The following is a 288,358-nucleotide window of genomic DNA, read 5'->3' as shown; positions in this document are numbered from 1 at the left end:
CCCAGCCTCACCACACAGAGCTAGAGCAAAGTGAATCTTACCGGTGATCGCTTTTAAGACAATGCTTCACTCTGCCCAGTGGTCAGAATCCCAGACTGAGGCAACGGGAGTGGTTTATTTCAACTGTGAGCCCTGTGTTTCTGGACTGGAGGTGAGGCATGAGGCAGTCATGTGGGGCAGAGGGTGGTAGGCAAGTGCCCAGAAAATATCAGTGTCTCTCCTGACTTTTAGCTGGTCTTTTTTTGCCCCTCCTTTTCAACAGAACTATCATTATGGAAAGATACAGAACCGAGAAGTTGCTATTAATGTGACATAACTAATTAGTGATCTAAGGAACTTTGAAAGCACAGTGAGTTCTGTAACAAGATGACGTTTACATTAAAAATGATACTGGGCTGGGGAAATGTACTAGACATGCAGTTTATATAAGGAAAGAACATCCTTCTCTGACATAGGTTCCAGAAAGTAAATGGGCTTTCTTTGATGGACAGGCGACTGGTTCACATCCCAGGCATAATGCTGTAATCAAGAATTGGCATCTCTCCCTACTTGCTTGTTATCTAATATTTTTCATAATATGCATTCATCAGGGAGTTCATTCCCCACAAACTAAAGCTTTTGTCACTCTGTCATTCTGGATGAAAATGGTTAGTTGTATTATGCAGTAATCTGGTCATCTTTTTTATAGACATTGATCATTATCAATTCATTTCAGACCAAGATTTATTGATTTTGTCTCTGAGTTAAAAATGTCCCCTGTTGGAAAATGTATTTATAAGCCCTGATTACTAAATCTTTATGAATTTAAATAATTTTTTAAAAATCTCTTCTGGGTTTATATGGTCCTTCTGGGAAACCCTCACATCACTTTATTAAAGGGGGGGCAAACAGAGATAGATTCCCTTATATTGCCCTTTATGTTTTAGGGTCAAGGACATCTGCCTTTTGTTTTTGTTTGTTTTTAATACATGTTTTTAGTAGATATTACATGCATATGGTGTGAAATATACAAGTTACAAAATCACATATAATGAAAATTAAGCCTTTAAGAAAATTAAACCACCTAGTTTTTCTATACTTATTTAGAGATATCTACCTATTATCAATATAAACTTCCAGAAATATTCAATGTATACCAAGAATATAAAATATATGTATTTTTTTAATAATTATTTATTTAACAGAGATCACAAGTAGGCAGAGAGAGGAGGGGAAGCATGCTCCCTGCTGAGCAGAGAGCCCGACGTGGGGCTCGATCCCAGGACCCTGAGATCGTGACCTGAGCCGAAGGCAGAGGCTTTAACCCTCTGAGCCACCCAGGTGCCCCTGTAATATGTTTTTAATATGGAAGAATAAAGCTTTGGGTCTTTCACTTAATAATAGCTGTTGGGGTTGGTCGTAAACATTACTGCTAATCACTATTTCCACTGCTCATTTTGGCTAAAACAGTAGAAGGCACTTCTCCAGAACTTTCTATTTAGATGATCATGTGATTTGCTTTATCCAATAAATCATAATCAGAAGTGACATATTACTTCTGGGTAGAAGCACTTAAGCAGGTACATAATTCTCTTTTACCTTCTCCCCCCTGCTATTATGATTTTGATGTTCTAGATGAAGAGCCCATTTTGTATGATTAAAAGAATACAGGGGCACCTGGGTGGCTCAGTGGGTTAAAGCCTCTGCCTTTGGCTCAGGTCACGATCCCAGAGTCCTGGGATTGAGCCCTGCATCGGGCTCTCTGCTCGTTGGGGAGCCTGCTTCCTCTTCTCTCTCTCTGTCTGCCTCTCTGCCTACTTGTGATCTCTGTCTGTCAAATAAATAAATAAGATCTTTAAAAAAATAAAAAAATATAAAGTTTGATTGCGTTAAGCTACTAAAGTGTTAGGTATATGTTTGTTACTGCAGTATGACCTGGGCTATCCCGGATGATATAGAGTACAAGCTCGAGTATTTTATTAATATGTATAGAGCTACCTCAGTCTTTTAAACAGATACACAAAAATTGACTGTTTGGAGGTATTATAATTTACCTAAACTAGTTGCCTCTTGATAGACATTTAGTGTGTTTCTAATCTTTTGCCATTACTCTGAAAATGTTGTTGTTTTAGAGCTGGATCCATTTTGATGCTTCTTCTTAGAATGAGGTGAGATCTTGAACCAGTTATTTGCAGAAGGGATATGTGTGTCCTGGGCACACTGAGAGGACATTGTCATATTCAGGTCGTATTCAGGCTAGCAAGAATTCTTCCAGTTTCACAGTAACATTCTTTTCGTGAGGTGGAGTAGTTCTGTATAGGCTAACGTAGAACTTTTCTTCCTTTCAGCCAACAAGAATGAGCAGCTGTATCTACCCTGACTCACAGATTGCTTCCTGCAAACATGGCATGGTTATCGATCTCTCATTTAGCTTTGAACCTCACTGTTTCTTCTCAGTGTCATTCCTGATCCACAGAGCTTGTTCTAAACCAGGAATTATTTGTTCTGTCCATCTATACATGTCATTTACTATACAGCACCTGGGCTTTGCTCCTTTTGCTGAAATTCGTAGTCATAGGCCTTCTCTTGCAGCTTCTTCCTACACCCATGTTTGATGCTCTCTGCTTTTGGCAGTTCCTCCTCCCGTTTGGTATCTGGGGCTATGTATATCTTCTAGTTTCATCAGAGATGTGATTTGCTTTGTATTTCCTATTGTTTTGGCTTTGGAGTGAGCTGGACCCATGCTGAGCCCATGCGGAGGCCAGGAAAGCTCATTCTAGTGTAAGGACCTGTCAGCCAGCTTTTTTGATTGTGATGTAAGTGCCTGACATTAAGCTTTTGATTGCTGATTGCATCTGCTTCAAAGATATCCCTCTTGAATAAACACATGGCCGGCTACTCAACGAGGTAAAGAGCCAGGCTGCCCCACCCATGAAGTTCCTTTTTTGTTAGAAAACTCTGGTCTGGGCACCTGGGTGGCTCAGTGGGTTAAAGCCTCTGCCTTCTGCTTGGGTCGTGATCCCAGGGTCCTGGGATTGAGCCCCGAGTCGGGCTCTCTGCTCCGCGGGGAACCTGCTTCCTGCTCTCTCTCTCTGCCTGCCTCTCTGCCTATTTGTGATCTCTGTCTGTCAAATAAATAAATAAAATCTTTAAAACAAACAAACAAACCAACCAACTCTGGTTGCCTGACCACTTCCTTTTCCCTTCTACTGTTCTTAATTCCTGCTCTTAGGTTTTACACTTACCGATAAAGAGCGAAGTCACAAAACCCTAGGCACACTGCCCACAACTGTAGTAAAAACAGAACCCCAAGTTTCTCCCTGCGCCACCCTCCCTCATTCCAACCTTGCTGTTTGGCTCTGAGTGAACCCTCCAGGACTTGGGAGTAGCAAACCCTGTTTTTGTAAGTTCCCTGATGATGGTTGTTGCTGAAGGTATCTTGCAACCATAGTTAACAACCACAAGGGGTGGTCCAGCCCCAGCCATGGCTCCAGAAGGGGAAAGGTCTATGGGGATCTGCTTTGGGTCCAGGTGAGCACCTCCAGGCACCTTCAGTGGGAAAGCACATCTAACTCTAGGCAGACAGTGGGACAAAACACTCTTGTAACTCAGGGTTATTCGTTTAAACAGTATGACATTTGCAATTTTGGTAATAAAAAATCATGGAAGACCAACAATTTTGTTATGGCTCAACCTATTAATATAATAGGAAGAGTTTATATTCATGGCAGAAAACTTAGTGCTCCTTCTGCTGAACACAAGGGGCAGAGTCGTTCCTTCTGGCAAGGAGGACTGGCATGACAGTCTCTTATTTGAAATCCCAGGCTTTGTTCTACTTGGCATGAAGCAGGGGGGAAGGACAAAAATTGTATTTTTTTTCAGTCCTAAGCAACTATGTTGACACCGTGGTTTATGTTTTCTCTAATTTCTTTCAAGACCAACTGTAATATCTTTATAGAGAGCATGTCAATATTTGTTTCCAAATGACAGCATTCTCTAAGTTACACCGTGCTCCTCACTAGAAATTGTTAAATAACAAATGCTGGAATCCTGCACGGGGGTGACAAGTAAAGTTTTTTCATGGTGTGACCCAAGAAATAGCAATATAGCAATTGACTTCTACCCGGCGGTGTTTGTTTGTTTGTTTTGGCTAACATCCCGTCTAGTGGTTTTCCTCCACCAGCTCACACCCAGGGAAATGCTTTCAGCGCCGTGGAAACAGTACCCAACGAAGACGTTTCTGAGGCACACAGAAACTAATGTTCCAGTAGAGGTTGTATATTCTGCTCAGCAGCTAGAAAAGACTGCAGGAACTATAACTGAGTAAATACAGGTTATTACTCTGTCCTTGAACAGATGGCCTCTTAGTTTTCTGGACCCCACTCCTTAAGTAAAAAGGTCTGTTCCTTGGGGGCAGTGACTAAGGAAAAGTGACATCCATTTTCATCCTACACTACCATTTCAAAGTTGACCGCATCTCTGCCCCAACTCAAGTCCACTGTCCCTGAGTTTGTTAGATTGCGGTGTAGCAGCATGGGGTGTGCTCCTTCTGTAGCCCCTCAGCATCACTGTCCGTAAACAGGCAGTTGCTTCTTATTGCAAGACTTGTATCAGGCTTTCTCTGGCTCCCAGGAGTGTGCTTGGCCCTTACATGGGGCAGACCAGAAATGCTGGAAAATTAACACTCCTGGGAGCAGCCTGCAATCAGTAACAGATGGGAGCTGGGGGGTAAATACCCCAGAGTTCTTGCCTCTGCGGTGGGCAGCCCCTGAGGTGGGCACACCCCTGAGGTGAGTTCTGTGAATTTCCCAGAGTTCCCCAGTAGGAAGGGTTAACTTCCTGCTCATTAATATTTCTATCTGAGCTTCCTTTCCTCCTCTTTCTCATCTCTCCAATCCCTTATGGTGCTTTCTAGCACCTCTCCCAGGTTATCTCACAGTTCTAGAGGCCAGAGTCTGAAATCAGGGGTTGGTTGTTTCTTGAGGGATCTAAGGGTGAAGTTGCTCCCTGCTTCTTTCCAAGCTGCTGGTCATTGCCAACATTCCCTGGCATCCCTTAGTTTGCAGGTAATTCATTCCATTCCTAGTTTCCATCTTCACATGGCATTCTCCTCTCTGGGTCTGTGTGCCTTCTTCTCTTATAAAGATACCAGTCACATCAGAATATGGCCAGTCCTAGTCCAGAATGAATGAACTCATCTTAATTTGATGACATCTACACATTCACAGGCACTGGGAGGTGGAGCTTCAGCATAGTTTTGGGGGGAAGCAATTTGGTCTGCAACACCTGGAGCCCATGTAAGAGATTAACCTGAGATGGATGTTCTCCAGGATGATGCTTGGCCTTCTCAAGATCAGCTATCCTCTCTGCTTCCAGAACAGTCTCTAGGAAGGATTACCTTTCAGCATGGCCCATGTAGGGGCAGACTTTCTCTGATACGAAAAGCAAAAGATTATTAATCAAAAGAACTTCAGGACAGGGTTCATATATAGTAACAAGAACAAAAAATTAAGTTTGGGAATTGATCTTGAGGGTTTGGACCATAAGGCTGATATGGGACAACATTTGACATAGTGCAGAATTTAATAAATTGGCAAGGGTCTCTTTGTAGCCAGTCTTCATATGCTGATAGGATGGACCCTTGAAATATGGAAACTACATCAGGATCCAGTAAATGAGGTGGACATGCTGGAACTGCCTTGATAGGTCTTGAAGAAAGAGGTCAAGTGCTCAGAAAGCTGCATCTGTTAAAATAAGAACCCTAATGTGGAAATAGAACCAGATAATTAAGGAATAACACAATTTGGGCAAAGCTCGTCAGGCACCTTTCTCTTTATTCCATTAAAGTTCCCCTCAATTCATTATTGTGGAGGATAAGAATTAGTACCAAAGACATATCGTAATTAGAGCTGTGTATTCCTTAAAACTCTATTTATAGAATCAGAAAAATTGCCCTGTATGTCCCTGCTGGTGGGGAGCTATGTCATGTTACTGAGGTCCTCCAACTCTTTTTATTGTTTTTATTTTTATTTATTAAAAAATTTTTTTTCTCCAATTCTTTTTAGAGGGATTAGAGTCAGAGCTGAGTTTTGCAAAAATTCTATCAGCCCCCTTACCACCTGAAATGTGACATGATCTCTCTTAGCTACCATCTTGGGATCAGGAAAGATGTATCTATGATCTCCTTGTGCACCACGGATTCCTGGTAGAGACCTGTGGGCAGGAGGTACCAGGTCAATCAAATGTCCAGCTTCTTGGGCTTACAGCCACAAAAGCCACTTTCCATGCACACATTTCCCTGCATTTTCAAATGCCTTTTAGCTTCCTCCTAATCCCCGAGTTGAAGGCAGCTGCTTTGCTTTCATCGCATGTGCTGATGCATTTATTAAAAACTTTATTCTGACCTCTATTAAGTGCTACATTTATGATTTACTATAGAGAATCCTATTCTGCCGAAATAAATGAATGGAAGATCATAATCTGCTTTTCGACTGAGACATGGGATCTTCAGTTACAGCCTGTGTGGCCGTTGTTGTGGAGGGAAAATTAGTCCCTACTGTGAGAGGAAGGAGGCTCCTGCCTGTTACAGCTGAACCACCGGGCCTGGGAAATGCAGAGACAACTTAATTGAACAATTGGTTCAGCGATGATAGAGTTTTACATTTTCTCAACAAGACCATCAATTACCATAAAAACAGAACATACTGTGTTTCTCGAATCCGAAGCAATACATAGCAATTAGGGGATGGGATCTATTGTGCACCGAGCTCAAAGGAAGAGGAAATGCGAATTCCACAGGAGTTTATGGCAACTCAATTCACTTTCATGCAAGGATCCTCCTTGCAGAAATTGATCACTGCTTAGTTACTGCTTTTCTGTGCCATCTAGAGAATTTGAGGCGATGCTTGGACCCTGATGCCCTCTTGCCCAGTTCTCCTTGCACAGCTTGCCACACTTACTCTTGACTCGGTGACTCCCACATGGAAGCTGCCAGCCAAAGCCTCAGGCGAGATGCTGCCTGCAGAGCTCCCAGGATGAGCGGGCTGATGGCACTGATTACGCAGCAGGCAGCCTTCTGAGACCTGTGGCAGTGAGTGCTCAGTGGTTTCTAAGTTGTCTGGAAGGGCCAGCGCTGCCACACCTGTCGCTGGCAGCTCAGTGAACATTCAGCACATAACTCACCCATCAACTAAAACATATACTAAACGAACTTAATTATTTAGATTAAGATGAAGGAGGCTGAACACATAACCTTAAAAAGGGCTCTGTTGAACTCCTTATGGATGGAGCTACAGAAGGCTGTTAGGAGATAAGCAGATGTTTAGCTTTTTGTTATCATCATTGATGACAAAATAGAATCTTCCCCAGTGCTTATGTTTGTAGGTATCCTCACGGCCAAGTCAAATAATAATAGCCAACATTTATCAAATGTTTGTTATATGCTCGGCATGGCCTATTTTAGTAGTATTAATTTATTTAACCCTATGCCAAACCTGTAAGATAGAGATGATTATTATCCACACTTCCCAAATGAGAAGCTAAGTCAGAGTGGTCAAACGGCGTACCTGAGGCCAGGCCGTAGGGAGAAGCTGGGATCTGAACCCAACGCCAGCTCCAGGGAACCTTCCCTACTACAACAATGCAGCTACCTCCTAGGTAATGGCAGTCCCTTTTACTGCTTTTTCTGAAGTGATTTGCTCACGGTATTGTAGCACTGAGCTCAAAATACCAAGGTCGTGGGGGGTAATCCATCCGAGTTAGTCATTCTCTTCCACAGCCTTCGATTGCTTTGTGAAGGCTGGTTATGTGCTCCCTGCCGGAGCGGCCGTGAGAAGGTGACGGTGGTTCGGAATGGCTCCATTTCCATTACCAGAAAAATGACTCCAACTGTACGCTCAGTGAGAGTAGGTAGGGTCCCCTTTAATTTTGTATTGCTCTCCTAATTCTCAAATTCAACAGCTAAATGGAAACTTTCAGCTCTGTGCTTTCCCTTTAATGGGAAAAGGCTGAAATCATAAAGGATTCAGTGTGAGATGAGAAAGGCACGTCAGACGAATGGCAATTTCTTTTTAAGATTTTATTTTGTTTATTTATTTGACAGAGAGAGATCACAAGTGGGCAGAGAGGCAGGCAGAGAGGAAGGGAAGCAGGCTCCCTCCTAAGCAGAGAGCCTGATGTGAGGCTCGATCCCAGGATCCTGAGATCGTGACCCAAGCCGAAGGCAGAGGCTTTAACCCACTGAGCCACCCAGGCGCCCCCAAAACGACGGCTTCTGATTGAGAGAAGGCCTATCCATTATTAGCTCAAGTGGAGAAAACAGCGAGACTGGATGAGGAGGCTAAGAAAATTCCAAGTATTAGGGCCTTAAGGGATTACAATGCAATACTCTCTTTTCCCCTCCTCCAGTTCCAAATTGGGTGAAGGACCAAAGCAAGAGAAAGGCAGAAGCCAGGAGACAGCCTTGCATTAGACAAGCATTTCTACCGAGTCATTGGAACAGCAGCACAGATGCAAGTCAGCTGCACATACGGGCTCCTTACTGTGCTCCTAGGAGAGCAACCCTAAAGACTGCTAGCTGTCTGGAGCCCAGCTGGCTCTGAATGAGAACCCAGAGAGGGTTGAGTGGTTCATGCCCTGTTCATTTTTCTAGACCCACCAGTCACATAATGCACTTCTCCCGGGTATTGGCAGGGGAGGGAGGAGCAGGATGAGTGACCAGCAGGGTTCATGTAGCTGCTGTTCTTCTCAGTGGGCACAAAAGGAAATGAGGAGGGGACAACCAGTGCTGGTTTTTGCTAACCCTGGTCAAGTTCTGCATATATGGTAACATATACAATCAAGTAGTAGGGGCATGTTTACAGATACAGTAAGACTAAAACACGAGAATATATAACAGAGCCACAAACATTGGAGGGCTAATAGGCCTCTGGACATCCTCCCCAGCACGGCCTAGCAGCAATGCTCTGAGCATTAGATAAAAAGTTATGTTAGGGGTACCTGGATGGCTCAGTGGGTTAAAGCCTCTGCCTTCAGCTCGGGTCATGATTCCAGGGTCCTGGGATCGAACCCCACATCAAGCTCTCTGCTTGGTGTGGAGCCTGCTTCCCCTACACCGCCCCCCACCCCACCTCTCTGCCTACTTGAGATCTCTGTTTGTCAAATAAATAAATAAATAAAATCTTTAAAAAAAAAAAAGTTATGTTAGTAGAAGGGATGACGCAATAGTCTAAAAAACTTTAGCTTTGGAAGAGGAAAATAATGTTTCACCTTTTCCCTCCTTTCCAGTTGTTGGAGACTGTGGAGGTACAAATGGAGGATTTTGAAATAAGATCATGTACGAAATACCCAGTGGAGGACAAGTCATTTAAAAAAAAAAAAGTTCCCAGTGGTCTTAGATGGACTAGAGTTGATTGGCCAATCTAGATCTAGAGGAAGATGCCCCAAGAAGGTATTTGGATTCTTCAGCCTTGTGCAGGAGGTGGAGGGTGGACCCAGATTCGTTACCTGGGGAATTTGGGGCTCCTTCCGAAATTACTGGCTCAGTGTTGTAATTGTTATCTCTAATTCTTTTTTTTTTAAAAGATTTTATTTATTTATTTGACAGAAAGAGATCACAAGTAGATAGAGAGGCAGGCAGAGAGAGAGAGGGAAGCAGGCTCCCTGCTGAGCAGAGAGCCTGATGCGGGATTCGATCCCAGGACCCCGAGATCATGACTTGAGCCGAAGGCAGCGGCTCAATCCACTGAGCCACCCAGGTGACCCTGTTATCTCTAATTCTTATATACTTATTTCCCCCAAACTCTGTATAGTAAGCTTGTCTGTAGATATTTTAGCCAATTCCTAGCAGTGGTATAGAGGAGCTAATGGTAAGAATTGACATGTTCCACAAAACCAATTGTCTAGAGAATATAGGTACGCTGAAATTAACACGGTTCTTCACAAACGATAGTAGATCCAAATGCTGTTTTGTTGATTATGCAGAGCTGGGCTTAGAACTACCAAGGTGCGCTTGGCTCAGAGACGAGAGTACGGTCACAGTCTCACCCCTCTGTGCTTCAGGTTCCTGTTTACAGAATAAATGCCTATGTCTACAGGTGTCTGATGTTGCTTGGAAGAAGGGAAATATAACAAGGGTTCCCTATGGTAGTGTAGAAAAAGTCTTTATAAATTTTATTTTATTTTTAGAGATTTATTTATTTTGGAGAGAGAAAGAGAGTGAGCACTAGCACATTAGCCAGGGGAGGGGCAGAGAGACAGAGAATCTCAAGCAGACTCTGTGCTCAGTGTGGAGCCCGACCCTGAGCTCATGACCTGAGCTGAAATCAAGAGTCAGACTGAGCCATCCAGGCACCCCATATATAAAAAAATTATAAATTTTAAAAATTATTTTTATTAACATATAATGTATTATTTGCTCCAGGGGTACAGGTCTGTGAATCATCAGTCTTACACAATTCACAGAGCTCACCATGGCATATACCCCTCCCTAATATCCATCCCCCAGATGTCTTATCCCTACCTCCCCACCCCCCAGCAACTCTCCGTTTGCTTGACTTTATAAACTTTAAATGCCGATTTAAAAACATTTGGCTTTGGACACCTCTTTGGGGGTGATTATTTCTTTTTGAATGCCCTATCTTCCTGCTCTAGATGTGTCTTCTTAGGCCCTCCTATTAGGCCTTACGTAAGGATCCCAGCAGCTGCTCTCCTCTTCTTTCTGTCCTCACCTTAAGAAACCATACAGGGCCAAGTTGTGGTTAGCAAATCCCCAGTGGGTTAGGCAGGTTCCTATTCCTTATTGCATCACCGAGAGTGTTTTCTTAGATCATCTACATTGTCATATGTTGCGTCTTGTTAGGATTAGTGGGCAGAGATGTACACAGTACGCCAGCCCTCCCTTCTACTTTTCCTTTGGGGGGAGTTGGCGGAATACTGCAAATTGCAGAAAGAGAACTCCCATGTTGCAGTCTCCCCCTCACAGCGTGAAAGCTGCCAGAATAGGAAGTGGAACTGAACTGCCAGGCTGTTGAGGTCCAAGATATAGGAGGAGGTTCACTGCAGCCATCCAGCTTGGTCCTGAGACCCTGAGACACAGGGCTCTCCAGCTAGGACACTGGGCCTTTTCATGACATCAGCCCTTGGGTTTATGCAGATATGTTCTTAATCTCATTTGACTAATAATAATTTTTAAAAGTTGGATTTACAAAAAAAAATTTTTCCTTATTTTATTGGATCCTCTCAATGACTCTAGGACATATTTATCATCCTTTTATGGGGCTGGAGGTGGGGAGGAATACTGTTTCAAAGAAATGAATCCAAAAACCATGTAAGCCAGTGAATGAGGAAACCAGGACTAAAATTCAAGTTTTCTGATTCCAAATTCTGCCGCCTTTTTATGAAAGCCACCTCCTCCCTTACCATGATGATTTTAAGTAAACTGAAATATTAGGCCATATTCAACTTCTAAGAATGGATAATGGATTTTTTTTTTTTTAATTAAGTAGGCTCAAGGTGGGGCTTGAACTCAAGACCCTGAGATCAAGAGTCAGACACATAACTGACTGAGCCCCCCAGGCACCCTGATAATGGATACTTTTTGAGCACATACTATGTTCCAGGCTTTATGCTCAATTATTTCACTGAGTCCCCACACAAACCCTGTGAGCCACGTACCATCATCATCCCCATTTTACAGACGGAGAGATAAAAATCCTAACCAAAGTCACATGGATTGTAAAGGGCAGAGTTGGGATTTAGACCCTAGTCTTGGGACCCGGAAGCTCAAGCTCTTAATTACAGCATTATGTTGCCTTCTGGAGATCTGGTTTAGTCTTGATGACATTGAGAGTCGCCTTTGTAGCCAGTAAGTGAGAAATTGGAGGGCGGAGTCCCCTAGGTGCCTGGAAAACACAGTAATGGATCCTTGAAGAACTGGAGGGCAGGCAAGGCTCACTCAGGCACATGTAATCTGATCTGCTGATGCAGGAAAGTATGTGCTGTACTGTCCTGGGGCGAAGCCCAGGAGCGTGCAAAGACTTCTAGCTTTTATCTTTTAAAGGCAATTAGAAGACAGAAAGGCTGCTTAGGAAACTATAAACTCATGAGCTGATTTTAAAACCACCAAGGACAAGTTGCCATGTCTGAGAGTGGATAGAAAGTAACTCAACACCTCTGGTTAGTTACTTGTTTGTTTCATTGTAGTGCTAGAGAAATGGCATTTAGTATTTTCTTTTCTTTTCTTTCCCATTTTTTTGTTTTGTTTTGTTTTGTTTTAGGATTTAAAAGTCTAAAGTATTATCTTGGATTGTATTTTGTATCTGTGTGATTTTTTTTTAAGTGAAGTTGCTTCTTTTACTCCCAATATAGACTCATTATTATAGCAACAAAGAGCTTCAGCAATAAGATATTTTCTTGCTGTCTCTTAGCAATGATGCTTGCTGTGGGAAAATTTCTAGGGAGCCTCAATTACAGTGAACCTGGGGAAAACATATGACTTAATTTTTTTTTTAAACCAACTTGAAAACGTTGAGAAAGTGCAACTCCTACACATACTGGTTCACTCTGGCCTCTGCTCTGAACTCTGCCTCAGGTTCCTGACATTAGTGTGTCATGCTGTACCTGTTTGATTAAACTGGTGTTGCAGTTAGGTTTTGGAGTGTCCAAGAAAGTAGGAGAAGCATTTTGTTTTAGAAAATTAGGAAATACAAGTTTTCACTGTAGGTTGACTGTATGATTTATTGCGTAAGCCACGATGCCTTTGCAAGCCACCATGCCTTTGTGAGCCAGAGGGCACTGTGCTTAGTTCCCCCGGCACAGCAGCCTAGGTCATGACTATTGCAGAGAAATGGGACGTATGGTCACCCAGCTTTCCTGAGTCATGCTTTGTAAGGAACAGGTTCTATAAGCCAAATACCATTTGTTGTCACGGATTACCTGTCCCGCCTGTCCCGTGGTTTTTTTTTTTTTTTTTTTTTTTTTTTCAGATGAGCCACACAAGTTATCTACGGATCATCTGAATACAGACATAACCTTCACTGTTCTGCTGCCCTGACATCCTTGCCAGGTCACCCTGCCTGGGTGGTTTGCTTCTTTGACGCACACTGTGGAGGAGTAGCCATCCCCTGAGTGTGCTGCCCAGGGAGCCAGAGCAGGTGGGCGGCTCACTGCCCCAGCTCGGGGAAGTCAGAAGTCACAGCCTCAAGCCTTGTTGCTGTTCTTTTAGAGCTGCGCAGATGTAAAGAAATCCTTTCCTTCTGTGAACCCCAGGTTTCCGTTCTGTGGAATGGCAATAATGATGACATGTACTCAAGCTATCTTTTGGGTTTACTGTGAGGACCAGTACGTAGAAGTTCGTGGTAACCAATAGTACTATACAAATACTGGTTATTAATTCAGTGTTGCTTTTACCATTAACTAGCTGAGCAACACAGGGCAAGCGATTTCACCTTTCCATACCTCCTTCCTCTTTATCTGTGGAGAGAGGAAAATTATATCTCCTTCTCCAAAGGACTGATTAAATATATAGAGTACTTATTCCAAATAAACATGATTTAGCTTCTCATTAAATTGCACTGTTTCTGGAATTTTGTACCTGAGTGATAAACGAACTCTTCTTCTCAGCCTAGTTGTCAAGGAGAGGAGCTCTTACTGTCTTAAATGCCTTGCTTCAGGCGAAAGAACTCCAGTAAACCACGCGGACCCCTGTAGAGGCTCCAAGGCAGGAGTGTGGATGCTGCCTGGTGCAGGAGGATTCAGGGGACGGGCGCAGGAGTGGCAGACTGCGAGCCTGCCAAGAAACAGCACAGGGAGCGCCTTCCCTCACACGGCTAAAAATACTGCCGGGAAAGTAATTTCTCTGGTCCTATTTTAGAAACCAGAGACAGATCCACCATATTCATATTTGGATCCTGGTCAGCCTTCTGGTTTGAGTTTTAAATTTCAAGAGAGGAGGAGGGTTAAAACAATCTGTGTCATTTCAGAATCAAAATTTGAAAATACCATTAAAAAAGATATGTGTTGGACATTATTTATGTAATTACTAGCAGTTTTTCTTAAAGATTTTATTTATTTGATAGAGTACAAGCTGGGGAGGGGAGGGACAGAGGGAGAAGCACACTCCCCACTGAACAGGGAGCCCAAAGCAGGACTGGAGCCCAAAGCAGGGCTCAGTCCCAGGACCCTGAGATCATGACCTGAGCCAAAGGCAGATGCATAAGTAACGGAGCCACCCAGGTGCTCCTTTATTAGCAGGTCTTTTTTAAGGCTTTATTAGAGATATTCAAGATGTATTAGTGACAGAGTCCTTCCAGTTATGTACTTATTTATATAAGTCATTGATTATATAGATATCTAAATTTATTTTTTACTTTAGATTTATAGGAGTGCCTGGTTAGCCCAGCTAGTGAAGCATGTGACTCTTTTTTTAAAAATATTTTATTTATTTATTTGACAGAGAGAGATCACAAGTAGACGGAGAGGCAGGCAGAGAGAGAGAGAGAGGAGGAAGCAGGCTCCCCGCTGAGCAGAGAGCCCGATGCGGGACTCGATCCCAGGACCCTGAGATCATGACCTGAGCCGAAGGCAGAGGCTTAACCCACTGAGCCACCCAGGTGCCCCAAGCATGTGACTCTTGATCTCAGGGCTGTGAGTTCAAGCCCATGCTGGGTATAGAGATTACTTAAAAATAATCTTTAAAAAGTCTATTTATAAAAGGATATTTCCCTCTTTGTTATCCTTTTCTCCTGAATTATCCCTTCCCTTCCTTCTTTCCATCCTTCCTCTTCTGAAACCTTCCTTCCAGCCCTTTCTTCTCCCACCTCCTTCCTTTCTCTCAGTGACTGTTGACCCTGAGATAGGAAGCCTCTCGCTCCAGGTATGAGTTTGTACATCTCTGATGAATTCGGGCTGTTCTTGCTTCAGTCTTTCCCCCTGACTTCTCCTCACCTGCTCTCTCTCACAAACATTTACTGCCTAGCTACGTAGGCATACCGCCATGTCAGGCCCTGTGAGAGGGCTGGGGAAAACACGAAGGTGACTAGCATATGATTCTCCCTCTCAAAGGATCCTACCTTGTAGTGGGAAAGACATTATGTTTGAAACCAAAACAGCAAGGAAATGCCTGGGCGGAACGGTGTATGTGTGTGTGTGGGGGTGGGGGGTGGGGGGAGGTGGACATCAAGTATGGAAGTAGGTCACTTTACCAAAAATCAACTTGCCAAAATCATTTTGCCGAACGACCAATGTGCTGAAAGGCCAATACACTGAAAATCAGGTTGTCGTTGGCCCAGAGCTGCTGAGCATTTGTCAGCAGAAATAATTCACCGTGAGGTTCCTCGAGAACAACGTTGGTATTAGGAGAGGGGCCCCGTTTAAGGCGTGGAGTAGGGACATAGCTATGGTGGAGAGTCCTCTTGAATCTGTCCACGGGAAAGCATTTTGTGTATAAAGTTGCAATAATCAGAAGCATGGTTTGCTTCAATAACAAGGATTACTTTTCATCTTACTTTTGATGTATCAGTCATACTTTGATCAGGAAAGAGATGGTACCCACAAACTTGGGAATCTGAAGATAGCCTAACAAAGAGAAAATTTTTAAGGCATGGACAGAATTAGAGAAACCAGCAAGGAATAGCACAATGCTCTGGGAGTAGCAAGGGGAGGAAGCCACGGCCACTGGAAGCTAGGAAGGGTGACTCTGTGCCTGGGCCACCCAACTGGAGAAGGGGTTTGCTCTGGTCACAGCTCACTTCTCATCTCTTACAGATGCCTCTCATGGGCCAAACCCAACTGTAAAGCAAGGAAAAGAATTCCTAGAGGCAAAGATGGAGGCAGCAGGGGTTGGGAGAAGTGGATGGAGAGGGCATATCCATTACAAGCTAATAATCTGGCACCAAATTACTATTTCGTTAAGCCAAGGAAGAATATGTTTGTTATTTCAGAGTTAAACCTCAGTGTCACTCCCAAAGTACCCCTAGAAGTACCACATTTATTAATTAAGCATCGAAATGCAGAATAGGGTACCCATAAAATTGTTTTTAGCAAGAGAAATTTCAGTAATTCTCTGGGTAGGTGAATATGGCAAACAGTTTTTGAGTAGATCTCTATACAGAAAAAAGTCATTTGAGTGAAAATCTCTAGTATGCTTAATGCAAGGCCTTTTTGAAGGGTATAACAGAGTCTTTCGTTTTGCTTTAACAAGGCAGCTTTGTAGAGCTCTCAGAGTCTGGAGGATCAGTTTGCATTAGGTAACCTGGACTTATCACAAAGGCCCAAAGGAGTTTTGAAGCAGGCCGGGGCACATGGTAATGGAGGCTGAAAGCCTACTGGCTTCATTCTGTTTTGGAGGATACTGCTTTAGCATGTGAGTCTGAAGCAAGAGAGCTGGTTATAAAGCAAGGTTATAGGGCGCTAACCCAGAATATCCTTTCGACAAGAAACTGTTGTGGGCACCATGACTGTGCAGGACTAGTGTTCAACAGTGACATCATGTGGCAGGCAGAAGCATGGGAGTTCTAGAAACTCACTTTCTGTTTAACTCCCTTGCTGTGCATTAAGTAAATCCCTGAAATTCTTAGGAATCTCAAAGAAGAGGGAGGTTTTAGAGTTCCTTGGGGGGGGGGGGGAAGATAGGGCTTTGAGAGGTTAATTAGAATAATAAATGACATGATTTGATTTGTATCTGAAGCTGGTCAAGTAGACCGTGCTTGCTGTAAGAGACTATCCAACAAACAAAGGTTTGTTCACTGCTGGCTCAATATTCCAAGTGTCTTCTTTGGGCAGAGGTAGGAGAAGTGGTTAAAGTGGGAGAAAGAAGGAATAAGATTAATTTGTACTACTTATATTTTCTCTGTGTTCATGGCCTTTACCCCAACACTGCCACAGCTTTGATTTAGAAACTACAGAGTTTAGGGCAAAGGCAAATATCATCCTGGGGTAATCTGTGAATATAAAAGGCGCTCAAATGAATTTGGGACTTTCTAGGAAAGTCCTTGAAATTCTACTGTATTTCCTTTTAATCTCTATCATACGACTTTGAGTCTGGAAAGGAGATTTGGAGAAAGGTGCTAGATTTTCAGTGTGCTTCAGAGAGAATATTGCAAATGTAACTTGTTTCTTGATCAATATGAACTTGGTGGGGTATGGTTTTTTTCCACCAGTAAATGCCCCCAGCTGTTCAATGTTGGATCTCTGCTTCTCACTAGTACAGAGCCCATAAAAACATTTAAAGCAGACTTGATAATTCACCAATCATTTTCAATCATTTAAACTCAGGACAACCTAATTTAAAGATGCATCTTCTAGGGCATCTGGGTGGCTCAGTGGATTAAGCATCTGCTTTAGGCTCAGGTCATGATCCCAGGGTCCTGGGATTGAGCTCCGTGTTGTGCTCTCTCCTCAGCGGGGTATCTCCTTCTCCCTCTTCTTCTGCTGCTTTTCCTCATTAGTGCTTTCTCTCTCTCTCTTTAAGTAAATAAAATCTTAAAAAAAAAAAAAAAGATGAATTTTCTAGTCAGTTTGAATCTCTGCTTACCCAGTCTGGCTTTGGATCAGGGGACTTGGAAAAGGGGAGGGGTGGGTCTACTTTCTCATTTCTCCTCTGAATCCCACATTGGAGGTATGTGCACGTGTGCGCGCGCGCACACGCACATGCAAGGACATGAGCCACTGGTCTGGTTTCAGGACCCCTTCCCACTACTCTTTTCTAGGCTTTAGCTTCTCTCCTGTATGGGGGAAGAGAAATGGAGTGATGGCTGGGTTTGTCTTCCACAGCAGAAGACTGAGGAGGGAGGTTGCCCTGGTTTTACTCTGGCTAAGTGGGTTTTCTGTGCTGCTGGTGGCTTTCGTCCCTAGGGTAGTCTCTCTATCCGTATCCCATCCGTATCCCATGCTGAGAGAGGCCAGCTGTATCTCTCTTTGGTCCATGACAGTGGTCCACACCCTTAAGCATCTTTCTAGGTGAGAAATCCCGACATCCAGGTCCTTCAGGGCACATCAGTAGCTCATGCTCCCTCTCTGTCCTTTGCACTCCTTCCTGTGGGACCCCAGGAGCTGAGGTTCTTTTCCTCACCCTTCAAAGGCTACAAGGATCTGGAGTAGGGTGCAGGGCTGCCCCATCTTCTTTCCAGGCTCATTACCATCACCATGATTCTATCTCATCATGTTGTTGCAGGTGACACCCCAAACCGTTCATCTTTAGAAAGCCCTGGAAGAAAAGCAGGCTTTCCTTTCTAAGTTTAGGTGTATTTCCAAATGCTGAGACTCATGTGAAGCTCTTTCTCAAATTTATCATGGTCTCCTTTGCTCTGAGGGAAACATGAGGTTTTGTTAGCTCTGCTGAGTTTTCAGCTCAGCTAATGCCCACCCACTCCCCCTTCTTACAGGCACCCACAACTTTATAGAGAATTTCACTGGGTCCTCTTCCCTTGCCTTAGGGATGGAGGGACTCAGGAGGTAGGGGAACAGTTTGAGATGAAGGGGATCTTTCCTGAGCATTCAAAAATATCAGGGTAAATTGGAAGGAACTAAATATCACAGAAAATAAATTATTGAAGGGAGGAGAGATTTAAGCAGGCGCTGGGCTGGTCCTGTAGCTATGCCTCAGGCACAGAGGAAAAGGGACTATTTCAAGTTTAGCCAGTTTCTTCCAGTCCCCTCACCCAGCCCCCATAGGATTTGTGTCTTAATCCCTGGGTGGGGGTGGGAAGAGTTTTTGGAATAGCAAAGAAAGGAGGAGCTGTTTCTACACAAACTCTCTTTGAATCATTGAGAGTACAAAGTTGCATTGTTTTGAGAGCTGGTCACAGAATAACAAAGGGATGGAGAGGAGCATCTGCACCTGGGCACTAGGTGTGGAGGGAGTTGAGCTTGAGCGGTGGAAACTTTGGCACTTTGGCAACTCCTGTTCACCAGAGGTGCCTCTGGTTCTGACGGTGGTCCCCCGTGCAACTGATTTCTTGAATCACACGCAACAGGAGGAGAGGGCCTTTCTAGTGATAAGGAGGGCGTCCAAAGCTTTGGAGGCGGAGGGAAATGGTGCCCTTACCTTCAAGTGGGGGCTGAAGTAGCATCTAGTGTAAGCTATATTGGTTGACACAATACGTCTGCTTTGCTCTATAGGGGAGGAAAGCTAATTTTCCCTCTGCCCTTTGGAGTTCTTAGCTGAGACTCCTTTAATAAAAGATTAACAAGAGAAAAACAAACTGAAATTTACTAACATGTAGTATGTCATGTATATACGGGAGGAATGAAATGCCAATTGAATATTACCCCCACCTTAAAAGACCACCAGAGACGTGAGTCAAAGCCAATCAGCAAGGGTCGTTTATTGCAGGTTCGAACCTGGACCTCTGCGCCGCTCGTTGCCAATAACGCCGAGAGGTCCAGAGCTGGGTTGGTGCAGGGTTTTTATAGACAGGTACAAACAAGTTTCGGGTGGGGCTGAGCTGATTGATTGACAGTTTGAACAGGCATACTTTGCGTCAGTGAATTGGGTCAGGGGACCCCGTGCGAAAGCAGACAAAGCAATCTTACAGAAGCAGAACTGGCCGGTTAGCCCACGCATGCGGAAAAAAAGCACTATCAGGATATTGAAGGCCTGGTTACTATCAGGTAAAGACAATTGGGAGTCTCCTGGTGGAATGTTACATTCCTGCTATCAAGCATCCTTGTTAATGAGATTTAGGTTTAAAAGAAATTTAACTTTATTTACTTTTCCTTCTACCTCTGCCTCCTTCGCCTCCTTCCGTTTTTCATGGAGGGGAGGGTGACATTAGGGCTTGAGGAACTGAGATCTTTGTCCCTGGAAATTGGGCTATTGATAAGGTAACTTCTTTGTTTGTAAATCTCAAGGACATTTGCAAACCAAGGGAGATTCCTGTCTTGCAGGATTGTGGTCTCAGCAAGTTAACCATTTATCATTTTATGGCAGTCAGGGGTGCCTGAGGAATGCCACACATATGGAGGGGAGCGGGTGAAGGGGGAGTGCAAGGCGCCAGCCTTTGCTTTGTCCTCAGCCAGCCTCCTGCTCCTTCAGGAAAACCAGGGAAAAATGAGTAACTTGTGAGATGGCTTGAATTCAGGATTAAAAACCATCTATTTTTAAAGTTCATTTTTGCTATTTTTACTTTTTTCTTCCAGTTTCATTTAGGTGTAATTGACAAGCTGTATGAATTTAAGTTGTATGACATAATGACTGTTGGGTCCATGGTCAAAGGAGCGAGACTGATACAAAGCGAAGGGCAAGCAAAGCTTTATTTCACGCCAAGCATCGAGAATCAAACTGACTGGCCAGGGCCGTCTCTTGCAAAGAGGCGACCTCTCTCTGCCTTACACACTAGCTTTTAAGGGCAAAAGCCATGTGGTTGGGCCTGGCTACGCACAGGTGGCCAATGAGATTATAACACAGAGAAAGCTGCACAGTCCTGCTAGGTCACACATAAGTGACCAATTGAATTACAATTTACCCTATAGTAGACATTTGAACTAGCCTATCACCTTGGTCAGAATTGGGGCCCAAAAGGCACCCAAAGGGTGGGGCCCATACTCCTTGGTAGCTAGGGAGACAGTATGCGCCCCTACTGATTGGATACCTCCACCTGGCCTGACCCACCCTTGTATTTGGGCTTTGTTACCTGGGACTGGTTTCCTGGACTTGTTTTTAAATAAGTCCTCCCCCAGTGGGGGGGGGGGGGGCAGGGTCGGGATGGAGCTGCTCTGGCTAAATAGGCCCTTACAATGACTTGATGTATATACCACATGATTACCACAATGTAAATATCATCTTAACAGGGAGCGGGAAGGGGGATATAGGCCTCTGAGAGGAGAGTAAATGATTTTCAGGAAAGATGAGTGGGCCTTTAGACGAATAGATGGGAGGTATGATGGTTTGTGACAAAGTTTGTTTATGTGTGGTGTCCACACCCAGTATCCTCTCCTGTGACAGAGGTCAGTCTTTCCTAGTTGGTGAAACTCTGAGGGAGAGCATTCATGATAATTTAGTTTCTTTGGGGGATGAGGGAGCTGGTCTTTAGGACAAAGAAGGAGGAAGTTCAGAGAAAGCCCTTCCTTGCATTTGCTGGTTTTCAAGTTTCAGGAGCTCAAAAAAACCACTTTATCAAAGCCACATATTTTGGGGTGGATGTCCTGAACTTCTGTTGTCATACTTGAAGGAGCATAGTCTTTATTCCTTCAGGAACATTGAACCAACATTGATGCCAGGCCAGCAGGCCCCCACAGAAGGTCCATCTCATGCCTGAGTGGGACACTCACATCACCACTGCTGCATGAGCTGGGGAAAGGGAAATATTTGTAAGGAGTTGTTCTTGATAACTCCAAATCCAGAAATAACAGTGGTGCAGAGGAAGTTTTCAGGGAACTGGAGTTTCCAAAATGTAGAGTACTGTGAAGTGGGTCACAGGTACAGGTAAAAGTGATGGATAGTTGACTTAGCACCACATATGAGGAGAATAGGTATTTACACACACACAGACACACACACACACACACACACACACACAGCTATGCTTATAATTTATCAAGGGAAGAGGAGACAGGATGGGGTCGAAAAAAAGAATTTCTGAAAGAAGTACAGGAGAAATTCTGAGATTTATCACCGATAACTAACTCAATGGGCAGTGGTGTAATGGGTGACAACTATTGGTAGAAATTCAACACCTAAAACGTTTTCTGAGGTTATAGGACTGCTCCCATTGACGACTTTTCAGTGAGGCATACTTTTTTAAAGCCGGAATTCAACAATCCCTTTTTTACCTGGCTTTGTGCATTTGGCTCGGTAAACTTGAACAACCAAAACAAAGCAACAAGTCCAGAATTCATAGCTTTGGAATGACGTTCTCTTCAGTTATATAGAGGTACCTGCTGCCCAAGTCATAGCCTGGAGTTTATGCAGGCCCACAGAGATCCAATGCAACTGAAAAAACAGGGCTGGTTGCATGCGGAAGGAGTACTAAAGAGTCTTTTAAACACTGTCACATAGTATAATACTTATAAATACTGTCACATAGTATCTGAGGAATTTGGGAGAAATTACATGATGCCAGGAAGAGGGGCTAAACGTACAAATTCAAAATAGCTTGGAAACCTAAGAGGAGGAATGATGACACTTACAGACAGATATCATAAAACTTCCTCCACGACTACATTTTCTTTAGAACTGGTAAGAAAAACTTGCAGATATTTTAAAAATAAAATTTAAACAGGAATAAATGAAATAAGAAAATACTAGTTTCAAGCAGTCCTGAAAAAACTTGTCCATGGGTATGGGCTAACAGGATGGTAGAAAAAAAGCGGATGTGAAGATAAATTTCACATCTGAAATTCCTTTAATTTGACAAGAATATCAAAAAGCCATGGTAAAAAGCAAATTAGATACTGACTTGGGAGACCAGATTTGGATGAAGAAAAGGTATTTTCTGAAAAACAAAACAAACCAAACCAGGGATGCCTGGGTGGCTCAGTGGGTGAAAGCCTCTGCCTTCGGCTCAGGTCATGATCTCAGGGTCCTGGGATCGAGCCTGGCATCAGGGTCTCTGCTTAGCAGGGAGCCTGCTTCCTCTTCTCTCCCCACCCACCTACTTGCGGTCTCTGTCAAATAAATAAATAAGATCTTTAAAAAAACCAAAACCAAAATCAAACAAAACATTTTCTATATTTTTTCCTGGTGATGAGGGTCTTAGAAACACTTTAGAAAAAGCCCACATGGGTAAGTACCCTTCACTACTTTGAAGTAACTTTTCTGCATGTCTCAACGCAGAATCTGTTTCTCTTTCCTGGTTTTTGTTTGTTTGTTTGATTTTGCTTTGTTCTGTTTTGTTTCCGCTTGTGTTTGCTTATGAAGTAAACACTACCCCATAGCATCTCAGTGTTGAGCATCAGGTCATCTGGTTCCTCATCCCCAGATTCCACCACAGCCCGACGTGGGGCTCTAGTCCTCACTCTCTCCTCTTCCCCCCATAGGAGCATCTACTCCATGTTTTCCTCACCTTGGTCCTTTCTGTTCCTTGCAGGTAGATTTCATCTCTGCATGAGGAACAGTTCATGGCCCTCCTCTGCTCAGAAACCTAGAGTGGTTTATTCTACCCAAACTCTTTGATCAAGAATGTAAGGTTCTAGGGTGCCTAAGTGGAAGTGTCTGCCTTGGGTTCAGGTCATGATATAGGGGTCCTGGGATTGAGCTCTGTGTTGGGTTCCCTGCTCTGCTGGGAGCCTGCTTCTCCCTCTCCTGCTCTCCCTGCTTGTGTGATCTTCTCTCTCTCTGTCAAATAAATAAATACAATCTCAAAAAAAAAAAAAAAAGTTTAAATTTCCCCCTTTTCACACTATAGGGTGGTGTTTTGTATTCCTGTCATAACTTTAAGAAAACTTTCATAATGTCCAGAGCCTTTGGTGTCCTGCTAATGAAGGGGGAGGATGTCCTCAAATTCCTTGCAGCAGGGACTCACTTAGGTGGCACCAACCTTGACTTTGAAACAGAACAATGCATCTACAAAAGGAAATGTGATGGCATCAATATCGTAAACCTAAAGAGAACCTGGGAGAAGCTTCTGCTGGCAGGTTGTGCCACCGCTGCTGTTGAAAACCTGGCTCCTGTCAGTGTCACATTATCCAGGGATACTGGCCAGTGAGCTGAGCTGAAGTACGCTGCTGCTTCTAGAGCCACTGCTATTGCTGGCCACTTTGTTCCTGTAGACGCCACTACCCAGGTCCAGGCAGCTTCTGGGAGCTGAGAATTCTGGTGGTTACTGATCCCAAGGCTGCCCACCAGCCTCTCACAAAGGCATTTTACATTGACCTGTCTACTGCCGCTCTGTGTAACGCAGACTCTCTGCACTGTGTGGACATGGCTGTCCCTTGCAACAACAAAGGGGCTCACTCAGCCTGATGTGGGAGATGCTGGTCCAAGAAATTCTGCACATGCATGGCACCATCTCTCATGAACACCCATGGGATGTCATGCCTGATCTCTACTTCTACAGAGATTCTGAAGAAACTGAAAGAAAAAGAACAGGCTGCTGCTAAAAAACACTGTAACCCAGGAGGAATTTCAGGGTGAATGGACTCCTTCGGCTCCTGAGTTCACCATCACTCAACCTGAAGTAGCTGACTGTCTAAAGGCATGCAGATGCCCTTGGTGCCAATTTAGCAGTTCCCTACTGAAGACTGAAACGCCCAGCCAGCCACAGAAGACTGGTCTGCAGCTCCCAAAGCTCAGGCCACTGAATGGGTAGGAACAACCACTGAGTGGTCTTAAGCTGCTCTTTTGCGAAGGCAAACACAATGGGAATGATGTTGATAAAAAGTAAGCAGTTTCTAAAAGTTAAAAAAAAAAACCAACAACAAACAAGTGAGGTCCTCTATAGCTCCTTTAGGAATTTAAAGGCCCATAAGATTCCTTTTCAGCCTCATATCCTACTGTCTTTCTTCATACAGGTTTAGCTCTGGCCCAAACCCACCCATTTCTATGATATGGTCGCTTGAAACTTTCCCTGATTGTCACCAGTTAGAACAAAATTCTACTTCTTAATTCTCACAGAACTTTCTTCATGCCCCTCTTCTGTGGGCTTTGCCACATTTTATGTTGTCTTATAACTATACACAAGGAGTGTGTTTGATCTCCACTGGACAACATCTGAATGTGTCTATATACCTGTGTCTGTTATCTTTGTACCCAGTTCATTCATGTTTTGGACAGGGAGGTTCTTGAACAAATGTTTTAGATCAATTAATTCTGCTGGGTACAGCCGGGAATATGAGACCAAAACTAAGTTCACTGGTCTAACTCTGTGATTGAATTAAATCTTGGGCTAGGTTTTGTTTTGTTTTTAAGATTTTATTTATTTATTTGACAGAGAGAAAGATAGGGAACACAAGCAGGAGGAGTGAGAGAGGGAGAAGCAGGTTTCCTGTGGAGCAGGGAGCCCAGCATGGGGCTCAATCCCAGGACTCTGGGAGCATGACCCGAGCTGAAGGTAGACACTTAATGACTGACCCAGGTGCCCCAAATCTTGGGCTAGTTTTGAACCTAATTTCTTGTTAAGGCTGAATATGGGATAGAGCATCAGTGTCTTTTCTTTTCTTTTCTTTTTTTTTTTTAAAGATTTTATTTATTTGACAGACAGAGATCACAAGTAGGCAGAGAGGCAGGTAGAGAGAGAGGAAGGGTAGCAGGCTCCCTGCTGAGCAAAGAGCCAGACGCGGGGCTTGATCCCAGGACCCTGGGATCATGACCTGGGCCGAAGGCAGAGGCTTAACGCACTGAGCCACCCAGGTGCCCCGAGCATCAGTGTCTTGACTGTCTTGACCACACTAAAGCTGAGACCTGATCAGTCTGGGCTTTAGTGTGGGTGACCCTTTGGGTTCCACATGCCTTTTCTGAAAGTAATGCCTACTGCATATGTGATGACAATGTTTGTATACTTCCTTTTCGTTACTGTGCAACTCTGTTGGCCCAGGAATGGAAGTGAAGAGGCAGGAGGAAGGGATGGGTAGGACACGATCACAGTACGCGACCAGGTCTCTCAAATGAAATCAGAAGGGATGGGTCCTTCCTTGGTGTGACTGATGATTTGTAGCCAGTATGCTGGCAACTTCCAAGTGCTAGGCTCATGGCTCTGATTTACTTGTTCACCTCCACATTTCCAGTTTCTGTTGGTTTAGTTAGTGATCATAGCACCTACTTGATGCAAAGTACTAGAGCAGATACCATAGGACAATAAAGAGAAGTTTGTTATGGGCTCTGCCCTTTAGAAGTCTGTAATGTAACTGGGAAAGGAGGCATGTTCCAGATTGAAATAGGCATGAGGAAAGTCAATAATATAAAATGACACTGAACACATGACATAATCATAAGGGGAATCCAGCTACAAAATATTGGTGGTTCTGAGGAATAAATTGGCACACACAAAGAAATGCTATAAACATTGATTTAAACTCTTCTTTAAGACATGACCCAGTTCTCAGAAGTTCTTAAGCTTCTGTGAAGAACGCAATAAATTGCAAACCTTTGATTGTAATTCAAACTCTGGTTATCTCTAGCCATCCAGCTTTAGAGCCTCTTTTCTAGGACTCAGTAAAATTGTTTATAAGGCATCCTGAAGGATAAGAAATAGTAGGTCACTGAAGATATTAAAAATTGTCTTATTTGGATAAAAGTCTCAAATTTTCAAAATACTAAAAATATTTTAGGGTCCAAATGAACAGATACCCATTCTTGCATATTGCAAATTAAATTAAACCTGGAACATTTACTTGTTTCTGGCCAGAAAAAGATCCATGCGTGTCTATTAATAGATGTAACCGTCTGGCATGAAGGCCATCCACCAAGAGGTACTAATTCTCCAGCAAGAATGTCCAAAGTGTTCAGTTGACTACCGAAATTAGAAATGATTTTTTGAATTTAAAATGACTGGTACTTATGAAGGAGTCATAAAATCTATAAAAAGCTATCATTCATGCATCTTAATTAACAAACCAGGAAGCAGCAGCCGCAGCCTGAGTTCTAAACTTGGAAGCCCTAAGGGTTTGTGGTATGACGGTGGCTAGGATGGCTTGTCAGTATCCCAAATCACTCTCTCTGAAATAATGCTACTAATATTACCTATCTCAGGAACATGGAGAACTGAGGAGAGTTGAGACAAAGGGAGTGTTGTGTAATTATAGCCTAATTTTGACGTATTAGAAGGAACCACAGATGTGTAACTGTTTGAAGGGAATATGCAGACATCTGTCCTTTGGAAGTTAGGCATCCCAGTTTTGGATTGTCTAGCCCTACAGTTTCACCATGCTGAGCATTTTTTTTTTTTTTTTTTTTTTTTTGGTCTGTTTCCCTTAGTGCAATTTAGAACATGGCCTTCAGCTGAGTACACACTTCTTTCTCCTGGAGATGTCTGTCCTGACATCTGTCTCTCCAGTTTGCCTCCAAATATCATTCCCCCTGCTACTGATTTTACTTTTTTTTTTTTTTTTTTTTTTCTTCCCTCCCTGGCTCTTCTTCCTCCTCCCACACCTGGGTGAGTGATCCCAAGGGAAAAAGAATTCTCTAGTTTCTTGTTTTGGGCTTCTCCATCAAGTCTCATTGACCTCTTGGTCATCTTAGCTCTGCTGGCTCTCCATGGGACAACTCAGCTTTGTCTTTTCTCTCCGGATAGTTACACTAGCTGAGACCCTTTTCCTGTATTTGAGAATATTCAATAATTCAGAGGGCACTTTTATTTAAAAAATAAAAAGAGGATAAGATTTTTTAAAAAAGATAATTTATAGAATCTTTAGACTCTTTATTTGAAAGAGAGCGAGAGCAAGAGAGAGTACATGTGAGTGGGGGAAGGTGTATAAATGGAGAAGGAGAGAATCTCCAGCAGATTCCACACAGTATAGAGACGAACATAGAGCTCAGTCTCACCACCCTGATATCATGACCTGAGTCAAAATCAAGATTCAGATGCTTAACTGACTGAGCCATGCAGGCATCCCTGAATTTATAGATTCTACAATTCAATCCTAAGTTAACCACAGATTTGCTTAGTTGCTACAATTTCTGTATTTTCTTCCTGGATCCTTTTCCTGTGTGCAGGCCAGTGTGGGGTAGATGCTAGTCTTAATCTGCCTGACTTTTTTGGTCTCTTATGGATTCTGGTGACCCTGTTGTTGAGTCGAGGAAGATTGAACTATCCTTGATCTTTTCTTTGTAAAGTCCCTCAGCTTTATTCTTTGATTTGTGGTTCTTGAGAGCTCAAGAAGCTCTCTTATTTTAAACAAAATAAACAAAACAGCAATAACAACCCAACACTTTTCTTGATTACTTACTTTAATCCAGGGCTGTGGTACCTGGTTTGAGGCATAAAAAGAAAAGCAAGGCATTAGCTGAAGTAGCTCACAGTTTAGTGAGAAAGAGGGGTCGTACCCATAGATTTACAGTAGGATTGGGCAAAAACTTTTGGCTGATAATTTTTTTTTTTTTGATTACCCAATACCTGGACCTCCTTCTGTTCTTGAGGATCTGTAATAGATAGCATCTTCATGCCAGTCAAGGCCTTCCTCAGCCTCTAGAGAAACTGTAGAAATTCTTTCATTTCATCCACTTCTAGAAACTGTAGAAATTCTTTCATGTCCCCAGCAGGACAGGGGCTCAGGCAATCTTATGCTCCTGCTTAGGATTTTGAATAGTGGAAAGAGATAAAGATACAGGAACTAGGGAGAAATGTTTTTTAAGGTGGTTGCCTCAGAGTGGGCATTTGGTTCTAGCCTATTGATTAGCGTTCTCTGGACTTCCGGGTGTTGACACAAAATGAAAAAACCTTTTAGAATCTCTAAAAGTTGGAGAGTTTTATTTGAGCCCAAGTTGGGACAGTTGCCAGGAAAAAAGTGCTCTGGAGAATAAAGTTTTTAAACGGTTATATACTCTTTTACGTCTTGTAAAAGCTCAAAAGATAATAAATTAGCATATAGGTAGGAATCACAAATTTTAACATCAAAGAATGCAGGAAGTAGGAGCATTGATCAGTATCTTAAGGACAAGATGGTTTTCCTTTAGGCTACTCATTTATAAGGCAGGTGCATAATGTATGTTTGGTGGGGCATAAATCAGGCTTGTTGTTTAAACAAAGTTTATGGGCAGTCATGCTGACTTAGAAAGGAATCTAAATTGCTTCTCCTGTATCTCAGGCCTTAAAAGAGTTGTTTTTTTTTGTTTTGTTTTGTTTTTGAGGGGGGTATCATGATAGGTCCTCAATATCTTCTAATGTATGTTTATTTTCTCCTTAAGTTATTCAGTCTTTTTTTAATGTTTAAAATAGCTTTGATATAGACATTAATAATGAGGAATGTGATGCAGACAACAGATCCTCGGAAAGAGAGAGAAGAAAAATTAAAATTGGGAGGAGGACAGTAAAAACTCCACTAGTATTAGGTTAATCATGGGATTCTGGCAACTCTTAATATGATAGAGGTCTGAAGGCAGATGGCTCCCAAATGGACCACTTTGGCATGCTGGGCTGAAAACAACCAAAGCCCAAAAAGAGCAGTAAGGAGTTTAACCTCTCCTCACCCCACCTACCTGAAAGAATTTAGAAGAGGATCTATCTGCTCCAGGAGGAGAGCTGTCACCACAGATAACTACATTATGATATGAACTCAGTATGGGAGACAGGGAGGGACCCAGTAAGATCTGTTTGATTAAAGTTGTCTTTATATCCCATTGTTTCTGAATGGTCGAGCAAACATTTGTTTACCAAAATTGCATTCCTTCCCTTTGAAGTTCCAGGCCCCTATCCCTTTGGCCCAGACCATTACCCCAACCTTAGTTCAGGATGACATATACCTCATTTTGTCTGTCTTTAGAATTTTGTGTCTGAATGGATTCCCTATATGTTTGAAGTTAAATTTTTCTCCTGTTAACCTGTCTCATATCAATTTAATTCTTAGTCTAGCTAGAAGAATCTTAAAAGAGGAAATTTTTTCCTCCCCAACAATATGAAGTGGCAAATACAAATTAAATTATCGTCCATCATTATCTGTAATGAAGCATTCATTGAAGGCAAGATTTGGGGGACCACATTACTGTGGACACAGAATATGAAGGTATGAGGACCCAAGTGTAGTGGGTGGAATGGGTTCTTCTAGAAAACCCAAAGAAGGAGAATGATAAGCACAAATATTTATAAATCCTCAGCTGAAGGCAGACTGCACTCCTTGACTTTTTATGACCCCACTTAAAAAAACAAAAAACAAAAAACTCTTACCACCTAAAGCTGCATGGTTGATATAGCCGAAAACCAAATTCAAAGTTTATGTAAGTGCTGAATTACATTAGTCAGAGCTACACTTTTGTCAACCTTTGACCAAAAAAACACAAGTAGCTTTAAATGTTCTTGACCACAGCCCTTGTAAGACATTTATCATACATCATGACCCAGCTTGCTTGCACACACGCTCTGCTTGATACAACTGAAACAAAGTTGTCATGAAATAATATTTACCTTTATTATAAGCAAAGTGCTCTTCTACTTTTGTGCTATTTTAAAAATTCTGCTTATAACCAACCAAATTGAAAACATTGTGTTATAGGGATAATTAGAATGAGGAAGTATGGGTGAATGTGAAGGACTCAGAGAGGTAGCTGGACCCCCAGACTCCAGTGAGCCTTATCAGTCAAAGCGGCCCAGTTTCCCACGTTGTGGGGCAGGGAACATACCCTCACCTGAAGACTGCAACTCCCTCCCAGTGTGAAACCAGTTCTTCTCAGAACTTATCCACTCACCTCCATCTACTGGAAGGAGGTCTAGGTGCTGGGTAATGAAAAAAAAAAAAATGTCAGCCAAAAGCTTTTTTTTTTTAAGAATCAGATGACCTCTTTTTTTTTTTTTTTTTTTTTAAAGATTTTATTTATTTGACAGAGAGAAATCACAAGTAGATGGAGAGGCAGGCAGAGAGAGAGGGAAGCAGGCTCCCCATGGAGCAGAGAGTCCGATGCGGGACTCAATCCCAGGACCCTGAGATCATGACCTGAGCCGAAGGCAGCGGCTTAACCCACTGAGCCACCCAGGCGCCCCTATCAGCCAAAAGCTTTTGCCCCATCCTACTATATATTTCTAAACCCATAACTGGTATCAGACCTCAGCTTCTCCCAGGAGCCTGATGAAATGGTGAAGTTGGGAAGGGGAGGTCTCCCTAATGAAGAAGTATAGGACTATTAATTTCTGTCACCAGAATACTAGAGAATGTATGTGGAAATAAATTCTGATGGGATGCTTCCCAATCAAGGAAGAAGAAATCTAATTTTAAATCAGACTGAGTTTACTGATAAGGCTGGACTTACCAGAGATTCTGGGATCAGTTTAGTAGCTGAAAATCATTCCAATATTTAGCTTGATTAGTTGACAAAAAAAAAAAAAAAAAAGTGGCCTCAGTTGGCAGCTCCCATCAAATGAAACTGATGTGTATAAGCAGGGGGAGGAAGGAATTCAAAGAGCTAGGAGTCCTGGAGTGACGTTGTCACGTGCAGTCTTCCAACCATCAACTAGTTATACACCCTCAGGAAGACACAGAGGACGCTCCCTTTGCAGTTCCTTGAGAAATACATTGATGAGGGGACTCCTGGATCTATGAAAAGTTCACAGTTACTGTTACCTGAAGGCCAGAATTGCTTGAAGAAATGTTGTCACTGAAATGCGACCTTTGATTTCATTGGCAAGATGAGGAAGCTGAAGAGGCCCCATCCAAGTGCAAATAGCAGAGATTACCATGGCAGTATATTCTTTTAAAATTAAAAGACAAATTGCTGGGGCACCTGGGTGGCTCACTGGGTTAAAGCCTCTTCCTTTGGCTTGGGTCATGATCCCAGCCTTCTGGGATTGAGCCCCGCATCTGGCTCTCCGCTCGGTGGGGAGTCCGCTTCCCTTCCTCTCTCTGCCTGCCTCTGCCTACTTGTGATCTCTTTCTGTCAAATAAATAAATAAATTCTTTAAAAAAAAAAAAAGACAAATTGCTGCCCATTGCACCTCTACTATTAAGAAAAAGAGACAACAACTGGTATTTATTGAGTATTTACACAATATGTCAACCACTGAACCCTCACAACACCATGAGGTAGGTACTCCTATGATCTCCATTTTATAGGTGAGCAAAGCAAATCACAGAGGTTAAAAACCTTGCCCGACATCTTGTGGCTACTAAATTGTGGAGCTAGGATTCTATTCATAGACTTTTTATTATATTCTATCCATATTATCCATATCCATATTATAGTCTATCCAATGTTTGATTTTAAAGGCAACCTATGCCCAAAGATGGATTTGTCATGAAGCTTTCAGACTTAAGTCTCTGGGATGCTATTCTGCACGGGCTTCTTTCTTTCACTTTGACTCCTTGATCTCACTTTCCCTTATGTCAGTTGGTTTTGGAAGCCCTGTGAGCATTTTTGGACCTGGCTAAGAGGAAATTGGGGATTCCTTTTGTTTAGTGGGGTGTATTTCTGTGGTTTATAGCCACTCTGTTGGATCCTGCCGAGGGCACCACAATACATTTAGTTGTCATGTCTCTTTAGGCTTCTTCTGGCTGTAGTAATTTCTTAGACTTTTCTTGTTTTTGATGAACTGATAGTTTTGAGAAGTATTGGTCAGGTATTTTGTAGAATGCCCCTCTGTTGGAATTTTCTTTTTTTCTTTATATATATATAAATTTATATATATACAAAGCTAGATATATTATATTACTATATATTTATTTCTATATTATATTTATATATTATTATATATTTATATATTCTTTTATTTATTTATTTATTTAAGAGACAGAGACAGACAGAGATAGTGAGGAGGAGCATGAGTGGGGAGGAGAGGGTGAAGCAGGCTCCCTGCTGAGCAAGGAGCCTGATGCGGGGCTTAATCCCAGGACGCTAGGCTCATGACCTGGGCTGAAGGCAGATGCTTAACTGACTGAGCCACAACTCCTCTTTTGAACTTTTCTTATGGTTAGATGGTTTTATGTATTTTTGGGAGAAAGACTACAGAGGTAAGATGCCATTGTCATTATATCAACATACTATCAACATGATTTATCATTGTTGATGTTGACCTTGATCACTTAGCTGAGGTAGTGTGTGCCATGTGTCTCCACGTAAAGTTAGTCTTTTTTCCTTTCTTCAATATTATAGTCTTTGGAAAAAGTCACTATGCATAGCCTACACTTAAGGAGTAGAAAGTTGTGGTTCTCCTCCTTGAGGGTAGATAGTCGATAAAAATTATTTTGAATTCTTCTGCACAAGAGGCTTGTCTCTTCTCTTCCATTCATTTATTCAATTATTTATTTATATAAGTATAGACTCATATATTTATTTTACACTTGGGATTATAATCCAGAACTTTTAAATTTATTTTGTGACTCAAATTGTTCCAGCTTTGGCCATTTGGACTGTTTCAGTTGGCTCCTGTGTCCCTCTGGCATAAGTAAGCACTTCCTTACTTTTTGGCAGAACAAGATCCTCCAAGCTCATTTTCTGCCCAGTCCTAGAATCAGCCATTTCTCCAAGGAGCTGTAGTTCCTTTTACATGAGAAACCCCGATTTGGAGGTTTAGGTGCTCCTTGCTGCTGAGGGGTATTGCTTCTACGTGGCACGTTTTTTAAGGGTATGGAAGTGGCTTCAAAGTATGGTCCACAGACTAGAAGTACCATTTTCACTTGAGGGCTTATTAAAAATATAGTCAAAGATCCCAGACCCACTGAATTAATATCTGTGGGTTTATGAGATTGGAATGTGATTTGTACCAAACATTCAAGTTCGAGAAGCACTGGCCAGAACTCAGTCCCACAGCCCCACCTGCAACGGAAGCCGGAATTGTGTGCCCCAAAGTAGGGGGGAAAAGTGGCAAACACATTGTGCTATCGCTACAATTACCTACTCAAATATTTGCTCGGTATTGGTGTTCTATTTAGCAAATTTATGCTTAAAACCCCCATTTTATTTTTGTACTTGCTCTTCCATTATATTAGTTCTTTTAACATAAAACATTCCTTCATGTATTCAAATACTTAGTCATCAAGTACTTGCTCTGTTTCTGGCAGTATTCTGAGTACCTGGGTTGCACAGTGAACAAAAGGATCAACATTCCTGCCTTTAAACAGCTTGCAGTTCATGTGGTAGAGGGTGCAGGAAAACTGTTAATAAAGAAAAGTAAGGCAAGTCAAGGGGTAGAGAGCAGTGGAGAGAGTGGGGGAAGGCTGCTGATTGAATAGAATGACCGCGTCATCTGAGCAGAGATCTGAACAAAGGGAACAAGTGGATCCTGTGGCTCTTTGGGGACATTCCAGGTAAAAGGAGCACTAGGTGGGGTCTTCTTAAGAGCCAAAACCCATTTAGGTTAAAATTTTTCATCTCAGTTCTAAAGTCAGGTGTCAAAATACTCAGGGGTAGATAACTTTTGGATCTCGGACTGATTTTTGTTTTCTTGTTTGTTTCCATTGAGATTTTTGACAATATCTAGATCCCGGTATGTTATCATGGCCTGTTGTCATCAGTGCCTGTGATATGTTAACGCTCCTTTTACAGGCCATGAAAAACCCTACTATGGTCATTCTCAACCTTTTTCATTTTAGGACCCATTTATATTCTTGAAATATTAGTGAGGGTTCCACAGAGGTGTTTTTTTTTTTTTTTTAATTTTATTTATTTATCTGACAGAGAAAGAGAGAGAGAGAGCAGGAGTGGGGAGGAGGGGCAGAGGGAGAGGGATAAGCATGTCCCTGACATGACACAGGACTCTCCCAGAAGACTGAGATCGTGACCTGAGCCAAAGGCAGATGCTTAACTGAATGAGCCACCCAGGCGCCCTGAGCATCCTAAAGAGTTTTTGCTTATATGGGTTTCCTGTGTAAATATTTGTTACATTAAGAATTAAATCTAAGAACTATTTATTAAATCATTTAAAAATAAGAACCCATTATATAGTAACATAAATGTATTTTTTATGAAAATGTTTTTCAAAACAAAAACAAAATTGAGTGTCTTTTTGCAAAATGCGTTGCATTTTTGCTTATCTCTTGGATGCCAGCTGAATTCCTCTGTCTGCCTCTTCTGCTTCTGAAGTGTTACAGTGTCATAAGTCATGTAACATCTGGAAAAACCTCATTTTATATCTGTGATAGAATACGAGTAAAAGGCAAATAACAGGTTAGCATTATTACAAAACAGTTTTGACGTCAAGGATACCCCCAAGGACCCCCACAAGAGTCTTAGGTCCCCAAGGGTTCCTAAAGAGAGTTTGACAACCTCTTCCTTAACCTATTCCAGCTTCATTATTCTACCTTGGGTGAATCATTGAACTTTTCTGTGCCTGAATTCCCTCATTTTGAAAATCCTTACCTTGATCGCTTCTTGAACTTTTGGCTAAGATCAAGTGTAAAATGCTTGCCTTGAGGAGTTGATGTGATACACTTAAAACCATGCACTCCAAAGTTATCAGCATTATTTTAAAATTAGGACTATTTTTTATCTGTGATGCTGCTTACATATAGGATTTAATTTTGTGCCACTTCCTGGTCAGAAATTCACCCCCTCCTTAAAATCTTGTTATGGAAAAATTAGTCCTGGGGCAAAAAGTATTAAAAACTCACACATTGTTCTTTTCCTTTTTTGGACAACATTTTTTTTTTTTTCCTTTCACTATATTTAAACCTCCATTGAAATTTTTTTCATATTGATAATCTCCTTGTGATCAGGGCTGGGAAAAACATGTCCTTCCTCTCCCCAAGAGAAACATGTCTGTACGTGACGATTCTCCAAACATAGATCTCATTTGCTATTTTTTCTCGCTAGTGATCTGAATTCCTGAGAAGTCCAGGAACAAAACTGCCTTCAGCCACTGTAATAATTCCTTAGGGATCATGGACTTTCAGTGTTTCTTTCTTGTATAACCATTTTGCATATTCGATATAATTGTCATGAAAGCATTGTGAATTACAAGTGCCAATCAAGAGCACTAAATAGAATGTTGACCCCCCCCACATGCAGATTGGAATGATTTCTCTCCTAATTCAGGCTGTTTGGCATTTGCATTCTGTTGTTTGATTTCACCATGTGGGTTAAAATGAAAACGCTTCACGTCACTTAAGCAACAGATGTTCCACGCATGCAAAGTTGTGCAGTCTTGTAATAACCATCTTAAATGTGAAAGAACTTCAAACAGTAATAATACTAGGTTAATCCAAGAAGCATTAGCAGTCTTCTCTTCACCGACCCTGAGAAAGGGAAGCATTTATGTAAGTAATTAGTTTACCATAGTAAATAATCCACTGACATTTATAAGAAGCATTCCTATTGGAGCTTGGAGTAAATATTATGTTACATGTTAAACTATAAATAGGATGAATCGAGGTGCCAGGCCCAGTTTTAAAGCACTACGGAAAATAAGTGAGCTCCATCTGGGGAAAATGGGTGTTACACGTCCCCTGTACACAAGTGTCCGATTGCTTAGCTCAGGTTCCCTATAGCTGGTGTGGAAACCTGACGATGCATCTCACTTTGCAGCACAGCTCTACAAGGTAGCTAGAAAAGGGAGTGAGCGTTTCTCTTGGGGGGGAAAAATGTGGAAGATGAAAGTAAACAAAATTTGTAACCAATTTTTAAAGATGGAGATTCTGTCGAGATTTAAGTGAATGGAGAAAACAGCATTTCCTACGTAAGGGAATTTTTAGTTTCTACTTGCAGCTTCGATGATTTGAAATGTTTATACAAGGAAATCATATGATGCTCTAGATCATTTTATTGCAGTTTATGTTAGTCTCAGAAATCAGTGCATTTAGTGATTTTCTTCCAAACTGCACAAGTGTAGCAGGAATAAAGTCCAGACTAGAAAAGTGAATGATGGAACAGAATTTCTATGTAGAGAGAGATTCTCAAGGCCATGGATTTGTGTGAAGCCTAAATGAGGTGCTCACTTGAAGACCTAATTAAGAGGGAGTGAGGAGAGGAATAGAAACAAGAACCAGTATTTTTAGGGCTCATCCAGGGATTGCCAAGGAAGCAGCTGCCTTTCCAGGATAGAAGAAGGGACCAGAGCTTCTCCCTTACCCCATTCCTGAAATTCCTACCAGGAGATCCACACATTCAAATTAAATTTTTCTTTGTTGAATGATCCCATTCCTGTGTGTGAAAACATATCGATTCATTCAACTCATTGATTCAACATTTCCTGTGACTCATGAGTTATTCTGGAAATGTAAAGATGTCAGAAAAAGAAAAAGTTGTTTCCTATCTTAAGAAGTTCATAGTCTAGTGAAGTAGAGAAAGATAAGAAAACAAATGATGCCTATCTTAGTCAGTTTGGGCTGCCATATTGAAATACCACAGACTGGGTGGCTTAAACAACAGACTTTTGTTTCTCACAGCCCTGGAGCCAGATCAAGGTGCTGGCAGATTCTGTTCCTGGTGAGGCCTTTCTTCCTGGCCGAGTCTTCGTGTGGCAGAAAAAGAGAGGGCGAGAAGAGGAGAGAGAGAAAGTGACCTCTCATGGTGTCTCTGCCTCTTTCTATAAGGACACTAATCCCATCCTGAGGGTCACCCTCATGACCTCATCTGAACCTAATCACTCCCAAAGGCCCCATCTCCAGATACCACCGCCCTGGGAGTTAGAGCTTAAGCATATGAATTTTGGGAGGCACAAACATTCAGTTCATAACTCTGCATTTTAGTGTGACCAGTGCTTTGCTGTAGATAAGTAGGAGTAAGTACAAAGAATGGGAAACTAACCCAGGTAGCAGTGTGGTTGCAGTAGATCTGGATAATCTTTCTTGGGGGTGTAGAGTAGGGAAGGGAGAGGCAGGTAGAGGTGCAAAGAGAAGAAGAAGGTCCAGGGTGTGGGCCCCTAGGCTTCTCACAAACAGAGTTAGATGGGGTAATCATGCCAGTCCTCTAAGTCCGTGAAAGGCAGACCTTACCCATCATTTCCACTGCTGAATCTACCCAGGACAGAGTGTGGGATATTGTTGGTGTTCATCGTGGGTGTTACTCACATAACAATTATCCACAGGTCACCTGTGTGCCAGGTGCAGCTCTTGGAGCTCGAGATTCAGCAAGGAACAAGACGTGTAAAGATTCCTGCCCTCATGGAGCTAGCACTCTTGTTTAGTGAATGAATGGAAATGGACATAAAAGAATGAGTTTTATTTTTTTTTAAAGTTCTTTTACTAAAGCCTCCTATCAAATATTAATTGGACATACCTAAAAGAAAACCATGGTTGCTACTGGAAACCTCGAGACTTGTATTTTAATTATGTTTGTGTATTTTAATTCTGCACACACTGTGCTACCTTTGTAATTAGACAAAGATACACAAAGAAAAAAGTAAGCATGTGTGTGTTTGTATGGTAAATGACTCTACAGTGATTTCTACAAAGATAGGATAAGGAATATTGTTTATGTCCCCTGAGAAAGTATCTATCTGCTCCCTGACTTTTCTGATGTTTGGATCAGAATCCATTCCCCCATGTTTTAAGTCCAAGAGTGTTATAGGATATTTTTTTTCCTTTTTATTTTGTTCCTGGAATGAATGGTAGACAACTGTTTTTGAAATATCTGCATTGTCTTTTAAAATTTCCCCCACCAAACACAGGACTTTTCTAGGTCCTAAGAGGATGAGGAAAACCACATTTGCTAATATTTTGTCGTCTTCAGTGTGAAGTGTCCATCTGTCCCTTCGTCCATACATTCATCATCCACAAAGCACTTGTACACTAAAATGCATAGTTACGAGCTGAATGTTTGTGTCTCCCAAAATTCATATACTCCCCGTGTGATGGTATCTGGGGATGGGGACTTTGAGAGTGATTAGGTCCAGATGAGGTCACAAGGGTGAGACCCTCATGATGGGATTAGTGTCCTTATAGAAAGAGGAAGAGACACTAAAGCTCACTCTCTCCCTTTTCCAGCCCTCTCCCTCTTTCCCTTTCTCTGCCACAGAAGACGCAGCCAGGAAGAGAGGCCTCACCAGGAGCGGAATCTGCCAGCACCTTGATCTGGCTCCAGAGCTGTGAGAAATAAAAGTCTGTTGTTTAAGCCACTCAGTCTGTGGTATTTCAATATGGCAGCCCAAAGTGACTAAGACAGACATCATTTTCTTATCTTTTTCCCTACTTAATTAGACTGCGAACTTCCTTAAAATAAGAAACATGCTTTACTATGTCTGAACAGATTAATAAGAGATACAAGTAAGCAGGCCAGTGTCATGTAGTAAGTGCTGTGTTAGAGGAATATATCATGTTATGGGAACATAGCATAAAAGCCATTTGGCCAAGATGGAATTAAGTCAAACTGAGGAGAATGAAGAAAATGGAATCTTAAGATACTTTCACATACAACTAACTGTTTTATTTTTAAATTTCTACTTTTGACTAAAATCATTTGAATATTTTTTCTTGACAGGAAAAAGTAATTAGCTGATTACCTAAATTATTAAATAGGTGTACTACAGGTAATCTCCACCTATGTGGTCTTGTGGTTTGGAGACATTATACAGAATTGCACACTAGAGAAGGTGAAAGCGTAGCCAAGGCACAGAAGATTGAGTAGAGAAACAATGTCTCTAAAATAGTTCCCTCTGATCTGGGTGAAGCCCTTGGATTTGGGTGGAAAAGGAAACCCATTCAGATGTTCAACTGAAGACATAATTAAGAAGGGAGAGGTACATGTCAATGTATGCCAGTACCTGGGGTACTGTGGTCTGAATGTGTCCCCTCCAAGTTCACGTGTGGATATCCAAATTCCTAAAGACAATGGTATTAGGAGGTGGGGCCTTTGGAAGGTTTTAGGTCATGAAGGTCAAACCTTCATGAGTGGAGTTCATGCCCTTATTAAAGATCCCTTGCCCCTTCTCATGTGAGGAAACAGCATAGGAAGTCACTGGTTATGAAAGGGAAGAAAATTCTCGCCAGAAGTAACCATACTGGCACTTTGATCTCAGACTTCCCAGCCTCCAGAATTATGAGAAATTTCTGTGTCTAAACGCTACCCAGGGTGGCATTTTGTCATTGGAGCCAAGAAAGCCTAGGACAGAGGGTCACACCACTTATCAGGATCCTTACTGCCCCTCATGCCTGGTGGCTCTTCAGTGTGTGGCAAAGCCCCGTGAGCTGGTCCACCCAAATCCCCCAGAGTGAGAGACCTCCTTTGCAATCTGGCCTCTGTTACTCCTAAAGACATGGAAGGGAGGCTACACATGATATCATTGACCTCAGCTGATGTTTCCTGCAACCAATAGGCTTAGAAGAAAAAACTCAAAGAGTGCCAATAAAGTCACAGAAAATGGTCGGCTGCTGGAAGACTAGCTCCACAACTCTTCTCTAGAGCTGATGTACCCCTGGGCCAAGGCTGCCCCAAGCTGATGGCTTCCCTCACCTGAAATCGTACTGGGATGTGAAGAAGGCTGAGTGAGGACAGCCCAGGGCCTGCTGCAGGATGCCTGTGGTGAGCTGTGTTGGGATGTGTGTGCTTTCTGCACGGCTGTTAACTCCCTGCATTGAGTGCGGCAGGGCCGGGCAGAGCTGGTACTCACAGACCGAAGGAACCTTGGTGTCTGATTAGGGGATGGATCAGCTTTTAGTTCTCTGAAGCCACACTGGGCCATAGTGTCTCTCTCTCAGGTTGTTCTGGGTGCTAGCTATTGAAGAATTTCATTCCTGTTTTGGTTCCTTTTGTCTAGTATATCTATTTGGGGAGCGGCTTCTAGGTAGCAGAGGTGGGCTGAGATGCAGACTTCCAGTAGAAATACTCAGGATGCCAAGGGTTGCTCTACACGTGGCAGCTTTGATGAAGGCCCTACCTAGGTACCTTGATGACTGAAGCAGTGGCTAGGGAGGTGACTTAGGGTCCTGCTCTGGGCTTGCCCCTATTCTACCAGCTTTCCTGCTCATTAGTGCTATGCTACCATTCCAGGCCCCCTCTAGGCTGCTTCAGCCAGAAAGGAGGTGAGGACAGGAGCACCATTTTCCAGGGAAGCCTTGTCCAATAACCTCTGCCTTGAGAGGGATGATGATTGACAGCACCTCTGGCCTCCGGAGGCTTCTCATTTCACTCTAACACCCCGATTTCTTGCCATGGCTTCCCAGGCCTTGGGCGCTTTGGCCCCTGCAGATCTCCTTTTGCCACTGCCTTCATTACGGGATCATGTCAGCTTTGCTGGCTTCTTTGTTGATCCTGGAAAGGGATTGGTGCAGTCCTGTCTCTGAGCATTTGTGCTTGCTGTTCCTTCTGCTTGGGTTTTTTTTTGTTTGTTTGTTTTTGCAAAACTCTCTCTTTCATGTGCTTCATTCAAGTGGCTGTTCAAATGTCTCCCCAGAGACCACCCTACCTAAAGTACTATTATTCCTTCTCTCCCCATCACCTCACACTCTTTACCTGCATGTACCTCCTTTCCTCGCGCTTCCTCGCATCTGACATGCGCCGTGTTTGCTATAACGTGGCAATAGCCTCCCTCTCCTCACCAAAGTACAAGCTTCTCAAGAGCAACTACTAGGCATCGCCAGGGCCTAGAACGGTGTGTGGTGCATAATAGGAACAGTCAAGAATATTTTGTAATACTTGTTGAATGGGTAAGGGTGGTTTTCTAAAAAAAAAAAAAAACCAAAACTAACGAACAACGTTACCTTCACAGTCTCCCTGTGCTCACCTCTGTTCACTCTCCAGCCCACAGCAATGAAGCTTCCTCCTTGCCTGAACAATGACTTCTTACATTCACCCAGCGATTTCCAGCCTTATTTGACTTGACCTTTCTGAAGCAATTTATGCTATGAAAAGAGTATTACGAACTTGGGAGCCAGATAGGTTTGGCTTTAATCCCATGTCACCGCTGGTAGCTATGTAATCCTGGGCAAGTTTTTTTCTCCTCTCTGGGATACAATTTCCATTTTAGTTAAATTGGGAAACTAATACTCACTCATGGGATTTTTCCAGGCACGTTAAGTGAGAGAACATATGTAAAACTCCTGGTACAGGGTTTGGGTACAGAATCCGAGCTCAAGCAAGGTTCACTCCATTGCCTTCTTCCCTTCTACGTTTCTGCACTCTTCCCTCTCCCTTCTTAGCACCAGTTACTTCTGTTTCCTTTGCACTTTTCTTTGATTCTCCAATCCCAGGAACGATTGTTCCCCAAAGCTGTGCTTAGCCTTGTCCTCCTTATCTGCGGCTGTGTGCTCCCTAGGTCGTCTCATTCACACCTGTGACCCCAAACTCCTATCTCTCACCTCCTATGACCTTTCCGACAGGTATCCCACTGGCGTCTCCAACTCAACACATCTTATCCCGTCTCACTAATTCCCTTCCTCCCCCAGCCTCTGCTCCTCCGTTGTAGAGAAAGGCACCTTCTTCCCAGTTGCCCATTGGAAGTTTGCGTCCATTTTTACTTTCCCCGGATCGTTAAATCCAATAATTTCTAGTTTCTAAATATCCTTCAAGGATTTTCACCCTCCTCGCTTCTCTCTGAATTCCAGCTCTAACCATTTCTCACCTACTTGGCTGTCATTGTTTTTAACCAGGCTTACCATGCAGGGTCCCCTCTTTTCTAAATAATCCTCCCTGTAAACTTTCTAAAACGGAAGCTAGATACATCACTTCCATTTAAAAACAACGTCACTGAATATTACATGTCACTTCAAGACCAAGTACAGACTCTTTAGCAGGACAGATGACTTGCCATGAATCGACCCCTCCTCAGACATGTTGCCCCGACATGTGGTGCCATCACAGGCCCCCCCCTGCCTCTGCCTGTAGCTGCTCCCTTTGCCTGGAGCACACTCATCTTCTCCTCATCCAGTTGGCAAATTCTGCTCCGCCTCACAGTGCTCACTTTGAACATCACCTTCTCTTTGAAGCTTTGTGGACTTGGCCAGGCTGGGTGGACCTGCCTGTGGAGTCCCTCCCCTCCCGCATACTCTTCCTGTGAGACTCACCACGCGGCACTGTAACCCATTGATTCCCCTGTTCCTCCTGGGGTCCTGTGGGCTGGAATGCTGCTGAGGCATTTACCTCCACTCCCCCCACAGGGAGCTCAGTGCCTGGCTCTCAGTAAGGAATGGCCGCTGAATGAATGGTGGGGTTAGTGCTTATTTTAGCAGAGCAGACTGGCAGTGGTCTAGCTCGTCCTTTAGAACGTGGAAGCTGTTGGTACATTCAGCTTTGCCCTACTCCTCAACCATGGTTTCCCAGTCACCTATAGCATGTGTCCTGGTTTTGGACTTGCTTTATGCTTCAGCTTTTTTGATTTTTAGAATTAGCTCAGGTTTTCTCCTGAATCAAATTGGAAGGAGTATGTTGGGCTAGTTCATCTGCAAATTCCTCTCAAACTCTGATCTGTCACAATTACTTTTAGTGGGAATAGAAACTAGGAGACCCAAAGTCACGTTCCACATCTGCCACTGCGTGGCTTGCACAAGCCTCCGTGAGCATCACTTCTCTCCTCTGTAAAGTGGATGGCTATTCTAAACATTTGTGAGAATTAACTTAAAGTACATGAAAGCACCGAATGCAAGGCAATATCATTAGGGTGGTATGCCACATATTTCTACATCTTATGCCCTCTTGAAATAAAGAGGGACACATGCCACATGGCTGTCTGGTATAGCTATTTTGAATGAGGAGACACTGTATCAAAAACCACGGGTGAAGTCGTGAAGAAATAATGCAGTCCTTAAATAACCCAGAGCATTCAGAACATACCAGAAGACTCTCAGAGAAGTGGTCTAAGAATCTCTTTTTTTGAAACCTGGACAAGCTGAAATGGAATTTCCTGGGGTGGAGCTGTGAAGACTGGGATGTGTCTGTCTCGCTGCGCCTCTCTGAGCTCTGTGCTAGACGAGTTCAGGGCGTTGTCCTGGTACATTCTGTCGATGCCCTCTTCTGAAACCATTGGCAATCACCGATGAAGATGTTACTGTTGCAATTTAGAAATCCAGGAAGCCCCAGAGAATGTTCCCAATATAAACCCCTGGCTTAACAGTGACAGAAATGAACCTGGAGGCAGGAGGCCAGAGCAGGAATGGAGCCATCTATGGACAGATTAGTCAGTTTGAAAAGACTTACCAAGTAACTACCACGTGTCAGGCCCACTGTCAAGCTCTGGATATACAAAGATGAATCAGAAATTCCTTGTGCTTACCGTGGAAGAGGTTGGAGAAGGAGCTTGGCCATCACTAGGGTCTATAGGAAAGGACAACCACAAGGAGATGTCGCACTTCCCTCAGTGGCTGAACACCATTAAGCACTGCGGAAAGAGAACGAGGCCGCTCCGGGCTATGTCTGAGGATTTCTGGCTCGGGACCCTCTCTCTCTGCAGCCCCTTCCCAATCACTGTGTGAGTGACAGGATAGCTGTTCTTCCATCTCGATTCCATGGTGGCCTGCCCGCCTCCCAGACGTTCTCCCAGTGGCAGAAGTACCGGTCGGGTCTGAGCTTTGCGCGCCCTGAGAGGATTCTTGTTCACATATATGATTCTATTTGGTAGGCACCAAAGCCCCTCCCACTTAGAAGAGAGATTTGTACCACCTGAACTTCTACTATTACAAATTCATTCCTTCAGATTCTCAATGAGCAATCATTTGGAATGTGAATAGTTCTGCAAATAATAGCGAACACCTACTGACATTTCCTCCATGAAACTCTGGTGTAAAGGTTTTATGACTATTAACTCATTTAATTCTCATAGCAACCTAATGAGGTCAGTATTTTTTATTATCCCCATTTTCCACATGAGGAAATAGAAGCACAGAGCAATTAAGCAACTTGTCCAAAGCAGGTCACACAACTCGAAAGTGGTGGAGGCAAGATTCGAGTCCAGGCAGACTGGCTCCAAATTCATACTATTAATCACTATTCTATTCCAGAAATAGCAGCATCGAGCTTTATTAATTAGTTCCTTAATGTAAATTCTAGTAGTCAATCTTTTTTTTTTTAATAAATATTTTATTTATTTATTTGACAGACAGAGATCACAAGTAGGCAGAGAGGCAGGCAGAGAGAGAGAGGGAAGCAGGCTCCCCGCTGAGCAGAGAGCCTGATGCAAGGCTCGATCCCAGGACCCTGGGATCATGACCTGAGCTGAAAGCAGGGGCTTAACCCACTAAGCCACCCAGGAACCCCTAGTAGTCAATCTTAATGAATATTTGTAGTGTTCATGCACCACACTAAGTGACTTTTGTTTATTATTCCATTTTTTGTCAATAAAACCCAATAGGGTAGATATCATTAGTATTAGTATTTTACAGATGAAGAAAATAAAGACAAGTTAAGGTCACATTAGCAGGAAATATAGAGACAGGACTTGAAATCAGGCAGTTTAATTTCCAAATCCATGTGTCCAGCAATACGTTGGACTGTGGTGTGGTGAGAACAGACACCTGTGAACTAGAATGCCTTGTGGGAAAGTTTTCTCAAGGAGAGTGGTTCCTGTGGGGAAGGCCAGTTCAAGAGCCTTGTGGCACTTTTAGGATAAGGGGGGAAAAACCTCTTTTACCCCTCAGTTGCACTTGGGGCTAACTCTATGTACAACTCAGAATTGGGGGGAATACCTTTATTTACTGAAGCCTTACTTAATAGGCCAAGCATTCTATCACTGAACTTTAAGATTTTATTTGTTTATTTGACAGAGATCACAAGTAGGCAGAGAGTCAGGTAGAGAGAGAGTGGGGGAAGCAGGCTGTCTGCTGAGCAGAGAGTCTAACATGGGGCTCGATCCCAGGACCCTGAGACCATGACCTGAGCCAAAGGCAGTGGCTTAACCCACTGAGCCACCCCAGTGCCCCATTACTGAACTTTAAAATCGGAAATGTTGAGGATCTTCTCTCCAACATCCCATCCAAGGCCATATAAGTCCCCTGATAGGTACCAGCTATCTCTCTACCTGTACATTCTCATTCACAGGAACTCACGGCTTCTCAAGACAACCATTGCTTTGTGAGAGCTCTCTGTCACTGCCAAATCATTAAGCTGAAATCTGCCTCCCTGTAACTTCCCACTTGGAACTAGACAAACTAGGCCCTCCTGTTTTGCATCCATCACTTTGTCCCATCTCACACCAGGCTCCCCTACTCTGAGGCTCCCAGTAGGCGATCAAAAAAGCTTTGCTTTCTGCTGCCACAAGACTTTTGCTCATGCTTTCCCTCTGCCTCTCTCTTCTGTCTTCCAATCGACTTTATGGATTTTGACTTTTTCTTTCACTTCAACTCAGTCATTTCCTGGTATAGCTTTCCCTGTCCCCCTCTGACTTGATGAAATCTCCCAGTTACATATTTTTAGAATATCCTCGCTTAGATTGGGTTCTCTGAAAGCAGAGCCTGAGGTGGGAATGTGTGTGCTTATAATTTATTGAGGGAGTGTCCTTAGGAAAACTCAAAGGGAGAGAAGGAAGCAAGATAGGGAAGGATGCTGCACAAGAATGTGATTTGGGGCAAAATCTTGATTCAGCCCAATCTGGAGAGGAGATCTGTAGGGTGCACTGAACTGTAGTCTGTCCTGCTTTGAGGCAAACATGGAGGCATCTATACTCGCACTAAGTCAGTGATGGGCCATGAGCTCCTGGAGGGGTGGGTTATCAGCTTTTGGACACTTTCATTTCCCTTCTAATCTACAGAACTTTTCCTTTCTGACTTTATTGAATTATATTCTCCATCCTGTCCAAGAATCCTGCATCTTGGTTGTTAATAAGCCACATGTACAGAGACATTCCTCAGGTGCCTGTTCTCAAGAATGGGGTCAGCCTTCCTTATAACAATTCGTTATTGCCAAGAGCCTCAAGGAAAGAGAAAAACAACAGATAAAATTTAGATCAAGGTTCCCATATATTCCCTCAATGTTCCTTTCTGGGTATCTAGGGAAACAGGAGTGAATTACAACTTTTTTGTTCTCTAGGAAAGTCCCATGGTAACTTCTCATTGATCTTTTGTTATATCTTGCTACCCTGCCTTATACTATTTAGAATTTCTGAGGATTTTGATTAATTCCTGCCAATCTGTCCATTGGTTAATTTAATTAATCAAATCCCAACAATTGCCATATAGGTTGTTTGTGGGTCAGGGCCCAAAGGCAATGGAATGAGAAAAAGCTAATTTTTGATGGTAGAAAAGCTGTTTAGAGCCTAAAATTCTTTAGGGAGTTGAAGGTACTGGACACTGGGCAGAAGAAGTGCTAGGTAATGATAGAAGGTTCCGAGGCTCAACTCATCTGGCTTAAATTCTAGGACTGACTCTGTCTACAGACTAGGCACTAGAGTTCCCATGAATGCTCTGCCTTGCAGAAGTGTGCGTGCAGGTGTGTCAGTCAGTCAGCCAAAAATATTGCCTGGGATCTACTCTTTGGCAGGCTGTATTCTAGGCACTGAAGGTGTAGCAGTCCATGAGACACAAAGTCCCTGGCTCAAGGAAAGTTCTTAGTGTGTGTGTGCATGTATGTGTGCACGTGTGTGTGAATGTGTGCCTGCGTGCATGCTTCCAGCTCTAAGATTTGCAACTCTCTAAATCTGCTCTTGAAGGATGCATACTCATCGACTTTTCCACAATTCTCCTAGTACAAGTCAGAGCAGCACGATATAGGGCACAGAGCCCTAGTCCAGGAGTGAAAAGAGCTGGTATCCATTCTTAGCTCTGTACTGTCCGGCTGGGTCACCTTGGGAACGCCACTTCACCTTTCTGACCCGCAGTTTCTTCATTTATGAAACAGAAGTGTTGGGGCAAATGGTCTCCAGTGGTAGAGTTCTCTGGGTACATTTACTGGGGGTCTACTATGTGCTGATCACCTTTGTGATAGCTCATTCAATTTCCCTTTTTCACTTAATTCTTTGTGGACTGCTGTTTTCCTTAGATTTATAGGTGAAGAAACTGACCAGAGCCATTGAAGTTACTTGCCCAAGGCTGCTTAGCAGCTAGCATCAGAGGAGGGTCCGATCTATTAGACCTGAGTCAAGTCCAGTGCATTTGCAGTCACCACAGCCCCCCAGGCCATTCTTTAGTCCTTGTCCCATCATTGTATCTCTTTGTCTCCTCACTCTCATGCTTGCCATCAGCAGGGGGTGTAATCTGGCTTTGGTGGGGAGCCAGGAGTTAGAAATGGATGTAAAATACCATGTGGTTTGCTACTGCCATCCCGTTGAAAAATCTCTGACACTACACCTTATTCCATGCTGGTACCTGTGGGTCAGCAGTATCAAGGAGAAAAGGACAGCCCTTGATCGAAACACTGAGCATGCAGGAACACGATTTAGTGATGTCAGCAAATCTGACATACACCTAGTAACAAGCACCGTAGTTACTATGTTCTGTAGTATTGAAGAATAAATAGTAAATAGTTCCATAAGTATGATCAGTGTTAGATTTTAGAAGTTAGGCTAAACACTGATAGTTTCAGAAGGAAAGAAGACTTGGCCAATGTAGAAAAATCTTGACATTCAATATTCCCCTCAACCTATTCGAGCCCCAGCCCTGCCTTTCCTGATTGTGTATTCTTGGGCAGTGTTTCACTTGGCTCCCTGACCTGCAGTTTCACTCTCTATGAAATGGGTACAATAAGGGTAACTATTTGCTCTTGTTTTGGTAAATTTTGATAAAGACTTGCAAACCGCAAATTGCCAAGCAAATGTTAGTTGTTTTCAGTTATTTTCTGGTAGGCTCTATACTATCCTGGTTGCTGGGAATGTGAAAATGAAGAAGGCACTGGCCTTAAGTCCTGGACTTAAGAACACTGCTGTCTAGAAGCCCTTGTGGCCAGGCTACACTTGAGTTGAATGTTTTAGTTGCTGCAGGCCACATAGTTTCCTATTTCCCTCACCTTCCACAGTTAATGTTACGTATAGAGTAGATTGAGTTGATTCAAGGGACTATCTCCTTTCCTCCCTTGCAAACCTTCAGTCTCCTAGTATAGATTTTCCTAACAGCAGCATTTTTTTGTCCATGGCTGATGGCACAGTACAGAAGCACAGTGCAGAGTGTATTGCTGGCATGAATTACTGGTGGGACAGAGAATGTCCCCAGAGAGGCCTGACCCAGCAGAAGGTCCTTGACTTTGTCCAGATAGAAGGGGTGAATGGACCAAGACTGTGCATTGTCCATTCATGACGACCTCCCTTCTTCCATTAGCCAGAGAGTCCCATTATGACTGCTAAGCTCCATTATAACTAGGTGTGCCTACACAACTGAGTTCTATAATGGGCACAGAAATGATGTGTACAACTTCTGAGTAGTGGACATAAAGGGATGAAATCTTGACTCGGTCTTCTCACCTTTCTGTAGGCTAGAATGTTAACATGATGGCTGGATCCATGGCAGCCATCTTAGACTACACGATGGGAGCTGTATATTAAGAATGGCAGAATCAGGGAAATACAAATCAAAACCACAATGAGATATCACCTCACACCAGTCAGAATGGCTAAAATTAACAAGTCAGGAAATGACAGATGCTGGTGAGGATGTGGAGAAAGGGGAACCCTCCAACACTATTGGTGGGGATGCAAGCTGGTGCAACCACTCTGGAAAACAGCTTGGAGGTTCCTCAAAATGTTGAAAATAGAGCTACCCTATGACCCAGCAATCACACTACTGGGTATTTACCCTAAAGATACAAACATAGTGATCCGAAGGGGCACGTACACCCGAATGTTTATAGCAGCAATGTCTACAATAGCCAGACTATGGAAAGAACCTAGATGTCCATCAACAGATGAATGGATAAAGAAGGTGTGGTATATATACACAATGGAATACTATGCAGCCATCAAAAGAAATGAAATCTTGCCATTTGCGACAACGTGGATGGAACTAGAGGGTATCATGCTTAGTGAAATAAGTCTAGCGGAGAAAGACAACTGTCATAAGATCTCCCTGATATGAGGAAGTGGAGATGCAACATGGGGGGTTAAGGGGGTAGGAGAAGAATAAATGAAACAAGATGGGATTGGGAGGGAGACAAACCATAAGTGATTCTTAATCTCACAAAACAAAATGAGGGCTGCTGGGGGGAGGGGGTTTGGGAGAGGGGGGTGGGGTAATGGACAGTACTTTAATACTTTTAATACTTCCACTTACAGAATGACATTTTTATCTTGATTTTTAAAAATTTAATTGTGTTGGGGCGCCTGGGTGGCTCAGTGGGTTAAGCCACTGCCTTCGGCTCGGGTCATGATCTTAGGGTCCTGGGATAGAGTCCTGCATCGGGCTCTTTGCTCAGCAGGGAGCCTGCTTCCCTCTCTCTCTCTCTGCCTGCCTCTCCATCTACTTGTGATTTCTCTCTGTCAAATAAATAAATAAAATAATAAATAAATAAATAAATAAAATAAACAAATAAAATCTTTAAAAAAAATTTAATTGTGTTATTCTGTAGCAGGAAACCGACCATTTTCACCAGTGTCAGTGTACAGTTCGGTGGCATTCCGTCCGTTCATTCATCCCATCCATTCACGCTGTTGTGTGGCCGTCACCATCATCTATTTCCAGAAGGTTTTCATCATCCCAAACAGAAATCCCAACCCGTTAAACAATAACTCCCCATCTCCCCCCTCCTTCCAGCCCTTGGTGAACTCTGTTCTGCTTTCCGTCTCGATGAATTTGTCTCTTCTGGGTACATATAAGGGGAATTATATAGCGTTTGTCCTTCTGTGTCTGGCTTGTTTCATATGGCATCTGGTTTCCAAGGTTCATCCATGTTGTAGCACATGTCAGAATTTCCTCCCTTTTTAAAGCTGAATAATATTCTGCCTATGTATAGAGTACATTTTGTTTATCCATTCATATGTTGACGGATGCCTGGGTTTCTCCTATCTTGTGGCTGTTGTGAGCAAAGCTGCGGTCATCATGGGAAGACAAGTTCATGGTTTGTTCTTCAGGTAGCAGTTTTGACTTCTCCTCTGGAGGGGAAGACTCAGTCCTGGGACCTGCCTGCAGTGTTTCTGCTGGAGACGTGCTTGGAATATCGAAAATGCCTTTTTTGGTGCCTAGACACAACAACTGGTCCCTGGCACAGCCCTGAGAACACTTGCACTATGTTGCCATCTCCTCACTTGGCACGGAGGAACTCTAAGGGACAGAGAGAACACGGGAAGGGTGACCTTGGTATGTGTGGGCACAACATATAATTGTGCAAATGAATTTCTGTCTGTTCCTGGATTGTAATACATCCAACCGATACGGCCAACTGCACGAGGGGCACCTCGATTTGCTGAAGGGAGGTGGAGGCTGGCGTCTTGGAGCCAGAGGTCAGGCTTCCATACCCTGGTACTGTAAGTGCTGTATGTGTCCGGCTGATAATCCTGTGGTCTCAGTGCTGGCTCCCTGTTGTAGAAACCGAAGCTCATGACTTTGAAGCTGTGTTATAGAAGAAGAATGCCGGAGGAATGTGGCCATTCCTCCAAGTTCTGAGAAACGCAATCATAAGGATTCTCACTTAGGTCATCGAGCTCCAAAGACATGGCTCCCAAGGCCTACACTTAGTAACTGGCTGCCAGTGAATGTTGGAGTCCCTGTCAACATAGAAGCTGCTGCAGGGCCCAGGAGTCCGTCACGTTGATCCTGCACTCTGTGAGATCAGATTCCAGGATGATGGGATTGTGACGGTCTCTAAGTTTCAGACGAAGTCAGACGAGGACAGCACCGGCAGGTGTTCTCATATGTCCTTGGTTTTGGGATCTGTCCCTTTGGGTTTCAATCATTCAGTAAAAATTCAGATCCTTTTATGTACTGTGGTTTTAAACGTTCTGTTTTTACTATTTGACAGACTGTGTCAAAGGCCTAATAAGATGCACTAAGAAAAATAAGGAGGTTGGGTTGTGTTAGGGGGGGAAAAAGGCCTTACATTTAATTTTTTGGTTTAATGGCTGCAGTAAAAGAGTTTATGGAATAGAATAGCTCCAAATCCACTGGCCGGGGTCCAGTGCCCTCATTTGTTTTGCTTGCTGGGTTTCTAAAAAAATGAGCTAGTTCTCTCTCTCTTTCTCTCTTTTTAATTGAAAAAGAAATATATGCATATTGCCTTAGCCTAGGAAACAGAGCTTGAAGAAATGCTTAAGTGCTATTGGTTTGTCGGGAGGCACAATGACATGGTGCCCTGAGTGAGGAAAGAGGTTGGAGGTGGGCAAAGACGGGAAGCCCACAGAAGGTGCTGTGTTACTTCACGTACACCCAGGCGGTGGCTGCTGCTTCACAAATGAGTGGAGACAACTTCTCAGTCTCATGCTGGGTGGGGGGTGGGGGGTGGACAAGAAGCACCATACCCCGGAGCAGTCCCGCAGGGGAAGAATGAGGAAGAAATTTCTTTGCTGGCTCTCTTCTACCTCCTGTCCTTCCATAAGTTGAAGTTCACCCCAGGGATGTGATGGCCCCTCCCCTCTCCGTGGTTGCCTCACCTGATCCCTCAGCTTGGCAGAGGTCAGACCCTACCATGCGGTGTTTCCTCTGAAGTGGTGGGAGGAGCCAGAGACACTGACCACTTGGCCTGGGTGGCGGAACCAGTGTGTCACAGTGATAGCAGGCGAGCAGAGAAAGCAGCAGGTCTAGCAGAGAGCTGAAGCTACTGAATCAGGGAGTCCCCTAAGATATGTCGATACAGACATAGGAGACATTCAAGCAGTACAAGAGTATCTAATAAATACATTTCGCTTCTACCGCAGACCCTCAAGTCACTGTCTGTACTTTGTCACAACATCCCACGTATACCAAATATTCATCTATGTTGGTAAGATCGTGTCGTGATAAGATTTTGCTGCTTGTAGTAGAAACCTCACATACGTGGCTTCGACAAGACAGAGATGTATTATTCTCCATCATAAAGAGTCAGAGGAAGGCAGGAGGAAGGCAGACAAATGGTAGCTTCCTGATTGTCATTCTGCTCTGTCAGCCTAGTATGGCTTTTTCCTTAAAGTTGCTTTTTGTTCTAGAATAGTTACCAGAGTTCTAGCCGTCACATCCATGGACCAGGCCAAAATTATAAAGAAAGAGGAAAAGGGTGTGCTCTCCTGGCTGAGTCAGCTTCATTTAAGTGGTTTTATCAGTGGCCTTCACCAACAGTTTTCACTTATGGCTCCTGACCATCTTCAGAAGCAAGGGAGGCTGGGAAATAAGGGTATTTGTCAGGTGCTTTGCAGCCCAGAATAGAGTCAGGGTTCATTTAGGAAGAATTAAGGAAAGCATGAATACTGGGTAGACAACAAGCAGTTTCATTTTACACAAATTCAATACCTTGCTTTTTAAAATTTCATGTGTATTGTGATGTATATAGACTTCAATAATTTGAATGCCTGCATTGCATTCCAGTGTGTGGAAATATCAAAATCTCCTTAACATGTCCTTTGTGGGTAGATATTTAAATTGTTTCCAATATCTTGGCTGTTATAAACAGCATGGCAGTTAACATCCTTGTATGTATGTACTTACCCATTATTCAAATATATATCTCCAGATAAATTTACAAATGAGGAATGGTTGGGTCAAAAGGATAACTGTATTTTACCTTTTACCATGTATGGTCAAATGGCTTTCCAAAGTGTTGACATTAATTGACATTACTCGACAGTTTATAAGAGTGCTTATCGTCTTCTAGTAAGCGCTGTGAAGAGAACACAGATAACACTGTGTATCATTAAACCTTGTGACTTCCTTCAACTTGGTAGGTAAAAATGGTGTCCTGTCAGTTGAATTTCATTAACTGCCTCATGAACTCTTTAAGTGATCATAGAAAGCCATCAATTCTACTTGTTTCCTGGCCCTAAACAAGTTTAGATCAATAGATCAATAAGTATTATTAATACTCTCCAAGATACAGAAAGAAAGATTTAAATTCTCAAATTGCAATCCTTTCTAGTAGATTAAGAATTGAAAAGTTTTTTTTTTAAATAACAGTTTTATTGATATGTGATTCACGAACCATAAAAATCATCCTTTTAAAGTGTTCAGTTCAGTGGTTTTTAGTATATTCAGAGTTGTGCAACCATCACTACTCTCTAATTTTAGAACATTTTCTTCAGCCTCCAAAGAAACCCTGTTAGCCATTAACAGCACTTTTTGTTCCCACCCTTCCCACAGTCCTTGGCAATCACCTAGTCTACTTTCTGTTTCTGTGGATTTGCCCATTTGTCTATTTTGGACATTTCATATAAATGGAATCATCCAATATGTGGCCTTTTGTGACTGGCTTCTTTCACTTGGCACAATGTTTTCAAAGTTCATCCATGATGTAGTAGGTATCAGTACTTTGTTCTTCATTTTATTTTTAGTAAGGTATACACAGCATGATATTTATCATTTTAATAATTTGTGAGCATACAATTCAGTAGCATTAAATATATTCATAGTGTTGTCAACCCCTCTCCACTATCTATATCCAAAACGTTTTCATCCTCCCCAATGCAGATTCTATGCCCGTTAAACAGTAGCTCTCCCTCCTACCTCCCCTAGCCCCTGGTCACCTCTATTCTACTTTCTGTCTTACTGCCTATTCTAGGCACCCCATATAAATGGAATCATACAACATTTGCTCTTTTGTGTCTAGCTGATTTAGCAAAGCATAATGGTTTTATTTTGTAGCCTATATGAAAATTTCTTTTCTATGGCTGCATAGTATTCCATTGCACATATAGGTCACATGTTGAATCAATTTCATAGATGTGAGGTCGAGGTGAAACATCTTTAAAATTATTTTTATAAAACAAGAAGTTTTTCATTATATTCAAACCTCATACATCTTCCTGAAGCTTTAGCTCATTTTCCTTCAGGAGAGATTTGCTTATTCATTCACTCATTCAGGTGGTATTTATCGAGTGACTTCCTTGTGCCCCATTCAAGTGTAGACTGCAGAAGGGAATGAGCATAAGGAATAGTCTCTATTTCCAGTGAGCCCACAGTGGAGAAAGAGAAAAGGCAAAGCAAGTAACAGTTACGGGTCGCTACGGCAATTGGAAGGGTACTTCATTCTGAGGAAGTTAGGGGAGTGTTTCTCTGGAGAGATAACGATTGGCTTGAGCATTGGACAAGTGTGGTGGGAGGGAGATAACATTCCAGGAGGGGTGAAAGCACAGGTGAAGAGAGTCAAAGACACATGAGGATGCACAGTGCCTTTACACTTGTGCCTTGAGGTTGTTATCATGTGAAGTATCATTTTGGGGACCTGTACAGTTCTGGTAGCAAAAATGAAAGGGGAGCCCACCCTGTCCCTGGAGGCCTTTGCTATAATATGGATGAGAAGCTTTGAGGGGCAAACCAACACAGAGACAGTAGAAATGAAGTGGGAGGTAAATTGAAAGACTATTCAGTGACATGGAATAGACACAAGTTGGTGATAAATTGGCCAGTTGAAAGGAGGAAGGACCTAGGATTATAGCTCGGGAACCTGGGGTGGGAGGCAGTAGAGGAGTTCAGTCTGTAAACACCTATCACATTTTAAGTAAACTTGGGCCAGGTCCAGAGCTTTCAAAAGGCTCCAGGGAAGGTAGTTTAAGTGTTCTATTTTCTCCCTTCAAAGTCCAATTCGGTTTTCCCATTGGGCATCTTAAATATGGACTTCCTTGTGCTGCTGCTGACACATCCCTCTATCGGGCTCATATTCCTCTTCCCTCCCTCTTCTTTCTCCTTGCTCCCTCCTCTCTCATTTCTTATTTGCCTCCAATATATAGATATATATATATTTTTTTAAGATATATTTTTGTTGAACCAGCCTATTGCAGGCCAGGACAAGAAAGAACTCAGGACTTCCTATCCAGCACTGATTTTACCCCACTGCCTCCCGGTGCTGTGGTTCCTCTCTGTGTTGGAAAACTCACCAAAACCCAGTGGATACAAAGGAATTCACTTCCTGGCGGTTCCCTTGGTGAGAGCGCTGCATGGAACTAGCAGATGCCTCATGAGGAGGGAAGGCTGTTGTTAGGCTAGGAAATGTAGATAATTGGCATGCTCTCTTTCATCTGCCAACGCTGCTCTGAAAACAAGCTGCCATAGACAGCAGCTTTTCCTCAGTGCAGCTGTGGTTCCCAGCACACAGGATCTGTTCTTTAGGAATTAGAAACACATTGGTCTGAGCTGTAAAGGCTGATGGCTGAAGACCGTCCGGTTGCATATGTCATCGGAGAAGCTCTAACTAATGTATTGTTCGGTCAGCGGGGCTCTCTGGGTGGTGACTCAGCCAGCGCTTGGCTGCTGCTTTTCCTTTGCTGTCACTCAGCATCTCAGCAGCACGGTGCTGGGCCTGTGTACCTCATCTTCAGGCCCAGGAAACTCAGGGGAGTCCAAGAGTCCATGCGTGCCCTTTGACTTCTGCACTCCTTTGCTAGAATGCAGGCTTTTTGAGGACAGAGGATGGAATTTACTTCTGTGTTTCCCAAAGCAGCCTGATCTTTTTCCAGAAAAAAAGGTAGCTCAAGTTGACTTACCTAAAGTGGCCTTGTTCTGGGAAGACAGCAGCTTGGCTGCATCATTGCCTCTCCCTTTTCCCGCCCATCCTCAGGTGAGGTGATGGGGCTTGGAGCAGGTGTTCAGGCTGCCACTTTCCCAAGATGTCTCTTAAGAGAGCACACATAGGATTTCCTTCTCTCTGGTGTCTGGAGATGGCTGAGGGCCCAGCTCAAGAGGAGAGAGTTTCCCTCCCTGTGGGGACAGTGCAATATTGGTTGCAGGAGTAGAATTCAGGGACTCATCACTTCCATACCACACCCAGTGCACATACGGACATTTCATGGCTGCCCATGAGGCTGAAGGTGGAGAATGTGACTTTTACTTAATGACCCTGATGATATTCTCCTTGATGCCTGGTGGGATAGGCAGAGAGAGCACGTGGGGGTAGGTGGGGGGGGCAGTGGGTGGCAGCAGAGGTCAGGAGCAAGCAGGGAGCAGTTTGAGTGGAGGCACTCATCTTCCAAATGCCCCTGCCACTACTCCGTGGGATGCGGAGAGGTCCAGAGCATGGGAAAGGAAAGGTGGGAGGGCCTGGCTGGGAATGGGGGAGCACAGGGAGCCGGAAGGAGAATCAGGTTCCAGGAAGGGCACTTTAACGGCCTCAGTCTTATGAGATCCTTTCATACTGAAAAGGATTGCTGATCTGCAGAATGGAGAATCCAACATCTGTAAACCTCTACAGGGAGAGTTCCACGGGATGTACTTTCTATAGTTAAGTTGATGGAAGAAGCAAGTTATTCTTTATTCCAGTTTATGCATATAAAATTGTAATTTTAAAAAACAGACACGCTCTCCTTCCCCCCTCCCCCCACCACTGGCAGTGCTGTCTTAGTATTAAGCACAGCAGCCTGAAGCTGTGTCAGGGTGAACCTGGACAATCTGGCTGGCTAGGGATGCAGGGTCCCTTTAACTGCTGAGCAGCTCCTGGAACTCAGGGACCCCAGGAACTGTTCCTTGCACCTCAGTGACAGGAGAGTGCACACCTGGCTGGCCTGTGGTTGTATAAACTTAACACTCAAATTTCCAGTGAGTTTTCTGTGTGGCTCTCAGCCCCTCGGCTGGCTAAGTTCTCTGGCCAAGTGCTGGCCAGTTGGAAAGTCAAGACTTGGCTTGGATCTCACTAGGGGAGAGCCTCTGACCATCCTTCTTCAGACATGAGGGCTTTGTACTGGAAAGAGTCTGGCGTGGTCCTGTGACTGCCAGGGGAGGGGGTGGGCTTTCCCCTGTTTCTTCTCATTTTTAGGGCAGTGAAGAAGTGCGTGTATATTCTATAATAAGGAGGTCACGGGTTTGGAGCTATGTTCTAGAAATATTTGGCTTTGTCTCTCTGGCAAGTCCTAGCAGAAGCAATAGAAAGAGCAGACTGGGGGCAGGGAGACCGGTTTGGATGTTTCTGTGATGCCCTGCCTGGTAGTTACCAGGAGCCAAATCAGAATGGTAGTGAGGGGACTGGAAAGGAGGGGATCGTTTAAGAGTCACTGGAGGCAGGATGTGTGGGAGGTCACAATGGCTTCCACAAAGAGAAGTCAGCTCCGATGGAACAGTGGCAGATAATGCCATTAAAACAAACTGGGAAGTGAGTTCTCACAAACCCTATGAGACAGACTTCAAAAATAGACCTGGTTTCAAATTCTAGCTCTGTTACTACTAGCTGTGAGAGTGCCATTGGATATGTATTACCTCATGGAGCCCGATTTGTTGTTTTTCACTTGTAAATCTGGGGTCACGATGACTGCTTCCTACCGTTGTTTATTATAAAGAATGAATTTAATGAGAAAATGTCATGAAGCATTTGCAACAGGCCAGTACACCATCAGCACTCAAATGGCAGCGACTGGGTAGAGACTGATTAGTGCAATTTATGAGCTTGGGGGTGGGGGTGGGCCGGATGGACCTGCAGAGGAGAGCAAACCATTCTGGTTGAGTTGTCAGGGAAGCCCCACGAAGGAGTCAAGGGTTGGTGCTGATGTCTCTTCAGGTCTTCAATGTTTGATTGATTGATTGTTAGGGAACATACAGTGCAATATTGATTGCAGGAGTAGAATTCAGGGACTCACCACTTCCATACCACACCCAGTGCTCATCACAACAGGTGCCCTCCTTATTGCCCATCACCCATCCGGCCCCTCCCCCGCCTCCTCCCTCTATCAACTCTCACTTGTGTCTGCCCGTCCCCACTTTTTTTCTTCTCCCCCTTCTCATATGGTTGTCTGTATCGTATTTTAAATTCCACATATGAGTGAGATCATATGATTTTCGTCTTTCTCTGACTAACTTATTTCACTTGGCATAATATACTCTCCAGCTCCATCCATGTTGTTGCAAATGGCAAGATTTCATTCTTTTGATGGCTGAGTAATATTCCATTATATACATACATATATATATATATATATAATATAGGTATTATATATTGCATATAATATATAATGTTACTGTGTGTGTATATATATAAAACATATAATATTATACACACACATTTGTATGTATATATAAATCTATATACCACATCCATTCATCAGTTGATGGACATTTGGGCTCTCTCCATAGTTTGGCTATTGTTGATAAGGCTGTTATTAACATCGGGGTGCATGTACCCATTGGAATCTGTACTTTTGTGTCCTTTGAGTAAATACCTAGTAGTGGAATTGCTGGATGGTAGGGTAGTTCTATTTTTAACTTTTTGAGGAACAGGTCTTGTGTGGTTAAGAAGTCCAATTCTCTCAAGCACAGAAATAAATTGATTTATAAAACTGTCTCTTCTTTTTACGGGAGATGCAAACAATAAGCATAAATACTGTTGATGATCTCTTTTATATTCATACAATGTTGGAATCATTTCCCTCCTTTTATTACTTTTTTAGCAGCAGCTGAGAATATTTTTTAAAGGGGGATTAAACCATAATGACATTTCTAATTTAACAAGAAAATTTCAAGAATGTTATTAAGGAACCAAACTTTTCCCAGCTTTCTGCTTCCCCATTCTTGCTAGGTTTTCGTTCTTATGCTTGTTACCCCATGGTTTCAAGGTAGTTGCCATAGCAGAAGACATCACACCTACATTCAAATCAGAAAAAAGAGAGGAAGGTGGGGCAGCACTGAGTTCTCTGCTACCTATCCCTTTTATCAGGAAAGTAAAAACCTTTCTGGAAGATTCAGCAAAGTTTCATTGGCTAGAATTAGGTCACATGGTCACCACCAAGGATTAAAAGAGTCCGAGAAAGCAAAAATCTGGCAGAGGAATGGGATTGCCTGATAACGATTCCCTGACCTAGAGGTAGATTTTTAGGTAGCTGAGATCTCAGCATAAGATTTGGCAAACTGAAGAGTTCTGGTTTATCTAGTGACTTATCTTTTAACTTTATCAGTGCACATTTTCATGGATGAGTAGGTAATCTCTCCATAGAAGAACTGAAAGACCATTTTAGTACAAGAGATTTATTTGCCTTTTGGGTTCCCAAAACCTACTGAAGCTTTAATTCTCTTTTTTTTAAAACTTCTTCTCCACCCCCATTTTTATTTCAGTAAACAAATAGTGGATCTTTCCATCCAGATAATAACTAAAAAATACTGGCGAACTTCAAGATCAAACTTTGTTGTTTATTCTTAAATTTATCTGTGAGTTCAGTGGTAGGCTCAGTGGCACAGGAAACTGAAGCAACAGGAAGGAGGACAAAGAAGCCGGTCCCACATCGTGCAGGAAGGGGCTTGTGCCGTAGTAGATTAGCAGCTGCCCTCTTCTGCCCTTGGGCCTGATGGCCAGGCCCAGGCTCCTCTTCCTCCCCCTCACGAAGGAAAACTTTCTTGACCCTTCATGATTCATCTAAAGATTGGTTAAGTATTCAGATATACACAGTAGTTTACCTGTCAAATTCTTTCTTAAACAATGAGTTAGAAAAATTGTACATTTGATGTGATCCTCAGGGACCTCCGACTCAGGCATAAAAGAAGTTACTAGAACAACTTCAAATACCTCTGCACTAATTAAGCCTGAATTAGTGAAGTTACTGACAAAATAGTTACTTCTGTAAAGAGAGGCAGTTAAAAAGTATCAACTACAAGAATCTTATAGTCTTGTGGGGAGACCTGCTCTGAAGAATGGATAGAAAATTTGTAAAGAGTCAAATCCTTGCCGGGTGTTTTTCCTTCACCATGTGCCTGTACACCACCTGACCCCAGAGTTCTCTGGGACTTTGGGCCCAGATACCCAATGGCCTTCTCTCCTCCTCTCCCATCTCACAAACTCCCCAAGTCCACTGTGTCTCAAACTTTAGTTTTCAGTTTTCCGTGTCTTTGGGCTCCTGTGCACACCTCCTCCCATCCCCCTATGAGGGACTCTAACAAGCTCTCAGTGGCTCAAGCCTGAACTTGACATCATTCTGGAATCCGACTTTCCCCTTATTCTCCATACTAAATCACCACTTTGGGTTAATTCTCTCTCCTCAGTGTTACTCTAATCTGCCCATTTTTCTTCTCCTCCATAGTTGCCACTCTGAGGCAAATCAAGAATCAGGAACTCTCAACTCTGAATGAGCTCCTGGCATCTGTTCACCATCCATGTAATGCCTGAAAACATGTCAAGGTGTTAAGAAGTAATTTAAATTTTTATTGTGATAAGAACACAACATGAGATTTACCCTCCTAAAAGATTTTTTTTTTTAAAGATTTTATTCATTTATTTGACAGAGATCACAAGTGGGCAGAGAGGCAGGCAGAGAGAGAGGGGGAAGCAGGCTCCCTGCCGAGCAAATAGCCTGATGTGGGGCTCGCTTTCAGGACTCCGACATCATGACGCGAGCCGAAGACAGAGGCTTAACCCACTGAGCCACCCAGGCACCCCTAAAAGATGTTTTTAAAAGATTTATTTATTTGAGAGAGCAAGAGCTGGTGAGTGGGGGGAGCGGCAGAGGAAGAGTCTTCAAGCCGACTTCCTGCTGTGGGACTTGGTCTCAGACCTTAATAATGGAGTGATCCACCCAGGACCCCTCTTGGAAGATTTTTAAGAGCACAATACAGTACTGTTATCTACAGGCACGATATTGTACAGCAGACCTGTAGAACTTACTCATCTTGCTTAACTGAAACTTTTCTTATTAGAAATCATCTTCGTAATAAGAAGATGATCTGTTGGCCTCTTTGGATATATTATCAAATTGCTTAGCAAACTACTTTTACAAAGGCTCTCAGTCATAATTTTTGCCAAACAGAAATGAGCGACACCTGAACAGGATTTCTACATATGCTTAAAACTTCTTACTCTTCCATAAATATTCACCCCACCCCCGCATTTAGCATAGTAATATTAATATTACTATGACAATCGATGTAAGAATTGGGGTCATGTCCTCAGAGCATGTTGCAGAAGATGGCTTTCTTTCAATAGTGAGTGAGCTGCTCCAAGTGGGCAAGGTTATTTCATTTTTTAAAAAAGATTTTATTTATTTATTTGTGAGAGAGCATATGAGCAGGATGAGAGGCAGAGGAAGAAGCAGACTCTCCCCTGAGCAGGGAACCCCACAGGAGACTCGATCCTGGGATTCTAGGATCATGACCTGAGTCAAAGGCAGATGCTCAACTGACTGAGCCACCCAGGCATCCCAAGGTTATTTTGGTTTTATGAATTCACTCATCAGTCTTATTGGACATGCATGTGCCAGGCACTGTTGGGTAGAGACCAAGGACAAAATCCCCACCTGTGAAGAGAGCACAGCCTATTAGTAGAGATAGATTTGAAAAAACAAATGGTTCATGCAGTAAAGTGCTAAAAATCAAATTAGGTGGTTTGCAGTAACTGAGGAGGGACATTCCTTGGAGCCTGGGAACATTTCCCAGGATGAGAAAGTAGATACTATGGAGTCGAGATCTAGTGCTGATTCCAAATCAAGCTCCTCTTCCATCTCAGCTAAGAATGTGGTTAATGTGGAAAGCACTGCATTTTGAAAATCTAATTATTTTAATCTGCATTTCCCTGCCTAGCAGTCAGACTGAGTGTCTTTTCACGTTTATCGACCCTTGTGTATTTGTCTTCTGTGTCTTGTCTTTTCTTGCCATTTGTGGAAAATCTCAGTGTTGAACATAGACTCTCTGAAGCAGATAGGGAACTTGCCTGATGCTCTTTGACAGATTAATTTCCTCAATCCCACACTTGTCTCTTGACGAAAATAAGGACCAGGATGTTTTCCTAAAAGCCCCCTTGCTTCCTGGCAATCTCTGCCTTCTCTCTTCTTTGATAATCAGGCTTCCTCTTGGAGATGGGTGATTGCTGAGGAAGGTCAGCAGGATGTGATAGAATCTGTACGTGCAGATACTGTTGTCATCTTTAATGATATAGGTTTTGTTTTGTTTTTTTCCTATCAAAACTAGAGGAGAGGGGCACCTGCGTGGCTCAGTGGGTTAAGCCTCTGCCTTCAGCCAAGGTCATGATCTCAGGGTCCTGGGATCGAGCCCCACGTCGGGCTCTCTGTTCAGCAGGGAGCCTGCTTCCCCTCCTCTCTCTCTACCTGCCTCTCTGCCTACTTGTGATCTCTGTCTGTCAAATAAATAAATAAAATCTTTAAAAAAAAAAAAACTAGAGGAGAAAGTCTACACAGATGGAAGAGTTATGTGTAGGCTTGCAAACATGAACACGCCTGATAAAATAGAAGTATTTGAGTGTGCGAATCATAAAAGAATGAGGTCCAGTGTCCTATGTGGTTTGAGAGAAATGGCTACAGAGAAACCATTGCGTGGATTTGAGAATGAGTTTCCTTCAAGCGATAGGCAACGCACTACCTTCAATCTTAGACATCAGTGTTTTGTTCCAGTGAACCTAAGGACTCAGCCTTCATGCTTTGCCTGACAGTGGTCAGAACAACTTGGTCATGGTCTATGTTCTAACCTTTTGGTGGCCAGAGGACAGATGCTGAGCTGTTGAGACAAAGGAGAAAGACCTAGGACTTGCAGCCAGACACCTGGGTAGGAGTCTTGGTTCTGTTAATCAGCTGTGTTTTGTTAAACAGTTCTCTTCACCCCTCTCAGTCTTAGGTTTCTCCTGGCAATAGGGAAGTTACCTAAATTCTAAGTTCAAAAGTTATCTAAGTCCTCGTTCTGTTAAAAGGATCAAATAATGTTGTGATAACAGATGCTAGTCAGTTGTGTACGCACTCTTTTCTACTCCGCTCTTTGGTCGGGGAGCCAGCAGCGTCAACATCCCTGAGGAGCACGTTAGAGATGCAAATTCCCAGAACGATTAAATCAGAAACTGACAGGGTGAGGCTCAGCAATGTTTTTATGTTCAGGTGATTCTAATGCTCATTGAAGTTTGAAAACCACTGAAATCTTCTCCTTCCTGTTGTGGTTGATACAGAATGAGATTTGGTGAGGGGGCGGGGGTGGGAAAGTGTGTGTTTTAATGACATAAAAGCTATTTAAAGTCCCAGGAGGTGACTTTCTTCTAAAGTCAGGTTTTCCTTAAAATAGTCAATGAAATATGTTTCAAGCAGGAGAATTGTTTCCTGTTTCCTATTGAAGAAAAGCACTCAAGTTTAGCTTAATGCAGGATTTGAGATAAGCTGTCAGGATGTCTACGTTGAATGGACCAGATAACTTCTTAGCCTCTTTTCTGTTCTTTATAAATATTAATGATGAATTTATAAACTAATGGATGTTACACTAACTACTCAGCTCTGGAAGCTCTGACATGATATTTTTGCCATGCTATTATTTCTGATTAGATGTATTTTAATTTTCTTTGAAGCCAGACCATTTGCCTATGTTCATAACCATAGTGATTAAATACAAGAGCTGGGAAATTAACACATTTCTGCATATCAGTGAACATCCTCCTGCGTCCTACCTCAGGAAGTTTGTTCCTATAACTAAGAGTCTAATCATTATGGCAAGTCTTTGTCGGGCTCATTTCTCATGCACCTTAATTGTATCTTTTGATCATGCAGTTTTTGTGAGTAATAGACATTAATGAATAGTTGTGCTAGTATGAGTGTTCTGTATTAAGTATTCCTAAGCTTCTAATGAGAAATGCATCCATGCCCACTAGTGTATCTTCCAGATGGTCAGTAAGAGCTTTGATTTTTATGGTCTTTCCTTCGGGTTTGAGAAGGAAGTCATTTAACTCTTCAAAGTATAGCTGGCAGAAGGCATCCCTTAGTTCAGGAGGACCTGCTGCTTCATGACTGAAGAATTTCATTTTAGTGAATTTAAAGAAAAACCAATTAAGTACTATTAAAAATAGTCAAGAAAACAATTATAAATGAACTACTTGACGCTTCATCAAGTGAACAGTCTCCTTTTGGAGACCTGCAAAATGGGGTAGAAGGCAGGAAAAGAATAAAGGTAAAAGAATAAAGAAAAACAATAGAAATATCTGATTGGTTGGGGCCACACCTGTTTGGGGCAAGTGACCCAGAATTGGCTTGGGGTGTGAAGATTGGCTGATGGAATATATTGTGTTTCTGGTCAAGTGGAGCATCTACAGGGACCCAAAAGTTATCTAAGTCCTAGTTTGCTGTTAAGGCACACCAGGAGAGGGCTGCTCTGTCTTGGGCCGAGAAAGTTATTTCAATGGTACCTAACAAATATTTGAGGAGAGAATAAGTAAAAATTGCTGATAAAGTTGAGACAATTAAGTGTAATAGTACCTACTATATGTTGAGAGTCTACCACATGTTGGGGAGCTGATTGAAGTTCTCTCTTTTTTTTTTTTTTAATATTTTATTTATTTATTTGACAGAGAGAAATCACAAGTAGATGGAGAGGCAGGCAGAGAGAGAGAGAGAGAGAGAGAGAGAGGGAAGCGGGCTCTCTGCTCAGCAGGGAGCCCGATGCGGGACTCGATCCCAGGACCCTGAGATCATGACCTGAGCCGAAGGCAGCGGCTTAACCCACTGAGCCACCCAGGCGCCCTGAAGTTCTCTCTTTGATTCTTATAAAAACGCTATGGGGGCACCTGGGTAGCTCAGTTGGTTAAGCGTCTGATTCTTGGTTTTGGCTCAGGTCATGATCTCAGGGTTGTGAGACTGAGCCTTGAGTCGGGCTCTGCACTCGGCATGGAGCCTGCTTGAGCTCCTCTCTCTACCTCTGCCCCTCCCCCTGCCATGTGCAGACATGCTCTCGTGCTCTCAAAATCTTAAAAAATACCCCAGACACTATAAGGCAGGTACTACTGTTCCCATTTTATAGACCCTGAAACAGTCCTTAGAGTGTACCAAAATGGACTTACAATGTCCATTTGACATTGACCCTCCTTGTGAACAGGAAGATAATTCCAAAGGGAAGTGTGTGGCTGGTTCTAGAAACTCGTGCCTGAGAAAGTGGCATGCCTGAATTGAAGCCTTTTTATGCTTCTCTGTTTGCATTCATATTCTCAAGGAAGCTGACATGTAGGTCAAACTGCAATGGGAAATTGTTTGTCTCGAAGCATGCTGCTGCTGTGGGGACTGACAGGGAGCCATGGTTCTGCACAATGGAGAGCTCAGCTTTTGCAGAGCCCTAAGGCATCAGGCAGGGTACTAAACACACAGGCCACATTAAAATTCCTAAAAGTTCACCTTTAAAAAACAAGAGGGGAGTGGGAGGCAGTGCCTGGCTGGTTCAGTAGGCAGAGTGTAAGACTCTTGGTCTTGGGGTGGTAGGTTGGAACCCCACATTAGGTGTAGAAATTACTTAAAAAAATAAAATCTTGAAAAAAATTAAATAACCACCTCCTCTCTTTCCCCGAGAGCTCAGAACAGAGTCACAGATAAGTTTGCAATCCTTCCTTTATAATTTACTCAGATAGTCTTTAGAATGTCAACAGAAACTCAGGTAAATTATTGATCGTTGGAGTGAGCCAAGAGAAACCCCAGGATACAGTCCAGGGTCTTTGAGATTAGTAATACTCTTTTGTGAAGGAAAGAGTGGAAAAAATAGAGATTCCTTTGCACAAAAATCCTAATGGAAGAAATCTAAATTGTAAAGTATGTACATATTGGGAAATAAAGTGGACACTGAGAAGTGAAAAATCATGCTGATCCTCCACATTACATGTATGTATCATGCCAAAAAAATGATACGTAGATAGCATCAAACTTTATTTTGGGCACAGATGTAATGTATTCTTCAGCACTTGCTTTCTTGTGTTGCGATTACGACCCAAATTCTTGCTTGGTTTCTGTGGGCTGATGAGTAACCACAGATTGAAATAATAGCTGTCTATCCTTTTAAATATTATGCGGATCTGGATGTGTCCAACCTCTGCTTTGATTTGGCCCTATTATCTGATGTAAAATTGCTTTTAAAATGCAAGGTCTATGGGGCACCTGGGTGGCTCAGTGGGTTAAAGCCTCTGCCTTCGGCTCAGGTCATGATCCCAGGGTCCTGAGATCGAGCCCCGCATCGGGCTCTCTGCTCTGCGGAGAGCCTGTTTCCTCCTCTCTCTGCCTGCCTCCCTGCCTGCTTGTGATCGCTCTCTTTCTTGTCAAATAAATAAATAAAATCTTAAAAACAAAACAAAACAAAACAATGCAAGATCTAGTCCTTAATGGATTCCACCCCTTTAGCTTTGCAACAAGGCTACGTCTGAGCATCCTCTTGGCCTCTACCAGAAGCAGCTATCGGACTCTAGGCATCTGCTCTGGTGGTCGGAAGCTGTTGTTAGAATGTGGCCAGAACATGAGAAGAGTACGGGACCTTTGGCTTTTTCTCACCTTTGCTTCTGCTTTTATTGCATGGGGGACATGATATTCATCAGATTCTTTCCTTCCAAGTATGTGCCATAATATGTAGCAGGAATGTGACCTGTGACATACATTCCTAAAACCAAAGACCTCCGTTGCTTTCCCTGAAGCAAGTATTATCATAATTCCGTTGGACCCTTGATGTTCTTGATATTTCATGAATGAGCTTGTGTGAGGCAAGGATGGGAAGGAAAGATTGTCCAGGAGTACCGTAATCTTCCGCTGAGTCTGTCTCTCCCTCCAAATCGTCTCACCAGAATTCTCTTCAAAGATTGTTATATTCTTTATGTTGGTATGTGAGCTGCTTTCCTAATCACCAGCCAAACAGACCTTAGGGCTTTGCTTTAGAGTTAATTCTAATAGTTTACCTAAATCAGATCTGGGATTCAAGAGCATACCAAGTACACTGTATGGAACATGGATGATGTCACAAAAGAACGTCCTGCTATTTGTCTAAATCTTCTAGGTCTTCTGGTTGCAATGGGCAATTTCTGGGTTAATCCTTGAAATCAAGTTCAAACACACACAAAGTTCACGTATAACATGCTTCTCACTCTAAAACATCATTTAGATGCTAAGCCTTTGTTAATATTTAGTATTTTATAAGGTTCAAAATGATCATAAATACCTTACTAGAAGTCATTAAACAGGACTATAAATACATTATTCAGAACTTTTAATAAACTCTACTGTAGTTATTATATTAACCTAGTGACATCAAGGGACTTACAGAAATGGGTTCATTCAACCCGTACCATTACCTGCATTTTATCATGTTTTCCAGCCTTTTATGGTTGGTAAGTATGACAGTGTGGAGGAAAATTAACTAAGAATATGAAATGAATAAGCACATTTAGAATCCATCTGGGACTTGGATACAAATTTTTATGACTTTTTGGCTACACAACCTTGGGCAAGTCATTTAACTGCAGGAATTCTTCCCAAGGGATCTTGTAGGAGTCTAATGAGTCACTGATGTGAACATTCCCTGTAAAACAAACATCTCACACCATACTATACAGAAAATTGCATTTTAGCATAGAGAAGGCACTCTGTGGTGAAGTGTGGCCTTTGATTTTTATGATCCTCACTACTGAAGAAAGAACATAATATGACCTGTGGCATAATTAACTTTTAAAAACAGGCCTTTATAGTGGAATCCCACTCTATTTGTTACTGTGTTTGAGACAGTTACAGAAATTAAACATTTTTTTCTTCGTTCCTCCAACTGGCAAAGCCTAACACAACAGTTACTAAGCCCTTAACTTAAATGAGCTCATTTCACCTTCACAACCATGCTGTGAAGGTCCGGGCTCTAGTTACACCCATTTTATAGATGAGGAAACCAGGACACAGACTAGAGAAAAATCCATAATCAGCCATGACCGTAGCCGAGAATTTTATCCATATTCACTGCCTTCAAGACTGTTCATTTTATTTCTATGTATTTTATTATTTCCCCTCCTATTCCCATACATGAGACTCCTATAGGGACTAGTAGAGAACACAGAAGTCCTTGTCAGTACCTTCGGGGTAAGAAGTAAATGGTGGATGTAGACAGTTTACAAACCCAGGCTAATCAAACTCAGCCCGATGAGCCGCTGGTTATGCTGCGTGAACAGGTCACGTGTGCAGCCACATACTGAGTGGTTAAGACGAGGCTGCTCAAGTTTCCAGAGTGTGGGAGGAGGGCTGCGAGTGCCGTCGAGCGTATGCCCGGGGAGACGGCTTACCATTGTTCCTGAAATAGTTACTGCATTCAAAGGGCATGGAGAATATTTTCCAGATTTCCCAACCACAAAGTCTTCACCCCAGCTTTGGCTTCCACCATCAAAACGTGTGGTTTGGACCTGAACCGGGAATCGATAATCTTTCTAGCACCCTGTGCTTTTCCTGCCTGCTCCAGACAAGTCTGTGTTCCATTCTTTCAGGATTTACTGGGAGATGAATCACTTAAGTTGTTCAGTCTTTGACTGCTTAGAGGTGGTAACTTTATGCATTCTTTATACAGGGGTCTGCAAGACCTTAGCCTTCAACAGGAGTGGGCTCATTTGGGAAGGTGAAAACACCATTGCGGCTCCCTGGGAAGCTGTTTTGGAGGTGGGCCTTTCACTGTCTTTCATAGGGAGCTTGCTAGGGGTTGGGGTGCCCTGGGCCGGTACCCGAGGGCTTCAGAGGAAGCCCAGTGGCTAGAAACTCTGGTGGCAGCAAGTTTATTATGCACAGTGTGCCTAAACTTCCTGAAGTGTGTCTCAACAGGGACCATAGCAACATATTAACTTACTTGGGGCACAATGACCCAAAAACTTTAATTACTTGAAAAGTACCCTTGCAGGAGGTGGATTTACTCCAACTTTGAGTTTTCCTTAAAAACAGGAGCAGGCTTAAAACCCTGGCTAAGGAACTAATCCCATTAATGAAGGCACTAAACAGAAAAAGGAATCTTATTTTACCAAATCAGTGGAAAAGCCCAGGATGAAAGCAATGTAGAAAGAAATAATGGTACATCTACCTCCTCCCATGTGGCTGCTTTGAGCATTTTGTACCCCATTTCTGCTGTCAGTTTCTCAGCAGATCTTTCTTTTCATACAACCCACCAACACCCAAATTCCATACAACTCAAGACAGTAATTTACTCACAAAGGAAATACACCTGCAACTTTATTAATAACCAACTTTTTTTATTAGAGCGGATACAGTTGTGAAAACTGTACATTAGACATTTTGGTTTCGAGGATTATAAATAAAGGAACTCACACGTAGGGAGTTCTTTTTCACAGCAAGGAACTTTAAATAAACAAGGTCATGTTTTATTAAGTACATTGGCAGACTTCATGTGCTGTCCAAAATGTAGAGCACAGTATAACAACCCGTTAGAAAGAGCCTTTCATGTAAAATACAGCTGTGCACATTTTAGAAAAATACCAACAATTTGAGCTTTGTTTTTAAAAAAGCTTATAAATCATACATATATTTATAAATGGAACCAACATGCTTACTTTATAAACATATCCTTTAATTATCTGTTACCCATTATTTCCAAAGCATTACACATTTTAAATAAACACTTAAGAAGATTAAATATTTTATTTTATTTTTTTAAAAAAAATCCATTTTCCCAGCATCAAGAGCTACGGGGTTAGGAAGGCGCAGTGAGAGTACGGAGACTGACACAGGAGCTACGTTTCTTGGCTAAAAACGTACTTCCTAAATTTAAAAGTCAAAGCAAAATGTAAAAAATAAATAAATATACAAGTTGTAATTTTCATTTGCTCTCTTTCTGCTTTCTTCTTTATTCCATATTGGTCACACCCAGGATTCTCAACATATTGCACTTCTGCAAAAAACATCACTGGGTTACTACCCTGCCGGTGACAAAGCATTCAGTCCACACCTGTGCTAACACGTGAGTGGTCTCTTCTGCATTGAAAAGGTAGCAAATAAGGTAAAAAGAATCCAATTAAACCATGCAGGTTGTGAAAATATTTAGGAATAGCTAGCTCCTTCTCCACAATGTAATGTCTTAGATAGATTTAAGGTACCTTTCCTCCCCTGATTTCTTTTTAAATAATTATAAAGACCACATAGTGTCTCCAAGTAATAAGCATGCTTCTGAGTAATAAAGGATGAATTATAAAACAGCAAAAAAAATCAGATTATGTCAGAATAACAAAGGACCGACTGCAAAAGACAAGTATTTAAATAAAAATGTCTAAGCCTTTAAAATGTGAAATAAAATTACGAAAGGACTTTGAAAAACACGAAAGGCATAAAATCGAGAAGCAGAGGTTTAACAAAGCTTTATGCTCTACCTGAATGTATTCAACAAAAATTTAAGTTGGAGGAAAAAAAAAAAAAAGATCAGAGCAGTTATTAATAGCATCTTGCTTAACTTTCATGGGAATTAACATAGTCACTGACAAGATTTTATTTGGTTGTAAAGTACGTCAGCAATGAAACTGAATCCTTCAGACGTTGATTACTGCAATCCATGCAACATTTTGACTACACTTCTCAGAATTCTGTTGTCTTTCAGCTTTTAAAATTTAGCACCTCCTAAGTGCATAAAAGATTCATCTTAGTAAGATTTAAAAATATTTAAAATTATTTCTTAGGAAGGTATAATGCCTTCAACACTGCTAAATTTTAAACAGCCTATTACAGGTTTAGGACGACTAAAGGGCATGAAAAAAAAAAAAAAAAAGATGTACTGCTATCGCAACAAACACGTCTTCTCTAGAATTAATTGTTGTTTCTTTTCCTTGAGATGCAACAAGTGTGTTTCCTCTGGCCAGGACCACACGCTGTAGAGGACTATACATCCTACTTCAATAAACGGCAAAAATGAACATAGTCGTGCACAAGCCAACGAAACGTTCTCTCCCAGAACATTCCAGGAGATGTTAAAGCAGCAGGTCGTGCCATAAGACTGGTGAGTGATGCTGCTACCTATTTCTTCGAATGAGATAGGAGTGAATGTTGGAACCATGGCCACAGCAACACAATCCTCCGACCGCATTCCTCAGGCAGTCGTTTGTTTCCCCAGCTCCCTACTAAAAACGTCAGATGGTAAAATAGTAAGGCAGCTGTTGACTTCCATCAGAAAAAAAAAAAATGCAGCTCCATACATTTCCAGTTTAGTCACACTCCGCTAGGACAGATGGAGTAGCCAATGCCAAGAACTTCGCCGGCTGGGGCTGGTTCAGCAGATTTTAAAAAAGAATGATTATTAAGTTTTGCTCTCCGACATGGCTGCTTGCTTCAGCTCCCAGAGGACCCCCAAAGCCACAAGCATTCCCAGGGGGACCGAACAGGTCCTCTGGTTGAATTTTCCAAGTTTCATCTCTTTCGCGATCCCATCCTAATTCCAAGCCTCCTTCCCTGAGTCTGAGTCTGACTGGGGTGTGCCATTTAAAGGGCTGACGATGCCACGGCAGAGAACAGAGAACTGCGGGCTAACACCGCTAGTTGTCATGACTTCACTGAAGGGTCAAAACAGTTATATCATTAAGTAACTATGTTGAATCACATTCAGGCACAGCCAAAATTAAAGTGAAGGACAACATGCAGTTGTTAAAAAAAAAATGTAAATTCAAATATGGGAAAAGAATATTATATACAGTGATTTTATATAGAAATTAAGGCTATTCTTACCTTTCCTAATTCCAATCAAGTCAGAAAGTGAACAAACAGAATGGCCAACCCGATATTCAACAGCATGACAAGGACAATCATGACTGAATTAGGGCCCTGGAAATGAAACAGAACAAACCAAGCATAATGTTTCCATGTTAATAGCCACATATAAGCTAGATCATAAAATCAATTACCAAAAAAATAACTCCGTTGGAGTAAATAAAGTGGGAGCGAATGACAGCAGCTCCAAAAGGTATAAACTAAAAATAGCAATGCCGCATTTAGATGGAGCCGTCTCCTCACTTTCACTATGAAATGAATCCAGTCTTGATTATATCTACAAAAGTGACTATCAAATAATCTAGTTCATTTACCTCAGAACATCTGACAATAGTCTGGGTGAGAGTTTGCTGTAATGGGGTGAGGAAGTAATGGAAAGTGGATATGCACTTTTTGTTAGGGTATAATTTAGACGAGGAAGAATTATTTCCTCAGGAAGGCAGTTAGAAAGACTAAAATCTTTATAAGGTACCGAGGCCTCTCAGGAAAAAATTTAGGACTCTTGCTTTTCCTGGTCAGAGTTTTGGACACCAACCCACCCAGGAAGTAAAAATTATAAGCAGGAAGTCGAACACTTGCAGAAATGATCTTACAGGTCTAATTCTTCACGTCTTTGCTCAAAGCCACCACGTTCCAGAAATCAAATTCTATTTAACAAACTGCAGAATCTCTTTTTGATAAATATGGCTATAATAAATACCAGCTAGCCAAGGTACCCAAACTTTGTTTATTTGTTCAAACAAAACCCAACCTTATTGACCCAGCGTTTCAGAGCTGCTCATGCTTGACCATCCTTCTTCCAGAGACCTGATCTTGGTATTTACTATTCAAATAGTGTCTAATTCTTATGTAGCGTTAACTGTGTTCTAAACTGGCCTTACAAGGTGGGTGGGGTGGGTATTTCAATGGTAATTTTACAGGTGAGGCAACGGTTGTACTAGATTTGAATATGTAACGAGGCTACAATGCAACAGGGTAACAGAGTCCTCAGATGCGGTACTGGTGTGATTCTGGGGTGGAGGGAAGGAAGACTGAAGTTTCAATTGGTCCAGTGCTTGTGATGTAAGGTATGGAGCTTGGGTCTCATCCTGATAGAAGGTCTCCTCCCCAGATGGGCCACAACCTCCCTGGCAGGGGTCAGAATGCCCTGGTATTTGTCTAGCCCAACACTTGGCACGTTGTCACTTCCTGTTAATCTCCATCTTTGCGCTAGACTGAGTTCCACGGTGGCAGGAGCCGTGCTCTGCTCACCGTCGTGCACCCACACATATGGGCCGCCCTGTTCATCCAGGTTTTTGTTATGAACACCGGTTATCATCTGGTACTTTTCCAGGTGTTGTGGACATGGTTGTTGACTTTATTGATTCACTGCCTTAAATGAAGAACAAAGTGATTAGTAAAATCAGAGTTGGGGGAGAAAAGTAAAAATGTGTATCCTTGAGATGGGGACGGTTAGGAAGAAGAAAAACCATAGCTTCCAAATCCCAAATAAAGGGGAGGAAAAAGCACATTTATTGCCGGTCTTTATATGCCAGGCAGTGGGCCAATAATGAGCATTTTGGGGTACATGGTTTCTTCTTCACAGGTGATTACGAGTTACAGAGCTCTGAGAGGGTAAGTGTCCTGTCCAAGGTTACTCATCCAGTTTAAACAAATTATAGAACTAAAATTAAACTTTGTCTACTTCAGAGCTGCTAGGTTTTTTCCCCTACATCCCTGTAACAGCCACAAGCCATAGTTTAAAAAAATAATAATTTCTAATCATGTTCTTGAAAATGGCATTTTCAACTCTATGCTCTGATTTCGTGGTAGCAGAAAACATTAAATCTTGATATGACCAACTGTTTTTAGAATAGTTTTCTAAGTTACTAACCTATGTAACTCTTCAATCATGAGCAACTTAAAATGTCTACTGTAGGAAATACTTAGAACTCAGAAAAAATTGAAATAATCTTTCAATATCATAACACAGCACAGAAATTAAGGAAATGCTATCACAAACTTTGATTAGATTTTGCCCATGAATATGTTAAGTTTGGATTCATATTACTGTTCTGGGTCATTGGATTTAATTCATAATTCCCGAAGACGGTGATATGAAAGATGAGGAGGAGTATATGGGGTCAGAACAACACTATGTAGAGTGTCCTATAGTGGACCAAGGAAAAGTAGAAAAACAGAGAAAGTGCCTTCAGTGACTCTAAGTTCAAAAAGTCTAAGGTGTGTCTGGACCTTTAATTCCCATGTCATGAATCCTTACAAGGTTCTACGAATTTATCTAACTTTTAGAATTCATTAGCATTTTTGGATGGAGATACGTAGATATATGTCCATTTTATATATAAATATGTATATTTATATATTATATTTATCTCCATCCAAAAAAATATAGATATATGTCCATTTTATATATAAATATATTTATATTATATATAAATATGTAACATATATCTATATATCTATATATTTATCCAACTAGTACAACTCCATTTATGAAGCTCTTTTTTAAGACGACTCAGTGAAGATGAAGGTAAGGCAGCAATAAAAAGTTCAAACAGCCACCAGGTGGATAATACGTTCTGGGATGCTATGTTTAACAGGCAGATATCAAGATGTGCCTCAGTGTTCTTCAGATACCTAGGCTGGGCACACGGTGGGAAGCTTTAAGGTGAAGTCTTATAAACATGGCCGTGGTAGCCAGTTATAGCTTAAAATAGCAAAATGGAAAAAAAAAAGATCAGTCTTGCTTTTCAAGACTGACTGAGACAGGTGTAATGGAAGAAGCTGTAGCAGGACAAAGTGCAAGTCTGGACTGGGAGAACTTTCAGGCAGTTAGAAAATAAAAAAGTTCTACCTCAAGAAATGTTATGTTTTTTTTCTTCAAAAGACTACTACTCATTTAAACTGAGGAATCTTCTGAGAAGTTACTGCAGTCTATGTTAAATCTAAAACTACTCTAAAAACATGAAAAAAAAAAGCAGTATAAATAGTCAAGTTTATATGTATTTACTGTTTGTAGGGTTTTAATGTATGTGTGTGTGTGTACGTGGTTCAAAACTGACACGATACGGATGCCTTAAGTTTTTCAACAATTCAAAAGAAAGTTTAGGGGGCACCTGGGTGGTTCAGTGGGTTAATGCTCTGCCTTCGGCTCAGGTCATGGTCTCAGGGTCCTGGGATCGAGCCCCGCATTGGGCTCTCTGCTCAGCAGGGAGTCTGCTCCCCCCCCCCCCCACCGCCTGCCTCTCTGCCTACTTGTGATCTGTCAAATTAAAAAAAAAGAAATCTTAAAAAAAAAAAAAAAGTAAGTTTAGGTAAATTTCAAAATAGACTTGGAAGGGAGCAATGGCTAAGAAAAAGGTCAGGCAGTTCTCCGGAGTCAGTATTGCTAGTCAGAAGTCCCCTTGCTGGTCTGATTGATGATAAGGGGGCAATGATGTCTGTACTGGCTCCTACCCAAGTTGCTACTTTGCAAAATCTTACAAAAATGTGGGTTCCACATAGAATATGTTTCCATGGCACATCAGTCTGTGTGCAACCATGGCCCATAGAAGTCACATGTTTTTTGAGAAGGGTCAGAGAATAATAGGGGCATACTCCCTCGTCTTTTACCACTCATATCAAGCACTTAAATTGCTAAGTGTTAGCCTGTGTCTCAGAAGATTTTCTGTATTTCTAGGAGATGGATATCCAGGGTGATCTTAAGGAGGGTTCAAAACCTATTGGAATATTTATGAACCATTTTATGCTTCAATTATTACTGTCTTGGAACAATAACGGCCTTTGCTTTTTGAGCACTTACTATGTGCTATGTACTGTGCTAAGAGCTATGTAAGTACTACTCATTTAATCTTCAACACAACCCTATGCTATAGGTAGAGATGAGGAAAACAACTCACAGAGCAGTTAGGAAACTTGCCCAAGGTCACACGACTGAGAAGCAACACAGCTGGGATTTGAACCTAGGAAGTCTGGCACCAGAGTCCACACCCTTAGCCACCAGTGTATCCTGTGTCAGTCAATGAGCTGGTGACTAAAATTCCAGATCCCAGTGTATTCAACCACCCTAAAAAGGACGATTCTGACTCATACTAGATCTCTCGGTTGCCCACAATGAACACTGCTTCAGTCTGGTCCTTCCTCCAGTGTGTGCTTCATTGTGAATATTCCTATGCATTTTCAAGGTATTTATCAACCTCTAACTTACACAGTGTCTATCTCAAAATTGAATGCGGTACTCCTTTGTTTGAAAGATGGTTCATTAACTACCTTCATGATGATCTTATCACTTCTAAACTGTCCAGAAAACAGTCATCAGGAGAGTGAAAGGCAGCTTTGTGTTATCATCAGGAAAAGAAGGTTAACTGTTAGAATCTTCACAGGAAGGTGCCAAGGCGATCTTGACTTCTGGTTCCTGTAATGACAGAGCCTGTAGAGTGCTAGGCCTCCTTTCTCATGGGACATGGAAGGGAGCCCTAGAGACCAACTTACAGGTTACCTCTAAGAACCAGATGGTTCTGCGTATAAGTAAAAAAGGTACTTTTTCTAAATAAGGAAGCTGTGAATTTATCAAACAGTAGTAACATTTCACAGAAAGACAGTGTGTAGGACACTGCGTCATTCACTTCCTCTTACGGAGTTCCAGAAGTCAACTGAACCCTACTACTGGGACCTCAAGGTAGAAATTACATGGCCTTCCATCATTTGAATTTCACTCGTGTAAATCAGGCAAACTAATACTAATCAACTTTGTCTGTCTTAAAAACCATTGATCTCTACAGAGGATGACTCTCAGGAAGTCAATGTAGTTAATCTGATCAATTTATATTTAGATGACAAAAAAGATGAGAACCAGTGTTTGTTAGCAAAATAAATCTAAGAAATGTCAAATATAAGTTAACAAAAAAAGATGAATTTCAACTGTTTAACACTGTTACTGTTTACCTGTAAACAGGTTCACCCTGCTGAACAGACGAAAGGAAAAAACTTAAATATAATACAACTGTATTAATCCACACCTTTATGCAAATGTCTTAGAAGTTACTAGTAAATATTGGGTCAGCTGTGGCTTTTTTCTTAAGCTACACTTAACGTGCAACACCCTCTGATCCAAAAACATGTGACCAGGTCAACAGATCAGTTGGTCGATTTCTTATTAATAATTACTTAGTTTTAAGAATTTTCAATTCTATAGAATTTGATAAAGTATGAATTCCATATATCATTTAACAAATCTCTACGTGCTCATCAAGTAACACCAGTAACATATAGCTTTCTGGTTGAATAATTAAAAACCTTCAATGCTCAAGGCCAATTGATAATAAAACTAGCATTTACCAGAAAACTAAAATTTTAGAAGCCGTTATACTTGGGAAGTTAGAAGACCAAAGTAATTTTAAACAATGGAGAAGAAATAAAATGTTCTAGGGGCAAAGCTTAAATTCAAACAAATTCAAACAAAACTGAGTAAAATTCAAACAAAATATTTAGGAGACTAACTCACAATAGCTAGAAAAGATGTTGACTGGAGTATCTTTTCCTTCACTTTTAGCTTATCTCTTTAGGTCTGAAGTGAGTCTTATCAGGCACACGGATGTAGACAGGTCTTGTTTTCCATCCATTCCTTTACAGTGTCTTTTGTGAGGCTCAAAAGCAGGGCCAAGAACCTAGCAAATGGTGATGGAATCCTCTTCCCAGCTAGAGCTCTGTCAGGGCCCATGATTCCCTTCTAGCCAGAGAGTTAGCTACCATAGATGGCGTGTTCCTCCCAAATTCATATGTTGAAAACCTAATCTCCAGTGTGATGGTATCTGGAGGGGGCTGTTTGGGAGGTGAGCCCTGGGTCATGAAGGGGGAGCTCTCCTGATGGGGTTCATGCCCTGACAGGAGACAGGAGAGAACTTACTGTTTGTCTCAGCCACTTGAGGCTACAGCAAGAAGGTCTCTGAACCAGGAACTGGGTTCTCATTAGACATCACCAGACAAGACTTGATGTCTGGTGAGAACCCAGTTCCTGGCACCTTGATCCTGGGGATTCTCAGCCTTCAAAATTATACGAAATACGGTTTTTTGCTTAAGCCACCCAGTTGACAGCACTGTTGTCATAGCAGCTCAAACTAAGCTACTCCAAAACTTACCAGAAGTGTGGGGAAAGCATTGCTAACGTGTGATGCAGGAACAGGCCGGCTACCTGAATGATGTCTGAGGTGAGTGGTGGAGCGAACAGGGACTTGTCTCTGCACAGAGAGCTCTTTGCTGTCTCAGGGTACAAATGTGCTAAGCTCTATCTTATGTAGCCTATGTATCTTCCGTGGCCGACGCTTGTCAAGACTTTTGCTAGACAAGCTGTCCTCAAGATGCAAGTCACCCTTACACTGCTACCTGAAGGAACCAAAAGGAAGCAAAATCACATCATGCACAACTTACTGAATTGGCTTCTTTTTCCAAAGAAGGGCATGAATCGTTGTTTGTTGGATTCTTTGGTATAACAAGTTCAGACTTCTTAGCTTTTGGCTCAGCTTTGCTTTCTTTGGCAACTGGTTTTGTCACAGATTTAGGAGGACTCCATTTGTTGGGTGATGGCTTGTGCACCAGCGCTGAGGAAGACAGGCTTGATCCTTCCTCTTCCTCCATGTCTTCTGGGGGGTGCTGGGGAGCATTCAGTTTCACGTAGTAGCCGTGGTACTGAGAATGCAGTTCCCCGTTACTGGGGTTGGGGGTGTGGTGGCGGCCAGAGTACTTGGACGTGGGCACCATGACTCCTACCTCCTTCGTGGGAGCCTTTGACATCAAAGGCTTATTGACGACGGCTGTCACATGCTCATCAGCCACACTCCGTTTGTCTTGGTTGAGTCTTGCCCCTGAGCTGGGGTTCTGCTTCTTTGTGGGTTTTGGGGAGGAGGGCTGGGGTGAGTGGCTTTGCTTGGGACTTGCTTCAGGAGACCTGGGGGGTGTCGTGCCTTTGCGATAAAAATGCGGAGACTCCTTTGGTGTAGGTGGCTTTTCTGGTACTTTTTCTTCTGGATTCTCTTTAGCATCTACACCTTCCTGAAATCTCTGTTTGATATAATCTGGGCCTGGGGAAAAATTGACAACAGAAGATGATAAAATTAAGATAAGGCATAAAGGCTCCTTTGTCCTGGCTATCTATATGTGTTTTTGCTACATCAGATGAGCCATTCCTCTTTTTTCTTTTCTTTTAAAAATATTACCAAGGCTTGGATTGAGCATAAGCATACTTCATTTCAGAGGGGAAAAGATTATCTGTTGCAGAAAAAATTAATATTTACCATTATTTATACTATTTTGCTAGCCATAAAGGTTAAATGGTTCTGATTCCCTAATAATTGCAACATTCCTGCCTGCTTGCAGAACACAGGTAAAATTCATATTGATGGAGCACTAGTGATAATACCATAATTAACCTGCATATTCAAATTTTGCAGCATAAGCAAAACACAAAGTGCCCATTCAAATAACTGACTCATGTATGTTCAGTATATTAAAATATTTAAAGTATTTAATAAATTAACATTTAACAGAGCATCTACTCTGTAAGTAGGAATAGAACCTGCAGATGACATTTGTAATGCTACTTCACCCAGGGATGCTTAACCGACTGAGCCACCCAGGGCCTCATCAAAGGATCATTTAAACTTCCTGGAGTTCTTCAAGGGCTTCTGCAAGCATCAAAGTCATGACAAGGAGCATTTAGACCATTTACATCTAAACTAATTATTGACAGATACAAACTTATAAAAAGCTGGGGTATCAATACTTATATCAGACAAAATAGACTTTAAGACAAAGACTGTAACAAGACACAAAGAAGGGCATTATATAAAGATCAAGGGATCATCAATCGAACAGGAGGATCTAAAGATCTAACTGTAAAGATCCATGCATCCAACACTGGAATATCTAAATACATAAAGCAAGTATTAACAGATATTTATTTTCTGCCTGGATGACCTATCCATTGATGTAAGTGGGTGTTAATGTCTCTTATTATATTCTTGTCATTTTTTCCCTTTAAAAAGGAGAAGTGTCTTTGAATGCTACATTAGACCAGATGGACTTAACAGATTATATACATAACATCCCATCCAAAACCAGAATGTACATTCAAGTGTGCATTGTACATTCTCTAGGCTAGATTACATGTTAGGCCACAAAACGAGTCTCAATAAATTTAAGAAGACTGAAATCCTATCATGAGTCATATCTGACCACAACCATGTGAACCTAGATATCAATTACAAGAAAGAAAACTGGAAAAAAACACAAACATGTGGAGACTGAACACCATGCTACTCAACAACCAAAAATCAGAAAGGAAATAAAGACACAATGATCCAAATCTTTTGGATGCCCCAAGAAACATCTGAAAGGGAAATTTATAGCAATACAGGTGTACCTAAAGGAACTAGAGATAAAGGGAAAAAGCTCAAAGTTGGTAGAAGGAAGGAAATCATAAAGATTAGAACAAAAACAAAGGAAATACAGAATAAAAACACAATAGAAAAATTGAACAAAACTGACATTTAGCCAGACTCATTAAGAAAAATGAGGACAAAATAAAATTAGAAATAAAGGAAAACAGCCAACACCACAGAAATACAAAAGAGACTACTACAAAAATCATATGCCAACAAACTGGATAATCTAGAAGAAATGGATAAACTCCTAAAAACATAGTCTTTCAAAACTGAATCAGGAAGAAACAGAAATCTGAACATATCAATTACTAGTAATGAAACTAAATTGGTAATCAAAAACTCCCAACAATAAAAGTCCAGGACCAGATGGATTCACAGGTGAATTCTACTAAACATTTAAAGAAGAGTTAATACCTAGTCTCCTCAAATTATTCCAAAAAATAGAAGAGGAAGTAAAGCTTACCAGAGACATTACAAAAAAACTATAGGCCAATAGCTCTGATGCACACAGATGCAAATATCCAACAAAATATCAGCAAACCTCATTAAATAATACATGAAATGAATCATTTACCATGATCAACTGGGATTTTTCTGGGGATGCAAAGGATGGTTCAATGTCGGCGAAACAATCCATGTGATACACCACATTAACAAAATGAAGGGTAAAAAATCGTATGATCATTTCAAGAGATACATAAAAAGCATTAAAATTCATCATTTAATCATAATAAAAATTCTCAACAAAGTGAGTTTAGAGGGAACATACCTCAACATAATAAAGACCCAGAGCTAACATCATATTTGGTGGTGAAAAAACTAAGAGCTTTTCCTCTAACATCAGAAATAAGATAAGAATGTCCATTCTTGCCACTTCTATTTAACATGGTTCTGGAAGTTCTAGCTGCAGCAATCAGACAAGAAAAAGAAATAAAGGCATAAATACTAGTAAGGAGCAAGTAAACTTAATATATATAGAAAACCCTAGGGGAACCTGGGCGGCTCAATTGGTTAAGCGTCTGGCTCTTGGTTTTTGGCTCAGGTCATGATCTCATGGGTCATGAGATCAAGCCCTGCGTTGGGCTCTGCACTCAGCAGGGAGTCTGCCTGAAGATTCTCTCCCTCTGCTTCTCCCCCTGCCCATGAGCTTTCTAAAATAAATAAAATATTTTTTAAAAAAGGAAAACCCTAAACACTCCACCAAAAAACTATTAGGATAAATGAATTTGGAAGTTGCAGTTTACAAAATTAATACACAGAAAGCTGTACACTATACACTAATAACAAAGTGGCAGAAAGAAATTAAGAAAATAATCCCATTTACAATTGCACCAAAAACACGGATGAACGAAATTGAAGATGACACAAATGGAATGACATTCCACGCTCATGGATTAGAAGAATTAATGTTGTTAAAATATTAAAATGCCCATTCTATCCAAGGCAATCTACAGATTCAGTGCAATCCCTATCAAAATACCAATAGCATTTTTCAAAGAACTAGAACAAAAATAATCCTAAAATTTGTATGGAACCACAAAGACCCTAAATAGCCAAAGCAGCCTTGAGAAAGAAAAACAAAGCTGGAAGTGTCACAATCCTGAATTTCAAGATATACTATAAAGCTATAGCAATCAATATAATATTGTAAGGCACAAAAATAGATCAATGGGACAGAATAGAGAGCCCAGGAATATGTCCATGCTTATATGGTCAATTACTCTATGACAAAGGAGGCAAGAATATACAATAAGGAAAAGACAGTCCCTTCAATAAATGGTTGTTGGGAAAACTGGGCACCTAAATTCAAAAGAATGAAAGTAGACCATTTTCTTACACCATACACAAAAATAAAAATGGATTAAAGAACTAAATGTAAGACGTAAAACCATAAAGTTCCTAGAAGAAAACATGGGCAATAATCTGTTTGACATCAGCCCCAGCCAACATTTTTCTAGATATGTCTCCTCAGGCAAGGGAAACAAAAGCAAAAATAAGCTACTGAGACTACACTAAAGAACTTTTGCCAAGAAGAAACCAACAAAAACAACCTTTTTTGGGGCGCCTGAGTGGCTCAGTGGGTTAAGCCGCTGCCTTTGGCTCAGGTCATGATCTCAGGGTCCTGGGATCGAGTCCCGCATCAGGCTCTCTGCTCAGCGGGGAGCCTGCTTCCTCCTCTCTCTCTCTGCCTGCCTCTCTGCCTACTTGTGATTTCTCTCTGTCAAATAAATAAATAAAATCTTTAAAAAAAAAAAAAAAAACAACCTTTTTTGCCAAAAAGGTAACCTACTAAATGGGAGAAGATATTTGCAAATGATATATCCAATAAGGGTTTAATGTCTAAAACATTATGCCAGAACTAATGCAACTCAACACCAATAAAACCCACAATATGACTGAAAAATGGACAGAGGGCCTGAACAGACATTTTGCCAAAGAAGGCATATAGATGGTTCACAGACACATGAAAATGCTAAGCATCACTAATCATCAGGGAAACGCAAATCAAATCCATAATGAGATATCACTTTACACCTGTCAGAATGGCTGTTATTAGAAAGATAAGAAATAAGTATTGGCAAGGATGTGGAGAAAAAGGAACTTTCGTGCACTGTTGGTGGAAATGTAAATTGGTGCAGCCACAATGGACAACAGCATGGAGGTTCCTCAAAAATGTAACAATAGAGATAGCATATTATCCAGTATTCCACTATTGGGTATTTACCCAAAGAAAATGGCAACACTAATCTGAACAGATCTATGCACCTCTATGTTTATTACAGCATTACTTACAATAATCAAATTATGGAAAACAACCCAAGTGTCCCTTGATAGACGAATGAACAAAAAAGATGTATATTCAAACAATGGAGTGTTACTCAGCAATGAAAAAGATTTTTGCCATTTGTGAAAACATGGATGGAACTAGAGGGTATTATCCAAATGAAATAAGTCAGAGAAAGACAAATACCATGTAATTTCATTTATATGTAGGATTTAAAAAGCAAAACAAATAAACAAAAAGCAGAAACAGATTCTTAAATACAGAGAATTGATGGTTGCCAGAGGGGAGGAAGGTGGAGGGATGGGCCAAATGGGTGAAGGTGAGTGGAAAGCACAAGCTTCCAGCTATGGAATGAATAAGTCGTGGGAAGGAAAGGTACAGTCAATGGGACTGTAGCAGTGCCGTAGGGTGACCGATGGTCACTACACTGTGGTGAGTAGAGCATGACTGGATAACCTTGTGCAATCACTAAGCTGTATACCTGAAACTAAAGCCACATCGGGTGGGGCATCTGGGTGGCTCAGGCAGCTAAGAGTCCAGCTCTTGGTTTTGGCTCAGGTCATGTTCTCAGGGTCTTGAGATCAAGCCCCGCATTGGGACCCATGCTCGGCAAGGAGTCTAGGATTCTCCCTCCCTGGGGCCCTCCCACCCCTACTCCCACTCCCATTTATTTTTTCTCTTAAAAAAAAAAAAAAAAAAAAAAGCTTAATAAAGTAACATTTGGTGTGTCAACTATGCTTCAGTTTAAAAAAAAAAATGGTACACTGTAGTGTTATGTGGGAATTTTTGAAGGAGCGAAGAGTAACGACCCAGACCATGCAGCACAGGATGGTCGTGGCCTTGAGTTTATGAATGTCAGTGGTCCAGGCAGTGGGAAACCCCCGGGGCTGTCCAAGACAGCACTCCAAGGCACTGCCCTGCCTCTAGGCACTTCACCTCTCAGTTCCTACCCTAAAAGCAGATCACCTATATCCTCTGGCCACCATTCTATCTATCAGTCACTTTCATCACCTGAGGTCAAGTCGAGGTCACAACGCAGGTGGCCCTATTCTCTGCAAATGGGCAGGCACTAACAACATCATCTCTTGATTATACAGGGAGAAATCACCCCACCAATTTGTTTACAGAAACTGGCATCTGTTCACTTTCCTTCTTGTCCCCTAGTTCTACCCCTCACCCCAGACTTAGAAGATTTACAGAGGAGCTGAAGGACAGTTATCCTCAATAATGAAAATACATACTGCCTACTTATACTTTTAATTGCTCTTCTTCTGGTGGTCTGAATAGTAACTTATTGTTCTGAGATTGCTGTTTATATAAGGTATTTCCCAAAATTTAAAGCTTCACCAAAATCTTAGGAAGCAGGCATTATTATCCTACGTCACTGACCCAAAAATAGCTGTAGTGGCTGAAAACCAAAATCACACAGCTTCTGTGCATCCTTAAAATAAAATACAAAAATATATATGTAATATTTTAAGCCAAAAAATGAGAATTCCCAAAGACCCGCAATTAGAGTTCATATTCAGGGCCCAGAACATAATAAACAATATTATCCCACTTTCCAACCAAACAGGATAAGATCATATGGCAATAATTACTGAACTTGACGGCTCCCCCAAATGCTACCCCCACCCCTTTGAAATTTGGCGATTTTCTCTGAAAGTATGAATTTTTGGCCCAAAGAAAGGTATCTCTGTGCCCTAAAGGAAAAGGGTCAACTGCAAATCATTCAAAAAGTAATGAGCTTCCTGTTTCTGACTTCTCTTTTGGTGCTGAGACTGGCATATACCAGCAAGAGAAATAGCAGCAGCACCAGAAAGTCCTATTCTTTCATCAAAAGACTTACCCCTACTTAAAAAACCCATTAAGGTCATTTACGCTGGTTTTCCATGGAGAACCACCTCAGGATTCTATGGCACAAAAAGCCTTCCTCCCCTCGAGTGATAACAGATAATATCTGATACAGTTTGATGCAGTGCGTTGCTTACGTATTTTTTCTCTTAACCCTTCTACCCCAAATTTCATCAGAGTTGGTTGATTTTATTTCATTGTGAATCAATTTTACATTATTGGAACACAGAAATGACAAAGTACTTTTAATGTCTTCAATCTAAGGGGTAGGAACAAAAGTTATTTTTGCAAATCTAAAGATAAAGCCACATTAAAAGCTAATATTTAACTTAAGTGCCTACACAGAAAAGAGCAGGGGAAGGGAATGAACACTGGTAAACATAATTAGTTATACATTCTTAAAGTTGTGAGGAAAAGAGACAGAGTCACTGAACCATGAGAAATAAAGCTGTCACAGAGCCCATACACTTCATTTTGAAAATGTGAGACCATAACAGTGCAGCTTACAAATTCAGGATTTATCCAAATTTGTAAGGAAAAAGTAAACTATCAGTATTTTCAGATAACATGATGCTATATAATATATACAGAAAACCCTAAGACTCCATGGAAAAACTATCAGAGCGAGTAAAATGAATTCAGTAAGGTTGCAGAATAAAAAATTAATATACAGAAATCTGCTGTGTTTCTATACACTAATAGTGAAGCGGCAGAAAGTGAAATTAAGAAAACAATCCCATTTACAACAGCGTCAAAAATTATACAATTAGGAACACACCTAGGAGATCAAAGACCTATACCCTGAAGACTATTAGACACTGATGAGGGACACTGAGGATGACACAAATGTAATGATATTCCATGCTCACGGAATGGAAGAATCAGAAGCATTAAAATGTCCATACTACCCACACGAATCTCTAGATCCCTATCAAAGCATCAACAGTATTTTTCACAGAACCCAGAACAGTCCTAAAATTTGTGTAGAATCACAAAAGACTTCAAATGGGTAAAGCAATCTTGAAAAAGAACAAAAAAACCTGGAGGTATCACAATCCAGATTCAAGTTAGAGTAAGCACAACATAATGGGACTGGGACAAAAAAAGACACATAGATCAGTGGAACAGAATAGAGTGCCCAGAAATAAACTCATGCTTCTGTGGTCAGTCTATGGTGAAGGAAGCAAGAATACCCAACAGAGCAAAGACACTCCTTCAATCAACGGCTCTGGGAAACTGGACCACTGTCTTACACCATACATGAAAGTAAACTCAAAATGGATTAAAGACCTAAAACATTATACCTGAAACCGTAAAACTACTAAAACGGGCAATAACCTCTTGGACATTGGCCTTAGCAGAAGTTTCCTAGATGTGTCTCCTCAGGCAAGAAAGACAAAAGCAAAAATAAACTATTGGGACTACACCAAAATAAAAAGCTTTTGCACAGAGAGGAAACACCAACAAAATGAAAAGGCAACCTACTAAATGGGAGAAGGTATTTGCCATTGATATGTCTGATAAGGGGTTAGGATCAAAATATATAAGAACTCATACAACTCAACACCAAAAAACCTGAATAATCTGATTAAAGAACTGGCAGAGGACCTGACAAACATTATTGTGAAGAATATACAGAGATGGCCAACAGACACCTAAAAAGATACTCAGCATCATTAACCATCAAGGAAATACAAATTGAAATTACCATGAGATATCACCTTGCACCAGTCAGAATAGCTAGCTGGTATGAAAAAGACAAGAAATAATGAATGTTGAAGGTGTGGAGAAAAGGGAACCCTTGTGCACTATTTTGCTGGGAATGTAAACTGGTTCAGTCACTGGGAAACAGTATAGAGTTTCCTCAAAAAATTAAAAATAGAACTACCAAACATTACTGCAATTCTGCTGCTGGGTATTTCCTACAAAAAACCCAGAAACACTAATTCAAGAAGATTTGCACCGCCGTCTGTTTACTGCAGCATTTATAACAGCCAAGATATGGAAGTAACCCAAGTGTCCATTTATATATGAATAAAGAATATTTGTTATTCACATGCAAGCACGCACATGCACACATACACACGGGACTATTACTCAGCCATAAAAAAGAACGAGTTCTTGCCACTTGTGACAATAATGGATAGACCTCGTATTATGCTAAGTGAAATAAGTCAGCTTTGGAAAGACAAACAGCATATGATTTCACCTCTATGTGGAACCTAAAAAGCAAATGAACCACAACCAAAAAAAAAAAACAAAAAACAACAATAAAAAAACAAACCAAAACCAGAAACAGATTCATAAATACAGAGAACTGGCGGTTGCCAGAGGGAAAGCGGGTTGGCAAAACGGGTGAAGAGGTTTAAGAGGTAAAAACTAAATAAATGAAGAGGATGAAAAGTACAGCATAGGGAATATAGTCAATAATATTAATATTATAATTAATATGACTAATATAATACTAATTATATAATACACTATTATAACAATATGTATTAACTATATAATATATAATAATATATAATATCAATAATGTTTAGTAACTTTTTATAATAACTTTGTATGGTAATGGATGGTAATTGCACTTAAGGTAAGCATTGCAGAACACTCAGAGTTGTCAGATCACAATATTGTATACAAACATGGTGTATCAGGCATACCTCAATTTAAAAAAAAAAGAAATTTGAGGCACCTGGGTGGCTCAGTTGGTTAAGCGACTGCCTTCAGGTCAGGTCATGATCTCGGAGTCTCAGGATCGAGTCCCGCATCCGGCTTCCTGCTCAGCGGGGAGTCTGCTTCTCCCTCTGACCCTCTCACCTCTCATGCTCTTTCTCTCTCACTCTCTACCTCTTTCAAGTAAATAAATAAAATCTTAAAAAAAAAAAAAAGGAATTTACTAGGACAGTGGACATATATTCTGGTACTAACTTGCATATTAAAAAAATTTCTCAGCTTTACCGTGCATTAATAAATAGCTAGATAAGAAAATAAGTGTACTCTACAGCCGTGGCTCCATATTTGCTCTCTGTCAGGATACCAGGGTTACAATTCCCAGAGACTTCAAGTATGATTCTTTAGACTTTAAGCCTGAAGTCTTGATGTTTAACAAGTGCTCCAGGGGATCCTAAGGTACCCAGTCATAGCCATTTAAAAGCATGCCCAAAAAGGGAACCAGCCGTCAATGGTTCCAACATGGGGTAGTCATGTAGTCATGTAGGGCCTGGCCAGCTAGGGGAGAATATACAGTTTGATTTCCCAGAGAACGAATGAATGCTTTTTGAACAAGACATATAATGCAGAGGACAGAAGTTTTTCCTGGACTCTCCTTTTGGAAGGCACATGTTGTGCTTGCTACTTGTTCTGTGTAGTAATGTGTGTCAGTGGAGCCATACCAGCAACATGAAACTATCTAGCTGATCTCCTGCTACCTGAAGTAGTCTCAACCTGCTACTTCTCCGCCATCTTGTCTCCTCCCACCTACCAGCAACATTAAACATATGAGATGTAGCAGTTCATTACCAAAGACTAGTCAGCCTACTGCCAGCGAGCACAATTACCATGTGTGATGATAGTTGTTGTAGGAAGTGCTTTCATTGATCTTTACAGACCGCCTCTGTGAATCCTAAGGAACTGGGGAGTTCCTATTAGGAAGAAGTCAGATACAAGTCCCCTGCTCACTGGCATGCCACACAACACGCAACAACGTTCAGCACATGCCATCCACCAACACTGAAATGTTCCTTACTAAGGTTGGCAGGAAGCCTCTGCACGGACATGGCAGATGGTGACAGCAGGGCAGGCAACTAGTTCCTCCTAGGTGAGCTTTGGTGGGCTGGCTATGGGCAGAAGGAGCACCATGAAGATTCCCCACAACAAATGTCTACGAGGGCAGGGCTGACGGCAGGGGCTTTGTAGTAACATCGGAAGTCATTAAACAGAAACTAGGTATCTTCTTTGGAGACTGCCAGTCAGTAGAAGAGGACCAAACTGAAAGATTCTAAAAAGGCGATATAACCTGTAGCACGATTACTTTTATATTCTACATGGAAAGAATGCCCCTTTCCTATAGGACTTTAGAGTCCCATCTATAAAAATACTCTCACTTCTATGAACGCAGCCACAGGGCTCTTGCCTGCAAGCTGGGGGCCCTCCCTTCTGGTGCCCTGCACAGGGCTGGCACTCAACACCATCTGTGGAGCTGAATATACTGAAGTAAGTGGTAGGAATAACCAGCAAACTCATGGATTATTAACTTCATGTCAACCAGTGGACTATTCCATTTCCCCTTTTCCACGAAAAAAAAAAAATTTATCCTGAATTTTGGGTTTTGGAAAGTGAGTTTAGAAGTCCTCTGTTCCAGGATACTTCCCTGAACCAAAAATGCTACATATTAATGATACGCAGAGACCATTATATAATGAAAATATACTTTGATTTCTGAAGATTTCTAATTCATACCAGGAATGTGAGCTTCATTAACACTGGCCCATAATACCCTAAATACTTCACTTTTACTTTAAGTGAGATACAGAGTGTTATGTGAGTACCTATACATGCTATTATGGACTGAATGTTTGTCTCTCCCCAAACTCATATGCTGAGTTTGTGCTATGTGCTCATATTTAGAGTTGGGGCCTTTGGGAGGTGAGTAGGTTTTATTTATTTATTAATAATTAACTAATTTTTAAATTCAATTGGCCAACATATAGTACATACTTAGTGTCAGATGCAGTGTTCACTCAGGTATCAGGGCTCATCACATGGTAAGTCGGTTAGATTGGTTATGAAGGTGGGTCCCCAGGATAGCATTCGTGCCCTTATAGGATGAGGAAGAGACGGCAGAGTTCTTGTTCTCTATCCACTCACATGCACCCAGGAAAAGCCACATGAGGACACAGGGAGAGGAAGGCCACCTCTAAGCCAGGAAGATGGTTCTCTACCAGAACCCAATCATACTGGCACTCTGATCTCAGCCTTGCAGCCTCCAGAACTGTGAGAAATGAACTTCTGTTGCTTAAGCCACCCAGTCTGTAGCATTTTGCTTTGTTATAGCAGCTGAGCTAATACATATGCTCAAACACAAGAGGACAAAACTTGCTGAGGATATTGCCCATGGAAGTGAGCTGGCTATATCCTAGGACGGCTCCAAGTAAACATGTTTACCATATGCTGGGGCAGTGCTTTTCAGTCTTTTTTTTTGGCCCAGTCATCCCCACTCTTGATAAATATAAAAATTTTGCAGCCTACTTAATATCACTTTAAGTTAAAAGCAAATTAAGTATCTTGAGGGTTTCTGAGGGGAGGAGGTGGGGGATGGGTGAGCCCAGTGATGGGTAACAAGGAGGACCCAGACTGCACGGAGCACTGGGTGTTATACGCCAACCATGAATCATGGAGCACTACATCAAAACCTAATGATGTACAGTATGGTGACTAATGTAACATAAAAAAAAATACATTAAGAAAAAGTAAGTATCTTGACGGGAAGGAAACTAAAAGTGTGGGACAAAGAACCATACCATTTCCCAATCATCCTCCCCTCTGTTTCCTCAGCGATCATCCAAAATCTCCTCTCAGCTTTCCTGGCTTAGAAACCTGATTTCATCAGCACTTTGAAGTACAGCCATCCCTTGGGGGCAGACTCACATCACCAGAGCTCACAAGACTGATGTCAAACACCAGAAGGTCAATTCATGAGTTTCCCATGAGCAATGTAAACATCACAGGCCAGGGGCCTGGCCCGGAGGGTGCCGGCCCATGCTGCTCCTTTTGGGAGACCTCCGTGAGAAGCTCAACCGAAATTAGAAGGTTACGGTGAACACGGAATCAGGACAAGAAGCAAGAGATGAATCAAACATCTAAAGGCATCAGGCTCTGCTAGCCTGATGCATCCATTTCCTCAGTGGGATGGTCTTGCCAATAAAGCCATACATGGTTGTCTACGGTTCCCTGCATCCTTCCCCAAAAGAGAAATGTCCTTGCCAGCTCAACTGCAGTACTCCAGGGTTTGGCCACGGCTTCTCTCTCCCCTGGATGGTGTTTGGATGGGTGCTGCCAATGTTTGCCTCTGTGGCCTTTTTCTTTTCTATACTACTTTGTGTGACCAATTGTTTAGGTAGTTTTAATACACTTAATTGGGTTATAAGGAAATCTTACTGTAAATATAGCTGTGCCATCACTTATGATCACTTTATGTATCTTTGGGCAGTCCCACAGGCTCATTTGAAAATTTAACCCTGGGAGCGAAATGTCATTTCTAAGTTCTTGGTGGAGGGTGACCTGCTGTGTCACTCATACACATGACAGTGATGGTCTGTGTGTAAATGTGTAATTATCTACACATACAGTCACATCCCTCTATTTGTATGCTTTCCATTATTTGTTGGAACTTAACACCCTTTGGGTGACAAGGCCTTCCCATATGTTTATAGTTTTTTCCTTAGTTTTTTTTTTTTTTTTTTTTTTAAGATTTTATTTATTTATTTGACAGACAGAGATCACAAGCAGGCAGAGAGGCAGGCAGAGAGAGAGGGAGGAGGAAGCAGGCTCCCGCTGAGCTGAGAGCCCGATGCAGGGCTCGATCCCAGGACCCTGGGATCATGACCTGAGCCGAAGGCAGAGGCTTTAATCCACTGAGCCACCCAGGCACCCCTTTCCTTAGTTTTTAACTGAACTGTAGAATAATGCAGTTTTGAACTAAAAGCATTAGATTTAATTAAGATGGCAACTATCTGAAAATACTGCCAGCTCTGGGAAAAGCATTCAACACGTAAGGTACAACAAACCTCCTTTACCCCAGGGCCAACAACGTCTATGCAGGACACATGCCTTTCAAACAGTGGAAATATTTATATCTAAGATATGTAAATTAAATCAGCAGCCTGACCTAAAAAAAAAAAAAAGTACTTGAAAGCCCTTTTAGAAATGTCTATCTGATTTGATCACCCTATAAATGCGGAGTGGAAAGCTTGAGTTATATTCCCTTGAGAAGATCAATAATACTTGGTACAGAAAAGGCTTTCTGTCCAGTTGCTGCAGGAAGAGTTGGCTATGGGTCAAAGGGGATTGCAGCCTTCCCCTCAGCACTTGTCTTAAATAGACCCGTTGTCATCTTGTGCTACTGTGCTGTATTCATTCCTGATGGACAACTTGCTTGTATGAAGCTGGTATGTTAGCTAAGAGGGTGGCATTACATTTTCCCACAATATTTTCTTCCCTCAAATGCTTTTATGCCATAAAAGGCTTTTAAAATCATCTAGTCTGGGAAACTGAGATGACCTTCAGTATCATTTACCTCTTGGTAACACCTAATAGAAATCTATAGGGGTCCTATCCCCCTCTCCACCCCGCAGACTTAACAACAGAACCTAGAAACTACCCTCTGCAGACAACAATAACAAGTTTGTTTGCTTCCAAAGCAGCCCAAGCCTAGGGCTACTTCACGGAGCAGCACTATCTCCTGACTAATGAGCCGCTTCCCATGCCACTGGGGAGGGAACAGGACAGTCCTGGAACTCTGTGGCTGAACTCAGTGTGCAGCTCTCATACCTAACAGGTAGTGACCAACACACTTGGGCACCAGGAAGTGGGTGTTCATTTCAGACCAGAAAATAGTCTCTTCCTAGCAGAGGTCATTGCAAAGAGTTCCACTTTCTTAATAATATATGTATATGGTAGATGATTGAGATCTCATCCAGAGGTTTAGAAAGGAGGCACATGAAAGAAAACACCCATTATCACAGTTGTCTCCCTGGAGTTGAACTATTACAGAAGTCACTCTGAAAGCTCTATCACTCAGCAACCAGACAGGGTCCCTTTCTAGTGTTTATCCTAAAAAAAAGTCTTCTTGGGGCACCTGGGTGGCTCAGTGGGTTAAAGCCTCTACCTTCGGCTCAGGTTGTGATCTCAGGGTCCTGGGATAGAGCCCCACATCAGGCTCTCTGCTCAGCGGGGGGCCTGCTTCCCTTCCTCTCTGCCTGCCTCTCTGCCTACTTGTGATCTCTCTCTGTCAAATAAATAAATAAAATCTTAAAAAAAAAAAATCTTAACGCCATCTTTTACTGTCTTCCTTCTTTGTAGAAAAAAAAAAAATCACCATGTCCTCCTTTCCCTCTAATTCCTCCATCCTTTCTTACAGCCAAGTTTCTAGCTTTTGTATGGATCTTGCTATTCCATCCACTTTGACCTGCCTTGTTCATTTGGTGGGTTCCAGGATTATTTACCTTACTGGAACCAAGCACAGCTGAGCTCACATGTTGCACAGGATGCTAGTTTTCCAGCTTGAGTTATAGAAACCAATGTGGAAAAATTCCTTATCAAGAAAAGATAAATTCTGATATTTATAGAAATTTATAGAACATGGATTTTTTAAAAATTTTTTATTTATTTATTTGACAGACAGAGATCACAAGTGGGCAGAGAGACAGGCAGAGAGAGAGGAAGGGAAGCAGGCTCCTGGCCAAGCAGAGAGCCTGATGCAGGGCTCGATCCCAGGACCCTGGGTTCATGACCTGAGCTGAAGGCAGAGGCTTTAATCCACTGAGCCACCCAGGGGCCCCTAGAACATGGATTTTGATCTCTTTATCTAGAAATCTGTTCATCCCTCAATCACTGGGAAGATGCTGCTTCTAAAACAATGAAGAGGGTGCCTGGCTGGCTCAGTGGGTTAAGCCTTTGCCTTCAGCTTAGGTCATGATCTCAGGGTCCTGGGATTGAGCCCCACATCGGGCTCTCTGCTCAGCAGGGAGCCTGTTTCCTCTTCTCTCTCTCTGCCAGCCTCTCTGCCTACTTGTGATCTCTGTCAAATAAATAAATCTTTAAAAAAAAATACCCAATGAAGATACATATATAAAAAATAGTGGCTAGACTATTATAGAAAGGGATGGAAACAATCTACTAAGAAACCATTAGGCAGTCAGTTAAATATTTTAGCCTATTGATATTTTATAACATTTGAGAAGTAAATGATCTGGATTGATTTTTTTAAATGAGGTTGTCATTTTAATTTATTCTACCATGACTTGGATTGTCCTGTTAATAACCACAGTCCTTTGAACTTTAGTTCTGATTGATCAAAAAAAAAAAATAGTCGTAGTAGTTATTGGTTCATGTGTTACTACAGCTAATGGTATGGTTACAGGTGCCTCTGAATTTGGGATGTTTGTTACACCATGTGCAACAGGCACTAACATGCTAACACCATTTCTTAGAATCAGAAACTTCTTCTGGATTCCCTTCTCCTTTACTGGTATCAGCTCAAAGTTTACTGACAAGAGTCAGGAGGCAGGAAGGGAGAGACACTGGGGACTAAGCCAAATCTCCAGCACTTAACACTCAGCCTTCAAATACTTAGGACTTTTTGTACCTACTTGTTTTGTAGTATTGCTGGTACCCACGAAGCATAGACCTTTAAGGAAAAAGAAAAGGGGAAAAAAAAAAAAAAGGACCAGAGGCAGTACCCCTGCCTCTCCCACCTCTGGACAACAGTCTCACCTGGTTGGTAGAAGTCAGGTGACAGCTCCCTGGCCACCGCTCTTGCGATGTCACACTCCTGGCGGGCGGCCTGGGCAGCCTGGTCGGCGGCGTCAGCTTTCGCTCTTGCGTGTGCAGTCCTACACGGGGCACAAAGGGCGAGTCAGCAAGGGCGGCACCTTGTTAATTACCCACCAACAAGCACGCTGTCTGCAGCCTGGGGCAGAGAAACACTACTGCACTCTTGGCCCCGTGCCTCTGCCTTCGAGTTTTGGGGTCCCTGTGCCGTGAGCTCTCTGAGGCCCACATGGGCGGAGGCCCACCTGTATGTTGAAAATAAAAGGCAGAGCAAGTTCTGTGCAGCTTGATGCAAAGCCTGGTGTTCAAAACTTCCTGGGTCAGATCTCCTGCTGACTTTGGTCAGCAGCCTCCCCTGCAAACCGGGAGACTAGAGTTAACAGCTTATGAATATGGTGTTCATGAGTTTAATTTCTGTGGCAGGATCTATGTAAGAATTTGATTAAGAAGGGTCTGCCCAGTAGCAGGCTGAATAAAGTAACTCTGGAAAAAAAAGTAGTGAAACTCTTATCTGTAGCCTTTATCTCCATGGTTAAATACTCCCTCTATGACTGATTCAAGGGACCAGTATGACATCACTGTGTGGTTGGGAACAGATGCCCACAATGGGCTCTCGCCAGCCTGCAGAAGTCAAGTGCAGGGTCTGCACTTAGGAATGTGCTCAGGAGATTCTAAGGAGTCCACAGATGTTACCAGTCTTCCACCTGCCCCCGGCCCATCCTCACTCATGAAACTTCTCTTTCCAGACGACTAGGGTGAGGGAGAAGGCAGCTGGGTAGAGAATGGGGTTTCTTATGGCAAGACACAAGAACTGGTGTCCACCTGCCCAAGAACAGAGGATTTATAGGGTAAGACAGAGAACTCTAGGTTATTTACTTCCAAAGAAGACCTTGTCCAGTTAGTATTTAGATGATAATAATGGGTGTCTATTTCTTATGATTTTGTTAACTTTCTATGCTTTTTCACTAGTACCAGGCAGGGCTACAGATACCTCTTAGTAAAAGCTCGATGAAGGTTTGAAAGAGGTGCTTACACCTATTTCAGAAACAGCAGGAGAGGAAAAGTTGGGAAATAAGGTTGTGCCCTAGCAGTTCTTAAAGGGAGAGAAAAGGCCGGTGGCAGCTGGAGGAGCCTGGCAGACCGAGTTCCTGGGACTAGCTGCTGGAAGGAAGCAGGGAAGATGGGGTCTGACCTGAGATTGGGGTCAGGGGCTAGCTGCCTAACTGGCAGGAGGTCCCGTTTCCAAATTCTCCAACTACCTCCTCTCTTTCTGTGTCTTTTTAAAAATTTTTTAAAATATTTTATTTTTTTTATTTGACAGACAGAGATCACAAGTAGGCAGAGAGGCAGGCAGAGAGAGAGAGAGAGAGAGAGGAGGAAGTAGGCTCCCTGCTGAGCAGAAATCCCAGGACCCTGGGATCATGACCTGAGCCGAAAGCAGAGGATTTAACCCACTGAGCCAACCAGGCACCCCTCTTTCTGTGTCTTTATGGGACACCTCACTCCTCCTTAGGACCTAGCCAACACTGGGGGCTGGGTGCACTAGAATGTAAGCTTCAGGAAGATTGGTCCTCTGCTATATTCCCAAAGTGTAGGACACTGTCTGGCTCCTGGGATTTATTGAGGGCTCATTTTATGAATAAAGGAATGAATGATGTGTCTTTAAGAACAGCTGGTTAGTTACTTAAAAATGAACAGACTGACAAAACGATAGAGCTAGTAAAAAGATCGATGGGTTGCGAAGGGTTTGGGGTCGAAGTGGAGGAAGGATGAATATAGGTGGAGCCCAGGAGAAACTTAGAACAGCGAGACTACTCTATATGACACTGTAATGGGGGCTCAATGCTATTATGTATATATCAAAACCCACTAGACAGTACCACACACAGAGTGAGTCCATTAGTCAACCACGGACTTTACCTAATACTGATGTAGCAATACTGGCTCATCAATTGTAACAAAAGTTCCCATTAGTGCCAGATTTTCATTATAGGGGAAATGATGTGGGTGTGGGGAGAAGAGGGAACGACTCTGTACTTTCTGCTCAATTTTTCTGTAAATTTAAAACTACTCTAAGAAATGAAGTCCATTAATGAAAATTTAATGGATCAACTTTCCAATCATCAAAATTGTTATTTCTGAATCACAGAGGATGTTTCAGATTATAAGGTATCATGAAATGGAACTAAAACCAAGAGGGTAAGACCATATTCCTGAATAAAGGGCTCCCTTGTGGGAGCCATCGCTGCTGATGGGAGACACTTCAGCCCCTGTGGTGCGCCTGAGAACCAGTGGATGCCCTCTGTTATGTTCTTTCACAGTTTCTCAGAATCTCAACTCTTTTCCCAGAATGATCTTCCATTTTATCTGCTATTTTTAGATAGAGCCTAATTATGTCTAGGCATCATAATTAATGAAGCCAGAGAGTACAGTTATGCTGCCTTATAATAAAATCTGCTAGTCCTTCAGTGATAAATTTATAAAACCAAGTACAAACAGTTTATTCTGTTAAAATCACAACACACCACCACATCCTCAAATAAGATGCTATCATTTATCTCTACCGCTTTTTACAATAACTGGAGAATAAACAAATATAGCTTAATCTTTCTGCAAATATATTCTGGAAGCACAGTGTCAGTCAAGCCATAACCTCTGTACTCTTTTACTTGCTCTTTCCTGTGAGACCCAACAGGGAGGGGGGAGCCTTTCCATCTTGTGCCCCTCCCTGTGTCAATGCTCCTATGCAGCTGGCAAGATGAGTCAAAACCACATTCAAACCCTAAGACAAGAGGTCTGCACGAGAGCTTCTGGTAGCCCTAGACCCAATGACAGGAAGTAGAAGAGAACAGGAACCCATCTGAGTTGGCTGTCGCCACCAGCTCTGTACAGCCGGGCCACTGATAGGTCTGGATTTTGCCCGGGGGGAAAATCTGGGCTTAACTCTGGCTCATATTAGTGAATTCCTGTGTTCAAATCCCTGGCTCAGCTCCAGAGCAACCCACGACCCCTTTATTCAGCCAAGTGGTAAGACATGCCTTTGTTCATGGATTGGGGTGTGTGTGTGGGGGGGGTTTCGGGCTGGTCAGTCTGGAGAGGACAGCTGCAACAATGCAAACCGGATACCCTGCTGCTGTAGCTGGTCATGTGGAACACACACACACACACACACACACACACACACACACACACAAGTAGGAACATGCACGCCCAAGAAGCCTCCCACATGTTTAACACACTGCTGATATCCACGAATGATCAGACCCTCACGAATCTCCAAATATCATTATCACATATACTTTCTCCCATAAAATGCAGTAAAAAGTAAGTAAACAGCAACATCAGCTGTCGACTTTCTGTTAGGGCCATATATATATTTATATATTTATTTTCCCCCCAAATAAACCCAAGTTTTGGCTTGTAGAGAGTTACTATGTATGGGTGAAGAGGCAGGGAGACCTGAGCAGCTGGCTAAGCTCACACAAGCAGCTGGGTGAGTCCCCCCGGACATAAGTCCTGCGAGGGTCACTTGAGAACAGCCAGAGCAGTAAATGTGAAATTTCTGGGTGTAAGGCATTCCCTGTACACAAGAACTTAATTTAAACCTATTTTTCCAATCCGTAATTTGATGGTGAATGCCTGAAATTATTCTTTAATAACTGAAATAGTTTTTCATGAACTCTCAAGTCATCTTACTCAGAAATAAAATAGTCTGCCTTTTCTGATTTTTCCTTTTTCTTTTAAAGATTTTATGTATTTATTTGAAAGAGAGTGAGAGAGCATGAGAGGGGAGAAGGTCAGAGGGAGAAGCAGGCTCTCTGCAGAGCTGGGAGCCCGATGTGGGACTCGATCCCAGGACTCTGGGATCATGACCGGAGCCGAAGGCAGTCGCCCAACTGAATGAGCCACCCAGGTGCCCTTGAGTTTTCTTAAACTTCGTAATGCTTTTACAAAAACATCTATGGACAATATATTGAATATGCCTGGCATATACTCCTGCTAAAGTAACAAGCTGGCTCTTAGCTGTCTGTTGCAACTTCCAACTTCAATAATTTTTTTTTTAAGATTTAATTGAGAGAGAGCAAGTGAGCAAGTAAGGGGGGTGGGGAGCAGAGCAGAGCGAGAGGGACAAGTAGACTTCCTGCTGAGTAAGGAGCCCGAAGCAGGGCTAAATCTCAGATCATGACCTGAGCCAAAATCAAGACTCGGACACTTAACCCACTCAGCCACCCAGGGTGCTCCCAACTTCAATCTTCTGCTCATCTGTCCACTGATGTAGCTGATGAAGATTTTAATTTAGAATGGACAATATATCTGTTAATAATAAAACTGTATATGATATTTACAAATTTTGCTATTTCTGCCTTTTTATATGTTTTCTTTCCAACAATTAACTGCTTTTTTAAAAATGTGGATTTTGATGTCTTTTTAAATTTGTTACATTAAATCAAAGTCAGTTTACTGGCACAATTTAAAATCTGACAGCAGAGCTGGTGATCTATTTAGTTAGGAGGCTATACACCTGATTTGCTTTGATGTCCAAATACTTAAAGAAGATTATTAGGAAAATTTAAAAATGACCTCAATTGTGCATAAGAATCCAAATCTCTGATGATGGCAACGTCATTTTCCAGTTCCTCAGGCCTACACCCTTCAAGTCATCCTTGATGTCCTCCTTTCTGTCACATACCACATCCACAGTCAGCAAATCCAGTTGGCATTACCTCAAAAACCAATCCTCAGTCCAGCCAGTTCTTGTTATTGTTGCCGTGTCTGCCCTGATCACGCTGCCACAACCTCTCATCGGGTTCCTGCAAAGGCAGAGCTGACCTCCCGGCTTCTAGCGTCTGTTGACCATTCTGCTTCCCTTTTCGGTCTCCTGAAAATGCCTGACAATAGCTAACATTCCTTCCTGGGTTAAGGCATCATGATTAGAAAATGCAAAAAAACCAAAAACCAAACAAACAGAAAAAACCCACGATCTTTTAATCTTCTGAAATAAGAAAATGCCAAAAAACAAAAACAAAAACATAACAAAAAAACCAGTTAGCCTTCCTTTCGGACTGTGACCTTAACTCGTTTGTGAGAGACCCAGATTTGTGAAAGCCAATCACCTCATGCATACAGTTGGCCTTTTAAAGAAGAAATCAGTCTGTGAAGCAAGGAGTAGTACTCTTGACAGGACCAAGAGAGGAGTGGCTGCACAGATCTCGGCTAAAAAATAAACATGATTTTGAGTTCCTGTACCCGGAAGAGACTGTTCTTTCTATCTTGATCTGGTTCTCTGATAAGTCTAGCCCGGCAAAGCTCAGCATGTGTTCCTCCCGCTAAAGCAAGGTACAGGCGGGCCCTCAGATGTTAGTCTCGACTTCTGAGTTCCAATCTTCTATAGCTGACTGATGTAGCTGATGAAGATTTTAGTCTGGAAAATGGTTAACATGTTACAGATTCTGTTAAATCTCTATTTTCAGTAAATTTGGTTTGGGAAGACTACTTGTTTTAAGTCCAGTCCTTACCATTTTACCAGTTTTGTTTTGTTTTTTAAACTAGTTTTTACTAGTGTTAATTTTCTCCCTCAGTTGGTTTCTTGTTTATTAAGAGACAGGACCTGGAATAGTAACTTCAGGATGGAATTCTTAGGTCCTGGTTAAAAACAAGTTACATCATTAACAAAGAGTTGTCCTTTTCACAGGGCAGGAGTTCATCTCTTCCTTTTCTGAAAGTGTTATCAAATTATTTAGATATAAAATATAAACTAAGGAGCATTATATCCCCATTGAAGTTTGGTATTTGATCTTTCAAGGGCCGAAACTTTCACAGAGGCGTGATAATATACTGGATTTGAAAGCATTACCAGTCAGAGACGAGGCTGAGGCCGGTCTAGGCCACAGATGATTCTTGTCTATGAGATCAAAAGTCAAACCACATTACATTAGCGATCATACAAATCCCTTTGTAGAATCATATCATACCCTTGGCTTTTTATCAAAGGGAGAGAGGAAGAACCAAGATTCATATGAAGAATGTTTACGGATCTTTTGTAAAATGCCAGCCCTTAGGTGTGACATTGTTATGTTTATGAAGGTCTTGGTGACACATTCCTCTTAAAGTTTAATGTCAGAAAAAAAATGGCCTCTGCTGATAAATTCGTGTGCCTCCTTGGATTATACAAGGAGACCTACATAATCTATTACTTCTCTTTTTGTTAAGGCTACTAGGAATCTTGGAATAAAATTATCCTCAATCTATGTGCATGGTTATCTTCTGTAACTACACGGCTTTAACATTCTCCAGTGTCAGGAATGCTGTTATGTATGTGAATCATAATGCCCTGCAAATCCTTTTTGGAAACTGGCAGGATATTGAAAAAAAAAAAATCACCAGATCAATAAGCTCTTGTTATACTAAGTTTTCTGAAGTCTAGCCCCTTACTGTGTTTTAAAGCTCAGGAACACAGGTCATAATTTAGGGACAGCAGATCCTATTTATTTTCAATTTCCTTCACAGGATTTTTTCTACATCCGTTTCCAAGCTTGAACCATAGGTCCTCATTCTTAGGTACTTTACAGATTTTATTCCATAACATTTGATCAAATTTAATAAGCTTAAAAGCTATATAGTCTCTGGATAGCCAGGTCAAAAGCCCATTTGTAATCCTCAGTTGGAAGAGAGGCCAAATGACTGTCTATCTACTACTTTATCCTGAGTTCTATACAAAAAAACATTTAAGGCATGTTTTATTCTTGAAATAATTTTTTAAAAAAGTCCTTTTTAATGAAGGTCATTCTAAAGTTCAAAAACACTACCACGAAATATGACTAAAAATTCTCATTGAAATATAATCACCTGCAACTCACTGAATGGGAGAAAATATTTGCTGATCATTTATCTAATAATGGGTCAGTATCTAGAATATGTAAGAACTTCTTCAACTCAATGACCAATATATAAATAAATAAATCCAATTAAAAATAGGGCAAGGGACTTGAATAGACATTTCTTCAAGGAAGATCTACATACAGCCAATAAGCATGTGAGAAGATGTTCAACATCACGAATCATAACAGAAATGCACATGAAAATCACAATGAGATACTACCTCACACTAAGATGGCCACCATAAAAAAAAAAAAGTAAACAACAAGTGTTGGTGAGAATGTGAAGAAATTTGAAACCTTGTGCACGGATGGAGGGAGTGTAAGATGGCACAGCTGCTGTGGAAGACAGCATGATGGGGGTTCCTCAAAAAATTAAAAATAGAAATTTCCATATGATCCAACAATTCTACACGTTGGGTATACAGCCAGAAGAAACGAAAGCAGGGTCTCAAAGACATATCTGTACACCCACATTCACAGCAGCATTATTCACAATGGCCAAATGTTAGAAACCCAAGTGCCTCTCAATGAATGAATGGATAAGCAAAAATGTGGTGTACACATAGAATATTATTCAGCCTTAAAAAAGAAGGAAATTCTGACACATGCTGTAAAACATGGATGGGCCTTGAGGGCATTGTGCTAAGTGAAGAGGGCCAGTCACAAAAGGACAAACATCCAATGACTCCATTCATATGAGGTCTCTTGAGAAGTCAAGTTCATAGAGACAGAAAGTAGAAGGGTGGTTGCCAGGGGCTAAAGCAAGGGCAACGAGGAGTCACCATTTAACAGGTACAGGTTTGGGTTGTGCAAAATAAAAGGTTGCAGAACAAAGCGCATGTACTGAACACTACTGAACTGCACACTTAAAGATGGTTAGGATGATAGATTTCATATTATGTATATTTTATAATTAATAAAAATAAAATCTAGTACATGATATCACCTGATGTACAAGTATTTATGGAGCATCCTATGTATCAGGAGGAAGTGAGGAGAAAAGACCAAAGGTTAGATTCTCAGATGAGAAGCTGCCGCACTAGTCTATGCCAGGGCACGGTTAAGTATGTAAGAGGGCAAGAGCTGGAAGGAATGACCCACGGCGTTTTAAGGGAAGGACTATCAGGACTTTGAAACATGAGGGCAGTCTTTATGTCTGTTTTGCCAGCTCTTAACAAAAACCTTGGAACAGGGATGTCTCAACAAACACTTGTAAAATGGATAAATGGCTAAGAAGGGAAACATGCAAGATAACCCCAAGAACTCTAACTTGGTATCCAGATGAATGGCTTACTACAGCTAGAAGGAGTGCAGGTGGTAAGGCAAGACAGCTGGAAGGTGATGACAAATTTAGTTTTAGATGAGCAGGATTTTACATGACACAAGCATTTCTAGCTAGAAATACAGGGCTGCGATGCAAAATAAAGGTCAAGGTTACAAACAGGATGGTGGGCGTCAGGATCTCAGAAGACAAGTTCATAAAAGAGGGATGAACTCATCGGGTAAGTGAGAAACAAAAAGCAAAGAACTGAGGATAGAGACAAAATTGTCCTAGGGACTTGGAGAAAGAAAGAAGTATTCCAACTTCTTGTTCTTGGGTAAATCCTGTGCTCCTCTTAGGAGTTAAGTGGGGCCAGATGGGAACGCGTCTCTTCTCTGGGGCAGAGGCACTGACTAGCTCATTTACGTAGTAGTCCCTGAAATAAATGCAGTTGGAATCTGAGGAATGGATGAGTGGTCACTCCTGTCCTGTGTCGGAGAAAGGTGAGGGCAGGGGAGAGGCTGCTGAATTTGATAAGAACCTTTGAGAGGGCAGTTCTAGCAAGTAGCCCACTGTAGAAGCCAGACTGGGCGGGGGGGGGGGCAGCTGGTGAGGAAATGGGCAGAGGAAGTAGAGGAAGCAGGTGTGGGCCACATGCTAGAGACTTTTGTCCCAGAAAGGAAGGAGGAAATGTGGACAGTAACCAGAAGGATTAACTGGGCCAAGGGAAAAGATGTTTTACTCTAATCTTAAGAAAATGAGAGCTGATCTTATCGGTAGGTTGGAAGAAAGGTGTTCAGACAACTGGGGAAAATGGAAGAAGCCTTGAGAAGGTGACAATTGTTAGAGACAGGTCCTAGATGAAGCAAAAGGAAGGAAACAGGACAAAACATAAGAACAGTGGTAGGCTTATCCAATATTTTAAAGTTACTTGAAAGATCCTTTGAAAGCTCAGAAGAGACTGAGTGCTGTGGGCTTTGAGACCAGACATACCTGGGTTCATGTTCTAGTTTATCACATACTATGTTCCTTTAGACTCAGTTCCCTTACCTATAAAATGGGGAGGACATTACCTTGTAGTGTTCTAGAACTGACAGATGTGAAGTACTTAGTACTAACTTAGAGAGGGTATATAGTCAATAAATTGTCATTATTAGTCTTGTGCCAACGTTTAGGGCTGGTGGGAAGAATCTGGGGGGTAAAGATTTGGAATCAGAACCGTACAAAAGTTCTAAGGAATGGAAACAAGGAATATTGGAATTGCTGAATAGGACCAAGAGGACCTGACTTCAGGTCTCCATGATGCTACATCTTCCTCTCCCAGGGCTCTCTCTTCTGTGAGAAGCACAAACAGAAGGTAGCCCGGATGCAGGGTAGAGACGTGAGTGAGGAAGACCAGGATGGAACCTCGGGTAGGGAGAAAGGGTACAGTCAGCGGTGGACTTTGGGCCAGGGGAAACAGCAAGGGTTAAGTTAGGATCAAGTGAAAAATGTTAAGGTGATTTGATAACTGTGAAGTCCTATCAATGCAGTTTACTGTAGTTGTAGGTGCTTTTGTAACTGAAGTAAGGCATCTGTCTTTACTATGACAAATTTGTAGAAACTGATTTATTCTGACTAAATCTGGCATATTACTAAAGGGTCTATCTTTAATTCAAATTATCAGCTCTTGGTTAAAAAAAAAAAAAGGTGGGGTAGATTTTTTTTTTTTTAAGATTTTATTTATTTGACAGAGATCACAAGTAGTCAGAGAGGCAGGCAGAGAGAGAGGGGAAAGCAGGCTCCCCACCTGAGCAGGGAGCCCGACATGAGGCTCGATCCCATGACTCTGGGATCATGACCTGAGCCGAAGGCAGAGGCTTAACCCACTGAGCCACCCAGGTGCACCAGGTGGGGTAACTTATTTTAAAATGGATGCATGTTCCATAAAACAAAACTAGATACAATTGCGACTATATTTTTTTTAGCGCTGTAACAGAAACATCCGGATGTGCATGGTACGAACTTTGCAACCCTTGGAATAATGAAGACCTGGGCAATGACAAGAATTGGCATGTTAGCACTGTTTTTCTCTCTCCATCAGTGTTGTTATAGTTCTTATCCTTTACCAGGGGTCCATTATGGGTACAAATTAAAGTATGAGTAAGAATTAGAGCAACTAAAGACGATCTAATGGTCAAAACACATGATAGAAGTCCATGGTGTCTGGCCAAGTGACAGACTGACAGAGTTACTGGCTCACCGGTGGACCTAGTCTCCACTTACTGCTGTCACTGCCCATTACACATACACCCTGGTGCTCAAACTAAAATAAAAAAAAAAGTGAACATCATTCACTCATAAAAATCACAGTCTTTAGAGTTATTCCTTGAACTCACAGTTGAAACACATTTCCTTAGGTAATAAAATATCCGTTTTCTATTTCCTATGACCTAAAATGGTTCCCTAAATATCCCCACTCTACCGAGTTTCCATTTCACTTTGTTCTCTTCAGATATGCTTAGAAAGTGAACAATAAGGGATCTATTCCTCTGCTGAACAGCTGAGGCAGAACCATATGAACAAGAGCTGGCTTGGGGCTGGCCACACAAAACCGTTCTGCATCTTGAGTTCTGTCATGTTAAATGTGCATGTCTTGAAGCTGCAGTTTATGAGAGGCCTGCTTTGTGAGGAATGCGGGAACAGTAGGGATAAACAGCAGACCCTTGAACAACGCAGGGGTGAAGGGTGCCGACTCCCTGCATGGTCAAAAATCTGTGTATAATCTGACTCCCCGAAAACTTAACTACTAACTGCCCACTGTTGACCAGAAGCCTTACTGATTACATAAATTTGTACCCATAATGGACCCCTGGTAAAGGATAAGAACTATAACAACACTGATGGAGAGAGAAAAACAGTGCTAACATGCCAATTCTTGTCATTGCCCAGGTCTTCATTATTCCAAGGGTTGCAAAGTTCGTACCATGCACATTTTTAAAAAATAGTACATGTATTGTATTCCTACAATAAAGTAAGCTAGAGGAAAGAAAATGTTAATAAGAAAACCATAAAATATTTACAGTATTGCACACTGCATTTGTAAAAAAAAAAAAATCTGTGTCTAAGTTCAATGGTCCGCTGTGTTGTTCAAGGGTCAACTGTAGTTGTACTCTCAGGATATTGGTTTTAGTCACTTCATGTTTTCTTGTAGGATTTGTAATTCAGTTGGTCCATTTATTTCATGCCTGGTTCGTGTCAAGGAATCATTCAATAGTTCAACTGAGAGTCCTTGACGGATTTTACTTTAAATCTTTAGCGCTTGCTCCAACAGATACTGGGGACAATGATATAAAAAGCACAAAGGATTTGCTCTGATTTATGTTAACCTTCTGGTTTTGAGGAAGTGACTCTTGAGAGCTCTGCTTTACCAGACAGATGAAAAAACACAACTGTTCACTCGAAGGGCCTCTGAGAACTGGAAGGTACCCAGAGGGTAGTGGCCAGGCGGAACCCACTAACTCTCCTAATCTTTGGGGCAAAGTGGGTGACTATGTTGTAAAAAGGTTTCTGTATTACTACCTTTTTTTATTTTGCTGTAGCAAACATTCTGTTATTTGTTTCGTCTTCTAGTTATAAACTTTTCTTTCTGCTATTTTCATTCATATCCATAGTTTTTATATTCATGCTTTCTCTTTGAGTCTGCTGCCCTCCTTATTACTCTGATTCTTTAAACTTAATAGATTTATGTCTCCCATTGGAAAAAAATGCTAATTTTGAGCTCTCTTCTTTAAATATTTTTTTTAAAAATCAGTTTTGGCTGACTTTCAAATGAAAATAACACAGCTCAGAAAACATCTCACTACAGACTACAGGAAAGATTTGGTTTTCATCAAGGGTATTCTTTAGCAGGAACATTTTTAGGTGGTGTTAAAAATACTACAGATTCATCCAACTCATAGTTGCCTTTCCCCAAATCACGGAATTAGTAATTAACGCCTCCGACTTTAAAAGGAGATATCAGAAGATCATCCAGTTCTTCCGGAATTCTTAAAAAGTTTTCTTCTTCATCCTCATGAGAATCTCAAAAAAATTTCTGTTGTAATTTTACCTGTATTCAGCATTTGCTGTGTTAAACTGAGAACAGCAATTTTCATCCCGGTATTCGATAGATAAAATAATGGCTTACCCAAGGACATAGAAAAATGGAGACAGAAACAGATATATTAAACCAGGGTAACTGGTTTTCTGTGTTGGGCCTTTCAATAAAAGTAACAGTACAGTTTGGGGAGGGGGTGGAGAGAGTTTTGAAGACGAATTATGTGTATCAAAATAAAAATGCACACTTCATTAGACTTAGTGGTAGAAACACAAGGCAGGATTCAAATAAAGGGAAAAAAATCACCTTATATTCTAGCTCAAATAATAGGAACCTTTCCTTTCTGTTCCTGATAGAGTGATCTGCTTCAACCTGACATCCCTGTGGTTCTTACAATATTTGGAATATCCTGGACCAACAGCCAGTTGTCTGCCTATGCCCACTCTAGACACATTTTGATGAACTTTTAACCTTTATTTTTCTTCTCAGAATTAATTGACTCGGGGGCCTGGGATGCCATGCCTGTCAGTAGGATGGATGGACCCCTGCTGCAGCCACCAGGGAATGCACAAGCTGCCTTCCTTCCGGAACTCCATTCCTGAGGAGACAGATGCATTAACCCAAATGGAACTACTGCTCACCAATCCAAGACTCAGATCAAGTCCAAAGAATTTCAAGAAGAATTCCAGGCATGGAAGGAATGCCACACATCCCAAGAACAGGGGAAGATTTAGGAAGTGATTTGCATGAAATGAAGGATTTCCTTTCAGGCCCCCAATTCGAAATCTACTAATTGCTCTCTTACACCTGGGGGAAAGTCAGCCTGAACTCTGGAGGGACGGGGAGAGGGACCTGCCAAACTTTGCAGCCTGCTCACCCACCCCCCACCCCCACCCCTCAGCAGAGTGCTGTCCAGGTTTAGCACAAAGGCCCATACTTTTACCTGCTGCTTCACAACTTCCTGACAGTTGCTTCAGCGGGATGCCGGCTTCCCTCAGGGCACTGGGCTCTACTTTCCAAGTGAGACTTCCTGATTGTGCTAAGGTTTAGGCCCAGCAGGAGTACTGGAAATACTCCTTCCTGCCTTTTCAGTACAATCACAGTACCTACCGAAATGACAACAGAGTGGGTGAGAGTAGACGGTAGGACTGTGTTCTTGCTTGAGAACTGCTCTGCCCTAATCTTTAGTAGGAAATGTGTAAAACCTCCTTGCACCTAAGGCAGAGAACCCTGTGGCCCTGAGAGGCTCTGTAGGATTCTGCGAGAAACCGGCACGACGTATTTATAATTTTGGACCCAAATAATGCCGCAGCAGACACAAATGAAGTATAATACTTCACATTCTCTGTTTTGTTCTGGACGGAAATGGGGACACAGAAAGTCCTTTGATTGCTTTGTATACAGTGGCTTTGGGTCCATCAGTTACCCTGAAAACATGAAGAACATCAGAGGAAGGAGATGCCTATGAGAGTCAATCATGATACACAAAACACGCCCAACCTCAAGAGATTGCTTTGTATACAGTGGCTTTGGGTCCATCAGTTACCCTGAAAACATGAAGAACATCAGAGGAAGGAGATGCCTATGAGAGTCAATCATGATACACAAAACACGCCCAACCTCAAGAGACCTCCGTTCTCTTAGGAGTACGTGGGGACTCCACGGCCCTGTAGACAGGGCTGCTTCCAGGGGGGAACTAGGATGCCCTGGAGAATGGCATTTGTTCCACGGAGTAAGAAGAAGTGTCAGAAGCTCTTTCCATCTAAGACAAGGAGAGGGCAGTGCATGGTCGTCTGAGGCTGGTGAACAGCCTGCGGCTAGAATCTAGGCCCTCAGAAGCTCTTCCCAATGTTCAGAATGTCCTGCTGTTCCTTGTCTTCCTACAGACATGTCTCCAGGCTTCAGATCGCTTTTGGATTTGGTTCCCGAAGATAATCACCCCTGGCTTGTCTCTCCTGACATCTTTCCACGGCAATCCAAATCCTCATTTCATGATCAACTCCTAATATGTTCCGACCGCAACATATTGTACAAATGTCTAGAAATGCATTTAAATTATTTGCCACTCCAGGTGCGCATAGTTCTACTAAATTCTAAATATCATGCGCACTTTTCTTTTCCTACTTACTATATTTGTAGCGTATACCCCACCAGCCTGCTCTGACCCTTCTGCCATTCTGGCAATTCTGGTGGTGAAACTGAAGCTTCTTTTCCCTTAAATTTCTTTCTGGCTGGCAACAGTCAACTGTAAATATGAAGTTTCTCTGCAATGTTTTTCTGAGCCGTCACAGCAACAGCGGCTCAAACGAGCGGTCTTGCCTGGCACAGTGAAATAAAAAAGATTGACGCTGGTCGGAGAAAGAGGCTTCTGTCATATCCTGAGCTCTGAGATGCTACATAAAAAGTTAGCATAAGTGACATGCTTTAATACCATAAGTAATTTCACGCAATTTACGTTAAAATAGCTTTTCCATAGTGCTGGCATAACTCCAGAAAACAGCTTATCCACCTTAGTTCTAGAAGTCTGAAATTAACTTTTGGAACCAATCTTTTTCATTTTAGACATAATGGAAAGACCTAGGATTATTATTTTTTTTAATCTGCTTTTTAATCTTAGAAGTATCTAGCAATTGTAACTATCAACTATCGATTTAAATGCTGTAATACCAGGAATCTCTTGTATCACTAAACATTTCTGAAGTAGTGGTAAAGGTTTGCTTGGTAGGTTTAACTGGATGGTGAGATTTAGGGGAAAAATACACAAATATATAATATACACACATTTTAGTATGTGGATGTCATAGTTGACAGAAATGTACCTCTGTACCAACAAAAGGTGAACATCATGAGTGAACCGCTTTTTTGTTGTTGTTGTTATTCTCATTTGGCGCAAATATCTAACTGTGCTTACTGTCCTCTAATAAAACATTTTTTGTTTTATTTGGTTTTATTGATCCCTGGGAACCTGACAGAGTTGGAATTAAGAAAAACTAAAAACAACCAAACAAAAATTTTAGGAATAAATTATTTAACCAAAACACTAGCTGAAACTCTTATACTGACTACTAACACTGCCCCCTGGCAACTAGTTAAGCCAGGGCTGCTTATATTTTTAAATTATAATCTCATTATGTCCCACACCAGGCTCCTTTGTCAAAATAAGGCTTTATTACAGGGTTATGATGTAATTCAATTCACGGTTTAAAAATGTTCCTATCTCTGGAAAACCTAATTGTAATGGTATTGTCCTTGACTCTAGAGGAGAAATCATGAAACTGGAATCCAGTAACCAGATTTTAATTTCAAGTGAAGAATACGGCACATTTTAATCAGCCAGAAGCCTTACAAGCTTCTGAGTGTTTTTACCAGTCTTCTCTTTTATGCTCTGGGAATTTACATTGACCTGAAATTTAAGTTATGAAGTAGGACCCCGGGGTGTCCTATTTGCTGTTGTTATTCAAGCCTGTAGGATCCATCTCAAAAGCCCATGTCCCCCCCCCACCCCCCCAATCCCTCAGCCATCTCTTGGCAAAGAGCCCCCTTGCCTGCCATTTGCCACTTGTTCTGGGCTATTTTAATTCTGGACAAGTTGTGGTCGTAGGCTATATTTAAGTTGGCCTGCTCTGTGAAGAAACACGGCAAATGCACGTGGCACCTTTTCCCTTTCTGACGTAATCCAATTGTGCTCTGGCTCGGAGTCAAGCTGTGTGAGACTCTGAATCATACAGGTCAGCTTGGCGCCCACTCTCCACATCCGAGGTGTGGAGACCCATGAAGGACCCATGGAGCAGCCACTGAAAACTCAAAAGCAAACTGAGAAACAGCAACGATGACGAAAGGAAAAATAAAGACACCTCCAGCTCCTGGCTGAGTGCTGCTGGCATATTTGCGAATAATTTCTCAAAGACGAACTTCCAGATATGAATTTTGTAAAATATTGTGCATCTATTGAGAGAGACTTAAGAGAAATTACATGCCCCTTCTAAAAAGCCAGTTTTTTTAATTTCTGAGCCTTTATAAACAGATATCCAAAGGAACACTTGGTTCTAACCTGCCTCTCCTAATGGACCCCGACCCTCTTCCGCTGTCATCAATTTGTACCCTTTTACCTAGCACAGAGCAGGTTAAGTTTTTACTTGGAGTTATGCTGTTCCTTCAGAGAAGAAAAATAGGTCGGAAATTCACACTAATCATTAAAAATTAAATACAATGTAAGACACCTTTCTAGAGAAAGAGCCTGCTGAGGTCTTGTAAATTTTGGAAGTTCAAAGCTAGCCTAAAAGCAGCATCTGTGATGAAGAACCGGAAGACACTTATCTTTTAAGGAAATATTTTACAAGTCCAGGAACTTTCGCCTCGAGCCCTTAATGTACAAATGCTCTGACATATTTGTTTTGCTGACAGTGGGATTCAAATCCAGACTGGTTATATGATCCCATCTAGCCAGCCAGTCTAGGGAGCTGAAGGATAAAAATCAAATTCTGCCTATTTACTTGAGAGGTATTTACTCTGACTGCTTGGGCTCTTAGAAATGACCAGATTACTGTCTGGCTGTCAGCTAAAACGCTACTTGTTTTTTTTTTTTTGCTGAAAAAAACTTTACTATCCAAGCAGGGAGGAAATAAGACTGGGCTTTTGTTCTCTGGAATGAGCAGGAAAACCATTTCAGAAATACTATGTTAAGAAAGCATTCACTCACACAGACTTGTCAATTAATATGAAACCACTTTTAAATGTCCCTAACAAAGGAAGGGCCATTAGTAGACTATTTGGTTACATGTAGTTAGGTCTACCCGCTTTTAAATGCATCTACACAGTAGCAAAAACAGAGATGAAGAAAACGGATCAATACAGAGACGCCTGTTTTTACTAGAAGGCACCCAAGTGTTACTGAATATCATTATGTTCTGAATATCATGAAAACACAACCCAAAATAAATTACCCTTTAGTTCTTTAAGCTTCTTTCCCAAATGCATTGCCAGCCTCCTTGGTAGTCTTTTAGGAATGAAAATTACCTAAGGCTTTCCCAATCTATCTTTTCTTTTCCTAAAATACGGTCCAAGCTCATTCTTAAAGGCAGCATGACCAAAAAATGTGAGCGTCTCTTCTGCCACAACCACATGTAACTCTTTAGGATAATCATGTATTTACAAGTCTGGATCAGGAACCTGCCATGGAAATGCTGCCAATGGGAGTATAATTGTGGCTACAGCACAACAGATAATGGAAACATAATGTCCCTAAAAGAACTTCAAATCCCTTAATGTAACTGCAGTTCCATCACCAGGATTTTCCTCCTATAACACCGATGGACAGGAAGTGGGCTCTTCTGCACTTCCTGCTCTGAGAATACAGGGACAGAAAGGCCTTTATGAGAGTCACCTTTTTAGGTTAGAATCAAGGGAGGGAAGAGACCAATTGTGGCTTAAAAAACAACAACAACAACAAAAAAAAACACAGGGCATCTGAGTGGCTCAGTGGGTTAAGCCTCTGCCTTGGGCTCAGGTCATGATCTCAGGGTCCTGGGATGGAGCTCCTCATCGGCTCTCTGCTCAGTGGGGAGCCTGCCTCCTGCCCCCCTTCTCCCTCTGCCTGTCTCTATGCCTACTTGTGATCTCTGTCAAATAAATAAATAAATAGACTCTTTAAAACACACACACACACACACACACACACACACACACACACACATCCCCCCCCCAAAAAAAAAAACCTTAAATGATTATTAGCACTTGAAAAGACATTTTTAAATAGCATCTTAATTACTAGTTCAACTTTTATTACATTGTGTGCTTCTGGTATTATCAACTAAAACACACACATAATAGATCACACATGTCCCAAGATTAAAACAAAGGGCTTATGTGTCATTGTTTCTGGGAAGGACGGGGTAAGGGAAAAGAGAAATTCTATCATATTTCTTGAAGAGCTCGGGAGAGAAACAGATATTAGACAAACAAATCCATAAAGCTACACGTGGTAGGAGCTGAAAACAAAGAGGCACAGGCCACACTTCTGGGTTTGGGGGACTGGACAGAGGGGTGAATGGATGGGATAAGACCAGGAGGTCTACAGCAGCCATGGGGCCGTGCTTCACGCGACCTGAACAAGGCCACACTGAACTATGAAGTTGTGGGCAGGGCAGCGAGCTGTCGTCTATGGTCGCTGTGGCCTGGGGGTCAGCCCTGCCTCTGGTCATTAGGCAGCACTGACGGCGCGAGACAGGAAGGACAGAGGCAGAGTCTTTCTAGTCGGCTCAGTGACATATACTCTGGAGAACTAGAAACGCCTGGGATGAATTTGCTGTAGTAAGTTAATCAGGCAAGTGTTATAATGATGGAGACAATGATAATTTCCATTAGCATTTCCCAAGTGCGTTTTATATGCCAGGTTTAACTTGCATGATCTGTTCCAAGAGCTTTATCTATCCTGGGTTATGAGCTAGGGAGTGGTGGGAACAAATCTGAACGGAAAAGAATTGTGCATGCACCCTCCGTACCCAGAAATCCTAGTCAAGCCATAGATTTTCCCCACGGTAATCTTTTCTTTCTGTGAATACTTGTTTTTCCTCATTGCCCGAATTGACTAAAAAAGATAGTTTTTTCCAGCTATGCTCTAAATTAGCATGTATATTTCTTCTTTTCATAGGAGTTGATTCTTAAATAGAATAAACTTTTAGGGACAATTTTTAGTTTAAATAAGAGTATTTCAGTGCTATCAAGGAACAAGTGTTTATTAGCTACACCAGATTCTCAAGTGATTTTGCTCTAAGATACAGGTTTTTTTGGGAACCAGGTTGCAGGGCCTCCCTCAGACCTTTAGAAGATGTTGAGGTTACTGTCTTTCCCTGGGGTTCCAGCGGGTGACACACAGCAAACCCCCTACAGTGGTCATTTCACCCCTGTGGTAGTGGCAGCGGAAGCCTTCTGCCTGCTTGATCACCCTGAGGCCACCCTGTCATCTACCCTGCTCCCTGCTGTCTCCTGCCATCTGGAGGCTCTCACTATTCCCTCCCCACCTACTGCCCTCAGCCTGTCCTTGGGTGTCTCAGCATTTGTAATACTTGGCATTGAAAACCTGATACCTCAATCCACAGCACGCTGTTACAACCACAGCATAAATGTAATCCTTGGATTAGATTAGCATAATGGAGATTTCACGGTCTCCCTGGACTTGCTCTATAGATGCGGACACATTATTTAGGATTCACAGACTTCAAAAGTGCCAAACTAAAAATATCTCTTACCTCATATTGGAACATAGTCAAAACTGAGTTTCTTGCTGTCTGTCTAATCCCTGCCTATAATGGTTATGAACATGAGTTCTCGAATCAGACTGCCTGGATGCAAATTAGCTCTCACCTTCGCTAGCCTGTAACCCAGAGCAAGTTACCTACTCTTGATAGGTAACTGAATAATGGTAGGCACTACTTTGCAGAGTTAGACCCTAAGAACAGAAATTACAGATAAAGCTGGGCATAGAACACTCAACATCATTATAGATAATATTTATCCACTTCATTAATTGAATAACTTAAAAATATATTAAGTTGCTAAGTAATAGATTAAAAAATAGTTCAATATGAAAAAATAATGGGTCCCTTATTCATATCCTGGTATTAACCCAGCCACAGCTAAACCAGTATTGCTGTTTTTTAAAGACTCTTCCAGAGTTTCTTTGAATGTATAACAAGACTGGAATGTGAGTTCCTATTTCCTCCTTTTCTACAAAGAAGCCATCTATATGCTATTTCTGTACCTTTGTGACATGCAACCAGAAAATAGTGATCAGACAGCATCAGGCATCAGACTGTGCCAAACTCACGTAATCCATAACCTTCACGAGAAGGACAGCAAGTGTGACTACGCAAGTGAAGCGGGGACAGCAGAGAGCTGATGAGGGCTCTAGTCACAGGAACTGCATGTGCGTCCTGGTCCCACCATGTCCAAGCTATGCAACCATGGGCAGATTACTTAAAAGTCTTGGGGGTACAAACTGGTTGTCAGTGTTTGTTGTGGGGATATCATGAGATCTGCAAATCTGAAGACACGTCCAGACACACCCTTAGAAGTGTTACCAGTTAGAAGATACCACAACCCACAGGCCACTCTTTCTACTCTGGAAGCCCCGGTATGTGGATATGGAGACAGAAAGTGTCTATTTGTGACTGGGTATGTGGCCAGCCTGAAGTGGTTCCTTGCCAAAGGTCACAGAGGTCTGATTTTCCTTGAGCAATGAAGAGCTGGTATGGGCTATACTTGTGATTTTAGATCTACCTTTTTCAACTTCTCCAGCATGGTTCCAATTTTGTTAAGAGCTAATCTAAAATTGCATCAACAAAAATTTTTACCTGACAGGAGGCTTAAGTTTTGAAAGTAAACCACAAGGTAAATTTGGAAGGCAAGTAGAAGATAATACTGAAGACCCTAGTGGTCTTCACTTCCTTAGACACAGCCGCATGCATTCAGTCCTCTGAAGGCATGGCTGATGGGCTTCAACACTTTGTGTTCCTGATCCTGGCTGCTGCTGGGTCTGTTGCTTCTTCAGGGGTCTGAGCACTTGTAGAGGAGAAGCTTTGCATGGGGTGTAAGAGATTTGGCTTCTATTGCTGATTCCTTACTATTTATGACCAGAGGCCTCTCACCTCCCTCTGACATAGTGGCGTCCTCATCTAGGAAATGAAGAAGTGAGAATGAGAACAATTCTAATTCGGGTTTTTCTTTTTATTTTTTTTTAAGATTTTAGTTATTTGTGAGAGGGAGGGGTAGAGGGAGAGGGACAAGCAGACTCCCCGCTGAGCAGGGAGCCCACCCTGGGGCTGGATCCCAGGACCTGAGGGTCATGACTTGATCGGAAGGCAGACGCCTCACTGAGTCCCTTTAATTTGCTCTTATAACAAAACTTAACCTACTTTCCCCTACCCTATACAAAACGGGATAAAAGTGCTAATGTCACAGCTTACAGGTGCCTATCTCCACCTCCTCAGCTTTCCCCTGCCTCCTGTGTAAGACCTGAGAAACTTGGAGGTATGCGACTACCCAGGACAAGTAAGGCATTCTAAAGTTCTCTTCAACTTGAATATTCAGAAACTGTGCAGCTACACTTATTTCTAGAAATCTGCTTATTACATACAAGTAGAAACTAGACCTCTTTTTCTTTACTTTTTTTTTTTTTAAAGTGATAATAGTCTTCCTGCTAAATCTGAAGAATTCTTTTGCTTTGGTAAATAAAGTCAGATTCAAGTAGGAGAGGGAGCTGTACCTTCTAACTAAAACTTTCCTACAACTGGAATGATTAAGAAATAATGGCTTGTACACAGCAATCAGATCATCTGTGGAAAGTAAGAACTCACATTGTATATATTTTATAACAAACAGATTAAAAAAAATCTAGCAGTAGGTGTTTATACCTATGAGCAAAATCCAAGTGTCCTCAAGGATTCATGGTGGATTATTTTTACAAGTCGATCTCTAATGTTGGCCACAGTCTTTAAATATCCTGTAATCTGCTAATTAAAGCTCAAGTTATTAATCATTACATCAACATATTTTACAAAATCTGGAAATGGAGAAAGACCTCAAATCATTTTGTTCCAACTCATTTATATGTGGACCAGGAAGGTCAGGCCTAGAGGGGCAATGGTTACATGACACGCACGTGCGCGCACGCGCGCGCGCACACACACACACACACGCGGGTGTGCGCACGCGCGCACACACACACTGGGTGGAGGGGTCTGTATTATGTGACCCCAGCCTCCCTAGGCCAGCACCCATGGTGATGACATGGTAGGGGGTTCTATAACAGACATACAGGATGCAAAGTGGTCATATTCCTGCCTAGCTGGGGAAAAGCTATCACTTCACCAGCCATACGGTGTGGTGAAAGTCAGGGGACCTGCCATCCTTAGGGGACAATGTGAGGATATGGCGGAGACGGCTGTTTCAAGTGTGACTGCCAAGAACTGGACTACTTTTCAGCAGTCAGATGTTTCCCACTTATTTTTATCAATTAACTATACTACTATTGCATTCACCTTTTAAGAAAAACATTTATTTATTTAAGAGAGAGAGAGTGTGAATGCACGAGCAGGGGAGGGGGCAGAGGGAGAGAGAGAACCCTAAGCAGACTCTCCTCCGCCCCCTGCCCCCCTACCCTGCCCGCTGCTAAGTGCAGAACCTGACTTGGGGCTCAATCCCAGGACCCTGAGATCATGACCTGAGTCGAAGCCAAGAACTGGACCTTTAACTCACTGAACCATCCAGGCGTGCCTCACCTTTCTTTTTAGCATTGAAATGAAGGGGACAGAGGAGAGGCAGGGAAGGAAGAGCCCACACAAAAGGTAGGAAGGCGACAGGGAAAGCAAGGTGGGGAGGAAAGATGGCAAGGCACTGACTACTGACTACTGACTACTGTAGGTTCTACAAAGCAGAGCGTACCCATGCAATAAATATCCTAGAACTAAGTTTGACATTGAAAAATGATCTGAAGTCCCTAGAGAAATGTAAAAATCAACATTTTCCTATTGATATAACTACTATAAAGTGTGTGTACAAACACACACACTGATAATATATATATACTCCCATGCAATTACTCGGCATATATATTCCAGGAACTTTGCTAATAAACACCTTGTGAATGAAATTATTGCATTGGACTCTTGCAGTAGTCCTCAAGGTTATTATTCTATTATGTAGAAGGAGTCAAGCTCTGATACATAGTATTTTGCCCAAAGTACACAGCAGAATCAGGACTGAACCCAGGTATGTTTAATGAAAAAGCCCATGCTCTTTCTTCCACATTATGCTGCCTATCAGCTGGAAATAATTAAAATGTTATGGCGGGAAATCTGCCAACTTGTAATAATTGTTTGCTTATTACACTGGTTTTTGTATTTAAGTCAAATATAATCCCAATAAAATGAACTTTCACTAAGTTGATCACTCAGATAAAAGGTTCTTATCAAACCTGTGAGCTACACTTAAAACTAGTAATCAGCTGGAAATTCACTGCTAAACCCACTCAGCTTACCATTGTCCTTCCCAGATCAGAATGTTACCAGTGGTCACTTGGGCATTTAAGGCTTGCCTTAATATAGTAGGAGCAAAAACCCTACTGATCCCTCAGTGAGCCAAACTGGTTAAGAGAGCTGAAAATACTAAGTGGACAGATGTGTTTATCCAATCATTTCGGGCAAACAGACCCAGTCTTAGTATCTAACACACTGAAACAACGCCACTTTCTTTGGAAGCAAGTCTCGATGGACAGATTTCTAACTGAAGCCCGAGGAGCATACACTGTTTTCATGAGAGTTTGTAGAGGATGCTCAGTGTTCTGATCGCCAGAATCCAAGTTCCCAGCCCTGGCTCCCCAAGACGTGCCAGACCCGTTCTCATCTGTCCACTGTGTTCAGTGTGAGCTACCCAATCCTGACCTCACTCAGCCCACAATTATCTCCTCACATTCATACTTTGATGATATTAGGTCATGGGATAAATCTTAAACACAGTTGGATTTCCCCCTCCCACACCCTGTCCTTTTCTTATAACCACTGGTGCCGCCCACCGCCAGCCTCTCCCTTCCCAGGAGTGCCAACCATCAGCCATCTTTGACATTACAACAGATGGAAGATGGGGAGAGGCTACAGAAAAATGACAATGCCTGCTCTTGGAAATATGTGTGAGAGGCTGTCTAATCCAATCTGAGGTGAGGAGACTTTTCTCATGTTCCACAGTTACCCCTTAGGAGAGGCTTACCATGTGTCAGGCATTAAACAAGGTCCATTTCACCTATTAGCTTATTTAATCCTTTTGATGGTCCTATGGGGAGAGCTCAATAATCCTAATTTTATTGACGAAGAAACGAGGGCTAAGAGAGATGAAATAACTTGCTCAAAGTAGACTCAAGACATTCCTTGACTGCAAAGCCTGTGTTCTTCCCCCACTTCATGACCTTAAATTACAGAGTGTGAATAAGATCAGTCCCCCATACTAGTCTAGAATGTTCTGCCAGGCTCTGACTATCAAAGACTCAAACTATTATTAGGGAAGGTGTGTGAATATTTTAATTCTAAAACAGAGGACCCAGAGGCTATCTGTCCAACCACAGAATGCATTCCATACTCTATCAGAAAGTTTTATTTTTTTCTGTGCCATCAGGACAGAGATACCAAGAATACTCATTCTGTGGTGGGTATCAACATTATTCCGTACTACAGAAGAAGTTTTAAAGAACTTTAGAATGTATACATTTGCATTTAAACAGGTACTAGGTACCCCAAGATTTTCCTATAGGCACTTTAATGAACTGCATCTTGGCTTTTGAAAGAGAGTTGAAGACAACGCTTATTATAGTGGTGTTTATGACAGTGGGGTGTTCGAGGCAAACTAGGCATCCACCACTGGGGGAATGCTACATCAATTTGGACGCATGTGTACTTTAGAATACTGTGTAGCGCTCAGAGCCAACAGCCCAGGTGTACTTATGCCTGCATGGAGGCTAGATGTACATCTTAAAATAGTCTTGAGTGGCAATAAAATAAAATAAAATAAAATAAAAAACTTTAGCATTATATAAAAAATAAAAAAAAGTTATTAGTATGTTAAATGATTACAAATAAAAGAAAATGAGCGGTGTAGCGCAGTGCCATTCATTTAAACTAAAAATATCTAGAAACAACACTATGCTTTTCTATTTACACAGAATCAATGGTGTAAAATCCACATTTATCACTGGGCGGTTATGGAGGGGAAGGGAATAAGCCTGGGGAAACCAGGAAAAGGAGAGAGGGCCCTTCCATTGAGGGCTGCAGACAGAGAGCCAGGACCCGAGACATGGGATTGCTTTAACCTTCCAAGCTAAAGGGTTAGGAAAACAAAAGGAAGGAGGGAGGGAGAGAGGGAAGGAAGAGGGGAGGCGGGGGGGAGGGAGGGAAGACGGCGAAGGGGGCAGAAGATGGACACCAGTGAGGAAGCCAGGTCAGCGCAGTGTCCCCACATGGACTGTAATCTCTCAGCTCTGTCGTAGAGCACGACAGCACACAATCGCGTGTCCCGGGAAGCTCTTTCCCACGTCCACGTGGGCACAGCCACCCCCCAGGGCCCCACGCGCTGCACAACCCAGCCTGGATCAGAAGCCCAGTTTGGAGGCTGGAATACTAATATTAACGGAAAATCTGGCATTGCTGGCATTCGAATTGTACCTTTGGATGGACTCCTACAAAAAAAACCTGCCCCATTTTCTTTTTTAAAGAATGGCAAATATAAACAATGCAGGACGGAGACTGGAGCAATGAAAAGCAAAAAGGCAGATGGACTAGATGGGATTAAAAGTTCCTTTCCCCGCTTCCTCTCCTCCACTTCCTTGCTTTCTCCTTTCCCTGCCCTGCAGCCTGCACCCAAAGAGTCCAAGGGGTGGCAGTGGCTGCGAGTCTCCTGCCTGGGTGGGTGGGTAGGTGGGGACCCCAGCCTGGGGAGGCGGGCTGGGGCGGCGCTGTGGCGGCTGGGGACAGAGCTGTCGGGAGCCAGGAGTGGTGAATGAACTCCTCACCAAAATCTCCCCTGACACATCACTAAAAATAAGTATGCTTACATGCATAACACATTTTTGGAACAGTAAGCTGAGCTCTCTTTCAGCCTCTCTAGAGACTTTTAAGTTTCACATTCAGCTTTATAGAAAATAAAAGGCAGGTGGTGACCACTCGGGGCTCTGCAGGTAGGAACTCCAGAGGGAGGTGATGGGCGTACCTCTGCCAGGAGGTGAAGGGACTGCCAGCGGGCGGACAGGCACCGCTCAGCAGCTGCCCGTCTGTCACTGCGGTCAAGCACTGATAAGGCTCACTTGGGCATTGCCTTATTTAGTCAGACTTCACTGCCGAAACACCGGTGCACGGTGACAACAGCGCATGCTATTACCAGTCTCTCTCCTTCAGTCATTGGTGCTGACGCACTAATTAAAAAGAGTGTCTCCCTTATTGAAACAGCCCCTTGCCTAACCTGGTAGCCAGGAGGCTACAAAGGATAATAGTAATGATGTTACAGATAAACCTGCATACGTTTACTTGGCAAAGAATTCTCCTAAGGAATACTGAAAACTAAATTCTAGTTCCCCAGGCAGGGACGCCTGAGTGGCTCAGTTGGTTAAATTCTAGTTCCCCAGGCTTTTTTTTTCTTAAACCCAACACCGAACAAATTATAATGCTGTATATTGTGGCTCTGTTGGTTTGGCTCAACTGTGCGTGTCTGTGTGTGAGTGTGTGTGTGTGTGTGTGTGTGTGTACTTTTTTTTTTTTTTTTTAAAAAGGCATTATTGTAAAAAGCCTTAGAAAAAATTGACCGAGACCTGCTTTTGCTCTAAATTGCACCAGTACATATGAGTCTCATAGATCTATATACACATAAATGTATAAGTACACGAAGCACTACATATGTACTTAAGTTACTTTCTAATAGAAGTCTAGTATATGAATCAATTCTAATTGCTTATAGGATGAGGAAGCTTTTTATGTACTGATATGGAATGACTTCCAATATACACTACTAATTAAAAAACAACAGCAGGGTATAGAACGGCCTGCATTCTAGGCTACAATCCTTTATCTGCACAATTCCAACATCTAAAAAGCTTTAAAAACCCCAAATTTCAAGTTTAATGCCCAAACCTATTTGATGGTAACACCTGAATGCAACAGACATGAAGCTATTTATGCTTCTTATTTATCCCATTTGGTGTGACTATTCAGGCTCCCTGGTCAATTAATATGTTCGATTATAGCGCGCTGTCAGACGCCCCATAGATATTACGTAATTTATGCTATAAGTGTCATTTGCTTTTCCGAAATCCAATAAATTCTGAATTCTAAAACATATCTGGACCCAAAACATCTTGAAAGCAATTACGGACTTGTGGTATGTAACCATTTATGTTAAAGGGTATAAAATGTATATCTGTATGTATAAGTGTTAGGAAAATTTTATGAAGATACTAACAACATCGGTGGTTTTTAGGAAAAGGAACTGATTAGCTGGAGTCAGGAATGGGAGGAGGACTGACCACTCAGTCTTCCATTCTGTAACTTTAGAATTTTGGACGACGAACATGCATCATTTATCCAAAAAACAGAGAATATTAAAATTAAAAAAAATCACCACTCACATAAGCATAGGCCAGTAGCATGATCTGTTTAAGAAGACATTCTGTTAACGAGTCTTCAGTAGGCAACATTTACTGCCAGTGGATCCCCTTGTCTAGTCCTCGTTAGTCACCATGAACTTGGGCTGTTCTTGGCTCTCGCTATAGGCGTGCCCAGGTCGTTACAAGGCTGCCACCTCTGCCTTCAAAATGCCATTTACAATTCATTTCTTAAATGAGGCTTTTGTCTGCCCAACCCACCTGCGGTTACTTCAGGTCTATCTGTCCCTCTATAGAACTCATGGTATTGGCTAACTACATGCTCCCGCATTTGTCCTATCTTCTCTATTACACCGGAAATTCATAAAAGGGGTGATAAAATAATCTGGTTTTAAACACTTTGCTTGGCAGTTTTTCTTACATTGGCGGTTAATTATACCGTGTATTTGATCTTCCTAATGAGCCTTCCAGGGCCTGCCCAAATAATAAATGATAAATACTAGCTAAGCTGAATTAAACTTATAAAACAAAAACCATCTCCCAGGAAGGCTTTACAATGAAAATTAAATAAAAAAAAAATCAAGGCAGACTTCTGAATACTCAAATACCACCTATAAAGACAACTTGCAGTAGAGCCTGGCCCGACAGCAAGTGATTCTGAATTTCTAAACTTCCAAGTGCTGCTATGTGCACTGATGGTGGAGAAAACTCAGTTACATTTTGGTGCTCCTGCACACATAAGAAGTGGTCTGGTAAGGCTTACCATGAATTGCCTTGTACTGTTAAAGAAGTAAGTTTTCTACTAATGGTGATGAATCCCGAGGACCCAAACCGAGACTCAACATCTTTAAAAATCATGGGCTACTGAATTTAGAAACAACCCAAATCCTTATATTTCTTAGAATCTTTCGAATCACTTCAAAATGATTTTTGGAAAGTTCACTAAACTGCATTAATATACATATTCGATTTAACAATCAGTTCAGCTTCTCTTTTTTAAAGACAGAAAGAGAGACTTTTAGAGTTGAAGTCTATCCAAGGAAGTAAAATTTCCCTCTGACCATATACTTCCTTCAAGACTACTGTTTTGGCATTGGTAACAAACTTTCATATTCAGAACTACTAAAAAAAAAACTACAATTTCTCTTCTCTTTATCCTTAGAAATTAATTCTACTAAAGAAGTTCACTTTTATATCATGTCTGCATTACAGAATAAAGGCAAAACATGTATATGGTTTTCCATATAAATATGTACTTGTTTTAGCTGATAATCATAAGGTTTTATTTATTTTTTTTCAAACCAGAAAAATGATGGCAAGAATTCTAAATCTCCATTCTCACTTTACAGATGAAAAGACCAAGCCCGGGGAAGTCACAATTTACAGAATGTGTCCTACCCGCTATCCACGTCGAGGTGTACAATTACTCATAGGAACTGGCTGGACAGAATAAGCACAGACCTATAGCCTAAGAAGTACCGAAATAGGGGTCTTTACGGAATGCCAAGGAGCAGACAGGAAGGTGGAGGAGGCTGGAGAAGGCATCCCCAGGAGGGCCTGGGCTGGGGCAGGTTTCATCTTCCAATCCTCCTTGGTCTGCCCATGGGTCGCTAAGCCTCCCACCGCCCTCTGCAGCAGAATTTCAGCTGCAGCAGCACTTCTGTCCCGTAATGGGCTGTTTACGTGTCCGTCTCACCTCATGACTTAGGAGCACCCAAAGGGCAAGTGCTGCCTTTGAAAACCCATTTCTTGGACCGCATCATGACAGCAGGGAGGAGGCTCTCAATTAAGATCCATTAAATGAGCTGAGTCTACACATGACTTCAGGGTCAAAATGTGCCAGGCAGAGTGGGATATCCAGAAGGAGGGTGGATGGTTAAGTCCAGAAGAAGTGGGACAAATCGGCAGGGAGGAGGGCAGATGTGGGTAAAAGACAAGCATGAGTGAGAGGCAGAAGGAAAGAGAGTTACGGAGCACATGAGCATTCACGGAAATGCTTTAGGAGGCAGACGAAACAAAAAGAAAGTAGAGCCCACGGACGGCTTCTTGGAAGAGATCAATGTCAATAGATCAACATCCTTAGTCAACACTAAATCAATAGAGACCATGAAACCGTAGTTTTACATAGTTGTAATGACAGGGTTAGGTTCTTTGAATAATCTTTTGTTCACATGTTTCTGTTAAAAGCTGGTAAATATTTTTGCTGCGCAGAGCTACTTAGCCTTAAAAGTGACTTTCCACTTATGCATGTCTTTTGTCCAGGGAGGGAGGATTTTACTGGAGTCTGCTGCTTGGCAAACATGGGCTCGCCCATATGTGAGGCGAGTGGCTGGACTACTGGAAAGGAGGCTGCTTTGTAAACTCTGAAAGACACCAACCAACCAGTCCCGAGAAATACACCTGCACTCCAGCCACCGGATCCACGAAGCCAACCAACCATCAGAAAGGGGAAAATAACATTTTCTATAGAAACCTCATCTGAGAGAGTGGAGCCAGAGTTCAGTTATATCTGATTTTCATTTCTTTACAGGGTTAAAAGGAAATAAATGACTACTGTGGTGAACATACCTGCCTTTATGGCAATGAGGACACCTACCACAATTACACCACCAGCTACAGCTACAACATAGCCCTCTTCAGAGAGAGACAGTAACACAGATCTGCTCAGCAAGAACAAGATGGCCTAATAGAATGGTAACTAAAGCTTTGATTTTTTTTGAAATAAGGAGATAACCTCAATGGCATTTAACTGAAAAATGCAAATAATTGCAGAGCTTCGGGAGCACACCAGGAACTGGGTCCCTTGCAGGATGTTCCCTATTGTGCCTCTGTTCCCCCCACCCCTGCTTTTGTGCTTTTTCCTCATGCTCTTTGCTTAGAACGTGCTCTCTCCCGTCTCTATTTGCAGAAATCCTTCCCAAGGTCCAAGACCCAACTCTAGCCCCTTTCCCCTGAGGCCATTCCTGATGCTCCCACATGGGAAAAAAAAAAAAAAAATCCCTCAATTCTTTTGAATTTCATGCAAGACTAAAAAGACTCAGGCAACGCAACTGACTCCGTCATAGCACTTGCTCGTCCCCTCGCGTCACGGCAATTTGTTGCAATGCACTCTTGGAGGACACCCTGCTGGACAGCCAGGATGATCTCAGACTCACTTTTGAACTCCTAGCAGTGTTTATCCCTGGAAATACCACCAAGTACTCAGTGTAGGAAAGGACGGTGGTCTGGGTCTTCCATAGTCTGTCACAATGGCCTACGGCGTTCAGGTCTGTAAGTACGGACTTCTGGATCCTTACTTTTTACTCTATTCTTCTGATGTATTTTGTAGATTGCAAACCTACCCGAGTACAAGTGTGGGGGTGGTGGAAGGCTGGTTTCGGTTATTTCCCGAAAGGCTAAACAGACACGCCTCGGAAAGGACATAATGAAGATGTTGTCATCGTCTTACAGCACTGGCATTTTACAGTGCTTCGTTTTTAATCAAACATAAACATAGCATAAAGAGGATTTTTCTATCTAATTTTCAGGTTATTTTTTCATCCTTTTAAGTCTGGCTATTTCTTCTGAAAAGCTGATTGAAGCACTATGAGGTAGGGATGCAGAAATGCAGGCGTGGAGGTGGGTAACTGGGTTGAAAAGAGAAGTCCAATCAAATCCTGTTTTGCAAGGCAAGAGCCAGGACAAAGACACAGGTGTTCAGTTCAAAGCTGTTTAAATTTTCACAGCACCCAGCACACAATGGTGAATGAATCAGGCTGGTCCGAGCCTCAAAAAGGAAACCTGCATCACAAAAATCTGTCTTTATATCCATAGTTTGCACACACCCTGGAGCGGCCTACACCACCTCAAACAGAGGTGTGGCTCTGCATACCACAGGCTGGGATTTGTCTTCATGTTTGCATGTGATGTATTAGGAAAAAAATCATTTATGCTCTTCTAGAATTTGGAGGAAAATCTCTACAGCAATCTTTTTCAGAAGCCTATGAATGCCAATGAAGTTCCACTAACCCAGTAATTGAACATGCATATTACGTGAACTTCATCGAAGCCTTGGATAGGGCCTCAAGAGACATTAGATCCTCAAATATGCCCAATGAGGCATCAGGAGAGCAAGTTCGCCCCAAATTTCTGTGTGCTCCATAACAAGAGTAGGAGCTCATGCCTACACAATGCTGACTGGTGTCAGGCACTGTTTCGAACACTCAAACACATACCAACTCAAGGACTCATTTTAACCCTGTGAGGAGGCACTGTGAATTATCATGCCCATTTCACAGACAATGCAGTTAAGGCTGAGAGAGGTAAAGCTGCTCACTTGAGGCCACTCAGCTAAAAATGTGACAGAGTCAAGACTTGAAGTTGCTCTGGCTTGGACATCTGCACTCCTAACTATTATACCAAATTGCAGAAAGAATTCCCTAAACCACTCTGGGCAAAAATCAGGCTGTCAGTTAAACATTTATTGGAATCGTGTCCCTCTTTTGTCCTTTCCACAACTCTGAGATACAGTCCGCATTCACCTTTTCCTTGATTTTCAAAGGCAGAGATGACCGAGTTAGCATTGATTTACAAGCCTCTCTTCCCAGGACCAGAATGACTAAAAAGGCGGGTTGGCACGCTATCAGAGCTCAAACCATGGGGCAGAGTCAGGCACAAACCAGCTTCCATGAGATAGTCCTGCCAGAAACAGGGTTGCTTGGACCCAACTGCTAAAAGACACTGGGGGTCAATAGACACCCAGCTCCTTCCTGAGAGCTGGTAGCCCCTGGAAGACATGGGGACCCTGTAGAGCCTGGCAGGTGCAGGGGAGGGTGCTGCTCTCACTTCTCCAATTTCTCAGATCCGGCTCCCCAGGCACAGTGCAGGCCTCACAAAGGAGGTGGCGTTCTGCAAGTCAGAGGGAACTCCCTTGAATGCGGGCAGTCGGTGGAGCCCTGGGAACCAACAGCAACAGAACAGGAGCAGCGCAGGGGCTGGAAGGGGAATTCTGGGACAGGGCTCCAAAGCCTAGGGCCTGGGGACTTCTCTGTAACCTGCCTTCTTCCCACTAAAGAAAAAGTCCCCAGTTCCTGCCCGCTCTCAGCTCCTGCTCTTCCCGCATCTCCTTTAGGCCCATGGTAGAAACCTACCGTATTTACCTTCCTGCGTCAGTTCGAAGGGAAGCGTCTGAATGCCACAGGTAAATAAATGGGAGAGGAGCCAAGACAAAGTCGGCCACAGGGAAGAAAATAGGCCGAGCAGTGCTCCTGGAGGGACCCGCCTGGAGTCACACAGCGTGGAGCCAAAGCAAGCCAAAATGAGCGCTGGGCAAAAATTCTACAGCAATCTCACTTCTCCCAAGAATTCCTCCTCTTCCTTGGAACAGATTTCTTTCCTAGTGATGCTCCCACACGTTGCTTCAACCTCCATGTAGCTCTACTTTAATTTCCAGCTGCGCTGCAAATTGTTTACCTTTCCATCTCTGCCACTAGGTTACAAATTTCCTGGAGCATAGGGATCTATCTCATTTTGGTTTCTCCCCCAAACACTGACTATGTTCGGGAATTGCTGGTTGAAATCATTACAAAATTTACTCTAACATGAAACATGTAGCCTCCCCTTTCCGCCTCAAATCTATCACCTCATTTAACCCTCAGGGTAATCCTGCAAATAGCTCTTACTGTTCTTTTCCCACTGTGCAGAGGAAGGCACATGAGGCCCGAGTCTCCGCGCTGATGGCGCCAGGATCGGAACCCAGACTGCAGCCGCGGTACATGTGTTCTTGGCCACAAACTGCACACACTGCCTCTCCATGCCCTGGAACTCAGGGAGGATAAGTAACCATAGCATCGTAGCAGGGCAGGGACAAAGAAGAGCTGTTAACCCTCCATGCTTTTGTCCTTTTCCTTGTTCTGTTCCTGGAAATGCCTACGAGTTTCCCCCTTGAAGTCTCTCTCAATCCCTCCAGGTGCTTAGGGGTCCTCTGCTGGCTTCTTATATATCCTGTTTTTTTCTGTGTCACCTCATTTAATACCTGCTGCTTTTTCTCCTCAATCTCCTGCCCTGGAAATAGAAGCTCTCAGAGGGCAAGGGCTGCCTTTAGACAGTACTCAGTAGGGAAGTATTCGACAACTGCTGGCTGTTATTGGTTTATTTAGTACCTATTAAACGCTACTTACTGTGTAAGGGGCATGCAGAACTAATCAAATTTAATTCTTTCAACTCCTGTGAGCTGGGCGCCAAACCACCCCCTTTTTTTGGACAAGTAATCTAAGGTAAGTAAAAGGTCACATGGACACTATTTGAGTAAAATCTCCCCCCTCAGCCTAGTCTGACAAGCTGCAAGAGTCTTTCTGGCATCCTGGCCCCCAAATGTAAGGCAGGGCCAGTACCATGGGAAAGAGCGGCCTGTTCTTCAGGTCCCCTGTGAATAGGTCTCTCGGGGTCTCGCTCCTGGGCGCTGATCTGAGCCTGTCTGGGAAAGGGATACTGTCTCCAGGTAATGAGTGAATTGGACCTCTCAAACTTCAACACATTCACCTGACTGTCTCCTATCACTTGGGTTTTGTGAGTATTATAACTGAGCCCCAGGAAATCGGCGTCACTAACTACAAAGGACTTTCAGTAATGAATGATCATTTTCGCTAAACTTCAAAACTTTTATGCAATGACCTCAGCATATATTAATGTCGTATTGAGCTGATAAATGAACTGTCAGAAGCCCGATGAAATCTTCGTTTTGTAATGGATTCTAAGTCCCCAAGGAAGATTGCGAACTCAAAAATGATAAATGAATCAAAAGCAAGTACTTAGAGTGCCTATTAGGTCTTGATACCTGTGCTGGGTCCCATGTGATGTATAAGACAATTATTTTTATTAGTTATATGGTATACATAAACATAAAGCAGGCCACTGAAGTTTAAAAATGACCTCTTATTCATGATTACCATTTTCTTTCTGGTTATAAGAAACATTTCATTCTGGGTTTTACTCCTATGGTTCTTACTAAAAGTGATTCCAGCTAGGTTTAGATTTGTGCCCAATTATTAGGAAAAACTTGTAGTAACTCTGGGTGGCTTTATAGCTTGTTAGTTCAATTAATTCAGATTTTTAAAAATTTAGAATTTAGGTGAGCAGAATTTCATACTAATTCTAGAGCTGCAGTTGATGGGGAAAAGGACGAACAGAAAAGTTAAGAGAAAAAAAAATCTTGAAAATGTCATGAGAGGAGCGCCTGGCTGGCTCAGTGGGTTAAAGCCTCTACCTTCGGATCAGGTCGTGATCCCAGGGTCCTGGGATCGAGCCCCCGCATAAGGCTCTCTGCTCAGCAGGGAGCCTGCTTCCCTTCCCCTCTCTCTGCCTGCCTCTCTGCCTGCTTGTGATCTCTGTCAAATAAATAAATAAAAATCTTAAAAAAAAAAAAAGAAAATGTCATGAGAAAAACCAGTTATGTACAGCCTATTTTAAGCTCCTATAAGTCACTACACTTGCTTGGTACAGGGACTGTAAATATACTTATTTGCCCACAAGTTTTACCTTTTTTCCTACAAAGAAATCCCTTCTTAATCTCCATGACTTGAACACTTCAACTTTTACGTACTTGGCTAATTCAGAGTCCTTTTCTAAACAAAAATTGTAAGGCATGACTCAATGTAATCCATGCTTTCGAAAGAGCTACAAATTCTGTATTTTGACTTATTTAGTGAGTGTTCATTGTTCAGTAAAAACATTTTTTCTTTTCATATTTTCTTATTTCATGAGACTAAGGAAAACTGGTGACGGACTAGACCAGAATACACATGTGACCAGTCTCTTCTTAACGGAAAAATCAGACTGCTCAACAGAGACCCCTGTACCTTATCAAGTATTCCTGCACCTGTCTGATTTCCAGCAGGAGGGGGGATTTCTCAGGGGGCTGGTCAGAGGGGGCTTGAGCGGGGGTGGGGGGCTGCTTTTCAAGCTGGGACTTGCCACTGCCAGAGTCTGCCAGCTCTGGGAGGCTAGGCAGACTATTACAAACCAGAAAGGGGTCAAACAAAATAAACTTGCAACGAGTTAGAGCAGAGACCAAGGAGGGGAAAAAAACATGGATGGCCCTGTGGAACACCATCAGCACAAAACAGAGCTCTGGTTCTCCTGTGATTTTGATCTTTGGCTGAACCCAAATGCTCTTTGCAAGACTGCTAACTTACTACTCACTGTTCTTGGTCCTACCTACTCCATGTATGTAAAACGCCTACTAATGTCCTTTTGGGGGTAGGTCTTAGGGGATAAGGTCTGGGGCCTGAAACTAGCCTCTGCAGAGTTTTTACACTTGGTTTTATTAAGTCAGGTATCTTAATACAAGCCATGTGCTTAGCTTATTCTCTTAATCCATTTTGTATATATACTAACTAAGCAAAAATGAAAGATGCCTTTTCCAAGGCAAAGAAAATCACAGATGTCAATTTCACTCTTTCATGTGGACTTTAGCCAAAGACACCAGGCAGCTAAAGAGTTAATGAAAGCTCTGATTACTATATGGCTGACCATCTAGATACAGTGATGGCTACTCTATTAATAAAGTAAATAAGAAATAAAAAGGATTTGCTAATTTGACTTGATTCCAGACAATGGAATTATGCAAATAGAGATGTTAGTTATAACCACAATCGAACCTTGGCCACTATCTTGCCTAAGCTTAGCTTATCTTAGTATAAAATAATTCCCTTGTTTCTGCACATGGTTTACAATTCTCTGATGACTCCTTATGAATTTCTCAACCGCAGCCTTCTCTTATTTTCCTAACAACTCTATTACAAGCGACTATATAAATCTTTGATTTTGATGTTTTCAGTTCCTTTGGAAATACTTAAATGTGTAAGGCTTTTTGGTTACCGTTCTTATAGGAATCTTTTTGCTCTGTTCCTCCCTGAAAATCCACGACTCAAAAGATTCATTCTCCTTCTCCGCAAAGTGTCACGGCCATTATTTATGGCCCTTGTGTGCTCTTAGCGGACTATGCTCAGATCCTTAGGGTTTTAACGCTCTTTCTACACAAGCAGTGGTAGACAAGATGGGTTCTCCTTTGCCACTCTCAAGAATCCAGTTCTTTATGTGTGGACTGATATGTTCATGTCCTTGATGGTCCTGTCCCAACTTTTGCTGTGTCCAATCCACTGTGTGCATGACAGCTAAAACCATTCTCCTCAGATGTTGTTTTGCTCATGTTACCAACTTCCTCAGGACTCTGAAACGGTTTCCACTTGTGTATTGCATAACGCCTGATTAGTGCTTTTAAGATCCTTCAATAGTCAGCACCCTTATCTAATTGTCCTCTTCTCTGACCATGACTCAGCTGTACTCTACACCACCTGCCGCAAAGCAAAACACCGTGCATCTTACATTATCCACACCAGTAGGGGGGCGCACAGTCCAGACGGGTTTTGAGTACGTTTCTGTACGCACACTTTGAGACCTCTGAAAAGAGGATAAAGCTCCGGAGTGAAAATCTAACAGAAATGTCAGATCCGGTGTCTTATTTTTACTCTTTTCTACAAACCAATAGCATTAGTCTTCCAGGAATTTCAGACCAGCCCCACTACTGCTATCCCCCAATTTACTAGCTTTCCGGATTGTTTTTTTCTGGGTGATAGGATGAGGGTGAGGGAAGTGTCTGCCTATCAAAGACCCTTGTTTTCAGGTTCTGTTGGCCACGGAGGGTCAGCAGGGAATACCAACACGGAACATCAGAAGATCAATAAGGCTTTGAGCCCAGAAGTAATAGCTACTCCGACGAACCACAAGGACAGTATTGCCCATAGATAACGAACACTGGTGATCTTTACTGCCTTGAAGCATTTTTCATTCTCTTCAGGCTGTGAGTCATCAGACACGCTATTCTTCTCCCACCTAGCAAAATTTCTGTTGCCTCTGTGACAAACCATGCCTTAGCTTCCCTTCAAAATATTGCTCAAGGGGCACCTGGGTGGCTCAGTGGGTTAAGCCACTGCCTTCGGCTCAGGTCATGATCTCAGGGTCCTGGGGTCGAGTCCCGCATCGGGCTCTCTGCTCAGCAGGGAGCCTGCTTCCCCTCTCTCTCTCTGTCTGCCTCTCCATCTACTTGTGATTTCTCTCTATCAAATAAATAAAATCTTTAAAAAAAAAAATATTGCTCAAGGCTCAAATTCCTTATGAAATCACTCTAGACCAATTCCACCCGGCACCAGACACACCAGTCATCCCAGGAACCCCTTTATTCATGCTGCCCCTCTTGTTTCTCTTCCCTTTCTCATTACTCGCATTCCCTTAGAGCCAGCATCTTATACGAACGAATTTACATAGATTCATATGCATACGTGTTTACACAGACACTGTTTATGGAGGGGAGATGCTGGAGACTTTTTAAAAAAATTTTCTTCCCTTTGTTGGCTTACGCCTTCCATTTCCTTTGAAATTTTCCTTATTATCGGGCACTAAATAGAGGCTCTGTTAACTGTTACAAATTTAGCAGCTGTAATTTAAAGAAAACTTTTCAAGAGTAAAGTTTAGTAACTGAACTTTAGCACCACAAAATTAACACAGTACTGAAAATTCCAAAGGAAGAAAAAAAATGAAGACTTACATATGCTCTTCTTTCCCTTGTTTTCATTTATAGATTTAAACATTAGGGATTGTCTGCTCGCTCTAAAATTAGGCTTTAATCATTCCAATAATGGGTTGAAAGTTATTCTGACTTAGCGAGGAGTAAGAAGAATAACAATTTTGAAAAATGCTTTTACTGTGAAGTTTGTATGGTAACACACACACACACACACACACACAGTAGTAGTGGCCAAGAAAATGGTCTTTGGAGGTGCTTTATGGACAAGTCAATCTTCTTTTAATTCCCATAAGACTGACCGTTTAGACATTTACATAAACTACTTCAAAATCTGCATGGAATGCAAAGGGCACTAAGAAACAGTTGACTGAATGAACCACTTTGTGTTATCATTTAACTACTCCTTGTGGGGGTCAATTCTCTCCAACCAACCCGAAGCTTGTGGATGGGTCAGGTACATCTACCTTTCTCCCACTTCTGGTCTCCTGTGGTACTAAGTGTGTCAACATTGAACAATATCCCCGAGATGATTTAAAAAAAAAAAAAATGGTATGTGAGCTGAGCTCCTGGAATGCTTATGGGTACTTCAAAAATTGCTTTAATTTTGGTTATATGTCCCTAACTGTAAGCTTATTCTTAACAGTTGACACTGCTTACACTGTTAAGTGTCCTGTTAAAGGGACATTTTCCCTTTTAGTCCAACACCATCTGATAGATGATGAATCTGAAGATGGGCAAGTAAAACATTAGTGATGTTTCACTGTGTTTACGAGTTAAATAATTTCTGTAAGAAATATTGTTGGTATGGCTAGGTGAAGTCAAGTTCAAAACAGCAGCGGAGGCCCAGACCTGGGCTCTCTGTGACAGTGTGGTCCACTGACTCCCACTTCCTCATCCGCACTGATGAATTTCTCCCTCATCCCATCTATTGATGAGAGGTCCAGAAAGATGACTTTGCTTAGTATGTCTGAAATAAATGACCCACATTCCAGGAATGATGAACCTTTTCACTAATCTTACTTAGGGGCATTAGAATATCACACAAACATCTTAGATTTGCCTCTGTTCCTCTCACCCAACACTTCGATCCATCAATTTCTGCAAATTTCGTCTCCTGCTTCTCTGCTATCCATGCCCTTGACTGGGTCTTTACCATCTTGCTACAGACCAGGCCTCCAATCCTGGCCCCACTTAAATCTGTCTCAGAGGCAGATGGTTGGTTCTGGGCTCCACTTCCTTCAAAGACTTCCCAAGGCCAACAGGAACCCACGATCCAGCTCCCAAACCTTCATGACATCATTTCCTAACCTATCTTAACCTACACGTACCGATCTTTAGTGTGCCTCAGAATAACCGGGGAAGCTGGTCAAATGCAGACTTCTGAGCCTCACCCCAAAACACGAGAACTCAGCACGGGGTGAGGGCCAGAAATTTCAAGTGCCCCTTGTGATCTGCTGCAGGGGGTATGGATGGGGAAGCCCCTCTAGCCAGCGGCTGCCAGGAACTCAGCCTATGCACTTTTATCCCACTCGCCTTCCTCAGGATAGTCCTTCTGTCTGGACCACCCTGGCCACCATTTGCTCTCCACTAAGTCTCGATTCACTCTCCAGAGGATAGGCTCAGCCCTTCAGCTCCATGTGTGTTTAGTGTTCTTCCTTCCTTTGCATTTTCAGTTTTTCTTAGCATTCACCGTGCTAAACTGATATTATCTGTTCATGTTTGTGTCAGCCACAAGATTTGTGGCTATTGAATGAATAACACTGGTTAAATGAAATGGCAAAATGAAACATATGACGAAATAATACTACTCCCAGAGAGAGCTTCCTTTATGAGCCTAAGGCAAGTGCCTGGGTAAAAGGAAAAAAAAATCCTACCCCAATTCTCAAAACCTAGTGGACATTAAAGGTTTGGGCTCTGATGCTATGCTGCCTGGAGGCTACCCTACATAGGTCATCTGCTTGTTTTCTGACCTTTCCGTGTCTCGGTTTCTAATAATGGGGTGGCTATGGGGATTAGGTGAGGTGACAGTTGCCACGTTCATGGCATGGATTCAGGCACCAGGTAACCACTGAACCATGTCAGCAACGTTTGTACATGGCCCAAAGGCATCACCCGAATTGCTATCCTCAGACCCAAACGGAAAGGGAGGTTGCACTAGTGTGTCACATACATGGTGGAAATGTGCAGCACTGTCTACGCTGCTTCCCTATTTGGAAACGTGGCCAAAAAATCAACTTACAGCAGGATAGCTAACTTTGATGTTTCTGTATCCAAATGATGCTGAGATTTGCTACCGTTGAAAATCAGATCACACAGACTCTAAGCAGAGATAGTTTTAAGTTAAAATGGGATTTAAATTAAAATTAATTAGCTGTTGAAAAAAATTGACTGTTTTTTTTTTTTTTTTAAAGAAAGCACCAGTCACCTTCTCCTTAGCACTATAAAATTCTTATCTATGTATATTCTGCTGATAGCATTGCTACTGTCAGTGATAAAAGTCCATATAGGAAGAGACATTCTGTTAGGTTTTCCTAACTCAGTGCCATATAGACCTTGTGCATGATCACAAAAGACTAACAGAGGTTAGGCAAAGGAAAGGGGCCTGTGTGTGAGGGTGGTCTGGGCAGACAGGGCTTGCTTGTGCAAGAGAACAGGCAAATGACAAGCTCACCCAGGTGGCTTAGGTGCTTCCCGGTGGGTCTCTCCACCTCCCAGCCCCACCTGGCTCACAGCACCGGCCCCAGCACAGGAGTGCTCTGAACCCTCAAGATATTTGCCCTCCATGACAAGTTCTGTTTCTTATTCATCTCTGTATTCCTAGGGCCTAGTGCCATGTCTGGACAGAGCTGGCACTAAATAAATGTTTGCCAAAATGAGGTTTCTTTAGCACAATAATTTGGGAGAGTGATATTTTGTTCCCGTTCATTGCCAAGAAAGAAACAGGCCAACAGATCTTGCTCACTGGGTAGGTCCTTTGAGCATAAATCTTAGAAAGCATAATTTCACAAATTCAGGAACAGACTTTCTGATACCTACACAACTGCTTTGTCCTAAAGCAATGGGTTCCTCTTACTGAATGTGAGAATTGTTTTATTTGTACTTCTTAAAAAGAGCTGCATCTAGCATCACGTACGTAGAATGCCTCTTCTGCCATGTGCCTCATTGATGTCTTTGTTCCTCAGGGTTTGGGTCTGAGTTCTACGTGTGGTACATGTCTGAATTCCAGACCCACATTCCCTTTTGTCTCTGGGGCCAGCATCTCAAAATTCAAGAAGTCAAAATCGAAACATCTTCCTCTCTAAACCAGTACTTTCTTCTCTGGTCCCTTTCTGAATAAATAGAACTAGCATCCCTCTACTTGCCTGAGCCTGAAATGTGGGGGTCCCTCTCACTCTGTCTCCTCTAGGTTTGCCACATTTATCCAACCAGCCATCAGGTCCTACTGAGTCTGCTTGGGAGGCTGTCACCCCTACGTGGGCTTCTTTCCATCCCCACGGTCACTGCTTAGCTCAGCCCATAGGTTCTCACCCAGATTACTAGTTAGCAGAGTCCTCCTTAATCAGTCTCCGATTTTACTGCCCCTTGCTCTTCCCAGTCTCTACACCACCTGCACCCACAGTGAGCTTTCTAAATTTGATCATGTACTTCTTCTGCCTAAACCTACCAGTAGCTCTCCCCGATCTTTGTGATAACGTCCAAACTCCCCCTTACAGGTCAGCGACCCCCTATGGACTCCTCCCCCTCATCTCTCAACACCCCCCCAATTTAGTAGTCTTTTCTAGCCATGTTCTCCAGCCATACCAAACATTTTATAGTACCCCAAATATAAGTAGACCATTATCCTTTGCACCCTTCTCTTTTTCTGGAAGACACTTACATATCCTTTGTTTTTGTTTTTTAAAGATTTTATTTATTTGTCAGAGAGAGAGAGGGAGAGCGAGCGAGCACAGGCAGACAGAATGGCAGGCAGAGGCAGAGGGAGAAGCAGGCTCCCTGCCGAGCAAGGAGCCCGATGTGGGACTCGATCCCAGGACCCTGGGATCATGACCTGAGCTGAAGGCAGCTGCTTAACCAATGAGCCACCCAGGCGTCCCTGGCTTTGAAGCTAGATACCACCTCTACAATCATGCCTCCAGCCCCAGGCTGTGATAAAGCTTCTCCTATGTGCTACCTACCCTCAGACCAAGGGGCCAATCGCTGGGAGTGGTAACTGCATTCTTCTCTCTCCTAACCTGTGACAGAAAGGACTGGATCTTGATCATTATTTTACATTTACATAGTATGTCATCAGTTCACGGGCTTATAAATTGGGCTGGTAACCTAGCGTCTTTTCTGCAAGTCCAGACCAGGGTGTTAATCAATGTATTAATTAACGACCCTTCCATAGCATTTGCATCTTTGTAAGGTAATCTATCAATCAAAGCTCAACCACTTGTCCAGTCACTGGGATGAGCAGGAGAGGTGGGAAAGAGTAATAAGGGCCGGTGGAGGGCAGGTATGGCTCCTCCAATCCTACTCCTGAACCTGGAACTGCAGCTTCTGTGGGATTTCTCCTCAACACGTTTTGACCAGTAGGTTCCCCACATGAATATTAAACCTTTCCCCTAATGGATGGAAGTGAATGTAGGAAATCCTGAAATACTAATTCCAAAAGCTCCAACACCAATGTAAAAAATTAAACAGAGAGGGATCTCCGGACTAAGCCAGTTGAGATCAAAGCTTGATGGACCCAAGACAGCAAAACTCAGCAAAATTTTAACCTTATTCAGAAGTTTTTAAAAACTAACAAAAATATAGAGAAGTTATCTGTTAATCTCTGGCACAATCAACTATTTTAAAAATGCTAGAAAGTGAATTAATGTATTTTACTTGGCTTGAATAAGTTTCTTTTGGCACATAGGGAAATCCTAAGAAGATTTGACTTCAAAGAGTTGCACTCTTATGGAGGTGATCTTGATTCCTTACATATTAATTAAATTCCTGATAAAGAAGCTTATTTTGAATTGAGCATATTATACAAATAAATGTGAAACGCCACCTAAAATGGAAGGGGCAAAATTATTAAAAGCTTATTTGGTTTTATTCTCAAGAGGCTGTTGTACTAAAGCTGAATGACTTACATAAATACCTTTGGCATTTGTTGGATCCTGTTCCCAAACACAATGTTCATATTTCATCTATAATAAGAAAAGCATCTCAAAGATTTGCAAGGCACTAGTCTTGCAAGCGTCCAGTTTGGTGTCTTGAGTAAAGTGAGATTGGCAGAGTCAGCTTAATCCATAATGGAAAGTTGTGAGCGGGGTGCTTTGGCTGCCGGGCAGCTGTGGCTCGGAGAAGTCCCCCAGCTATGTTAGCAGGGCACAGAACTCTGCCACTTGCCCGAAAACAGAGTATCTCCAGGTCAAGGCGAGAAGTTGTATGAGGTACACGGGATGGAACATGAACGCCATCTCACACCTTTAGCTTTCAGGGCAACACAGTAGGGGGGCTTTCATTACCAAGGAAGCTATACTGGAAAGTAACTGCTGCTTTAATTCTTCAGATTTACAGAATCTGGAAACATGTCATGCTTCAGAGATAAATGAGATCGAACCTGCTGCACTTTGTACTGCCTAAGCAAACTCAGATTTCTATAGTTAAAACAAGGCCAACATGTGTCCCAAAAACCTAGCTTATTATCTCCCTGGAACATTGCTTTTTCCCTCCAGTCTTTGCAGCCAGTTTTCGCCAAGTAGCTTTCTGCAGAATTCAACATTACCTCATATCCCATTCACACCATATACAGACGGCATCTTCTCCTTATGCTCTCCGCTTAATCAAAGTGGAGAGACATGCCTACATGAACAAGGGCTTAAAAAAGTATGTTTTTAATGGCCCAGAAGTCTGGATAACTGTGACTCTCCCACTATTATGGCATAAGACCCATTTTCATTGAATTTGTACTGCTTGAACCTACTTGTTCATCATTAAAACACAACCCCCTCAGCCCAAAAGGCCTCAGTTTCTGAATGGGTTTGGACTTGGGAGGGTTGGATGAAGGGTTTTTAAAGAAAGGTCTTCAGAAACAAGATACCCTAAAAAAATTTTACAAGGCTTCCATAACACAGTATGTTCCCATGTTATGTGTAATGACCTGCTAAGCATGAGGTGCCGTGACCTCAGAGCTGAAGGACAGAAGCAGGGCATGTTCCCATCGTGCCTCTGGAGTACCATCCCATCCAAGCTTTACCCCTTCTTTGGGGGCAGGAAAGAGCAGATGCCTCAGTATCTTTCTGGTTTCAGCTGCTCCCTCTGCACACCCACACAGAAAAGCCTCAGTGATTGCTTGGCCCACGAAATCCTGGGCCCTTAAACAGAGAAGTACAGCTCTTCTTAAACAGCTGGACAAGAATGCAAGGCAATTAGAGCAGACGCTTCACTCTCGCCTGTGGGAAATGGGCATTCTTTGGTAAAAAGGAGAAACACGTGTTCAAAATTTTTATGTGCAATACAAAAACTGTAATATAAAAAAGACAACAGTAACCTATGCTAGTGTACCTACACAATAGGAAGATAAGAATCTTTATTATCCTACATTGTCTTCAGAACATTACCCCAGCATAGCTTGATACAAACACATGGGCCATTTCTTTGCTCAGTTCCTTTTCAGCCTTAAAAAATATAATTGCCCGTTGATAGCCTATCGACTTCACACAGATCTGAGGTTGGAAAGGGGATGAATCTTGATATACATTCACTTGATGGTGAAGGATTTAATTCCCTTCACACGGATGGATTTAATTCCCTTCCTTTTGCTTATTCTTCTTTCTACTTCCCAAGCCTCCTTCCCTTTCTTTTTCCTTCTTCCCTCCATCTTTACGTCTATCGCAGTCTGGCTTCATGGTCATCTATCAACGGTCAGTCTTGGGAACGATACTTCTATGAAGGACACATTTTCCAAAATATGAACTAGATATATGGTGATTCACAGTTCACACACAAACCCCTGGGATACCCACTTTTTCATTCAACCCTTAGGATAACCCTCCTGTGAGGAAAGGGGCAACTCTCAATCCCCATTCACAGTAACTTCTCTGCACCTCAGCCTGAGCTTTATTGACCGAAACCCTGGAAGCCTTTCACAGAAGGGCTGGCGAGGGCAGGTGGGAGAGTGCGACAGGCAGCAAAGGCCCATATTGGAAGAGCACAGGAGGCATAACTAAAGAAAATCGTTAATGCTCTCCTCAACACTGAATTCCCACATTTTAGGTGATTTTCCTCCAGAGTTCTTTACCTACTTAACAGCTTCTTCATTAAAATGGCTTAAAGGATATTACATAAAAATTCAACTTCCCTGCAAAAATCACTTACGCTAAAAACTGAACATTCACCAGAGCCCCAGTAGAAGAAATAAAGAATTAATGGAAAAGACAATCTACAATTGTTTTTAAAGAGAGGGTAGGACACTAACATTAAAGAAACAGGATAAACCAGAATTTTGATTTGCCAAAGAGAACTAGAACCCATTTGTCCAAATGAATTTAAGAATTTCAAATTTCTGGCCCTTCACAATAACTTGGCAGAGACTGAGATTTTTCCCTAAAATTGGTAGAAGTTTAATTTGGATCTGTAATGTGCACTGACTCATGGTTGACTCTGGGTTTTAATTACTAATAAGTGAAGTGTGAATCAAGTCAAGTAATCTTGTAAGGAACCGTTCTATTGAACACTGTTATTTGAGCTCAAGAAAAATAACCAAAAAAAAAAAGGGCGGGGGTAAGGCAAAAAAAACCTTCAAAAGGGAATAAAGATAGCTAAAAACTTAAAAAACAGATTCTTAAAAAAACAGCAAGCTCTTAGGTTCTGACTGATCACATATTTTAGTGATGTCAAAAAGGTAGGATGAGCTATTTTTTTTAAAGATTTTATTTATTTATTTGAGAGAGATCACAAGTAGGCAGAGAGGCAGGCAGAGAGAGAGAGAGAAGGGGAAGCAGGCTCCGTGCTGAGCAGAGAGCCTGATGTGGGGCTCGATCCCAGGACCCTGAGATCATGACCTGAGCTGAAGGCAGAGGCTTTAACCCACTGAGTCACTCAGGTGCCCCGAGCTAATATTTTTATAGTGAGTATAAGTTGGCTTCCTGGAGTTTCTGTATCTGTTTAAGGGAAGGATTCACAGGTGTCACTGGACCAGCTCATCCCTACGAAGAATGGAGATTAGAGTTCGGCTTAACCTCAAGTTCTTATTCCCCAGCCATGCCTTGGTAATGACTCTTCACTGATGTTGATGTAGCTAAGGAAAAGCATACCTGTAACAACATACTTCTGCATTTTCTCTACTTCCTTGATTATTACCAGATTATAACATGATGATTTACAAGAACTGTTTCCTTCCTTTAAAGCTGGGTTTATAAATGTCCAAGAAAACAGAATTAGAAGCCCTGGGAATGTTTACAGCCTAAGTAGTAAGAATTTAATTCACTCATTCATCAAATATTTACTAGAGCCCTTACGAAAGCGCCGTGATCTAAACTAGCTGCTGGGTGCATAAAAGCGAGCAAAGCTGCCTTCAGGGTCTAGCTTTCTGATCTACTTGGAGAAAGAGATAACAAAAAATATACTGAAATACAATGACAACTTAGACAAATGGGCACTTAGGTGGAAGGGGGTGCCAGTGGGGTGTGGTAGGTTGTGGGCTTAGGGAAACCTTCCTTGAAGAGACTTGATGCCTAACCCTTAAGATGGAGCTAGCTGGAGGGGCTAGCTGGGGCAAGGGCGCCAGGCAGAGGGAAGGCAGAGGGAAGGGACAAGCAAAGACTTCCCTTAGAACTGAAGGAAAGCCATTGTGGCTGAATCATTCAGGAGGAAAGAGGTTGAGTGGTAAGGAATTCTATTTTTTTTTTTTAAAGATTTTTTATTTTTTATTTTTTTATTTATTCATTTGACGGCAGAGATCACAAGTAGGCAGAGAGGCAGGCAGAGAGAGAGGAGGAAGCAGGCTCCGGGCTGAGCAGAGAGCCCGATACGGGCCTCGATCCCAGGACCCTGGGATCATGACCTGAGCTGAAGGCAGAGGCTTTAACCCACCGAGCCACCCAGGCACCCCAGGAATTCTATCTTTTTAGAAGAAAACTATGGTACATATGTAGGGTTTTTGGAAAAAAGTGTCTTTTTTTTTTTTTTAAATATTAAATTCCAAAATTGGCAACATGGAATCCAATCCCTAGTTCTGAAAATAGGTGCAGCAAGCTCACCTGTGCCCCAGATCCCTTGAGCTTCAGGCCTCCATAATCGATCTGGTGCTTCCATCCCCCTGTACAACTATATCTGTACTGGGCCCAACGGGGTGGGGGCTGGGCTGGATACACTACCGGGCTCCCTCTCAACATTACCTGTCTCAGTGCTGCTGTCAGAGCCCGAAGTCTGGGGGAGACTGGGAGAAGCAGTCACTGATGCTTCACAGTAGTCTTGAAGCCAGTCCAGCCATACACCCTCCCAGCTTCAGTGAGGCCTCCACAGACCCAGAACGGTGGTGGTGGTCCACTCTACGCTCTCAGTTTCCTTTCCTCCTTCTCATCTATGTGATACAATGAAGCCGGCCTGTGGTTCTCAACTGCTTGAGGCCAGCTCTCTCCCATCCCTGTCACCAGCCTTCTTCCATCCTTTAGCACAATAATCATGTCCTCTGGGGCTCAGAGTCTACAAAGCTCTTCTTTTGTCTACATCCTTTTCTAAATTATCTATTCTTTTCCACCAAAGTATGCTTCTCTAAGGGCAACTTACTGGCCACCTCAACCAAATGCCTCACCTTAAAATTCTTCCTTAAAATGGGTTTCTCAAGGACCAGTATTTTGAACATCTCTTAGGCGATGACTGGAGATGAGTTCATGGAGTAAGAATGACCAAACGAGAAATGTACTCGAAACAGGCAAAGTAGGGTCATCTTGGGCAGAGCTGTGGTTTTTGCCTCTGAATGTGAGGGGCCTGAAATAGAGTTGCTCCCTTACCTCTTGAACATTTCTTTTAAAAACAAGATTGATACATTTTCGCAATTCCAGGGGATGATTTTTACCCACAGGCCCAAGACAAGAAGGGAAGAAAACATTTTGTTACATCTAATAGACATAATACTTGATGAGAACAGAAACCTGAAGAAAACTTACAAAAGTCAGCAAATTATTATTCTCCCTTAGAGTTTTCACTCTTTAAGTGCTAACCTGCTAGTAAATGATCTGTATCTACTAATTCTCTACTTGCTGCATTATTTCTATTATCTACTAACTGTTATGCGATCCTCACATTCCCTTATGGGTAAGAATTAAACAGGGGCCCATAATACACCTTCTGAAATAAGCCTCCTGTGTGTTTCCTGCTGAGATACACCACTTTCTCTTCAAAAAGCAAAGGAAAGGTCCACAGACCTTCTTGAATCTCTGGGCCAAAGGCGGTTGTTTCCATGTCTCTTGATTTCCCTGAGGAGGATACCATTGTTTTCTCTCAGGGCTAACTTGAAGCTTGGCTTCAAGATAACACAGGGTTATGGCACAAAAATGGATCCATTTTCCTGAGACTTAAGCAACAAAAACTCTCCACAAACTAAGAAAAAAACAGCAACAGAATAATAATTAGCACTATCTGGGTGGCAAACTGAGCTGGTGAGTGACTATTACCATCTCCCTCTGTTGCTAGTGGTGAATGCGTGATTTTGAGAGCTGCAGCCGCCAGGAGCCTGACTTTATAGTTGTTATTCTGCCATTACTGGGGCAGGACCAAGAGGAGGGTGTCACCTACATTCTTAAACTTTTGCTATTTTTTAGAAACAAAACATTAATGGTAACTCCTGGAGGGTCCAGGAAGGACTAAGCAGATCCTCAGGTATTATCAAGAGTCACGGTTTATGATAATATAGCAAGAAATCCATTCCCCAGCCAGCAATCTCCAAAACCTTAATGGAAGATTTTCTCTCTTTAAAAAAAAAAAAAAAGTTTTAATAATTTATTACTTTTTAAAAGATTTATTTATGAGAGCAGGGTTGGGGGGAAGGGAGAGTAGGGGAGAGAAAATCTCAAGCTGACTCCCTGCTGAGGGCAGAACCCCCTGCTGAGGGGTGGGGTGGGGGAGGCTTAATCTCACCACCTCAAGATCATGACCTGAGCCAAAATCGAGAGTCACCAACTGAGCCACCCAGGTGACCCAAAAAAGCTTTTAAGAGAATGTAGAACTTTAAGCTCAGAGCTACCAAAGGGGACGGTCGGTCCTTCAGTTACTTTCTACAAAAAGAAGTAGCAAAACTCTGTATCTGAAGTATTTATTAAAGCAAGGAATCTGGAAAGAGGAGTAACAGAGTAAAAGACAGACATAAAAGTCTATTGAGTATTTTGTCTATTGCATCATCCAAATAGTATAAATTTTTTACTTTGGTTAAAACACTTCACATGAGATCTACCCTCTTAACGAATTTTTATGTACACGATACAGCATTGTTAGCTACAGGCACAATCACTTTGCTTAACTGAAACTTTAGAGCTACTGAACAGCAGCTCCACATTTCCGCCCCCCTCCAGCCTCTGGCAACCACCATTTTACTCTGTTTCTAGGAGTCTGACCATTTTAGAGACCTCATTTAAGTGGAATCATGCAATATTTGTCCTGTGACTGGTTTATTTCACTTAGTAGAAGGTATTGAGCATTTGCAAAAGAGCTAAGTGAAATATTAATGAGGCAGTTAACTGGCTAAAAGTGCATTTGTTGATTATCAACCATGCAATACAGTACTCTCAAACTACATTACTATCCCCGAAAGACTTTCAACAGAGGGGATGTGGCTAGGACTTGGGTTAAGAGTTTTATGATACTAGTATAATCACAGATCCTTGCATTATAAGCATTTCACTTTCATTATTTAGATTCTTCCAATTTAAACCATAAAAGTCAATAATTAAAGCAAGTCTAAGAAAGTCATTTGCTAGTGTTCTGTGCAGGTGCACTTTCCATCTGCCAAGATTGAACTGCCTCTACTAGGTCACCAGGCTCTAAGAGGAAAACAAATGGAAGAATCCAGAAGTACATTTGAAATGAGAGGTCAGGACATAACCAAAGGTATACCACTAGCTCTAAAATTTAGCTGAGAGCCCGAGAGGCCAGTAAGATTAGATGTGCCAAGAATCCCATCTACAAGCAAACTGAAAAGCAAGTAATACAATGCTTGGTGATCTGGAAAAACTGTGATCTAAAATAAAGGATGCCCCACAGAGAAGAGAGGTGAGACCCTTCCTGAAAGTCTGTGCTGATCAGCAAACAATATTAACTTTAAAGCAGGATGAGTTTGGGATAAAGATGGAAATCCTGAAGACTTTTAATACATACCTCAATTAAAAAAAAAAAAAAAAAGACCAAGTGGTGCTTCAGATACTAAGAAGTAAACAGAAGCCATAAAAGTATTTTTTTTTTAATAGACACTTCCGAAGTCTGAAAGTATTCAGTTGAACCACATGAAATTGCCATTTTTTAAAAATCAAAAGGTCCAATTATCAATAATTTCATATGGTTCAGCCAAAGCAAAGGAGAGTCTATTTATTCAACCCTAAGAATAAAAATGGAAGACATGCTAATATTTTGTGGCTTTGAAAGAAGGCTTACTTCCACGAGAAAATACGACTGAAGCAGGAAAAGACATATGCCTCAAGTCACACAAAACTGTGGCCAGTCGGTGGCCAGTAAATAAGCTCCAAAATAACATTTCCCATTTCTAACCATCTCTTTTGTCTACAAGAAGACAATTCTATTCCCAATAGATTTCTCCAACCCTCTTGCTGGATCCCTGAACCCAGCTATTAATGGTAAAACTTCAGACACATAGTCCTTCTGTGCCCACATACACCCCACTTCTCAATCTATAATTCACCGCTTTCTCCTACTCACTCCATCCCTTCTCTACTGCTCTACTTTCTTCCAACTTTGGCACACTGACAGTCCCATCTGTCCATGTCGGGTTCCTCCCCACCCCTTTCCTTATAATACGGCACTGATCTAACCATTCCTGCATAGAACGCAGTGCTTTGTATGAGCCTTAATCCCTCTGCCACTCCCACAGAGATGAGGTTTTTGGTTTTTTTCTTTTTTTTTTTTTGCAGTGATATTTTACTTATTAATTATTATTACTTTTAAAATTTTAGGCAGTTAACATACAGTGCAATATTGGTTTCTGGAGTAGAATTCAGTGATTCATCACTAACATACAACACCCAGGACTCACCACAAGTGCCCTCCTTAACTTGGACGGGAGCTTTGTCTTAAAGAACCATGCAAGATTTGGTCTTGTAATTTTCCATTTCTGCTGTATTTAGATTTTGAGGCCTTCTCAATAAAACAAAACAAACAAAAAACCACCCCTGGAAGTAACTTTCTGAATTCCTGAAAATGGGCACAGGGTCTGAGTGACCAGCCATTAAGTATTAGGGAAGTAATCTGCATCAAGAAGGGGATCTCAATGTGCCTTCAACATTTTGTGATGATGACGTTTCAGAACAGGGCAGGTACCTTTCTGACCCGCTCCCCTGCACTTCCATCATTCTCTAACTTTGGTTCTGGCAGCTCTTTGGTGACGTTACCAGCAGAATGACAAACATAATATTTGATATCCCCCTGTTCTGAAGGACCAGGCACAACCACCCACCCTACATTTACATACCTTGAATTTGCTATTTCCACCTTGGTTCTCGCCATGGCCGCTGCCCTTTGTGCGCCTTCAATGGCTCTGTCCACCTTCTCTCTAGTTTTTGTATTTCTTATTGGTATAAGCTGCTTCCTTATTCCACGGACCAGAATATTATTTTTGTATTTTCCCTCTTCTTTGGAGCCGTCAGGAAACACGGTGCAGCCATACCCGTGCCTCTTGTTATTTGCCCACTCGCCTTCATACTTCATGCCGTTGGAGCGCTCGCTGATGCCGAAACCATTGCGCTTGTCGTTCTTCCACTCGCCCATGTAGGTTTCCGTGGTGGTGGCGTCGACGTGGTCTTCCACGGGGCAAAAATCACAATCCACGTCGCCGAAGCTGATCGTGGAGTTGGCATCGCTGGAACTGATGCGGCTCATGGCCGCGTCGCTGCGGACCGAGCTGCGCTTACTGGAGATGGAAGACTTGGATTCGGACTTGCGAAGTTTCATGCTTCCGAGAAGGGAGCCCCTTCGGAAGAGGCCGCCCTTCTTCTTGCCCGCGAGCTCGGCGTCGGCATGAAAGTTGAGCACGAAGCCGCCGCGGGTGCCGGCGGGGCTGTCAGCAGCGGCCGCGGCGTCGTGGAGCACGCTGCCATTGCTCTGCTCGCTGCGCAGCGAGGCCATGGAGGTGCGCAGCGGCGAGCGGATCACGGTGGCCATGCCGTAGGGCACGCTCTGGCGCACGCCGTAGCCATGCCGCATGCCGCCGGCCCACTGGCCCTGGTAGGTACCTTCGAGAGACCGTGAGAAAGCACAGCGTGAGTCGGGGGGGGGCAGGGGGATACCGTCTGGGCTGCAAGCGCCCCGGAGCGCCTGGGTGCGCTCCGGGAGAGCCTGGCGCATGGAGCAGGCAGGCCCTTGGTCAAATCCCACATGTTTCCAAGTCAACTCTAAGCGCTACTTTTCATCCATTTGCGAATTCCTGCCCTGTAATTTTGTGTCTATGGTTTTAATGTAATTGCATAGCATTTTCCAATAGTCTGGTAACTTTGCTTTTCATTAAAAAATTTATCCGAGTGTTTCACATGAAACCACTACTTTCTAATACAAAAAGAGTGATCATTAGAAAACAACTTTTCTCCCCTGAAATTAACACATCAAAATCCCCCAGAGGAAGGAAGGCAGTGTCACAGAAGATGAAATGAGTTCTATTTGTGAATTTTATTCTAATTTTACTCATTTAGCTGAAAACCTTTAAAAACTCTATGTCTGTTACTATAACATTCCAACAGGCTCAAAGACTTAAAATTATTAGTGATCTGAGTACTCAGGACATGGGCCATCAAATTATTTTACATTTTTTTCTTTCATGTTAATTTTTTTAATTATTATTATTTAGATTTGGAAGAAATTTTTGGTGCTAAGGTTGATTTGACAAATACTATATGTATTCTGAACATAGCGAACCATTACTAAAAAATGGGCAATTTATTACAAGATTTTGTACTTCTAGGTGAACCGGTCAAGATTTGTCCTGTACTACTTGCCAAAGTTCTGCTTTCTCCTTGCCATTCTCTTCATTAATTTCCCTAGTCTCTGACACAGCAGAATGAAACATGTGGACTAGAAGCACTCTGAGGGCAGGAATTACCTCCAAAGCAAACACAAAATTTCGAGTCTTATAACTTATGTGCCCTGTGACCTGTAGGTGTTTGATGACTTTATAGTAAATAGCTATGGTGGCTCAAAGAATATACTACTTTTTAAATCACATGAAACACTGAATATTAAAATTAGAGAACTTAGACTTTTCTTTTCAAAATCAGGGAGATTTCCTTTAATTAAAGGTACATTTTAAATTATAGTATCCCCCCAAAAGGAGCTATGTGGAAATTTTAAGATGTAATTACTTCTGTATTATTATAGTAACTCACAATATAATAGAAAATAAATCATGATTAGTCTTTTTTGACTTCTTGCAGTTTCTGATTATATAGATCTAACTTGCAGTCACTTTTCATTTTAGATTTCCATTTACTTTTTTTTAAAAGTATTTTTAAAGACTTTATTTATTTGACAGAGAGAAATCAGAAGTAGGCAGAGAGGCAGGCAGAGAGAAAGGGGGAAGCAGGCTTCCATTGAGTGGAGAGCCCAATGTGGGGCTTGATCCCAAGACCCTGAGATCATGACCTGAGCTGAAGAAGACAGAGGCTTCAGGTTCCCCTCCATTTACTTTTTAAATACTTGAGCTATAAATGCTAGTGGTTTTATATCATTGTATTAATATGGGCTGATTATTTCAATACATTTAAAACTGTAATGGCTCCAAAGTCAAAAGTTTTGACAAATTTCATGACTACCTTCTCTTTCTGTTTAGTTTGATATACTTATGTCATATAAATGGACAACAGTGGGACAACAATGAAATTCTAAGTAGGTCTGGTACTATGTATGTCCTATTTTGGGTAAATATGTATCTTAACCTGACATTTATGAACTTCTGAGGAGGTAGGTGGGCCATAGTTTTCTCAAAAGGATTAAACCCCAAAGGATAAGATAGTCACATAGAACATTCCAGGTTAAAAAGGTTCCTACTGAATATTAGCCATTTCCAAATACCACCACCTTAACAGGGAAGGGAATGAAATTAGGAGATTTCAACTTTGACTTTCCCTCTGCCTATATGGGTAAAATACAAGTTCTAGGATAAAAGTTCTACAAACTGACTTATACATACCAAAACAACCTTGTTTTTAAAATATTTTGTTTAAATAAACAAGTAATGCTATAATCATCTCTACCTTTCTACACAATGACAAGTTAATTTTGCAAGAACAGTTTCCAAAGGTGCTATTTGATATGTTTTATATTTTGAAAATACAACCATACCATCTTAGCAAATGTTTAACACTGAGAGAAAATTAATAAGTAGTTTCTGAAACTGGGATCTCCAAAAGTAAGAGGAGTATTTAGAACTTCCAAATAAGGTGCTCGCTTCGGCAGCACATATACTAGAAGTTCCAAATAAGTATTGCTTGAAAATCCAAGCAGTTTAAGGCAACAGCAGTAATTAGAAAGTTTAGGTCTCTGCTTAACTGTCAAACAGGGAGGGGTGCGGGGTGGGGAGCAACTGCATTGGAAATGTTCCTATCTTATTTTGTTAAATCACAGTATATGGAAGACTTCTTCCATGGAATTGCTAAACACCAATTTATAGTCAAACTGTTAGTAGTTCATCTGAAATTTAAAATGGGTTTAGTCAATGAACTTTGGGGAAAAAAAGGCTTTTTTTTTTTTTTTTTTTAATGAAGCAGGTGGGTTCCAACTTTTCCCTGCTGTCCAAATAAAGTTCTAATTAATTCGTCTCCATCCCTCAAATAAAGATGCATATTTCACAAGTGTAAACATTATTTTTACAGGTTTTAAATTATGTTCTATGACTTTTTCATCTGGGTGTTGGTTTTCTAGATATAGCCATTTTTTTATAATTTATTTTTTATAAACATATATTTTTATCCATTTTAACTATATAATCTTAGAGCATGTCACTCAGTTCAGAAGGAGTCCCAGTCAAATGTAGATTGTACTATGCCAAATTTATATTCATGTGCTATGAATGGGTATATGTGACTATGCACATAATTAATAAAGCAATGTGCCTTCCTAGATATTTTCAATAGTTTATGACTGGTGAAAAAAATGAGGTGCAGCGGATCAGAATTTATGCAAAAAATTCTGGGCATCTAGATTTTGGATTTCATTAGTACCGTACTATTTTATTCTTAATTAATATTCAGGCAGTTTTGGCAACACTTTACACACAAATCACTAATAAAATAATCAGGTGATACATTCCTTATGGAATTAATACTCCATCTTCTAGTTAAATGTCACAAAATACATGGAATCAGATTTTCCCTAAGTTTGACAAAGGGTGCACTGGGATGGACAGGTGGTAGTGCAGAGACAAAAATAAACTCATTCTTAAAAATAAGGAAGGTGGTATTTCCTATTTTGACCAAAACTTTTGCATAAAATAAGTTATAGCAATACACTTCTACTTAGAGACCCCCACTTTATGATTAGGGACTTTCTAAAGAAGTGACATATGAAAAAAAGCAGGAAAATCAACTAGCATAGAGCAGACATTCAAAGAGATTTTTAGTTTTTTTTTTTTTTTTTCCTCTCCTAACTGGGAGCATATTTGAATTTTTTTTTTCTTTTCGTAGAAAAGGAAAACCACATGATGCCAAATTTACAGGTTTAAAAAATTTTTTCAAGTTAGTTTTAAATCAGGGGCACCTGGGTGGCTCAGTGGGTTAAGCCTCTGCCTTTAGCTTAGGTCATGATCCCAGGGTCCTGTGATCGAGCCCCACATCGGGTTCTCTGCTCTGCAGGGAGCCTGCTACCCCACCTCCCCACCTCGCCCCGGCCTGCCTCTCTGCCTACTTGTGATCTCAGTGTGTCAAATAAATAAAATAGTTTTAAATCAGAAGGCAGATTATCCATAATGTCATCCTGGTCACTTATTTGAGCTTCTACAACACATACATAGAGGACCTTCACTGGTAAGATATATCTATATCTATGTATTTGCTAAGTGTAATGAATCCTCTAAACCAAGAGATTTTGTTTAATGAGTAGTAACTTTAAGAGATGATTTTTTTTTTTATTTAAGACTAATTTATTTTTAACCTTCCCAAACTGAAGAGAATTATCCTCGGTCTTCTTAACAGGTTATAAAATAACATGCAAATTTAAGAAATAAATTTTGCATTCTACTTTTGGGCATGGAATTTAGTTACATTACAGACCTAGAGTCTCCAATAAAATCCAATCACAAGCTAACAGATTTATAGGGCTGGCAACCAAGGCACTATATGCCCATTCAGAATATTTAAGGACCCTAATTAACTACTGTGAAACTCAAGACTGGAGCCCATATAAAAGTATTAGAGAAAGCTCCCCCCCTCCTTTTAATCCATGAGAACCATATCCTTTATTTATACTGTAGGTCCAAGAGAGGTCTTTTTATCAAATTCTACCATTGAATCCTACTATTTTGCATTTGAAATACAGCCCAAGTGTGCTGAGTAAGTGAAGTGTACAAATTGTATAAGCTTTTATGCAGTGGGCTGGAGAAACTTTTAATTGGATCCTTTTAATTCCCTTCAACTCTGAGCTGTGTGACGACAAAAGTTGACATTGCCTCCCCTAACCTTTTTCAATTAACTATGATTATGTTTATCATCAGAAAATGTATTTTGCTAAAGCATAAGCTATTCATCCTTCTCAGCTTATTACACAAGAAAATTCATCAGGTTTTGACACCTGTTTCAGTAATGGATACTTTTCCTAATTTAAAAAAAAAAAAAAAAAAAAGGAACTCTGCCCTATTATATACACAATTTATTTCACAAAGTTGTTAAATAGTAAAATCAGGTGAATTTTGTTCATATTTGTTCATATAACAGTTTTGTTCATTGAGTGCTAAGGTCATACAACCTCAGCGCAATTTGGTGATTCCATACTGCCATTCCCTGGAGTAAAGTGGCTGCTAACTTAGCAACTGTAGGAATGTATCTTTTGAATATATTTCTTAAAACGTGGCCTTCATTGTTCATTTCTAAGACATTTTCCTAGTAACTTGCCCAAAGATCTCCAGGTCAGCAATGACGACCATTCTTCTGATGGAAAACTACTACTTTTGGGAACCGAATGAAAACCGGGAAGGGAAACTCACACCCTCTGAGGCCGCACCTGCATCAGGTGGCCTCTCCACCTCCATAGCTAGGATGTTTCCAAATGCACTCCAAGTAAGGTACAATTCCCCTACATCCCAGTTATGGGGTTCTGGCTTCTATCTTTAGGCTACTAGAGGACCAGAAGCGAAATACGACTCCACGTGAAACCAATCCGGGGAGCGGTCAGCACCGACCGCCAGCCTCACAAGCCCAGGGCGTTCGCTCTAACTCCACCGGAGTGGCGTTTTCAAACCCGACCGGGAGAGGGAGGGATCAGGAACGTAATGTGACGGGCTCAAGTGACAGCGTCCTCTCCCCTGCCCAACCCACCCGGGCGGCGCTCCCTCCTGGTGGCAGTGCAGTCCTGGCGCCGGCCAGGTATATTCACGCCTTGCTCCCCCGGGTGTGGACACACTGCCCGTTCCAGGAACCGGGTCTGAACCAACCCCCCCGCGCACTAGTCGCGTCTCCACGCTGGCGCGGGAGATGGGTGGGAGGCTTCCCCAGGTGTTTTGGCGGGTTTCCGGACACGTGCGCCTCTCGTCCTCCCCGCTTCCCCGCAGCCTGGGCAAAGCCCACCGCACCAGCTCACGGAGCAGCCGAGCTGCCTGCGACGCTGCTCACCTCCGTCCCCGTAGGTCTCCACGCCGTACCCGTCCTGCAGCCCGTTACTCCAGGTACCCTCGTAGCGAGCGGGGGTGCACAGGCTCTGCCGGACCCCGTAGCGCCCCTTGAAACCATGTGACCACTCCCCCCGGTACATCCACTTGCCCTTCGTCTCCACCCCCAGCCCGTGCCGCTTGCCCTGCGCCCAGTAGCCCTGGTAGGTGTTGCCGCTGGGCCAGGTGTAGCCTCCAGCCACCTCGAAGCCGTGCGACCAGGAGCCCGAGTACTCGCCCTGGCCCTTGGGCCCCGTGCAGATGCCATGCCCGTGCGCCTTGCCCTCCTCCCAGCCGCCGCAGTAGGTGCCGCCATCGTCGAAGTCGAACCTTCCGCCCGTCATTCGGGGGGCAGCCCCGGCGCGCTCCCCGCGGGGGCACGGACGCGGGCAGAGCTGGGCACGGCAGGGTGTAGCTCGGGGATGGGGGCCCGGCGGGCGAGCTCACGACAGCGCCCCGGGCAGCTCGCGCCGCCGCTCGGCTCCAGTCCGACGCCGCCCCCGTCCTCCCCTCTTCTTTCGCCGCCGCCGCCACCGCCGCCTTCCTCCTCCTCCTCCTCCTCCGCCTCCTTCCCCGCCGCCGCCCGGGCCAGCGCCGCGCGCGAGAGGACAGCCCAGGCTCCGGAACAGACCTTCAGCTGCTCCCGCCCGCCCACGTGAGCCGGGCGCCACCCCGCGCCCGCCCCTCGTCCCCTCCCCGGGCGCCGAGGCCCGGCCCCGCGGCGCTCCGGCCCCACCCGGCCCTGCCCCCAGCCCCGGGAGCCAACGCTTCCCCGGCGGGCGGGCGGGCGCGGGGAGCGGTTGGCGCGCGTGTGTTCGCGCAGTGGGATGCCGGTGGGAGGGCGAGTGTACCCAGGGACGCGCGCGAATCCCTGCCGGTAGACGAAGGCGCGGCTGCATGTGTGGGGGCAGCTCGCGGGCTGCGGAGCCTCCTGTGTTTGTGTTTGGGGTTTATCAAGGTGGTTAAGCTCCTGTAAGTGCGACCACGTGCGTGTTGAGGGAAAACTCCTGTATGCGTGTTTGTCTGCATGGCGTTTGTAGTTGCATTTTTTTTCCGGCATTCCAACTTGTGTACTCTTGCATTTGTCATGCTCAGCTGTCATCATGAATTAACATCTCCTAGATATATGTGTGCGTGTGATATAAATCTCTGGCAGCCTAGATAGAATTGTGCAGAATGTTCTTTTACACCTACCCATTTCTAAGCACATGTGTTTGCATTTATTTAATGAAGATACAGGGGGAGAGCAATGTAATTTGAAAAAGCACAGATTAAATCGGTCAGCTTTTCATTTGTAATAAGGAACAGGATGGTTTTAATCTATCTTTGCAGGGGTATGTGCAATTTCCTTTCATATCAGAGCCCCTAATGCCTCATTTGTTCTTCTGACAACTTAGAAATTCTTCAGCCAGGAGCTATGTACCCAACAGGCAGACTGCTCAGTCCGTGGATATTGTGTAAATGTCTGGAATGTACACCTGGTATCCTCTCCCGGGGTATCCACAGTTTAACAAAGTAAATAGAAGATCTCAAGGAGGAATATGGTAAGTAAAACACTGCTCTAAACTTACAAAAAGCCAGTGACCTAAAAAACTGGGGACAGGTGTCAGCTGATCTACTTTCCAGCTACAACACTGTTTTGTTGAATTCACTTCAGGCAACTCTTTTAAATTTGAAAACCTCTATTTCACCATCTGCCAAATGGGAATGACAGGATTTGTTTTTCTCTTCCTATGTGAGATATTAACTTGAGTATGTCGTGGTACTGTTCAAAGCCAAGAATTAGAGATTTGGTAATAGGCAAGTTGAATCAGTATAGACTCCGCATTGGTCTCAACCACCAAAATACTTACGGGGGACACCTTTCTGTGGTTCATAGTCCCAGGGTCTGAGGTTGCCTCTGGAGGACACTGTTTTGTGGGTTATTCATGACATTTCTTAGGCTGAGAGGCTTTTGGATATTGGGGGAGCACCGGAGGCTGCCAAATTTCTCTCAGTAGGTATATGATAATCAGAAAAAAAATGATCTGATGTCAGGATAGGAAGCAGGGAAAGAACAGACTCAACTATGCAGAAAAAGGAACGGAAATTGACCTTGATTGGCTCTATCTCAGGACTGGAGCTGGCCCTTCCTGCTTCTCTGGCTGAAATACTGAAAGAAAAATCTCCGTTTACACAGAACCAAATCACCAAAGAGAATTAGAAACCCCCACCCATGGCACTGCCTGCAGAGTTGCCAGGAATAGTGCTTACCCTAGTGGCCTGAAATAATTACGCATCTTGCTCAGCATCTTGTCCTGGACTAGGGATTGATTTAGGCCACTGGGAAAACGAGGGCCCAGGTCTTTGCTGCTGAACCACAATTCCATTTCTCTACTATGGGATACGCCAGGATCAGGAGCTAGTGTAGATGGACACATTGTCATCAATTTTGGGGGTTCTATTTGGTATGAAAAACAGTGTGGTTGCTCAAATCCAACATGTTTTTCCTCTTTCTAAGCTGGCTTTTTTCATGAAGTAACCTTTGTCCTTTCCGTTTTTCTTTCTTTTTTTAAATCTACACTTGTATGTGTTACGATCCATATATGAATATTTCAGGGCTAGGTTTTTGTTTGCAAGCACAGTGGAAACTTTTTTTTTCTTTTGTTAATGAGCTCTCACTGCAAATGATAGATTTTCTGAAACAAACTAGCGCAGAGAAAGTGTCTGGCTTCTGTGATGGATGTCTAGTCCATCTGGACAAAGGGCGAGTTTGGATAGAATGTAGAGGTTTGAGGAACCAAAAAGATAGGGCCATTTATCTCTTAATCTATCTCTTGCTATCCATAGTAGATATCTTCCTTGGAAGGCACCTTCATTAAAAGAAGAAGATATTAGATACACCAAACATCTAATACAAAATTTCAACTAATCGTAATCCTAACCTGAGTCTGCCATTGGCTTTCTTCATGGAAGAAAATTAGTATTGAGTTTTGGTAGCTTCTAGAACTTTTGGCAAAGCAGCCATGCAAGCCATGCTGCCATTTATCTGCTGCCACCACAGTGGAATGTTTCCCCAATCACACTGATCTGTTCATTCATGTAAGTGTTCAGGTTCAATAGCAATGGTGGGAGAAGACTGAGAAAGAGAATGAGGAGGAGGAAGAGGTGCTGAAGATGATGGCAGAGCAGGTAGTAGGCAGTGGAATAATGTTGCAATTCACTAGTCAGAGTTAGTCATGTCCTTATTTTCCCTCTCACTCTGAACCTTTGCCCTGGATAAGGGGGAGTTGAATTTAGCTTTAAGGAGGGATTAGTAAGAAGAGAATGTGAATGTTGGTTTGACAGGTGGGGTGGGGGAGGCCACTGGAGCCCAGGGGCTGACAACCACTGGAGCAGTTTCTTTTTCCCCATGCTCAAAACTCAGCTAGTCTAGGCTTCCAGTCGCCCCAATTTTGTAACAAAATGTAAGCATTTGAGTGTGAACGTCTAGTAGCAACCTTTGGTGAGGATGTTTTGTTTAGAATTTAGTATTTTGTAATGAAGGTGTGTTTAAAAATGTATCAGTGACTTCATTTTATTTACATATTAGAATTAATTATTGAAATACTTGATTAAAATTTACAAATGACAGAAGCTAATCTGTAGGTGTTTATTGTCTAAAGTGTGTTTGTTGCTTCAAGGTGTGTTTATAAAAGCGTATACAATTTAAATTACTGGATTAAGTAAATTGAAATGATTATTATTAGCATATTTGTAATAAAACATTTGTAATGATTTAAAAAGTTCATCCACAATAAATAAAGAAGAAATATGGTCTTAGCTTTGCGGATTACTTGATTTCAAAAGAAGAAGAAAATCCCCAAATTAATGGTCTTCACAATTTAGAAGGCAGATTAGATGCCAGATTCAGTGCTCAGTTCTTTAAATGCATTAATTCATTTAAATCTCATAATAATGGGATTAACACTAGTATTATAACCCTTTTACAAAGAAGAAAATCAGGTTTAATATATTTATGTGTCCAAGATCATTCCAGGTAGAAATGGTCCATCTGGGATTTGAACCAGGTCTGTCTGACTCTGGACTCTGTGTTTCTCTTATTTATTACTGTCCTTTTTTGGAACAAGGATGAGAGCTTTCAGATGGGAGAAGAAAGCAGCCTTGGTGGAGAGCAGGCAGGGCTGGTGAAGGTGAATTTCATTTCTTACTTTTTAGAGTCGCTGGCCACATGAATGGTGATGTTACTGTCTAGAATTAAAGAAATGGAGAAAGAAGAGTAAATTAGAGAGGTGGGAAGATAGGTTCACTCAGGAGAAGAAAATCCAGTAATATATCCCAGAGGAGATGCCCAGAAGGCAGTTGGGTAATGCAGGTTGAAAACTAGAAATAAATTATTCAATAAGTAAATAATCCTTGATTTTCTCCTCTCTCTGGCAGCTGCTCAGTACCACTTCCTTTGGAGACTTGCATGGTGAACTCACTTCCCCCGTGGTCCACTCTCCTCTCCTACTCTGTGAGCCCCTCCCCCATGAACATCCAGGACTGGTGGCTCATGCTCTCTTTGCCCCATGCACTATCCCCTGTCATTGTCCTGAGCAGGTCCATCCTGCTTCACAAGCCGTTGTCTTTCCCCGTGCCGTGACCTTTATCTTAAACTCCTCAGACGCAATCTGGACCTTACTTGGACCAAGATGTAAGCCAACTCTGAGAACTGGAAGTTTACAATCCTACTCTTTGGCAACACTCTCTGGTCTTTTCCATTCAGGAATGAGCCATCGACTTGCCAAAGTCTCTACTCCTTCAATATGTTACGCGTCTTCTTAGCCCTTCCCTGCCTGAGGGCCCTATCATACTGTGCTTTCCATAGTGACTTCCTGTTGCCCACCGCATCTCCAATCTCATTCCCTGCTCCTAGGAAGCCCCTTCTGGAGGCAATCACGTCATGTACCAGTTGCCATTGCGAACCCTGGGGACAAGACTCGGGTCAATCCCTCCACCCGCACACAGCAGATCTCTTCCCACGCAACTTCCAGATGCCTGTCACCTGAGCCCTGCTCAGCCCCAGCTCTTTCCTACTGAGCAGAGGCCTTGTCTTCTCCCCCAAGAGGAGGAGAGCTAACTCAGGAACAGCCTCCCTCTTTCTTCCTCTCTCCAAAGCTCATCACTGGTTCTCATTTTCTTCCTTTCCCCACCCACTCCATCCCAGAGGAAAATGTATTCTTTGTCCTCTCCTTGTTCTGGGTCATTCCTTCTCTCCTTTGAATATGTTGTAATTTCTCTTCTTCCATCCAACGACCATTGCTCATGTGTCCTCCATATAAAAACGGTCCTACTTTCTTGGTCCTGTTTTCACCTCAAGTCCTCCGTTTGTTCTTCTCAAAACTGCTGACCTCCTTGAAAGTGTACTATATTCGTGTAACATATATATTAATGTATCGTGCATATATATCATATACATTTACATATCCCCCCTCTCATTCTCATGCCGCTTGATTTGAGTTCTATCCTCACAAGTCTGGTGAAGCTTATCTAGCCAGGAGGGACCTTCTAGATGACAGATATAATGGCATCTCTTCAGTTTTTTTTTTTTTTAAGATAACATTGTAAAGATTTTATTTATTTATTTGTCAGAGAGAGAGAGCACGTGCATGTGCATACAAGCAGAAGGACCAGCAGGCAGAACAAGAAGCAGGCTCCCCACCACCACCACCACCGAGCAGGGAGCCTGATGCAGGACTTGATCTCAGAACCCTGAGATCATGACCTGAACTGAAGGCAGAAACTTAACCGACCGAGCCACCCAAGCACCCCATCTCTTCAGTGCCTGTCCTGCTAGTGGCGGCTGTGAATTCGAAACTGGGGAGCAGTTCTCTCCCTCAGCTTCTGAAAAAACTGTGCCATTCGCCTCTGCTCGCTCTCCCGTCACTTCAGCTGTCTCATTCCCTGTGTGTTCTTCTTACCCCTTTCTAGTCTTCTTGATTTTAGGCTGGCTTTTGTGTTCTAAGCATCAGCTTCTTGGTACCAGGATTTTGTATAATTGCTGGATACTTGTTGGCTTACCTTTCACAACTAGGCAATCCTGCCCTAGAGGCTAAGACTCTAATTTAGAAATAGTCTAATTCAGATATAAAAACACCAGCTGAGCCTTTTTTAAGTCTCAAGGGCAGTGCTTTGGTTTCTTCCCATGACTTGTCCCTTGTGGCTCTTTGCCTGCTCTTCCTAACGGGCAGAGATCCACGTGGGCTTAGCATACATGTCCAAGGATGAGGCTCACAGAGGGTTTCAGGAAAGTTCTCACAATGACAAAGATAAAAACAGATTAAAGGGAGACTTAGAAGAGGCAGTAAGCTTGAAGACACAGGGTGGATGGCAGGTCTGTCCCGAGGCCCCAGGACCCGAAGCAAAACATGAAGTGCATGTGTACTTGTCTGTGTGCGTGCGTGTGTGTGTGTGTGTGTGTGTGTGTCTGCATGTATCCATGATTCCTGGGTTAGGTTTGGATATGTAGAGAATTATAAGGCCCAGACCTTGCTTCTAAGGGCATAAAATATCTCTAAAAGGCAGGAGATGAAAAAAGAAAAATAATAAAGGGACAAGGGAGTTAGCTACAAACAGCGAGTAAGTGCCCAGTGTCCTAGGAGCTCAGAGGACAGAGGGATTTTGCGGGCTATGCTAGCCTGTAGCTCTTACCTGTGGGGAGATTGAAGTTCCGTACAACCAGCTGGAAAAGGAAGAGAAGCCTACACTTAGTTCATAGATAGACAGGCACAGTATGTGGCAGAAGCTGAAAAGGAATGGAGGCTGCACTTGGGAGTGGTCTTGAAAGCCTCTAGAGAGGGAAAATCTTCCTAAGGGACAGGTTGTGAGTGGTAAACCTGGTCATCTGCTTTGTATGGAAGAAAAAGTGGCATGAGGTAGAAATGTATGTAGATTTCTGGGTAATGGCCAACAGCCTGACCATCTAGTCAGAGGCCTGGAATGAAAAGGACTGGAAGATTGGAGACATGGAGCTCTAGGATGGAGACATGGGAATGGGAGTGGCATGTGAAGAGTTTTGTGTTGCGTGTCACTAACTTCCATGGGGAGGCACTGAAAACAGAAGCAGACAAAAGGACTCAGCCAGTTGATGTCAGCTATCCTTCCTTGCCAACCATCCTAGATCTGGAACAAGGGACGTGTGAACTTAGTGGCCTCAACAGCAGAGATGGAGGTTATCCATGGACTCACACTTATCAAGGTCAGTTTAGCAGCTGCTGCCTCTGAATGTCCAGCCTGCCTGCAACTGACATTAGTCCTTGAGAATATCTTGGTGATTGTATATTGGGCCCCTTCTAGCCTGGAAAAGCCAATGGTTTATCTTGTCTTGGGATAGACACCTATTCTGTGTATCTCATAGAACCTCAGCCAGTATCGCCATTATCCAGGAGCTTACTGGATACCTGATGCACAGGCATGGAATTTCACATAACATCACGAATGACCAGGGGACTTACTTCAGAATGAATGAGGTCCTAAAGTGAGCCCTGACCATGGGATCCACTGTTTAGTCTTATTACATGCTGCATTGCATATTACATACAGCATGCCTCTAGCCCTTAGCTGTGAGGAGCCAAACTCACAGAATGATGGAATGGTCTCCTAGAGGCACAGCTGAATTTCAGTTTGCTGGTAATAATCTGCAAAGATGGAGCCATGTCCTTCAGGATGAAGTATATTCACTAAATCAGTGTCTGCGTAGCACTGTATGCTCGGTAGGTTGAAAGCACAGGTTTGGGAACTAAGAGGTAGAAGAAAGAATACCTCATTCAACATCATATCCAATGACCCATTCAAGGTCTTTGTTTTTCCTACCCGTGCAATTCTATCCTCTGAGGGGTCTCCAGTGCGGAAGTACTTTTGTAAAAGGACAAAATGAGAGTCCTGTTGAACTGCAAATTCTGAGCAGGAGGAGACTTTTCTACAATGGAGACAGAAGGGAATATGTGTTGGAACACAGGTGGTCCATTGGGTACTTCCCAGTACTCCGCTGATCCCTTGTAACTGTGGATGCATGCATATGGCTTAGCAAGGTTTGGACCCTCCAGAAATGAAGGTTTGGGTCCCACCACAAGGTAAACCACCAAAACCTGCTGCTATGGTAGGTAGATCAGGGTGAGGAGGATTTAGAACAGTGAGAGGAACAGGGAGAGATAATCATTCACAGCCCCAAGACCTACTATAGTCATTTGCCCCATTGACTTCCTTTTCCTAAGCTTTCCCTTAAGAAGAGAGCTCCCCAAATGTGCATGGAGATGATGACTGTTGCGATGCAAGGAGAGGTGCTAGTGGCCATGGCTGTGTACTGCTTAGATCTTCCTTCAAGAGAACTTGCTGCGAGGAGGGAGTTTGGTCAGCAGCCTCGAGCTGCTGAAAATTTGGATCACGGTGTTATCCACACTGTGGCCATGCTCCACCTAGACTGTTGCTAGCCAATAACCGAGAACAGTGGGATGGCTATAGAGCTGGACATTCCTTCTCAACACAGCCTCTGCCAGGCTGACATTTCTTGCGTTCCCTATTGATGGCTGAAACTTTCCAGGGCTACACTGCAATCTGAGACTCCTCTACCGAAGCCTGCTTCATTCCCTCTTTCCTTTCATGGGTTTTGGACCTACATGGTGACCTATAAGCTTTCCCTACCTACTCCTGCTTCTTCTGGCCTCTAACCTTCATGTATGTTCCCCCAGTAATTGCCTTGTGTGTCTAATTCTGTCCCAGCATCTGCTTCCTAGAGGCCCTGAACTGACAGGTGAACTGATCACCCCGGTGATCTTTTAAAAATAAACACACAAACATACACATGCACACGCACACATACACTTATTACAGGTGGGCCTTGGTCAAAGGAAAAGGAAGGTCTGACTCCAAGCTTAATTGAACTGAAACTCAGGTTTCATGGTCTTTAAAAAAGAATGAGGATGTTCTCTATGAACTGATATGGAAAAATCCCCAAGACGTTTTAGCTGGAAAAAAGCAAAGTACAGAATAGTGTATGTAACATGCTGTATTTTTCTTTGTATGTGTGTAAAAACATATACAGATACAGAGAAAAATAAAGGGAGGGGCTGGCAGTCCTCCCTGAAGAGGATTTTGATTTGCTTTTATTTTGAAACTTGAGATTGTACTACCTATTGATAATCAAATTGCAATCAATCTTCGCATCTTAGCACGCCACCTGAAAAATCAATACTTTATATGTAGATTTACTAGCATCCTATACGCTAGCTGGCACATGATGCAGTAACGTGTATGGCTCTGATTGGACCTAATGAATTTTATGATCCTTAAAAACAGTGTCCCCAATGGAAAAAGATGGTCTGGGTAATCCAGATGGCATGAGTGATTTCTGACTCACCAACCAACTGAATAATTCATAGACGGTCTGCCGTACTGGGGCAGAGTGGACATTTAGAAACCTCCAGCTGTATACTGGTGCGTCAGTCGGGCTGTGTTTGCGGCTCTGAGAAGTTTGCCCCTTCTAGAAGGAAGTGTGCCCTGCCATTTTCTTCTTCAGTGTTACAGCCTAGGCTAAGTTATGCCTTATTTCTACACCTCAGATCCATATTAAATATTCCTTTAGGGCTGATACTTCATCAAAGTGCGGGTAAGAATCCCTTGGTAAATATTTTCAAAAGATGCTTGTTTAGGTTCCACCCTCCCCTAGCAAAATCTCTGAGGGAGGCCCCATCGCATCCATTCTGAGAGCTTTTCCATTATCCTAATGTATTTCTCTGATGAAGAAGAATTTTTGTAGGGCAATTTTCAAAATTCCCCTCATGGCAATTACCAGGAGATACTTGTGAAATATTCACACGTCCAGGTCTCTCCCTTGGTGAAGTCTGACTTAGTGGGTTGGAATTGAGGCTCAGGAATCTGTATTTTTTTTTTTTTAAGATTTTTATTTATTTATTTAAGAGAGAGAGTGCAGGAGCAAGAGCGAGACAGAGAGAAAGCGCACAAGCAGGGGGAGCCAGAGGGGCAGGGAGAAGCAGGTTCTCCACTGAGCGGGGAGCCTGACATGGAACTGGATCCCAGAACCCTGGGATCACGACCTGAGCCAAAGGCAGATGCTCACCTGACTGAACCACCCAGGCCTCCCGGGAATCTGTATTTTTAATAAATACTCGGAGTGTTCTTCAGGGAAACATTATTGTAGGGTAATTCCTTCCTGTGGGCTGCCTTACAGCACATCCATTGATAAAACAAATTCAGGGTTGCCTGACACTAGAGATCCCAATATTAGTTCATCTTTCTTGCACGAATTCTCTTTCAGAATGCTTTGATAATTAAAAATAATGTTCTCCTCATCATTGTAAAAGCCAAATTCAAAAGCACTGTGTAAGAACATGTCTCCGGAGAAGTGTACAGTAGATAGTGAGTAATTCTAAAATAAAGCAAGCTGTTAATGGGGTGGCCTTGAAATCTAGACCTTAACAAAAATCTGATAACTCTAGACCAAATCAACTGATGGACTGGTAATGTTTTCATTCCCTTCCCAGCATCTCTGGAGCATTGACTCGGAGTTATGCTGTCTTTAGGGATCAGCCTGGCTCCTTCATCCATCTCAGAGAAGCAGCAGGACGCAGGGTCTGGGCTAAGCTGAGAAGGCCTGATGGTTACCACACAGCAAAGTGTCCCCAGCCCCAGCTCCTGAGGTTTCCAGACAGTTTAGAATTATAGCCTTAATCCTGCTGGCAAGTTTCATGTGGCCCTGGACTAGCTGGGTACTGTGGTGGCGGGACACACTGGCCTGCCCCCTCCTCACTCCTGATGATTGGCACCTGGGTTAGCTGGTTTTTCTGTCTGTCACTCCTGGGGGTTTAGAGTAGTGTTGAGACGGGAGGGGCTTCGGGTTAAACACATAGGAAGAAAATGTGTTGAGATGATCCTGGGACCATCTTTTAAATTTTTTTAAAAATCATTATGTTGGTTAAATGAGAAAAAAAAATCTACCTTATGAGGATATGGTTTGGCAACTACTGAATCATACTTATCTTAAGAGCCATCGTGTCCAAGCAATAACTGAATTTCACTAAAAAATATGTAGCCTTTATAATGACTCTCATACTGATTATAGTATATATTTTGTCTTTGATTAGAGTTTCAGGAGGCTGGTTGCATGCAAAGGCTGTTTTGGCTTGAGATTCTTTTTCCTTTCAAAGGCCAAAATGTATCATTGTCTTAAAAATTTAATCATTCTTTGGATTGTCCCATGTGAACATAATCCATTAATTAAAAGACTTTAAAATGTTTACAGTTGCTTAGTGATGTGAACGTAATCTTCAGTTGTTCCTTTTGCTCATTTACTCAGCACACACACACACACACACACACATACACAGTGAGTGCCTTCTGAATGGAATGCCCTCTAATGGGTATGAAGTCATTATGGAATGACTCATGGAATGTACAGTCCACTGAGGTGCAATGGGTAGATACTAAGTCAATCTATCATTGAAAATTGCTGATTTATAGAAGAAAAAGTAGTATTATAGAAAGGAATATCAAGTGATACTTTTATTTAGATTGCAAGATCAGGAAAGGCCTCCCCATCCATTCGTCCATCCATCCATCCATCCATCCATCCACCTACCCATCCATCCATCCATCCGTCCATCACTCCAACAGATACTGCTCAGGCATCTCTCTAACAAAGTGGCATTTGAGCTAAGCTCGGAAGGATGAGTAAGATATAGCCTGGAAAATACGCAGGAGGTCAGCTGGAGAAGAGGAAACAAGTGTGAGGTAGAAAAGATCTTTCCATATAGAAGGAACTGAAATGCGGCAATGTGCTGAGGCTCACTGAGCAAGGGAGAAGATCTTGGGGAGAGATGACGGTGGGGAAGGAGGCAGGGATGAGGGCCTATTTGTGATCTTATTCTAAGAGGTCAGTAAGAAATGGTAACTGTTTTAGAACTTACCCCATAGCTGGGGGTAGGGCAGAGAAAAAAAGAGAGGAAAAAGGGTAGTATTGGAAAGAAAATATGAAATCAGTCAAACGCCAGCCTCTCCTTGTTGATTGTGATACACACCCTGAAGCAAGATATGACCCCCTCTTACTCCAGACCAGTGTTTTTCAATCTTGAGAAATGTGCAAATAGCTTTAGAAGGAAAACAGAAATTTAAATAGACCTCCCTTCCATGGTGGTTTAAACAATTTTATTTTTATTTGAATATGTGGTCATTGTTATGTGTCCTTAAATGTATAAACCATAAAACAAGGCATACTTCTATATACTTCAGTTTGGTTATAACATAAGCCAATATAAATTTAAAGTAATATTGAAATTAACAACCTGAATTTAATGTGACAGATGATGTTTTGATGAATTGAAATCACTGCTTGCATTTCCAAAAAAAAATAGAGCACCGCCCACAGCGGCATAGCTTCTCCTGATTCAGCACATGCTGATGCCTTTGGGGACTCCTCTATGGGATCTATTAGGAAGCCATTCTTTGTCCAGTGTACTGGCATACCATTTGACTATTGCTTGGTGGAGATGCCCCAGTTACCATTGGGTCTGAATGGTAAGAAACAATTCTCATCCGTCAGAAACAATTAAAGTAGAGAGCCTCAGTGCCAATGTTAGCCTAAAGATTAATACAAGATCAGCCACTGAAACCAGGTAATGGCCATGAAGAAGGAAAAATCTGGAATTACCAGACCCCCTGGAATACTTGGGTGCCTTGCTATGGCTGTGTGGACTTTTGTTTGGAAGACGGTTCTAAATGAGAGTGGATTGCTCCCAGAAATTTTCTAGGGGAAACTATTTCTTCTCATAGAGCCATGGGGACAGGATGAATTTTTTTTTTTTTTTTAATCAGTCTCAAAAGGGATCATTGAAATCCAGGATTTGGTGTGGAGTCAAGAGGAATCATTAAGATTTGAGTATAAGAAGAGGCCAACTGGGACATGGTCACATGTCCCCGTGGTTCCTCCTTATGGCTTTCAGGACAGACAAGATCAGAATGAGGCAACAAAGAGCTTTCTGCTCCCTGGGACTTGTGGCTGAAAAAGGCCTATAGCACTAGCCTCCCAAGTCAGGTACACAAACCCATCTATTGGAGAGTGGGAAGAAAATATTAGGGGTCCTGCAAAAGCTTAGCCCTGCCCTCACGCACATAAAGAACAGCTTTCAAAGAAATTTGAGTGGGGACTCTGTAAAACTAAGCAGTTTGTATAATTTTCCAAATGCAAAGAACAGTGCTTTTTCTGACGAGGCAGGAGGTGATGTAGTCTACAGGTGTTAAATTGATCAGGTTAATATATGTGGGATGTCAACTCAAGTTCAGGGTTCAGGGTTGTCACAACTCTTGCAATCCATCAGCAGTGGGATAAATGACACTAAGAGCAGGGACTGGATGGAAGATGTGGTTGAATTCCAGAGGAGCAGTTAGAGCCAAGATTGAGTCAGCACTGGGGAGGGTAGATGGCCACTCGCTGGCCGGACTGGACTGAACCGTGCTGGAGGGACTGGCCACGAGTGACCTTAGACATGAGCCCTTTAGCATAAGCGGCAAGGCCAGAGCTCAATTCCCAAAGATCCAGCTGGACAAGACACTTCAGGGAAGGCCAATGAGGACCAGAGACTGTCAAACCATATGTCCCTTTTATTTATTTATTTGTTTGTTTGTTTGTTTGTTTGTCAGAGAAAGAGAGAGAGAGAGAGCGCGCGCACAAGCTGACAGCGTGGCAGGCAGAGGCAGAGAGAGAAGCAGGCTCCCTACTGAGGAAGGAGCCTGATGCGGGACTCAAGACCCTGGGATCATGACCTGAGCTGAAGGCAGCGGCTTAACCCACTGAGCCAGCCAGGTGTCCCTTTTTTATTTTTTATTTTATTTTTTTAAAAAGATTTTACTTATTTACTTGAGTGAGAGAGCACAAGAGGGGAGAGGGTCAGAGGGAGAAGCAGACCCCCTGCCCAGCAGGGAGCTGGATATGGGATTCGATTCTGGGACTCCAAGATCTTGACCTGAGCCAAAGGCAGTTGCTTAACCAACTGAGCCACCCAGGCGCCCCTAAGTGCCCCTTTTATTGAGGTCAGGTGAATACTAGGGCACCAAAAAATTAGACCTATTCCCCGCCTGCACTCCAACCACCAGAGAGAGGGAGAATGGAGACTTGACTATTCACCCCAAGGAGATTTGTATTATACTGGCAGGTGCCTGAAATACCAGGAAAGGGACAAAATTAAGAAGAAATGGGTGGAAATGTGTCTCTATTTAGTTATTCTACCGTCAGTGGAAATGAATGCAGAAATACACAACTGAAAAGAGGGAGCAAAGACAAAAACACAAATCAGGGCAAAAAAGCTACAGATACGATAAGTATTCTACTACTTTCTTAACGCTAAGAATCAGGCCTCGTTGTAGGTTCTTCTATTGAAAAAGTTCTATAATGCGTGGACTTTTCAGGTGAAAACCCCCCAAGCTGCCAGCTGATAGTACACTTTAAATACTACTCTGGGTATTGAAAAGGTATTTCCCCGGCTGGCAGCCAGAACATCCAAATCTGGAGCACAACTCCTGCATATTGACATTCTCAGAGTGAGCAGCCCAGACTGGAGGTGAACCACAACTCATTCAAAGGATATGTGCTACCGTGATGTTAAATTCCTCCACTCTAACGTGAAAACAAGGCTCCTGTTCTCACTCTTTGAATCTTTCTATTTCCATACAGTTTTCTCATTTAATTCTCACAGCAAACCCTGAAGGGGCTACTTCTATCATCCTGATTTTATAAAGGAAATGGAAACTTGAAGTCACCTTGATAGACCAGGGCTTCAAGCCCAGGCAGTTGGCTCCAGAGCCCACTCCTACCGCTCCTGTGACCCACTGCCTCCCCTCCGTTTTCTGCTTCAGTGTCCATTACAGATGTGATTTGTGTCAGAGCACATGAAACCTGAAAAGTCATCTTAGCAAAGCTAGAGATGTAACGATTGCCAAGTGCAGACGACCGGTCAGGTGAGCGCTAACATGGAGGTATTATGAGCCATGGAGAAGACTTGACTGACTGGTAATGAATCGGGGCTAGTGGTAAAGTCAGAGTCGTCACTCCCCTTTGGGGCATCGTGTAAGGGATGTGGTAAGTAGTTATTTATGTGTCTACGTTCTTCATTTAGAAAATCTGTATATAGTTACTTTCCAGGAGCTGTCACCTGTGTCCTGTATCATTGTATCCTTAATAGGAATTTCTGTGGCTTGTCATGTCGTCCCTTTCACGTCACAGAAGGGGAGTGTCTTAGTAGGAAGAGTGAAGGGATGGAGGCAAGTGAGAATCTTGAAGTATTCTGGTAACACTTGGACCGTCCCAACACACAGCAGTGGAAACTCAACATTTGCCAAATTTCCAAGCTGTGCTTATCAGTCAGGGTTTTTCCCCCTGTCCCTTTTGCAAAGTTTTCTTTCCTAAGCAAAGTTACCACCAATAGCAGTTTATGATAATAGTGGGATATGAACAGCATACATGTAAAATTAAGGACTATAGAATTTAAAGCTTTTAATACCATAGCATTAAAGTGAGTAGACTGAGACTACTTAAGAACTTCTCATTATAACTCTCCTCCTGATCGAGTCTATTTGTATCCCTGGTTTTAGCCTTGCAGACTTGGAGGGAGTGGTGAAAGATGAACGGGCAGTGCTCAGCCACAAGGGGAGAAAAATGTCATCTGGGCCCCAGAATAGCAACAGCAATAAATATGGTCATGTCGCTCTTCTGCTGAGGCTGAAACGACAGACAGGATCACATTTGCAGCACCAAACAGGCCTACTGGCGACCAAGGGCTGGCTCAGGAGTTGGGAGGAAACATGTACAGAAACTGATGCTGACCAAGAGCCTTGATTTTGGAGCTGTGATAAGGCTTATGAAGAAAAAGGCACAGAACCCACTGCAGACCTAGAGGGGGCTCTGCACCCTCCTGGCCACTGGGGAGTAAGTTCTAAATCAGCTTTTAGGACAGCTGGCTCAGGGCTCTTGAGAGCTGAGCCGTGAACTTCCTTGCACGTCTGCCTGAGAACTTGCTGTTATCTGCAGCTGCCACAACCATCAAGGCACATGTGTAATGAGGAAGGTGACAACGAGGGCTCTTGTTGGTCATCGGTTATTTAAAGAGGGCCCATCGGATTTCAGCTACTTCATTGTACGGAATCAGCACCTTTGCTCCGGGGAGGTCTTAGAGGAAGGGGCACCTCCCTCCCTTTAAAACTACTCAAGTCTCCCTTTTCAGACCAAGCTTCTGGGCTCCAGCCATTTCTGGGACTCCTGGTGCTTCATCTCCATCGTCTCATTTCATGTATATTTCAATTTCATCTTACTAGGGCCATGTCTCTGGGTGGTGGTGATTTTACCATCTTCATATTCTCTTGCCACTTGGAATTGGCAACAGTGGGCTTTTACATTCGCAGGACTTGCACAGAGCAATAGTTTTTCAGGCTGAAAAGTTTTTCAGTTGATACATATATTTGGTTTTTTGGAAATGGAAGCAAGCATCACCTGAATTGGACAAGTTTTCCTTTTTCTGTTGAACTGCCCTGCTCTAAAAGGACATGATTGCTTAGAAAGCCATGCTCCTCTCTATGATCTTTGGGGTTTACTGGTCTCCCCACCCAGTCCCCAGTGTCACTTAGGGAGTCACTGGCAACAGTTCATTGTGGTCACATGTCACCCATTTCTCTCATGCAGCATGAACAGTCACAGATTCAATTTCATTTTTTCATTTGTCTCAGTTATATGCTTAGGATTCAAATTAATCTTTTCCCTCTGAACCACAGTATGGCTTTTATTTAAAAAATATGGTAGGTGAAAAATTAAAACACACTGCTTTAGACTTGGGTATCACAATGTAAAATTCAGTACTTTGTTCTATTGTCACTATTATCTTATGCTCCTTTAGTATCTTATTAAGACCAACACGATAAATGAAGTAGTTTTTGTAGCACTAGCTCTCATGTTTGTTCTCTCAACATCCCTGGTGAGATTGGGTAGTTAAAAAATCATTCCAGTGTGTTGAAGTTGGCGCCAAAGAAACAGACGACTATTTAATGCCCAGGATATGCGGCTGCCCAGGACCTTATCTTGTCCTATTTATAAATTAACAAAGCAAAATCTGACTTAGAGCAATCCTTGCAACATTAGCATTTTCTTTCTTTAAAGCTTATGTCTCTGAGTTTTTATGCCATTTTTCTTATGTGGCCAGAGACAATGTAGGCATAAATTAACTTCTCCACTTATTATTTAGTGACTAAAAGAACACAAGAGCAAGGATATTAGAAAAATGAATTCCAGTGTATTACTGAATATTCTAATTTGAATTACAAAGATAAGTGCCAAATGATCTTAAATCCCTGGGAAGATTCCTTTAAACATAAAAAGAGAAGGATAAAAGGTGTCTGGGAAAACTACCTAAGTCACCTTTTGGGAAATGGGGAGAGAAAGTCACCTTCCACAGAGAGAATGGCACTCTGTAGTTGTGCTTAAATGAGAAACTGTATATAAGCACACTGTAAATTAGTAAGAAAGCACTTATCTTAGGAAACACAACTAATACAAAGGTACAATTTCACACTCAAGTTTTAAGTGTCTTCTATGGAATATGTTTCCTTCAAGACTGTGTCTGAGTATTCTAGAGGCTTTCAGAGTTGCAAACATTTACAAATATTATTTGTAAATATTTATTAATGTAACATTAAGAAAGACGCATTAGTGATATTATTCAAATACTAGTCAAGCACACTGGGAAGTGGCTCTTTTTTTTCTCCTTGACTTTTCTTATCTTCATATTATAATTGACGTTTGCCTAATATTAACACAATCAGCAAGGCATAACAAATCAGCAGAGCATAAAGCTTAGAAATGTGTGTATCTATGCATAGTATCTAAATATTTTGTTGTTATTTCTTTCATTAGGAATATTTAATTTCTAAAAGAAAATAAATATTTAATTTCTACCTAATGCTGATGCTTTCATGTGTGTTTTTGAAGTTTAAATGGCTAAAATTTACATGAAATTGTTAGAATTGCCAAAAATGAAGTTCCAAGGATCAGCCGATCTAGCAGCCAAACTCCTCTGACTGAAGAACATACCATACGAACAGTAAACATTTACCCAGAATGTTAAAAAAAATACCAGTTACTTTTACGATCTTATCATTATTATCTGTTATAATTTTCATATATCCTATGTTGAACATTGTGTTAAATACTTAACATTTTATAAATCATGACGAATCCTCAATCTATCCCAATCAAAGTGATACGATGATTTTTCCTGGTTTGCGAGTGAGGAAGCTATGCCTAGGATCACAGGGCTGGTGAGTAGTGGAGCAAGGATTTGTTCCCAGCTCCGACTTTAGAGTCTGAGCTCTTAGTTGGGCTATGGTCTGCAGTGGAGGGCGAGGCTAAATTAAAGTGGACAAGTTACACAGTAAAGCGTAACCTCAGGCACTGAACTCAAGACAGTGAAAGGATCCCACAGTACTGGATCACTGTGTCCAAATCCTTCACTGTAAAGTCAAGAAAGAGGACTGAAGTCAGACTGTGATGTAATAAATAATGGAGTGTTCTCGGGTTGGCCCGTACCTAGGCTGAGGCAAGTGGTGAGCCTCTTGAGAGCTGTGGGATGGGGTAGAATGTCCATAGGATTTGCAGCTGGAAACGTTGTGTTCCAGTTCCTGCTCTTCCACTTATTAGTGGTGCTATACGTATCATATCTCAGTGCTGATTCCTTATCTCCAAAGGGGGTTTGTTGGGACAATCAAATGAATACTGTTTTTAAAGTACTTTGTAAACTTTTGGAAGGATATTAGATATTACTAGGGGAATGTTGATTCAAATTTATAATAAGTGTTGGCTTAGTTTTAGGAGAATAGTCTTTCCATTCTGTTATTCCCTGTTTTTTTTTTTTTTTTCCCCTCTATGAACTCTAAACAGTCTTGGGCAAAAATTCCTGAATTAAAACAATTAGTGTCTGAAGAAATAGGTAATATTTGCATATGAGACTAGTGAAATCAGAGCTGATGACCCTATGGTTGTCCCTTATAAACAGAGGCTGCATCTTGCAGTGGTAAGAACATGAGCTCTAGATCAGGCTTCGGGGGCTAATAAGGGTGAGTTTGGGAAATTTCCTGACCTCTCTGTGCCTCAGTAACCTCATCTATAAAATGGAGATATTTCTCATTTTAAGGTATTTTGCAAGTGTTAAATACAATCGACACATAAGGGCTCCAAATAGTTCCTGACACACTGTAAACACTCCAAAAAATATTAGCAAGCATGCAGGGGAAATATGTCTTTGCTTAAATTATGTATTAAACCATATTCATGTGTTTTTTTTCTGAAATGTACACCTTTCATCATAGTAGAGATAGATGAGAGAGGGTGGACATATGCATCACATTTTTTTTCTACCAGAAATATGGCTCAAAGTGAATTCTCTAGTTAAAAATTAAGAATTTAGTACATTAACCTGAGTAGTCATTCTTTGAGAGACTAGAAAATTAATCCAATTTTTATAAGTATACAGTAATCTCATAGCTAGAGCCTCCTGAATTAATAAGTAACACTCCGTATTAAATATGATTATTTGTTCTGGGATGCTAGGAAGACCAGAGGTAATATTTTAGAGTTTCAAAAGTACATCTGGGCTATTCTGAGGTCATTGAGACTTTTGCTTAGAAACCCACAGGGGGTAATCTACATTTTTTTGAGGGGAAAGTGGAGGTGTCTTGGCATCTTGAGCCTATAAACTGTAACTGGTGACTTGGCACCATGGGGTTTTATCAGACTGTTTTGTGGAAGTGTTTTCAGATTATTTGAACATTTTCCAGATTCCTCTAAGTCAGCCAGATACTGTAAGTTGTGTTTTCACACATGATTCTGCTCTATTAATTTTACAGATGGGACAAATAAGGGGTAGAGAATTGGAATAGTTCATCAGTTTTACACTGAATTGTTAGTTCTCAAACCCCAAGTGCATCAGAAAAATCTAGAGGGCTTTTTAAAACACCAATTGTTCCAGAGTTTCTGATTCAGTAGAATGTGCATTTCTAACAAGTTGCCAGGTAATACTCATCTGTTTGTCAGGGGACCACACTTTAAGAACCACTAGGATGAATCAAATACGGGAGTCATGTTCATTAGAGCTCTGGTAAACTCGGCAGAATCACCACAATTCTCTAACCAAATCAGTGTACTTCATGAGCCAACTTTTATCCCATTCAATTAAATAATACTTAAGGTTTTGCAGAAGCTTGAGAATGTCAGACAACAGGGACTATTTACCTTTGAGATAAAAATTCTCAAAATAATTTCTAAACAAGAATCTCCTCTCCATTTCTCTTACGTGCACACTAATTACAAATTCTATACAATTCACGTGTGTTGGATGACCGGCAAGGGTCAAGGCAGAGCAGGTGAAGTAGCTTCTGAGTGCTTAGTGTTAATGTTGCTACTTATCAAGAGGAATTGGAGACCATTCTGTTTTCCTCCGTATGTGTAAAGGATTTTTTTTTTCCATTTTGGAAAATTTGATTTTGAATGAGATAGCTTAATTAGTTAAATATATTCTCTTGAGAATACCATCATTTCTGTTTTCTAATTTGTAAAGCCAAAAAAAAAAAAAAAAAAAAAAAAGAAAAGAAAGAAAAGGACAAAAGAAAAAGCAAGCAGGTTATTCTTTAAAAAATAGAGACCTCTTGTGGTCATTCATAAAAGCACTTTAAAAATCAGAAACCTAGGGGCGCCTGGGTGCCTTAGTGGGTTAAAGCCTCTGCCTTTGGCTCGGATCATAATCCCAGGGTCCTGGGATTGAGCCCCACATCGGGCTCTCTGCTCAGCAGGGAGCCTGCTTCCTCCTCTCTCTCTGCCTGCCTCTCTGCCTACTTGTGATCTCTGTCAAATAAATAAATAAAATCTTTAAAAAAAAATCAGAAACCTAGAGTATTAATTTGTCACGAGGTTTCAAGATCTCTGGCTTAGTTGACATATTTGGAAAATATATGTATGTAAATATAATATGAATTAATACCTGCCAAAATGGATGAATAATAGGATTTTGAGTAATAATCACTTTTATAAATATATAGATCATTTTGCCGTAATAGTTCTTTATGGTAAATCAAGACTTGACTGAAGCAGAAGACACCAAAGGGCACATATTATAACTGTCTAGATCAAGGAATTTTCCCAAGCTGGTTATATCTGTGTAGCCAGAATATCTGGAGGATTTTTATCATAATTTTATAGGTTAAGTGATTCAGGCTCAGAATGGTTATGATCAATCAAATCCACCTGCACTCCATTCTTTCAAATATTTAAATGAATAAAGAATAAATGAATAAAGAATGTTAAATATTAACATGAAAAGCAGTTCATTTTCAGAGCCATGATCCACAGTCCAGATTTGTAAATAAATAATCAAATTCTGTCAAATAAACTTACCTTTACACACAATTTCTAGAGCAGTAAGCTAAACAGGTTATAATTTATTATTAATTTATCTATATAAACCGGTTATAATTTATTGTTATTCTATTATTTTTTGTTTCATCATTATTTTTTGCTATTGGTAGTGGTGATGACTACTTACTCTTTTTCACTATTAATTAAAAAGCAGTTTGGAGCATCTTTTATGTACCAAGCACTATTTTGGGTTCCTGGGGATACTGAAATAAATAATATTGGCTCCTTGCCCTTAAAAGGTTCAGAATATAAACCCAAGAAAGAAATATAAATAGTGATTTGAAATGACAGTTTGTGCTTTAATGAGAAGTGCATTTAACTACAGGACTAATTGTCAAGAAGGTGGCTGTATTTTCCTCAAAATCTGTCCCAGGCTGTGTAAACTTTGCAAGTCCATAACTTTTTGTCTTTGCCTTAAAGCTAGCATACTGTAGTAGAAAATAATACCTTGATGAGTAGTCCGAAAAGTCACGTTGGAGTTACAGCTCTTTCACTTACTGTAGGATTCCAGACGAATTTCTCAGTCACCAAACCTTATTTCCCCAACTCTAAATTTGGGATTATAACTGTCTCACAGGCTACAATGAGGATCAAATGAGACTGTAAGAAAATGGTCTGTGATCTTTAATCCAAAATTCTACATTATGCCTTTTGTTTATGAGGTATTATTAGTATTAAACAGCAGTGCAATAATCAATGCACTTTTTTTGTTTACTGTGATTCATGGTTTTGCTGCTACAAAGATGAGTTAGAGAAAGTGCTCAGTGTTTGAAAGTGGGCTGATAGATGTGTTTGTATCTACTTTCCCCATAGCCATGGTGAAGAGAATGAAAAAGGAAATAGGGTTGTGGTTGTCTGAGAAATACAGAAGAAAGCAGAACTGAAGCTGGTTGGGATGGGAAAAGGTACCAAGTACAAATTAATATATAAACTTACACATTCAAAATATACTCAGGGTTCCCCTGATCATTATCACCTTCAAAACAATTTATTCAATATTAAATAAAATATGTGCATCCAGTGGTGTGCTGGTTATTGTTTAACAACCAAATTTCTTGACAAAACAGAGTATAGATAGCACTTGCCGATTTCTATAACATCAATACCCCTACCATGGCCAATTTCAAGTTACTAACGATATCACAGGGAGTTTGGAAGAGATGCACTGTAGCACATCCATATAAATGATTTCCACATACAAATATAATAGATGTAAATAAACTCAAGTATAGATAATAAAAAATGTAATAAAATAGGAAGTGGTGAGTTTTGAGTACTTGCTAGCTTTATTTTGTAAATAATTCATTTAAATATGATTCAATTTTATTTAATTTTTAGTAACAGCTGGGTTGAACATCCAGCTTATAAAATTCCTGAAAAATTAACAATCAGCTCTCATGAGCCTGTCTGAACCAGAGCTGGCACAACACCGGATATATTGGTAATTGCTCTAGTATGGTACTAATTATAGTAAAGATCATCACCTCTTCTGGGAAACTGTGTTAGGTGACTTTGTCTATATTACTATCATAAAAATCTCCTAGATATCAAAGCAATTACCACACATGTTGAAATCTCATTTCTCTTTTTGCACACTTGATTTCCTAGTGATTATGACTTTTAAGTCCATATATTTTGTATCTAGGACTGTTCCTGGGACAGGTAAGGTCAACAATGCATACTGAAGAAATACATTGACCTGGATCTGGCTCCTGTTCTCCAGGAGCCCACAAGCCGATGTTATGTACGAAGATAAACGGTTACAGAATACACATGCAATTTAGTCAACTTCATCTTCGAATAAACAAGTAAATGGATAATGAGGTTTTCATATTACCTACAAGTAGCTTTTAGTTTCCTGTTATTTCCTGGGAAATAACAGGAATTATGATCAATGAAAGTCGATGTAACTGTTTTTTTTTCTACCCCTATTGTGATTAAAACAAAAGGAAAAACCCCAAGCACCACTATGTTTCCTTATCTGCTGAATGATATTCTTTTGATATTCAAATCTTTAAGAGGCAAAAGCAGCACATATTCATTTATAGGAAAATTACTATATGTAGAAGCATAAACAGATAAAAGTCAATTAGCATTTTATAAGATTGCTATATTAGTGAAGATAGGTTAAGATAATAGCACCTGGAAATCACAAAAAATAGCAGTGGCTTAAACAGTATGCTTTATTTCTTCTTTAAGTAAATATTTGGAGGTTTGCAGACTAAGATTAGTGTGGTGGTTCTGCTCGATGTCCTTAGGGGTTCACTTTCCCTTCAGCTCATGGCTTTGGCCATCCCTGAGGTGTGACCCCAAACTTCATGGTCCAAAATAAGCAACCACCCTCCCAGAAGCAGGATGGAATAAAGAAGAGGCAGAGGACTAATAATTTTCTTAAGGAAACTTCCCAAAACATTGTCTGTGGCACGTCCATTATCCCGTTTATTAGAATGTAGTCATAAGGTCACATTTAGGTTCAAAGGAGTCTAGGAAATGCCGTCTTTATTATCAACAGTTATGTGCATAGCTAAAATTTCTATGACCATTACCATCTATTATCTAGCCAACTCCTGGAATTTGCTAAAAGTTATGCCCTTAAACTGCAAATAGAAGAATTGCTAGGCTAGAAGTTATGCCCATTTTCAAGGTTTCTGATGCATATGGATCAATTTCTCCTTAGAAGCCAGGTACACATGTGTACTCCCAAAGACATCTATGAATCTTTGATATTAGACACCAACACATAATCAGTCAATTCCTTCAATGTTTGCTCTAAGGCTTTGTGACTGGGAGGATGTCATAGGGAAAATACTCAGTGTTTTATATGCATGGGATTTATTGTGAGAACTCTTTCAACGGCATGTGACAGATGACTGGCCAAGAGTGTTGAGTCTGTTCAGATATTGAAGTGATTGAATTAGTTAAGGAAAGGTAACTATACAGCATATATTGGAATCTGAAGTTGAAGAATGTAAGATCAACTTTTTCTGAGGAGGAGTGGGAATTGAGGATTATATAGGTAGTTGAAAAAAATCTTGAGGCCTTAAGAGAGAAGAGAAAGTATAATATGTTCTCTTAATGTCATGGAGGAGCTTTCCACATATGCTTTCATCAACTGCTATATTCCAGGCAACAGCTTAAATGCTTTATATACATTCTCTTACTGAATTCCCACAGCAGGCATATATTTTTATATATCCATATTTTACACATGAGACAGTGAAGGCTCAACAGAGGTCAAAGTAGGGGTGGACCCAGAATTTAAACCCCACTCTGTCTGATTTCAAGGTTTTGTTTTTTCCTCTTCTACTCTGAAGAACCAACTGATTAAAAAAAAAAAAAAAGCAAATTTGATAAGGGTCATTTTTTTTTCTGTAGCATTTGAATTAACTTATGGTTGTGAATGATGTTTTTAAATCTTTAAAAATTATAAAAGAATTATAGAGAACAACAAATGATGTATTGTAGAGGGGAGGAAGTGCCTCATGAGATTTTTGTCTCTTTTCATCAGAGTTGCATATTACCTCTCTTTCCTCATAAAACGTTGTGTTCACTCTAAGACTGACAGTTACCATTTCTGTTGTGTTGTCTATTTACTTGTGTCTGCCACCAGACATATCTTGAGTGTCAGGTCTTTGTATTACCAGAGCCTAGCACAATGCTTAGAATGTGCTCACCTAGGTGCTCACTAAGTATTTACTTAATGAATTATACAAGCATTCCTTTTATGGTCATATCAAAACATATTTACTAATGGAAAATTTTTATTACTTTACTATTATGCCAAATTTTAAGAGGTGTACAATCATTAGACTAGTATAAAATTATGATTTGACTATGGCTAAACAAGGGTATTTATAAAGTAACTGAATTTGTGAATAATATGGAGTGCCTACAATATGCGAGGCTATTTTGAGTGTTTAACATTGTATTTACTTATTTGTCAGGAAAACCTTATGGGGGAAGAAGAATTATTACCTCCGCTTCAAAAATCAGGACGTGAACCCGGGTAATTCTGTCCTAAAACTTCTGTGTTTCGCAGCAAGGCTATTTTAACTCGTCATCGTTTATAAGAGATGTTATCATTTATTATTTTGCATGACTCCCTGAGAATATCTTCTAATGAAAACTCATGGGTCCTTATTCTATCCCCCCCCCCCCCCCCCCAAGAACTTCCGTTCTGCAAAGGGCACAAATCAACCAAGAAGAAATTGCTGCTTTTATACCTCAGCAACTTCTACTCCACCCCCGCCAAACCATTATTTATTATTAACTTAGTATTCAGGAACTCTTTTTAGATGGTTTCCTCTAAAAAAAGTGCATTTGCCCCTCCTATGTGACTTCCGTGCATCTGTGGCTTTCTGGCGCGAGGACACCCCCGCATCTTTGCAGACACTGCCCTGCAGCTTTCTGGCGGTGGACCTGCAGCTTTCTGGCGGTGGAAACTACATTTCCCAGAGGTCTATTCGTCCGCGCGAAAATCTCTTTCCCGGCTCCTGGAGGCAAAGCGGAAAAAACTAAGGACGCTTCGCGCGGCAGTGTGGGTGGGAGAAATAAAGGGCTGAACAGACGAGGCCCTGCAGCGCTCGCGTACCCCAAAATGGCTCGCAGGCAGGAGGAGCAGAGAGGGGGCGCGCCCTTGATGGCGGAAGGCAAGTCGGACGCGGAGGTTAGGCTCATTCTGTACCACTGGACACATTCTTTCAGCTCTCAAAAGGTAAAGGCCTCTGTTGGGGCGGGCGGCGCGGATCGGGTTTCAGCACCGGGACAGCTCCCTCAGGGCTCTCCTGGGTCCTCCCGCGGGTCTAGAACCGGGCCTCCAAAGCCCTAAATACGGCGGGCGCTCCCTGGAGGTCTGGGATGCGCCTTGTAGGGGAGCACAGAGAATTAGTCCGAAATGGAAAGGCTATGACTCAGGCTTTACCACTCATGATATGCGACAAAAAAGCATCACTTTAGGTATTAGGGCCGGAGGCCTTGTCCCCTGGGCCTTGAAGAGTGAGGCAGAGGGAAGCGCTTTCACGGAACCGCATAATCTACAGTTCCTTCTTTTTCTTGTACGCATTCGTCCTCTTCAACAAGGCCTAGCACATCTCTATATCAGATTCTTGTCTGGGGAGGACACATACTGAGGTTTAGATGGAAAGAAAGTAGTGATGATAGAGAGTCACTGTGGAACAAATTTAGCCAGAATTTTTTACAATTTTTTTTTTTTTTTTTGGTCCTTTCTAGTTTATATGATTAAAATGCTAGAATGTATCTCACTTGTTAATTCCTAGAGTAGGAATAGTTAAAAAGAGTGTTGATGATAATAATTCAGGGGAGCCCAGAAAGGCTGCTTAACGGTATCCAGAGATGTCATTTACCTGAAAGCCTACATGTGTTGTAACCAGTGTGAACTCTTTCAGGTGCGCTTGGTAATTGCTGAAAAGGCATTGAAGTGCGAGGAACATGATGTAAGTCTGCCCTTGAGTGAGCACAATGAGCCTTGGTTTATGCGTTTGAACTCAACTGGAGAAGTGCCTGTCCTTATCCACGGGGAAAACATTATTTGTGAGGCCACTCAGATCATTGATTATCTTGAACAGACTTTCCTGGATGGTAATGTTAAGGCTATTTGTGATTTTTTGGATTTACTTTCAACACAAATATATGTCTCCTTCCCTCCCTTCTTCCTCTTCTTTCCCTCCCTTTCTCCATCCTCCATCCCTTCCCCACTTCCTTCCTTCTTTTTCCTTTTGGTTTCATGATGGTGGTTTCATGCTAAAAACCTTTTCCATTTCCATAAGCACGCAAATATAAAATAGGTTGATACCACAAATTTTGTGTAAGCAAATTCTAACGTTGGGATATTCCTTTTAATTCAGAGGTTTTCCTCTGCAGGTGTGTGGTTTGTTGTGGTGAATCGTTAGCCTTGAAAATTCCTAACAATTTAAAATGTACGTGATGAAAATCAGTTTTTTCTAGTCTGCCAAATAGTTCCGTCTTAAAAAGAATAAGAGGGAAAAAGAGGAGTAAAACTTAGGAAGGAAGAATAGAATGTTGGTATATTTAGAGATCTTTTTCCTCTATAGCGTTAATTTTATATCTTTTGTAAAGAATTAAAGCACTTATATTTGTATGGTGCTTTTAAGTTATTTTTTGACATTTATTGATAGCCTGATTTATGTTAGGCATTTTATAATTTCTATAATTTCTATCCCAGAAGCCATCTGGGACAGGCATGGTAGACCAGTTATTCCCATTGTACCTGATGAACGAGAAACGGGTTGCCTAAGGTAATACAGCTATTTTGTGGCAAAATAGGGCTAGAATGGAAGTCTTTCAAACCCATATCTTCATATTTATACTGGCTGTCTCCCATAGTCATTGCTACCTATATATTATCTCGCTTGCCCCTAACGACAATCCTTTGAGGTGAACTATAGCTTCACTATTTGCCCAAGATTATACAGTTGATCACTGCGTAATTGAGAGAACAAAAGGCTCCTTTCAGCTGAGTACTCTTCTGAAATAAAAGCTGCATGAGATCCAGTTACTTTTTATCTGCCACTAGTTATGCTGGTGTTAATTGGGCAGGATAAAAACCAGAATATAACCCCAAATTACTAGGCCAAAAAATGTCTGAGGTACTTAAAAAAAATTGGGACCTAAATGTGTGTGGAGGGAACCCCAGGGAATTAGACTGGCACTACAGCTGCCCCTATTCTTATTCCAAGTGTTTGGTTATTTAGGATTATGATTGGAGATTTAGAGGTGGAGACGTTGAGCTAAACCAGAGTTTAATGAACTGTTTTCTCTTTTATGATTACTTGCTATTCTTTATGTCTATATGCTGGGGACTGTACTGAAAATGGTGGTTAATTGATTTAAGAAAATTTTTCTCAATATTGAGCTTTTTGGAAATGGACAAGTCTGTTAAATAATTTGTATTTCTTGGGAAAAGTGGTTAAAATATAAATAAAACAAAATCACTGTATAAGAATTCCATTTTAAATAAAAATCTTAAAAAGATACAGTAAATGGAAAATCATATTAAAATATTTTGTTGGCATGCCTTGAACCACCACCACTACTACTACTGCTACTACTGCCACTACTGCCATTCTCTTCCTCTTCTAGCACTGTTTGTCCTTTAAGATATTCAGTAATATAAAATATGTTACTTTGCAATATAGTAATGTTAATGATTATTAGGTTTTCTTAAAGTTTTCCTTAGGTTTTTTCTTTTGCTTTGATCATATAAAAAAAACTAAGATACATTCTGAGTCCTACTCAAAGAAGGGAAATGTTAAGTTCTTCTTAGTACTTATGGAATCAGAGGAGAAGGCACTGGGGCTAAATGTGAAATGAAAATATGGAAACTAAGGACTTTAATTCTGGCTGTACCAATAGGATCAGTAAACAATCAAGAATCCCAGCTCTTTATCTAAAGCTATTGCTAACTTGTTACATATCGTTGGTGACTTTACTTTTCTGTCTATTGGATTAAGTGATACAGTTTTATCAATTGCAGAGGTAAAGGAAGTCCAATCAATTCTTAGTTCATTCTTTTCTCTTTCTCAGGAGAGTTGTCACTCCATTGGAAGGGGTTAAAAGAGGATTAAAGGAAGCAAAACCTGTGGTAGATAGGAAGACAGCAAGAAAACAGTTACATAAAAGCTAGTCTAGTCTATAGGGAAAGTTTATCCCAATGTATTAAAATAAAATAAAAAATAAACATGCATGCATTTTCACTATTACCATTAAGATAATTTATATGTCATTAAGAACCCATGGAGATTAGGAAAAGAGCCAGATAAGATGGATGTTATCCCAGGGGCGACTGGGTGGCTCAGTGGGTTAAAGTCTCTGCTTTCGGCTCGGGTCATGATCCCAGGGTCCTGGGATTGAGCCCCGCATCTGGCTCTCTGCTCGGCAGGGAGCCTGCTTCCCTTCCTCTCTCTCTGCCTGCTTGTGATCTCTGTCAAATAAATAAATAAAAATCTTAAAAAAAAGATGGATCTTATCCCAATTGTCAGGGATGGGAAAAGGTAAATTCTACCAATCATTGCTACTCAAAGTGTGTTGCATTGACTAGCAGCATTGGTATCACCTCGGAGCTTGTTAGAAATGCAGATCTCTTGAATCAGAACCTGCATTTTAACAAGATCCCGAAGTGATTCATATATACATTAAAATTTGAGAAGCACTTCCTGTGTGTTAAGTAATCACTTAAACTTTACATAGCACTATAAATTAGTTATATGCATACACACGTACATATATATAACTTTAGAGTATCTCAGTTAAAAGGAACCAGCTTAAGTTTTACATTATGGAAGAATGGCTTTAACACTTAAGAAAAATGAATCTATTGTATACTGGGCATGGTTCTGGATATAAGGTATCTTAAGTAGAACATCTGAGACTACTTCATAAGGTACCCTTGTGGAATAAAGGAGCAAATATGGCTAGATAAAAGTAATGCACATTTTCAGATGAACAAACCACCATATTAAAGAATATTCACTTATAAATGTCTTAAATAAGGATGCACATTTAGCTAAAGACTTATCCTTTATAATTTTGTTACATTTATTTCAATTACTTGTAAACTACTGTTAAGTACCATAAGGTCAGAGAGAGTGTCTGTCTTATTAACAGTCATATCCCCAGTGCTTCCTATGGTGAATGTTCTTTAATAGGAGCTCAATAAACACTTTTGAATAATTAAAAAAAATGAATGAACTTTTGAAGATAGATATCAGCCTAGACAGGGATCTCTACTGGTGTTCTTACAGGTTTCTGTTCTCTGACTTGAGCCTAATGACTTAAATAAAGACATTGTGGAGATACTGTTACATTTGTGGATGACAAAAGCTGGGATAGTTAAGATGATGAGGGATTTGTGAAGTGCTTGTCATGGGACAATGAAATGAAAAAAAAAATGAAGATAAAGTTTAACAAGGCTAAATGTAGTATAAGAATTTAAAAAAAAAATCAGTTGCGTTAAGCAAGGTTGGGAGACCTGGCTTGCTAAAAAGTTATTGATTAAAGCTAATGATAAAAGGCTGGGATGATCTCAAGTCGTTTTGGTTCTATCTAAAACATGGCAAATTGTGAACTGGTCAGAACATGCAACATTTTGTTCAATTATGTGTGGAACTTTGAGGAACATTTACAACTTAGAATACTAAGTGAATGGATTTCATGAGACGTATAGTTGCTCATGGTTATAATAGGAAACTTAAAGTATATTTATTCATGTAAAAAATAGAGTGTAGTCAACTGGTATCTCCTTTGCTGTTATTTGCCATCCCTTATTAGTTTACCAGCTGGGGATTATATTAAAAATGATATATTTTGCTGACCTGTAGATACTTCTCAATATTTGTGTGTAATCAATATTTATATTCTTATGCTTTTGGGATAAGTCCATTAAATAATTGGTAGTTTGTGGGGAGAAATTTGGTAGCCAAGGCAATCCTTTTCAAGTTTTAGCTTTATAAAAGTTAGTATCTAAACTGAATGATGGCTATGATTTTTTTAAAGTTTTATTTTTATTTAAGTAGTTTTTAAAGTAGTTTATTTATTTATTTAAGTAGTTATTTAAATAAGTTTTTGATTTTTTTTTAAGTTTTACTTTTATTTAAGTAGTTGCTGCACCCAATGTGGAGATTGAACCCATGATCCTGAGATCAAGAGTCACGTGCTGCTTTGACAGAACCAGGCAGGCACTCCTTGATTTTTTTTTTCTTTTTTGAAAGTAATAGTGATGTAGACATCAGTGGTGATATTCCTGAAGTCAGAATTTGGGTCAAAAGAAGAATTTAGAAGTACTGAATTATGGCTGCTCAATCAAGGCTGGCAAACAACAATCTCTTTATTCATTCTTTTAATAGCTATTTTTTGGATGTTAATTGGCACAAGGACCAGAGATATTCAAAGATCCCTAATAATTAGAAACTTACTAATCTTCAAAGATAGTTTCATTCTGTAAACTTGATAATAATACCAAATCTGTCTTTATGGGCTATTATTACTACTCAGTTTTACAGATTCCTTTTCACATATGTGACACCCTTTTCTCTTCAGGCTTGCAATGAAGAGTAGATTTAGTAACACATGCAATTGATTAAATTAGATGAGGTGTGATACTAAGCAAACTAGGGAAACTTGGAAACAGTGGATGTAACAAGTGAATATATTTGCTAATATAGATTTTAAAACCTAGATGTTTCTTATACTATTCATAATCTCTCTCAGTGAATTTAATTTGGACACTAAGTAATAAAAAAAAAGTGGGTCTGAAATGACTACAAAATATTAGAACACTACTACTTACTACTGCTGGTAATCTGGAATCGAGGCTGTCATATGGTGAATACGGAGTTTTGGTAATTTAGTATATAAGAGTTCCCTGAAGATCATGTCTCATGTCTTCGGTTTATATATACCTCATTTATTCTTAGGAAATAGAACTTGGTTTGGAAATAAAGTACTCTGGTGTGATGTTAAGGTAGTGTATATAAGTCTCATTAGGAAATATATTTTTTGGATAAGATTTTTTTCAATATCTATTGAAAATCAACTCATTTTAAAAATAATTCGGAAGTCACTGTTACATTAAAAATGCAATTATTTAGACAAGAACTTCCAATTATTCAAATTTTTGTCTATTAATAGAGCCTATCATATATAGTTGAGTAACTTTATATGCCTTTTAGCACATCTACTAAAACTGTAGATTAGCACAAAGGTTCTAATTAAGTGTGGAGAAAATATGGTATGTGATAAGAAAAAGAGAATGAGCCTTTAAAACTCATGATTGTGCCAATAAAGTGGCGTTAAAAAGTTACTTTTTTTTTTTACTCTTTGGTTTGTCCAATTTTAGTGGACAGGTCGGGGTGTCAAAATGCAAAGGTTCTAATTCCATATTATGTGTTAACAATAATTGGAACAAGCCATCTGATAAAGAAGTTTTGCTCCCCAATTACAAATGTTTCTGTTCAAAGTCTTAAATATAATACCACTTAAGGTATAAGATTCATTGAAAATAGTGCTATAAATTTGTCTTTCTCAGAAAACCATGGCTGCATATAATGAACTTCTATAATTTGACACTGTATTTTTTTTTTTTTATCTGTGTTTAGATTTGATCGTTCCAGTTCTATAGTTGTGACAGCTTTGAATTGTAGTCAATTGTAACTATAACTTTTATTTCAGGTCACAATTTATTTACCATTTTTATTATATTTTTTTAATAGCATGGTGTTTGATTGGTTGAAGGGTACAGTTTTATTCAACTACCTGTTGCATATTATCTAATATATCAATGTTATTACTAAATGACCTAAGTAAAATAAAAAATTTTTAAGGGGATAAAGGTAGGAATGATGTCTGTTTTCATTGAATTAATAATGATAAGGAAGAGATGAAAATTATTCAAATAGATGTGTGGAGGGGAGGGAGTCTTCCCTGAAAATAGGGTATAATTATGCCTTCTTTATCTGCCATCATTGAGGAACATGGGAAATCAGAGAAATCAATGTAGAAAGATAATGGAAGCTTATGCCTATAACCTCTTAAATTTTTTTAATTTTTTTGCACTTGGAGAAACTGAATGTGATTTTTTTTTTTTTTTTTAATGGTTCAAGGCCATTGCTATTCTACTGAGCAATGCAGAGACTTGAGACTGTATGGAGGTGTTTGTCCCCGTGAAATATCTGCAGAATGCTTTTATTGTATCTTTTCTTTCTGGTTTTAAAAAACTTGTTTTCTCTCATTATCACATCTTTCTGTTTTATGTCTATCTGCACCTGCCTAAATTTAGGTGCGCTTCAAGTCCTGCCTTGTTCCCTACTCAGTTCTTCTAGGAAGTCTGGTCTCCTGCCAGTTTACTTATTTATTCTTCCAGCTTAGTCACTTATACTGGTTTCCAGTATAGCAACTCTATTCCCTAATGCTGGAAACTCTTTTCAATGCCTGCTTCTTAAAAGTCCTCTGATTTCGTGCCTTCCCCCTGTAAGCCTTCTATTGCTTTTTCACTCCTGACTGAGGTAGCATACTAAAATGGCTCTTTTTTTTTTTTTTAAAGTAATCTCTGCACCCAATGTGGGGCTCAAACCCATGACCCCAAGATCAAGAGCTGCATACTTGAATGCCAACCAGGTGCCCTTTTTTCTTTTCCTTTCTTTTTAAAAATTTTTTTTAATTTATTTTTATTTATCAGAGAGAGAGAAAGAGGGAGCACAAGCAGGGGGAGAGAGGCAGACAGAGGAGAAGCAGGCTCCCAGCTGAGCAAGGAGCCGAATGCAGGACTTGATCCCAGGACCCTGGAATCAGGACCAAAGGCAGATGCCCAGCTGAGGGAGCCATCCAGGCATCCCTCTTCTGTTTTCTTTCTCCTTTCCTCTTTCCTTTCTCCTCCCTTCCTCTCCCCTCCCCTCCCTCCCTTTCCTTTCCTTCCCTTTCCCTTGGCCCTTTCTATTCCATTCCATTCCATTCCATTCCATTCCATTCCATTCCATTCCATTCCATTCCATTCCATTCCTTTCCATTCCTTTCCTTCTTTCGTGCATGTGTTCTAACAAAAATGCTTTATGGAAAGACTGGGAAATAAAATAGAATGAGAGTGAGAGGGAAGGTCTGTATAAAATTCAAAGGAAAACCCAATGCCCTTTTGAAAAACTGTTTCCAGAGGCAGGGGACACTATTGTGCTCTGGTGTAGTGAATAATGACAGCACATTGCAGGTATTGCCATGGAGGTGGTAGACGAGAGACAGGCTGGATGAGAATTTGGGTTCAGTGGGTATCTTATGCTCTGTCTGGCAAGTGTTATAGTAGAGAGTTACATAGTAATAGTGTCCTGAGTAGAGCAAATTCTTTTTGTGGATTTGAACATTTATCTTCCTTTGAAGAATTTGGGCTTAGCCAGATGGAACTTCCACAGAAGCAATTGCCTGACAGTGTTTTTCCTGCTCTAATTCTCTTTCCCAGAAGGAAGTGGTATCCTCTTCTGAAGACAAGCCCCAGGCCTGGCACCAGAAAGTAGCCTGAGCCAGTGGCCATAAATTTAACTACTTGGAAGAATTTGAATATGCTGTACCATTTTTGGTTTTAACTTAAGGCTTTTGGACCCCCGGAGCAGTGGTTCTTAAACTTTTGGTTTCTGGGCCCCTTTATCATAAAGATTATTGAGAACACTGGAGAGCTTTGTGGGGTATAACTATTAATATTTGCCAAATTAGGAATTAAAATTGAGAAAAATTTAAAACACATGAATACACAAGCCCACATCTCATTAACTGTCAGAATGATAGAGCCATCACATGTCCTGTAGCCTCTGAAAAATTCTGCTGTATTCTTGAGGGAGAATAAGTGAAAAAGCAATTAACATTGTAGTATTACTATAAAAGTAGCTTTGACTCTGTGGACCCACTGAGAGTATCTAGAAAAAGCTCAGGATTCTTAGATAGCACTTAGAGAGCTGTTGCCCTTAGAGATCTATGAATAGAATTCAGGAAATTTGAGGTCCTAGAGGGGAAAAAATTATATCTTCACTAATTTCTAACAGAAACTTATCAATTCCTTTCATTTCCAATGAGGAGTGCCTGTGACTTTGTTACCAATAGAAATCACAGATATGTTCTTAGCATATCAGGTTATTGCAGTTATCTTAAAAATGACTTATGCTTACAGCTACTTCGAAATTATGGTAGTTATTAGACCTGCTGCTAGATCTTGTTAATGCATTAATAAAAGGCACCCATTTTAATATTTTATAATTTAAAATTTGATACATGTATTTCAGTCTATTCAGTTTCCGTTGCAATCCTATGTGTTGTATGTTTAAGAATATTATTTTGAGAAGAGGTCTGTGGCACACAAAAGGTTAAGAACTCTTCAGTGTTTCAAGGACTTTAGAAGGACTTCAGTCTGTTGTCCTTATGGACATGTCTACCAGGCATTGGTTGGGATTCTACTAATATATTGAGATCCTGAAAGATCTGCAAGGAAGTGTGCTGTAGTTGGGTAAATCCACTGTTGACAAGCAGTATGTGGCTGACACTTCATTCCTGGTTATTCCAAGGCATACTTCAGAATTGGACTCTCCAGTAGGGAATTAGAAATTTGCCCACAGGTTTGAGGAGTAATCCATCTTATTTTTTCTTAGAGTCAGAAATAGTCTGTTGGCTTAGAGAGATTGTTCCACTTGGATTATGGCATTACAAGATCTTGTCTGAAATGCTCGGCAACCAATTCTGAATTGTCAACACTTATGAATGAGTGTGGGATGCTCACAAATGTTTCAAAATTAAATAGCCCAAACTAAGAAATAAATGAATAAAATTGAGTCTGTTCTTTTCATTTGTTGGAATAAGCTCATTGGCATTTTTCAGGGGCAGTTGGAGAGTCAGAAGTAGGAAGTGTTTCTGAAGGGACATAGTCCTGATCTTTGGATCATGTAGTTCATCTTTATTCTTCTTGGATAGTCTCTGGAATGTAAATCCCTTGAAGATGATGTTATAAAGCAGGCCATGGTATTAAGAATCAATGGCTTTAGTTCTTAATCTGCTTTTAATTAGCTTTGTGATCTTGGGGAATTCTTCAGCCTTTATATCTCAGTGTCCTTGTTAACTGCTACAGAGCTCCTCCAGCTCAAATATTCTATGACAACTAGAAATTTGGGAATATACTAATTAATTGAAATTTATTGAACACCTGCTGTGAGCCAAATATTATATTAGGCATTGGGAACTCAACAGAGAACAGTGCATGGTCCCTACCCTCAAGTAGTCTAGGGTTTAACCAGCAAATTGAGGATTTATGTAGAACCCACTTTCTAGATATAAAATACTAGAAATTCATGGTGAATTCTGTGAAGACTTTCAGTGCACATTCACATAGCGTCAAAAGGGTCACTCTTGCTGTTAATTAGAACCTAGAAAGAGTGGTTTCTGATTATCTTTTCATAATGAGTTTTAATTCACCTACCCAATGTTTATCAATGGCCTAATATGTATGAGACATTATGAGAGACTGTGAATCACAGACTCCCTGCCCTGAAGAAGCTCATAGGGCAAAAAGATACAGACAACTAATTAAGGTGATAAGGTTCTGATGGTATATCTACAAAGGTATTTTCCATGTACAGAGGAAGGCACACCTGACCCAATCAGATATTGGTAGTTGTAGGAGGTTAGGGAATGTCCCATAGAGGCATTAACATAACTAGCTCGGCCTTGTGGGTGGAGTAGCAATTTGTAAAGTAGAGAAGTGAGAGAATTGCAGTGTGGTCATTGTTTGGGGTCTAGTCTGGTACATCAGTCCATTTCCAATTTTGAATGTCTGGGCTGGGGAGATATCATCTTTTAAATGCCTTGATGTAACATTGAAAACACTGCTAAAGGGGTTTGGGTTTGTTATTTTGCTTTTGGAAGTAACCTCTGATTTGTAACTTTTTCTTTAATGTTTGTGTATATGTTTTTAGAAAAAACACCCAGGTTAATGCCTGATAAAGGAAGCATGTATTACCCACGGGTACAACATTATCGAGAACTGCTTGACTCATTGCCAATGGATGCTTATACCCACGGCTGCATTTTACATCCTGAGCTAACTGTGGACTCCATGATCCCAGCTTATGCAACCACACGGATTCGCAGTATGTAACAATCTTAAAGGCTTGGAATTTTGTTTCAAAGTTCTTCTAATTCATTTTTGAGACCGGGCATATCTCATGAAGACTTGGGGACAGGGTTGTTGAGTTTGCTTCATGGATATTCATGTTATAGATCGATCCATGCACCAGTCAGATTAATCTGTGCTTCCACTTTTCAGCTGGACATTTATGGTCTATTGGAGCTCTTAGCCTTGAGGGCCAAGCTTGGGTAAAATTCAGAAGAGTAGCCTGTGGAAAAGTAAAGAACATAACATGTTTTTGTAGAAGATGGACTAAGAATCATGAAATCTGGAATCTGATGGTGATTATGGGCAACTGAGTTCACATTTCTGGTCCTTAATTTTTGTTTCATTATGTGAGGGAGCTGGACTACAGGCTGTCTAACCATTAGCCTACCTCTAAATTGAGTGATTTGAGATTTTTTAAGATTGAGTTGTGATATCCATCTCTCCTCTTTGCTGAGTATGGTCAGTGCATGGGATGTGGAAGACAAACTGTGCTCTCTGGCACATGTGATTGGAATAGGACAGTAAGGGAAGGTGGCCATGGTTAGACTCTGGGGATGTTTGACTAGGAACACTCAAACCCAGATCTTCTGATTCTAGAAACTACATTTTTTCCATTACATCATATCTCATCTTTCTAATTCTCTGACTTATGTTATTTTTCTTTCCTGTAGATACTTCTTCTCTCCTCTCCTATCCCCTCCTTCCTTCTCCTTTTTCTGCTTTATCTTCTTGGTCCTCCTCCTTCTCTGCATAAATACTCATATGGTTTGAAACAGGTGGTCTGAATATAATTCTGTCACCTGGAGTGAATTTTTTTTTTTTTTTAATAAGGCTTTTTCCCTTGTCTCATATAGAAGAAGTCCACTAACAAAAACTTGAAAGGTACTGAAAGTTAGAACAACCACTGTGCGTTGAGCACTTCTGATCTGCTGAGCTTCCCTCTAAGGGCTTTCCTGGGTGCCTCACATTTAATCCTTAGCCTATGTAGCCGATACTCTGATAGTTCCATTTTGAATCTGAGGCACAGAGAGGTTAAGTCTAAGGCAGAGTCAGGGCATGAACCCCAGAGCTCATGCTCTTACCATGAAGTTTCCTAGCTTCTCCTTTTTTCTTGTATAGAAGGGAGGAAATAATTTCCTATTTCACAAATGATTTTATTATCAGGCCAAATTGGTAACACAGAATCGGAACTGAAAAAGCTTGCTGAAGAAAATCCAGATTTACAAGAGGCATACATCGCAAAACAGAAGCGACTTAAAGTAAGTAAACCAGGCTGTCCTCAATTAACATCCACTTTTTGTATTAAATATTCTACTTTTTGTAAAGTCTCACTATTTCTAGAACATCTCCTCTTAAATATTTGCAAATCACCAGTGTATGTTACCTTTGGCTTACACTCTGCTTTTAGAAAGAATTTTTCTTAATTAGATTTATTCAAACCTAATGACAGTTGCTTAAAAGGCAGGTATTTCTCATGCTGATTGTCAAGGAAAGTCATAAAATGAAAAAGCAAGTTCATAATATATACTAGAACTCTGTCATTTCAGGTAGTCTCACTTTAAGGCTAGCTAGACCTTTAGGACTTTAATACCAATATGGCAATTGGCAAGTTTTTTCTTCTATTAGACTCCCCTCCTTTCTCTCATTTTTTTCCTCTTACCATTCACCCATTTCCTCCACCTCCAACCACCAATCTGTTCTTGTCTATGAGCTTAGTTTTTGTTTTGTTGTTGTTTTTAAGAGTCCACGTGTAAGAGAGATCCTGTAGGATATATCGTTGTCTGACCCATTTCACTTAGCATCATTCCCTCAAGGTCTATGTATGTTGGTGCAAATGGTAAAACTTCATTATTTTTTATGGCTGGATAATAGTCCATTGGGTATATATACCAAATCTCTTCATTCATCTATCACTGGACTCTTAGGTTGTTTCTTGGATATTGTAAATGAAACTGCAATGAACATGGGAGTGCATGTATCTTTTTGAGTTAGTGTTTTCGTTTTCTTTGGATAAATACCCAGACGTGGAATTGCTGGATCACATGGTGGTTCTATTTGTAATTTTTTTGAGGAACTTCTGTATTGTTTTCCATAGTCACTTCACCAGTCTACATACCTATCAGTAGTGCATGATTATTTCCTTTTCTCCACATCTTTGCCAGTACTTATTTCATGCCTTTTTGATAACAGCCATTCTAATGGCTGTGAGGTGGTATCTCACTGTGGTTTTGACTTGCATTTCCTTGATGATGAATGATGGTGAGCATCCTTTTATGTACCTGTTGGCCATTTATATGTCTTCTTTATGTCTTCAGTTCAGATCCTCTGCACATATTAAAATCAGATTATTTTTTGCTATTGTGTTGTAGGAATTCTTTATATATTTTGGATGTTAGCCCCTTATCAGATACACAATTTGCAAATATTTTCTCCGATTTAATAGGCTGCCTTTTCATTTTGTTTTTGGTTTCCTCTGTTGTGCAGAAACTTTTTAGTTTGACATAGTCCTGCTTGTTTATTTTTGTTTTTGTTTTTCGTGTCAGATTCAAAATATTATTCCCAAGACTTATGTCATGAAGCTTACCATTTCTGTTTTCTTTTAGGGGCTTTATGGTTTTAGGTCTTATGTTCCGGTCTTTAATCCATTTTGAGTTAATTCACTCTGACTTGCCTGTCCCCTAAGGAGCAGGGCTTTGCTTCATCTGTTAAGAGTCAGCCTATCTCTTTCTGGTGCTTCTTTCCTCAGGGCCTAAGAACTCATGCAAGCTTCTGCCATATTAAAAATGTAGCAAACACTAACACTCCCCACCTTCTTCAACTTCCCATTTTCTTTTATCTTATCTTAGCCTAAGTGTGCTGCTCAAAAGAAATGCCTGGACACTCAGGACTCCTTACTTTCCTCTTGGTCTTTAACTCACTGCATTCAGATTTCTCCCTCATTATTTAGTTTTTCATTCAGTTTTTCATTCTTCGAAAAACTGCTGAAGTTCCATTCATTCCTTGGGGGTTGAGAGGAGTCTCTTTGTGTCCCTTGTATTCTTGGCCATGTCTGGTCACCTGGTCCTACAGGAGTTCCCAGTAGACCAGTGGGTCTGGCCCATGGAGTGTTCTCACAGGCAGAGCATTTTCCCTCAGGTTTGCTTTGGCTTTAACATTATTCTGGATCTCCTCGTTGTCGTGGATTAATAATAGACTCCAGCTTTAGAAGAGTTTATGTCTGCTTTGCTCTGTATTGGTTGTTTTTTTGCAGGCATAAATAACCTATTTAGTTATTTTTGCTAATTAGTCAAAGCTGCTTGACCATGACAATGTCAAATATTTGAAGAAAATTCTTGATGAATTGGAGAAAGTCTTGGATCAGGTTGAAACTGAGTTGCAAAGAAGAAATGAAGAAACCCCAGGTAGGTTCTCATTTGTTTTTGTTTTTGTTTTTCTTTTTGCTGGATGCCAAGCATATTTATGGGAATAATACTCTTAGATTTTACAAAAAACATTCTGTAGTCTGTTTTTTTTTAAATTATTTTTATTCATGGGCAGTTTAAATTATCCTGACAATAATAATAATAGTAATACTGAACTCAGCAAAACCCAGATGTCTAATGATAACCAGTCTGTGTTTATGAGAAATGTGATTGGTAGAGGATTTTTCTGCACCATTTAAAGTTATGGTTGAGAGATTCCTACTTAGACCATTTGACATATTTTTTAATTACAGTAGTTCATTTGGTTGAATAACCAGAGTAATTGCTTGAAAGCTCCATCTAGTTTTTTCCCTAGGCAGGGAGAATACTTCCAATCTGAAGTATAAAATGGGGGCTGGCCTGTATAAATCGGCAGGCTGGCTGGTGAGCATCCCTGTATTGTACCTGTGAACCTAACTGCATGAACCTGCCATTGCCCAGGTGCATGCACATGGACCATTTGCGCTATTCTAATTGGTGACAAAGTTGAAGACCATGTTACATGAAGCTTGCTTCACTATAGGAACTTTCTTCTGCTTTACATAAGTAACTAGGAGCAACAATCACTGAGTGACATTTTAGGCCCAATTTTACAGATCTTCCTAAAGCTCACCTGCTGTTTTCCTAAGCCAGGGGGAATGATCCATTGAGTCCTTTGGTTTGGAGGCTCTCAGCTCCTTAGAATTCTTTTCAATATCAAAGATCAGCTCTGAGCTCAGATGGCTCCTGTTTCACTAAGGGATGTAGGTGGTTGACAGGTACCAAGAAATCTCTCTTAGCTTGGGATACACTGGCATGGACTTTGTCTTAGGTTAGAATTACTCACTGAGTAGGATTGTCAAGAGAATGTACCATGGCCTTCATCTTTTGCTGTACTCACACTTGCCCCCAAGACCGAGATGAAAGATGCCAGCTAATCTATGTGTATAGCTATTGCCCCTAATTCTCTGTGTCCATCTCTCTGATTAGAAGAGGGCCGCCAGCCTTGGCTCTGCGGAGAATCCTTCACCCTGGCAGACGTTTCTCTTGCTGTCACATTACATCGACTGAAGTTCCTGGGGTTTGCGAGGAGAAACTGGGGAAATGGAAAGCGACCAAACTTGGAAACCTATTACGAACGTGTCTTGAAGAGAAAAACATTTAACAAGGTTTTAGGACATGTCAACAATATATTAATCTCTGCAGTGCTGCCAACAGCATTCCGGGTGGCCAAGAAAAGGGCCCCCAAAGTTCTTGGCACTACCCTCGTGGTTGGTTTGCTTGCAGGAATGGGATATTTTGCTTTTATGCTTTTCAGAAAGAGACTTGGCAGCATGATATTAGCACTTAGACCCAGACCAAATTATTTCTAGGCTTGTAGAGATCTAGTGGTGGCGACTCATCCAACCATTCAACTAGACTCTTGTATACTCTTCCAGGCCCAGTGAAGAATGACCCCGGGCAATTAGTAAAAAGTATAATTTACTTTACTCTTTGGGTACTTTTGTGGAGAGAGGAGGTAATGAAAATGTTTTTGTGGGCTGGTAACTTTGAGATTACTTACTTGCAAATCTGAACTAATCCATCCTTAAAACATGTGCAAGGTCAAGATATGTAAATGCCGATAGAGAATTAACCTTTAACTCAGAATGCAAGTTCAAGTTCTGAATTATTTTTTGGGAGGAGGTTCTTACTAGGAGCAGACAGTAATAATCTGTGCTTGCCCATAGCTCTTCATCTGAGGTGATCTGGATGTTTTGAGTGTAGAGCAGTTAACAACATTTTCCACTGAAATTCAGAAATCATCTTTGTTTTACAGGCTGGGTTCAGACAGCAGCAGGGCACAACAGTGCTTCACATAATCACTGTTAGATTCAGGCAGAAATAAGAGAGACAAAGGGAACAGGGAGAGTGAAAAGAGGGAAAAGGAAGTCTTTATAGTGAAGAGCCATAAAGGGCAACCTCCAGGTGCCACCAGTGCCACTCAGTGCTGCCTGTCCCCTTAGTAAACATTAGACATTTTGTGGCCCCTGCCCACATATCCTCCTGTACTTAAGACCTTGGGAAGAGCACTAGGGAGTTACTGGTGGGAGTGGGCTGGAGAAAACTCTGGGCTTTACACTAACAGTAACTTCTCTGACCTTAGTATTAATTTTAAATGCATATGAATCACACTCATTGTTTTAATAAGATTAACTGCTTATATACTTGGGTATGAAATGACCACTAGAATGTGTCTGCCTAGCATTTACATGAAAATCTTAAGTGCTATAAAATGGTTTCTTTCTTTTTCTCATAGTTCCCCCAGTGGGATGATGCCTCTGAAATATCCCTCCTTTGGACTTTTGTGTCCAGTCCCTGGGGGTCTGGGCTTATACAGCCCTTTTTAGCACGCAAATGGAAGTCAGGTGAATGTCTCAGCTAATCACCAACATGGCATGTGGCTGGGTCGTGGATAGTTTAATGATCTGGAAGGATTAAATATGCCCATTCTGTGTTTGAAGAGGCTGGTGTGTTAAAAAAAACAACAACTGTGGTCTAGACCTTGCATCTGTTTATTGTCATTAACAAAGTCTTAAAAGTTTAAAGGGAAAGAGAAAGAGAAAGGTCTAGTCTTAGTCCATGGAAATTAATTTGGGGAAATGAAATAAGTTCATAGTGAAGTCCGCTTATATTCATTTATGTATGTTTAAGCATTTCGGGGGTACCTCAGTCCATCTGGAAGGGACAATCCCAGGGTGTCCCATGAACAACCATGGAATTGCATCATACACAGTTTGTGCTCAGGAAAAAATTTTCATGGTGACAGGAAGATACAGATTCCTTGGAGCTGGCCTGAAGGGAGTTGGGGGATAGTTTCAGATCTCTGGCTGGAAGCATGTATAGAGAATGATGAGCTAAGCTTCCAGCAAACAACAAAAGCTTTTTGGATTGCCTCAGATTGGCTATGCAAAACAGGCAAAGAATGTACCGACTTTTTCATGAAAGGAAACAGTCATACTTAGGAAATGACTTTTTGATGGTAAAATGAGTCTATAATTCTGTTTCATGAATCAGTTATTTTAGAGAGTCTTGAAATGGATATTCCTTGTTTACAAAAATTAATAACATCTCAGTGTAAACTCAATACAACAATAACTAACAGACTGGCAGCTTTTCTAATATCTTAATATTGGCCCTCAGTGCACTGTCATAGAGACTGGCTGGATTTGTTTATTGCTGGAACATTCCAGTTCATGTTCCTAAAAGAGCCACAAAACTGATTATTTAGTAGTTCCCCATGTTTCAGAGATCTTTATATAACCCTTTTAGAAGCAATAATTCAGACACAAAGAGAATGAAATTGGATTTTTATAAAAATCTACAAAGGATACTTACCTATGTAAAGGTAGATGATTAAGAACAAAGATTAGAAATCCAGTGCTGGCTTTTCTTAAATTTATTTTATTACTAAGTCAGAGAAAGTCCACTGGGAAGTGTAATTTTCTGATATAGTTTCATTGGAAATATTCTTGTGTTAATATTAAAGATGATGCATTCTAGTGATTTCACTTGTTTCGTGGATACCCTTGGTTTGGACTTATAAAATGTTTGGGGTCATAATGCCCACTAGATGTCGCTGTTCATACAGTAGTCTGAGATGGCATTTGGTTCAGCCAGCCTTCTAAAATGGCTCAAGTGAAGATAAACATTAATGACCTTAGTTTCTGAAATAAGGGCATCTTGATCTGATCATTCATCTGTAAAAAAGCTTGAGGCACATGTAGTATTGATTTCTAATGCTTGGGAAGGGATAACAATATTACACAATGTCAGGCTAAAGAGCTATACTGTTAGCAAAATAAGCACTTTTGTCTATTTTTTTTTCCACGATCATTGGTGACTGGCCAGTGTACTCCTCAGTTTCCAAAGTTTGTATAAATATCGAAATTATAAATATGCCTGAGGTACCAAATTTAGGTTGACTATGTACGTCTTAATATATAAATGCTATTTTATTGTTACTACAATTACATGCCTTTTGAATCAATTTCCCTTAATTGCACATAGTTGTAAATGTTTGCTTGATTTTTAGTGATTATTGATATTGACATTAGAGTTGTATATATTTTGGTGTTGTTGAATGTGATAGATCAAGATACTATTCTGCCTGTAAGATCAATAAAAGTAACTGGATAATCAATATGAACTCTACAAGTATTAATTTTATAGTATTTAAAAAGAAAACAGATTTCATTTAAAATCATAACATACTGTGGTAATTGGAAAGAATAAAATAAGCAGAAGTTAGATATTAAAGATATTTAGTTACAAGATGCTATATTTTCCTATAACAATTACTCGTGATTTATTTAAATACACATAATTTTATCATTAAAATAAGTAGTAGCTTAAAGAATAACATATTGCTGTGGGGTCCCTGGGTGGACAGTTGGTTAAATATTCAGCTCTTGATTTTTGGCTCAGGTCATGGTCATCAAGATCTCAGGGTTATGAGATTAAACCCCTTGTGGGGCTCTGCACTCAGCACAGAGTCTGCTTGAGTTTCTCTCTCTCTCTCCCTTTTCCTCTCCCCACTGAACTCTCTCTCTCTCTCTTTCCCTGTAAATAAAGAAATAAATCTTAAAAAAAATATTGCTCTTGGTCATTAAAGGGTTTCTTTTGCAGCTATCTAATGGGATAGGCATGGAAATGACAAATACCAAGAGAATGTTGTTTTTTTCGAAATAGTTTTGTTATATGTTCACTTGGTTTCAAAGATTACTTTTATGATATTTATGTTTATTTTTGATGTAGCCAGTTCTCTTTTGTTGAGTAAGATTATGGTTATTCAAGATTATGGCAAGATTATGATTATTCAACTTGCCATCTATATTTCTAGCCTTGGCCATTATTCTAATCATCAAACAGAAGCTGAATGCTATTTTTGTCTTACAATGAACAAAGCAAATGAGAAACTAATTAACTTTATTTTCCCTGTGTTTACAAGAAAAACAAAAAGCTACAATATTGAATACCCATAGAAAGTCAAGTGATACACAATTCTGTTGTCTACTCAGAAAAGGGAAAAACACCATGGTAAAAACACAAAAGTCAAATTAATGCAATTAATAAATTAGTATTTAGTTATGACTTTGATATTGTTTATGCCAAATACTTGGCTCAGTTATATTGTTATTCTTTATGTGTTCATATCAGAATGTCTTGATTTTCTAATTTACCACAATACTTGTATTTTACTAGCTAGGGTAGAAGATTCCAAACCAAGTAAGTAAGTATAGTTTCTAGAGTGAGGACAATAGTTTTAATTATGTATTACATTATGAAAATGTAGAGAGGGAGAGAGAAAAGACAACTCACTTCATGGGTTAGGGCAGTGCATTGATGAAAGCTGTATCTTGTATTACTGAATCTGAGTTAAGCCCTGGAATTTTGTCTTGGGAAGGAGGAAGAACTGACAAGGCAACAGGGTAGAGCAGGCTCTGAGGTATAAAACAATAAGGCCATACGGAGCTTGAGACTAAAAGTACTTATAATGGGCTCTGATATGCTCTGATTCCAGTAGGTGGTATATCTCATCATAAAGCTTCTTTGGGAAGTTTTGATGTTTATGTCTTCAGCCTTTCACTATATTCATTATTTAGATACTGGCTCCTGGATTATAAGGTGCTGTCTTTAAATTCCCCTATTAAGATAGACCCATAGTGTGGATGAAACTATAAAGATGTTAATGAAATGTAATGCAAAGGGTCAGGTTTCCATGCTAATAGAAATATTCACATCCATATACATAAGCTAATTCCTAATCATATAGGTAATTTTTCAGGCATACATACTATGGCTAGTATGTATACCTTTTCATATAATCAGATTAAGCTATCTTTTGAATTTAAGAATCTGATATTCAACAAAGTCACAAACATCAAATATACATAATAAAAATATGATATACTTTTACCAATTCCACACTTAAGCTCAATGAATTAAAAAAGTAAAGATTTACATTGAAAAACTAAAAATTATTAGCATTAAAAGCAGAGGTAGATATGTTGTAAAAATGGCCACAAACTCTGCTCCTTTCTTTGCAATGTGATGCTCAAATCCTCTTGTCAGAAATAGTATCCTCAGAATATGACTATATTAGGCTCACTCAGAAAGGAACTTACCAGAGACATTAGACATCATGATGAAAGTCACTGGAGGTCCTCATTAATACCTTGTTAATCTTGCAAGCAGAAGTAGGGACTATGCCACCAAGTAAGGCCGAAGTTAGAAAAGAGTTTTTCAGTCTTGATATTGTGGGCCAGGTAATTTTTGTTGTGTAGATATGTTTTGTGTATTGTGGGATGTTTAGCATCATTCCTGGCCTCTACCTTCTAAATGCCAGTAGCTCCCCATTTATTTTCTGTTCTGGCAACCCAGAACATCTTCAGATGTTACCACATGTCACCAGAGAGAAAATCATCACCAGTTGAACACCTCTGCTCTACATTCACTCTAACAAAGCCTAAAACCAAACCCTGACAAAATATACGGGGGAGATAGATATTGGAGGTTGGCTTTTGCCAACTTAGCTTGGGAAATATCTTGGGTTTCCACATATCTTCCATATCAAAACATAAAATCAGACCTACACAATTTAAAGGTATAGCCACAATTACTGGCTAATTGAACTGCCTACTAGAACAAGAACCAATACCCTTCAGAGTGAAAACAGAATCCAGAATCACTATAACATATCACTCTTAATGTCCAGTACACAATTAAAACATTACCAGACCCTGAAAGATATGGGAAAATAGATCCATAGGCAATGAAAAAGGCAATAGTCAACAGAAGCAGAATGTGATGTGACTCAGAAGTTGGATTTAGCAAAGACTTTAAAACAGGTAAGTACAATATATATTCATAGAGTTAAAATAAAATATAGTCTGACTGAGCCAACAGATTAGGCATTTGAAAAATAAAAACCATAACAAGACCCAAACAGGGAAGTACTGTAACTGAAGTGAAAAATTCACTGGATGGTCTTCGCAACAGATGAAAGATGGTAAAGGAAAGGTGCAGGAGCAGAACCTCAGGGACTAATGAATAATATCAACTCGTTTAACATATATTTTATAGGAATGGGGTGGAAACAAATATATAATTAAACATGCCAAATTTCCCCAAATTTGTTGAGAAGTGTTGATTTAAAGAACAAGAAAAACACTGAATTCAATGAAAGGTAAATATCAAGAAAGTTACACTGAAGCATTGTTGAAAATTGCCAGAAGAGGAAAAAGTCACATAATACTAAAATTAACAATAAGAATGTTTGCTGAGTTCTCATCAGAAATAGTGGCTGTCCAGCCCTATGACCCAGCAATTGCACTATTGGGTATTTACCCTAAAGATACAAATGTAGTGATCCAAAGGGGCACATGCACCCGAATGTTTATAGCAGCAATGTCCACAATAGCCAAACTATGGAAAGAACCTAGATGTCCATCAACAGATGAATAGATCAAGAAGATGTGGTATATATACACAATGAAATACTATGCAGCCATCAAAAGAAATGAAATCTTGCCATTTGCGACAACATGGATGGAACTAGAGCGTATCATGCTTAGCGAAATAAGTCAAGCAGAGAAAGACAACTATCATATGATCTCCCTGATATGAGGAAGTGGTGATGCAACATGGGGGCTTAAGTGGGTAGGAGAAGAATCAATGAAACAAGATGGGATTGGGAGGGAGACAAACGATAAGTGACTCTTAATCTCACAAAACAAACTGAGGGTTACTGGGGGGAGGGGGTTTGGGAGAAGGGGGTGGGATTATGGACATTGGGGAGGGTATGTGCTTGGGTGAGTGCTGTGAAGTGTGTAAACCTGGTGGTTCACAGACCTGTACCCCTGGGGATAAAAATATATGTTTATAAAAAATAAAAAATTAATACAAACAAAAAAAATAGTGGCTGTCCAGAAGACAATAGAAATGTGTGTAAAATGTTGATGGGGAAAAAAATCATCAGAATTCTATATCTGGAGAAAATATCCCTTAAAAATTGAGTGAAGTAAGGACATTTTCCTGATAAGTGCAAACACAGTAACCAATTGGATCCAGTAGACCTGCAAAACCAAAATTATTAAAGACATTTTTCAGACTGATTGGAGGAATGAAATCTGATGGAAAAACCAAATCTATAGGAAGTAAAAACTAAAGAGTGCTAGGAATGACAAATAAGCAGGTCTTATAAAAGATTATTTTTATTACTTCATAATTTCCTTAAAAAAATTCGACTGTTTAAAACTAAGTTAATAATATTGTAAGGTGGACTTTATAATAAATGTAGAAATAAATATATCACAAAAAGAAGAATAAATGTAGGGGGTGATGGATAAATGAAATGATATTATAGTCTTGTGTGAAGTGTAAGAGGGATATGTCAAGGGCAAAGTAATAAGTGTCTAGTGTGAAGTAGTACTATTTTGACTCCACATAGATTCTGGTAAGTTAAGAATGCATTGTCACTGGAAGAAGACTAAAAATTAATTTTTAAAAAAGCTAAGAAGCCAGTAGAAGGAAAAGAAATAAAATACCAATGAAAAGGGCAGCAGAATGAGAAAACAGAAGAGAAGAATGGAAAACAACTAGCAAGTGATAGGTTTAAACACACTATTGCAATAATTACATTAAATGTAAATAATGTAAGTTATATTAAATATACAATGTTCCAATTGAAGGTCAGATTTTAAATAAGAATTCAGGACACAAGTATATGCATCTGTTATAAACTCATTTTATATTTAAGGATGCATGTAAGTTGAACATAAAAGGATGGAAGTGTACATTAAAGGAAACCATCAACAAGTCAGCCTACTGAATGGGAGAATATATTTGCAAATAGTATACCTGACAAGGGTTATATACAAAATATATAAATAATTTGTGTAACTCAAAATTAAAAAAACCAAACAATCTTAGTAAAATCTTATTAAAAAATGGATAGAGAACCTGAACAGACATTTTTTCCAAAAAAGACATACAGATGGTGTACAGGCACATGAAAAGATGCTCAACATAACTAATCAGGGAAATGGAAATCAAAACCACTATGAGAATTTAAAAAACAAAACAAAAAAACCCAAGCAGACAAAAATACAGAGAACAAACTAATGGTTGCTGGAGGGGAGGTGGGTTGGGGGATGGACAAAATAGGTCAAAATGATTAAGAGGTACAAACCTCCAGTTATAAAATTAATAAGTCATGGAGATGAAAAGTATAGCATAGGAAATATAGTAAACAATATTGTAATAATGCATGGTGATAGATGGTGACTACAGTTATTGTGGTAAGCATTTGGTAATCTATAGATTTTGTCAAAACACTGTTGTACACCTGAAACTAATATGGTATTGTATGCTAACTTCAGTAATATACTTTAAAAAAGGACTGAAAGTTATATACCAGGCAAATGGCATAAGATAGCTGATGTGTTTATATTAATCTCAGAAAAAGTAGACTTTAACACAAGAATTTTTAAGAGATGAGGTACATTTATAAATCACAAAATGACCAATTCATTAGCAAGACATAATCATAAATATATATGTATCTAATAACAAAACTTCAGAATTCATGAAGGAAAATCTATAGAACAAATGGAAAAAATACTGGAGAGTTTAACACCACTTTCTCAGTATTCATAATAATAGACAAAGATTAGTTTGATTATAAGTCTGGGCACATTATCAATCAACTTGAACCAACTGACATTTATAAAACATGGTACCCAATAACTAGAATGAACATTGTTTTCAAGTGAGGTGGGATGTTCATCAAAGTAGGCATAGACTAGGTCATTAAAGAAATCTCAATAAATTTTCAAAGCCTGGTGTATTACAGAGTATACTCTGTGACCATAACAGAGCTAAATCAGAAATCAATAACTAAAATATTTAGAAATTGCCCAAACATTTGGAAATTAAATAACATGTATAAATATCCCATGGCTCAAAAATGAAATTATAAGAAGCTAAGAAAGTATCTTGACTTGAGTGATAATAAAAGTACAACATATCAAAATTTGTGGGATACAGCAAAGGCAGTGCTTAGAGAGAAATTTATAGCTTTAAATGGCTATATAAAAAGAGAGGTTTAAAATTTTTAATGTAAGTTTCTAAGAGCTACAGAAAGAGTAAATTAAACTCAGAAGAAGGAAAAAACAATGGAGTCAATACATAAATCCATGATTTAAAAACAGTAAAATTAACAAAGCTCAAAATTCAGTCTTTAAAAGATTAATAAAATTGATAGGCTCCAATAGGATAAATCAATAAATAGCTAAATATAAATTGCTAATATTCCTAGTGTTTTTGCTTTTATTTCCCTTGCCTCAGGAGACATATCTAGAAAGAAGTTGCTATGATCAATGTCAAAGAAGTTACTGCCTGTGTTTTTTTTGAGGACCTTAATGGTTTCAAGTGTCACAATTAGGTCTTTCACCCATTTTGAATTTATTTTTTGTGTATGGTGTAAGAAAGTGATCCAATTTCATTCCTTTGCATGTTGCTGTCCAGTTTTCCCAGCACCATTTGTTGAAGAGACTTTTTCCCATGGAATGTTCTTTCCTACTTTGTGGAAGATTAATTGACCACATAAGTTGTGGGTTTCTTGGTTTTCTGTTGTATTCTATTGACCTATGTGTCTATTTTTGTGCCAGTACCATACTGTTTTGATTACTACACCTTTGTAATATAACTTGAAGTCTGGAATTGTGATGCCTCCAGCTTTGTTTTTCTTTTTCCAGTTGCTTTGGCTGTTCAGGGGTCTTTTGTGGCTCCATAAAAATTTTAAGATTGTTTGTTCTAGCTCTGTGAAAAATATTGGTGGTATTTTCATAGGGATTGCATTAAATGTGTAGATTGCTTTGGGTAGTATGGATATTTTAAAAAAGTATTTGTTCTTTCAATCCATGAATATGGACTGTCTTCCCATTTCTTAGTGTTCTCTTTAATTTCTTTCATCAGTATTTTATAGTTTTCATAGTACAGTTCTTTCACCTCTTTGGTTAGGTTTATTCCTACGTATCTTACTGTTTTTGGTTCTTTTGTAAATGGAAAATAAAAGAGTATTAGGAAAAAAACTGTCTTAATAATTTGATAACTAGATGAAATGGGTAAATTTCTTGAAAAACACGACTTACCAAAAGTGACAAAAGAAAAAATAGAAAATTGGAATAGCTATAACTATTGAAATACTTGAATTTGTAATAGTGATAAAAAAACCTTTCAACAAAGAAAACTCAAGATCAAGATTGTTTTATTGGTAAATTCTATCATGCACAAAGTAAGAAATAATGCCAATCATACATATAAACTCATTTTTCAGAAAATAGAGAATAGAATGTTATTCTATGTGATCAGTGTAACACTGATACCAAGATTTGATAAAGATTTATAAAGCAAGAGAGTAGAGACAGTTATGGACTGAATATTTGTGTCCATCCAAGGTTCATATAATACCTTACCTTGGACCTCCAGCTTCCAGAACTTTGAGAAATAAATTTCTGTTGTTTACAAGCCATTTATTCCATGGTATTTTGTTATAGTAGCCTGAATTGACTAACACAGTAAGACAGTGACCAGTATCCCTCACGAACATAGATTAAAAAATCCTAAGTAAAGTATGGCAGATTGAACCCATTAATGTTTATAAAAGGATACATGCTGCAAGTATGACTTATCTAAGAAGAAAAAGCTTGTTTCAATGTTTGAAAATCACACAATATAATTAACCACACTAACTGAACAAAGATGAAACATCATATGATCATCTCAACAAATGCAGAAAAATATTTTGGTAAAATTCAAAACACATTCAAGATAAAAAAGTTTCAGCATAGTAGAAATAGAAGGAAATTTCTTCAATCTGATAAAAGTATCTATGAAAAATCAAAAGCTAACATAATTTAATGATAAAAAACTTAAAAGAAACCTATGGTGTTCAACTTAGAATGGTCTTAGCATAAAGGTAAACATAGGTCAGTGGCACAGTATAGAGAATCCAGAATAGGCTTTCCATGTACAGTCAATTTTTTTTTTGTTTTTGTTAGCATTAGAACCAATTATTTTTCAATAGAGGAGAGATCGTCTTTTCAAAAAATGATGCTGGAACAACTAGATAGCCTTATAAAAAATATATACCTTGACAGTAATCTCCAACAGTACACAAAAATGACTTTGAAATCTATCATAGATTTAAATATACAAATTACCATCATGAAATTTCTATAAGAAAATATAAGAGTAAATCTTGGCTACTTTGTGATAGACAAAGATTTATCAGAGAGGTCACAGATGAATACTCACCATGAAAAATGATGTTAGACTTTATCAACATTATAACTGCCTATTTTCCAGAAGACACAATTAAGGAACTGAAAAATCACAGAATGGAAGAAAATATTCACAATATATGTGCCTAATAAAGGGTTTATAGCCAGAATATATATTCTTGCAATTCAGTAATAGCAGAACAGAAAGTTGAATAAAAAATGAAAAGAAAAAGAATTTCAATAGATAATTCACAAAAGAAGATATATGGTCAGTAGGCCTCCAAAAAGATGCTCAACATCTTTATTCATTGAATCCAATAAAACAATTAGATTCAGTTAGAAGTCAAATACACCAATTATTGCACAAACATACGAGTTATTAATGTTATATAGTTCAAGCCAAGTTTAAATTAAACAATGAGGTACTACTTCATATCTGCTAAAAGTGCTAAAATTAAAAAGAGTGGTATTGGCAAAGATATGGAGTAAATGGAACTTTTAGAAATTATTGGTTGGGATGTAAAATTTACATCTACTTTGTTAAAACAGTTTTGCAGTTTTATACAAATTAAACATGCACTTAACATACAATCTTACAATTCTACTCTTAGGGATTTATCCCAATGCAATGAGAGCAATATCTACATTTATGTGCAAGGCCTATACATGTTTATAGCTGATTTATTAATAGTAGTCAATAATTGGAATCCATTGAAATGTATGTCATAGATGAATAATAAACAAGCTGTACTAAATTCACACAATGGAATACCATTCATCATAAAAAAGGATACACTATTGATTTACACACAAGTATAGCTGAATCTCAAAAAACATGTTATTTGAAACAATCAATGGTTTCACACATGTGACTCAAACCTAAGGGTGGTTGTCATTGGCCCAGAACCCTGAAGTTTTCCTATGTCTCAGTAAAGAGTCACTCCAGGTCAGTGTATCAACACTATTTTGGTGAACCAACTTTGTGTGATCTCATGAAAGAAAAGCTGCTGGTTGGTGATTTGCCTACTAGGCCACCCTCCTGGAATTGGGACCTGGCAATGGGATTCCAGGCAAGTCTTACAGGTGCATATTGTAGAGTTCCTCAGGGCATCTGGTAACCTTACATGTAGACTATATGGATGGAAAATATCAAAAATAGGAAAAGCAGAAATAAGTCTCATGTAGGTTTGGTTCTGGTCTGAGCTTTACCTGGACGTAATTGCTGGCCATGGCCAGTTCTGGCATCTGGGGAAGACTTAGAAAATTTTGAAGAATGTCCTCTAAAGTGCAGTGACCATTGGGTTGTACCAAGGGGGTACAGACTGCTTGATTTTTAAGGGCAATAATGGTGAGGAGAATGTTTGAGGAGTTCAGTGGTGACTATCCTTAATTGATCAGTGTTGACAGTAGAAGATGCTACCGTTAAACTAGTACCAATGTCATCAAATTAGTATTAATTACATAGGATTGTGAACTAACAGAGTCTAGTTAGAGGCACTTAACAGAGGAATGGCGTATATAATTACCAAAATGAGGAGTACAGCTGGAGTCACAGCTCTTAACCCACAGGCATCTGTTGTGACAGCAAACGGATCATTTGTTCTCAGAGGAGCAAACCTCAAGGGTCTTAACTTTTATCACCAGAAAAATTGAGCTGGTGACAAGAAGTCTGATAACAGCTGTTGTAATGGGAAATCCTTGACTCAGTTACTGGATCTAAAGATTCTCAGATCTAGGATCTACTGTCTAAAGAGGAGACTATGTATATTTGAGAAAGAAATTTGCAATTTTCCACAAGAGTATGTGACAAATACTTTTTCAATGTTTTACCAAAGGACCGATGGCCAGGCCCATCTCTTTCCTTATAGCTCTAGGGCAAGTATGTAAATGGAAGGCATTGACTCACAGCCTATCCCTCTACAGATAGTGTGGAAGTACTAAAATTTACTTCCTGTTTTTAATAGCCCAAGATTATTAATCTAAAGCCATTGGAAATTATTCAAAAGACAAAATAATAATTTTTCTTTGAGCATCTTCAAGTTGAATTCTGTGGGGTCTAAAATGTTGCTTATAAGCTACTCAGTCTATGGTATTTTGTTACAGCAGCCTGAACAGACTAAGACAGAACTTGGTACTGAGAATTGGGAATGCTGCTGTAACAGCAGCAGCAAATACTTAAAACAAATGCTTAAATACTTAAACAAATACTTAAAAATGTGTAAGATGCTTTGGAACAGCATAACAGAAAGAGGCCAGAAGAGTTTCAGGGTGCATGCTAGAAAAAGTCTACTTTGCTGTGAGCAAACTTTTAAGGATGATTCTGCTAAGGGCACAGAAAGAAGAGAGGGGCACTGTAGATAAAGTCTTAATCTTCTTAGGGCATACCCAAGTAATCCTAAACAGAATTTTGGTAGAATTATGGATGGTAAAGCCCATTTTGATAAGGCCTCAGCATGTTATTGGAAACTAGAGGAAAGGCCCTCCTTGTTATCAAGTGGTGAAAAACTTGGCTGAATTGTCTTCATGTTCTTGTGTTTTTTGTTTTGTGGAAGGTAGGACTTATGAGCAATGAAATTGGATATTTGGCTGAGGAAGTTTCTAACCAAAGTGCTGAAAGTGTGCTTTGGCTTCTCTCAGCATCTATTAGTAAAATGTGAGAAGAGAAAAAAGACTTAAAGATGGAATTATTAGAAAAAAGACCTTAAAGATTTGGAAAATTCCTAGCTTATATACATTAAAAAAAAATGAGAAAGTCTATGCAGGAGGGAACCCAAAGGGTATGGCCAAATAATCGTTTGACTAATACAATGGGTTCATATCAATTAAATCTGATGTAATTACTTCAAATAATTGCTAATTAGCAATCCATTATTTTCCATTGCTTTCCTCAGCAAATGCCTCATAAATTTTCTTACCAACTGACATACGTCGTCAATTGATTTTTGACAAAGATGCAAAAGTCATTCAGTGGCAAGATATAGTCTTGCAACAAGTGATGCTAGAATAATTAGATATCTATGTGTAAAAAATGAACTTTGATCCAAACCTCATATATACAAAATCAACTCAAAATAGATCACAGATATAAATATAAAACTTAAAACAATGACACTTTTAGTAGAGAACACCAAGGAAAATCTTGTGACATTGTATTTGGCAAAGATTTCTTAGTAACAAGCGAAAAGAACAATCCATAAAAGAAAAAATTGGTAAATTGGACTTCAAATCAAAAGCTTCCACTTTTTAAAAGATACCATTATCAGAATGTAAAGACAAGCCACAAATTGGAAAAGTTACTTGAAATTCTTGTGTCGGATAAAGGATTTCTATGCTAAATATACCAAAATTTTAAATGTGTAAACAACCCAACAAAAATCTAGGTAAAAGATTTGAACTGACATTTTATCAAAGAAAATATATGGATGGAAATGAGCACATGAAACGATGCTTCTCAGGGTGGCTGGGTGGCTCATTCGCGTAAGCATCTGCCTTCCAGCTTGGGTCACGATCCTGGGGTCCTAGACTTAAGCCCTGCATGAAGCTCCCTGCTCAGCAGAGAGTTTGCTTCTCCCTCTCCTTCTACCCCTCACCCTTGCACGTGCTCATCTCTCTTGTGTGTACGCTGTCTCTCAAATAAATGGGATCTTTAAATAAAATTAAAAAAGAAAAGATGCTTATCATTAGTCTTTCAGGAAATGTAAACTGAAGCTACAGTGAAATACTCCTGTAAACCTATTGTAATGCCTAAAATTAAAAAGACTGATCATAACAACAAAAAGAACAAAATCTTGCCATTTGCAACAAAGTGGACAGAGCTAGAGTATATTATGCTAAGTGAAATAAGTCAGTCAGAGAAAGATACCATATGTTCTCACTCATCTGTAGAATTTAAGAAAACAGATGAACATATGGGGAGGAGAGGTAAGGAGACGGAAACAAATCATAAGAGACCCTTACTGATAGAGAACAAACTGAGGGTTGATGGAGAGAGGCGGGTGGGGGATGGGATGGATGGATGATGGGCATTAAGGAGGGCACTTCTTGTGATGAGCACTGGGTGTTGTGTCAATGAGGAACTACTGAATTCTACTTCAGAAACCAATATTGCACTATATTTAACAAAATTAGAAAAATAAAAGTTTAGTCACACTGAGGGGAACATTAAGGAATCTTGGACACACTCTAAATTAATTTACTTTTTCTAGAATTTCAAGTAAATGTTATCATAAAAGCAGTAGCCTTCTCATCAGGCTTCTCTCAGCTTAAATATGTTTCTGTGCATCCATACGACTGCAGTATCAATTGCTTATACCTTTTTATTGCTAAGTAGTGTTGTATTTACACAATGCATTTATTTTTCCATTTACCTATTGAACATTTTCTTTGATGAGTGACCAGTGACTGGGGATTGGGGAAGCTGGGATTTATAAATGTGGATGACAAAACATGGGCATTGTAGACATAGTTATTTTGTGTGTGTGGGTATAGTGATGGTTTTATGAGTATATTTGTAACAAATTGTTTAATTATTAATTATATCTCTATAAAGCTGTCAAAATTACATGTATCATCTGACCTAATAATTTGACTTTTAGGGCTCTATTAAAATAATTGCATATGTATACAGAGACATATAATAAGGATGTGCATGGTAGAGTTTGGGACAAAAAAAAAGGAAACAACCTTGTTTATCAATAAAAAAATTAATATGTTATGGTACATCCATAGTTCTATGCAGCTATTAAAAGAACAGCTATTAAAAGATCAAGAGCAAACTGAAGATTAGTATATATGTATATTATGTGTGATTCCATTTGTGTAAAGAAACATGTTAGGACACAAGAAAAAACTAACACCAAAACTCTTAATTATGGTTGACTCTGAAAAGGGAATTGGAATTGAAGGCATCTGTGAGGGAGAAATATTAAACTTTTTACTGTATCTTTCATATGTTATATCAATAGCTTGCTTATTTTGAAAGCTTGATTCTCCGCTTTCTCCTTCATATCCTGTAATTTTGAAACCTATTCTGGGATGTACATTAAGAACTAAAAGCTTCATCCTTTTCTATTATTTTCCAGTTTTTAAAATAGTGATTGGTTTCCTAGTATCCTCCAAAGATGACCAATGACTGTTTTTTTTTTTTGGGGGGGGGGGAGATAACACTGAACTCAGGGATTTATACATATTTCATGTATTTCAATCCATCGCCTTTATTATCTTAATTATACTCAAATTATCCTATCTTTGGTCACTATATGGTTATTCAAGTTGGCTTCTGAGTTCTGCTCATGATATAATTTAGCAGCTTGATTCTTGCTATGATAAAGTGCTTCAAGTACATGTTTTACATTTCCTGCCACAAACTTGGAATCAGCTATTTTTCCATAGATAACTGATTCCTGTTAATGGGAAATGGATGTGAGAGTTGGTTATTGCTATTGGGTTGATAATTTTTTTCTAGATCTTTTCAGTAGATAGAACTTTATATGTTCTAAAATCATCTTTAAGAGCATGAAATTTTAATAAGATGTGACCTTCCAGCTAACACACTCTTAGATACTGTTAGGTATTTAGAAAAATGATAATAGAAAATACTGTCATTGATATTCAGTAAGTTGGAGTTTACTAATTTTGCCTAAGAAAAAAAAATATTGAGTAATATGCTTTGAATAAATCCCTTTAGTCTATCATCCTTTTTCTCCATAAGTGAAGACTGCTTATGAATTCTGTTTTCAGTGCTGGGTTCAGATGTTGTTTAGAAAAATTATTAATGAGAAGAAATGGAAGGCTGGAGTTTTTGTGTCTTCTATGATCTAGATGGAATTGTAACAAATGTACTCTGCTTAGAATTCTACTTTTTATTTTTTTTTCCTGAGTATATATCAGCTTAGGAGTTTGAATTATTTAAGTGGAGAATTTTTGGATTATTAATTCTATCTTTTATTTCAATTGCTTCTGATTTGGAATCTCTTCTTTCCAGCATTTTTAATCTTCTTGCTTCCAGTTGTTGCACTGAAATCTTAGAATTAAATTTAACTGAATTACATTTAAACTAAAAATACAAAAACAAAAAACAAGAGCTTCTTCCTCAATTTGCTTACAAATCAGTCAGCTTATAAAATGTGAAAATTTCCAATGCTTTTTATAAACCTGGGTTAAGTCTGGGTCTTTTCTGAATTTAGTTTTCAAGTTAAGCAAAATTTCATGAAACATGACATTTTGTTTCCCTGGGTGCTGCAGATAAACATATTTAAACAAATCCAATTCTGGAAAGCCATTCAACACTTGAGTTGGACTCTTCAAAATTAAGCTGAAGGAAATCTTAAAAATCAATTCAAATTAGCTTGTTTTGTTAAATTTTACCTGTTTGCAGGTTTCTGATGGCTTTCATTCCACCTTTTAACCCCATCCAAGTTTATCTGAAACCCAATCTGTGTTGGCTCTAGAATTGACCTACATTTGTCCTGAAATCATCCTACTCAAATTGCAGCCCAGGTTAGTCCAAGACTCATCTCTAGATATCTATTTTTTCTCTTGGGAGAGAAGAATCTGGCTGTATTTTGGGGGAGTATGAGTGACTTCAAAAGTGTTAGATTTAATAATCTGTTTGAATTTTTACAAATATTTCCATCTTTAATTTAAAAATGTGTTTTTCTAGCAAAAGAGAATCCAACACTGTATCTAAGTCAGGAGAGACATTTTCTCATTTCCAAATCTCTTCATCTTCCATGGGCCTGGGGCTTAATCACCTCTATAACTATGTCCTCTGACATTCGTGATCCACACTCTTCTCCACACTCTCTCCGTATAATTGTAAGAGGTTATTTGTTTCTCTTAGTTTGCCAGTTTATCAGTTATTTAACTGTTCCTCTTGTAGGTTCAGTTCTTCCATGAAGCCTTCCAATAAAAACTTATGAAATGCCCAAAAGGAAAAGTATGTACTCACAAATATAACAGTTTTCTTTTACCTTGTGAATTAACCCAGGTTTTGGTTCTAGTTGGTGTCTCAGCAGTAAGGTTGTAAGTCTCACACATTATCACCAGTACCCATGAATTCAACTCTTAACATCAGGTTACAGATTTCCTGCCTCTGAAATGATGAGAATAATGATTTCATTTATTTACCTCCGATGAACTTATAATTTGGAATATAATCAGCTGAATCCAGACAGTACACCGATAACTGTTTGCTTTTTAAAACATTCTGTTATTCTATTTATTTTTAAAAACATTCTGTTATTTTAAAAACAGTTTTGTTTAATTTTGTCCATTAGATATGACTTACATTAATATTTTCTTGCCCAAGAAGATGGCGTGTGTTGACACCTCTTACAACTTTTGGGAATTCACTTCAATAAGAAGAATAACAACCAGGAGAAACATACTGTATTACACAGTTTCTTTAAATTCTTCTCAGGCAACCTCTTTTCAACCACTATGTTTTGTTCCAAAACCCATGCATGAATAATTTTTATATTTTTCCAAAGTAAAATTTGTTTTCTTCAGGTCTTTTCTTTCCACTAGGAAGTCATGTTTTCCTGTGAATGGAACGTAAACCTCAATTGTTCAATTCTAAATTCAAAACCCACAGAATTTGGTCTAATGAAAACAAAACACATTTATTTTTTCATTCCTAACTGCTTGAAATTCTACCCAGGTTTTCTAAAAGTTGATTGAGTTTTACCAACATTTTCTATGAACCACACATGGATTTGGAGTTTATAGACAAACCCCAAACCTCCAGAAACAACTCCCGCATTAAGAAAATTTCATTTGGTTTCAGGTTTCACTACAAAAATTCAATATAACTTCATGAAAAAAACACTAAAGCAACACAGGATGGGGATGATCCTTGCCACCGGTGAAATGCCATGCTTATGTATTATTGCACACCAGTATGAATTTATGTCTTTAAGTTTTGAGTGAAGTCTATTCCATGTTTTGCAGCCAACACAGCTATGCACATTTTATTTGGAGCTAAATTTACATCTTGAAGTTACACAAAAAAGTATACTAAAGAACAACACTATATGGAGGTGGATCTGATGTAAATCATAGCTGAATGATGTTAAGGCCAGAAAAACTAATGATATGGATGCTCATAAGTTAAATTTATTAACTTTCAAAAGACCTAAAAGCACAGAAATAAATGAGACTTCAGGGATCTTCTTGATCATCTTCTCCCTCTTCTTCTTCCTCTTCCTCTTCATCTTCTTCTTCCTTCTACTTTCTTCTTCATTTTTTTTTTTTTTTTTACTATGGTATTTCTTCAGAAATTGGATATTACCAAATCCAAGTGATAGATGCCTTAAAGAGACCTGGTACACACAAATTTTCCCCATCTTTCCCATATACTTTCTTTTACCATTGGAACTTAAATGTTAAGGCTCAGACAGAGAGTGACAAAGCCAAAAGACAAAAGTAGCTACATAGCTTGAAGGAAATTTGCTAATGATTAGGAATATCCATATAGAACTTACATTAGCAAGAAAGATCTATAGGATTCAGATGTGGACATTTGGGAGTTTGTTATAGACGCTAGCATTATTCTTGGAAATACAGAATGCATTTTATACTCACTTTCTATGTGGTTATTTTTATTAATACCAAAATATTAAGGTATTAAAAAACTTTAAATTTATAAGGAGAAAGTTCAATATATTTGGCAGTGTCTTAGAAGTGCATCACATGGGTGTAGTATTCTTAATAACCATGAGGTTTATAGTGCAGAAATCATATCTAGATTTATTAGTTATGATTTAAGTAATTTTTAATTTAATTTAAATGATTTAATGATTTAATTTAAATGATTTAAATAATTTTTCCTTTCTAGTAAAGGGCTTGACAAAAACATAAAAGAGAACCTGAACATGTCTGGCATGGACAAAAAATGAGAAAAATGACTTTTCAATGTCCTCTGTCCACTTTCCCAATAATTGGCTTTGAAATCTTGGCACATTATTTATCTTTTTTCTGCTGAGTGAACTCAGTAAATTTGGGAAAAGGGGGGATAGGCAGAAAGTTTGATTAAGGCCTCAGGGTATTTTATATGAAAAAACTTGGCTCCAAATTTTTGTTTAATGTGTATATACTATGTAAGGTATCCTGGATCAAAATGTCCTGAATAGTTTAGAAAGTTGATAATGACTATATTACATCTCTTTTTTTTGGTAATAAGGAAAGAAAAAAATATGGGGCAGAGATTTAAAAATAAATTTCCATGAGCTTTGACTACGATCTCAGTGTCTTCTGCTGTTCTGAGACATAATATATATGTTGTATGTTTGATTATTAAACTAAACTCCTACCAAAAAGTTGATGATTAAATGTTATCATAACTAATAGTTTACAAAATTACAGTAAACCTCAGTTTACTGTAACACTTAAGTTCAATTAAATGGGGGCAAATATCTTTCAAAAGACATATGTTTTTGTGAATATTTTTTTAATTTATTTTTATTTTATTTATTTATTTATTTTAATTTTTTTTAAATTTTTTATTTTTTTATAAACATATATTTTTATCCCCAGGGGTACAGGTCTGTGAATCACCAGGTTTACACACTTCACAGCACTCACCAAAGCACATACCCTCCCCAATGTCCATAATCCCACCCCCTTCTCCCAACTCCCCTCCCCCCAGCAACCCTTAGTTTGTTTTGTGAGATTAAGAGTCACTTATGGTTTGTCTCCCTCCCAATTCCATCTTGTTTAATTGATTCTTCTTCTACCCACTTAAGCCCCCATATTGCATCACCACTTCCTCATATCAGGGAGATCATATGATAGTTGTCTTTCTCTGCTTGACTTATTTCGCTAAGCATGATACGCTCTAGTTCCATCCATGTTGTCGCAAATGGCAAGATTTCATTTCTTGGGCAGAGGACATGAACAGACATTTCTGCAAAGAAGACATCCAGATGGCCAACAGACACATGAAAAAGTGCTCCATATCACTCGGCATCAGGGAAATACAAATCAAAACCACAATGAGATATCACCTCACACAAGTCAGAATGGCTAAAATCAACAAGTCAGGAAATGACAGATGCTGGCGAGGATGCGGAGAAAGGGGAACCCTCCTCCAGTGTTGGTGGGAATGCAAGCTGGTGCAGCCACTCTAGAAAACAGCATGGAGGTTCCTCAAAATGTTGAAAATAGAACTGCCCTATGACCCAGCAATTGCACTACTGGGTATTTACCCTAAAGATACAAACGTAGTGATCCAAAGGGGCACGTGCACCCGAATGCTTATAGCAGCAATGTCTGCAATAGCCACACTATGGAAAGAACCTAGATGTCCATCAACAGATGAATGGATCAAGAAGATGTGGTATATATACACAATGGAATACTATGCAGCCATCAAAAGAAATGTTTTTGTGAATATTTTTATGTGCTAAATTACTCTTGAGCTTCTGGGAAATATAGCTGAAGAAAATAGAACCATCAAGGTGATAGTAACACTGGATGTTTTGTGAAACATATTTTTCTTCTTATATACTTGCCCCTGATCCCTAGTCTTGTATAACTCTGTTTTTTCCATAAGACTGTTTAGTGAAGTCCTCATGTGCATGTTTGCCTTGAGTGAGGAGAGGCAGTCAACCATTGGATAGAACTTCGTAGTAGCTGTCCCTCTGGTATGTCTTCTCACAGGTCCTCTTCTTCTCTGCTTCAATGTTCAGGTTAAATGTACTTGTTGACTTCCTGGCAGAGTTAATAATTCCTTCCTCTGTTTCTAGAGTATTTGATTCATGCCTCTGTGGTACATACACTCATACAAATGCACTTATACTGACCAGAGGTTTGAGTACAAAAGTGATGAGGTGATTATCCAGAGAGAACACTGAAAGGTAGGTGGAATGAAGCCAAGTTGGGACTGAAATGATACAGTCCCAATGAAATGATGAACAGCCAAAAGGTGGGGATCTGGGAATTAGAATCCAAGGAATGTTCAAACCTGAAGGGAACTATCATGATAACAAGGTCAGGTCAGGAAGCCAAATTATGAAACCCCAAGTTGAAAGATACCTGAAGTTGCACCAAAAGCAAATAAAATGTGTGCCTGAGGTCCACATACTGCTTTAGCTGCTTTTTTCATCTCTCATCAGTCCTGTTGGTGGCCCTTGGTCATACTTGTCTTCTTGGTCAACCTGTGACCCTCTAGCAGGCATCCTTTGTATTCATCTGAGTTCACCGTGCCTTACTCAGTTTCTGGTGTTCAAACAATGAGTATTAAATGATTTAGAAAAATTCTGAAGATACTGTTTACCTCACTTTACAGATGATAAACCTAGGGGCTCAAAGCTTTTACACATTAGTGAGTATGGACACAGCTACAATAATACTTCAGTTAGAATGCAGGGCAATTTAGTGCCTAATAATCTTTTCAGCCTAGAAAACAGATCGTGCCTTAAAACTACTGTATATGATTTATATGTAAAGGCTCTGCTGTGTGTTAGCGAAGAATCCAGTCAGACAGGAATAATTTCATGCCTTCTCTTTTTGTGCAGAACAGTGAGAAAACTGGATGAAAATAATTATTCTCTTTTGTACCAAAGACTGTTTCACTGTATAACAGTCCGAAGGGCACGATACTGAGTAAGGATGGAATACTTTGAGGTGAAACTTAGTGTCACATAATCCTGCCTTCAAACAGATGCCATGGGCACACTGCCTTTTACTGATTCCCTGCTGTCCTATTGCTTGTGGGTGTAAGACTGTGGTGCTCTAGCACTGGCAATGGGCTTAACTTCATCTTCGGTCAAACCTAAATAAAGAAAATTTTTATCATACCTGTATGGGTATCTCCAATCATTTGGTGTTAGGCTTAAGGAAAGTTTGTTTACAAAAACCATACAAATTCACATTTATTTAGCATCCAGTATATGCACCATGCTATCTTTGATGTTACCAGCGATAGAGAAACAGGTTAAAAGGACTGAAAGACACAGTTAAGGTGTAAGTGGCGTTGTCAAAATAGTGTTAACAGCCCATTAATGGATGGTGAAATTGATTCAGTGGATCAAGATTGGGATTGAAAAAGAAAGGGACAATATAGAACGGAACAGAAAAATAGAGTGCCTTGCATATAGTAAGGAGTATTGTTTTGCAATTTTTTTCCATGTGTATGCATGTGTACATTGGCTAATGATGTAAAAGATATTCCTTACCTTGTGTTATAATCAGAAGAGTTTCAAAACCATTGCCATTAGGAGTTCTACTATAAAACAGTGGAATTTACATGTAATTAAAAAAAAGATTTTGTTGATTTATTTATTTGACAGATTGAAGAGAGAGAGCACAAGTAGACAAAGCAGCAGACAGAGGGAGAGGGAGAACTAGGCTCTCTGCTGATCAGGGAGACTGATATGGGGCTCTATCCCAGCCTGACATGGGGCTTGATTCCAGGACTCTGGAATCATGACCTGAGCCAAAGGCAGATGCTAACCAACTGAGTCACCCAGGCACCCCATTATAATCTCTTTGAAACCTGAAGTCCTTCTCTTCATATAGCTTTTTATTTTTGAGATTCCTAAGAAAGAGATCTTTTTAAATATCAGAAAAATTGAAACAAAAGCCCATGCAATGGTTCTCACAATTCCAATGTAATATTATCTCATGAAAAATTAATTTTTGTGCTGAAAGCAAAAATACTTTTTCCTCAAATAGAAACAAATGACTTTTTGAATATGTGAAAAGTCTTGAAGTTAATCTTTAAAACTCTAATATAATAGAAGTTAGGGTTCCATAAAATTGCTATCAAAATATATCTTAACAGATATACTAATGATCCTTTTCTTTTTTGTTGTTTCTGTTGAGCTTTGTTTAGGTAAAGAAAATCTCAGTTTCAATGTATAACATTCTTCAAAAGTTAGTAAAAAAATTAATAGGTATGTAGACATTTACATAAATAGAATACCTCTACGATATAACAGTGGACAAATATATACATGACCATTATGACCAAAGACAGTGTTAAAATGTAATTTTATGCTTTGAAATTATGGGAGAAAGGGTCATTACTGGTTATGTTTGGTGTATTAAAAAGATTAGAATATTTTAAGTTTGGTTACATTCAGGTATTTTTTTAATGATATAGGTGCTTCAGCTTTTGTTCAAGGTTTGTTAGTATTGGATTTTCCATCCTACCAGTTTTGTTATAGTACTGACTGCATGTTATTGTTTCACTTGAATAAAATTAAAAAAAATATATAAGAAGGAGGATTACAAATTGATTTAAAAGTCTAATTCTTAATTCTTAAAAAGTTTATTCTCTGATTCCCATCCAGTCAGAGAAAAGCACAGGGCATGTTTACACGTTTTATTTGGGTGACTATCCCCATCTACCCATTCTACATGGGAGAGGGGTAGGATTGCAAATGAAGCCAGATGGTGGAATTTTCCTTTCTAAACAAGCCCGCCAAATATTTATAAGTTTTACATGCTTACATTTCAGCTTTTGCTGATGAAGCTTCTCCACTGAATTACACCAGCAGTTCCAGTAAAAGTATATGGAGTATGGTTAGTAGTACTTGGGTAAGGCCGATTTCTCAAGCTGCAGTGTCTCCATTGTGTATGCCTCCTTGACTTTTAGAGACTACTTGGTAGAACAGCAAGGATAAAGTTTAATCATCTGAAAGATACTTCCTATATTTAAGTATGAACCTTGATAGAGTTACTTTTTTGTTTAGATTCAATGAAGATTTAAAAACTTAGTACTCTAACTTGGTGCTGTGTGTAAGGCTTTGAGGCTTAAAATACCTGGAAAGTTTTGATTTTTAAGTCTCTTTATTAAAAACTTACAATGGTCAATCTTCAAATACAGACCATATTAAAGAGAGAAAATAGGATAGTGTTTTGAGTTTAGATAATACACATTAACTCAGATTGTAAAAAATCCCGGTAACAAAAAAATGGTGAGACAGTAATTTGCAATTAATGAACAATGATAATGGTCATTTTTTGAGTGCTTACAATGTACTAGAAAAACACATTAAGTGATGTGTACATACTCTCATTTGATTGCTAAATGAGAATTATTTACTTTGTGCATTAACTAAAACCAAAGATCTTATCTTGGGCATATTGATAGAGTAATGATAGTATTACTCTAATCATAAGGACAGTGGCTATTATTTTCTAGGTGATTACTATGTGCCAGGTAGTTTATATGAATTACCATATTCAATCATGACAAAAAACAGTTTAAGGTATATATTTCTATCATTCTCATTTTTGTAAGTGAGCATACAGAGATGTAGAGAACTTAAGTCCCTCACTCAAGGTCACACAGGTAGACAGTGATGGAGTCAAGACTCCAAAGGCAAGTCTATCTGATTCTGGAAATTACATTCTTAAAAACTATACCGTCATACTCCTTAAAGCTGCTTACTTTCAAAACTTATGCTTGTTGGTATTCTCGATTGATCTCTCAGGAACACTTTTTCTTTCCTCAGTGACATTTGAATCTGTTAGAGTTATCTCTCCTCTCCAGCCTCTTCCCTCACCCCTTGAGAATATTCTTGGGACATTGAGGGTACACAGTATTTGTTGAATCAAACCAAATTAAAGTTTACCACTGCCCTGGTCTAAGAGTCCTCCTTTGTGCTTTGCTAGTATCTTTGTCATATCTTTATACTTGCATTGACATTTTTCTTGGATTTACCAATAATATTTTTAAAGTGAATAATTACATTATATTCAAGATTGCTTAGTCGGTTTTGATATACCAGAGTTGAAGCATTTTAGTAAATTCTGACACTGATCAAGGGATGAGGTTGAGGGACTAAAACATGAGTGAGTTTCTTGAAGGCAAATTCTCTCCACAGGAGTAGAATTTCAGTATTTCAGCACTGGAGGCCAGTCCTGAATATGACACTGAGAACATTAAGGGGGAGCTATTGGGGTTCAAAATGGTGTGTTCTGGCAAAGAATAGAGGTCTTCTCAGACATCCCAAATTGTGCAAGTTTCCATATGGGACATTTTCAAAGGATCCAAAAATATATTGGAATCAATAAATGTCAGTAGCTTGCATAGGCTTTTACACCATTTTAATGTAGGAATAAAAAGCCCCTGGCATAAACAAAAGCTAACCACTCAGGCAGATGACACGCCTTGGATCATCCAAGATACTCACCTGACCTCGTCTTAGTTTAAATCCTGTTTTTAATCACTACTGAGCTATAATTCTTAGATGCTGAAAGGCAGATGAGGTAAAAATGTGTGGTGCACATGTCTTTTCAGCAACATGGCAATACATTGAGAATATTTGTGGCCAAATTAAAGTTTAGGACAGTCAGCACCATTTAATGAATTCTAAGTTAGCAATGATAAATAAACAGTGACTCAACAACACTGTTTATTTTTTATGCTTGAGACTTTACTTTGGAGTGTGCCCTATAAACACACATGCACTTCTAACAGGACTGGCATTAATAAAATACTCTGTGATACCAAGAAAATCTGGTCTGAGACATGAGCTCTGCCTTAAATGAACAGCTTCTTTCACTTATGACAAGAAACTATGGAAAATTACACTTACAGCTAAAGAGTCATTTAAAGAGATATTGTACTTGGTAAAACTTTAAAGTCCCTTAATAAATTCTGCAACTACTACTCTTACTCTGAAACCAACAGATAGGTGATAGAATGTGTTATCTGTCTCCTAATTGTTTTTCTTTTTTTAACCTTGTGAAGCTTATAAATTGTGGAGAATTTTACATAATAGTTAAATACCACTTTATCCTTTGCTTCTGCCATGGAGTCCCCTAGGAACTGTGACCTTTGACTAATAATTGATCACATTGTTACAGTGAAATCTGAGAGGTTCCATGAGATATCATTACCATGGGATAATTCATGTTTCAAAGCTAGAGTGAGGCTTCCATAAAGTATTGGTAGCTGTGTGCAGTTAACTTTTAAGGGAGGGTTTACTCAGAATAAAGGCTGGTAAACAGGCCCACCAGGTGTATCTTAGCTACTTATTCTTAGAGTAATAATTTTGACTGTTGCTATAATGCTTAATTGCAGTTGACATAACTGAAAAAAAATTCTGTATCAATTCCACTTGTGACTTGCAATTTTTAGGCTTTAACAATAGAAAGTACCAAAGGAAAGTGTGTATGTTCCAATAATCAGAAAGAAATTGTAGCTCTTAGAGAGAAATACCTTTCTGGAACAATTTCTTGGTGACACCTTAACAGATACAGGCTTTATCCCTGGGAAAAACATCTATCCTCATTTCCTGCTTTTATTTTGCTGGAAAACTAGCCTAGACAACCAGAAAAGTACTTATCTCTTTACCTCTCTTTTTAAAATAATATCTGATTACAAGCCTACAATAGTATCTTTCTCTTCTGGACTTAAGCCTTATCACTTTCTCAACTTTTCAGAATCAATGGAGTTCCCCAAACTAAAATATAGAGGCCAAATTATACCTCCATCCAGACATACCCTGTTTAAGTATCCTCAAATTTCACAATCCTTTTATGCTAATGAGCAACCAAAATCTCTCATATACCAGGACTGTAATGCTTCAAAATAAGAGAGGAGGGGAGAAAAGGGGGATGTATCTGCTTCTTTCTCTTCTTGGAGGATGGACTTAAAACATTTTTCTTGTATCTGGGCAATGTTGTTTTGCATTTCTATAGTGGTTTGTAATATACTCTCCACCAGAGATTATTGAATTCTTCCAGGTTATGTCCCAGTGGCAGGGGGAGGTGGTAAAAGTGGTATCATTTTTCCAGTTCTCTGCCCTGTGCTAATTTCAGGACTAACTTGTGAATGGTATCTCTTACATGAGGACCAACCTGGACTCCCATCTCTGAGTCCTTCCAGTGTAACCATGAGATCCACACTAGAATCATGGGGTTATAGAGCACAGGCCTAGGCAAATGTACCCTTTATTGTTGGTTGGAAATTTGGTCACTAATTCCATTTGATCCCTTTCCTAGGTGAACTGAGATGGATCATTTGTAGAATGCTAAGAGCAATGTTTGGTCCCAGACCAGCACATCATAACCACTTGAGGTACTTGAAAATTTGAAGATTTCTGGACTTTATCCTAGGTTTCCTTAATTTCTGGCATTGAAGCCCAGGGAATGTAAGTTTAAAAAAATGCTCCATGGGCAATTCTGATATGCAATAAGAATTCTGAATCTTGTATACAAGCCCAAACTAGAAACAGATCTGATTAGTTTTGTTTAATGTTCTACCTCTCCTTGGTCTTTTGCTTCTTGGTCTTATAAAATTAGGTACACTTATTAAATTGAAAATATCCCTAGCTTTGTGTAATAGTACCCACATTATCATAGAGAAGAGAATAAAGAGACAGTTGACAATAAAAGAATATGACATAAGATCCACCTGTCTCTTGAATTGGTTATAGCCAGTCTCCAGTGGAACACACTGATGACAAATCTGATGCCAACTTCTCTATTAAGATCTCAGCATATAGCCAGGAAATTGTGAGGCTGGATGCAAATGAAAGTTCTCATGAAGGGGAGGAGTCAAGGTGGCGGAGAAGTAGCAGGCTGAGACTACATCAGGCAGCAGGAGATCAGCTAGATAGCTTATCTAAACATTGCAAACACCTACAAATCCAATGGGAGATTGAAGAGAAGAAGAACAGCAATTCTAGAAACAGAAAATCAACCACTTTCTGAAAGGTAGGACTGGCGGAGAAGTGAATCCAAAGCGATGGGAAGATAGACCCTGGGGGAGGGACTGGCTACCGGCAAATGGCGGAGCAATGGAGCACTAAATCAGGACTTTTAAAAGTCTGTTCTGCTGAGGGTCATTGCTCCAGAGGCTAAACTGGGTGAAGCCAATGTAGGGTCAGTGTGGCCTCAGGTCCCCCAGGGTCACAGAAGGATCAGGGGTGTCTGAGTGTCGCAGAGCTTGCAGGTATTAGAACAGAGAAGCTGGCTACAGAGACAGAGCCGAGGAGTTAGCTCTCAGCTCAGGGTTACCTTGAACCAGTCGCAGGCTCGGTGAGCTCGAAGCGTGGCCAGAAGAAAGGGAGACGGGAGTAATTGGGTACTATTTTCTGAGGGCGCACTGAGGAGTGGGGCCCCGAGCTCTCGGCTTCTCTGGGCCAGAGTCTGTGAGACCGCCATTTTCATTCCTGTCCTCCCAAACTCTACAGAAAGCATTCAGAGAACAAAAGCTCCCGAAAGCGAACCCGAGCTGATTACTCAGCCGGGCCCCTGTTAAGGGCAGTGCAATTCCGCCTGGGGCAAAGACACTTGAGAATCACTGGACAGGCCCCTTCCCCAGAAGATCAACAAGAAATCCAGCCAGGACCAAGTTCATCTACCAAGGAGTACAGCGGAATTCCAGAGGAGGAGAAAGCAAAGCACAGAACTCATGGCTTTCTCCCCATGATTCTTTAGTCTTGCTGCAGTTAATTTAATTTCTTTTTCAATTTTTTTTCTTCTGCTAATTTTTTTTAACTTTTACCCTTTTCTTTTTTAACGCTTTTTAACTAGCTTATCTAATATATATATATATATATATATATATATATATATATTTCTTTTTTATATTTTTTCTTTTTTTAATTGTTTATTTTTCTTTCTTTCTTTCTTTCTTTTTTTTTTCTGAACCTCTTTTTATCCCCTTTCTCCCCCCTCTCCCCCATGATTTGGGATCTCTTCTGATTTGGTTAAAGCGTATTTACCTGGGGTCTGTGCCACCCTTTTTGTATTTTATTTGCTCCTTCATATACTCTTATCTGGACAAAATGACAAGGCAGAAAAATTCACCACAAAAAAAAGAACAAGAGGCAGTACTGAAGGCTAGGGACCTAATCAATACAGACATTGGTAATATGTCAGATCTAGAGTTTAGAATGATGATTCTCAAGGTTCTAGCTGGGTTCAAAAAAGGCATGGAAGATATTAGAGAAACCCTCTCAGGAGATATAAAAGCCATTTCTGGAGAAACAAAAGAACTAAAATCTAACCAAGTTGAAATCAAAAAAGCTATTAATGAGGTGCAATAAAAAATGGAGGCTCTGACTTCTAGGATAAATGAGGCAGAAGAAAGAATTAGTGATATAGAAGACCAAATGACAAAGAATAAAGAAACTGAGCAAAAAAGGAACAAACAGCTACTGGACCACAAGGGGAGAATTCGAAAGATATGTGACAACATAAGATGAAACAACATTAGAATAATTGGGATTCCAGAAGAAGAAGATAGAGAGGGGGGAGCAGAAGGTATACTGGAGAGAACTATTGGGGAGAATTTCCCCAATATGGCAAAGGGAACGAGCATCAAAATCCAGGAAGTGCAGAGAACACCCCTCAAAATCAATTAGAATAGGTCCACACCCCGTCACCTAATAGTAAAATTTACAAGTCTTAGTGACAAAGAGAAAATCCTGAAAGCAGCCCGGGAAAAGAAGTCTATAACATACAATGGTAAAAATATTAGATTGGCAGCTGACTTATCCACAGAGACCTGGCAGGCCAGAAAGAGCTGGCATGATATATTCAGAGCACTAAATGAGAAAAACATGCAGCCAAGAATACTATATCCAGCTAGGCTATCATTGAAAATAGGAGAGATTAAAACTTCCAGGACAAACAAAAACTGAAAAAATTTGCAAACACCAAAACCAACTCTACAGGAAATATTGAAAGGGGTCCTCTAAGCAAAGAGAGAGCCTACAAGTGGTAGATCCGAAAGGAACAGAGACAATATACAGTAACAGTCCCCTTACAGGCAATACAATGGCACTAAATTCATATCTCTCAATAGTTACCCTGAAAGTTAATGGGCTAAATGCCCCAATCAAAAGACACAGGGTATCAGAATGGATAAAAAAACAAAACCCATCTATATGTTGCCTCCAAGAAACTCATTTTAAGCCCGAAGACACCTCCAGATTTAAAGTGAGGGGATGGAAAAGAATTTACCATGCTAATGGACATCAGAAGAAAGCAGGAGTGGCAATCCTTAAATCAGATCAATTAGATTCTAAGCCAAAGGCTATAATAAGAGATGAGGAAGGACACTATATCATACTCAAAGGATCTGTCCAACAAGAAGATCTAACAATTTTAAATATATATGCCCTTAACATGGGAGCAACCAACTATATAAACCAATCAATAACAGAATCAAAGAAACACATTAATAATAATACAATAATAGTAGGGTACTTTAACATTTCCCTCACTGAAATGGACAGATCATCCAAGCAAAAGATCAACAAGGAAATAAAGGCCTTAAATGACACACTGGACCAGATGGACATCACAGATATATTCAGAACATTTCATCCCAAAGCAACAGAATACACATTCTTCTCTAGTGCACATGGAACATTCTCCAGAATAGATCACATCCTTGGTCCTAAATCAGGTCTCAATTGATATCAAAATATTGGGACCATTCCCTACATATTTTCAGACCACAATGCTCTGAAGCTAGAACCCAACCACAAGAGGAAATTTGGAAAGAACCCAAATACATGGAGACTAAACAGCATCCTTCTAAAGAATGAATAGGTCAACCAGGAAATTAAAGAAGAATTGAAAAAAATCATGGAACCAAATGATAATGAAAACACAACGGTTCAAAATCTGTGGGACACAACAAAGGCAGTCCTGAGAGGAAAATATATAGTGGTACAAGCCTTTCTCAAGAAACAAGAACGGTCTCAGGTACACAACCTAATCCTACACCTAAAGGAGCTGGAGAAAGAACAAGAAAGAAACCCTAAACCCAGCAGGAGAAGAGAAATCATAAAGATCAGAGCAGAAATCAATGAAATAGAAACAACAAAAAAAATTTCAACAAATCAAGGAAACTAGGAGCTGATTCTTTGAAAGAATTAATAAATTGATAAACCCCTGGCGAGACTTATCAAAAAGAAAAGAGAAAGGACCCAAATAAATACAATCATGAATGAAAGAGGAGAAATCACAACTAACACCAAAGAAATACAAACAATCATAAGAACATACTATGAGCAACTCTATGCCAACAAATTTGACAATCTGGAAGAAATGGATGCATTCCTAGAGAAATAAACTACCACAACTGAACCAGGAAGAAATAGAAAACCTGAACAGACCTATAACCAGTAAGGAGATTGAAACAGTCATCAAAAATCTCCAAACAAACAAAAGCCCAGGGCCAGATGGCTTCCCAGGGGAATTCTACCAAACATTTAAAAAACTAATTCCTATTCTCCTGAAACTGTTCCAAAAAATAGAAATGGAAGGAAAACTTCCAAACTCATTTTATGAGGCCAGCATCATCTTGATCCAAAAATCAGACAAGGATCCCATCAAAAAAGAGAACTACAGACCAATATCTTTGATGAACACAGATGCGAAAATTCTCACCAAAATACTAGCCAATAGGATTCAACAGTACATTAAAAGGATTATTCACCACGACCAGGGGGATTTACTCCAGGGCTGCAAGTTTGCTTCAACATCTGCAAATCAATCAATGTGATAAACACATTAATTAAAGAAAGAACAAGAACCATATGATTCTCTCAATAGATGCTGAAAAAGCATTTGACAAATTACAGCATCCCTTCCTGATCAAAACTCTTCAAAGTGTAAGGATAGAGGGCACATATCTCAATATCATCAAAGCCATCTATGAAAAACCCACTGCAAATATCATTCTCAATGAAGAAGAACTGAAAGCTTTTCTGCTAAGGTCAGGAACACGGCAGGGATGTCCATTATCACCACTGCTGTTCAGCATAGTACTAGAAGTCCTAGCCTCAGCAATCAGACAACAAATGGAAATTAAAGAAGAAGTCAAACTATCAGCAAAGAAGAAGTCAAACTATTACTCTTCTCAGATGATATGATATTATATGTGGAAAACCCAAAAGACTCCACTCCAAAACTGCTAGAACTTGTACAGGAATTCAGTAAAGTGTCAGGATATAAAATCAATGCACAGAAATCAGTTGCATTTCTCTACACCAACAACAAGACAGAAGAAAGAGAAATTAAGGAGTCCATCCCATTTACAATTGTACCCCAAACTATAAGATACCTAGGAATAAACCCAACCAAAGAGGCTAAGAATGTATACTCAGAAAACTATAAAGTACTCATGAAAGAAATTGAGGAAGACACAAAGAAATGGAAAAATGTTTCATGCTCTTGGATTGGAAGAACAAATATTGTGAAAATGTCTATGCTACCTAAAGCAATCTACACATTTAATGCAATGCCTACCAAAATCCCATCCATTTTCTCAAAGAAATGGAACAAATAATCCTAAAATTTATATGGAACCAGAAAAGACTTCGAATAGCCAAAGGAATATTGAAAAAGAAAGCTAAAGGTGGTGGCATCACAATTCTGGACTTCAAGCTCTATTACAAAGCTGTCATCATCAAGACAGCATGGTACTGGCACAAAAACAGACACATAGATCAATGGAACAGAATAGAGAGCCCAGAAATAGACCCTCAACTCTATGGTCAACTAATCTTTGACAAAGCAGGAAAGCATGTCCAATGGAAAAAAGACAGCCTCTTCAATAAATGGTGTTGGGAAAATTGGACAGCCACATGAAGAAAAATGAAATTGGACCATTTCCTTACACCACACATGGAAATAGACTCAAAATGGATGAAGGACCTCAATGTGCGAAAGGAATCCATCCAAATCCTTGTGGAGCACACAGGCAGCAACCTCTTCGACCTCAGCCGCAGCAACATCTTCCTAGGAACATCGCCAAAGGCAAGGGAAGCAAGGGCAAAAATGAACTATTGGCATTTTATCAAGATCAAAAGCTTTTTCACAGCAAAGGAAACAGTTAACAAAACCAAAAGACAACTGACAGAATGGGAGAAGATATTTACAAACGACATATCAGATAAAGGGCTAGTGTCCAAAATCTATAAAGAACTTAGCAAACTCAACACCCAAAGAACAAATAATCCAATCAAGAAATGGGCAGAGGACATGAACAGACATTTCTGCAAAGAAGACATCCAGATGGCCAACAGACATGAAAAAGTGCTCCACATCACTTGGCATCAGGGAAATACAAATCAAAACCACAATGAGATGTCACCTCACACCAGTCAGAATGGCTAAAATTAACAAGTCAGGAAATGACAGATGCTGGCGAGGATGCGGAGAAAGGGGAACCCTCCTATACTGTTGGTGGGAATGCAAGCTGGTGCAACCACTCTGGAAAACAGCATGGAGGTTCCTCAAAATGTTGAAAATAGAATTACCCTATGACCCAGCAATTGCACTACTGGGTATTTACCCTAAAGATACAAACGTAGTGATCCGAAGGGGCATGTGCACCCAAATGTTTATAGCAGCAATGTCTACAATAGCCAAACTATGGAAAGAGCCTAGATGTCCATCAACAGATGAATGGATAAAGAAGATGTGGTATATATACACAATGAAAAACTATGCAGCCATCAAAAGAAATGAAATCTTGCCATTTTTGATGATGTGGATGGAACTAGAGGGTATCATGCTTAGCGAAATAAGTCAAGCAGAGAAAGACAACTATCGTATGCTCTCCCTGATATGAGGAAGTGGAGATGCAACATGGGGGGTTAAGGGGGTAGGAGAAGAATAAATGAAACAAGATGGGATTGGGAGGGAGACAAACGATAAGTGACTCTTAATCTCACAAAACAAACTGAGGGTTGCTCGGGGGGCGGGGGAAGAGGGGTAGGGTTATGGACATTGGGGAGGGTATGTGCTATGGTGAGTGCTGTGAAGTGTATAAACCTGGCGATTTACAGACTTGTACCCCTGGGGATAAAAATATATGTTTAAAAAAAATAAAAAATTTTAAAAAAGTTCCCATGGTAAAGAGAGAAGGAGTAGTATGAGGAAATCTTGATTGATATCATTTGCCCACATTTGCAATCAGAAATGACTGAAATACCTTGAAATGGTTGGAGTGGCAAGATGGCAGAGGAGTGGGAGACTCCATTTCAAATGGTCCCCTGAATTTAGCAAGATATCTACCAAGCCACTCTGAACACCCATGAAATCAGCCTGAGATATAAGACTGTATATCTAGATCTCTACAGGGGCAGAGGATCATCAGTCAAGAGGTAGGAATGATGGAGTTATGATTGCATGACAGATGATGGATGATGGAGTATAAACAAAGGGAGGAGGAAACCACTAGAAACTAGTCACTGGAAAGTAATACTCCAGTGTAAAACATCCTGCACCTGAGGACCAGTGATAGCTTGGAAAGCAGTGGTGAAGGGACAGGAAGTGACTGATGACAGCACTCAAACAGAATATAGGGGCTTAAGGGACAAATGCTGGGACAGGGTAGCTATGGGCATGGACTTGAGCCCACTGATCTGGGGCCTGGCCACCACTGCCACTACCTGCACCCACACTCAAGAAGACTGGTGTGGAACTGTGCCCTCAGACCTGGGCCTGCCACCGCTTCTGCCCATGCCCATGCCCATCCTGGGTCTGCCCAGACCTGGATCACTGGCACGTTTGAAGGCTCAGTGGGCAGAGACAAGTCGGGGCCAGGTCCACTGCTAAGAGGATTGCTGGGGGTGTATGCCGCCTGTTGGAGGCTGTGGTTTTCAGTGGTGCTTACAGAGGGGGAGGCTGAATCTTCCAGAAGATTTAGAGAGGAGTTGACTGTGGCTCTTCTCCTCTGAGGTGGAGGTCTGGGTGGGAATATTCTCCTTTGCCCTGGCCCTCTGAAAACGTGGGAAAAGCCACCAGAAAACAAAAGCCGCCAGAGAACAAAAGCCCAAAAAATCCCTTTCCCATGGAGCCCAGCCTCTTAGAAGGGGGCAGGGCAAATCCACCCAAACAGGACTGACTGAAATACAACATGTCAGTCCCCTCCCCCAGAAGATAAGCTGGAAGAACAAGAGGACAACAACCTGAGGTTCCCCCTAAAACTCTAAACCTCCAACACGAGGGGAAAACAGTATATTAAGTACTTGGTATTGCCTCACAGCCTGTGCATTTCTTAGATTACAAATTTTTTAAAATCCTTTCTCATGTTGCTTCTGTTGTTTCTTTTTACCTACTTATCATTTCAAACAGATGTTTAATACAACATACTCCATGTAACTTCTAACTTGAACTTTTTCACACATTTTTTTTTCTTTCTCTCTCTCTCTATCTACCTAGATATAAGCTTCAGTGTAGTCTTTTCTTCCCTTTTCAACATACCAGTTGAAATTTCCCAGTATCTCTGGGATGTAGTGTTCTCTAACAAAGAGAACAAAATACACCCAGGAAGAACAGAAACACTCTACCTCACCTACATCAAAGGAATATAGGCCTTTTCCCCTCACCCCCCTTTTTTCTTTCTGGGTTTTTTTTTTTTTTTTTGGTGATGGCTTCTGATTGCTCTGAACTTTCCCAAGGTTCACCTTGCCTGTATTGTGATTGATATTTTTGACTCTGTACATCCCCTTAACCAAAACTGAACATAATGATTAGGAGGAGGAGGAAATCCCAACAAAGAAAAGAGCCAGAAACAATGGCCTCTCCCACAGACTTAATGGATATGGATATAAGCAAGATGTCTGAAATAGACTTCAGGGTAACAATTATGAAGACAATAGCAAGGCTTGAGAAAACCATTAACAGCAAGAAAACCATTAACAGCCCTCTAAGGGCAGAAATGAGAGCTAATCAGACCCAACTTAATAACGCTATGAATAAGATGCAGTCTAAGCTAGATAATCTAACTGTCAGGGTAAATGAGGCAGAAGAATGAACTAGTGATCTAGAAGTTAAATGATAAAAAGGAAAGAAAAGGAGGAGGCCTGGAACAAACTGCTTAAAATCTATGGAAACAGGATTAGAGAAATCAGTTATGCCATGAAATGTTCCAATGGCAGAATTATTGGGATCCCTGAGTGGGTAGAGAGAGAGAGAGGACAAGAAGATATATTTGATCAAATCATGGGTGGGAACGTTCCTAACCTGGGGAATGAAACAAGCATTCATGTTCTGGAGGCAGAGGGGACCCCTCCCAAGATCAAGGAGAACAGACTAACACCCCAGCATGTAATAGTAAAACTCACAAATCTTAGAACTGAGGAAGCAATCCTAACGGCAGTTGGGGGAAGAGATTCCTTACAGACAGAGGGATGATTATCAGAATAATGTCAAATCTGGCCACAGAGACCTGGCAAGTCAGAAAGGCCTGGAAAGAGATATTGAAAGTACTAACTGAAAAGAACATGCAGCCAAGAATACTTTATCCAGCAAGGCTGTCGGTCAGAATGGATGGAGAGATAAAGAGCATCCAGGACTGGCAAAAATTGAAAGAATATGTGACCACCAAGCCAGCCCTCAAGAAATACTAAGGGGGATTCTATAAAAGAAGAAAGACCCCAAGAGTAATATGAACCAGAAATATACAGAGACAATCCACAGAAACTGGGACTGTACAGACAGTAGTATGGCCATAAACACATATCTTTCAGTAGTAATCCTCAATGTGAACGGCCTAAATGTTCCCATGAAATGGCACAGGTCTGTAGATTGGATACAAAGACAGGACCCATCTATATGCTGTCTACAAGAGATTCATTTTAAACCTAAAGACACTTCCAGACTGAAAGTGAGGGGATGGAGAACCATTTTTCATACCAACGGACCTCAAAATTAAGCTAGGGTAGCAATTATATCAGACAAACTAGAATTTAAACCAAAGACTGTAATAACAGATGCAGAGGGACACTATATCATTCTTTAAAAAAAAATTTATTTATTTGAAAGAGAGAGATCACAAGTAGGCAGAGAGGCAAGCAGCGAGAGAGAGAGAGGAGAGGAAGCAGGCTTCCTGCCAAGCAGAGAGCCTGACGCAGGACTCGATCCCAGGACCCTGAGATCAGGACCTGAGCCAAAGGCAGAGGCTTAACCCACTGAGCCACCCAGGTGCCCTGACACTACATCATTCTTAAAGAGTCTATTCAACAAGATAATCCAACAAATGTAAATGTCTATGTCCCCAACATGGGAGCAGCCAACTATATAAGCCAGCTGTTCACCCAAATAAAGAATCAGATAGACAATAATACATTAATAGTAGGAGATTTTAGCAGTCCATGCTCAGCAGTGGACAAATCAACTAAACAGAAGATAAAGAAATAAGAGCTTTGAACAACACATTGAACCAGATGGACTTTGTAGATATATATAGAACATTCCACCTTAAAACATCAGAATGCTCATTCTTCTCTAATGCACATGGAACTTTCTCCAAAATAGACCACATACTGGGCCACAAATCAGGTCTCAGCAAATAGCAAAAGACTGACATTATTCCCTGCATGATATCAGACCACAATGATTTGAAACTGAAACTCAATCACAAGAAACAATTCGGAAGGAATTCAAACACTTGGAAGTTAAAGAGCATCCTGCTAAAGAACGCATAGGTCAATTAGGAAATTAAAGAACTTAAACAGTTCATAGAAATCAATGAGAATGAAAACATATTGGTCCAAAAACCTATGAGATACTGCAAAGGTGTTCCTGGGGGGAAATGCATAGGCATCAAAGACTTTCTCAAAAAAGTGGAAAAATCCCAAATGCACAACTTGAACCTAAAGGAGCTGGAGAAAGAACAGCGAATAAAGCCCAATTCAAGCAGAAGAAGAGAAATAATAAAGAGTGGAACAGAGATAAATGAAATAGAAACCAGAAAAACAGTAGAACAGGTCAATGAAACGAGAAGCTGGTTCTTTGAAAGAGTCCTTTGAAGAGTCTTTGAAAGAGTTCTTTTTAAAGAGTCCTGGAAACTTAATACCAAGACTGAAACAGGAAGAAATAGACAATTCAAATAGACCAATAACCAGTAACAAAATTGAAGCAGTGATAAAAAACTTCCAAAAAACAAGAATCCAGGGCCAGATGACTTTTCAGGGGAATTCTACCAAACATTTATAGAAGAAATAATACCTATTCTACTGAAGCTGTTCCAAAAACTAGAAACAGAAGGAAAACTTTCAAACTCCTTCTGTGAGGCCAGCATTATCCTGATCTCCAAACCAAGCAAAGACCCCATCAAAAAGAATTAAAGACCAATATCCCTGATGAACATGGATGCCAAAATACTCAACAAGATCCTAGCAAATAGGGTCTAACAGTACATTAAAAGGATTATTCACCACGACCACGTGGGTTTTATGCGTGGGATGCAAGGGTGGTTCAACATTTGCAAATTAATCAATGTGGTAGAACACATCAATAAAAGAAAAGACAAGAACCATATTATCATCTCAATTGATGCAGAAAAAGCATTTGACAAAATACAACATCTGTTCCTGATTGAAGCTCTTCAGAGCATAGGGATAGAGGGAACATTCCTTAATATTTTAAAACCATCTATTAAAGATTGGGCTTTATTTGCTGTTCTTTCTACAGCTCCTTTAGGTGCAAGTTGTGCATTTGGGATTTTTCCACTTTTTTGAGAAAGTCTTTGATGCCTATGCATTTCCCCCCAGGAACACCTTTGCATAGGGATAGAGGGAACATTCCTTAATATTATAAAACCATCTATGAAAAGCCTACAGCAAATTAAGGGAACATTCTTTAATATTATAAAACCATCTATGAAAAGCCTACAGCAAATCATTATCAATGGGAAAAGATGGGAGCATCATGTTGCCTGATTTCAAGCTATATTACAAAGCTATGATCACCAAGACAGCATGGTATTGGCACAAAAACAGACACATAAACCAATGGAACAGAATAGAAAGTCCAGATATAGACCCTCAACTCTATGGTCAACTAATCTTCAACAAAGCAGGAAAAAATATCCAATGGAAAAAAGACAGACTCTTCAATAAATGGTGCTGGGAAAAATGTACAACTATATATAGAAAAATGAAACTGGACCATTCCCTTACACAATACACAAAGATAAACTCAAAATGGATGAAAGACCTCAATGAGAGACAGGAATCTATCAAAATCCTAGAGAATAACATAGGCAGTTACCATGAGAAACTAGAGACCCCAAGAAACAACCTGGGGTTTGGAGGAGGAGGATGGGGGAGGGGTAGCAGGGTGATGGGTACCAAGGAGGGCACATGCTGTGATGAGCATTAGGTGTTATACTTAACTAATGAATTACTGAATACTGAGTCAAGAACTAATTATGTACTATACAGAGGCAAACTGAACATAATAAAAAATAAAAATTAAAAAAAAAAAGAATACCTTGAAATGACAATTTAGATTTTTTACCATCAGGAGATATGGAGACTTGGGTACTTACTAAGTCAGACTCAGAGGCAAAGTTCAGAGTCAATGACCACAAAATATTAGGCTAGATATAATTTCAAATAGTTCTATATTAATGTTTCCTTTTGGAAATTCTTTCCCAAATTTCTTGGGGGTATTTAAATAATTTTTCTTAATCCTGAGAAAACTCAGTAGAGAAATGGGGAAAATGTATCATAATTCACTGCAAGTATTAAAGCTTAACCGTCAACATAACAGCATTACTGGTCTAAAAGAATCCACTGATGTCAAGTCAAAAACAAGGGTAGGAAATACAGACATGCAGAGCTGAAAGTTAACATGGACAATTGTGGGAACTGGACAAGGGCAAATACCTACAGAAGAAGCAGTTCAGTGGTCAGGACTGAGTCAGTCTTGCTTCTAGCTGTTGTTGAATTTATAAGCATGTGTTAGTGGCCCTATTGGTAATGGTGAGCTGTCCTTGTAAATAAATATCAATGTTTTAACACATAATATGTTTCATAACATCCTTTGAGTGGTGTTCTAAGAAATCACAAGTTTGGGAAGCAGAGTAACACCTCGAAGTGCCAAATCTGACTCTGTATATTGGTGTTAAATTTGCTAAGAGATCCAAATGTTATGTTATGAGAATATTATCTAATAGTCAACAGTTCCTTGTAAATACTACTAAATTAGCACTTCTTATTTATTAAACAAAATTGTATGTATTCATAACAGTATAAAGAGTATGAGAATGTTGAGGTATTTTAAGAACATCTAGAATTTGGGGAATTCTTGAGAACTCTAATTTCTTATTCCCAAATCTCAATATTAATATGTCAAGAACTTGGACGCAAAGAGACAGTTTCTTTTTTTAAAAGCATTTAAGAAAATTGAGATAAAATTCAGAGCATTTTCTTTATCATTCAAGATTACTACAGATAAAACCCCATTGGAAAATGAGTTCACAATCTACAATAATACAATAAAACAATTTACTATGTGTGAGTTATACTCATTGGATAGATTAAAAAGCAGTTATAATTAGCCAAAGGGAAAAGTATGAATGAAAAATATTTCCAAAGAATTTTGCAAAAGTAACAAAAAGATACACAGAGATGAGAAATATTAAACAGATATGAAGGATGGAATGAAGAAGTCAAACACATGAAAGTCAAATTGGAATTTCAGAAGAACTAGAGAGGGGAAAGACAATATTTGAAAGATAATGGTTTTGAATTTTCAGAAATAATTAAAGACACAAATTCTCAGATTCAGGAGCCATAGCAAGTCCCACGCAAAGTGAGTAAGATTTTAAAAGCAACAAAAAAGAAAAGATATTATTCATAAGGTAAATAAAACCAAACTAATGGCATATATGTTAACAAAAAGAAACAGAAGAAAGAAGAATGTAAAATAATAGCTTCAGAGTACTAAGAGACCATTACTGCCAATCATAAGTTTAATATTTAGGTAACAAATTTTCATGCTAACAAAAACTGAGACAAAGGAATTACAAGGTAGAATAACAGGATAGAATAAATACTAGTAAGCATATAAGCATGTATAAGATAGGAAGAGAGTGATTAGATACAAAGATTTCAGAAGCCCTTATATATGGTTTTTCAATTTAGGTGGGTATGCTAAAAATAGTAAAGAGGGTTCCATTTCTTGATAAGATGAAGTAAGTACACTTCTTTGTTTCTTCCACTGAATACAACTATAAAATCTAGACAGAATACACTGAGTAGCTATTTGAGGACTTCTAAAAGTCAAGAGTAGCAGGCAGATTGTAGAAAAATGCAAGAATTTGAAGTACCACAGAGCTGATTGTGAATTTACCAATGTTTCTTCCTGTATTCAGTCACTATGGATTCAAAGCAGTTCAAATCCCAAAGTGGGCATTGGGTGAGTGGGAGAAAGTAGGGGCAGACAGAATGAAGAAAGAAGTCCTAGTTATGTGTTAGTTCTGTTTGGAAGAGTAGTAGAGGGATCTCCTAATGTTTAGAGACAGTAGGGAAATTAATCATTATTTTCTGTTCTCTCTCACCTCATCCTCTCAAGAATTCCTGTAATGGTGTGGTGGCAGCAGTAATAAGAGGCCAGTGGGGCTGGGGTGGTGGGAGGTTGGATGAACCTTGTGGTGGGCATTATGGAAGGTACGTATTGCATGGTGCACTGGGTGTGGTGCATAAACAATGAATTCTGGAGCACTGAAAAGAAATTAAAAAAAAAAAAAAAAGAGGCCAGTAGAAATCTAAAACTTGAAAGAGGGGTGTCTTTCTCTCCAACTGGAGATTAGAGAAGTAGTGGTTTCCAGAGGGTGGGATGACTCCCCTGATGCTTTTTCCCCTTTCTGTTCTATCACTATTTGGTTTCAAAACAGTAGCAGTTATGGGAATTGCATAGCAGAAATGGGTAAATAAAGCCCCAGTTTTCAGGCCAGAGGATTAGAAAAGTGGAGCAGTGGGGAATAAGAAAGTACTGCGCAGATTGCAGAGAAGGAGGCTGTTGAAAAACAACCCTTTATGTTGTTTATGAATCCTGGTTTCACCCTTGAGTTGTGTAAGCCTGGATCTAAAACAGATTTTGAGAACTGAACCATGGGATAGATCACTACCAAAATCTCAGACTCATCAATGGCAAATTGCACATGCAAGACAAGTAGATTTCTACACCCATTTGCCAAATCCTACATGTTTACACAGAAGACTTAATTGGGTTCAGTCATATATACCAACCAGATGGTCTCAATACCACATCACTGTCTCATGAATAAGTTTGTTCTAAAATGTATACGGAAAAGCAAAGGAGAGGTGCCTGCCTGGGTGACTCAGTGGGTTAAAGCCTCTGCCTTCGGCTCAGGTCATGATCCTAGGCTCCTGGGATCGCCCCGCATTGGGCTCTCTGCTCAGCAGGGAGCCTGCTTCCCCCACTCCCTCACCTGCCTCTCTGCTTACTTGTGATCTCTCTGTCAAATAAATAAATAAAATCTTAAAAAAAGAAAAGAAAAGGAATTAGAAGAGCCAAAAATTATGAAAACAAAATAAATTTGGAGACTTACTTAAGACTTCAACAAAGCTAAAGTGTTCAAGATGGTGTGAAATTTGCAAAGGAATAATCAAATGGCCCATGAACAGAGGAGTCCAGTAATTGAGCCACATAAATATAAATATATAGCCAATTTATTTTTGACAAAATTGCAAAGGCAAATAACTAAGTATATGATATATGATATTGTTTTCAATAAGTAATTTAGGAACAATTAGAAATTCATATTTAAAAGAACCCCAGACTAAATCTCATGCAGTTTTAAGAGGAAAATACATAGTGATACAGACCTATCTCAAGAAACAAGGAAAAGCCCAAATAAATAATCTAATCTTATACCTAAAGAAACAAGAAAAAGAAGACACAGAATGACACAGAAACTAAAATACAAAAAAGCAAAACAAAACAGAAAAAATTATAGCTGGGTTTTTGAAGGGATAATCAAAATTGATAAAACCTTAGTCAGACTTGGCAAGTAAAAAAGCAAACCTAAATAAGTCACTAGTGAGAGAGAACAATTGACACCACAGAAATAAAAAGGATAAGAGAATACTATCAAAAATTATATGCCAAAAACTGGGCAACCTAGAAGAAATGGATAAATTCTTAGAAACATACAATCTTCCAAAACAATCATGAAGACATAGAAAATCTGAACAGACCAATTACTAGTGATCAAATTGAGTCAGTAGTCAAAAAGCTCCCCCAAAACAAAAGTCTAAGACTAGATGGATTCACAAATGAATTCTACCAAACATTTAAAAAAGAGTTAATATCAATTCCCAACAAACTATTCCAAAAAGTAGAAGAGAAAGGAAGCTTCCAAAGGCATTCTATGAGACCAACATTACTCTGATACCAAAACCAAAGACATCAACCACAAAAAACCCTACAGGCCAGTATCTCTAATGAACATAGATGTAAAAATCCTCAATAACGTATTAGCAAACCACATTCGATGATAGATGAAAAGAAATATTCACCATGATCAAGTGGAATTTATTTTGGGGATTAAAGGATGGTTCAATATTTGCATATCAATCAATATAATACAGTACATCAGCAAAAACAATGGATAAAAACCATATGGTCATTTCAATAGATGCAGAAAAAACATTTGACAAAATTCAACATCTGTTCATGATAAAAACTCTCAACAAAGTGCGAATATTATAAATCAACTTTTTGATTTCCCTGCATATTATCTTCAATTTTTAGGCTAAAATGTAAAAAGTTTTTGTTGTAAATTTTTTAGTATTTTTTAAAATGTTCAGTTAGCCAGAGGATAGTTCATCATAAGTTTTTGTTGTAGTGTTTAATTCATTAGTTGTGTATAAATCCAGTGCTCATCCCAACACATGCCCTCCTTAATACTCATCACCTGGTACCCCATACCCCTACCCCCTCTTTTCTGTGACCCTCAGTGTGTTTCCTGGAGTTCAGAGTCTCGTATGGTTTGTCTCTCTCTCTGATTTCTTTTGTAATCTTTTAATCAACAGATGTTTCTAGAATTTAAAAGGACCAAGTATGTTATGAGACCAAGGGAGAGAAGACTCCAATCTGCAGCCCAATATTGTACATTAATGAGTTCAAATCAGGATTTGAAGGATAGAAGAAATATTTGGAAAGATTTTCAAAATGAATTCCATCCCATGCTGATTCTAAGGTGAAACACTTCAAGCTATTAATAATCAGGCAAATATGCTCTCTTCATCTGACACATATTATGACAAAGTCATAAGAGACTAATTTTGGGATTGACTACTGACTCCTAATTACTGCTTTCTGGAAACTTGCATTAATAGTGAGAAGTAGGTCCCCAGTAAATTTGTCTGTAATATATGGCTCTGTCCATATGACCAGTTGAACTTAAAGGATATATTTGGTCCACACTGGACCAATTAAAGAGTCTGTATCCTAGGAATTAAAAAATTGGAAAGGGAAACCAGGAGCCTAAGGGTAATTTGTGCTGAGTTTTATAAATGGTAGAGCTCTAGGGAAAGGCCAATAAGTTTGATGCAGAGATTCTTGAAACTTTTCCTTGCTTAATTATCTCTTCCTTTGATTCTAAGAGATACTCAAGAGTTTTTCCAATAATTGTCTTTCTCCTGGCCTCTACTCCCTTAAATCCAGTCAGAATTAATTTCTGCTTCTTTTACTAAATGAACCTGAAGTTTAAAAAGTGATTAAATTAAGATCCAAAAAGTTCATTAAAAGAGATTATCCAAATATCCCTCATAAAACAGCATAAGATGGGTCTTCCCAGGCTGGGAATAATTGGTATGACAGCAAGAGAGTTGATTTACTGTTAACAACCAGTCTAGAATACAAGGTGAATATGGTTGGAAACAAGGACTGATAGGACACTGACACAATAATGTTCACAAACACAGGGGTGAACATTGAACAATCGAATTGTGAAGTAGTCATGGAACATTCAAGTATAAATTTGTCTTCAGTTTCAAATTCTACTTTAAAACCAAATTACTGCTCATGCTTTGGTTGTTGCAAATTCTATAAAGTGATTTGTGATGAATTTTATGGCTATAAAGGAATTTTTTTAAAGATTTTATTTATTTGACAGAGATCACAAGTGGACAGAGAGACAAGCAGAGAGAGAGAGAGAGAGGAGGAAGCAGGCTCCCTGCGGAGCAGAGAGCCCAGATGCGGGACTCGATCCCAGGACCCTAAGATCATGACCTGAGCCGAAGGCAGAGGCTTAACCCACTGAGCCACCCAGGTGCCCCCCTATAAAGGAATTTTAAAGATGATCTGGTTCAGCTCTCTTTATACAAATGAGGGAAACAAGTTCCGAGGAACTTAAATGACTTGCTTGTTAAAGACCTAAAGCTCTCAGAGTGGAGCAAGGAGTCTGGTACTTACATTGACTTAATTGTGAATTATATGCTTTTCATGCTATCTAATTTGACTGGTTTTAATTATGATTCACTTCATGACTTGTTTTAAATTCATATTAATTTAGGGGGTACCTGGCTGGCTCAGTTGGTTAAGCATCTGACTCTTGGTTTCAGCTCAGGACATGATCTAGGGTCATGAGACTGAGACCCATATTGGGCTCCAGGCTCAGTAGGACATCAGCTTGAGATTTTTTGCCTCTGATCCTCTCCCACGCATGCATGCATGTTCTAAAATAAATAATAAATAAATCTATAAAAATTCATATTTTTTCATACTTTAAAAATTTTAAAGAGAAAAGAATCATAACAGATATATTGGGTTTCCCTGTATATGCATTTTCAATTTTTTTGGTTAACAGAAATGGAACAGATTTCTGTTATGTTCATTTTGTGTCCTACAACTTTACTGAAATTAGGTATCAATTCTATCAATTTTGGTGGAGTCTTCAAGTTTTCTGCATTGAGTATCATGTCATCTGCAAGTAGTACAAGTTTGATTTCTTCCTTGACAATTGGTGCCTTTTATTTCTTTTTGTTATCTGACTGCTAAGGCTAAGACTTCCAGTACTATGTTAAATAACAATGGTGAGAGTGTTGGGGCACCTGGATGTCTCAGTCAGTTAAGCATCTGACTTCAGCTCAGGTCATGATCCCAGGGTCCCGGGATCAAGCCCCTCATCAGGCTTCCTGCTTAGGGGGAGGCTGCTTCCCTCTGTGTGTGCTATCTTATAACCATCCCTCAGAACAACATACTGTTTAAAATATTACCCATGAGGGGCGCCTGGGTGGCTCAGTGGGTTGGGCCGCTGCCTTCGGCTCAGGTCATGATCTCAGGGTTCTGGGATCAAGTCCCGCATCGGGCTCTCTGCTCAGCAGGGAGCCTGCTTCCCCCCACCCCCCACCGCCTGACTCTCCATCTACTTGTGATTTCTCTCTGTCAAATAAATACATAAAATCTTAAAAAAAAAATATTACCCATGAGAAATTATACTAGCCACCAAGCATGCTTAGATACAGCCTTAAGGAAAACATGTACTGGCAACAGGTCTCTGGGGGAGACGACGATATACGTCCTTGAAGCCGAGCAGCTGGGGATGCCCGGCCAGCTCAAGGCAGAATGCTGGCTGCTTCATTTTTCCGTTATCTCCCCTTCCGCAGACAGCACCTGCAGTTAGTCAGACAATCATTTTGTTTGGGCTTGCTCACTATAGGTCATGTACCATGTGACCAGAGATATTTTGCCTTTCTTCTTACTTATCTACAAGACTCATGGTCAATGTGTAACCTACTCCGACTTCTTTCTTGTTACCTACTTTCTAATAGATATGAGACCGAGGAGTTGTTTGGGGTGACAGTCTTTTCTATTGTTGACCCCAGCTCCCTTCTCTTGCAGCTGACGTTTTTGTGCCTAATTCTTCTCCCATGTACTGTCGGGAAGTGGCACTGCCTCATCTTTCACTGTCTCAAATAAATAAATAAATAAAAATCTTTTCAAACAAACAAACAAACAAACAAACCCCCCTCCCCTCAACAAAAATAATGATGAGAGTGGACATGCTTGTCTTGTTCCTTACCATAGAGGAAATGCTCTTAGTTTTCCCTATTGAGGATGATAATTAGCTGTCGGTTTTTCATACATGGCTTTTATGATATTAAGGTATATTTCTTCTATCCTTACTTTTTTTTTTAAATTTTTAAATTAAGAACAGATGCTGTGTTTTTCAAATGCTTTTTCTGTATTTCTGCTATGGACACTTGTGTTTTGTTTTCATTTGATTCCATGTATTTTTTTATTTCTTATTTTCTTTATTCTTTAGTAGAATGTTCTTTAGCTTCCATGTATTTGTGGTCTTTCCAATTTTTTTCTTGTGGTTGACTTCAAGTTTCATAGTGTTTTGGTCAGAAAATATGCATGGTATGGTCTCAATGTTTTTTGTATTTGTTGAGTCCTGATTTGTGACCTAGGATGTGATCTATTCTGGAGAATGTCCCAGGTGCACTTGAAAAGAATGTGTAATTCTGCTGCTGTAGGATGAACTGTTCTAAATATATGTTAAGTTCATCTGGTTCAGTATGTCATTCAAAACCATTGTTTCCTTGTTGATTTTCTGCTTAGATGATCTGAAAATTGATCTAAGTGGGGTGTGAAAATCCCCTACCATTATTGTATTATTATCCATAAATTCCTTTATGTTTGTCATTGTTTTATGTATTTGGGGCATAAATATTTACAATTGTTAGAATTTCTTATTGACTATAACCCTTTATTATAATATAGTGTCCTTCTTCATCTGTTGTTACAGTCTTTGGTTTAAAATTTAGTTTTTCGGATGTATTTCTACTCCAGCTTTCTTTTGTTGTCCATCCACTAATTTTCAATCTGCAGGTGTCTTTAGGTCTAGAATGAGTCTGTTGTAGGCAGCATATAGATGGATCTTTTTTTTTTTTAATCCATTCTATGTTTATTGAGCTTTTACTCCATTTATATTCAGAGTAATTATTGACAGAAATTAATTTAGTGCCATTTTATTGCTTGTTTTGTCATTGTTTCTGGAGATTTTCTCTTTTCCTTTCTAGTCTTTGTTGCTTTCTTTCCCACTCAAATAGTCCCCATTTAATATTTATTTCAGGGCTGATTTAGTGGTCATGAACTCCTTTAGTTTTTGTTTGTCTGGGAAGCTCTTTATCTTTCTTCTATTCTGAATAACAGCCTTGCTGAATGGAGTATTCTTGGCTGCTGAAGTTTTCCATTCAGCATGTCGAAAATAGGCCACTCTCTTCCGGTCTGCCAAGTTTCTGTGGCTGAGTTTTAAAACTGAAACATTAGGGACCTGGTGTGCTAGGAACCTGTGCTGGTCTTCTGGGAGAGGGTCTTGCCACACTAGGATGTGACCCAGAAGGGCAGTCACACCAGAGCACAGGAGTATGGGGTTTGGAGCAAAGTACACAAAGGACCTGTGTCCAGGTTAGCCACCTCAGCAGGTATCTCTGTGCTTATGCTGAATGCTGTGGTGTTGGGGGAGAATGGTGCCTGTAGGCCCTTTTGTTCCTGGAGAGGCAATGCCACCTCTCACAGATGGGCTCCAAGAAGAGGGAACAGTCTCTCCACATGTGTCTCGGGTAATCCTCATATTGCACCATCTGCCTCAGGGTTGCCTGCCTTCTCTCCAGGATCACTGTAGCACCCTCAGGGATTTATGCCAACTACACCAGGACCTCTAAAACTTCAGTCCTTGAGCCTTTCCACACCCCTTACTAGTTGCAGAAACTCACAAAAATCAGCTCCTCTCATTTTCGCAGTCAATGACTTTGGGCAAGTGTCTTCCTTGTACAATTCCTTGCATGATCCCTTATGTGCTCCTCTCTCTTTCACCAAATCAGGGCTCCTTCCCCTCCACAGCACCTGCAATCTATTTCTCTCCCAAAGGATATCTCTGTATCTCCTACCTTCTGTGATGTGACTTCCCTTTCCCTTTAGTTGTGCAGTTTGGTCTGTAAGTCCTCAGATTGGTTTCCTGGGTATTCAGGATGCTTTGATATTTACCTAGCTGTGTTGGAGGGACTAGGGAAGCCTAGAGTCCTCCTACTGTTCTGCCATCTTATCTCCTCCCCCTGTAGCTCTTACTCATTTATTTTCATTGTATTAAAATATTACAGTGTATTTCCCTGTTGAGGGACATTTAGAATGTTTCAAAATTTTCACTATTAATAAGTGTTGCAATAAATATTCTTGTACATGCCCCCTTGTTTACACATATGAGAGTTTCTCTAAGGCATGTAGGAACAGGAGGGCTGAAGAGTGACTAAGAACTCTTCCTCTGACTTATTTCACTTAGTATTATACACTTTAGCTCCATCCATGTTGTTGCAAATGGCAAGATTTCATTCTTTTTTATGGCTGAGCAATATTCCATTATATACATTTATATACATAAATATATTTATATTTTCTTTGTCCAGCCATCTATATTGGAAACATGAAATTAATATTATACTCTATGTTAACTATACTGGAATTAATCATAGATTCATCAGCTCAAACCTTATTAATGTTTTATAATAATATTAATCTCTACTAGTTTTTAAAAATCTGAGATCTTTTGTTGTGATAATGGATTATATTTTCTCCCAGTAAATTCTGTAAATGCTTGTTTATAAGTTAATGGGTCATGTTAATAAGGAGCATATATATTCACAATGTCTTCCTCATGGATTATTCTATCGTTATATACCAAACATTTTTATTCCTAATAATATTTTTTATCTAAAGTATATTTTATCTGACAATAGTACAGCTTCATGTTTATTTTGTTTACTATTTATATAAATATTATTTCTATCTTTTATTTTCACTATTTCCATGCTTTCATCTTTTAGGTTGTCTCAAATATCATATTGCTGTCTCTCTCTCAGTTTACCAATGGTCACAATAAAAAGTGGACTCAACCCATAGGTTAAAAGATAGAGGTTGTCAAATTACATATAATTTGATTTCTTTCTTTGCGTCTTTTCCTATTATCTATTCTATACTTTCTCTTTATCCCACTTTATTTCTTTGTCCTCTTAAGACTATATTTGAATTGATTAATTTCTCTTTATTTCATTCCTCCCTTCTGTTTTGGAAGTCATACATTGTATTCATTTTCAGGTTGCGCTTAAAATTTTCAAAATATGTAATTGAATTAAAGTATATAGTAAATCAAAGTCTCTTCCCTTTGCCCAAATAAAACAAAGACTTGTGGCATTCTAACATAGATCATATTCCCTGTTTTACACTTCTGTTATCCTTGCCCTACATTTTAGTCTCATTTCATTTTTATAGACCTTCCATTAGTATTTTACTAATTTTTATAAATTTCATCAATATTAATATTGCAATTCTGCCATATTGACTTTTTAGGATTACTCACCTGCTTACCAATATTTTTTACTGATATCTTTGCTCATCTTTTCACTTTGCATTATCATCTTTTTTGCAGGTTCACTTTTCTTCATCCCTAATTAGATCATTTAATAAATAGCTTGTAATTCTATATTTTGTTTTGTTGGAAAATGTTTATATTGCCCTTACTTTTTAACAATTTTCCAGCTGACTGAAATTCTAGAATGCCAATAATTTCCTTTTGTTTTTAATTTGAATCAAGTATTCCTTTGTGTTATGGTTTCAATTGTTATGAAGAAGTCTTCTCCTATCTTAACTGTTATTCCTTGACTCTGCTTCCTTAAAGATTTTTTTTTTTTTGGTCTTTGGTGTTTGACACTTTTGATAGAAATCATTTCCTGTTAGATTCTTCTAAAAATTTATTTTGCTTGTGACTTACTCTGCTCACTAAATCTGAGAATTTATCTTTAATTATGAAGAATTCTTACTCATTAAGCTTCAAATCATGCCTTTCCTTATTATTATTGGTCTCTTAAAACCATAAATTTGAATTATAATAATGATTATTATAAATAAATGTATGATAAAATGTATGATATCCAATTTTGTTATTTCAAAGGCTCTCTGATGTTTTTATGGAGTTTTGTCTTCTCTTAGGTTTCCAAATCCTCTCTCTCTCTTTTTTAATATGAGATTATTTTTAATATGTTTATTTTTGAGTCTTTTTTCAGTAGTTTTAAAATTTGGCATTATTGAGGAATATATTGTTATTCCTCAGTAACACCTCAAGGAGGTGACTCCTTCATCCAGGATTTTTTTCCCCTCATATGTTTTTATTTTGATTTTTAAAATTTAAAATATTTGATTTATGCTTTCCAAAATAACTTTTTCAAACAAATCATAAAGTCCAATATTTCTCCTTTTGTTTTCAATTCTAAGCCATTTTTTTCCCACCAAAAATAATGAAGAACTTCAAAATTAGCAGTTTGTGTCTATACTTCCACCTTTCACATTGTTCAGCATGCTTGGGGCTCCTTGTAGGAAAGCTTGTGAACCGGCCTACAAGGTTGGTGGGGGGGGTGGATTCTGTAAAATTGTTCAGGCATTCAGCTGTTTCCTAATTGTCTATAAAATTTGATTTGTTTTCTTTCTAAACCTGAAAAAGTCTTTCAGTTGTTTCCCCCACAAACTGTTTGCATCTATTCTTCCCTTACAATAAATTTAAATGGCTTTGTGAAGCCAAAGAGCTTCTTTACTTTTTCATCTTCAGAGACACCTCTCTGTTCTTCATTTTGCTGACTCTTTCACAGTAAAGGGGGAAAAGAGATGAATGCAGGAATTTGATTAACCTGCAACTTCTTTTTACATTCTGAATCTCATTTTTAAAAAATGGGGTCTTGTATTATTTTTTATTGAGATATAATTGAGGTAAAATTATAATCAATTGCAGGTGTCCAACATGATTTGTCTTGTAGCAGTTTGTGTACCATTGCAATATCTGATTTATATTTTATATTCCCTTCCTTTTTCTCCTGTTTTCTAACAGATTATCTTTTGAAAAGCCGTTCTTGTGGCTTCTTTTTTTTTTAATATATTTTTTAAAGATTTTATTTATTTATTTGACAGAGATCACAAGCAGGCAGAGAGGCAGGCAGAGAGAGAGGAAGGGAGGCAGGCTCCCTGCCAAACAGAAAGCCCGATGCAGGGCTCAATCCCAGGACCCTGAGATCATGACCTGAGCCAAAGGCAAATGTCCGAACCCACTGAGCCACCCAGATGCCCCTCTTCTGGCTTCTTTTTTATTTTCTTTTCAGCAGGTGGAAAAGTCAGCATTTTTACATTGAATATTATTTTCAACAAACAATTTTGCTTACATGTTGTTGATAAGCTCCTTGACAATGTTTTCCTCAGGATACACTTTTTGCAACTCTTCTTCAGAGAAAGATGAAACAGGGAGGAAAACCTGCCTAAATGTAGGTCTGAAAGTGATGAACTAAGGGAGATTAAGTAATAGAGGTTCTTATCTGATACCAATCTGGAAGAGACACTAGTAGCATCTTCCTTGATGATAATTGGCTGAACTTCCTTTAAATTTATTTATTCTGGCACACTTTCTCTAACTTTTCCATAGTTTCCATGTGGTCAGCCTTTAGTTCTTATTGTTCATTACAGGGGTAAATATCAGAAAAGTCCACAAAGTCCTCTTTGTATTTGTATGTTCATCCACCCCAGAGAAGTTGGTGTTAAAATCAGTTAATGTCTTCTCTGGCTGGGCATCACCATTTTCTCCTCCTCTTTTTCCTTCCCCAAGGCCACTACTGCCATCCCAGGGCCTCTGAGGGCAGTCTTAGTGTTTCTCATGGATGACCCACACTCCAGCATTGAGATTTATGGCACTTTGGGATTAGAGGTTGACAGCCTTAGTGCTTGGTGCCATCACCATGCTGGCCTGGCTGGAGATTCTGGTGCCTGCCTCACCTGTTTTAAAATTTAGAGTGCAAGTCCCCTTTCTGTGAAGTTTTCCTATGAGAATTCTTTGCAGCCTGAACTGAAAATATTTTCTAGTACAGAAATTTTGTATTTACTTTTACTAGGTACTGCATAGTTAGAATGAGTTTGGGGCCATTTTACATTAATGACTAAAACCTGAGGATTCCTTAGCCACACATGAATAGTGTAAATGTAAACCTAAATTCATAATGGCACAGGTCTGTGATTATAAATTTTAATAAAAATCTTTCTTACTCCTGTCCCAAACCTACACTGAGACAGACAAGTCATCCTTTTATCCCCTGTGCCAGTGTACATTTTTCCTCTTGTTCACATTTTTTAAGGTATATCTCTTCTAGAGTTCCTGATTTACAGGAAGGATATCAATTCCAATTTATCATTTTCCAAGCTCTTTTTTTGTGTGTCTATATAAGTAAAGCTCAAGTCCCTCATATTATTGAGATGAATATACCCACAGCGATTCTATAAGTTTGCACAGTTATTGATCTTATTTTTCCATTTCTATTCCATCTTTACCCCTTCAGAAGTGTCTTTATAAAAATTTTCTAATAATTTGGGGTTTGCATGTAAAAGTATGCTTATGTTTCAATAAGATTATAACATAAAGCAGCATAATTTTCTATAGGAAATCATCTAGTTCTTAAAATATTTAAATTGCTAAGTTGCTTTTGCCAATAGGCACAGAATGTAGCTCTATTTAGAAATATATGTAACAAACTGATGTCAGTAACAATTATTAGTGGATTACATAATTCAAAGCACAAATATTTCCTTTTTCATAAAACACTAGCTTTTGATATATTTTTTAAAACAATGCTTCAAAACATCTGCAAGTTTGTGGTGTTTATACCTGCCCTTTAGAAACTCTAATTAGCTCATCTTTAAAGTAGTAATCTGAAAGTATCCTGGTAGTATTTCCTTGACTTCAAATTGACATTTTAGAAGAGCTTGTCAATCAATTTGTGTATTCTGGAAAGTTTAGGATTTGGATTCAGTGGGTAGGGTACTTGGTAAAAAAAAAAGTCTTAGATTTATAATACATTACAAATAATGAAAGACTCAGGCCGCTTGCCTTCAGGACACGTGCCTTTTGTTTACTTCTACTTCGCACTGTTGAGTGGCAGATTTATGAATATACAGCTCTATGGCTTCATGGGTCCATCATGAGTCTCACTTAAAAAGGATGTCCCACGTCAGTCCAACTGTTGATAAAGAGCATATGGACTCAGCAGCTTATAAGGAGGCTGACTCAGTTTTGGTCTCCTTTTGTTCTAGCCTTTGAACTACTGGAGCATAAAATAAAAAGACTGAATGGAGAGTGTTATTTGAACTTTAATGGCCATGTGCTCATGTACTGAAGTAACTTGAAAAAACTAACAAGATGGAGCTCATTATGTACAAAATTGGCATAAACTTTGTAGCGGCTCTTAATCTGTTTCCATTGAACCAGTAATCATCACAGTTTCTACATTTCATTATTCTAATTCCAAGCAGGTATGATCCTTAACATTACAGTTTTTAGGTACTTATAACTTAAATTTTAATATATGAATTGAAATTAAAGTTAAAACCTAAAAGAATATTCTGTTGATTGATAATTTCCTATCTTCCTAAGCTATTTAAGACTGAATTTTACTCACCATAGAAAGTAGCCCCATTTGGGGCACCTGGGTGGCTCAGTGGATTAAGCCGCTGCCTTCGGCTCAGGTCATGATCTCAGGGTCCTGGGATTGAGCCCCGCATCGGGCTCTCTGCTCAGCAGGGAGCCTACTTCCCCCTCTGTCTCTGCCTGCCTCTCTGCCTACTTGTGCTCTCTCTCTGTCAAATAAAATAAATAAAATCTTTAAAAAAAAAAAAAAAGCAAGAAAGTAGCCCCATTTAACAGTCTTGTGCGTAACCTCCATTCACACACATAACTGCTATTTACACCCTTTCACACAGACATCTTGATTTATCAGACCAAAATATGAAATGCTAGAGGTATATAATTTCCTACTTAAGATTTCTGAGTTCTTTCTCTTTGTTTAGTTTTCTTCAGATAATATCTTGGACTTTCATGCCATCATTCAAAATTTTTGTCACAGATTTTAAAAACCAGTTAAACACACGCTTTTATAACAATGTGTTACTTCTGGCTAGGATAGTTGCTTTTCAAGAGAGAAGACCTGATAATGTCTATAGTAATTCTATGAGCTTAGTCTATGAATGGGGAAAGTCAGATAATTTTGAAGGGATGTGGGACTTGCTTTGGCTCTTCAAAGTCTTCTCACAGTCCCCCATATTTATTTCCAGTCTTCACCATGAGTCTTATTCTACAGTGCATTCTCCTTTCTTTATATGTTCCCTTACTCAGGAGTTCACTGATATGCAAAGCTTCATCTTTAGAGTTTTCTCTCAGTTCAATGCTAGTGTGTAATCTGATAATAAACTGTGACATTATTATTATTATTATTATTATTATTATTATTATATATTTGAGTTGTGACTCCATTCCTGAGGCCACAATCTGATCCAGGTCCAAAAACACGGATGACATTTTACTAAGTGATTCCTGAAATAAGGCATAATTTGATTTATAACTCTCCAATTATCTTTATACAACCTCTGTATATGAAAATTCAGATTAAAAAGAAAAACTTCCAGAATGATTGTTTATTTTGAGAAAAAAATGAGAAACATTTCCTTGAAACAGTAAGTTTTTCTAGTGAGTATAATTGAAATTTCTAAGGTTGAGAGAGAGCATCACCACAAGAGAGTGAATGTCAAGACTGAATATAGAAAGAAGATTCCAAAGCTGGGACGCCTGGGTGGCTCAGTTGGTTGGACGACTGCCTTAGGCTCAGGTTATGATCCTGGAATCCCGGGATCGAGTCCCGCATAGGGCTCCCAGCTCCACAGGGAGTCTGCTTCTCTCTCTGACCTTCTCCTCGCTCATGTTCTCTCTCATTGTCTCTATCGCAAATAAATAAATAAAGTCTTAAAAAAAAAAAAAAAAGATTCCAAAGCTACTGGAGAGCTTTGGTAGCAAACGAAGCTTGTGTATAAATATGCAGAGTCAAAGTTTCAAGTACATGCATATTCTAGAATGTCCAAGCACAAAGAGGCAGGCATTGTGTGGGGTTCCAATCAGTAGGCAGCCATCAAAATTCTGAGATTTTATTCATTCATCTACTTATTCTTTGTCCATTCGGTCATTGAAACATTTGAGCTGCACACTTTGCTTACATTAAACTGAAAGCCAATCCTTGCTCTCAAGGGGCCCAGAGGATATTTAAAAAATATGAAAGAAGAAATTGATCCATTTATAGAGAAACTGGGTGATTCCTTATGTGAACTAGGGGACCAGGAAGAGGCTTAGTATTATGGTAAGAAAGGAATTGTTCCTTGAAGTATTAGTCTATTTAAGTAAAGAACAAGTTCAGCACAGTAAGTAGACTACTGAGGGCTGCTAGATCAAGAACTTGGTTTCCAAATGCTGTTCTTTAGCCAAGAGCAGACTGTAATGAAATTTGTTAGTGTAGTACAAAATAAATAAAAAAATAAGGACAGTGCAGTTAGAATTTTGTAAAGTGAATTTTGTCAAATTTAAGGAACTATCCATTTTCCCCCAAATTAGTGTCTTTCTATTTTTTATTTTTTATTTTTATTATTTTTTTTAAGATTTTATCTATTTATCTGACAGAGATCACAAGCAGGCAGAGAAGCAGGCAGAGGGAGGGGTGGGGAAGCAGGCTCCCTGCTGAGCAGAGAGCCCGATGCGGGTCTCGATCCCAGGATCCTGAGATCATGACCTGAGCTGAAGGTAGAGGCTCTCTACCTACTGAGCCACACAGGCGCCCCAGTACTTTTTATTTATTTATTTATTTAAAGATGTATGCATTTATTGGAGAGAGAGAGACAGAGCACACAAGTAGGGGGTAGGGGCAGAGGGAGGGAATCTTCAAACAGACTCCCCACTGAGCCTGACACGTGGCTCTAAACTGTAACCCATGAGATCATGACATAAGCCAAAACCAAGAGCTGAACACTTAACCAACTGAGGCAACCAGTTGCCCGTCTTTCTACTTTTTAAAAAGATGGTGGTATTAGGTAATTAAAAAAAAAAAAAAAGTCTTTGACGAGAATGGTATCACCAAAACTTTGGTGTAGAAGATTCCATCCTCTTTCCAACAAAGATAAAAAGTTAGACAGCTTTCCAGGTATAAAAACAGCTCTGGGAGAGCTCTAGAGTTCACTAATTAGGTGATGGGCATTAAAGAGGGCACCTGATCTCTGATGAGTACTGGGTTTTATATTCAACTAATGGATCATTAAATACTACATCAAAAACTAATGAGGTTGTATATGTTGGCTAATTGAATTTAATAAAAAAAAATAAAGAAACTTTACCAAGAGAGTTGAACAAAAAACCCAAGAATAATTGCAAAAGCAGAAAGGAAGGAGTTTGTCTGCATCACCTTATCCTCCCTGAGCATTGCTTAGTACTAAGAAGAGACTTCCCAGCCAGAAAGAATTCTTCTCACCAGGAAAGAAAGCATAGGGTAAGCACTTTTGGGGTAGGCACAAAGGTCCCATTTTGGTTCCTTCCACCCAGACTGGCAAAGCTGAGACCTATAGAGGTAGCTAGGAACTAGCAAGTGAGGCAGGGGTTACCTAGAGCAGCTACACAGCAAGGACAATATGGTTCACAGTGACCTGTTCTGTACACAAACCTAGCAGACTTTGCCACGGAAGAAACTAACACAGCCACTATAGACTCACTTGAAGATTTCACCAGCTTTGGTCCCCCGGGTTCACTGATGCCAGACAACTGAGGCCCTCCCCACTTGCTCCCGGGACCCCCTCCACCACCGAGAGAGCCAGCTTAGGCCTCTGTGACTGTATGAATACAAGATGCCAGCTTAGACTCCTGTGGTTGATACTTACTGCTTATGTATGTGTGAAGCTAGTCCCTCCAGCTCTGCATGGGATGCTGCTGGCCTGATGCCTGTCACTGGTCTCCACGGCATTAAACATGCCTGGAGGGAGACCGAATAGCCTTGGGAGAGCAGGGCAACAACCAGGACCTGCACAGCTGCTTGTGGGCTGGATTAGGCTCTGTCTTGTGTCACTGGATTACACTACTGAGCTCATCAGCAGCTAGAAAATTTTAGCTATGTAACTGCATGTTTCTAGCCCAACCACTGTCACCAGCCTTTACTGCAGTGCACACATTCAAGGAGAGATTGTGGGGCTACAGGAGCACATACCAACAGCCAGAGCCCATGCAGCTGCCGGTGAACCCATAGTCGGGTTTAGTCCTTGCTATTTGTCTTGGCCTCTATCACTACATGTGTGTCTGAAACTGCCTCCTGCCAGTACATAGGTACCTGCACCTGGCCCGTATAGCCACATGTATGTACACCACTGGCTTCAGCTATTACTGTTTCTTGCCTTGGTCCCTAGGTGTTGGGCCTGGAGGAACCACTGAGGAACCCAGCAGCACTTACAGTTTCTGTGGGCTTTCAGTGCTTTCCAAGGACCATGTAGTTGTCAATGTTGTAGACCCCATGGCCTGAGCCAAAAAGAGCTCATGTCTCCCACCCACCTCCATACTTGGAACCCTGCACTACTAGACCTGGGGTTACAGCATACTTGCATGCCCCCCACCTTCAGGTGAAAATCTTCCCTCCTCAAGTCAGTCCATAAAGTCTGGAAGAGGTCATTACTTCTTCAATGTGCAGATACTTATGCAAAGCTGCAGGAATCATAAAGAATTAGGGAAACATAACTCTGGCAAAGGAATATAGTAAACCTTCAGGGACAAGCCCCAAGGAAATGCAGATGCAGGAATTGCTCAACAAATAATTCAAAAGAACTGTTTTAAAGATTCTCAGAGAGCTATAATAGAACACAGATAAACAAGGTAATGATATCAGGAAAGCAATATAATAATAAACTGAGCCATTCAACAAAAAGATAGGGGAAAAAAAAAAGCACCAAAGAGAAATTTTGGAACTGAAGAATACAATCAATGACTGAAGGGTTCAAAAGGGAGGTTCAACATCAGACTTGAAGCAGAACAAAGAATCAGTGAGATAAAAGATGTGTCAATTGAAACTATCCAATCAGAAGTGCAAAAAGGAAAAAATGCAAAGCAATAAAGAAAGGCTTCAAGACTTAAGGGATATCATCAAGGGGAACCATGTATATGTCATGAGAGCCCCACAAGGAGAAGACAGGGAGAAAATTTATTTACAGAAGTAATGGCTAAGGACTTCCCTAAATTGGGAGAGATTTCAAGTTCATGAAGCTAGTAGGTCATTCCAAAATTTCAATGAAAATTATCTTTTCCAAGACACATTATAGTAAAACTACCTAAAACTGAAGACAAAAAGAGAGTCTTGAAAGCAGCCAGAGACAAAAATTTCTCTCATATAAGAGAACCCCTATAAAACTATCAGGAGATTTCTCAGCAGAGACTTTGTAGTCCAGGCGAGAATGGGATAATATATTCAAAGTGCTAAAAAAAAGAAACTGTCAACCAAGAGTATTTTATCCAGTTTAAAAAAAGAATTCTTTGACAGGTTAAAAAGTTGGCAACTCTATCTGGATCATCTTTCTTTTTTTTGAATTTGGCTGGCTTTTAAAATCTAAATACCTAGGATTCATCATCCTAATTCAAGACCCAACCACCCAGCACCCCAGCTATAGGACAGGTTCCTATAATTGTACCTGCAGACTGAGACACAGGTTCTATTTTTGTTTTTTGTTTTTTTAATTTAAGAGAAAGAGAGAGCAAGTGCGAGAACAGGGTAGAGGGTAGAGGGGGTGGGAGGAGGAGCAGAGGGATCCGGAGAGAATCTCAAGCAAGCTCCACACCTAGCTCAGAAACCAATGTGGGGCGTAATCTAATGACCCTGAGATCATGACCTGAGCCAAAATGGAGAGGCAGATGCTTAATGGATTGAATCACTCAGGTGACCCCTCAGTCCTTCTCTTGATATTCTGGACTCCCCTTCCTCACTGTTCTGTCACCCACACCTGCTGTCACAGTCTCCCTCTTCTGTTTGTTCCTATCCTCATTTAAATATGGCAATTTTAGCCATTCATACAGTTTCTCTCTGTTGTTGCTCTTTCTCAGCCTTGTCACATTCTTCTCTCATTTTCAGTTACAAATTTCCCAGGCCCATTTCAAGCTTGTGCTGGCCTCCCACTATTAAAACCACTGTCATCTAAGTCACCAACGGGTATTGTCTATTTTCATCCTATTTGACTTTAGAGACTATTTGCCTCAGGGAACTACTCTTTGGTATTTGAACTGATTTCTTCCTTTGATTTCTACATTCTGTTCTTTCTTGGATTTTCTCCCTTGTCTCTCCTGCTTCTTTTCAGGTTTCTGAATACATGTGAGATAAAGTCATACACTGCTATTTGTTCTTCCCTCTCCATATATCATGCCCTCCCTCAACTTAAAAATCAAATGCTTTTTCTTTCTCTCTCTCTCTTTCTTTTCTTTCTTTCTTTCTTTCTAGATTTTGCTTATTTATTTAACAGAGAGAGAGAGAGAGAGAGAGATCATGAGTAGGCAGAGAGGCAGGCAAAGAGAGAGGAAGCAGGCTCCCCGCTGAGCAGAGAGCCTGATGTGGGGCTCCATGCCTGGACTCTGAGATCATGACCTGAACCGAAGACAGAGGCTTAACCCACTGAGCCACCCCTCAAATGACTTTTCTAAAGAAAAATCGGGTCAGTCTAATTAAGCAACATAATAGGAACACCTTCCTTTTAAACTTTCCATTAAATTCTTATATTTAGAAACTATTTACATTCAACGTGAAAAGCTGTCAATTTCAATGAAGGTTAAAATTAACTCTAGATAATTTAAATTTCTGTGTAGTCATAGTGGCAATGTTAATGGAAGATGCCCTGTCAGCACCAGAGATTGCTCTGTGGGTTATCTATGATCTTATTAGAATGTCTTGATCTCAACCCTTTGAGAAAGTCAAATCCTCTAATGTTTCCAATGAAGAGACTAAAGTTCACATAATTTAGAAGTGTTTTAATGAATTGGGTCATGAATTGATCCAGATTGAATTTCCAAAAAGAAAAAAAAAGATTAAATTTCCTCTATCTGGAAAAGAGTAGCCTTAAACTAGACATGAAATTTAATTACAGAAAATTTTTAAAAATTAATTTCTTGCTCTCTTGAGCTTATAGGCAGAGGTTTTTACCTACCTCACATACATACTTAGACATACCCTACCCTTCCACACCCTGCTGACACAAGGTCATTTTCATCTTTAAGTGCAAATACATTAAGCACAGAGAGAACTTGTGGCATTTAGCATAATTCATAAAACTGCCAGAAAATTTCTTGAGATCAGGGGTGAGGTCCGTGTGACCACTTTGGGTCATCAGCACTCAGTGAACTCCTCCTTTGAGTTCTCGGGTATTACAAGTTCAGAAGGAGTTATTAGGGAGCCAATACCAACAGCTGTGGTCAGCTAATAGGGTAAGAATTTAACAGAAGAATTAGAAAATTATGATTATGTAACTAAATAACTTCAGACTTGAAGTTTGGTCACATTTATTTCAGTTAAAAACCTGAAAATTCTCCATTTCTACAGAATGTGAGAAAAAGTGAGCCAAAATTAGTGGGAAAAAAGAACAAAAAGCAAAATATGTGTTGGGCTATGGATTTGTACAAGATATTTGGATTAAAAGTATAAAACACTGTATTTTAGATGAATGGTATTTCGTCTTTAAGACCAGAAGTGGAAAATACTTAAATCAGACTGCAAATTAGATTAACGCTGATGATCGGAGATCTTTGAAAACATTCTTTTTTTTTTTTTTTTTAAAGATTTTATTTATTTATTTGACAGAGAGAGATCACAGTTGACAGAGAGGCAGGCAGAGAGAGAGGGAAGCAGGCTCCCTGCTGAGCAGGGAGCCCAATGCGGGACTCGATCCCAGGACCCTGAGATCATGACCTGAGCCGAAGGCAGCGGCTTAACCCACTGAGCCACCCAGGTGCCCCCTTTGAAAACATTCTTAAGAGATAAATATATATGCTATTTGCTCTGTTTTTTTTTTTTAAAGGCTTTTATTTCTCGTTCTTTTTTTTTTTTTTTTTTTTTTTTAAAGATTTTACTTATTTATTTGAGAGAGAGACAGTGAGAGAGAGCATAAAAGGGGAGAAGGCCAGAGGGAGAAGCATACTCCCCGCAGAGCTGGGAGCTTGATGCGGGACTTGATCCTGCGGCTCTGGGACTATGACCCCAGTGGAAGGCAGCTGCCCAACCAACCAAGCCACCCAGGCGCCCTTACTTCTCATTCTTATCAGAAAGAAATAATTTGCTATTTCTAGTAAATGAATAATAAATTTATTAGTTTGGTTCTAGGGCTCCAAGATTTTCCAAAGAACTGAAACACTTTGGTAAATTTCTCTCTCATGTCAAATTTTCCTTTTGTGTATTTTTGGGGTGTCACATTTAATGTCTTAGACAATAAGCATGTCTTTCGGGGCTCTACATTAAGCTTCAGTGACTCATAGAATCACAGAGTTGGAAGGACATCCAAAAATAATGTAATCCTATCCCCTGCTTTCAGGCAAGATATTAGAATCATGATTCACCCTGGTTCTAAAATCTGAAAAAAGTAAATAGAATAATCTAGAATATATGAACTAAATACTATAAGGTGAATTATTGAAATGGTTGCATCTCTTAAAACCTTCTCCATTGAATTCAGATCAGTAAGTAAAAATAGGTGAGGTTGTTTGCTTTGTTTTTGTGAATTATAGAAGCCTCTTCAAAACTAACCGCTTGGGCATTTTTTAGCAGTTCATTTCTCAACATCCTATTGTTATGATAGCCAAAGGCAGTACAAGCATCCTAAGGAACTATGCTATCACTGCTGTGGTTGAATAGTCCACATTCTTATGTATGTACAACTAGATTTTGGTTAGGTCATTTCTAGTCTCCTTCAGGTCCTGACCCTATACACACATGTTAATTGATACACCACTTAAACAGACTACCAAAATTTTCTTATCATTCAGGCCAATAAGGAATTTGCCTTTTTATTTTTGCTTTTTCTAAATTGATTGGAAAAAAAATGTAGCTAGGAAACATTCCATTTGATACAACTCTGGAAATTGAACATTAGATAATTAAATCAAAATGCTTTATTGTCACTACAGATTGTAGTTTGAGAAGACATCACATCAGATACTACTCTGAATCAAAGGATCTTGCACAATGATTCTTCTCAATGTGGCATCTCAGTATGAATGCCGTATTCCCTCTTGTGAAGTGAAGGCAGAGGTATAGAGGTATCAGGAAAAGATTTTTTACCCTTTAAAGGAAAGATGCCGGTCTTGAAATTCAAGAAAATTTCACATTTCAAATATATCTGTCCAGCAAAATGGCAAAAATCTCCCTGACTCAGATGATTGAAATAAGCCTCCTGCTCTTCTCACCCTGGATAGCTCAATTACTATTGCAAGACTGTGATTTGAGCTGTGGATTAAGAAAGATTGCAACACCAAAGTCCTGGAGACTTTCAAGAAAGTAATTTCTTTTTCCTTTGTACTTTAACATGTAAATAGCATGGAAAAAGCCCTCATCAGAATTTCCTTGGGTAACACGATCAGCAAAAAAATAATAAAGCAATGGAAAAAGTCCATTTTTCTCTCTATTTGTGATGCGCTTTTTGGCTTCTCAAAGTGTCCAGGGATCTGGAATTTGTAATGTAGAAATGCTGAACTGTCTGTGATGGGCATTGGAGACCAGGCCAGAGAGCAAGAAATATCTATTTGTTCAGGCCACAAAACATCCTTTGAGAGAAACTAACAAGAGAAATCTCTTTGAAACAATTTAGCAACTTAGTAATATAAAACCTCCTGAAATTGACTTTGAAGTACCTGCTTTAAATATCAAAGTAAAATCCTACAGTTTTCAAGTCACAATTTTGAAAAAGCTTTACATTATCTCTTTTGGTTAAAAAATGAAGATAAAAAATAGTGTTTATTGATGAGGTTTTAGAATATAGAATTAAGAATTTAGAATATAGGTGAGGTTTGGTGAGGTGGAGTCTGGAGCCAATGACCAAGAAAGAATTCTTGAGACATCTTTGGTACAAAATGGTGGGTTATGAAAGCACAGGGACAGGACCCCTGGACAGAAAGAGCTGCTGCACTGGGGTTGTGAGGGGTGGCAGGTTATATATGGTGGGGTTGGGGGAGGTAAGGAAAAAGCTAGCTTTCAAAAGAACTTTCATATGCTAAAGAGGACCTACAAGATACCGGAGGCTTTGAGGCCTTGTCATTGTCAAGATTTTTCCCTCTAGCAAGATGTTAACATTAAGATAGGTGGGAGATTCCAAAAGAATGTCATATATGTCCCACCCAGGAGTGCTGGTGGGAGAAGGTTGCTGTGTGTCAGCTTTTGCTTTGTCCTCTGCCAGCCTTCTGTTCCCTCTTCATTTATTGGGCAATTCCTATGTGCCAGACTCACATAAATAAAATGTTGGGTAATCATAAGATGCAACTCTATTTAGTCATAAAGTGGAAGGAAGTACTGATACATACTACAACATGAATGATCCTTGAAAGCATTATGCTAAATGAAAGAGGTCAAACACAAAAGACTATATGATTCCACTCATATGAAATGTCAAGAATAGGTAAATCCATAGAGAGAGAAAGTAGATTAGTGAGAGTAAGGGACTGGGCAGGGGGAATATGGAGTGACTATTATTGAATACTGGGATTTTATTTTGGGAATGATAGAAATGTTGTAGAATTAGTGGTAATGATAGCACAAACTTGTAAACATACTGAAAACTACTGAATTATACACTTGAAAAATGCAAGCTTTCTATACATGGACCTTCTTTCACTTTCCTAAATAAGTCATTAGCTGGGATGGGGAAAAAAATGGAGCAGAGAGGAATTATTCCTTCAAGAATTTAATTATTCTTTTTGCTGATTGAGGTTTAAATTAATAACTTGAATATAAGGTAAAAGGAGGTAATAATTATGGAGGTGAACATAACAAAATGTTACAAAGCTCTTTTTGCCTGTCTCTTCCAAACTCAATCTGTAATTCAGTAAACAATTTTGTTCCAGGTGTCAGCATGTCTTTCTCATTAACAAAGCTAAGAAAGATTTCTTGAGATTGGTATAAAGTTCACAAAGATTGAAGGTGAGAAATGGATACATGGATAAATGGATACATTGTTTTATTGTTTCTACTTTTATGTTTTGGTGAAAATTTCTGTAGTAGTAAGTGAAAGAAATTACCTCTTTGGGGGAAAGCATTGTTTTCCACAAAAGTTGGAGGATATTTTTCTTTCTTGCATTTTTGTAATGAAAATAGAATACCAGTGAAATGCATCCAGATCTTAAGTATATATAGAAAGTTCAATGAGTTTTGATAAATAAATACTACCCTGAGATATTAAGCCATTCCCTCACTATAGAAAGTTTTCAGTTGGGCACCTGGGTTGCTCAGTCCTTAAGTGTCTGCCCTTAGGCTCGGATCATGATCCCAGGGTCTTGGGATCAAGCCCTGCATCAGACTCTCCACTTTGCCGGAAGCATGCTTCTCTCTCCCACTGCCCCTGTTTGTGTTCCCTCTCTCGCTGTGTCTCTCTGTCTCTCTCTGTGAAATAAATAAATATTTTTTGTTTTTAAAGATTTTTATTTATTTATTTGACAGAGATCACAAGGAGGCAGAGAGACAGGCAGAGAGAGAGGAGAAAGCAGGCTCCCTGCTGAGCAGAGAGCCTGCTGTGGGACTCGATCCCAGGACCCTGGGATCATGACCTGAGCCGAAGGCAGAGGCTTTAACCCACGGAGCCACCCAGGCGCCCCATAAATAAATATTTTTTTAAAAAAAGTTTCCAGGCATTACCTCTCACAAGCAACAACTCTTTTGATTTGTCACTAGAATTTGTTTGCCAGTAAGTACAGGCAAATAATGTATATACTCATTGGCCATTTGAGTATCATATTGAATAGCCTTGACATTTTTGTAAAAAATTCAAGTGCATATATATGTGGATCTATTTCTGGACTGCATTCTACTTCATTGATCTATTTGCCTATATTTATGAACCTAATACTGTGCCTTGATTACTATAGCTTTTCAGTAACTCTTGAATGTAAACTGAATCAACTTTGTTTTTTTCATAATTATTTTGCTATATTATGTGTTTGTATATAATTCTAATTTCAACATCTGGAAACATTTGTTGGTATTGTGATAAGTATGGTATTGAATCTATAGAACTATTTGGGAAGAATTGTCTTAACTGTACTGGTTCTTTAAATTCAAAACATGATTTATTTCTTCATTTATTTAGGTCTTAGATTTTTCTTAGAAATGTCTTATAGTTTTTAGTGCAGAGGACTTACATGTGTTTGTTAAATTTATTCTTACATATATTATGTTTTTTAATGTTAATATAGGTGGGATTATTTAAAAAAACTTTATTTTTCAATTTTTGCATGTAGAAAAACAAGTGATTTTTAATTTTTTTAATTTTTAATTAATTAATTTATTTTTTAAAAGATTTTATTTATTTATTTGACAGAGAGAGATCACAAGTAGGCAGAGAGGCAGGCAGAGAGAGAGAGGGAGAAGCAGGCTTCCCGCCAAGCAGAGAGCCTGATGCGGGGCTCGATCCTAGGACCCTGAGATCATGACCTGAGCCGAAGGCAGAGGCTTAACCCATTGAGCCACCCAGACGCCCCAACAAGTGATTTTTTAAATTGCTGTTCTATCATGCTACTTTGCTATGTCCCTTTATTTGACCTAGTTATTTTGTAGACTCCTTTAGATTTTCTGTGTACAGGATATTGGCATCTGTGAATAAAGGCAGCTTTTTTTGTCCTTCGAATTGATAGGACTTTGTCTTTCTTGCTTTATTGCTCTTGTTAAAACTTTAACTAAAATGTTGAATGGAAATAGAAGAAATCTTTGTCTTCTCAATTTCAGGGCAAAAGTGTTCAATATCTCAGCTTTCAGTGTGATGTTGGTTATGGTTTTTATTTTTTTCTTTTTAATTAACCCTGAAAAAATTCCCTAAATTCCTAGTTTCCTGAGAGTTTATTTTTAAATAATGTGTCTTAAATACTTCTTCTGTACCTATTAAGATGAATATATGATTTTCTGCTTTTTTCTTTCAATATGTTTAAGTACAACAATTTTAGAACTTCCCACTTTTAAAATTTAGAAATGAAAAATTATACTTTTAAAAAAGATTTTATTTATTTATTTGAGAGAGAGTGGGAGCTAGAGAGAGAGAACACACATAGAGGGAGAAGGAGAGAGATAAGTAGGCTCCTCACTGAGCAGGGAGCCCGACATGGGACTTGATCCCAGGCCCTGGGATCATGACCTCAGCCAAAGGCAAAGGCTTAACTGACGGAGCCACCCAGGCATCCCTACATTTTAAAAAAATACTGTTTTAGCTGCATCCCCCCAAATGACATGTATTTTCATCATTATTCAGTTTGACATATTTTTGATTCAGTGTTTATTTACATGTGTACTGCTCAATTTCCAAGTACTTGTTTTTTAAATTGATGTATAATTAATATATGGTCATATTTCTGCCAAGTGTATGATATGATTCAACAATTTTATGCATTTCTCAGTGCTCATTAAGGTGAGTGTACTCTTAATCCTTTTTGTTTTTAAAATAAATTTTTTGTTATTGATTTTTAATTTGTTAGAGAACATACTCCATAAGATTTCAGTCTTTTAACATTTACTAATACTTATTTTGTGGCCCAAGATATAGTCTTTGTGAACATCCAGTAAGAACCTAAAAAAATGTATGTATTTTGCAGGTATAGTTTCAATGTCCTACAAATGTGAATTAGATCAAGGGCATTTATAGTATAATTCAAATATTTTGTATTTCTTATTTTTCTAGCATTCTGTAATTGCCAGGTAGATTTTTTCCATCCTTTTACTTTCAACCTTACTGTTTGTTTTTTTTTTTTTAAATATAGAAAGCATATCTCTTATAGGCATCACAGTTATAATTTGCCTTTTTTTTGGTGATCTGATCTGGCAATTTGTCTTTCAATTGGAGGCTTTTTATTTATTTATGTTTAATATAATTACAGATATATTCTGATTTAAGTATACTATTTCTATGTGTTTGAGTCATCTATGCTTTTGTTTCCCTTTTTATCCTATTCTCCTTTTGTGTATTATCTTTTAACATTCTATTTTGATATTCTATTTCTTTTAACTACATCTATTTGTATTATTACTTATCACTTTCTTTAGAGATTACCAATGCCTGGTTAACTTGTCAAGGATTAGAGTTAATATTTATCAGTGAGTTTAAAATGTAAAACATTTTTAATAGTATATTTCTATCTATACTTATCTATTTACTTATATGTTTTATATATACTATGTTATATAACAAATCAATATTACATATTGACATAAACCAATCAGTTATCTTTTCAAAGAAATTAAGATAATAAAAAGAGGGTTTCTAAAATTTAGGTACACATTTATCATTTTGGCTCTCTTTATTTCTTCCTATAGATTTGAGTTTCCATCTATTGTTATTTCCTTTTAACTTGAAAAAGTTCCTTTTGCCTCTAATACAGGTTAAGTAGTGATAGATTCTGTCTTTTGCCTGTCTTATCCATTATAATCCATCACTGACTTTTTTTGAAGAATATTTTCACAAGATAGAGAATTCTAAATTGACAGTTCTCTTCTTGCAGGACTTTAAAAATGCTGTTCCATTTTTCTCTGGCTTCCATTGTTTCCGATGAGAAGATAGTCATTCTTACTACTGCAATCCTATGTGTGTCATTTTCCCTCTGGGCCCTCTTTTTTTAAATTTTTTTTTTAATTTTTAAAATTAATTAATTTATTTTTAGCATAACAGTATTCATTATTTTTGCACCACACCCAGTGCTCCATGCAATCCGTGCCCTCTATAATACCCACCACCTGGTACTCCAACCTCCCACCCCCCCACCACTTGAAACCCCCTCAGATTGTTTTTCAGAGTCCATAGTCTCTCATGATTCACCTCCCCTTCCAATTTCCCCCAACTCCCTTCTCCTCCCTAACTCCCCATGTCCTCCATGCTATTTGTTATGCTCCACAAATAAGTGAAACTATATGATAATTGACTCTCTCTGCTTGACTTATCTCACTCAGCATAATCTCTTCCAGTCCCGTCCAGGTTGATACAAAAGTTGGGTATTCATCCTTTCTGATGGAGGCATAATACTCCATAGTGTATATGGACCACATTTTCCTTATCCATTCGTCTGTTGACGGGCATCTTGGCTCTTTCCACAGTTTGGCGACCGTGGCCATTGCTGCTATAAACATTGGGGTACAGATGGCCCTTCTTTTCACGACATCTATATCTTTGGGGTAAATACCCAGGAGTGCAATTGCAGGGTCATAGGGAAGTTCTATTTTTAATTTCTTGAGGAATCTCCACACTGTTCTCCAAAGAGGCTGCACCAACTTGCATTCCCACCAACAGTGGAAGAGGGTTCCCCTTTCTCCACATCTTCTCCAACACATGTTGTTTCCTGTTTTGTTAATTTTGGCCATTTTAACTGGTGTAAGGTGGTATCTCAATGTGGTTTTAATTTGAATCTCCCTGAGGGCTAGTGATGATGAACATTTTTTCATGTGTCTGATAGCCGTTTGTATGTCTTCATTGTAGAAGTGTCTGTTCATATCTTCTGCCCATTTTTTCATATGATTGCCTGTTTTGTGTGTGTTGAGTTTGAGGAGTTCATTATAGATCCTGGATATCAACCTTTTGTCTGTACTGTCATTTGCAAATATCTTCTCCCATTCCGTGGGTTGCCTCTTTGTTTTCTTGACTGTTTCCTTTGCTGTGAGAATTGATTCCATTTACTATAGCACCAAGAACCATAAGATACCTGGGAATAAGCCTAACCAAAGAGGTAAAGGATCTGTACTTGAGAACTACAGAGCACTCATGAAAGAAATTGAAGAAGACACAAAAAGATGGAAGACCCTTCCATGCTCTTGGATCAGAAGAATAAACATTGTTAAAATGTCTATACTACCTAGAGCAATCTATACTTTTAATGCTCTTCCGATCAAAATTCCACTGGTATTCTTCAAAGAATTGGAGCAAATAATCCAAAAATTTGTATGGAATCAGAAAAGACTCCAAATCGCTAAGGAAATGTTGAAAAACACAAATAAAACTGGGGGCATCACGTTACCTGATTTCAAGCTTTATTACAAAGCTGTGATTACCAAGACAGCATGGTACTGGCATAAAAACAGACACATAGACCAGTGGAACAGAGTAGAGAGCCCAGATATGGACCCTCGACTCTATGGTCAATTAATCTTCAACAAAACAGGAAAAAATATACAGTGGAAAAAAGACAGTCTCTTCAATAAATGGTGCTGGGAAAACTGGACAGCTATATGTAGAAGAATGAAACTCGACCATTCTCTTACACTGTACACAAAGATAAACTCAAAATGGATAAAAGACCTCAATGTGAGACAGGAATCCATCAGAATCCTAGAGGAGAACATAGGCAGTAATCTCTTCAATATCAGCCACAGCAACTTCTTTCAAGATATGTCTCCAAAGGCAAAGGAAACGAAAGCGAAAATAAACTTTTGGGGCCTCTGGGCCCTCTTAAGACTTTTTGTTTTTAGCATCTGACTCTAATGGGTCTTAATATTCTGTTCCCTATATTTATTCTGTTAGATGTTCACCCCATTTTTTTGGCTGTGTAAGTTAATATTTTATGTCAATATTTGTCATCAAACATTGTTTTCTTTCCAAACTTTTCTCTCAACTTACAGAGTTTCAATTACACAACATGTTGGACAAGTTGGTATTTTCCTAAAGGTTACTGAATATTCATTTAATTTCCTTGTATTTGCTCTTTTTTTCTAATATTGGATACTTCTTATTGATGGTCTTCAAATTTACAGATCCACTTTTGCAATCTTTTAAACCCACACAGTGAATATTTTACTTTACATAATTTTCTTTTTCAGCTCTTGGAATTCAACTTGGCTCTATTAGTTTTGTTGTATCTCTTCATTTTTCTTATCTTCTTTTAATGTTTTCATTATATTTTTGCACATATCATGTGGTTTTGCACATAATAGTTGTATCTATTAATTCTACCATCTGGATCATCTTGGGGTTTGTTTCTACAAATTGCTTTTTGACTGTCCTATATTCTTTGTTTTCATATATTTTATAATTTTTGATAACATACTGGGCATTACTGATGATGTTATAGAGGGTCTAGGTTTTATCTTCCTAGTATAATATAATCAGAGTGATAATAATAGGTGAATGGAGTCTGATTTTCTCCAAAAGTTCAAGAAGTCCATGTCGAGCAACAATTTTACCCTCACAACACTATCAAGATGTTAACTGAGAAGTTTGATCAAAATAGTGGTCACCCTTTTGTAGATAGTCTTTTTTGTAGATAGTCTTTTTTTTAATATCTGCTCATTGAAGGAAACGGATGCATAGAGAGTATTCTAAAGCCGTAAGGGAAGATTCCTTCTACAGCCAAACCTGGGAATCAAGATACTTATTAAATACAGTATGGGAGTGAGAATTACTGGCTCTAATCAACTAATTCTGTTTTGTCCTTTTATTTACTTGGTATTTAGTCCTGTGGTTGATTTTTTTTTTTTAAATAAGAGTTTGACCAAATAAATATTTACCAAAATGTAAACTACATAAATCAATCTAAACACTTTTCAAATGTTTTCACCTGAGAGGAGTTTAGAACAGTGGAAAAGGAAGATTGGGGGCAGGTGGCTCAGCAATGAAAATGTACTTTATAGATCAGAAGTGTGCATAACTGGGGTTTGGCTTCCACTGGCTGAGGGGCCTGATTGAGAAGAAACAGCCAAAGTGTGGGGATTTAAAGCCAGAAGCAAGCTAATTTTAGATTGCAAATATCAGATATAGAAAAAGATTCACAGGATAATATTACCAAACCCATTCCTCTGTCAGCTCAGGATACATTTGAACAAAGAGATCAAATATGAAACTGACCTCAAAGCCAATGCTTAACCACTGCTCTGGGCCCTAAAAAAGAGTTGTGAATGGAGTTTAGTTCAAGTGGATACTATTTTAATTAAATTCAATACTTCTGCCTCTTTAGAAGAAGCTGAGATAGAATTTTTTTTTAAATCAAAAGAAAAATATTCTGAAAATGCCACCAGATTTTTGTACATAATATGTTTCTCACACATTGCTCTGCATGTTCTTTGTCTGCAGGAGGGATTGTATGAATGAGTGCTAGAGTATTTGTGCCACAGTATCTCAGAAGAGTTGTTTCCAAAATGCCAGTCTATAGATTGATACAAGCACACACAGTGAAAGAGAAAAGTAAGAATATGAATTTTTCATAGAGCTAATAATTAAAGGATTTACCTTAATTCTGAATTTAAGGTCTTCCTACATTTTGGCTTTTACAATATCCTTTTGGAAAGAGAAAGGTATTGGTACATGTATTTTTAATTACCTTTCTTAGAAGAATGAAAATTGATAACCTTATATAAATCCCTCCATTAAAATGAGTCTGTGCCATTCAAATTCAAGGCACATATTCTTCAGAACAGCATGAAAGCATTTACAAAAAAATGAAACAAGAATGTACATCATTAAAATTAAGCCTTTGTCAATTGTGAGACAATCCATTCTTTCCGGCAGAACTACTTTCAGATAGAAAACATACCACCAGATAATTAATTATTCATACCGTCAATAGTGAGATGCATCCTGATATCAGGCTTGTTAATATGTGAAAAAATGTGATGCTAAGAATCTATGAGATAGAGTGTGTGATTTACATAGAGACGATTCATTCATTTAACACGTAAGTATTCTTCCTATTATTCTTTGACACAGTGTACCTGAGTCTAGGCATTGAAGAGTTTGAATGATACATGAAATTATGAGCCAACCATATTCTTCATTCTTATCCAGTGCAGTACTTCTCAAAATTTTGAACTTTTTCAAGTTATTGTTTTTACCCATTTCTCATTTGATGTCCATGTTTGACTATTCCAAGTGCTCTGGTTATGCAAAACATTCTGTAGTCTCAAACATTCATAGCTCTGTGGATGAACAGTGGACAAACTAGTCACCCTAATATATAGGATGTACTACTTGAAGTCAGGGAGGAAAACCTGTTTACTGCCAGATGCACTCACAAGGATGAGTGCTCTCTAAGCTGAAGGATAACAGGGGATGTAGTTAGGGAACATAAATATGAAAAATAAATTCAAATTTCTGCTCATTTCTGCTCACCCTAAATTCTCAAGTATTTCTCAGAAATAAGAATTGCTTAATAAGAAATGCTGAAATAATTTTTTCACGTTCTTTAGGAAATAAGAATCTCTGACCCAGGATCAGCAGTAAGGTTCAGGGTAAATGAAGATCTGGATTGAGAAAACCAAGTCATAACCCCTTACTAAAAATCTGCATTGGCCTTCTCACTTCTAAATGTCTTCTTTTGATGGTGTTGACCCTTCATCAGATATAGAAGAGAAACACTAATGATGCTTTGTTGGAAATGTTAATAGGGATAAAAGGGAAACACAGCCTTTGCTTTTTCTTGAAGACAATCATAATGAATAGGAAACTTGTTCTCAGTTGTTTTTTTTTTTTTTTTAATTTTTTTATTTTTTATAAACATATATTTTTATCCCCAGGGGTACAGGTCTGTGAATCACCAGGTTTACACACTTCACAGCACTCACCAAATCACATGCCCTCCCCAATGTCCATAATCCCAACCCCTTCTCCCAAACCCCCTCCCCCCGGCAACCCTCAGTTTGTTTTGTGAGATTAAGAGTCACTTATGGTTTGTCTCCCTCCCAATCCCATCTTGTTTCATTTATTCTTCTTCTACCCACTTAAGCCTCCATGTTGCATCACCATTTCCTCATATCAGGGAGATCATATGATAGTTGTCTTTCTCTGCTTGACTTATTTCGCTAAGCATGATACGCTCTAGTTCCATCCATGTTGTTGCAAATGGCAAGATTTCATTTCTTTTGATGGCTGCATAGTATTCCATTGTGTATATATACCACATCTTCTTGATCCATTCATCTGTTGATGGGCATCTAGGTTCTTTCCATAGTTTGGCTATTGTGGACATTGCTGCTATAAACATTCGGGTGCATGTGCCCCTTTGGATCACTACATTTGTATCTTTAGGGTAAATACCCAATAGTGCAATTGCTGGGTCATAGGGCAGTTCTATTTTCAACATTTTGAGGAACCTCCATGCTGTTTTCCAGAGTGGCTGCACCAGCTTGCATTCCCACCAACAGTGGAGGAGGGTTCCCCTTTCTCCGCATCCTCGCCAGCATCTGTCATTTTCTGACTTGTTGATTTTAGCCATTCTGACTGGTGTGAGGTGATATCTCATTGTGGTTTTGATTTGTATTTCCCTGATGCCGAGTGATATGGAGCACTTTTTCATGTGTCTGTTCGCCATCTGGATGTCTTCTTTGCAGAAATGTCTGTTCATGTCCTCTGCCCATTTCTTGATTGGATTATTTGTTCTTTGGGTGTTGAGTTTGCTAAGTTCTTTATAGATTCTGGACACTAGTCCTTTATCTGATATGTCGTTTGCAAATATCTTCTCCCATTCTGTCAGTTGTCTTTTGGTTTTGTTGGCTGTTTCCTTTGCTGTGCAAAAGCTTTTGATCTTGATGAAATCCCAGTAGTTCATTTTTTCTCTTGCTTCCCTTGCCTTTTGCGTTGTTCCTAGGAAGATGTTGCTGCGGCAGAGGTCGAAGAGGTTGCTGCCCGTGTTCTCCTCAAGGATTTTGATGGATTCCTTTCGTACATTGAGGTCCTTCATCCATTTTGAGTCTATTTTTGTGTGTGGTGTAAGGGAATGGTCCAATTTCATTTTTCTGCATGTGGCTGTCCAATTTTCCCAGCACCATTTATTGAAAAGGCTGTCTTTTTTCCATTGGACATTCTTTCCTGCTTTGTCGAAGATTAGTTGACCATAGATTTGAGGGTCTATTTCTGGGCTCTCTATTCTGTTCCATTGATCTATGTGTCTGCTTTTGTGCCAGTACCATGCTGTCTTGAGGATGACAGCTTTGTAATAGAGCCTGAAGTCCGGAATTGTGATGCCACCAACGTTGGCTTTCTTTTTCAATATCCCTTTGGCTATTCGAGGTCTTTTCTGGTTCCATATAAATTTTAGCATTATTTGTTCCATTTCTTTGAAAAAGATGGATGGTACTTTGATAGGAATTGCATTAAATGTGTAGATTGCTTTAGGTAGCATAGACATTTTCACAATATTTATTCTTCCAATCCAGGAGCATGGAACATTTTTCCATTTCTTGGTGTCTTCCTCAATTTCTTTCCTGAGTACTTTATAGTTTTCTGAGTATAGATTCTGTGTCTCTTTGGTTAGGTTTATTCCTAGGTATCTTATGGTTTTGGATGCAATTGTAAATGGGATTGACTCCTTAATATCTCTTTCTTCTGTCTTGCTGTTGGTGTAGAGAAATGCAACTGATTTCTGTGCATTGATTTTATATCCTGACACTTTACTGAATTCCTGTATAAGTTCTAGCAGTTTTGGAGTGGAGTCTTTTGGGTTTTCCACATATAGTATCATATCATCTGCGAAGAGTGATAATTTGACTTCTTCTTTGCCGATTTGGATGCCTTTAATTTCCTTTTGTTGTCTGATTGCTGAGGCTAGGACCTCTAGTATGATGTTGAATAGCAGTGGTGATAATGGACATCCCTGCCGTGTTCCTGACCTTAGCGGAAAAGCTTTCAGTTTTTCTCCATTGAGAATGATATTTGCGGTGGGTTTTTCATAGATGGCTTTGATGATATTGAGGTATGTGCCCTCTATCCCTACACTTTGAAGAGTTTTGATCAGGAAGGGATGTTGTACTTTGTCAAATGCTTTTTCAGCATCTATTGAGAGTATCATATGGTTCTTGTTCTTTCTTTTATTGATGTGTTGTATCACATTGACTGATTTGCGGATGTTGAACCAACCTTGCAGCCCTGGAATAAATCCCACTTGGTCGTGGTGAATAATCTTTTTAATGTACTGTTGAATCCTATTGGCTAGTATTTTGTTGAGTATTTTCGCATCTGTGTTCATCAAGGATATCGGTCTATAGCTCTCTTTTTTGGTGGGATCCTTGTCTGGTTTTGGGATCAAGGTGATGCTGGCTTCATAAAATGAGTTTGGTTTTTTTTTAATTGACACTAAAAAACAACCGATAGAAACACCATGAGGCAAGTATGAAATGATCATGATAGTGAAATAGTAGTCTTGTTTGTGCTGCAGGTTCAGGAATAGGAAAGAATTTTAATATGCTTAGGGTAGGGGTTTGACCTAATGTTCTGATGTGTGATGAAGTTGAAAATATGTAACTTAGGATAAGAAAATGGTCTGTAAGGAGAGGGAGAGGAAATTTGTGGCTTTTTCCCATTTTAAAATGATTATGGTTTCCTTTAGCCAACTCCAGGGGATTTAATAACTTTTTGTATTGGAGAAGGGTGGCTTGTGCCATATGGCTACCCCCTGCTTCTGTGTTCAATCTACAAATAGCATAATTTGGGAGCCCAGGACAATTTGTTCATTGTAAATCTATGCTGTAATTCTTCTTTATGTCTGAAAACTATATTCAAGATTTCTTTCTGGCTCTTGAATTGCCTTTAAAAAAATCAACTGGCAAGGGTCTGAGAGAATAATTTCTAAGTGAGTGACAGAAAACTGTGCCCTTTCCGCAGACCATTTCAAAATAACCTTTGATGAGCCCACAATCCATTTTAATTACCTGTGCAAATAGCCCATTTCTAATATTGTGAGCAATGAATGGCCCTGTAACTCTGTGTAATTGCTTGGGATATTGCTGCTTGGATACTGAATGTTTTATGAAGGACACCTATTTAGTCACAAAATTAAAGGCCAGAGTATTTTAAATTTTGGACTAATATTCAGCCATGCAGCTTTGGATAATTCCAGTTTTTTTTTTTTTTTTTAAAATTCTCTCTCCCTGTTTGTGTAGAGAGAAGGAAAAACATGATTTCAGAATGCTATCATAGTGTTTCAAGCAATTTATCACATCATATAATTCAGCCAGGCAGAATAAACATAGATTTCAGCAGATGTAAAAATCAAGGAACAGTTATAATATTCTGTTTGATAGAAACAGGAAAATATATAAATGCACATTAAACAACTTTTTAAAAAGATAAAGAGCATTTTAATTATTTTATAAAGATCTCCATTTTCTACATTTTCCAGAGTCAACGTGGTAGAAATTTACGGCTACTTGGCAATTGACAAAAATGTTTAGAGAATGACCACAACTACTCAGTTTCACTTAGATTCTGAATAGTGTTTTAGCTACAAGGCACTATAACTCAGTGATCAGAAAAAAAGTCTTAAGTTATCAGTTGCTTAATATTTGTTTTTCCAAACATAATAATGATTACCATCAGAGTATCTGTAAAATCCTTTGTAGTCTTTAGAAGTAGTGTACTACTTATTGTAATTATGGCAATTTCTTCTTCAAATGATAGCAACCATTTTGATTTTTTAAAGAATAACTATTCACTGTTTTTAAGTGTGCTGCTGTCCTCACCTTTAAAACAGAGTTGGAGCTATCCCTGCAGTTTTCCAGGGTTATCATAAACATAATACTGACATTGTGTACTTCTATTTTTCTTAAATAATTCTATTAACTCATTGTAAATTTTTTACTGACATGGTAAATTCAAATAACGAACTATACTTTAGCATTGTAGTCTGCAATGGAAACTTTTATAATACTGAGATACCAGTTTTAAGCTAAGAGTAAATGAGCATGACCAAATCACTCTAAGACCACAGCATTCAATCTAACTTTGCAAGGCCATTATAAATGGTACATGCAAACTGAGATCAGTGTTTATGGTGATTGGTTCCATGACACAATTACATGGATATACTTTCTTAGTAGGATAGAATAAATTCCCTGGTTTGATCTGACATGTTGGGATAGATGGGGTCAAAGTGAGGAAGAAGTACAAGGTCCATCCACTACACCAGGAGCTGTTTTATATGGTGGATGGAAAGGAGAACATAGTTTGATGGATTGAATTTGATTTGTGTTTAACAGGATATTGGAACATTTCAAAGACTAGTTTTTAAATTGTAAGCTACCATTTGCAGAGGTATATACTGGACTGAGTAGCCTCACCCCTACCCAAACTCAACATCTACCTAGAACCTATGAATATTATCTTATTTAGAGATAGGGTCTTTGCTAATATAAGTAGGTATAGATGAAGTGTTACTGGCTATGGGTGCCCTAAATACAATATGACTGGTGTCTTTATAACAAGAGGGGACTTTAGATACACACGCATATTAGCTATTTGTAGCCCTGCAAAGATGTGCACGCTATAAATGGGAATTCAAACTACTTTAATTCATTATAGTCTCCATTAAGAAGGAAAAACAAAGTGTATTTGTAATTGTATATCTTGTGTTGATCAAGTACTTTTTTTTTAAGATCTTATTTATTTATTTGACAGAGAGAGAGAGAGAGAGAGAGATCACAAGTAGGCAGAGAGGCAGGCAGAGAGAGAGAGAGAGAGAGAGGGAAGCAGGCTCCCTGCTGAGCAGAGAGCCTGATGCGGGCCTTGATCCCAGGACCCTGAGACCATGACCTGAGCTGGAAGGCAGAGGCTTAACCCACTGAGCCACCCAGGTGCCCGATCAAGTACTTTTTGATAAGAGAGAATATTTATTCGACTAAGCATCAATGAGAATCAAGTCTTCCATTTTTACTTTCCACAGACAAGCTCCTGGCTCTGTATTTTTCAAATCTTGATTCTCTACCAAATCAACATATTTCATATGTCAAGTATGATACTGTGATATAACCTCTGGTCCTTCAACATTGTCATTTTAAGAATTTTACCACAACATATGTCTATGTGAACATATTGCTAGGACCATTCCCAGGGCCTTGGGCAGTAGGCCCATTTAGTGAGAGACCCTAAGCAAAGCTTCATTAGCTTACTAAAGCTTTAACCCTCAGCAACAGGAACAGAAGCTGGTCTGTAGAAAATAAAGGAGTATCTGGTGGGTAGGCAATATAATGCTTATAGCAGCCCGAGAGTTTTGGTGAATTAGCCAGGAAAGAAAAAAAAGCCAGAGTAGTGGTTAGAAAGAGAGTTAGGGTCATATGTAAAGGTTCTATTTGTGGAGCTGTGGATTGCAGTTTTAAGTCTGGGGGTATGAATATACAGAGGAGGGGGTAGAAATGGAGAGAAAGGAGCAGCAGGTGGAGGAGAAGGGAGAAGACAGGGTTGGGGAGGAGAAGGGCGGAAGAGGAGGGGTGGAGAGAAGGGATAGAGGAGGGAGAAAGGGGGAGGACCAAGGGGAAGGAGAAGGGGCAAAGGAGGATGGGGAGGCCCCTGTGGCAATGATGGGGGGAGGGGGAGGAGGAAAGAAAGAAGAGGAGGGAAAAAGGAAGAGAATCAGGGAAGCAGTTTTGGCATTGCCAGTCACAGTCCCTAATCTCTCTCCTCTTCTTTGGCATTTGTCCAAATTCCTAGTAGCTTTCCCTGTTGTCTTTATTGGGGGAGGGGATTCTCCATCCTTGTAGACTTCCTGTCAGCACTTGGATGTCAGTTGTTCCGTCTCAGGCTGTTGCCAAAGCTCTGTCCCATCGTGGCCTCTGAGCATTAGACCCTTACCTTTTTCATTTTTCTGCTCCCAGCCACAAAGGATTTTCCTGTCTCACATCTCTTCTGGGGAAATCTCTCAGACAGCAGGGGAAGGATTAGAGGTTGGGCACAATACATGATGAGGTGAAAATGGGGTCTATAGGAAGTGTAAGACAGATTATCTCAATATAGACATTTTCCCTGCTAAGCAGAACATTAATTCTCTGTTCTATAAAATCATTTGAATGAATATACAATTTCATCTAATGAGCTTGATTTTTGCCATTATAAGTGCTTAATATAAATCCCTTATCAAAATGAATCATGAAAGACTGCATTCTAAATGGATCTTCTTTGGATATTGCAGGGCTAGGACTTTTAAGATATTTTGGAACCTGCTGTCTGAAAATAATACCACAATCAAAGTGCCACATTTGGCTGTGTTTGTATGCTGCCAAAAAAATCGGAAGAAAAATGAAAAATTCGCTCATTCATTTGGAAGTTTCCAAATATCCAGATGTTTGGCATCATACATACTGTTAGGTGACTAATTGGTTGGGCTGTTCATATTCCACATGTTTGGCATTGTTTTACATAGATTCGGGTTATGTTTTCAGATAGGGAAGTGCAATGTATTTTATGTGCTCACTTGGGACCCAAAGGCTAATGGTGTCAAATGGATTTTTCCCATTTGACCCCCATGAACAGAGTTCAGTTTTCCTCATGTTACTTAGTCCTACAAAAATGCAGGTGCAGATATTTTATTGCTTTTTAAATCTCACAAAGTACTAAAAGATTTGAATAAGAAAAATAGTTCTGTTCCAGCAGAAATCATTTCATCCCAAGGAAAATTTTCCTCTCATTATTCCAGCAAATGAACAATAAAAAAATACATGAAATCATAGTATCACCAAGTCTGAGAATACACATCAAAACTTGACCGTTTTCTTTCCTATAAGGCAGAATGGGGAGAACAGATGTTTAAAAAGGGACTTTTAGTTAAATTATACTTTAAACATACGACTTTATCACATTAAGATCTAGAAGATCTAGGAAAATAATTTTCACTACATATAGTGACTCCTTGAGTTTTGTTTGCCTAGAGTTAATTTTTTGTCGAGAATTTCCCAGCTGGGCTATGCCATTTGTTTTAAATTGATTGTGTGTTCTATGTGGAGCTATAACAGAAAACTGGGAAAACAGATCAATTTAGGGACCGGAGAGCTACCAGAGAAGAGATATTTATATTAATTTAAGAGACTTAAGCCTGTAAGCCTTTCCTTCAATATGTCTAATGACTTAATTCAACAAATATTGACTGAGTTGTTCTCATTTGAAGAGCGCTTGCTTTACTACCCTGGGAGAAGCAGAGTTAAACAGAATAAAAGTCTTTTATTTCAGCTGACTAAAAGAATATTGAACTGAAGCAAGAAATCTGATTAAAAAAACACAGTGTAAGGAAGAAATGTTTACCAAATAGAAATTATCAATCAACTATTATTTAATATTCATCATCAATATTTCTAAGATTCAGACTTAAAACAGCTACTAACATATTCTTAAGGAAAAGGAATAGAAATTAGGAGACATTTAAGGAAATTTAATTCTTCCTGCTTTTACTTGACACAGAAATGATTAAGGAGAAAACAGAACAAAACAAAAGTAGGATTACAGGTTTTCTTTTATACTTGAATGATTTAAAAATGTATGCCAACATTAAAACACACCTTGAAGAATTCTAGTAAATTGGTCAGCAAGCATTTCAGTGATAAAAATGCTGATAGTATAAGTGCAAATAACAGACAAAAAAAATGAGTGAACCTGATGGATTGATTCATTCGAAAGAGATGAAATTATTAAAAGATCAAGTGCAAAGGGAAAAGTCTATAAATATTGATGTGTCTGATACACCGAGGAAAAGCAGAAAGACACATGATAGCTCTGAGAGGGATGACTAGTAATTGCAAGAGGCATATAAGGCAATAAATTATAGCAAATAAGTAGATAACATTTCTCAGATTAAACCTCAATTGTGGGCTGAAACAAATTGGTGTGGTACAGGAGGCATGACTTCAAGAATTTTTTAGAAGAGAACTGCTACATGATGCACCATAACAGATCAAATTGCTCTTGTTATGGGAAGTACATTCTGCTATAGAATAGTTTCAGTAAAGCAGGGGAAGTTTTTTCTCCTCCCAAACTGTCCAATAGAAATACGCATCTGAAAAATGTGGCTCTGGAAGAGAGACTAAGCAAATGTAGAAATAGGAACATCAACATTAAATTCATTATCACAATTACAAGAAACCACTATTTCAGTAATTATAATAGTAATAAAACACTTTCTATGCTTTATTTGTTTGTGCAAATAGAATCAGGCATAAGTAGAAATCAATACAAATGTCTAGATACTATTGGTAGTTTGATTCAGCAACTAAAGATTAAATTATTGAAAGATCTAGTGCAAAAGGAAAAAAATCCATAAATACGTATGTATTCTGCTACAGTATAGAAAACATCAGGAAATGACTAAAGGCAATGTGAAGGAAGTATTCATTTCTGATGTGGAGTTCCATAAGAACAATCTCAAGAGAGAATAAGGTGATCACGGAGTTGGATTTCAAAAGATAGATGTTTCCAGAGAGGAAGAGGATAAATCAGTACTAAGAAATGGAGACTTTGACCAACAAAACAAGATTGGATGAGGTGTGTTGGAAGCCCATATGTGGGCCAATGAGTGAAAGTAGAGACAACTGCACCATAACGTGGTAGATAGTCTAAAATACAGTGACAACAGAGGAGTGCGAAAATTTCAGTTTAATTTAAACTACTCAAATCCATGGTGCTTTGATTTGGTAAGCTGTATCAGTACATCAGGAGGATCCAGGCTGTGGTAAAATTTAAAGTCAGGAGCAGTGGTTTTACACTCTGGAGGTTTGCTGGGTTTGCCATGGGACCCCAGCATTAGCTATTTTAATTAGAATAATGTGCAACCTTGAGGGAGGACAAATTGGAAGGGGCTAGGAAGGCTGTCGACAGCCAAGTGAAGCAAGTTTGTTTTCAAGGAACAGTGTGAAGACTGAAAAACATATGGTTGTCCTTGCTTTCATCTAAGTACACTAAAAACTGGTTTTACGATAGCAAAACTAAATTTTGTACACAGTGGCAGATGGAAACCCTAATGTGCTGCCTGCTTTGGCAGGATGTATTTGAGTTGAGTTTGGATGACATCGTATATGTGAAGGGTATTGAGTGGTTACAGATAAAAAAAAAAACTCAGTAAAAGAAGGACTGAAGGAGGGTTGGATAATCTCAGGTTGTATTTAGGGAAAGGACTACTGATACCATATTGAAACCCAAATGCCTGCCAGTGGTCATCTGTAGGTTGTTTTCTAAGTATCTTAGTTTTAACACATCTAAACATAAGCTTCTGTGTTTTCTCCCAAACTGGGTCTTTTCTTCATTTTAGTTATAGGTACCTGGCTGCTCAAGTCAGAAATTTAAGAGCACTCTGATGTTTCCACCTTCCTTACTACTTTCATTCTCTTCATCAGCAAGTCCTATCAATTTCACCTACAAAGTGCTCCTGGTTTCCATATACTTCCATCTTTATTGTCACTCACTTGTCCAAGCCTCCATGTTCTCTGGAGTAAATGATTGCCCGTCAGGCTCTTCACTTCTCACCCTTTTCCTAACACACTCCCCATGGATTGGGTTGATCGGTTACAATTATAAATCAGGTCCATTTGCTAATCTGCTTAAAATAAGTTCAAAAATTTAAAAATTAAATTTCTCAGTATGGTCTTTGATGTTCTGCATGATTGACCCTGTCTGCCCCCCAGGGTGTTTTGGATCATTGTTCTCCATGCTCACCATGCTTCAGGCACGTGTGTATTTTTCAGTTCTTTAATCACAACAGATCATTTCTCAAATTGGGGCCATTGTAGCCTTTTGTATATAATTTTTTCATCATGTTACTAGGCCAAAAGGGAGGCCTAACAGTTTCATTTATTAAGGAGTTATGACCAAATAACTTGATAAGTATTTATGTCCTAACAACTTATTAGCTGTTTAAAAAATACACATAAATTGAAAGAAAAGAATTTATTTCATTCTTAACCACAATTATTAATGAATGGGGCATGTGTACCACTTTTCATAGCACAAATTCTCAAACTTTGGAATCAGATTGAACAATGACAAACTCATATTTAATTCCACAAAATCTTTTGTGTGGTACTTGCTTTTTGCTGCAGCACCTGCTGGCATTTTTAGAAATCTGCTTTACAAAGATAATCATGTCATGAAAAGAAATGTAATGCGATCTAACATTGAAACTGCCAACTATCTAGTGTTAGTAACTGGCCTTGTGTTTCAAGGATATTAGGTATCATTGTCTTTTGCTCTTGAAAATTTTTCTCAGAACATCCTTGTTGAGTTCACTGTGGTGCCCTAGGGTATCTTGGCATACCATTTGGGAACCAAAGCTCTAGAGGATTTGAATGGGACAGTGGCCTGACCTTCGCATACCATTTGGGAACCAAAGCTCTAGAGGATTTGAATGGAACTGGGATTTCACTTAGGATAGTACTCTCTAGTTCCATCCATGTGTCTGCAAATAGCAAGATTTCATTCTTTTTATGGCTGAGTAATATTTTATCGTATAAAATATTATATTTTATATTATAAAATATTATATTTTATATTTTTTTTACTGAAAGAAAAATTTTTTTATTGTTTATTTTAATTCAGGTAGAGTTAACATACAGTGATATATTTGTTTCAGGTGTACGATATAGTGATTCAGTGATTCTTTTTTTTTTTTTTTTTTTAATTTTTTATTTTTTATAAACATATATTTTTATCCCCAGGGGTACAGGTCTGTGAATCACCAGGTTTACACACTTCACAGCACTCACCAAATCACATACCCTCCCCAATGTCCATAATCCCACCCCCTTCTCCCAAACCCCCTCCCCCCGGCAACCCTCAGTTTGTTTTGTGAGATTAAGAGTCACTTATGGTTTGTCTCCCTCCCAATCCCATCTTGTTTCATTTATTCTTCTTCTACCCACTTAAGCCTCCATGTTGTATCACCACTTCCTCATATCAGGGAGATCATATGATAGTTGTCTTTCTCTGCTTGACTTATTTCGCTAAGCATGATACGCTCTAGTTCCATCCATGTTGTTGCAAATGGCAAGATTTCATTTCTTTTGATGGCTGCATAGTATTCCATTGTGTATATATACCACATCTTCTTGATCCATTCATCTGTTGATGGGCATCTAGGTTCTTTCCATAGTTTGGCTATTGTGGACATTGCTGCTATAAACATTCGGGTGCATGTGCCCCTTTGGATCACTACATTTGTATCTTTAGGGTAAATACCCAATAGTGCAATTGCTGGGTCATAGGGCAGTTCTATTTTCAACATTTTGAGGAACCTCCATGCTGTTTTCCAGAGTGGCTGCACCAGCTTGCATTCCCACCAACAGTGGAGGAGGGTTCCCCTTTCTCCGCATCCTCGCCAGCATCTGTCATTTCCTGACTTGTTGATTTTAGCCATTCTGACTGGTGTGAGGTGATATCTCATTGTGGTTTTGATTTGTATTTCCCTGATGCCGAGTGATATGGAGCACTTTTTCATGTGTCTGTTCGCCATCTGGATGTCTTCTTTGCAGAAATGTCTGTTCATGTCCTCTGCCCATTTCTTGATTGGATTATTTGTTCTTTGGGTGTTGAGTTTGCTAAGTTCTTTATAGATTCTGGACACTAGTCCTTTATCTGATATGTCGTTTGCAAATATCTTCTCCCATTCTGTCAGTTGTCTTTTGGTTTTGTTGGCTGTTTCCTTTGCTGTGCAAAAGCTTTTGATCTTGATGAAATCCCAGTAGTTCATTTTTTCCCTTGCTTCCCTTGCCTTTTGCGTTGTTCCTAGGAAGATGTTGCTGCGGCAGAGGTCGAAGAGGTTGCTGCCCGTGTTCTCCTCAAGGATTTTGATGGATTCTTTCGTACATTGAGGTCCTTCATCCATTTTGAGTCTATTTTTGTGTGTGGTGTAAGGGAATGGTCCAATTTCATTTTTCTGCATGTGGCTGTCCAATTTTCCCAGCACCATTTATTGAAAAGGCTGTCTTTTTTCCATTGGACATTCTTTCCTGCTTTGTCGAAGATTAGTTGACCATAGATTTGAGGGTCTATTTCTGGGCTCTCTATTCTGTTCCATTGATCTATGTGTCTGCTTTTGTGCCAGTACCATGCTGTCTTGAGGATGACAGCTTTGTAATAGAGCCTGAAGTCCGGAATTGTGATGCCACCAACGTTGGCTTTCTTTTTCAATATCCCTTTGGCTATTCGAGGTCTTTTCTGGTTCCATATAAATTTTAGCATTATTTGTTCCATTTCTTTGAAAAAGATGGATGGTACTTTGATAGGAATTGCATTAAATGTGTAGATTGCTTTAGGTAGCATAGACATTTTCACAATATTTATTCTTCCAATCCAGGAGCATGGAACATTTTTCCATTTCTTGGTGTCTTCCTCAATTTCTTTCCTGAGTACTTTATAGTTTTCTGAGTATAGATTCTGTGTCTCTTTGGTTAGGTTTATTCCTAGGTATCTTATGGTTTTGGATGCAATTGTAAATGGGATTGACTCCTTAATATCTCTTTCTTCTGTCTTGCTGTTGGTGTAGAGAAATGCAACTGATTTCTGTGCATTGATTTTATATCCTGACACTTTACTGAATTCCTGTATAAGTTCTAGCAGTTTTGGAGTGGAGTCTTTTGGGTTTTCCACATATAGTATCATATCATCTGCGAAGAGTGATAATTTGACTTCTTCTTTGCCGATTTGGATGCCTTTAATTTCCTTTTGTTGTCTGATTGCTGAGGCTAGGACCTCTAGTACGATGTTGAAAAGCAGTGGTGATAATGGACATCCCTGCCGTGTTCCTGACCTTAGCGGAAAAGCTTTCAGTTTTTCTCCATTGAGAATGATATTTGCAGTGGGTTTTTCATAGATGGCTTTGATGATATTGAGGTATGTGCCCTCTATCCCTACACTTTGAAGAGTTTTGATCAGGAAGGGATGTTGTACTTTGTCAAATGCTTTTTCAGCATCTATTGAGAGTATCATATGGTTCTTGTTCTTTCTTTTATTGATGTGTTGTATCACATTGACTGATTTGCGGATGTTGAACCAACCTTGCAGCCCTGGAATAAATCCCACTTGGTCGTGGTGAATAATCCTTTTAATGTACTGTTGAATCCTATTGGCTAGTATTTTGTTGAGTATTTTCGCATCTGTGTTCATCAAGGATATCGGTCTATAGCTCTCTTTTTTGGTGGGATCCTTGTCTGGTTTTGGGATCAAGGTGATGCTGGCCTCATAAAATGAGTTTGGATGTTTTCCTTCCATTTCTATTTTTTGGAACAGTTTCAGGAGAATAGGAATTAGTTCTTCTTTAAATGTTTGGTAGAATTCCCCCTGGAAGCCGTCTGGCCCTGGGCTTTTGTTTGTTTGGAGATTTTTAATGACTGTTTCAATCTCCTTACTGGTTATGGGTCTGTTCAGGCTTTCTATTTCTTCCTGGCTCAGTTGTGGTAGTTTATATGTTTCTAGGAATGCATCCATTTCTTCCAGATTGTCAAATTTATTGCCGTAGAGTTGCTCATAGTATGTTCTTATAATAGTTTGTATTTCTTTGGTGTTAGTTGTGATCTCTCCTCTTTCATTCATGATTTTATTTATTTGGGTCCTTTCTCTTTTCTTTTTGATAAGTCGGGCCAGGGGTTTATCAATTTTATTAATTCTTTCAAAGAACCAGCTCCTAGTTTCGTTGATTTGTTCTATTGTTTTTTTGGTTTCTATTTCATTGATTTCTGCTCTGATCTTTATGATTTCTCTTCTCCTGCTGGGCTTAGGGTTTCTTTCTTGTTCTTTCTCCAGCTCCTTTAGGTGTAGGGTTAGGTTGTGTACCTGAGACCTTTCTTGTTTCTTGAGAAAGGCTTGTACCGCTATATATTTTCCTCTCAGGACTGCCTTTGTTGTGTCCCACAGATTTTGAACCGTTGTATTTTCATTATCATTTGTTTCCATGATTTTTTTCAATTCTTCTTTAATTTCCCGGTTGACCCATTCATTCTTTAGAAGGATACTGTTTAGTCTCCATGTATTTGGGTTCTTTCCAAACTTCCTTTTGTGGTTGAGTTCTAGCTTTAGAGCATTGTGGTCTGAAAATATGCAGGGAATGATCCCAATCTTTTGATACTGGTTGAGTCCTGATTTAGGACCGAGGATGTGATCTATTCTGGAGAATGTTCCATGTGCACTAGAGAAGAATGTGTATTCTGTTGCTTTGGGATGAAATATTCTGAATATATCTGTGATGTCCATCTGGTCCAGTGTGTCGTTTAAGGCCTTTATTTCCTTGCTGATCTTTTGCTTGGATGACCTGTCCATTTCAGTGAGGGGAGTGTTAAAGTCCCCTACTATTATTGTATTATTGTTGATGTGTTTCTTTGATTTTGTTATTAATTGGTTTATATAGTTGGCTGCTCCCACATTGGGGGCATAGATATTTAAAATTGTTAAATCTTCTTGTTGGACAGACCCTTTGAGTATGATATAGTGTCCTTCCTCATCTCTTATTATAGTCTTTGGCTTAAAATCTAATTGATCTGATATAAGGATTGCCACTCCTGCTTTCTTCTGATGTCCATTAGCATGGTAAATTCTTTTCCATCCCCTCACTTTAAATCTGGAGGTGTCTTCGGGCTTAAAATGTGTTTCTTGGAGGCAACATATAGATGGGTTTTGTTTTTTTATCCATTCTGATACCCTGTGTCTTTTGACAGGGGCATTTAGCCCATTCACATTCAGGGTAACTATTGAGAGATATGAATTTAGTGCCATTGTATTGCCTGTAAGGTGACTGTTACTGTATATGGTCTCTGTTCCTTTCTGATCTACCACTTGTAGGCTCTCTCTTTGCTTAGAGGACCCCTTTCAATATTTCCTGTAGAGCTGGTTTGGTATTTGCAAATTCTTTCAGTTGTTGTTTGTCCTGGAAGCTTTTAATCTCTCCTTCTATTTTCAATGATAGCCTAGCTGGATATAGTATTCTTGGCTGCATGTTTTTCTCGTTTAGTGCTCTGAAAATATCATGCCAGCTCTTTCTGGCCTGCCAGGTCTCTGTGGATAAGTCAGCTGCCAATCTAATATTTTTACCATTGTATGTTACAGACTTCTTTTCCCGGGCTGCTTTCAGGATTTTCTCTTTGTCATTGAGACTTGTAAATTTTACTATTAGGTGACAGGGTGTGGGCCTATTCTTATTGATTTTGAGGGGCATTCTCTGAACCTCCTGAATTTTGATGCTCGTTCCCTTTGCCATATTGGGGAAATTCTCCCCAATAATTCTCTCCAGTATACCTTCTGCTCCCCTCTCACTTTCTTCTTCTTCTGGAATCCCAATTATTCTAATGTTGTTTCGTCTTATGGTGTCACTTATCTCTCGAATTCTCCCCTCGTGGTCCAGTAGCTGTTTGTCCCTCTTTTGCTCAGCTTCTTTATTCTCTGTCATTTGGTCTTCTATATCACTAATTCTTTCTTCTGCCTCATTTATCCTAGCAGTTAGAGCCTCCATTTTTGATTGCACCTCATTAATAGCTTTTTTGATTTCAACTTGGTTAGATTTTAGTTCTTTTATTTCTCCAGAAAAGGCTTTTATATCTCTCGAGAGGGTTTCTCTAATATCTTCCATGCCTTTTTCGAGCCCGGCTAGAACCTTGAGAATTGTCATTCTGAACTCTAGATCTGACATATTACCGATGTCTGTATTGATTAGGTCCCTAGCCTTTGGTACTGCCTCTTGTTCTTTTTTTTGTGTTGAATTTTTACGTCTTGTCATTTTGTCCAGATAAGAGTAAATGAAGGGGCAAGTAAAATACTAAAAGGGTGGCAACAACCCCAGGAAAATATGCTTTAGCCAAATTAGAAGAGATCCAAAATCGTGAGTGGGGAGAAAGGGGATAAAAAGAGGTTCAAAAAGGAAGAAAGAAAAAAAAAAAAAAGAAAAGAAAAAAAAAAAGAAAAGAAAAGAATTTTTAAAAAAAGAATACACCTAAGAAAAATGTAAAAAAGAAAAAATATATATATTAGATAAACTAGTATAAAATCGTTAAAAAAGAAAAAGGTAACAGTTAAAAAAAAATTTTACCCGAAGGCGAGAAAAAAAAAAAAATGAAAAAGAAAAAATTAAATTAACTGCAAGACTAAAAAAAATCACAGGAAAAAAGCCATGAGTTCCGTGCTTGGCTTTCTCCTCCTCTGGAATTCTGCTGCTCTCCTTGGTATTGAAACCGCACTCCTTGGTAGGTGAACTTGGTCTCGGCTGGATTTCTTGTTGATCTTCTTGGGGAGGGGTCTGGTGTAGTGATTCTCAAGTGTCTTTGCCCCAGGCGGAATTACATCGCCCTTACCCGGGGCCGGGGTGAGTAATCCGCTCCGGTTTGCTTTCAGGAGCTTTTGTTCCCTGAGCGCTTTCCGTAGAGTTCCGGAGGACGGGAATACAAATGGCGGCCTCCTGGTCTCCGGCCCGGAGGAGCCGAGAGCCCAGGGCCGCACTCCTCAGTGCGCCCTCAGAGAACAGCGCCCAGTTACTCCCGTCTGCCTGACCTCCGGCCGCGCTCCGAGCTCACCGAGCCTGCGACCGGTTCAAGGTAACACCGAGCTGCGAGCTCACTGTCGGCTCTGTCTCTGTAGCCGGCTTTCCCGTTCCAATACCCGCAAGCTCTGCGACACTCAGACACCCCCGATCCTTCTGTGACCCTGCGGGACCTGAGGCCACGCTGACCGCGCGTGGGCTTCGCCCGGGTTTAGCCTCTGGAGTGATGTCCCTCAGCGGAACAGACTTTTAAAAGTCCTGATTTTGTGCACGGTTGCTCCGCCGCTTGCCGGAAGCCGGCCCCTCCCCCCGGGGTCTATCTTCCCGTCGCTTTGGATTCACTTCTCCGCCAGTCCTACCTTTCAGAAAGTGGTTGTTTTTCTGTTTCTAGAATTGCTGTTCTTCTTCTCTTCGATCTGCCGATGGATTTTCAGGTGTTTGCAATCTTTAGATAAGCTATCTAGCTGATCTCCGGCTAGCTGAAGCAGTCTCAGCTTGCTACTTCTCCGCCATCTTGACTCCTTTCAGTGATTCAGTGATTCTATATATTACTCAGCGGTCATCAAGAAAAGTGTACTCTTAGTCCCCATCATCTATTTCACTCATCCCTCCATCCACTTCCACTCTAGTAACCACAGAGTCGGTATTTTGTTTGTATCTTTTTTCTCCTTTATTTATATATGTTAGTTTCTTAAATTCCATATAAGAGTGACATCAAAAGGCATTTGTCGGGACGCCTGGGTGGCTCAGTTGGTTAAGCAGCTGCCTTCAGCTCAGGTCGTGATCCCAGCGTCCTGGGATCGAATCCCACATCCGGCTCCTTGCTCAGCAGGGAGCCTGCTTCTTCCTATGCCTCTGCCTGCCATTCTGTCTGCCTGTGCTCACTCTCTCTCCCTCTGTCTCTCTGATAAATAAATAAAATCTTAAAAAAAGAAAAAGGCATTTGTCTTTTTCTGACTGGGATTTCACTTAGGATAGTACTCTCTAGCTCCATCCATGTGTCTGCAAATAGCAAGATTTCATTCTTTTTATGGCTGAGTAATTTTCCAATCTGTGTGTGTGTGTGTGTGTGTGTGTGTGTGCGCATGTATCATCTCATTTATCAAATCATCAAGAAATATTTGGATTGCTTCCATATTATAATATTGTAAATAATGTTGCAAGAAACATATGGGCACATGTATTCTTTTGAGTTATTGTCCTCATATTCTTCGGGTAAACACCTGGTAGTGTGATTGCTGGATCATAAGGTAGTTCTATATTTAATGTTTTGAGGAACAGTCATACTGTTTTCCACGGTGGCTGCAGCAGCTTGCATTCCCACCAACAGTGCAAGAGATATTTAACAGAATCACTTTGGCTATTGTGAAGAAAATACTGAAGGGGTAAAGGTAGAACCATGACTGGTTAATAGCCTACTGCAATAACTGACAGCTAATGCTGTGGTCATCAGACCAGAGAGGTAATAGTGTCAGTAATGAGAAGAAATGCTGTATTTCAGACTGTGCTTATAAAATTGGATTCCAGCTACAGAGGAAAGAGAGGAAATAGGGATCACTCCAAGTTTATTGGTTTAAGTAACTGGAATAATAGACCAGCAATCTTAAAGAGGGTAGAAGATGAGGAACTCAGTTTTCTACATGTTGAAATTGAGATGCCCATTGGATATCTACAGAGAAAAGATAAATAGGAAATTAAGGTTTGGCGTTCAGGGGAGAATTCTGCTCTAGAGATAAACATTTGATGATGCTGTTGTATTATCATCCTCTATTTACAGGCAGGGGACTAGAGAGTTCCAAGGAATCAATTATACAGAGAAAAGTTGCAGGCGATAAAAAAGGATGTTAATATATATACTCAATATACTTTTTTCTACGTGGAGGGGAAAACTGATGCTGGTGCTGGTCAAAAAGAATTGCTGACACAAGAATCTACAGGAGAGGAGAGATCATGGAATCCAATCTAGAGGTCTAGTTAGGAGATGGTATTAGTTGCTATCCATGATAATGGGGAGAGAGGAGGGGCTAAGAAAAATGGAAGTGTAAGTTCTTCTCTAAACTTGTTTTTTCTTTTCAAAGAATTATAAACAAAGTCATCACCTGAGAGTAACAGAAGTGGGAATGATGTTGGAATTTTGAAGAGAGAAGAACAAATGGAATAGAGTAAGTCACATTGTTGGGGAGCATTAATGGTTGATAGGAGGTTAGTGATCATGAACCCAAATGAGAGCATTTAGCATGGTTTTATGGTTTCCAGAGCCAGGTTTGTCTTTCCTGGTGCAATAAGTAGACAGCTATACTTAACAAATGTGCTTTTTCAAAGTATGGTGAAGAAAGAGAGGGTAAAGGAATTAAGGGTATATTTAAGGTAGTAACTAGAATAACTGATCCTGGATTTTAAGGTGATTAAGGACAGTAAAGATGTTAGAGAGGTGAGGATCAATGAAAAAGTAGTAGAATCGATAGTTTGTAAAACCTTGTGGGTTCAAAGAATTATTGGAGTAAGGGCACTGGAGAAACTACTGGTCAAAGAATAGGTTCTTGGAGTTAAGATTAAGGCAAAGTTACAATTGTGGTAAATTACAAGGTAGAAGTTCATCCATGGAGCCACTGATTTAGTGTGTTAAACAAAATATTTGGTGAAGGCAAGGTCTGGGAACTGCATTAAAATGATCATTAATTTGTACTTGCTTTTATTTCTGGCTTTTGATTCATTCTTAGGAAGGCCTTTAATATTCAAATTTTATAAAATAATTCTATATTTTCTTGTTACTTTTAGGGTTTCATTTTATACATTTAATTATTTCATCTCTTAGGAATTCTTCTTGAAATATGATTTGAGATTACCAATATAATCTTTTTTTCTTCAGATATACACCTAGTTGGCCCAATACCGTTTCTTTCTTTTTTTTTTTTTTTCAATTTTATTTATTTATTTGACAGAGAGAGAGAGAGAGGGAAGCAGGCTCCCCACTGAGCAGAGAGCCTGATGCGGGTCTCAACCCAGGACCCTGAGATTATGACCTGAGCCGAAGGCAGAGGCTTAACC

The 288,358-nt window shown here is 40.0% G+C and overlaps 2 protein-coding genes and 2 long non-coding RNA genes across 8 annotated transcripts; 3 read left to right on the top strand and 1 right to left on the bottom strand.

Moving 5' to 3' along the window:
• Positions 1-69,265: 69,265 nt before the first annotated feature.
• On the bottom strand, positions 69,266-152,989 carry JPH1 (junctophilin 1). Of its 3 annotated transcripts, none has more exons than XM_059166192.1 (6): positions 152,348-152,989; positions 146,011-146,770; positions 94,374-94,492; positions 78,228-78,877; positions 71,760-71,855; positions 69,266-71,587 (listed from the first exon to the last, which is right to left on the bottom strand). In XM_059166192.1, the coding sequence occupies exons 1-5, from the start codon at positions 152,724-152,726 to the stop codon at positions 71,775-71,777; spliced, it is 1,989 nt and encodes a 662-aa protein (XP_059022175.1). In that variant the 5' UTR covers positions 152,727-152,989; the 3' UTR covers positions 69,266-71,587; positions 71,760-71,774. The 3 variants fall into 3 exon arrangements, with proteins under 3 accessions (XP_059022175.1, XP_059022176.1, XP_059022177.1); XM_059166193.1 differs by having other exon boundaries at positions 69,266-71,302; XM_059166194.1 differs by having other exon boundaries at positions 69,266-69,942.
• A 136-nt stretch (positions 152,990-153,125) lies between these two features.
• Positions 153,126-177,867, top strand: LOC131826695 (uncharacterized). Of its 2 annotated transcripts, none has more exons than XR_009351707.1 (3): positions 153,126-153,354; positions 153,780-153,926; positions 177,805-177,867. It is a non-coding gene; the product is annotated as an uncharacterized LOC131826695 (long non-coding RNA). The 2 variants fall into 2 exon arrangements; XR_009351706.1 differs by lacking the exon at positions 177,805-177,867 and adding an exon at positions 168,001-170,322.
• Positions 177,868-178,267: 400 nt separating this feature from the next.
• Positions 178,268-197,162, top strand: GDAP1 (ganglioside induced differentiation associated protein 1). Of its 2 annotated transcripts, none has more exons than XM_059166189.1 (6): positions 178,268-178,574; positions 179,266-179,458; positions 189,334-189,507; positions 190,698-190,792; positions 192,820-192,934; positions 193,964-197,162. In XM_059166189.1, exons 1-6 carry the CDS (start codon positions 178,458-178,460, stop codon positions 194,344-194,346), a joined length of 1,077 nt encoding a protein of 358 aa, XP_059022172.1. In that variant the 5' UTR covers positions 178,268-178,457; the 3' UTR covers positions 194,347-197,162. The 2 variants fall into 2 exon arrangements, with proteins under 2 accessions (XP_059022172.1, XP_059022174.1); XM_059166191.1 differs by having other exon boundaries at positions 178,510-178,574; positions 179,266-179,313.
• Positions 197,163-258,962: 61,800 nt separating this feature from the next.
• On the top strand, positions 258,963-287,457 carry LOC131826696 (uncharacterized). The gene is made up of 3 exons (XR_009351708.1): positions 258,963-259,018; positions 260,003-260,078; positions 287,389-287,457. It is a non-coding gene; the product is annotated as an uncharacterized LOC131826696 (long non-coding RNA).
• Positions 287,458-288,358: the final 901 nt, after the last annotated feature.

Source organism: Mustela lutreola, chromosome 3, assembly GCF_030435805.1.
Source record: "Mustela lutreola isolate mMusLut2 chromosome 3, mMusLut2.pri, whole genome shotgun sequence".
Lineage (NCBI taxonomy): Eukaryota > Metazoa > Chordata > Mammalia > Carnivora > Mustelidae > Mustela > Mustela lutreola.
This window is presented reverse-complemented; position numbering and strand designations above follow the sequence as displayed.

Bases quoted from the DNA above. Each gene is read 5' to 3' on its own strand.
- JPH1 (XM_059166192.1), bottom strand. From the start codon at position 152,726: ATGACGGGCGGAAGGTTCGACTTCGACGATGGCGGCACCTACTGCGGC. The intron at 146,771-152,347 runs GTGAGCAGCGTC...GGTCTCTCGAAG, and splicing joins GGAGACCTACGGGGACGGAG to GTACCTACCAGGGCCAGTGG. The intron at 71,856-78,227 runs GTAAGTTGTGCA...TTTCATTTCCAG, and splicing joins TGGAAAAAGAAGCCAATTCA to GGCCCTAATTCAGTCATGAT.
- GDAP1 (XM_059166189.1), top strand. From the start codon at position 178,458: ATGGCTCGCAGGCAGGAGGAGCAGAGAGGGGGCGCGCCCTTGATGGCG. The intron at 179,459-189,333 runs GTAATGTTAAGG...ATATGTTTTTAG, and splicing joins TGAACAGACTTTCCTGGATG to AAAAAACACCCAGGTTAATG. The intron at 192,935-193,963 runs GTAGGTTCTCAT...CTCTCTGATTAG, and splicing joins AAGAAATGAAGAAACCCCAG to AAGAGGGCCGCCAGCCTTGG.